Source organism: Anguilla rostrata, chromosome 8 (genome assembly GCF_018555375.3).
Source record: "Anguilla rostrata isolate EN2019 chromosome 8, ASM1855537v3, whole genome shotgun sequence".
In the NCBI taxonomy this organism is placed as follows: Eukaryota; Metazoa; Chordata; class Actinopteri; order Anguilliformes; family Anguillidae; genus Anguilla; species Anguilla rostrata.
The window spans coordinates 33,003,518-33,260,771 of record NC_057940.1 but is presented as its reverse complement, the minus strand read 5'-3'; the positions used below and the strand labels follow the sequence as shown (position 1 = coordinate 33,260,771).

Genomic DNA, 257,254 nt, shown 5'->3' with positions numbered 1-257,254 from the left:
AAGAGTGTCACAACACTAGTGCAGAAGTGATAACTATGTGTATTTCAATTAGTAGACAGCTGAAGTAGGAAGGAAATAGACCAATTATTGTTTCATAAATGAATATATAGGCCTACCAGTGGATCAATCTATGCAGATGTAATGAAGTCAACACAGACCGTTTGTAAAGCAGACAATGATGGGTAAATGATTTAACACCCGAAATGAAGCATAAGTCACTGTGGTAAGCTGTGCCCAAGGCAAATGAGGAAGACAGTAATGCATGTATAGTATGTCTCCATAGTCTAAAACAGGTTCCCTATTCATTTTATGACTAAAACAAGATTTATTCCTGAAATAGAAGCCTAACTTTGTCCTCAGTTTTTAATTAATCTATGTACAATTTAAAACTAAGCTTATCTAGCCAGATCCCAGGGTATTTCTACAATATAATCTTTCAATGCATTTACCATCTACAGAGGTGATTTTCAATTAATCTATGGACTGCGAACGAGACCTTGAAAACAATAGGCTGTTGCTGACTGAATATAATTAAAAGCATCATGGAATATTTGAAAGGCTTGAAAAGAGGATTTATTGACATCAACAGATAAACATTGGATTCGATTAGAAAGGTAATTTGAAAACCAATTTACTGCTGAAAACCCAAAACCAAAGTATCTTAATCTGTCAGTTAAGATGGAATGGTTAACTGTATCAAACGCCTTGAAAAGGTCAATAAAAAGGCCTGCACAGTGTTTTTATTGTCAAGCGCTTCAACTTTTATGTCATTAATTATTGTAGAGGCTGCAGTAATTCTACTATGACCAGACCTGAAGACAGACTGCACATTACTAAGTACTTGGGTATTAATCAGAGATTCTAAATGTTTTGCCAGAATTGGGAGTTTTTAAATGGGTCAGTACCTATTTAGGTCAGAGGGGTCACCACTTTTAAACAAGGGGAGCACATAGGCTGTGGCTGTCTTCCAGTCAATGGGAAGAGAGTGAGTCAAAAGAGACAGATTAAAAATATGAGTGAGGCGATCCGCAATAAGAGGTTCAGCGAGCTTCAGAAGCCTTGGCACTAACAGATCAGGACCGGCTGATTTTTTAGGACTTTTTTAGAAATAGGACTGAAAGCAAAAGTCTCAGTTCAGGCCTAGTAATTCCTGGTGACCCCATATTTTGATCATTAAAAATACGACCAGCAGATATAAAATGTTTTTTAGATAGATTGACATTATTGTCCTTGTAAGTTACTGGCAGAGTATCCGGCATAATTTTCTGAGGAAGAGAAGAGGAGGCATTTGTAGACTTTTTTTAGATTATTGGTAAGAGAAGTAATATAAATATAAAAACATGCTTTACATGTTCTAACCAGAGAAGTGCATTTGTTCCTTCAGAAACAAAAATGGGACCAGTCAGTTTGAGAGTCTGACTATCTAGCTTTGCCCCAAGCAACATTCCTCTGATGAAACATATCTGAGAATTCAGAGGAAAACCAAGGGTTATCTCTCCTTTTAACCTTGTACCTTTTTAGAGGAGCATGTTTTTCTGTCCTTGAAAATGTGATTTAAAAGCATCCCTAGCAGTATGAATGCATGGGATAAAATCAGTTAAATAAGAGTAACATGGGTGTATATCATGTGGAAATGTCTGTTTACAAAATTTTGACCATTTGACTAGATGTTCTGGCAGTGTCTCCCCGAATGTTGAAATGAAAGATAAACGCCTATGCTACATGCCGATTGTATCTACAAGTGTGTTATTATTATTATTATTATTATTATTATTATTAGTAGTAGTAGTAGTAGTAGTAGTAGTAGTAGTAGTAGTAGAAGTAGTAGTAGTAGTAGTAGTAGAAGAAGAAGAAGAAGTAGTTGTAGTAGTAGGCTAGTAGTTATTTTCAGGTTATCATATTTGTGGCTGTTGTTATATTTGTGAGTAAAATTTCAATAATCACTTTACAGTCCAATTCAATCCAGTGCAATCAATACAATTATCTTTGACACAGGGACAGATTAGCCCTGTCCTGCTTTGCTGGTCATTGTTTATCAATGATTATTCGCTCAATACATTTAGGATTTTGTATTATTTTCTTGAATAAACTAAAAGGTTTTCAGATGTGAACAGACACATTTATTGATGTGCAGATACCATGCCCTCTGTCATGATCACTGTCTGACCACTGTCGTCCTTTGCTGACAATGTGTTCCCTCCCCCCAGTGTTCCATTCTGACATGACGGATGTCTCCCTCTTGCAGTCCTGCTAGCTGCAATTATCTGCAATCAGGCTGGTCTAGTTATTTTTGTGCACATCTCAATGCATGCTGGGATGCTTCGTTTATGGATAAGCCGCACCTGGGTGATAGCCTCTGTTTTGCATATAACCTGATACATCCATGCATTTCCTTTTTTCCTTCACTTCCTGTATATTTTTGCATGTTTGTGCATGGGTTCCACAAATGTTTTGTTACACTTCACGTAAACATTCATATATGGGGGTTGTGAAAATTTACAGTGGCTTATGTCAAGTGTTAATGTTCATTTTGGCTCTAAGAGCAAATAATTACTTTAAAGGTCACTCCTGCTCAACACTTCTCCAGACGGATTATTTTACTTTACTGTCATTTAGCAGATGCTCTTGTACAGAGCGACTTACAATGCAAACACAAGAGAAAAGATCAGAGAGCGAAGTGGTGTAATTCCCCAGAGAAAGTGTGGTCCCGAGAGAAGCCGCAAGTGCAGGAAGTGCAAACTCAATTGACAACTAGCCGTATAAAACAAGCATAAACTAGTTATACAAACAAGAACAAAACTAATGAGCACGAAACTACGTTATACAAACAAGAGCAAAGAAACTTATTTTCCAAATTATTTTTGACACACTTTCTCAAGGTTGACCTCTGTTGCTGAACATCTTGAAATCTTGTTCAGTCATGACTCATGAGAAAAACAAATGAACAAACAGAAGTTTAGTTAGTAATTCTAAATTGTTTTTCATTCCTATTTTTTTGGATCTGACACATTTCAACTCCCTTTCTCTAAATAATTAGAGTCACATCCAGCTGCTTCTTCTTTGAAGCTGTTAACAGAAGAGTTGGAAGGCAGCAAAAACTCAAATACATGAAGAGAAATTTGTTCATTTGAACATGCTACGAAAAACTTTTTGTCATTGTCCACCGTTAAAAACAAACTTTAACCCCTTATCAATCAAATGTGTTTTTCGTTGTAGTGCATCACCATAATTACAGAGCTCAACAGCATTTGAAATGGGGCTGTTTTTAAAAAGTAATCACAATACTTAATACTTAAGACTTTCTTTTACAGCCTTTTAGCTGCGCTTAGAGAGCCTCAAAAAGTTACTGTCCCTGATTGACAATTCAGTGTGTAGTATTTAGCCCCCTCCAAGTGAAATACAGTACCTTTTATTGCCACTAGAAAATTTAAATGATCACTCTTGCTATCTTTCTTTTTTTTATTATCTGCACTTTCCGGCCAATTTTTCTAGCTCTAACTTGTCCTACAGTTTTTTGCACTGCATTCAAACTTTTTACACCAAAATGACTGGCTAGTTGTTGCTTGTATTCAGATTTTTTGAAATATTCAAAACTTTGTGAAATATTCAACTTTTTGTGAGCAATTTGTGTGGTCACTCATGGACGTTTAGTGGAACGCTGTAGTAGGACGCATGCGCAGGTGGTCACTCACTCACTCATGGACGTTTAGTAGGACACATGCGCAGGTGGTCACTCACTCACTCATGGACGTTTAGTAGGACGCACTTCCAAGGGCACAAGATTGTTAAGCACAGCTTTATTGCCTAACGTTACTTTTGCTAACCCTAACATGTTAGCGTTTCACCTACTTTAGTTAACCTAGTTAGCACGTACGAATGCTATCCTGCACGCATGAGTCGGAGCTAATGACACACAGCTACAACCACCGATACAGATGTATGGACACACGGACGCTACAACCACCGATACAGATGTATGGACACACGGAGGACAACAAATAACGTTACAGAGGTGAGGACATGCCATAGCTAGCTAGCTATATATTTAGCCAAGTTTTACTTATGACTCTTTTAGGATATGACTCATCCCTGGAACATAATTGCTACTTGCTGATCCCCGGCTGTATATGTAACGCTACGGTGCGCTGTGGGTCTGGACGGTTTCGTGCTTCTTCTGAGCTATGCGCCCTCATTGAAATGCATTGAGGCTTGAGGACAGTGCCAGTTGGAATTTGATGCAAGCCCACACAATCCCTTCAGGAATTGTAACCTTTCTAGTTATTTTTGTTGTTGTTGTTAAAATGTATCTTTCTGTTGTTTTTATTGTGTGTTCTTTTATTGTACAAAAAAAAAAGCCCCATAAATAATCAAGTCTGCTAATGTTTGAAATGGCAGTGATGTCAAAGCTTTAAAGCTGCCACCCCATATTTCAGACCGCCTGTGATTTGAACGGTTAACCCGAAGTCTTCAGGTTAATGGGACCAGTCCCGGTCCATTTGAACAAGAGCTTTGCAAATAGGTCAGTGGTACTGTAGCAGGGATCTAGCTTTGACAGCAATCAAAATCCATCTCCCACACAACAGGAAGCAATGTTTTCACATTGCTACAATGGTGCAAAGCAAATGATCGGTAGCAGCGAATGATCAGTAGGTCTACGGGTTTTCATCTCGCGAAATTGTATAGAATCTCTGATAGCTAAAGAGAAACCAATATTTATTTACTGTTGTAATGGAAATAATGGAATGCATTGTAAAATGTAACATCATTTTGCCTTCAATGTACAATTCTGAGCCAATAAATGCTGTTTACCATTTTGTTACTGAACCCTGGCAACTGATGATGAACTATATATTTTCTTGCACGAGTGTTCATGCGGCCGCTTTTTCATCAACCGCCAAATCAACGAATCTAATTTGCCTGAGAAGCGCTACCCATTTCCTCCCGCATCTCGCAATAGAGGAGATTGAAAACAAAATGTGGATTTGAAAAATACATAACAGGGAAACGTCACGGCCGGCGTGTGCGCTCGGGACTGACCGGCAAGCCGCTCGTTGCCACAGCCGTATTCATTTGAGCGCGCCTGATGGGATTTATTAGCCGGCTCCTGCGTCCGTCCCATGAAAATGGCCTCTTTGCGAGAGCCCTCATAATTGGGCACCGGCTGGCCTGCGCTCCTCTTGGTGCGCTAGAATTTATTCCATGCAGTTTCACTGGCTCTGGATGATTCGGGCGTCAGGGGAACAATTTGTCAGCTAAACAAATAGACCTTTTCCTGCACCACTCCAGGTTAATAGACTCGTGGTGACCTAAGCAGGGCGGAGGAGACAGCCTTCCCCGTAGATGTCTCCCGTTCTGTTATGGTGTGTTTTCTGAGGGCAGTGTCTGGCAATTAATATGACATTCACAATTTTCTAAATGCGTACACTTAACAGAGAAGGAAGTCACAACACAAATACATTTTGCTGTCATCAAGATGCTAGCTCTAAATTTGTTGTCTTTCCAAAGATTTATTTCTTAGTGGTGTACACTCTAATTGAGGCTTCAAGGCCAATTACTTGCTGTCACTGTTTTTTATTGAAAAATAATACTTTTCCTGTATTTTAACAGATGATGACTGTGGTCTTCTTCAGTACCTTTGTCAGCATGGCAGTAGATGATGGGAGTCAAAACTTCGGTCCAAAAACAGATGGTAGACCCTCTGCTTTACATTCGCAATATGTTCCAAAATTCAGTGAATCTTTTTGAAATAAAAAAGAGACAAGAAATAATTAAATGTGTGTAATAAAGCAAGAAAAGCTGGATTGCTTTATTTGTTGTTCTCTGGATTGAGTGTGTAAAAATATATTTAAATAAAAGCTGAGAATATGCAGTTGAAGTGACCATAGACATCACCAGGTGCCGAGTATCTTCTCTGGTGATGCTCTGCCAGGCCTGTGTTGCATCCATCTTCTACTCCTGCTAGCTTCAGGGGCTAGTTGCCTTAAGTTTTCTCTTCAGCATATGAAATGCATGTTCAATTGAATTAAGATAGAATGAATGACTTGGCCAGCAATAATTTTTCGATTTTTGGCTGGAAAAACTCATTTTTTGCTTTTGCAATATGTTTGAGTATCATTGTCTTGCTGTAGGATGAAGCACCATCCAATGCGTTTGTTGCCATTTGCTTGAACTTGACCATATAAATATCTTTTTTGTCCACGTCAGAATTAATTCTGCTGCTGCTATCAGCAGTTACAACAATCAATGAAGACAAGAGAGCCAGGATCTGTGGCAGCCATACTTACCCAAACCATAACACCCCCACACACCCAAAAATATATATAACATACCTTTAAATAAATAAAAGCTGAGAATGTGCTCTGTAACCACATGTGAATTGTTTGCTTACACATCTAAAATAGTGGAGTACCGAGCCAAATGAAGAAAAAAATATGTCTTTGTGCCAAACATTCTGGAGCTCACTGTATATACAAGAAAGAAATTTTGTGGTGAAAATATGAAGCTTAATTCACACAGTTTAGTTACTTGGGCAGTTAGTTTAGGTTGTAATCACAGTTAAAATGTGTTTGTTTTTTTCCAGATTCATAGTGCAGTGCAAGCCTTATTACGATGCAAAAATACAGCAGGAAGCATGAGGTCAAAGAGCAGTAATGTCTTTAAGGTGTGAGTACCAATCTTTTGGGAAAAGCTCTTAAGTTTCTTTCAGACCAGTAACAAGCCAGTTACTGGAGTACAAATAACATTGTTTGCAGAGCCAAAGTAGCATGTCATTGAAACCTGTTGAGGAAATGCTCAGTGCTTAGAGTTTCTAAGGCTTTCGTGGTGTTTTCAGCAGCAAATTTCTGATCAGAAAAGAAACAAATAGCTGTGAGAGGGTTGTGTGATGGGGTAAATGCAAAAATAATTCAAAAAGCAGCTTACTTTCAGATACAATATGCTTTTGTCTTTTTTAAAGCATATTTTTTTTGCTTTTGATTTATAACTGAAGTCGGTCGACATAATGCTGTCGACATCACTTAGTAATACCTCAAGAATCAGTTGTTTCTATGTACCGGCGTTTGTATATAGACCTTTATTCGTTTGCAAGTAAGGGGTGAGACCATTGCTCAGAAAAAAAGAGAGGAATAATGCTTTGAATGTAGGGGAAAAGAAACCATTGCTTCAGACTTGCAAATGGAGCACTATGGCTTTTCTCACATACTGTGTGGAGCACGCAAATCAATGTTTCGCATGTTTCAGTGCTGTGGGGGCACTCTGTGCAGTTGACACTTCTCGGTGCGAAATGCATTAGAGGTACCCTTCACATTCCTCTTTTCAAGCCTCTGTGGAAGGCAAATGGAAATCAGTCAGATGAAAGCAAATGTAGCCAGGTAGTGAAGTGGCAGATAAAAATGCCACTCTACACTCCTACCCTTTTTTGTCACATTTAAATTGATCGGTTCTACCAGATTGTATTTGGACCCCTCTGCTGGTGCTTGCGAGAAGAGCATGGCTCACAAACAGCTGGGTCGGGTTAGCATTTCGCTGTCAAATCCCGGAGTATAGCGCTACTGTATGATGCGAGTCTTTCTTGATTTTCGTCCCAGAATGCATTGTGGAAATAGAAATCAAGTCAGTCCTTGTCACTGAAACATGTGAATTTGGCATGATGTAGGCCCTAATGAAATGCCAACACAGTGCAAAAAAAGGCACAGCTAGCTTCGGTGTTATGCATAAAGTTGAACCCCTCAAACCAAACAGACCTCGCAAATCAGGTTCAATTAAAGCGTGCTTTCCTGCATCAGACACACTGACGTATCCGTGGTGGCTCATGCCTAAAATGTGGCTGTGGCTGTGGCTGTGGCTGTGGCAATTCTTTGGTAAATTGCCCCCTCGTCAAGCCTTTTTCATTTCATTCCATGAATTAGCCTGATTGGAAATAAGGAGGCAGCTTTTATCCCTGATTGAGATAATCAAAGAGCTGCAGTGAGTCGGCATGCAAATGGGAACTGCTGTCATTCGGCAATCAAGTTCTGCTTTCCTTTTTCTGCCGCAGCCAGTGAGATTAGACGGCGTGGGACACAGAGAATTCATCTGCAACGGTAATGGAGAAGAAGAGCCTTCCTTTCCTCCCTGCAGCACGGGGCCCACAAAACACTGGATTTTAAAAGGTTGAAAATAACATTCCGCAAGCTCATTCTTTTTATATCAAGCATCGTAGGCTGTTTAAAATTGCAAGTTTGCATTTGTAGTTGGTTTGATGATTTTGATAAAAGAATCCTTTTTATCGATTGACTTGTGCGATAATGTACTGGTTTTACCAGTTGGTGAAGGGGAAATTAATAGAAGAACTAATGATTAATGACTAGTTTATCGTTATATTTGATTAATTATCTGCCTTTTCCCAATAATTTTGGTCCAGTGTTGATGGTGCTTGGCCCACTGGTGCCTTTCCTTCTTGTTAACAGCAAGGGCTTTTTCACAGATACACATGCTTTTAGACCAGTATAATGTAGTTGGCATTTCACTTGTAGTCGGGGAACTGGTTTCTTTTTAGTTGCATTGAGTTCTTCCTGTAGTTGTGATGCAGTTTTCTGACAGTTTCTCTTCCTAGAGAGCACAGGATATTTGTCTGCCTCTTGATCTTCCTGTTCTTCTCCTGTTAACATTACTGCCCATCAGCTGGACCCTCCTGAGTGTGTACTGAACACTGCACTTGGAAATCTTAAGTTACTTTGCAATTTTTCACTGTGAATAACCTTGCCACAATATTTATTTGACCCTGCTCATCTAAGCCTAACTTATCCTTCTTTGCCATATTTCCTGCAACTTTAGTGCCTATTTTACTTACACTACAGGCTGAAGGTATTAAGCTACCTGGGGGTCTTTAAAAAAACTTAATGTAGATAAGATTTCACTCAATTTAATTACCCCTCCACCTCCCTCCCACCCCCACCTCCCACTTTGCAAAATGATTAAATACAATAATGAATTTAATTGCAATTAAAGTCAAAGGAGGCTATTTAGAGAAAAGTCATGTCTAAGATTACCTTTATGTAAAACTAATCTTTTTGTGTTATTGTAGGTAGAAATAGAAAAAACAGTTCGTACTTTGGTTGTTTGTCATTCAATAAATGTGCATATATAAACTGTATTCTTCTCTTCCTAAAGTTTATACAGATGGCCTAATGATAATTTTTTTATTTCGTATATATATATATATATATATATATATAATATATATATATATACAGAGAGTTGTGAGTCTTAACACTCACATTCCCTGCTTGTTTGCATTTACTCACAAAATGCTACTTTTTATGTTAAACTTTTATAATTAATTTTAATGATTGATGATTTTATGACAATTTATTTCTTCCTGTCTAATGAGAATTTGATAGTTTGATTAGACTCATTTTTATCGTACTAATGGGACTCTGAGTCTCACTCTGGATCAGTTTGCAGCACAGTCAAGGTCAATTTACAATAGCTGAAACTATTTTTGTTATCTGCATATGAGCAATACAGAAATGATTAAATGTCTAATTAAAATGTTTCACTAATTCACAGGGTGATTTCAAGGACATGCCAGCTGTGTTATTGTCAGAATTAGATTTTGGTTGTTTCATGGCCATATTTGAACATTTTCATGAAACTAATTACTCAGTGGCTACACAAGAATGTCTGTCACCCATTTGGCTGAAGAGATTGAAAAATCAAACTTCAGTTTGGTTGAAACAACCAGCTTTTCTGCATGGTTCAGTAATTAGACTCAAAGTGGCGAAAGGAAAGTTTTAAATCTAAGGGAATATCCTGCTCTGTTGCTACTTTGAAAGTTGTTCAGGTCTAGAGCGTAATAAGCATTAAGCATTCAAGTATGTGTCCAATAAGCAATCTGCTCTGTATGTATTCTACAAAAAAAAGAAATAGAATTAATTTAAAATTCTCGCTGCTTGAATGTATTCCCACTTTAGATGCATTCCTGTACTTTTCAGTTCCATATCCTAAACCACACCATCTGCCAATCAGAAGTCAGAAGAAGCTCTTGGATGTAGTGGAGTTAAATTGCATTTTGGAAGTGAAGGAACTGCCGTGGCTGCTGGCCAAGTATCAGTGATTTTCATAGGAGCTTCAAAACTCATGATGAGAAGAGGGAAAGTATGTAGAAAGCTGTTTCTCTCTCCAACTTTCCTTGAAGCCGCTGGCATTACAGAAATTATATTGAAATAGAAATGAAAGATAGCAGTATTCCTTTAACGGGATATGCTTATTTTGACTCTAACATGCCTGCTTCAATGTGAATTAAATGAAATAAATGAAAAAGTAAGTGTAGATTTTCAGTTTACCTCAATTACTTATTTCTCCCACTCTTTGATAGAGAATTAGTCGTAAGTGTTTCTGTGAAGTTTTAAAATTTTGTTGATAACTTGCTTTCTATTGTTTTTGTCAAAAGGAAGATTAGAATTTTCCATCTCCTGAAACTTAACTAATGTAACAGAATTTTAATAGACAGAAATTACAAAAAGCTGTTTTCAATGCAGCAGGTTTATCGGATAATGAATTGAAATATGTATCCATAATCTCTTAATGGTGGTCTACTCTGCATAATTCAGGCCTGTGTTTTGCATTTTGATTTTAATTAAAATATTTATTTATTTATTTATGTATTTACTTACTTACTTACCTATAATTAATGAGGAAGCACACTGTTCAGAATTAAAATGAACTATAGGTCAGAAGTAAAAGCTGAGCAGGTACATTCAGGAATATTATCTGCTACAGCATTATAAATTGGGGAGAGTCACCATAAGTGTAACAGTTTTGGGGTTTTGCGCATTTACTCTGAAAATATTTAGCCTAGTACTATTGTTTCAACAAACTTTGATATGTCAGTAGTCATTGGCCATTTCAATTACGTTTCCAACTTAATCGAGTTGGATACAAATTAAAAATAAAGTACGCCCAGTCTGATGGTACATTCATTCCACCTAGTCAGTATGATTGTAACAGAGGTGCGGAATAATCGTAACAGTAAATGAAAACGCCCTATGATGTGTGTGCTGGTTTTTTTTCTGCACATACTAATGTTAATCAAGGAAACACATTTCCAGTGGTAATGTGAGACCTGCCACATCCTCAGATTATGCAGCTTGTGGCTTTATTCGTGAAAAAAAAAAATACTGCACATAAACATTGATGACCAAGCAACTTCATAACTTACTTGTGTGCTTATTATAAATGCCTGTGACCAGGTGGCTATTTTTTCCTTTTTCCATTATTCACTTGGAGCATCCAGAACAAGAGGCTATGTCAATGCACCAAGTAAATTAGCTGAATACATTTAACATTAATCACTGAACTAACTTATAAAGTCAGGCACTTTGTTGAGTAAAATTTAATTCAACACCATTTAATTCAAGTTGTTCCACACCAAACTCAGCAATGGACACCTTGTTTTGTGCACGGGGGCAGTGTCATGCTGAAACAGGAAAGGGCCTTCCCAAAACTATTGCCACAAGTTGGAAGAGCACAATTCTCTAGAATGTAATTGTACTGTATGCTGTAGCATTAAGATTTCTCTTCACTGGAACTAAGGGGCCTAGTCCAAACCACAAATATCATGAAAAAGGTTTATAAAGGTCTGAGACCTTTATTCCTTCTCCACCAAACACAGTTGGTACTATTCGGGCCAATACAGTTGGCACTATGCATTCCACAAAAACCAGATTCGTCCGTCAGACTGCCGGATAGGGAAGTGTGATTTATCACTCCAGAGAACACATTTCCAATGGCGGTGTGCTTTACACCACTTCAGCTGAGATTGGCATTGCACATGGTGATTTTAGGCTTGTGTACGGCTGCTCAGCCATGGAAATCCATTTCAATGAGCTCTTGACAAACAGTTCTTGTGCTGATGTTATATCCAGAGGTAGTTTGGAACTCAGTAGTGAGTGTTACAACCGAGGACAGACAATGTTTATGCACTGCGTGCGTCAGCACGCGGTGGTCCCGTTCTGTGGCCTGCTGCTTTGCAGCTGAGCTGTTGTTGCTCCTATGTTTCCACTTGGCAATAACAGTACTTACGGTTCACTGGAGCAGCTATAGCAGGGCAGAAATTTGACAAACTGACTTGTTGGATAGGTGGCATCCTATGACAGTGCCACTTTGAAAGTCACTGAGCTTTTCAGTACGACCCGTTTTACTGCTATTGTTTGTCAATGGAGATTGCATGGCTGTATGCTTGATTTTATGTTCCTATTAACAATGAAACAGCTGAAACCGCAAATTAGTAGGGGATGTCCACATACTTTTGGAAATGTAGTATAGCACCTCAGAGGCTGCATAACTGTGACAGCTGTTACACTTATTACAGATGGAGATTTGATTGATCTTTGGTCACGTAGCACCCCATTCGTTCTAGAATACACTCCGAAAACCGTGATAACTTTTCAAGGACCAATAACTTTTTTTAAATGATATATGATTTAATTTAATTGTAAATAAAAATAAAGCCTTCTGCCCAAAATTACTTCTGGAACAGATTTTTACTTGGCTTGTTTTGGGAATATTACCTGCAAAGGCTACCACTTTGCACCTTTTGAGGGTGATAGAGGACTGAACTGCACATGTACTAACCCGAATTGTCTATGATAGCCGCATTGTACATTAAGTTTTTGCCCGTGTTACATTTATCTAGCTTAACATTTATGTTGATGTGTGAAGTGTGTTGCTTATTTTCAGTTTATAGTAACTGCCAGCTATGATATTATCTGTGGAGAGATTTGCTGAAGAGCAACAAACTTGAGAGATATTGCAATGTATTGTGGTCACTAGAGGCCACTGAAGACCCAGCATGACCAGTGTAATTTATCATAGCCTTTTGACAGGCTGGCCTTAGCATACAATGGTTGCTGATCCAACTGGTCCCATTGGTCCAAACGCAGCCTTGAGAGCCTGTCTGGATAATGTTTAGAATATTCCCTCAGACACCAGATTCAGTGCCAGCTGCTTGAATGCAACACATCAGAGGAAGCAGAGTGACAAACTTTTTCCTGTGCCAGAGATGTTCCGCTCAGCAAAAGGGTGCTTGTATCTCTACACCCCAGGCTTATTTTCACCTCCGACAAATCCCCAGACTGCAACCTTTGGAGAGCGTGCGCCAGTCTCGCTGCTGCAGCCTTGGCGGGGGCAACCTGGCTGTGAACACTCTGCAGTCGGTCCTGGCTGTGCGAGACACCCCTCGCCGACATCATCCTCCCATTAAGGCTCTATTTTTACACACGCTTCCTCCGAGGCAGCACATAATGACAGTGGAGCTGTAGAGCTCTACGCCAGAAAAATTACACTCTGTCTAACCTGTACCAGAACCAGTGCGGAAAATATGCTATGAATCACAACTACTTACTGCTAAGCACCTGCAGTACCCGAGCCAACGACCAAGTAATGCATTAAAACAGCAGTCGTGTAATTCAGCAGGGGTACAGTTTCAGGCTTCTCAAATTTAGGGAGCGTTTAGATCAGATGAAATCTAAAATGTCTGATGAGGTGAGGTTTCAGAAAGCAACAGAAGGTTGTTAGTGATTCTGCTATCCTAACTATGGGAGGAAGTCATTTCGTAGTCAGCGATCCAAAGCTGATAATGCTATCAGTCCATCCAAATGATTCCTTATCTGCAACAGAATATTTTTGTGATATAGTGATGTGGTATTCAGCAAAACATTGCCCAGCATCAACACTCTGCCCAGGCAATGCCCGTAGTGCCAGCTATCCCACCATACCTCCCGGGCAGCCACCAGGATGGGCTTGGCTGACGACCAGATTCACCTGCCAGAGAGAAGAGAGGGAGGGGAAGAGAATCAAGGGAGAGGAAGAGAGAGAGAGAGAGAGAGAGAGAGACTTGTCGTGCCAGCATGTTTTCATTTGTTCCAGCTCTTCTCATTTGAAAGCGTGGAGAAATTAATGTGTTAGCTTGACATTTGAAAGCATGATATTGATATCTGGTTAACTTCTAGATGGGAATTAAAAGCCTTTGGCCTTTCACCAAGCAGTGGTGTTCCAGTCTGACAGACTGTGACAAACTGAATTACGGGGCGGTCACAGACACTGACCACGTCTGTCTGCTTCTAACTGTAACAACATGCAACCTTCCCCTGCAGCTCCGTGTGTTTGGTAACCACAGAGACTGCATTTTTTCCATGGTTACAAAACCCGTCAATAAGACACCCCTCCCCTACAGGTGCTGATTTTTTTTGTTTTTCAGTCTGGCTTTGCTACCCAACCACTGTTCCAGACCCCAGGTGCAGAATGCAACTTGATTCTCACTGATGTTGTCATCAAATTGAATTTTGTTTTTGTGGCTGCCAGAAATCTTGGTGACAAGGAGTCTAGATAGGCTTTTAAATCCACCTTTAAAGCAATTCATGTGTAACCTACACGGAGAGTGTTTAGTGCTGAAGTTTAAGTGTGTATTAGCAATTTGAGTTTGAAATAGAAAACAAAACAACGGAAAAACCAATGGATGTACTTGGTAACCAAAAATAGATAAGCCTGCCATTTCTAAATCAGGTTTAGAAAATAAGGTGGACATGCCTCAAATAAAATGGCTGTGGTAATTAAAACAGGAGGGCTACAAACCAAGGACCTTATCACTATGACTTTGAATCAACACAATGTTCATCAGCTCCCTGCATGTAAGAAACATGATCCACTTACAACTGAACAATAGCCCTTAAAGGGCCTAAAAAATCCCATCTAAGAAACTTATGCATGAGCTGTAAGGACTGCCTGATAAATATCAGCTCGGGCATACTTCATGATAGAAGCTGTTAATGCAATTTACCTCAGTTTAATTCACAAGTGGGCACTGACACCCGCTTTGACTATCTTTCTGAGGGAGTCAGCTCTGTGAAGTTTTACTGAAGTGTTCAACAATAGAGTGCCACTGCTTAGTGATGCTGAGTGGATTTTTTCACCAGAAGTAGACTTACCCCGTGGGACCTTAGATCTACAGTACTGTCAGTGCTCTGTTTGGGTGATCCAGCCCACAAAAGTCTGGCTCTGTCTTTATTCTGGGCACCACTTTCTATTTCTTGCTTGATTCCCTTTATAAATATAAAGGAATACAGATAACCTCCAGCCCATTCTTGAAACAAAGTGACTTCTAAGTCTGTATCCAGAATATTGGTGCTCCCAAACACAGTTATACCCTCATAACAGTTTAGCTTTGGGGTCAGTTCTGAGATGAATTTGTCGCTTGCATTTCCTTTAGCATGCACTGCTTATCAGTGAAATAATTATATAATATTTTATCACGTCAACCAAAGAGATGACAACAGGCATGATCTAAAAACACATGCTGTTGTTTTGAAAACAGTTGCATAATAGTGTATTGCTGCATTTTTCAAAAGATGAAGTTTGAAAATATGGATGGAATATGGGTGATGTGGCAACATGCTTTTTATTGTACTTAATTCATTTGTCACTGCACAAAGAGAGAGCATGAAAAGAATCAACCAAGCACAGGCTTTCCTGATCAAGACTGATCTATTCTTAATATATGAAATACAACAATTCATGAATATATAATTCAATATGTACAGTACATATTATTCCCAAAACACAGAGTTTGAAAAAAATAGAAAGAGAAACATAATTATATCCAGACATTTGGACATATTTATAGAAAAAAACATACAATAGTTAAATGTAAGATGAGTGCACATGCTGCTTGTTCACAAACTGTATTTTTATTGATGATTTTATCAAGGTGCTGATGTCAAAACATATTAGATTTGCCTTTTAATATTTAAATAAAATGAAATTAAAATTCCCATACACTGCAAATTTTAATTGTTTAAATTTATACCTTTATCTTAGTGCTTTGTCTTCAGAGCTATGGATTTTCTGTGGGTCATTCACAGCAACAGTATGTTACATTCACTTAGCAGAGGATGGGTTTGTATGGAGGAATATTGCCACCCTGTGGTATGATAATGCTGGGACTCCTTCCACAATATTTCTACAAGCTTGTATGACAAAATGTCTTCAATGTGTTAAAGAATCAGCATGCAGGAATGAATCTGTACTTTACAAATTTTCACATTATATAAAATTATATTATTCATTAGCAGGAGGCACCCAGGGAAATTTGCATAGCTTCCACTTACCTGGCAAATTTTAAAAATAAATTTTGACAGAAATGAATGTGAATATTTGATTATTTATATTTTTATTGATATTTGTAAGGAGAAAAGAGAATGCTAACCACACACAGCAAAAGAATAATAATAATAATAATATTAAAACATGTGTTTGTCTGACCCGTAAAGGTCCTGATTTATTACAACTCACATACTGCCAACACAGATGAGTACAAAAGAAAAAAGTGCTAAAGTGCAGAAAGAACACTGCAAAACAATAACGTTTAAAAAAGGATCAAATGCTTTTTTCTCTTTTGTAGACCTTTCTGTTGGCAGAACATGATCAGTAATAAATCAGTGTTTTTACAGTCCGACCGATGCATTTTTTGTAGCGTACAATGGAGTTAGCATTTCCTTTTTTTTTCTATATTATCAGCTCTACACACCTACAGTGCAACTCACTTCAGTGTGTTGCCTGAGCGGAACAACACTTTTTCTTGCTATTAATATCTGTAATCCAGTTCATATGTGAAAACAGGAAGTATGTCCAACATTTTGACCCATGGACACTTGTAAAGCTTATTGTGTCTTGGACCTGCTCGCTTGTGCTCACGTCTGGATTCTCCTGTTGCTATGAATAAAGAATTAAATCTATCCTGCTGAACACAAGTATCTAGACCTGTTTGACACATCAGCAAAGCAAGCATTGCATGACAATGTCTTGCCACAAAATCCATCAGCTGGAGAGACTTCCAGGCTGATTAGGCGACTGTGGAATTTAGATATTTGACTGATATAGTACAGCGCTTATGTGATTTCATGTTGCATTTTCACCTTGTTCTCTTGTTTGTATGTACAGTATATGCAGGTCTATTAAAGTACATACATTCTCTTGCACAATATATGAGTACATGGGTTATGATCAAAGCCTAAAAGCTAATTTGTGCTCATTTTCTATAATTATACAATAAAGAATGTGCATGTAATTACTTGTTATTTTCGAAACTGTAACATATACAGAGTTCAAAATAGTGGAAGTATGTACTGAGCTACATTATTTAACTTATAGATGAACTAATTATCATCTAGAACATTTTTCTGTCTAAACAACAATGCATGGCAGCCATATTTTCATAACAAAGGCTCAGCTAAAATTAACCTCACAGTAGTACCTAAGATGAATTTTGCCATTACGTATATTTTTAAAAGACCGTGTCGTTTCATTTTCAGATATGATTTCTCTGAGTGAATCCAAATGCTAAAATGCAAGAGAGGTTCCATTTTGAGGATTTCTGCAGAGGAGGCAACACTTTATCATGGGAATAAAAGCAGGCATATGCTGGTTCTAACATGCTGCAGGTAGGTGTTGGAATGACTGTATTCTCACAAGGGAAGCCATCTGGTGGCTAATTCAGAGAGGGATAATTGTTTGTTTGGTGGTACATCGCTATTGATTTTCTCAGAGGCATTTACACACACCCACAGTCCACTTTAAAAAACTCAATTAGCCAGTTAAGAAGGGCATTTAAAGCAAATGTGGAGGTGACATGATGGGAAGCTTGTGGATGAGAGAATGCCATGACATCAACACTGATTTACAAGCATAGGACTCGTATGGTTCAAAAGGTCAGGAGAGGCATCAATGGAATCTGCTTAATGAATCCATTACATTAAAAGGTTAAATGAGCATTTATACCATACCAATTTATGATTTCCTGTTAAAGTGCTAATATATTATAAGGGTTGCCTTAGTTAATTTTGTACTCAGTGTATGCCTGCAGACAAAATGGCTTCAGCATTGAAATTAACAGTCATAAGTGATCTATGTAGTTGGCTATAATTTCAATGTCATAAGAGGGAGCAACTTTTACAGCAGCCTCCAGCAAAGAGAGGTAATCACAGTAAAAATACTGATATGATAATAAATAAAGAAATAAAACCTGTGACAAACTAGAATTAGATTTGCATAGAAAAAATACTATGCAGTTTTATGTACATTTATATATATTTATTTAAAGAGGTATTATTATTATTATTATTATTATTATTATTATTATTATTATTATTATTATTATTATTATTATTATTATTGATGGTGGTGGTATTGATATCATTTAGTATATTATTATAAATAACAGTTATACATTCATAATATTATTCATGACCATTGTATTGTGACAATTGTGAAGTTTTTCAAGAGTTTATTTAGAAAAATATGAACACACTTCCACAAATATAAATTAAATTAAACCTAGGTTTGCACTCTATTACCAAAATAATAGCTGCTTGCATCTTTTAGTATTAGATATAAGTAGCCAGATATCAGCAGTTAATTATCTGTCTCATTCATACCAGCATATACTACTATTGTATTGCTATTGTATTTTCAATTTTTCAAACCTTGATTTCATAAATATTATCAACACCAAAGCAAAAGTCCAAATGCATAAATCTGAGGCCAAAACAGCATACATGGGACATCATCTGCTATGTTTAATCCATAGGCAATCTTTCATGTGCAGGCACATTGAGCGGATAACCTATGCTAATAGCTTATGGAAGCGGGAGTCTCGCTTGGATAATACTGGCTTCCATGCCCTCCAGCATCCATCATTACTATTAGCACACTTACGGCAAATATGTCCCAAAAGCACAGTGCCAGGCAGCAGTTATGCATTTCAGTGTATGTTTTACAAAGCACTGCCTCAGTAAACATGCTGGAGCATGAACTAAACCAACGTGGGTCATTTGTTTCAGGTTATAAAACTACTTGTTAATAATCCCGGCAATTTCAGTTGTACGGCAATTTATTGAAATTGAAATTACATTACATTACATTACAGGCATTTAGCAGACGCTCTTATCAGGCGACTTAACAACTTACAAGCATTTACATTGCATCCATTTATACAGCTGATATATACTGAAGCAATTTCGGTTAAGTACCTTGCTCAAGGGTACAACGGCAGTGTCCTACCCGGGAATCGAACCTGCGACCTTTCGGTTACAAGTCTAGTTCCTTACCCACTGTGCTACACTCCGTCCTCCTGAAATCCTAATCTATGAGAGAGCATTTTATACCTCTTTCTGGAAAACAAAAACCATCAACATATCCGCACAGTATTTCTTTTACCAGCCTTGGCTGTTATCTGCCAATGGATATGTAAATAGGTTGTGGCTATACAATGGTATGAATGTACATTGGTTCAAGTATATTTCACCTGCAAATGAAAGGTTAGACTTTAAACTTAATCCTGGATTGATGAAAACCACATGTAAGAAACCTGAAAAGTAATATTCCACCTGTATATTTATTTTAGTGCAAGGTACAGCATTTATTTATTTACACAGTTAATAAAACGAGATACAGCACAGAGCTTAAACTATATTTTCAGTAGATTTAAAATTGTGGTTTTTTAAAGTTTGGTCCTGTAGGGGGGAGTATTTCATGACAAAACAGTGCCTAAAAATAAGTAAACAATTGTTTGAAATCCAATGGCCTGCAGGAGGAAGAGGCTCTGAAAAACTTAAAATTATTTTAATAAAATAAGATGAAAAAAATGAACATAGTGATACTACTATCATCTTGTTCATTTTCTCCCGCAAAGATAAGAATATGAAATCACATAATTATTTCCTCACCGTGTTTTGTTGTAAAACCCTTGCTTGTGCTGCCACACTTGACCCTACGATGTCTGTGCATGTGCATATGTGTGTGTGTGGGAGAATGTCTGTGCATGTGCATATGTGTGTGTGTGGGAGAATGTCTGTGCATTAGCTTATGGTCCAGATGGTACTCATATGTTAAAGATGTGTTTTTTATTGTCAAATATTAAACAATGAAGTCTTACATATAAACGTGTAGTATTTTTGTAAAGATATTAATGCATTGACAGGGCTGTTGACACTGGCAATACAGCAATCATACAATTAGGTCATTTGGATGACTTTTTTTCAGCAATATGACAAAATTTTATGGATTTTAGAGTAAAACAATAAAGTTAGGACAAAGCCAGATGAGGACTGCTGAGTGGCTCATTCACTTAAGTTGCCAGGCTGTGATGCATGGATGAGCCCTACGGTCTCGGATCTAATCCAGACTGTGACAATGCCTGCTGTGACTGGTAGCTCCATCGGGCAGCATGCAGCTGGTGATTGCATTTCCCAGGGTATGAGAGGGTTCAGTTGGTTAGAGGTCTGAGTTTCATCACTGTCTTGTGGCCCCCGCTGGTCGATCAGGTACCCGTGGACCGCAGATTAAAGCCACATGAAAGGTTTTCCTCCCACTCCGCTCTATCCAAGCATAATTGTAGCCTGCGATGTGGGGGGAAAAGCAGCTGGTGACACTATGTGTTTCGGAGGAGAACCACGGATGTCTGCACTTTCCTGAATCAGCAACAGGGTTCACGCAAGAATGTAGTCATGGTCACAGATAATTGGACATTCCAAATTCAGGTGGGAATTGGATATGTGCAGCCCAAGGCTGGGTGCCAGTTAAATTTTGTTTTTAAACAATAAAACCAGCTGTAGGTCAGGATTGGGGAGCTTGGTGTTTTAATATTTGATAATGTAAAGCACTATGTTATAGAATTATCACGGGAAACAATCTTCAGTTCTGGATGCTTTAAATGTGGTTTTCAGTAATGCCTCACATGGGCTGCAAGTTCAAAAAACTCCATCTGTAAGTGTCTGCCATAATGAGATGTTCAGTTCGAGCCTGCCTGCTACACAGTACAGTAGGTGTAACGAGCACCATAGTATACATTATCAATAAACAATTTTTACATTAAAATAACTGCATTGAGATCACTACTGAATTTTTTTTTTTAATGTGCTTATTCCCTTTTTCTTTTTACAAATACCGGCAAGGATTGCTACCTTTATTCTCATCTCACAATAAATAAGTCAAGAGAATATTGGTTGCATGAGTACAGTTTGTAGTAGCATTGTGTCATTTCTTTTATTCTTTTGGCAAGAGGGTAACATTGCGTGGGTCGCTTCTTTGACAAGAGATGACAAAGGAAGCTTAGAGTTAGGCTTACTGAGGTTAAATACATATTTATATGATATATGTTTAGGAACCACCAACCCAGAAATAAAACAAACAACCAATAACAACAACAGAAAATCAGCAGCAACAACAGTAAAAACAAATTGCTAAGACAAACACGTAAATCTCCTAATTGAATTTATTTTTTTTTATTTTTTTTTTGCACATTTGTGAAATAATTTAAACAGGATTGTGCCAAATCATCTGGCAGCTTTCTTTGGGGAGTACGTCATTAACAGCAAATGCCCATAACGATTGTCCATCTAAATTCATTTTTAGTTATGCTTGCCTTTCTTTTTTGTATAGAGCCTAATACATAAAACCATCTCAATTGTCTTACTGTTGTCAAAGCTTTTTTGTTTTGTTTAGTTTATTGAATACTGGATTCAGAGATAGCAATGTTAAATCTATCTTTTAGGCTTTATGCTGATGAAAATGTGTCATTAATCAAATCTGCAAACAAATCACATCTCTTACTGTTGATTCCATTTGAATTCCAGTGTCTGTTAAACAACATTTTGAATAGTAAGAATGAATTTATGTATTTTCTGTATAAAAAATAATTTTCTCTTTGGTCTTTTCTTTTTTCTCAATCAATGGGGTAGGCTTTCAGTAGGAAAAAATTTGCAATTCATCCCTCTAGCATCATTTAGGTGAACTGTATCTGGCTGCATAAATGAGCATATAGTAGGCTACATATTGTCTACATTTAATTAGGGTTTGGAAAGTCATAGCCCCTTTGTGGACTTTCAATGTTTGTATAAATATTTTGTTGACTGGAGGATAAAATAAAACAAATGAAAATTATTTAAATTTGTATTGAAATGTGATATATGGGAGGGAATTAACACTTTTGTGCAAACTATGACATGAATTTGAATGCTTTTTATGTGAAAGCGAGAACTTGTTACAGAGTTCCAATCTGTTGCCACTATAATTTGTTCAGTGGGAGATTTTATCTGACAATTTTATCTTAAAGTTTAGGAATACCTAAATCACCCATTTAAGACCTTAAAATGGCTGCTGAAACTGTTTTTTTTTTTTTTTAAACAGCTTTTGGTGATGGAATTACTTAAGCTTTTCCCAAATTAGATATATCTTGATGTGTCCGTAATTATTGATAATTTTACAATACAATAATTGGAGCTACCTGAACCCATTTCCACCTAATGAGTAGGCTAGCTGATATATTCCCATGCTTAGCTATTTTTTTACTCCTTCTAATTCTTGCATAAGCTTGTACACTGGTAGCCAATGGGAATTTATAATTTTTCATCCCCTGTCATTCCTGTTGACACATTGTAGCATGTCAGACAAAGTGATTTTGCGGGGAAATGGTAGGTTATTGCAATGATCTTTGATCACCCATTGAGCTATCAGAGAAGTAACCGTTGGAGTTTCTGGAAGGAGTAACGCGAATTTATCGCGTTACCCCCCTGCAAAACAGAAACACGTTTACTCTAAAATGTAGGATATATGGGTGCTTATCGTGTCTGTTTGCATCCCCCATCAGTGGCATACCCTCATTAACAATTTACAGCCGTAAGAGTCCATAGCTTTCCTGTTTCCGGAGGTTCCCGGAGACCCCCGATCCCCCCCTCTTCCCCCCTTCTTCACCGACTTCCCTTTTCGGCTCCACTCGGGAGAGCCGCCGGCCGGCGCTGTTAATTTGTACTATCCAAGATGGAGGTTTACTGCTGCTCTTAGCATCGAGGTGTGATCCTGTCTGTGCGTGTGTCACAGTATACGCGATACAGCCAAGGGGAATAATTTTCTTCGAGTTCTTGACACATAAAAAGAAAAAAACTGTTTACTGGGATTTTCGATTGCAACCTGAATACCAGCCATGAGCTCTGGGGAAGGAGCAGAGGAGACGGCAAAGGACGCGGCCGACATATCGGCGTTCTTCAAATCCGGTAAGGGAGAAAAGGGACGAGCTGAGCGTAGCTACAGTGCCGCTGTCGTCAGTGTTGAAATACCGCAAAGGGGGACATTGTTCCCAGGCAGTCTACAATATGCATACATTGGGTGGGTGGGGGAGGTAAACCCATTAAACAGACAACGGATCTGCAATTATTTAACGTATAATGTTAGCAATATGTAACTTAGTTGAAACAACAGTGGATGAGATCATAAGAAATTATAGGCTAGTGATTTAGTCGGCCGCCAGGGAGGAAAATGCCACAATTCTTGATGGAATATAGCTAATGTTAAGTATCTTGCTAGCCGTTGGAACCATCGTCTAAGCAGGGCGCAGCAATTTTGCTGCTACTACCTAGCTTGCGTAGTCTATCTCGTTACCTAGCTGGATAATTAGGCTACTAGCTTACTGAAATAAGCAAACTACTAAGGGTTTAATAACCTACATTAACGTGCAGATATAACGTCTAGCTAACTAGTAATAAAATAAACATGGGCGTTAAATCACAGTTCTGATTCGCAGTCATTCAAGAAACTAAGTCTGCAAAATATAGAGCTAAATAATCAATTTGGGGGTGTAACTAGCAAACAGAAACGACGGGAAATTCAATGTAACGCAGCTAATGTGTTCGCGACATATCTGATCACCATTTGTAAATGTTTAGCTCACTTGCTATTTTGTTATTGAGTCCATTTTGATAGCGCTTGTTAGCCATATAAACAATACAGTGTTCTGGTTCCACAAGTTAGAAAAATCACTAGATATTTGCACATTAGCAACCGTTTCATTCGCATTTGAGATACTGCATATATCTAACTAGTTAATCCAACGTTCATTATTTGCCTATTAGCTTGCAAATATAGTCCAGCCAATCCGTTATGGTCGCTAGCTAACTTTGCTGTCTGAGCATGGCTGTTTGCGAACTGGCTAGCTAGTAACATTGGGCAGCTAGCTGGTGGTAGCTGGCCTGCTAGTGCTAACCAGCGAAGTGCTTTGTGTAGATAAGATAGCAAGCCAGTTAGCTTTTGGTACGTTTAAATTTGGGAGGCTAATTTTAAGCGGAGCTATACATATATGTGCTATAACTACAATTTGTGGAATGGTAGAAATTGTACCTTGGCTGGCTAAGCATGTTGGCAACGGTGTAGATGGCTAGGTAGCCTAACTACCTGCCCGTTTAAATCTGAGACGACAGATGCATTTTAAAGCATCGCTTGGCCTCTTTGCTTTATCAGTTCACAGGCGTAGCTTCGGTATCGCTGCTATATACATGCGTCTCAGATAGGCCTTAAATGTCAACAGCTACCGTTAGGTTGCAAGTTAACTAGCCAAATTGTTACTTGTGCTTGCTAACGGTTGTTTGTTGTTTAGCGACCAGGCCAGCCATCCTACTACTAGCTAGATACTTGGTAGACATTTTAAAGCTTGAACATGGATATGAAAATACACGTTTGTGTTAGACTAGATGGATATTAGCATAATATGCAATAAATCTGTCTTAATAGAGCAAAATGTTTTGGTATCCAGCAGGCTGTTATGTTTTCATTAATTTGCAAACTGACGCTTGCTTGTATCTAGAAAGCAAAGCACAAGAGTGGGACTGAGGAGTCTTTTGAAATCTGTGCTCTTGAGATTTATAACGTTAGTCTAGTCTACATGCGTTTTATACACGCTGACTCGTTTATCCGCTGTCTCTATTTGCAGTTAGCACCATTTAAGGCTTTGCTGTAGCATAATTGGAATGTAGCTGACTTTTTATTGAAGCATGGATGGGGTAGCTAGTTGCTAGCCAAGTCAGCAGGCTCAGATATCAATCCATAATGTGAATAGATACCATTTAACGCTAGCCTACATACTACTGTTCCATTTTTTACGGAACCACGAGGCATACTTGAGGGGCAAGGATGTGAATTGCAGTATTTGAGGTGGAAATTCCCACCCAGCTACCTCAGTCTCTGCAGTGCTAGGCCTTAAATAATAACGTTAAATACAAATGCAATTTTTCAATTTTTAATACATTTTTGTATAACGGAGGTGAATTTGTAACGTGAATATTTATTCCATTTTAAATACCAGTATCTTCTCTTTTCTTGTTTGTACAATCTAGATTAAAAAGGCCTGGTTTTGAGTGACGTAATCCTGTTATCTGGAGGTGTGAATGTTTCTTCTATTAAGCCAAACCAAGCCTACTAGCGCTGCAGCACAAATCAGGATTTTGTAAACGCCTTTGTACCCGCCCAAGGCTAATATTTACAGAGAGCTACATGAAGTTGACGCAAATTATACTTCAAAATGCATCTATTTGACGTTTTGCAGTACACACAGTTTACCCACAAGCGAACTAAAATTGATGAGTGCGTCTGTAGCTATGGTACAAAGGTACAGTTCGGGGGTTGTGCTCAGAAATTCATAAAATAGTTTTAAGACTTTATGGCGCGATAAATTCTCATACATAGCATTTACATTTATTCATGTGTGTATTATAATCAAACCTTTTTAAAACAGTCTGAAATTCAGTGTTTTCATAAACTATTGTATATATAACCATTTGAATTAAGGTCCCCCTTAACCTTTAATAAATCTTCTTATTGCTAATTTAGCTATATGGAATGTGGCAGCCACTGATTTGCTTACATCTCTAGTGCAACACGTAAGAGAAAAAAAAGGAAAATTACCCAATTGATGACATACTGACCTTCCAGATGTTTGCACATGGACAAATTATGTTGTATCCAAGGTAACGGTGACAATAAATTGCGCTGCACCATTGTCTTATTGATTTCTTAAGGGAAAAAGATGGTTTGTGGTGGCATTGTTGTGGTCACATGGACCACTCTGTGCGCTTCCGTGCTGCGTGTGTTGAAAATAATAAACCACAAGAGGAAGCACTGCTGTTGCATTGCTGGGCTCTGTAGAGATTTTCATCTCCAGTGGCTTTCAATTGGAAATACCAATAACAGACCAGTAGCAATTGACTGCAATGACAATGAGAGATCAGCAAGAGGCATCTCATGCATAGTAATCTCGCTGCTGTCAGGGGAGTTCCCAGAAACAAGTCTTCTCCCACTTGCTTTGTTTAGTATTTTTGGTTGGGCATCAGCATCCCTGATGCAAGAGTTTGGATACAGTCATTGCAACCCTGTTGTGGTCTTGTTTGTTTGCTGTCTTTAGCCAGCTATCATCTTCATTAGGCTGAGGTGCTGTCTGAAGTTTAGACATTTGCTTTTATTTGCTTCCTTGTGGGGAAAATTTTTTTGCGTTTTCCAAATTTGTTTGTTCTTTATTAATTTATTAATTGGTGGTGCTGCAACACAAAAAAGGTTTGGGGGTTTCACTTGAATGTGTGTTGTCAGAAAGCAAGATGGTCAGAGATGACTGAATACTGCATGGTTTTATGTGTGTGTGTGTGTGTGTGTGTTGTGTGTGTTGGGGGTGGGGGGTGGGGGAAGGGGGCAGATGGGGGTTGATCTTTAAATAAAGATACAGTTAACGGTTATCAAACCTTCAGGCTACTGCACAGTTTTAAAATTGCCTCCAGTCCCATTGCTCCAAGCCCTTTGCTGTAACTTGGATGGGTTTTTTCCCTTTCTTTCTGTGTGGCCATGTGGGCTGGCAGTGTAGTATAATGGTTAGGGAACTGGGCTTATAACTGAAAGGTTTTGGGTTCAATTCCTAACTGAGGCACTTCATCTGAACTGCTTCTGTAAAATATCCAGCTGTTTAAATGAATTGTACATAAAGAATGTAAACTGTGTAAGTCCCTCTGAATTGGAGCATCTGCTAAATTTCAGAATGTAGTGTTTGAACTTGCAGGAGCCTACAGGCTATGAATTTCTTCCCTTTGTTCTTTTTTCCTTATGATTTTATCATTGATTTCTTCTTTTTTACCTGTTGGATGCCGCCAATGGCAACATGAGCTATGCAAGAAATATCAGCCTTACTAAATGCACCAGCACTTGCTGAAGGGTGAGCATGCTGTTGCCCAGTCAGTTGTAGTAGTAATGTGAGATCTGCATAAACTGTGCTGTTTATGTACCAAACTCCCTTCTGCAGCATTCCCCACCAGTTTCCTCTCAGGCAGGGTAAACATACCTGCATCTAAAACCGAATACATTTTTTTACATTGTCTTTTTTTTTTTTGCAATGTAAGGCACTTGTTTCATATTGAAAAATGTCCTTATGCTTTCACAGGCATTTCATGTTTCAGTGTCTGTGCATGATGTTCCCTGTCTAATCTATGCATGATGCACTTAATTTCCATTCCCTGAACTGTTTTTTTTTTCTTTCATCTGTATGCAGGTGACTGCCTTGAACCATTTAGTCCATTTACTATTTGTAGGGTTCTACAGGCTATGAGTTTCTCGCCATTATTTTTTCTCTGATTTGTTCCTATCGTTTTAACTTAATCTTAAAGATGAAATAAGCAGCCGTTTCTGCACTTCTGGGAAGTTGGAGAAACGCTGGATGGGAATTGTATTACAATGGCCGTTTTTGCAGAGCACAACAGAATTGTAAAAAATGTTTGATATGGTCTAGCTGATATTTGTTGGAGCGGTATCTCAACCGGTAGCATGTGGGTTTTGAGTGGCAGCACTCTTATTTTAGGCTAAAGAACGCAGGCAGAATTAAAACCACTGCAACTCTGGTGGGATGAGGCCGATCGTGTCCTGGCTCTATGGCCTTGCATTCGCTGTAAGTTAATGTAGCCTAGGCTTGAACCTGTGGGCTAACCAGTCCCTTAACTCACAGAGCCAATCAGGAGCTAGAAAAAACCCTATCTGCATCCTTGCTTCAGCTTCTACGGTTTAGTACATGGGCTCACGATACAAAAAATGCAGTGGTGTCAATTTCTGCCCAACAACAAGTGAATGTGTTTTCTCATAGACTGAGATTTTTTCTCTCTCGGTCTTTGCAGACACATTTGGGAATTCTGGCTAGCGGACACGTCTCCTTTCAGAGGGGAGATTTTTTTCTGGCGTGCAGTCATCGCGGTCCGCGTCCAGAGTTCACGACTCTGTCACCATTCAGGGCGCCTCTCGTGAACGGCTTTTACCGATTGTGATGACTCCGTCTGTGTCAGGGAAAGGTCGTGATGACCTACATTTTCACAGCTTCGGCACATGCAATTTATGTCTTTCAGCGGGCTGCAGGTAGAGCAGGATCCTTATGAAGAAAGCTCTGCTGAGCAACCTCCTTTTACAGGGTCCAGAACAGATGTCTTTGCCAGAAAAGCTTTAGCTGTGTTAGTTTCTTTTTTTAAATTTATGTATTTACCATTTTTTCAGTACGAATGGGGCCCTGCTGTGGTTCGTGACCCATCTATTCCAAACGCATTAGACATATTTGGGGAAACTGGTTAAGAACCCTGCTTTGGGTTATGTACAGCTAACTCCCTTTTTTAAAAGGGATGTTCATTGTTGTGAACATGATTTTTAAGATTTATTTTAAAGATAAAGATAATTTAATTCTTGAGGTTTTGTGGCCAGGTTTTGGCATTCTTCACTTTCTTCTGATTGGTCCAGTGGTTTCATGCAGGTCTAGCACTGACGCATGTTGTGGTTCTTGGCTGCGACTCCCCTAGCTTCCAATGTAGGTGTCATTGTGCATTTGGGGGCTAGGATTTTCAGAGCTTTCGATGTTCCATTCTTAATCACAGTCCTTGCTTGCAGGAATCTCACTATTTCATTGGCCCTTTAAAAATCAGCTATTAAGATTTCATATGCATGCGTGAGAATGATGAACCAGGAATGGCAGGCAGTATTTATAATGTGGAGCCGTGTGTGGGTCCTAAGGAAAGGTGATAAGCAGGCACAAACCATGCATTGACAATTCAATTAACTCGTGGCACAATACTCAACTGGCTATCAAGTGCAAAAAAAACATCATTCAGTAAAGCCATTATGTACAATTCATGACAGGGCATGATTTGTTACTGTGAGCTAAAACTGATCTGGAACATGGTTAAGTGACCTCACGGATGCTTTGGGTTGTCACAGTATCAGAGCCTAGACCATGGAGTTGTTTTAATTGACAGCATTAATGACAAAACATTTATTTTATCAGCAATATAAGCATGTCAGCATTTTGCATTTAGCTTTTTCAATGGTAAATGTCACATGATTCACAATTTTTAAAAAATTCTAATATTTTGTCATTTGAAAGTCCCAAATGGGTGAATGCATAAATGTAGGGTATGTGTAGACTGTAGAATTGGCATGCACAAAATTATGTGGTTATGAAACTAGTTAACTTGAAATATGCCTTTTACAATTAAACCTTGCTAATGAGTATATGCCTGTGACTCATGCATGAACTGAAATACAGGCTTATAGACTGTGTGTGACAATAATTGCTTTTCAATTCTGTGTAAAATATAATAAAATACAATATCATTTTGGGAATGTGGAAATAAGCTGGCTGAGATGCCAAATTAAATGTTTGGTTCTTAGATTTACCATAATGCAAAACAACCATTCAGTCCGATCACTCTATTTGCAGTAGTGGTAGCAGAATTGATGGTAGAAATCTGGGAGCCAAAATGAGAATGAAACGCTTGCAAATGAGGTGTTTAGACCAGCATTACTGTGCCATCATATAATAGGTTGTTTCATCCATAAGTGATACCAGTTATTGTGTTACTTGGCCCAGTTTAACACATGTTGACGCATTTTGATGGGATAATATCTCTGGCCTTTTAATAGGTAAGTATAGGGCCTGGCAGATATGCCGTTTCATCGATTCAACTCGCCAGAACGACTTCAGACATAAACACTCCAAAATGATTCGTCCTGTTTTCCTTTGGATGAGGCTACTACTTATTTCATATTTTATTAAAAGCTTGAGTTTAGAAGTACAACATTTAGTTGAATGCAAGCATGAAGGTTCCAAGTTTTTAAGAGCAATTTTCAATAGCTTAACACCTTTAGGTTAGTGTCAGTTTAAAGGTGGTACCCTTTGGTATACTGGCTCTTGGTGGGCCTTCACTTGCTGCCTTCATCTCATCATATTATATCAGGGGCCCTGATATAAGCCTCTAATATGACTGCAGATTGGTGTTTCTCTGAAGGCACTGTTAGGGAAAATGGCATCATCATCCTCCTCCTCCTCCTGCTCCGTGTAAGCAATGACTGAGAAGTGGGAACTGGTACTGCTTCAGAACACAGTGCGGTATCGGGGAAAGCCAGGCCTGACCAGCCCGGGGCCCCAATTTGTGATATCCAGGCATATTTAAACCAGATGCAAGGAAATGACTTTTACAAATAAGTACCCAAATCTGTTTCTCCTGTAAATGCCCACACATAAATCATCTATCATAAGAGAGAAGATGAAGGAAGATAACTGCAGAAATAGAGAAGGACCCAGAGCCTAGGCTACATTGGAAGACGCTGCCCCGGAGGTAAAGCCAAACCGATGGCAGTGTTTGGTAGGGAGGGACCTCTTTTAAAAGCCTGTACTTCTGTACCACTGTACATAAGGATGAGTCACTCGTGGGGAAGAAAATAGCCTTTTTGGTTTGTGTAGTGGTCCTGCAACAAATGATCATTTTAGCAACAGATCATATGAATTGTGTCATTTACTGGATTAAAGTAATATTCAGTATTAGGCTACTTCAACTTTGTGGAAGATGTATGACCGTTGTTCCAGCATATATTGTTTAGGTGGGGAAAGGTTAACCAAAATAGCCAATTAATTACGGTTTCTTTTCAAACTTTGTTGATTTATTACATAACTGTCCTCTCATAAAGCATTTTGAAATGAGCATTTTCTTTTCCATTTTTATGTAACCAGCCTCATTAAAAAAAAAATACAGTCAACAGCAAACTGGAATGGATTTTATACAGCAAAGCCATTTAAATGGTTCAATATTGGAACCAGTCCGTCTTTTTAATGCATGCAACTCTTGAGCTAATGTGATTTTTTTGGGGGGTTAAAGAAATGCTTGTTTTAAGCATTAAATAACGATATTTAAAATGAATATTCCCCTGCGCTTTGCATCTTCTTAAAGAGGGCATTGTGCCTAGCTGGCGAATAAACCTGATGCTCCCCGATGTAGGAGGACTGTGTCTCTTTCAGTTCATTGGGTTCTGATGTGGAAAACCAGAGCCAAAATGGAGATGAGACACAGCTGTGATGAAACCCATGCAAATTTGTAAAATGGATGGGCACAGCACTGTATTGATTATGTAAGACGGTGTAAATGATTGAGGGTTACAGCAATCACTGTTAATTACAGAAATCTGTGTGCTTTTGAAGGGAGAGAGCATAGATCTGAGGCTGCTCTATCAATCAAGATGTCAGATTACATTGCGTGACTATCAGCATGTGCATGACTTGGGGGGACTCATTGGGAGGGCGGGGGAAGGGGGGGTCAAAGGTCACAAACCATAATTTCTTTCTATTTTTAAATGTTAAACTTGTTGGATGAGACCAGATGATGTGGTGAATGTGGTGGTGGCGATCTCGAGGGAGCGTGTCACGGGACACGCGGTGCCGTGTGAACGAATGAATGGAGCCACTCACTCTCACGGGTCAGCTGACCTCCGCGGTCGGCTGCGTTACTCAGCGGGCTGAACGGCGCGGTTAAAAGGGTGATGGCGGAAGGGCGGGCGTGACCGGCCCGTCCGCGGGCTCACGGGGTCCCGGGGAGAGGGACGTGGTCGGTGGTGGCGGCTGAGATCTGGAACCTGGTGACGTTCAGCTCTGATGTCTTTGCTGTGTGAAAGGCCCGCTGTAAAGCTCGGGGACCGGTTTCAGAAAGCATCGTGACCGTTTCCTGAAGCTCACAGGAGCGCGAGGAGGAGCTGCGGACTGAGAAAGGGGGCGTGTGAGGAGGAGCTGCGGACTGAGAGGGGGGCGCGTGCGTGCAGCCCTTTAGCACGGCTCCGGCTGGATCCGCCGCGGTGCCGCGCAGAAGCTCCTCACGCGTCCGCGCGGCCCCCTGCGGCGCGCTAATCTTAGCCGCCGGCGTGACGGAGTCGCGAGGATCTCGCGATAAAAGCGCGGGGAGCCGCCGAGGAGGCTCGCGGTCCGAATCGGTCCTCCTGCGTCAGCCCCGCGTCTTGACCCCGGCTCCTCTCGCCTCCTCCTCTCGCCTCGGTCCCGTTCCTGCGTCGCAGAACAAACCTCAGCGGCAGACTGTGCGTGTCAGATGACAGCCCCTGTGCAGTGCTGCTCTGTCGCGGTGTTTCCTTCCCATGAATCTGTCAGTCTCTGCTTCTAATGTCATGAGCGCAGTTATTAGTGGAGAGAGCAGATTGGACTAGGGTGCATATTTTACTCACCACTTAAGTTACATCACTGGTAGAATGTACACACGTTTTTTTTGTCATGGGGTCAGAGCATTACCCAATGTTTTTGCTTTACATTGGAACTCTGTACGTGGTGAAGTCTGAGCATGGGGTGTGGGTCAGAGTGGAACCACATTAGTCTAATTGGTATTTCAACTGGGTCATAAGAAATTGTTCCCAGTGGTATTTCTGGGCAGTTCTTTTAAAGAGCATAAACATATTGTATGCTCATCCCAATTTAGAACACTGATGAGCAAAAGCTTGTCATTTGGAAAAGAATGCAGCGCACGCACGGAAGACGGAACTTGAATGGGGAAGAATGTCTTGGGCTGGGATGCCAGCGAACTGCTGTGCACTTTGACCTTATGAACTTTTTATTTATTTATTGTCCAGTACTTGCACGACATTTGTTAGGTGAATACCGTTTTTAAGTGAACATCATGCACCAAATGGGAAATGGCAGAGCATTTGGTGAAATGCTTTACTGAAATCAAGGACTAAGCACAATCGGAACAGGAAGAATACATTTTTATTGACCTTAAAGGGTAACGTTACTGAAAGTCAAATTTACTGTAGCAGGTATCCATATGGAAAACCTCTCCGTCTGTTTTTGTAACTAAGAACACAATGCATGTGAATACCTTTTACGGTTTCATAAGAATTTTTTTTTATCCGTCCTTGCTGTGATTCTCAGAATTAATTATAAGCTAAAATTAGAAATGAAGATTTCTTGATAAAAAGAGCCGTTGGTAAAGAGATGTAAAACCCTCCAAGAGGTTTTTACTAGCCTACCAACTCAAAATGAGGATAGAAATTGTTGCGCTTTACAAACATATAATGAAATTAACTTTCAAAAATTCAAAATGGAGGAACATGTTGTTGGCACACTGTTTTCAAAAAAGGACAGCATGGACAGAATAACTTCTGTCCAGAATACAGCCAGCCAGTGGCTGGCTATTACAGTGATGACTGACAAGCATTTTAGCCAATGAAATAATTTCAATCGGTGTCTATTTTGTTAGGCTTGCATAAATGGACACGTACTGTTTCTACTGTGTAAACAAACCAGAACTTTTTCACGCACACTGAGAACGTTACGCACCGGCAAAAAAAAGTTCTTGACATTTAAACCTAAAAAGGTTGTGGTTTTACAACAAAGATTTATTTGGCAACTTCTGAGTCTAAACGGAAGACTGAGCATTTGAATGCATTGGAAGAAATCGCTGATCTGAGTGAATATTTCTGAGGAGAATAATGAAAGCAGCTTTGACTCCACAGCAGTGGCCATGGTCAGTGAAGGCCTTTGTGTGAAGGATTCCATTTTATGTTGGTGAGCATCTAAATACATTCTCAAAACAAATGTATTATTGTTCAGTACACTTATAAATAAGATGTAGGCCTGATTTTTAGCAATAAATGTTGAATGTGAAATTGTGGGATGTTTGACATGTTGATGGGGGTGTTTGAAGTAAACGTCAATCACTGGACCTCAATCAATGGATCAGTAAACTAGATGGCTAATGCAGTTATTTTCTACAATCTTCCAGACGTGCTACTGCCAGAGGTGACAAGGGGAGAGCAAGGTGAGGGAGGTGGACAGAAAGGGGGTGGGTGACATGCAGGGGGGGCAGGAGGAGCTATTTTCAGTGCACATATAGTATACAATATATAGTGTTTTATACCTCCAATATATAATATCATTTAGTTGCCAATTATCCTTTCGGAGTCTCCAAATAGACTTTTTGGAAAACCACCTAGACATGGCTCAGAAAAAACAATGCTGAATAATAATTTTGTTGTGGTGGTGTCATCAGATCACATATCTTGGATAATAACCTTGTTGGGAACACATGTAATCCGTTTCATTTATTGAAAAAGATTTATGGTTGATAATGATATATAGCTAGAGGCCCACAAACATACAATCAAACCCAACACTTGGCAATGATGTATTTGTTGCTTTGGATCGCTTGGCTAATTGTGCCTTGGGGAGAGAGCGCACCTTTAGGGACCGTGTGTAAGTGCCGCTGTTACGTTTACGGAGAGCAACGAATGGCTCAAGTTTGCAGCGCACATAATCCAGCAGGTGGCATGCCTTTTATGGGGTTGCGTGGGTGTTTCCTTATGCAAATCAACATGAACAGGCATGTGCATTTATGAACAATTGGCATTCATCCTCTGATACACCTGGAATAAGCACAAAATTGAAGGTCTGTGCATGTTTCATAAATCTCAAGTTGGTTTTTTGTGGGAGCTTTTATTAAGCACAAAAGTAAGAAGAATTTAAGAAAGTTTTGTGAATGAGGCTCAGTGTTTCTAATTGACAAAAGACTCTTAAGCATATATACAATGGCAGTTGCTTAATACAAAATCTTTCCATTGTAAACTAAGCTGATTTGTGCTCTACTGTGTGTAATTTATTTTTGTAGTCCATTCCAGTGCTTTTTGCGTGGAATATAGACCTACTCTTAAAGTATATAAAAAAATATTGATATTGGATATGAACAGATATTTCAAAGTAGGTATTTATAAAAAACGTTGATGGCTGAAATTAAATGGTTCAAAAGCTTTGACTATGCTGCATTTTTGTATTTGTGAGGAAAAGGTCTTTAAAAATGTTTGAAAGCACACTGTCAAACTCTCCTGCATTTGAGAGGTGAATTATGCAACCTGGCATCAGGGAATTCCTTCTCTGCGACAGCAATTTCCTGCTTTGCTGCAAACATACTTCCTGAACTGTAAAGTAAACAAAATGCAGTCTTCAGATATGGGTAGTAGTGGCGCAGTTACCTTTTTGATTAAGGAGGGGTTGGAGCAGTAGCAGAATTCCTTGCTCTGCCTCCTCCAGTGGGCTGCGCTGGTTTGTTGAATCCGGTCCCGGAAGCACAGGTGCTCAAACTGGGGCGGGTTAGCGGGGCCTCGCAGTGCAGCGCAGCGCCCGCAAAGTGTGTCAGACCACCCGTTCCGCGCCAGCGAGGCGTCACCCGCCACTCAAATCTTGGCCGCCGCCCCCCTTCGGAAGCGAAAGCCGGCCGCCCGTTGGAAAGGAGGCCGTCCCACTTTCCGGTAACTTCTCCGGCGTGACTCCTAATTGGCGCAGGCTCGCTGAGGATTTGAGTCCTGGCCCGGCGCAAGCTCGTCCCCTTCCTCGTTTCGCGAGGCGCGTTTCTGGAGCTCTGCAGACGTCACCCTGCCCTAGTTAGCCACTGAGCCTTGAGCTATGGGGCTCTGATGGTTTACCCAGCTTCCTGACGCTGCCACTCTGCTCTTGTCGAAACCTGGCACTGATTCATGGGCGTAAAGGGTTCGCGGCCTAGTTTGGGCCCTGCTGGACTCGATCCGCCTGCCACAGCCACAGATCGATGAAGGTTTGTTTTTTTTCCCCACCTCTGTTGCTAAGATCAGGCAAAACTGGCCTGGGTGTTTTCCTCTTGTGGTCTCATCTGTTGAGCACTTGTTTCTTTTTATAAGTGTCTGCCAATAATTTACAAAAGCTAACTGTGTAATTATGGATATAGCCTACTGTTTCACCCTTTGTGTCAAAGCCCCCTACCCTACTTCAAAAAAACAAAATATGAAAGGAAAGATTCAAAACAATATCAGTGCTAGCATACTAATAAGGTGTCTGTTAGTATCAATTCAGGAATGTGGCAATTTGGAAATCCACAGAACAGTAATACAACTGGATACATTCAAAAGCAATTCACACATAAAGAAAATAATGAAATAACTATTGCTCCTGGACACAGTAATGGTTATTTCAGCTTTTGTTTCGGAACCAAACTCAAAACTGGGAGCTCAGATTTTACACACAGCCTGATTATCAAAGGCAGTGCTACCGTTTCAGTATTTTGCTATCAACAGGCCCATCGGCAAGTAATCAAAAATACGCTCAAACGTCATCTTTGCAACAACTCTGAACCTCTGCTGCGATATAGTATTTGCGGACCTCGATCAGCCCGATTGTCAGTTCTGGGAACGGCCGTAATTCACCCGATTCGCCATTGGCCGAACTGCGACATTTCTCTCCTCTGCGGAGTCGACGAAGTCGGCGTTGTCGGTCAGGAAGCGGCAGCAAACGGCTGCCTCGGCACGCGTGTGTTGTGGTAACACATAATAACCACATACGATAACGATTTGGCAAGGGCGGTTATCATCCCATTGTGTCTTAGCGGAACCGCGGGCATCGCGAGTGGCGGTGCCGTGAGGTTAGGCTATTTCTCTGCAGAGGTGACAGTTACGGGGACGTTGCCGCGCAGTTCCTTTTCTGTGAGGGCGTTTTTTTAAAAAGGGCTGCTGCTGTAATGTATAGCCTATGCCCTTGTTACCTTTCACCTATATTCCATTCGGTTTGCGAGAAGGCCCTGTGGCACACTGGTTACACGCTGTTCTAGTTAAAGGAAACTTGTGGTTCCATTCTCAGGTTGTGCGTGCCTGTGGCACTTTTGAACACAGTATTTCACCTTAATTTCTTTATTAGTTCATTCCTTATAAATGAATAATGTTAAAAACGTCAGCAATTAGTATTTAGGCTTCGGTGATTGCGTAGCTATGTGTCGGAATGCTGCATTCTGTACTGTAACGAGCAACAGGATTTTTGGAGGATCTGTGTTTTTAATTTGTAATATTATGTAAATTATCTTGTATATGTATGCTTTTTACAATTATTCATTCAACTATAAGCCGTTACCTGGTTGTTTTTGACTCCTGAAGTTATGACCTGGGGGCAGATGCTTTCATAATGTTTTTGGCAACAACAAAAGTTGCTGAATGATGATTGTGATGTATTAATAAGCATAACATGCACAGCCTCTTCTTGCATCATTATAATCTTTAGGTAGAGGGTTGCAAAGAAGATACAGAGAACACCCAAAAAGAAAACTTAAAATGTCCGTCATTTCTAGACGCATGTGAATTTGAGTTGAGTAATGGTGATAATCTGAGAACTGAAGAGATCCCATTGATTGCGCCCTTCAGCGAGAAGAACACTGCCTTTCATTCAGGAACCTGAGTCAGGTGGCGAATCTGTCGGCAAGATCTAATTCCCTGTCCTGCGTGAACAGGCGCTCTGTCAGTGTTGTTTTTATTATTTGTGCTTGGTGTTCTTGCCTGTCTGGTACTGAAGTCTCTGTGTGTTTTGGCTTTGGAGAGCTCCTGCAGTAACGGGCATCCAGTCGTACAGGGAGCCGTCTCCTAGGACTTTAAAACATCGCACTCTTTCATTCAGCTGACCAGCAATCCAGCCCCTCACAGATTTGGTTAACTTCAGAGAACACTAAAGACCTATAATTCTCATGTCTGATCCGGCTTGCGATCCATTGTGCCGAATTGACACACGCCTCAAAAACTGCATCTACTTGAGTGATTATTTACACCTCGAAAAAAAGGCTTAGCTACTTTTTATTTTATAGAAGCAGTATTTCTGAAATTCTGGGGCCTACATTTTGTAACACATGCATCCTGTTTGAAGAATTTGTATCTGCGTTGTGTACAGTAATATCACCAAATTGCTTTGTTTTGCATTCAGGGGTGGGGGTTGAGAAATTTGTCCCAGATGAAAGCTGGGATCAGAACGGTCTCGCAGGCTTGCACACTCTTTAAATTGGCTGAGCAGGCTGCTCCGTGCCTCCCCCTCAGAGCTGTGACTGCGGCCTGTTCTGCGGGGGTGCGCAGGGCGGGCGAGGCGTTCGGTGCAGGAAGGCGAATATGGCCGCCGCATGCGACCGTTCCCCCGGGCTGGGCGCAACGCCGGGCCGCCGCCGTCTCTTTCACGAGCTGGCGCACGAGGCCTGCTGATTGAGGAACCAGGCCACTGACGGACTGAAGGGGAATTGTTCTTTAAGCCCCTCCCCACCAACGCACTGCTACCTGGAATTCCCCCTAGCCCGCACGACTGCAGAATCTTACCACTTTCTCACCAATGCTCTATTTGTGTGACTTCTAATTCCGTGTCGTAATTCTTTAAACGGAGTCTCTGTGGAAACACTACACAGTGTGCGTTTGACCAACAGGATTAATTCAACTCTGTTGTCAAGTTCAACAGCGGGTCATGAAACGCAGTTAAGGCCTGTGCTTCTGCGTCACACACAAACGACATGAAGAAACCCTTGATAAACTAATTGGACTCTGTCCAAGCCACAGTTTTGAAAGAAGGCCGCCTTCGGCAGCAATTAGTATGCCTCAAAATAATATCGCTGGGGACCCAACTTGGAAAAAAAAGACTTACAGGATCTACTGTGTCAAAAATATAAAAGGGCCACCCCTCCCTATTTTGTCTGGCTCTTTAACAAGGGAAGGCTTAACTAGGACACTGAAAGACTGTGTTGCATGATGAACTTATTTTAAAAGAGAAAAAATATTACAAGCTAATAATTCACCTAGGTTTTTTTTAACCTGCAGGGAAAGGGCTTGTTTTGACATCCTGAGATGCCATGCAGCAAATTCCCAATTGTTGACATTGTTGCATTTACCTTTGAATCCAATTTATTTTTTATTTTTACTTTTATTTTATTACAGCGGCTTCAGTCTTATGGTTTCATAGCGAACCTTTGGCAATGGGCATTAAGGCCAAATTCAGTGATTTGAGGGCAGGTTTAGTCTGTGGGAATCAATGATGTTTGCACTGAAAGGGCAGAAAGCACAAAGCATTATGAAAACACCACAAACAGGACTACGAAAAGAAAGAAGTAAGAAAATGCACCAATTGCAGTGGCTGCGGTGACGGAAGGGAGAATAACTCTATTAACTGACTGATGTGCAACCCAGTGGAAATCACCATCAGTGCGCAATCGTGAGATGGAGAGTGGAGACGTTGGACCAAGCCATAGATGTTTTTGGAAATCATGGATCCCTCTAAAAATAAAAATGAGATCATTGGACAAAGTTCACGAGGAAATGAGGAACTTTCGAAATATCTACGTGTCTAGGATCTAGCAGTCTGTGGTGGTCCAATCGCAAAGTAAACGTGTGGGACACCTGCAACCTATTTATTCTGGACACCTACCCGCGTGCATACATTATCATTCTCGTTTCCCCCATAGATTGCACCCGTCAGAGCCTCAGTCTTGATTCTTGGCGCCTAACTTTCTGGCCAGAGAGGGGCTACGTGGCTGTGTTTCAAAAACTCAGAGTTCAGTATCAAGATTCATTTACTTTTCTCTATGTTGTAATTTGCTTTTTATCATGGTTCCTGAGAGCTCATATTGTGCCAAGTCCTTAAATAGCACAGCTGTATGCAAACAGTACTGTTGGGTGTTTGACGTTGGGGTTTTTTGGGTTCATTGATTCTGTGCATGAGGGGGATGAGTGAATGAAGTGAGCTTAGTGAAAATGTAAGAAATTTGTTCGATTTGTGAGAGAATAAAATTTGTTCTTTAGAAGTTAGTCAACATTCAGGATGGAATTTCCGTCATACAGTTTTTTAATAAAACTTAAAAAAAACATTGTCTAATTCAAATTTTTGTTGTATTAGAAATCTTTGAAGTCATAAAGATGTTTTCAAATACTAGGGAACCTTTTGCCCCTTTTCCACCAAGGCATTTCGAGGGCTGGTTCGGAGCCGGTGCCTAATCGCGAACCAGTTCTTCGCATTTCGACAGCAAAAGAACCGGCTCTCGGCCAGGAAAGCTGGTACCAAAGCGGCACCAACACTTGGCTGGTCTAGAACCAAGAACCGCTTATGTCAGGGGCTGGTGGCGGGATTATCATGACCAACCAAGACCAACTAAAACTTTGTGACCGCCAGGTAGGGTGAGAGCACCTATTATCGACCACCTTCATTCGACAGACAGGAAAACGTAAACTGATTTGCAACTATATATGAAATAGGCGAAATATGGGTAACAACCTGTACCTAGTTATGTAGGAAAAAATGTCCTTGTTATCCTCCAGTGGTTATATTTTTAGTAATTTCGTGATTTTTTTCTGTGCCGGCAAATAAGTCAGAGGTGGTCCAGCGCTAGCTTTTGGTTGCTAAGGGGACGAGTATCGACCACCCCATATAAATGAATGGAACTTGACATAAATTTGCTAGCATACTGTATAAGTGTCCTGTCTTGCATATTTGAGGTTAATATGAAAGAGGGTGGTCTAGGAATGAGAGAGAGAGGGTGTCTAGGAATCCGTACATATTCACTGTAACCCAAGTCGCAGGACCCAAAATAGCCGCTAGGACAGCAGTTTAAATTATGAAGCAACATCTGCGCCATTGGATTTAATGGGTCGCGATGAGAGAATTCCGAGCATGTTGCTTGTCTTAAAGTTGATATAGTAAATAAAGCTGTAATAATATAACTAAATGTATATGTATTAAGTTGGTTTTTTACATTTAGACAGTTTATTATCTGTATTTTACAGGACATACATTTTAATAGGTAACGATATTGCTTGGAAAGCGAAGACGTATACAGTGACGTAATGACGTGGCTCTCTAGCCCGTGGAGAAGCAAACCGGTTCTTAGAAGGTTCGCAAGTTGAACCAACTGCGAACCGGCACTAGCACCAGCCCAGAACCAGAACTAGGTTTTTGCGTTGGTGGAAAAGGGGTATGAGATGATGCTGTGTTTACCTCAAGAGCTAATCTGGTCTTCCATCATCAGTGAGCGCTTTCACATAGTAGCAGTAGCATTCGGCTGGCTGTTAGCATTCAGAATGTGACTGCCGAGGCTAGTGAAAAGTGAAATGAAACCATTTCCACTCTTCGTCTTTCTCCTAAGTGATACATCAGAAAATGATTGGCTGAAAATCCAATGCTGTGTGAAAGTGTCCTTGCCTACTGAGAATATACAGAGCAAAGCCTTAATATTAAGCTCACATTCGTACACTGAACACAAGCTGACCAGGTGAATCTAAAAGCAGCCAGTGTTTCTGATCATCTATCATAAATGGGAGAGTGCCTTCTACCTATGCACATTAATCACTAAGTACCCTACCAGAAAATAGGAGGGCCAGGATTATGAAAAGGACAGTAGAAGTTTAACATGGCCGAATATTCAATGGGATTTTCACAGACATCTTATTGGATACAGTTTTGGCTCATGTTTCCCTGCTGGAAGTGAGTTGTCCCAGCAGACAAATGAAATGCCCTGTGTCCAGATCAGCGGTTTAAGTCTCGAACAGCTATAAAATATGTCGAAACTCACAGCCAGGCTAGCCTCAGCCTTTATACAGCTGAAGGATTGGCCTTCCTCCTTGACTAGGGACAAGAGCCAAACTGATCTTTCCATTTAAAGCTAAACTGATCTTTCTTTCGATCGAAATGATGAATGTGAAATAAGCCGAGGTACTGTAAGGCTAAAACCTGGAGTAAGAGTGCATGAGCTGTTGAAGTGAAATACTAAAATGCACATGCCTGTTAGTCATGAAGAGCAATCAAATTCAGGAATAAGATCAGTTTAAAGGTGAGTTCTCTACCTTCTTTTCTTGTAACCTGATTCATTTTCAGTAATTTAAGAGAGAGGGTTTCTCAGAAACCTGGAGTACTGAACTGTGAAATGAAAACATATTGCAGAGGCTCTTGAAACTGTTTGAGAACACTGCTTTTCTTTTCATCGCACTTTCGAGGGGAATTATCCAAGTGATCAGTAGGTTACTTCTGAGGCTATGGTCCATTTGGTCCTGAGAGCGTGATTCATCTGTCATCAGTATCAATGCAAACTTTTACGGTCAGGGAGTGTGTGAAACTGAATCACCAGTCCAGTCGTGAAGAGCTGTCTTGTTTTAATTTCTCGAATGTTGTTAAAAAGGGGGGGGGGGGTGTCTTTATTCCAGAGAAAGCTGCCTGTCTCTGCCAGACGAGCGTTGAATCACTCTTGCACATGACCAGCGTTGTCTGGTTCGGAGCAGTAGGATGTTTTCAGCCTGTGCCGATGGGCTGTTGGTTGTAGTGGGGGGGGAGGCAGGGGGACTTGGGGGAGGGCGATTTCTTCATTTCCTGCGTTGAGACTTGACTCAGGCTTTGTCATTCAGCACAAAGGGGGAGGTGACATCACGTCATTGGAAGGTCATTTGAACCTACAATTATTCATGTGCCGTTTGTCGTGGTAAAGCATGTTTTTTTCCCGAGCCGCTGAAGGAAGCGGGGAGAGATGTGCGCACGGCGGACGCGCTGTGTTCTGCAGCGGGATTAGCTGACTTCGGATTCCGTCTGGAGATTTCTGTCGGAAGCGTGGCTTTCTTTCGACCTGGATTTGAAATCGGCTTCTGCTGCAGTGTAAGCCTCGTTTTCCTGACGGCTCTTTCTTTTCTCTGTGTGCTTCTAAGGCTAAAGCAGTAGTGCTCTGTAGAAGCGTCCGGTATCATGTTCGGAGTAGGCTCATTTGAACCTGATACCAACAATCTGGGATTGATTACCTGGGACTGGTGTTGAAGAAAATACTCTTTATGCTTTTGATGATTTTCTGTATTAGGAAAATTTGAATGTTCGGGTCTGTTATGCTTCTTTTTTTTTAGTTGTAGTCGTGCTGTTTTAAATCTCAGTGCTTCATGGAGCGGACAGCTGTGACAGAGCATGTAAACAGGAGATGCTGTCTGTAATGTCAATAACACAAGAGAGGAGGCCTGTGAATTTAGTCACTCTATTTAACATTACAAATTACCATACCCACATTGACGTTTTTGTAATTTTATCCCATTTGATAGGGACATTTTTTTTTAAAGGAATGTAAAAAGCTCTGTTTGCTCTGTTTGAACGCCACAACATTTAATTTAAATGGATGTTTATTGGAAAACAAGGAAGAAAAACAAATCAAGAAATTGACTGCATCCCAAAATAGCAACGGTTTCTGTATAGGCTACACATGTTTCTGTTTTGCTTCCTGTTAGCTAGAGCTCCATGTTAGAGTTTGGCTGGGTTTGAGCTGTGTTTGAGAAACAATTTACTATTCTCTCATGATGGAACTATCCTAAAAATGAAGAGGCTTTTTTTGTAATGCTTCATTATGCAGTAATGGTGTACATTTAAATCGGAAGCATATTTTATCACCAATATGTTTTGTCTCTGAATTGCGCAAAAGAAATGTGGTCTTACAGAAATTGAGATTTTTTTCGTCCCCCCCCCGTGGTTGTGTGCCTGCGTTCGCTCTCTCAGGACGTCGTGCCTTTGTCAGCTCCTCGTGTCTCTGTGGAGCGTCTCAGCCGCTGGTTACTCCCGTGCCAATCGCAGCCTGCCTCTCCGGTCCCCGCGGGGGCGGCGGCGGCGGCGGCGGCGGTGTCTTCTGGTCATGTGACGAGCAATCGGGGCGGCGCCGCTCTTTTTTGCGTCCGATTCGTGGGCCTCTTACCACGAAACTCCTCCCAGTCGGTATCCCCCGCCCCCCCCAACCCCACTTCAGGGATTGAGACGGCTTTGTGCCGGCTTCCTAGTGTTGCCCCCACCTCACGCAATGGCCTCGGCCTGGCCCCCTTTGAAGCGCCGTCCCGCAGCAACATTTAGACCACACCTGCAGCGCGTGGGGTCTGCCCTCCACCCCTGAGCCTTAGGATGCACTCACTAAGAACGCACGGCAAGCTTTCTCCTGTGACACCCCTAGGAGTTACGTGAAATGTTATTTTCTTCCTTCCCTAAGGTTGTCTGGTTTTACGCATTCTACTTCCCTCTAAATGGCAGTATGGCTCTCATCAGGAGAGCCTGCTTCAGCTCAGAATGTATTTTTAAAAAAGAGCATCTTGTTTCTGTTTTCCTTAATGTGGCTTGTATTGAATAAGCATGTGATTCTTCATGTTTTAGAGTCCTGTTTACAGATGTCCTGTGGCTCTAGATGTTTATCCTCTCCAGGTCTCTGTTGCTGTACACAGCTGTGAAGTCTTTTGTTTTTTTGGGGAGGGGGAGGGGTCTGAGGGTGTATTGAGGGGCAGTGCTCAAACTTTGGGGCACTGTGTCCACATGTTTTAAAGCCTTTATCCATAGGGGCCCTTCTGAGATCCTGCCAAGCTGTATTTCTTTCTCCCCTTTTCAGCTTTTCATAAAGAATAATATTTCTGTGTAAGCTCTGGCTGTAGGGAAGGTTGCATGTTAATTCCACACTTGTGTGCTCATGCACACACACTCGCACGCACACGCACATTCATGCTCACATGGCAACAAAGCCCTTTAAAAAAGATTGATTAGCCTATATAGTTTAGAATGGTGTACTTATTACAGCCCAGAATACAGATTGTGGAGCTATTGGATGACTATTGATGAGCAGTTGCATTGACTCAAATCCTTTGACAATCCAATTCAAATGAAGGCAGTGCATGCTGATATCATATTATGAGCAGTCTTACGTTTTGAAATGTCCCTCGTGTCTTGGGTGGGTATATCTGATGCAGCCTCTGAAGCACAGCTACATTTGTTACCCTTTATTGAGCAGTAACTTGCATATTCTGTGTTTGTGTTAAGTACTACCCTACACATTTCTGTTGGTTTGTTCATATGCCATTATTGTTCGTTAACATTAAGAAATGAATCCTCCGACCTGCTTGGCTATGGGAAGTTCAGTTCTGTACCCGGCTGCTTGTTTGCTCTTTAGTTTCCAAAAGACTAAAGACCTAGAATTGCTCCATTGAACTATTCCATCTGGGAGAGGGACGCAGTGCTCACTAACGTTCTTGGACGTGGGCTATATGAAATCCGCTAAAGAGGTAGCTAATCGTGTCCATGTCTGATTACCTATTTTTTTCTCTTTATTGTTTTGTAGATTGTTCTCTTCCAAAATGTGAACAGAAAGTTGATGTACCCAGCCAGTTAGGAGGTAAGTCTCTGCTTCGTGACATGCGTTTGTTTTCTTTTATTTTTGGTAAGTGATTTTTCACAAATTGAAAGGTGGGTGAATTCTCTGTCCTACCACTGTTTTCACTTGGTATTCTATGGAGATACAAGGAGGAGGTCTTAGTGGAAAGACAAGTTTGCAAGGTTTTTGTGCTGTGAAACCATTCTCAGGTTGCCGCTCTCTCAACAACATGGCTCCACAATAATAGCATTATGAACAGTTTGCAGCGGTGTCACCAGGATGTGAGAACCTCTTGTGCTTCCTGTGAGAGCTTTCCTCAGCATTGCTCTAGGGTGGTAAGGAGAAGACGCGTAATAGCCGTGTGGTTATTTGGCCAAATCCCCAACTCAAGTCCTGCTGAATTTCACAAAGCAGAGACGTTAATAGACCAATTTTGGAGTGTACTCACGTCATGCTCACATCAGGACAGTTGTGCACAAATTTTGGTGGCAGACAACAGGAAAACAGTTAAGGAGATAATTACCTATGCCACTGAAACGCCAAAAAAACATCTTGTTGTGCTGTTGGTTGCTGAAGGGAAGTAGCAAAAAAACAGGGCCTTCATTTTTATTGAATATGCTTGTCGAGTTCCTCATTTGAAGCTAAGTGCAGACATTTGAGGCTGCAAGCCAAGACTTGCAAGATTGGAATGATGGTATCATTTGTCGTTCTCGTCTGTGCATTTCCCATGTCATATCAGGTAGTATGTTCTGTAGTGCTTGACACCCGCAAAGCCAGAAATGCAGGAATTAGATGATAACTCAGCACCTACCACAAAGTTAGCATTAGCAGGCTAAGTTATAATGGGAAACACCATTGACCGATGTTGGAAACCTTAGCGCATAGGCAGGAGTAGTTCATGACAAGTTTATGACATCATTCACTTTATAAGGCAAGCATAGAATTAATAAACTAACATATGGTACTATGGTATACGTATGAACAGTCTTCTGAGAAATGCCATGCATATCACGTTGCCACTTCCCAGCATGAACAAGCAAAAACTGAGCTAAGTCTAAACTTGGCTGTAGCCAAGTTAACTGTTACCTGCCAAGGTAGCTGTCTCAGTATAATGTCGTGGGCGAGGATCTCTTACAGGACGCCATCAATGCATCCTTATTAGTGCAATACAGTTTGTCTTGTGCCAACAAACTTTGCCAAGTTGTCCCAAAAATAATTTGACATGGTGTCCTGAGGATCCATAATATTGTCTTCTATGAGTTAGCAGCATCAATGTTTTCTAGCACCAAAATACTTCATAAATGAATACATTTTCCCAATGGTGTGATCAAAGACCTGGAGGAGCCTTCTGGCTGGTGTACGCTCTCTGTGATTGAATTAATGTAGCAGCTCCTACCCTATGGCCGTGGTGTGATCCAGTCATGGTCATCATGGTCATCACAATGTGACCGGGCAGTAGTATCTATAGATCATCCACAAAAGCAGAACACATTTGCTAAGATTCCCATAACATGGTATGGATCCCATATAACAAATCATAGGCTTCACAATGCTTTTGGGGAGAATTTGGTGGGGGTCTTTTCTAGACACCAGCAGATCAGTAATGATCCTTTACTCATTTCAGAGGGGCTCCCATTGGAGATATTGATATGCAAATGTGTGTTTTGATAAATGAGTGTCACACACATTATTGTGGTGCAGATGAGGTAGTGAGTGATATTCCTAATGAGAAGTCCAAGGTTAATGTCTACTCCAATGATGTAAAGAGTCTACAACTGCTGAGTCTGCAATTGCCCATCAAAAACCGCCTGTACAGGCTGGAGGCGAGACACAAAGAAACATCAGAAAATGTTACTTATATTATTTACCAGTTAGACGCTTCTGCTACCCCTGCGGGTTTCCAGAAGCTTTTCTCAGTGTTTGATTGGCTATCAGTCATAAAATGGAATGCGTGTTGGGAGTACACTCGCAATTACGCTGATTAGTTTGTCATGACGTTCTTACGGGACCCAAAAAAGAACAGCCCGTTGTCGACTCTGCGTGTAGAATTTGGAAACACCTGCACCGTTTTCGTACCATAGCTGGTCCACAGAGGGGGGAACCTTGCGGTTGCCTCTCCTCAGTTCAAATCCAGTTTAAAGGTTGAGCGAAGGTGAGGCTGTAATCAAATATTGTATTATGATTGTTGCCCGAAGGAAGTCATTTTGGATTAACCTGTACACTGACTATTCAAAAGGCCTTTGTTCAGTTTCGTTATTATCCAGTGCATTCCTGTTTTTTTAGCCTGGTATATTTTTTAACTGTTTCAGACTGGTTATATATTTGCTATAGGCCCATTATGGCCGACCGGTTAATGCAGTCAGACTGCTGACAGAAATGAAAATGTTAAACGGTCTGGCGTTTCTGTGGTGAAATGCTAGCTGTAGCTAGCACTGGCAGTTCCCTCGAGCCGATCGCTCTGAAAGGTTGGCCAAGGATAGAAATTTCGAATTTCATAAAAGAACAAAGGCCTCAGCTCAGCGGCACAATGCACGGTGGTTTTTTCCCCGTCAACCTCGGTCCGCGGGCTTCATCTTGACGTCTTTACTCTAGGCGAGCGCTGTCAAGGCTCGCTGACTGACGTTGCTCGGCGATTTACGCGTCTGGGTTCCAGATCTTCAGTGCAGATTTAAACAGATTTTCTCTGGGGTTTGCTGAGGTCAGTTGAGTCCCCCATAGGGATAGGATGGAATTAAAGTTAAGCAGTCAATCTGAAAAAAGAAGAAAAATGAAACCGTTTGATGCTTTTTTTTTGTTAGTCGCAGCGGTATGACCTGATTGATACACAGCATCATCATATAGAGGCCAGTTAACATTTCAATGCACAATATTAATGTAGATTCTTTTGGCTCAGATTTGTGTATTGGCTGTTTCTTGGTTTACATTCACCATTGATCATTAATTTTGCTTCATGTGAAAAGTAGCACTAGCAATTGAAGTAATTGCGTTTTGAATAATGCATCACAGCAGCCGTATGAACATCTTAATTTCGGTTAAAATGATTTATTTTGGTATGCTATACCATTAAAACATTTGTTCGTCTAAATAACCAAGAACAATGTTCAAATATAGTTTGTCTTGCTTTAATTTAAACCAAACATGACTTTTCTCTGTTACAATAACAATAGTAACATTTTACGTTTTCAGAATGCCAGTTCGCAAATATGGCCGCTTTGGAATGAGAAATTTTCTAATTGAGGCTAGCTTTGCTGGCCTCATTGCTGGTTTCTTGCAGGGGTTTATTTATGTGATCAAGCATGGCTGTGCTGCAAGTTTGTATTTAGCCTCAACATTCTTTTTGTTTTCCTCGTAAAAGTGCATATGAAATGACCTCTGTCTGTGGGCGAGATTTCGTATAGATATTTTTGTTGAAGTCTTTCTTATTTGCATACATGAGATGTCCATCCCATAATCCATTGCACCAAGTGAAATTCTTGCATGGCTGCATTTTATGTAAATGGAGAATGGATGTCATCGTGAAATGTAGTAGGCTGCATGAGTTTACTGTGGTCGATGACTCGATGATAGACGTCTGACAATCCAGAGACAAACGGGTGATAGAATTGATTCGATTGCTGTTGAAATCCAGCTTGGCTGTTAAGGGTAGAGAAAACTAGACTGATACTAATAGCCAATAACAAGCAGAGAGAGGCTGCAGTTGAGACACTGCTCATACTAATATGACGTGGCTTGGTTCAGGGGCGCTGGGTTTTATTCAGAGCCAAGGGAAAGGATAAAAGCGCTCGATGTGTAATAATAATTTTGAGAGGGGTGCCTTTTGAATATATGATTTAACCATTATTCTACCAGGTTTGTAGTGGATATTTTTTAAAATTTGATTGCATTTTGAATTCATTTCAGGCTTTCAGGTAAATTGCCTTTCACGGGGGTATTTATGTTTATTATAATCTGAAGCTGCAGAGACTGGCTTCATGGATAAACATGAAGTGGGGCCAGATCGGCTCTGTAGCGTCAGCTCTAATAAGGGAGGCGATGCTTTTCCAACGCAAGCCTTTATTCCCTCAAATCGCCGTTTCCATTTTGAGTGCGTGTCGCCTGTGATCGTGCTTGCCCCGCCGCTGCCGCGCAGTAACGGGAGGATGCGGGAGGCCCCCGGGGAGGAGCGCGAGGGTGGGCTGGAGCCCCCAGACCCCCTCCTCCTGCTCCTCCTCACCTGTCCTCTTTCTGACTCTCATTAAGGGGGGGGGTTGTTTGACAGGCCGCCGTCGACAAAAGAAAAACCCGCTTTTCCCACCCGAACAAACGCTCCGACGCCGCCCGGGGTTGTTCTGGGGGGGCTCCCCTATCCGTCTGAGGAGGTGTCATTAATATCCCGCCAAAAAAAGACATCAGAAGGAGAGAACGGGAAATTCTGCCCGTCTCTGCCTCCGCTCTCCCACTAGGCTTCAAAAGGCCAGCTCCCGGCAGCTGCTGTTTACATTTTTGGGTCGATGCAGGTAATGTTTTTTTTGTTAACTTTTTTTGGGGCTTGACTTTGCGTTTGCTGCACGCCGCTGCCTGGCTCGTTTTTAAAGGAAATTCTAAATGGCGTTGCTGGTGAGAATGACGATAATGTGATGCGTGTTATTAGACAAGTTATTGGCGAGTGGTGTGAAGGGATTTTTCAGCCCTGGAAATGGGATAGGCTTTTGCTGTAGGCCAGTGGGGGAGGTTTGGGCAAGGGGGTGGGGGGGCTGGAGTCAGGTGACTGCTGCTTTGTGTTACCATGGTGCCCACCTGTCTCATTGATCATTGGCTGATGATTCACCACAGAGCTGATAAGGTTGCACTGTGCTGTGAATGCTGCTGTCACTCTTCGCTCTGCCTCTTAAGTGCTTCCAGGAAACACGCAGAGGCCTTTGCCAAAAGTCCGTTTTGAAATTTCTGTAGGAAACCGTGCCTCTCAGGGTGTACCCGTGAGCCGGACAATGGTGTTGAGGTCACGCTTTTAAATGATTCTGCCGTTCTGAGCACAGAAACCCAGGTGGATCTCGCTTCTGTTTTTGGGCTGGCGTTGTTTTCAGAAACACTTCCGTATTTTCATAATGAACTGTGGCGTTGTTTTCAGCTGTCACAGTGCATGTGGGTGGATGGGTAGGTGGGTGGGTGTGGGGGGTGGGGTGTGTGTGTCATGACCTGACAGACAAGTCTCTTAATGGAGCTTCGTAACACAAAGACAGCGCAGACACAGACACATTTTAACATGACAACAAAAGGAAAACGAAGGAAAGAACACACACAGACTGAGTGAGTGAGGGAAGGACAGGGAGAGAGAGAGAGGTGGATTTGGCCTAGTAACTACAGGAAAAATACACGGGGGGTGGGTGGCCCACAGTTGGGTCTTCTATAAATAGGCCAGTCCCCATGATCCACTCATTCCCGACCCCCTCCAGGAGCGTCCCCTGCTCTAATAAAACAGGAGATAAGGGAGGTGGTCCCAAATGCTATCAGCCAGTCACAGGAGCTTGCTGTCCAAACAAGATAGCCGTCCATCGGCGAGCGCCGCGGCCTTGGCCGTGGAACAAAGGGCTGTGGGTCACAGCAGACCGCTCGCCTGGGTACCCCCCGAGACGCACGACTCTGCAGGCGGCCCGTAGGAACGCGGCGGGGGCGTGGGGGGGGGGGGCAGATGAACTTCGCCCCGCAGACACACGCGGAACGAGGCAAGGCGTCTGCAGCACCCAGACCTCTGCCCCCCCGATTCCCACGGAACCGTCGGCGCCGGACGTTTTCTCTGGCAGGCTTTCTGTCTGAAGGGGTCCTGCCGCTCAGCCCAGCTAGCACCATCCCAGGCTTATTACAGGGCTGCTCAGTGGCAGGGACGGTCCATTGCTGAAGCGTTACATGAATGTTGGGGGAACATTATCCTCGCTTGTTGGAAGCGTTTACGGGTGTGATGCAGCTCCTCCTGTAAGAGAGAGACCCAGAAATCCCGGTTATGGCAGAGTGGGAGTGGCTTCTGCCGCCTGTACCGTCGGTGCTGATTGGCAGCGCTGTCCCGGCTGCGCGGAGGAGCCTTTTATGGCACGCGGCCGTTCGTCCGCGCGGTTTGAAAGTGTTGTCGTTCGAGCGCGGCGCTGCGTCTCTCCAGCCCGGCGATAAACGCGGTTCGTTTCCTCCTCCGATTTTGAACAGCAACTGCCGTCCAGCGCAGCGCGGGGCAGACTAACGGCGACTCTGGAATTTGAAACACGGTAACGGCCAGACTGCCCGAGCGTGTTTTCTTTTAAACGTTAAGGGAAGTGGGTTTTTTTTTTTTTTTCAAACTTGCTTTCTCATTTACTGTAAACCTGATGCACCCAATAAGCTCCCCCCCCACGCACTCCACGGGTTGGTGTGGGCGTCACAACAGCTCCAGCTCTCGCCATTGCTTATAAATGACTTCCAGGTCTGCTGTGAATTAAGACACATGGGCACAATTAAGAGAGAGACCGCTCACTGCGTCACCAGGAGAGGGGGGAGAGGGAGACAGAGAGAGATGGGATGGTTGCTGGGCGATCGGCAGCTGGTTGAGCTTCTGTAAACAAGCATCAAAAAGGTAATTTTATTCTTTTCCAACATTTTCCCTGTTCAAAGATTTAGTCGAAATTTGACTTGTTTTTTCAGTGTATTTAATCTGGCTATGTAAAATAACAGCAATAACTTTTGTGCTATGTAACCTATAACCTGTGAAATTAATTTCTCCTAGGACAGTATAAGGTGCAGTAATGTATTTTTATTGTGGAAATGCAGTTGAGTTTAATTTTGTTTCTCAGGGCTCCTTGCTACAGTTGCAGGTTTATTTGGGGCAGTGATTTAATCACACTGACTAACGAAACGCCAGTACACAGGCTGCACCAGCAGTGGATAAAATGCCCATTTGTATATTGTTATTCATCTATGTGTGTTAAGAAACTAAGGTTTGACTCTAACATCATAAGAAGCTATCAGGAAATAGGACACGCATACACGCTCTCTCTCTCACACACACACACACACACACACACACAGGCACAGACGCAAAGTACATTTTAACTGGCAAGATATTTATCTTTTTCTTTATAGTCTAACCCACAAATATTTTTATGTAGGAAACACAAATGCAAAATACTACGGCAACCTTCAGATTGCATAGACTACGAATGCCATGATCTGCCGCTTAGGCCTGCAGTGTAAACATAGTGCCTCTAAACAGAAAATGAAACTGTACTGGTTCCAGTGGCTCTGCCGTACAACGTCCTATTGGTTTTATAGGCTTGTATGTTGATTTTGAGGCCCATTCACTATTAGCATCCCTGCTGCTACTAGCAGCTACTCTGTGGTCTCTTGCTCTGCCGGCTAATCTAAACAACAAAATGACTAAATTATTAATAACCCAACGAAGGCTGTGACTGTAAAGCAGAGGAGAAAACGACTGCATGTCCAGAGATGGGAGGTAATCTGTCCCGGGGGACGTTTCTTTTAGGAGGTGGGGGATCGTTGTGGTCACGCGCCCTCCCACCGAATGCTTACCCGAGGCCTAAATCTGATCCCTCCACCCCCGCCCCAACGGCATTTGGGTTCTTTCCATTCTCCGTCTCTCTTCTCGCTGGGACTTAGGAGGAATAAATTCTGCAATTTCCCCTTTAATATTTCCTCTTTGATCCTACACTAAACCCGTAATCTCAGAGATCGACCCTAACCCTAACCCACAGACCGATATGCGGCAGTGCGTAAGCTTCTCGTGCTAGGCTAGCAGTTTAGAATGTTTTAGAGTGCACAGTATAATGTTGAACTACCTTTCTGAAGTGGGGTTTTTGGCGCTTGACTGAATTGAACGTGGAACCGAGCCCAGCGTAGATGTGGGGTTGAGTATGGCTGTGCTGTGCACGGGTCCGGCTTAAGTTTGGAACATTGATCATTCATTATGTCTGGATGTGTGGTGCTTTTTATTATCTGCGGTCAAGAACCGCACCCGTATGGCGGTTACGCTCATCTGTAAATCGCATGACGCTTCTTCAAGAACTTAATTTAAGAGCTGTCTGTGGAGGGCGCTAATCATGTATTTTGTAATTAATTTCCTTAAGCAAGGCAACTTACAATGCAAATCTTTCACTTCTCACGTGTTCTATAGCCTAGTAATATTGTAGGGGTATTACTGAAGCGATTTATGGAAAAATCAGGTTGCACGTGGGCACAGGGCTATTATTTGGTAATAAGATTCTTTTATGGCTGCTACAGTTTTAATTGACATCAAACTTGGTCATTTGTGGATGTGAATGAATCAAACGGGCCCTAGTTCCGCATGTCAGAGCCCATCACTGAACGAGGCATAAAAATGACCTTTAAGGTTTGGACCTGAGTGAAATGGCATCTTTCTCTTAATGGCTCAGGCAGGAAAAATAATAAAAGCCATGGAAGCTTTTCCAAGGACAGCATGTCCATAGGCTCCATGTCCTCCATTTTCCATTTCTCATTGATTCTCGTGTGCAGCAGAGCGTATTGATTTCTGTGGCCTGGGAGTATGTTCCTGAATGCCCGGCAAGCGACTCATTGACTGGATTCAGGAACATGTGCTACGATGATTCGCTCTCTCTGACTCACAGGCCTGGTGTAACTGACCTTCTCATTAATGTAAATTTAGCAAATGCGCTCGGTTAGTCAAGTGCCTGGCTGTAATTTTCACTTCTGTAGTGCCGATTTCTGTTAATTTATGCCGTATAAGTCAGAGCTCTGAAGTTCTTCAGAAGTTTTCTAGAAACAGCGTGACTCATAAGTGTGGTGAAAGTGTCTCATTGTGAATACAGAGAATCCCGCTGACAGACTGGTGATGAGATCTGGGAGATTCAAGATTCAGTGCCGATGATAAGACTGCTTGGCATCGCTTTCTAAAAGGAATGTGGTGCATCTTAAGCATTTTGCCTGGTTGGTTTGCTTGGGAGAAATCTGAATGGCTAATCTGCAGATGGGTGACAAATTAAAGGAAAAACCAACATTAAGTTTCTTAGTAAGGTGTTGTGTCACCACGATCGCTAGGACAGCTTCAGTTGCACCTTGATAGATCTACACATCTCTGGAAGTCTACTGGAGTGATGGAACACCATTCTTACAAAAGATATTCCCTCATTTGGTGTTTTGATGATGGTGGTTGAGTGCACTGTCTAACACGTCGGTCCAAAATCTCCCATAGCTGTTCAGTTGGGTAGAGATCTGGTGAGTGCAAAGGCCATAGCATATGATTCACATCATTTCCATACTCAGTGACCATTCAGTGACCCCTCGTGCCCTGTGGATGGGGCATTGTCATCCTGGAAGAGACCACTCCCATAGGATAGAAATGTTTCATCATAGGATGAAGGTGATCACTCAGAATAACTTTTTATCGATTTGCAATGACCCTTCCCTCTCAGGGGACAAGTGGACCCAAACCATTCCCGGAAAATGCCCTCCACAACATAACCGAGCCACCGGATCCCCTCACTGTAGGGGTCATGCATTCAGGCCTGTATTGTTCTCTTTGTGTACGCCACTCATCTGACCATATCATTTTTTCCCCCACATCTTCTGTAGACCAGCGCCTACGGTTTTTGCACCACTAAACTCTCAAATGTGCATCGGTCTTTGTAATGAGGGGTCTATGCACTGCAACCGTACTATAATATCTCTCTCTATGTAGTTGTCGACAAACTGTTCTTGCTGACAGTCTGATCACATCCTGCATTGCCATTCTCAGTCACCTGAGGACGAGTTTCTCTTCTGTTTTTCCTTACATAGTGCACTAATGCACGAGCAGCACGGTCATCAAATGGGCGCTTTCGACCATAAATTCTGACCCTATTTACTGATGTCTTTCCCATAGATCTAAATCCAAATGTCACTTTAGTCACCGTTCCTATTGAAACACTAGCCAGTTCAGCAGTCTTTGTGACTGAAGCTCCTGCGATCCATGCTCCAATAATGAACCATCTTTCAAAGTCACTTAGATCTTTTCCTCTTGCAGTCTTGATCCAAAATTGAGGTCAACCGGGCCTTCTCAGCGTTTTTATGCATGCCACAGAGCGTGATAAGATGTTAATTAATTGTATCATGCTTACACCTGTCTAGAAGTAGGCCTATCTCATTTGTTACATTTCTCCGCTCATTTATTCAGGGTTTTCCTTTAATTTGTCACCCATCTGTATTACTCATGGCACAAGCTTCTGATAAAAGCTCTTATCAGCTCTTTTTGCTCTGTCTCTTGCTTTGCTAAAAGCATCTTTGTGACAGTTCTCTGTAAAAAGCGCTATACAAATAAAATTTGAATAAAAGATCATTGTTGGTTTTCAGTTAGTGATGTCTCCTAGTAACATTCTCTCATTACCATTTCCTTTAATCGGGTGGTTTACGTTTTCAAATCACGCTGTCAGGCGGCTCTGCAATGTTAGCATTCACGTCCACTACCAGCATTACTCATTTTCCATGACTTGTTGTCTCTCCTTATTTTCAGTTCTCTCTCACTTTATAAAAATACAGTTAAACAATCAAAAGTGGGGAATTATGCAATTCTATGTGGTGTAAAGATCTCAAGAGAAATTGCTAGGAACCATTTACAATAAGGAAGCTGGTTTTCCGTTTCTGTATCTTTGCTTGCAATAGTGAGGCTGAGAGAGATTTACATGAAGAGCCTGGTTTGAGTTGTTATTCATTTTCAGTTTCCTGTGGTATTCTTGGTCGTTTTTGCCTGTTAATGAGCTGCAATTTGAACCGAGTGCTGTGATTCAGCTGTTTTTATTTAGTCTGAGTGATTTCACACAGTGTACGCCAGTCAAAGCTGGGCTAGTTAGCGGTTACCCCAGTGTGCTGGGGGAAACTCTGGTACCGGCACATATTGAGGGTACCTTTGATTTGAATCCAGGCGTTTAGACATTTTATTTTGCTGCATTCTTTTCCCGCCGCATCTGTCCTGAGTGTGCGAAGGCTTATCGTGCAGATGCTTTTGAAACGCCGCTGTAGGGTTATTCCTGTCGATGTAGATTGGCCATTTTTATTTCTCCATGGGTCTCCAGCCTCGTCCTCTATGCCCACGGTATATGAAGTCATTGGCATGCTAGTCCACTTTGTGAAAATTAGAGCAATATTTCTGCCGTGCCGGCATACTCGGCCCGACTTCCGGCAGCTCTGGCCTGGCCCCAAAATGGGAGCAGGCATAGCTTTGGGCTACTCAGTTCTGGTCCTCTAGCGCCTCCGTGTCTGCAGGTTTCTGTTCTTTTCGGCCCCCGCCCCTCCCAGCCCTCTCAGAGCCACCTGACTCAAATAGTCATCACAACGATTGAACCAGTTTTAGCGTCTGTCCCCTGCTGTGGGCGGGTACTTCTGAGAGGGCGACAGATGGGCCACCTGTCGGCTCGCGGCCCACCCTGGCAGCGGATCGTGTCCGCCGCGGGTTGAGCCGCGGTTAGCGGCGCGCGGCGCCTCGTCTGATGAGGAAGAGGGCTGTGAAGAGCGAACATGGGCTCTGCAGGAACCCGCACTCAACAACATCTGATCTGAGTCGCCCGAACGAAATCGGGAGGCCTTTTTCCTGAACAATTAAATAAATAAAAAAACATGTAGGCTAATTTCCAAAAAGCCTCCCCACCGCTGCTTGTCTAATTTACCTGGTTAATTAACAGCTCTGAACATGTGGAGCTAGGCCCTGCATTCTGGGGGGGAGGGAACATTACGAAAGTGGAGGCGGTGCTGGTTAGCTCAGAAAGCAATGCAGATGTGAGAAACCTTTCTGAATCTAACCCTTTCTGGTTGAGTGCAAGCAGCCTGCCAGCGAGGCCAGGTAGTTTTTCGGCATGTCAAGCTTGGCCCTCTTCGGCCCTGGTGCCGGCGCAAGCTAGCCACAACCACAAGAAGGGCATTGTGAGTGCCACAGCCGGCATCCGCTGCCCCTGCACAGCCAATGAGGAAGTGTTTCTCTGGCACCCCGGCCAACCACAAGCCCCATCGGTGGGGAGGGGAGGGAAGTCTGTGAAGGTTCCTGTCAGTGCCGCAGAGGCTGTTTTGTTGCCGTAATGGGAACGTTGGCCGTGACCGAGCACATTGTCTGCTAAATAATTACTCGTAACAACCTGGAGCGGGCCGCGACGAGCGAAACCGAAGAGGAACGCAGTTCGTCTCTCAACGATGGCAGCTTTATGGCGACAGGCGCTCCGTCACTGTCAAGAGCAGGACGGCAGTCAACAACGTCTTCATTCATCACAGAATTTACTGTCACCTGCCTCCGGTCGCTCCATTTATTCATGGATCCAATACTCTGCTGCGCAAGGGCCTTGATCAACAAGGCCATGTGCACCAATGCCTGACCCTTCAGAATGTGTGATGTTCCGGGGAATTTGGGTTGTGGCCCTTTAAAAAAAGACAGGCCTTGGATTTATGGGCTCTTGCGTCTTTTCCCCTGGGTATGGTGTTGGATATTGGCTTCTGAGGGCTTTCATGAAGGTATTCTCTACTTAAATTCACTATTAAAAAATTCTCGGTAGTTTCCAGATCTTTCAAAGCCACTGAAGAACACGCATTGTGTTAGCCGGTCTTGTGGACTGACTTAGTGTTGGGATGGGAGGAATGCAACCAGGTGGACTTCAGTAACCCTGTCTGAAAATCTGTTTTTGCTGGGTCAGGGATGGATGGGGCCTCGGTGCACTGAATTCCTCCTAATGAAGGATAAACCCGGTGCTTTTCGGCCCTCCAGGACCAGGGTTCAAAAAGCCCTTTTTTAGGCCTGCATCCCTCTGGGGGCTGTCTGGTGAAAGAGAGGAGGTAATGATGGAAAGCCAGGTGGCGAAATAAGATGGCACTTCTAAAAGTAGATTTTTGATAAGCGCAGTTCATAGATTGTGCAGACTGCTTCTATAAAAGGACATGAGTGTTAATGGAATTTACACTTCTAAGGGCAGTCATTAGCCGTGACGCAAACTTGCAGACTGTTCTTTTCACTTCCTTGTGGCTCTGTTGGAAGACTTTGCGGTGCAGAGAGAGAGAGAGGGAGCATGATTCACTTCTGGGAATTCTGACAGGTCCTTTCTGCTGGTGCCGGGCATCTTGAAATGAGCCTGTAATTTGGTGAGAATAGCAGCTCCGACAGAAGAAAAGGTTTGGGTGAGATGAGCGGTGGATGGGCATTATTGCTGCACAGGTGCAGGGGATTTCCTGTGGAGCGTGTTCCAGCAAAGGGGCCCTCTCAGTGGGACAGGGGCAAGTCGGGGGTCGGGGGGGGGGAGGAGGCCAGCCGGCCTCTGAATCGCCCTCCGCTCGACTGGCTGTCGGATTCCTGCTTGATAGACGAGCGACCCCGGCCTTAATCGTTTTCCTCCACGCCGACCTGCCCGTTTTGTGGGCTTCCTGGCAAGCCTGAGCCTCGTTACCTTAAACGCGTGTTAATGAGGAACGCGCGGCGGAGCGTCGCACGCGTGGCTTTAAGGTGGTTCCAGTTTAAATAGATCCGATAAAAGGGTAGTCGGAACGCAAAGGCGGGACTTCTCAACCCGCCATGCGTTGAGGGCGCTTTTAGAGCGAGATCTCGCAGCCGCCCCGGACGCTGTTTTCGTGCGGACCAGCCATGCGTGTCCTCCACTCGATTGCCTCGCGCCTACGCCTCTGGACGGGCGCGGGGAGGGCTTCCTCGAAAGCATTGATCCGTACGTGATTCATGAGACTTAGTCCTGCCCACCTCCCATTGGGCCAGCCCAAGGCCGGAAGGAGGGCGCGGGCCGCCCAGCGGTGGGATTGGGCGACTGTAAGAGAGAGAGGGAGCAGACAGCGGTGGGATTGGGCGACTGTAAGAGAGGGAGCGGACAGCGGGTTCAGTCACAGAGCCGTCAGAGCAGGAGCTCGGAGACCGACTGTGACGGCTGGAGGCGGGAGGGGGTGGCGGGAGGAGAAGACGTCTCTGCCCTGCTCAGTGGAGCGAGGTACGCTTCTTCTAGTTTCTCCCCCTTTTTTTCTGTTCATTGGGACCGCTACAAAGAAAATGCCAAATTAGTGGCTTTCTGTGGTCCATGCGTGGATGTTTTGGTTTTCCTGCCCATTTTGGACACTATTCGTTGCAATGGGAGGAGGATGCATGTGTTTACATGGCCACCCAAACAATCTTTTAATGTGTTGTGTGTAGTAATTTTGTCAGAGTAAAAATAATTTAATTTTTGATTTCATGTATGGTTATGAGAATAATCAATGTAATGGTAGTAAAGTAATATCAGAATAGATATAAGAATTTATTAGAATAAATATTCCTGACTATGTCAAATGGGGTTACTTGGAACTTGGAAGTTTAACTAGTGTCATGGTTCAGAGAAGTGCTCACTCTTGTTTTTCTCATTAAGTGACCCATGCATGGGCTATGAGCTGAAAATGGGCACACTATGTTATTTGTCCAGTGTTCTTTTTCCCCCAAACTGCAGCTTGTGCGGGATGCTTTCATGTTGTTAGCTCAGTTTGCAAGATTTAGATACTATGTTGATTTAAAAACTTTAGCCTAATACAAACCAATATTACAGGGGCTCCCCGATTGGTCTTAAATAGACATTTTTTGTGTGCTTGGTTATCTGGAGTCTTTTTTACCTTCATTGAGAAAAAATACAGAATAAAATTGAATAGCCATTTGTTAAGAGAGGCCAAAATACAATGGAAACCTTTCATTATTGGATCTTGGTAACAGACTAATGTTTGTTATGGTGCTGGTAAGATGTCTCCATTTTGTCTTGTAGCCCCTAAATAGTTTTTGGAACGGTTTACATTCCGCTTGCATTAGAGGTGCGTCACCCTGCTTTGAGTAGATTTGATGTCAGTGGCACTCGTAACTCCTGGAGATGGAATCCGGCTGGTGTTTGCTCCATTGGTGACCTGTCCTGGATTTTTGGAAAAGGAAGTAATTGCAACAGTTTTGCTTGGATGCTCTCCAGGACCTGGTCTGTGACAAGACGGTTTCCTGAAGGATGCAAAGATGTTGCAAACTAACCGGACCAAATCCGACTTCCCTGGAAGGAATGAACTGTCTCCCAAATGCTGGTTTTCATGGAAGCAAGTTTTGATTTGGGATTAGATTGGGACAAAATTGCCAGAGTGTTTTGTTTGTGTCAGCAGTCCCCAGGTTTAAATGCTGAAGTCTGGTGCGTGATAAAGGGACGCAGGAAATGGTTGTAAGCATGTTGTAAACAGGAGCGCTGCCTAATCCAAAGGGCATTCATAAAACTATCACAAACTCTCAAACCTGTAGTATTGCACCAGAGTAGATGAGACTCGAGTTAATAAAAGGAAAAAGAAAACACATCCTCTTTACTTGCTTATCATTGACAATAACACTTCCTGTTATTAATCATGGGCTTTAATGTTTCACTGTATTTATGCTGAAATATGCATACAGTTATTGAAATTGTTGTTAGATTTAGCCTTTGGGGAAAACCCATTGGCAGGCTTTTCAATAACATATTTTTCGTCTCTCAATGAAGCCAGAGTATTTTAGGGAGTGAACAACATTTGTGAATTGATTGCCAGATTCGGTTGGCCTGAGGAATGTGGTGCTCACCAGCGGTCAGTGAAAAGTAGGCGGAGCCCTGATGACTTTTTGCAAAGTGCTTCTATGGGGTCTGGGGGGCTAGCATAAGGGGAACTGCTGTCCACACCTCCCCTGCCATCTGTCCATGACTGACAACTGCTCATACCTCACCATCAGCTGCCGTCACCCCTCCCTCTCTGTCATACACAGACACACACAGACACACACACACTCACACACACACACACACTCACACACACACACACGCACAGACACACACAGACACACACACACACACACACACACACACACACACTCACACACACACACACACACACACACACACAGTCTCCCTCTTTCTCTCTCACATATGCACAAAAACACACACACGCACAGTCTCCCCTTGCTCACAGCAAGCACCATCTCTTCCTGTCTCTTGCACATGCTCTTTGTCCATACAAGTCATATACTGTGCTGCTCTCTCGCACACACACACACACCCATCCATACATCACAATCCCCCACACACCGCACACACATATTCTTGCTCTTGGTGTCTTTTTTCAATTTTTTTTGTGAACATTCATCGGTCATAAAGGTAACATGTCTAAGCTGCTCAAGATTGAATCAAGGGTTGTCAAAGAGCAGTGTGTGTGCGCGTGTGTGTGTGCGCGCGTGTGTGTGTGTGAGAGAGAGGATGGAATTGTGCTAAGGGAGCTAGTCGCAACAGAAATTCTGCTTGCCTCCCCCACTCTGATCATAATTGTACTCTTTCAGTTCTCCTCTGATTGATTTACTCTGCCTTCCCACTCAACTCTCAACACCCTCCTCCTCCTCACCACACACACACATGCACTAGTACGCGCACGCACACACACACACACACACACACAGTGCACGCATTCACTAGTACACACACACACACACACACACACACACACTAATAGCCACACGCATGCACAGGCACACACAATTAACGAAGGGTGCTGAGTTAGCCAAGCTTGTGTAATTACACTCCAGTTGTAGCCGCGTTTGCCCTGTGGGCCTTGACCCTGTAGTGAAGTGACTGCACTCTCCCCCGCAGCTGTAAACAATGTCAGGGTTCTGCAAGATGAGAACGACGAGAGAGCCACTGACTGCGCGTCTACGCTCCAGGCCAAAAAGTATCATATGATTTCTTAGAAGCAATAGTTTGCCCTGTTTTGAATAGCATTTAAAGCCTAGTCTGTTTTAATTTAACCGTGTTGTGTTTTGGCCACGGTTATGAATAGCAAAAATAAGCGGTGTATTTTTACATCTCAGAAGCCTCCGGACTATTTGGGTCACACTCGCATTAAACCGGAACGCAGAGCGTTAGCAGCGGAACTTTGAAGTTATATTTAATGCAGCCCTTGGTCTGCTGCGCTGGTTTTTCACACAGGACCTGATTTAAGGGTATTCGAAGGGAAGCGTTGTGTGAAGGGGACTTTCTCTGCTTCCTCTGTGTCTGCACAACACACACTGTCTGAACACAGTGTTTACAGAGCACCCGCTCTGCTGTGAATGTAACAAATGCTGGCCTGACCTTTGCCAGGGCCCAGCCAGTGATTTAAACGTTCCTCTCATGACTGTGCTTGCGGTCAGTCCACACAGTACACATGCTGGTTTCGATGCCTCTTTTTGAGGAAGCAGGTGTGCTTTTGTGTGTCCGTACGTTCGCACGTGGCTCAAGAACAGACCGGGCCGAAACGCGAGGCCTCCCGTTTGCCAGGACGGTCCAGCGCATCAGCGCCGCGAAATATCACCATCCTTTTGAGCAGAGGCGCTGTGGCGGAGAGAGGGAAATAAAGAACAAAAGTATCAGCCGCTGAAATCTCCATTGGAGCCTCGCGCCCCGCTGGTGATGTCGTCGAGACAATGAGGCGCAGTCAATGAATACCAGCGACTGTTTATTGACCCGTTATCGCGAAACGTCCAGGGTACCGCTTCCTACCGTCTCCCTTTTTACTCATCACACTCCCTTCAGCACAGCCTCACAGACGACCCATTCTGCCATTCATAATGCCACTGCCCCCTGAAACAGGACCATTGTGCCGTTCAGCTTCAGCGTCTGTGTGGAGCTTTGCTTGGTCTTTTTTTTTGTTGTTGTTCTCTCAAATTGGTTTTGTTGTCGCCTGACAAGTGGAGTAGTAACTTATAGGATGGGATGTCAGAAGCCGATTGAGTGGGAGTGACTGGCTCCTCTGTGGGTCATTGTGTTCGGCCCGGCTGGCTGCGGTCGGCGCGCGCGCTGCGGTCGGCAAACTCCGCCTCCCGCCCCTGTTTCGGGCCAAGTCCTTGTACGATAGGGTGGGGAGTCCGGCGGCCCCGTCCTGGCGCTGACAGAGCCCACAGTGTGATGTCAGAGACGGTCCTGACTTGTTATTGGGTACGTCGAGAGGCCTCGGACAATTCAGTCAAAAGGGCAAGTTAAATCCCCCCCTTCTCGCATGACCAGGGATACAGGGATATAATTAGGTGTTTAAGAGCGGGGCATGAACCGGGTCACCTAGCTGGTGCGGTCTGACCGTTTCCACGGGTGTTCAGGGTGGGGGGGGCAGAGTGAGGGAGCCGGGGGGCGGGTGGTCGGGGGGGCAGAGTGAGGGAGTCGGCAGGCCGATACCAGGCGGGCACAGCTGCTGCCACTGCTTCCTGGCAGCTGTGGGCATCGCCGCCGTCTCCCCTTTTCCCCCCCGATCTCCACCCATCTCTCTAGCACAGAGGGGCGCGTGTGCCAGCCTCGTCCCCCGCCCCCTCAAATATCATCCCCTCATCCTCACTGCCAGACAATAGACAGCCCCCCCACCCCCCCCCCAGGCCCGCTGTCGCTCCTCTATGGTCAGTCTTTCTAAGCTCAGCCCCATAGGTCAGTCCAAGGACTGTGACTCCACACACGGGTCTCTCCCCGCTGCCTGGGACGGTGCGAGTTTCGGTGGGCGCGCTCCGTCGCCGTGGACGCCGCGGCCCTCGCGCTGACTCCTGCGGCTCTCGCCGTTCGTTCGGTTGGGGGAGGCGGTCATGGCGGGGTTGACCGTGCTCTTCCGCTTCCTCTACGTGGGGTTTATGCGTGACCGGCAGGGCCGCCTGACCGAGGAGCGGCACCACCAGAACAGAGGTAACGCTCCGGCCCGCCTGTCCCCGCGATTCCCTAACGCTGTGTTTCAAGTGCCACTTAACATCACGCATTCGCTCATGAATATTCATCTCAGAGAGCTGACTCGCGTTCAGTGTAGATTTGGGGCAGTTTCAGTGGGACAGATTGTCATTTTGTAGAATAACAAGCGTACTATGGCAACAGGAGACCCATTTCGAGCATAGCCCTGTTACTTTTAGACTGATTTCGGCTATTAGTGTGAATTAACTGCAACAATAAACTTGTTGCCCGTGGCGATCTTGAGAACCAGGTTACCTAATGGGAACTGAATATGATAAGTGAGCGCCAGTTGAATTAAATGAAAATGTTCTCTCTGCATTGAAGGTTCAAGGTTAATTTGAAAGCCTGAATGGTACTGGTCGTGATGTACAAATACAAATGTGTTGTTGTATTATGTGACCTGGGTTGCTTAAGCCTTTTCAGTGGTAAACCAATTAACAAACTTTTTGCAACCCATCTGAAATGGGCATTTGTAAGAATTTCGCAGTTAGGCCTCAACATCATTCAAAATGACCCAAAAGTATATTTTGTGGAAAACGTTATAATATTTAAACATTTTGTTATTCAATTGTTTTGTCGTTTCATAGACCCACTTGTTCACTGGTGCAATTTGCATTAAGTGGCATAATGCACCATTTTGGCATGTATTTTTTTTGTTGTTTTGCTTTGCAGAGCCGGAAATCCTTGCTCATTACTCCCTTGAGGTTACTGTATCCTGAATAGTCATCACTGGGTTGCTTTCCTGGAAGGTTATTGTAAACTTTGACTATTCTGAATGAGAGCTTTAAGATGAAATTTGAGACATTTATGCATATCGGAACTTGATGTTTGTTTTTTTTTTTGTTTGTTTTTTTTTTTTTTAGATCAGATGCCCTTGTGTGTTTTTGTAGACACTCACAGATTACTCCCCAATTATTAAGAAATGTTTTTTCCCCCACTGTGGAAGAATTGCTAAAATGTGTTGGGTCAGTTGATACTGCTGTCCTTGGATTTGCCGTGGTGTTACCCTGCTGAAGTGTGGCTGTGCGCAGCGACTGATACCAGTCGTAAATCCGTCCTCGCGCCCCTGGTTGACCCTCACTGTGACCCAGATTTTGGCAGGACCTGCAGTATCTGTAGCACTGATCTGCTGTCTGTCCTTTACGCACGTCTGTGTGTTTGTCCACGGTGCAAAATGGGTTAGGGGGCAAATGGAATTCCAGGTTAATCCCCACGCTTCCTTTTGAGCCGTCCCTCCCATAATCCCCCTCTGCACGCGTGTAATGCGCTCAGGCTTCCTGTCGTACGAGCGCGCGCTGCGGGTTTACGAGCGTTGGCGCTGTCCGTCCCATAGTTCCCCAGGTCTGCGGAACAGGGCACAGCAAAAGCGCCTTGCCCTGTGTGGGTGGGGGTTTCGGTGCCCCGGGTAACCAAGGCGACCGGTATTGGCTCTGGGTCTTTGAGGGGGGGACAAACGGGGGGTCCAGGAATTAGAGAGGGGGGGGGATTAAAAGCAATCGCGGACAAAGCTTAGTCCTGCGTAAATCCAGGCAGGACAACTGTTTGCCCGTCTTAGAGGTCCTAGAACGCCCCTCTCTCTCGGCACGGACACCACGACGGCGGTGGCGGCGGTAAATCTCGGGGACAAAACGCCCGCACGGAATCTCAAAGAGCCCGGCCCGCCTCTGAAAGGCGGCGAGGAGGCGGGGTGGTTGCCTGGCACCCGAGGCCCCCTTTTCGCAGCGGAGGGTTTCGGGAGGGCGACATCGGGGGGGGAAGGGACCGGATTGGCCGGCGTTCACACGCTAGCGTCGCGCTAGTCGGCGAGGTCGGTCCCGCTCGGAGGTCCGCGGATCGCGTTTCCGCGGCGCGGAGCAGGAGACCATGACGCTGGTGGCGGACCTCCACAGCTGGCAGTTTGCGCAGGCGGGGTCGGCCCTCATCCAGCTGCCAGGTACCGTGATTGGTCGGTGTGGCCCTCGGGCTCGTAGAGTCGTGCCGGGCAGAACTGCTTTTACACAGGTCTTCAGGTTTCACACCATGTCAGGAAGCTCTCTGTGGAAGGAGGTAGGTTTCAGGAGCTACAGAGGTTAGCGAAATGCCATCGCTTGTACTTCTGTGTTTCTAGTTCTCTATTCTCGCCCCTCAGCCAGTGTGTGCGGTTTGAAACGGTGTGCTTTAATAGCTCTGTTCGTGTTCAGTCACTGTAGAGTGTGCTCTACATCTCGAGGTGTCACTGGTACCGGCGTCGTGCGACTCTGCAGGTGCAGCGAGTCTTTAGTGCATCTTTCCTTAAGCGCAGAATCTTCACACGAGGTTTATTTCTCGTCGGGCCGATGTTGACACTTTTATGGAGGTAGCCCATCCCTCTTCCACTTCAGCGGCACCGTCCTTTCCCCCGTCCTGTCGTCTGCAGCGAAGATGAAGGGCTGTGCTGATGTGGAGGGCGTACAGCCTGTGTAAACTGGAGAGTTTCACTGTGTTTTATTTCTAGTGTAGCCCAACTCCTGCGTGTCCGTGTCCGTGTGTGTGTGGTTCCATTGTTCGGCCGGCATCCCCGGATCTCCATCGTAGTGAACGCAGATGAGTCCCTTTCTCAGTGTGAGCTTGTGGGCACCGAGCGAAGGGTTAAAGGAAATGAAGGCCGTTTGTGGAGAGTGGGAGTGGAGAGTGGGTGGTTGTGGTGGGTGGGGGGGCTGGGGGCGGCCGTGGGGACTGGGGATGGAGCAGGGAGGGGGGTGTGCTGTCTGCGTCGTGACAGAGGCTGCAGCGTGTGAGATCATCTCTCGCAGCGCCGCAGCGGGTTTTTTAACGCGCTCGGCCGCCCGCGCCATCGCCCGTGGGAGCGGTCGTAAAAGTCCCCTCTGCCCGGCGCAGCGGCCCTCGGCTGGCACGGTCCAGGGGAGGCGGGGCCGGGGGCGGAGCCTGCGCTGAGAGATGTGTGGGCAGCGAGCAGACCGATTTCAGGGCTGGTTGTCAACGGAGAGCCCGAAGTGAGCAGGAGAAATGCTAGTGGAGAGAGAGAAGAATGGATAGAGATGAGGTGGTAGGATTACTGCGGAGGCGGGCGCGGGGGCTGTGTGTGTACTGTGTGTGTGTGTGTGTGTACTGTGTGTGTGTGTGCTTGCGTGTGTGTGTACTGTGTGTGTGTGTGTGCGTGTGCATGCATCCCTGCAGCAAAACTAAGTTTGGCATAACTCCAAGTGGCCATTTAGGCTTCCTTTAAAACCGAAGCGTGCATTTAAAATGAAACGGTTATTACCAGCACGTCTGCGAGCTTTCGCAGGAAGTGGAAGGAGAGCCCATTAACGCCGTGATTAGTGTCTGTAATATTCGGCCGAGTCGCGTTAGGCGGAGGAGAACGAGCAGGTTATAGCACCGCCTGCTGCACTTTAAAAATCTCCGGACCTGGATATAGCAGGTTTTTTGTGGACTTTTTTTCCCCCCCTTGCCACGATGAATGTTCCAAGACAGCATGCGAAAAATGAGCCTCAGTTTGAATCGCGCTTTAGAAACGCAGTTTGTCTGCACAGATCACCAGACTGGTTATAACGGGGGCCATTTGGGCTCACTGCAGTCACTGGAGTGCACACGTTATGTTTGGTTATGTTATTTAGATGTTCCTTTTTTTTCAGTCGTACCTTGATAGAGAGGCAGACAGGGACAGTAGTTCAGAGTCTGAATTTAACTCAGTGCTGGTTCCCAGTGCTGTTTGGTTTGGCTCAGAGAAAGCAGGCGTGATGTCATTCGTGAGCAGCATTTTAAAGGCAGTTTATTCCCTAATCCGTACAGTGCGGCACGGTTGTGGGCGGGATTAGTCGTCCACCGGAGGTTGACCCTCGTAGCGCACGCGAGGAACGCGTCCGGCGGCCCGTGTCGGAGCGCGCCCACAGCGACCCGCCCAGAATAGCGGTTGGCGGCCCTGGCTGGGACCCGTCCTCCTTTTGATGCCTCGTGCAGTCGCACACGCGGGTTCCCGAAACGGAGAAAGTAGCTCAGAGCGGGTCCGCGGGGAGCCGCTACATTTAGACCCAGCCGGGCGGAGGAGGAGGAGGAGGAGGAGGGGGGAAGAGAACTGATGAAACGAAACGGCTGATATTGCAGCGACAGGCCGGTGAAGGCTCCGGAACTTTCCACCTTGAGCGCTGTTGGAAACGGGGCCTTGCAGCCGGAGCTCAGGCCCGTTCTGCAGAGGCGGGGGGAGGGGCTGGTCGTGATGGAGGATGGGGGCTGTAGTCTCTCCGGCTCCCTTGTCCCTGCTTCCTGTTGTGGAAGGGGGCCGGAGAGACTACAACCCCCATCCTCCATCACGAGCCATACGCCCATCCTCATTGGAACATTCTGCAGCATGGCTGCCTGCCGGGGAGCACTCCCCCAACTGCCCGCGGACCCGCGAAGTGCGGGACTGACAGCCAGCGCAGTGGCGAGAATATCAGCGCAGGACTGAGCACACCTGCCACAGGAGAGGAGCGATTTTGCTGAAGGGTGTGATTTTTAAGACCCTTTCATCTCAGCTGAGCTCTTAAGCTTCGCTCACTTCTTATCCCTCATCTTAATGCCTTTTTACGCCCCTCAGGACCGAATGCACTCTGCTTTCTTTACTGAACGAGATCACTCGCCCCCAGCACTGAAATGGGAACCGGAACCACGACCGAGCGGAAGGACCTATTTCTGGTTCCTGCGACCGCTCCCTGCGCTATTGTTTCTGTGGGCCGAGACAGCCACGGGTACGAGACCGCCGTCCATTGCGCGGATCCGGTCTGCCTCGGTACTCGGCGTCCTCGTGAACATGGAAGCGTGGTACGCCACGCCCGCGCGGTCTCTGCACCAGGGCCCCGCGGGCGCCATCACACACGGCTCTCCCGCCATCGCGCGGCGGGATTATCGCGGACGATAGCTGAGCGAATGACGGCGTAAGATTCTCGTTCGGCGTGCGAGGGTCGGCTGCCTCCGCGTGAGGCCCGGCGGGTTCTCATCAGCAGAAGGACCCGGTGACGCCAACACGTCCGCTCCTGAAACCCATCTCTGCCCTTAGCCCTGACCTCTCCAACCGCACAGGGGTACAGGAGTATTAACCAGTGATATATTTGACATGTGAGAGGAAAGTCCCCATAAAATAAGTCTGTTTGACACACATTAGCTCATTATAACCCCCATGTTAACCCTGTCTAAATCATAACTCTTTAAGGAGTTTGTTGACGTCACCCAGCAAATGAGCAAATGGCCATTTATGACGTCTTCTGTTCTCTGTGCTCATCTCGCTGCCTTTCTGACCGTTTGCCCGCACCACAGTGTGGAGGTTTCGTAGAAGGGCATCTCGCCCGTGGACGGGGGGGGGTACGCTCAGCTTTTCTGAGCGGTGCTGATGCCTGGCACCTCCCACTCATCTGCGACGAGGCTTCCTGTCTGCGAGCCGCCATGCTGTCGCGGGGGCGAGCCAGGGCAGGGATCTTTCACCGCGCGCCCCTCCGTCACCTGCTGAGAGACGTCTATCACAGAACCCGCTGCCTGCAGGCCGCCTGCGGTCCCACCTCTGTCATGCTGTCATTTCCAGGGTTTCATTTCCATGTTCCTGAACACGGAGGAGTCACGGGTGGGGTTTTTGGGTTATTTTTTTTGCTAGCTTATAGGGAGTATAGAGGAGGAGGAGTACTGTATCCACTTAAGTTGTTTGAGCCACTCTGTACAGGCTAACTGAGGGGGGTGGGGGATCAACATGGCCGACAGGAAACAGGCTGTTTCCCTTTACCCCTGTGTGTTTTTCATACGAACCCGTGTTCGCATCCTCCTCCGTGTGCGCAGATGTGTATGTTTGGAGATTATCCGTCTGTCTCCCGCCACGCGCCGTCCGCGCGGTCGCATCGGCGCGGCCTGCACATGCCCAGACCGAGGCTCGCCGTTTCCTCTCGGGAAGCAGGGCGACAGTGAAGCAGCTGGCTCTGCTCGAGCCGACGGTAGCACACGCACGCGCTCCGCCCGTTTACGGCCCGCCGCCGCCGCCGCCGTCTTTATGGCGTTTGGAACGTTAGCGGTTTGGTTTTACCGCGGTCCACCGGAGACGTACCCGCAGCCCGTGTGAAGACAGGCGGGACTCGTTCACTCTGCAGTGAAACCCACCTGCGCTCATCGCACCGGGCTTCGCGCTCTCGCCCCCCGTCTGTTCCTGAAAGCGGGGGAGGGGAAATAAACGGGGGAGGGGAAATAAACGGGGGGCGGGGGCGGCGTAGCGTGGGCTGTGTTTCAGGGGAGAAGATGTATGGGAAAGGTGATGTCATCTTCTCGCCCCTGCGCAGTCTGGATCACTCTCAGAAGGGCAGTTGGGAAACCGCTCTCGCGGTGTTGTTTTTGAATCGCTGTCACTGCGCTGGTTCACTATTTTTTTCCTGAACTGAATTGAGCTGGATGTTTCGCCGCTCATAATGCTGTGCTTTTTAAAATTCTTTGTCTGCTAATCAATATTTATTCAGTACAGTGGTATCTGTTTAGCATCTGTAGTAATTGCCTTTGTGAGTGCCGTTTGACATGGGAAATCATAGCCTTGTTTACATGTATACTATAAAACCATATTAGTGGTTAAACTTCTGTTTGCGCAATAATTTAACATTGAAACAGCCGAAGGGAACTTTCCTGATGTTAGGCTGATGCCAGCTTAATTTTCAAGTAAAATTACCTGAGATGATTCTGACATAATTCAGTCACAACCCTCTGCCTTCATTACTTGGTACTAATGTATATATTTTTGTAAGAGATCGTACTGATGTAAATGGTAAATGGACTGCATTTATATAGCGCTTTTATCCAAAGCGCTTTACAATTGATGCCTCTCATTCGCCAGAGCAGTTAGGGGTTAGGGGTTAGGTGTCTTGCTCAAGGACACTTCGACACTCCCAGGGCGGGGTTTGAACCGGCAACCCTCCGACTGCCAGACAATCGGTCTTACCTCCTGAGCTATGTCGCCTGAGCTATGATGTGACTGTGATTGCGATGGCAGGCTGAGCTGACCACGACCAGCACACAGCCCTGACCCACTTTTACTGGGAGGAGGCTGTGCTGTTCGCCACGGTTCACAAAGGGAACTCGGGCTGCCGCGAGCGGTGCATTCTGGGAAACGGGCAGTGCTTAACGGCTCGTGTCTAATGCCGCAGAAGTTGTAAACAGGAGCTGCGCGTTGTCTGTGTTGTGATTCAAACTGTCTCTCTCTCTCTCTCTCTCGAGGTAACTCCTGAATAGGAGCTGCCACAAGTGTGGAGACACGGTTCGTTCCGGAAGTCCGTGAGCCACTTGGATTCTCTGTGGATCTGTAATACCGCAGAGATCACGAGGCTTAGAGTCTCATCTAAAGTGAAATGAGCACAGCCTTGTGTTGAATCATGGAGTTCAAGGTTGAAGGTTTGAATCCTAGATGCAGTGTTGCATTAGAACTGCATCTGCAACTGACCATTGGTGTAAGAATCATATGTGAAGTGTAGTAGTTATACGTGGGCCATGGATAAGAAAATAGATAGTTGAATGAACTTATGTGCATGTGTGCGTATACGTTTGTATGCGTGTGTTTGGTTTCCAGTCGTGACCGAGTGTTGGGCGGTGGAGGAGTGTGTAATGCAGTGTGTGTTCCTTCCCAGCGACCCTAACTGCAGTGTAGGCTGAAGTGCAGCTAGGAGGCTGCAGAGATGCCGCTTTGGTTTGAGTTCCTCAGCTAAAGGGACACCGCCACACTGCCGCCAAACGAGTCTGTGGAGCTGGAGCTCTGAGCCGCCGCTGAAAAGCACAGGCCTCTTCTGCACAGGCCTCTTCTGCGCAGGCCTCTTCTGCGCAGGCCTCTTCTGCGCAGGCCTCTTCTGCGCAGGCCTCTTCTGCGCAGGCCTCTTCTGCGCAGGCCTCTTCTGCGCAGGCCTCTTCTGTGACCCATTTATGAAGGTAATCTTTCACCTTCCCACCAAGTGGCCAAATGCCCCAGAACAGAGAGGCCCAGCAGTGGCGACAGCCTCCATCTCCAACTCCACACTTAAACCGGATTGGTATTAAACACAGATTGTTACCCAAATTAGCGTGGTTCGCCAGGCATAACGCCTAGGCCAGGCAGCGGTGTGTTTTGGTGCTTGTGGCCTCTCCCCTTGGTCCCCTGGTTGGCGCTGCCGTTGACCTGTGGCTACGGCAGAGCAGAAGGACGCTCTCAGCGATATGGCCTGTGGACCGATGGGGCGGCACTGGGAGCTGACGGGGGCGGGGGGCGCGGTGGGCGCGGTGAAGGACAGGCCGCTGGCTCATGTCCGACCCATTCCTCTGGAGGGCAGAGCAGAGGGGCGAGGCAGGCGGGGTTGGGGGGATGTTACCGGGTCAGCAGGGGGCGTGCCGATGCTTCCTCCAATGTCAGGGGTGCGGTAGGGGGGTGGAAAAGGATTTTGCGGCAGCTGTTGCAGCTCCACGGACCCGTCAGCTGTCTCCACCAGCGGCCATTTCTCATTCTGACACCGCTGCATTTTTACCCCCCCCTTATCCTGCTGGTCACCAGAAAGTCCGTCGCTCGCCGTTAGCTTTCAGAAGGCTTTGGCGGACACGCCCTGAATCAGGACTCGGCCTGGTTACGATTAACCGCGGTCAACGGCCGCTTGACCGCTAGGACCCCGAGCGCGTTGGTGGTGACCGCTGGCTGTGTGCATTCGCTCAGGGGGGGGGGAGGACCCGTGTCGCGCGCGGAGACTAGCGCGCAGGCAGCAGGCTTTTAATAGGCTGCGAACGCCTCTTCATCGGAGGTGAAAATTGTAAATTGGGTCACGGCGTCACGCTTTCCCCCGGCCCGGCTCCGGAGCGCCGCGCGCGGAGCGGTGGTGTTTACACGAGGCCCCGCGCACTTGAGCGGAGCGGACCGCGGGGCGACCGTTGAGAGACGTGGCCGCATTCCTCTTCCTCTGGAATTCCTGTGGAATTCCGCTGGCCTGATTTCCGCTCCGCTCTCGGCCCCGCCCCGCACCCCCCCCCCCCGCCCCCACCCCCTCGCCCCTCGCCCCCGCCCCCACCGAATGGCTGTGCTCCACCCACCACAGACGACAGGCACGTAGTCAGCTGGAGCTCTGGCCTTCAGACTGTGCCTGCCGCTCTCTGGCAGTACCGTGCAGAGCCATCCAACGGCCGGGCCCTGTTACCTCACCCTCCCGCACGAGGGGTCCTGCCAGGCCTGCCCTGCTCGTGCCTGAACAAAAAAAAAAAAAAAACTGCCTGAAGCTGAAACGGTAGTAGGCAGTTTACCCCAAATGACTTGATGCAGTGTGATGGGAAGTCAGGCTTGACTAGTGCTGAGTCCGTCAGAAGTATAATGAAATCAATAACAGGGTAGTGAGCCATGCACAGGTTTGATCTCTCTAAGCAGCCAGCGCCTTCAACCTCCCTCTGCCAAACCCCCCCCCAAAATCTCCTCAACCCCTCCCTCTGTGACCCCACCAAGTGTCTGTTACCCTTCCCTTAGCTGCCTCCCCCTCCTCTCCATGTGTCTTTAGTTAGCCCCTTCTGCTCTGACCCCAACAACTGAGCAGCTGAACTTGTGCGAAGCTTGTTTTTGTCCACGGGTCAAACCCCAAACACTTTTCTTCTAACCCTTCCTGTAAACCCACTTGAAAGCGCTTGGAGGACTGGCTGGGCTAGTGGTTTGCAACCACTTCAGATGAATACTAATTGAGTTGAGGGTTCCACCCGAGGCTGTAATCTGGGTATTTTCTCGTCTGAACTGGTTATGACCCTTAAATCCCCTGTTGTGCGAACGGAGGGTTTGTGATTAACTGCCATTGTCCAAAGAGGATCAGGAATAGAACGGGGCTTTCCTCCAGTTACATTTTCCCATTTGCACTCGCACAGTGTGCATGTTCCTAAACTGACATGTCTTAATAGTAATGTCTTAGTTTAAAAAAAAAAAAACATGATATACTTTGTCATGGATGATATATAGTATGTTTATCAAGCAGTTTATTTGCCTTAATTGATATAATGGTTTATTATTATTTTCAACCCAATAAATGAACAGTTCTCCCCGTGATTGCTTCAGATCGTTCATCTGCGACCGAACATAACAGCCCGGGAGACCGGGAAAAGCGGTTTGATATGGAAATCCCTGCTCGCCTCCCTTTGGGGAGAAAAGGGGGAGAGAAAGCACTTTTCCCCCTCTCCCCAGCCTCAGCAGGTGCTGGAGAGATTTAGCAGCTCATTAGCATGTCCATAAATATTCACACAATGCTAAACCGAGGGTTGGTCGCGACAAACTGCCTCCTGGCCGGAATTAATTAGCCAGGAACAGAGGCTGGCTTTGATACAGTCGCAGCCTTGTGCTCAGAGGATCGTAGGCTGCCCGGCTAACACGGAACGTTCCGGCAGCGCTGCGACAGCCGTGTCATGAGGCAGCAGCGTGATAGCTGTACTGGCTCCGTTTTTCGCCTGCTGATTGGATGCAATGGCTTGGCACTGTTATAGTTCCATAAATAATGTAGTACCCCCCCCCCCCCCCCCCCCCCCCCTTCCACTTTTCTGAAGGTTTTGTGCCAGTATCTATCGCCTCTATCCTGGAGTTCAGGGCTTTATAAAGACAGGATAGTGGCCACAATATGTGATGTAGTATTTAATAGCATTTATTGTTTATGCTCTGTAAGGCCTGTTTGAATCCATGTTCCACACAGAAAGGGCAGAGTGTATTAGACACAGGAAATGGGGAAGGGAAAACGCCAGTCGTGTTTATTTTCTTAAATGACTCATTAAAATTGTTTGCACCGTGCTCATATGGCGAATCACGGAGCTTCGGCACGTTCCCGTCCTTCCGAGTGACGTCGCGGATTCCTTCAGCGGCAGAAAGGAACAGGCAGCGAGCCGCGTTTGAGGCCCAAGCATGACTCAAACACTGTACGGGGTTCCTTCTTTTACCTTTGGTCCTTGGCCCCGCTAAAACCACCACGTTGAAAATACGAAATAATCCGTTTATTAAGTAATAACGGCTTTACAGTACAGTAGGTTTATCAAGCACCTTACCTGTGTATTATGAGCAGTGCATCTTAGGTTGATTAATTATCATGAACAAATTATGCTGTGGCTGAATTCTGCTCCTAAAGCCTGCAAAGTCGAAGAGCAATATGGTTCAGTATTTTAATTGTGCCGTTATTTCTTCAGTATGGACAGTGAAATTGTTCATCGTCACGTTGTCTTCCCTTTTGCTATATCCTGTGTGGGCGAAAAAAATCCCTCTGCCCACTGAGGACTACGATGGTAATTTGTGACTTGCGTTAATCGGCAGCTGCTCTAGAAGCCTGCTATCTGGAGCTCTCCCGAAAGCGCTGTTGCGCGAGCGCGTGAGGACCGGCTCCGTGATGCACAGCGCAGTTTACTCTCCGTTTGCTCTCCCTCTCTCCCTTTCCTCACGGCCGTCGGCTCTCTCACTTTCCTCCTCCGAAAACCCCCGCGGACTCGCCGTGATACACGCGCGCGCACACGCGTGCTCAGCATTACATCACCCCGACTCCGCCAGCGAGGTCTTGACTGCTCTTGCTGCAGTCTCCCCCACGCATTAGCCCCATAACACCCCAAGGGTACATCTCCCGTCTCCACCGCCGCGAGACACTGTTTCCCGGAGATATACCGCTGTTTTCATAGCTCTTTCGTTCCTGCTGTGGAAGCTGTGAGCTACATGACCGTCCAGCAGGTTCCCCCAGCGTAGCCTACGCAGCAGCTAGGACCCGGGCTGCAGAGTTCTACTGCAGAGATTGGCTGGCTGCTTTGAGCTCGCCGGAACCGACGGAAAATGTTGATAGATTTCGCACTCTAGTTAGTGGCTTGAGAAATGCATCGGGCTGCGTGCGGATTAATGTCGGAGTAGTTCAACGGTCAGCCGCGGCTCGTTTCGGAGGATGAAATCCGATTTACGAGCCGGTCTCCCTCACGAAAGGCTGTAATTACAATCCGCGTTTGATCTGTAATTCTTTGAAATGGAAATAGCCCGGTGCGTTGCTGCATGCTGCTTATACGCTTTACAAATTGCCAACAGACTTTCTTTAGGTTATGGGTTATTTTACATCTGGTGATTTCATTTGAAAGAGTTTAAAATGCCTGAAACATCGATGCATAATATTTTGACATACTTAGAGCCAATAGTGTTGTTTATATGTTTTATAATCTTGCAAGAATAATCGATGAAGTGCCTTACAGACTAAATGATGGATAATTATTTTTGCATTCATATGATGCCTGACTGGAAATCCACAATAACAAAACTTACATGTACCTATTTAAAGGAAAGGACAAGGCCTACAACCGCCTATTGTGTGCAGTATGCCTGATAAAGGCCCACTATGTGAAGTAATTGGTTGGCGTACAAACGGACAGTGGGGTTGTTCTGAACCTGACAGTTCTCATTAACCAGGGAGGCGTGAGGCGGGGAGTGTCTGCACCGTCCAGACAATGGCCATAAAAAGGACAGAGAGAGAGAAAGAGAGAGAGTGAGAGAGCACGAGGGAGAGAGAAAGCAGGGACCATGAGGGAGAGAGCAGGGACCAGGAGAGAGAGAGCAGGGACCAGGAGAGAGAGAGCAGGGGGCAGGAGAGAGAGAGAGAGAGGGCATGGGGCAGGGAGGAGAAAGGAAAGGAGAAGGGGAGAGAGGTATATCGGCAGGCTTGGCTGCCACCTTTAGCCTCACCAGTTGCTGGTGTGGAATACTGCAGTGAAGACTGTTATCCAGCCAGGACAGTGACCTCATCTCTCCTGCACAGAGCCATGCAGGGAGAGCATTATGAAAATTGCCAATTAATATCCGTTCCAAGCACGTGGGTGGGGGGGCCGTAAATTTTTTACTTTCTTCATAAAAGTATCTGCCTTCGAGTTCCAAGAGTTCCAAGCTAATGCGGAAGCCATTAATCACATCCTTTACTGAGGGGACCATGACTCAAAATGATCCAGTAGGTTTTATTAGGTACAATCAGGGACGGTCTAAAATTGTTTGGTGCAGGTGTTGGAATTTATGTGCGCTGGGCTAGGAGTTGAGAGAGAGAGAGAGAACACGAGGGACGCGGGGCTTCGTACAGCAGCTGCAGTGCGAGAGAGAGAGAGAGAGAGAGAGAGAGACTGTTCACGCGCTCTCTCTACCTGAGACACAGCTGGCTGCGATTCGTGAATACATTTCATTTCCCCCCCTTTCTGTCCCTGGAGGAAATTACACGCTTCGGTTTCCGTCCCGGAACCCGCGTCTTTTGTGTCAGTCTCATTATCCTCGGGAACGTCTGCCGAACGTGGAAGCGCTCGTCGGTCGCTGGAACCCCGCGCGCGAAGCGGTCTCTGCCTGGCGGGTGACGGCGGGGGTGGAAGCCGGAGGCCGCGGTTAGCCGCGGTTCGGTTCGAAAGGCTCGTTCTCTGAGGCCCGTCGGTGCAGAATACTCAATTGACGTGGAAAACCTTACAAGATGTAATGGCACACGTTTTAAATTCAAGTTCTGTCGTAAGTGAGATTCCATGGAGCGTTGAGACGTTGCTCAGGTGGATTCTCAGGGCGGAACTTTTGCCTGCTGTTTCAGAACTCCGATCTATTCACCGCAGTCTATTTGTGTGTCTGTCTGTCTGTGTCTGTCTGCGTTTGCATCTGTGTGTGAAGAAACAGCCAAATAAAAGGTATTCTGTAAAACCAAGATGCCAGTCATTCCTTTGCATTGACGGTTCTCTCTCTCATTCTGCATTTCCTCCTTCGACAGTTGTGATCACAAGTGGCTCTCTTCCTGTTTGGCATGACCATGAAGGGCTCTATTGTGTATTGTTTCTGGTGCTGTACAGTCAGAGGTGACAGGTAGTGGGAAGAATGGAGTGACACACTTTCAAGCTGAAGCTCAGTCATTGTTCTGGAGCGGCCTTGCTGAACTCTGACCACTCATCTGGCTCGCTGATTCCCTGCCACATGTTGCATGACACCGCTGTGCTAATTAATGTTAGATCTCAAGCAGTTTGAACTTCCTTCAGATGTGCCATAAAGCGTGGAACAATGTGAAATATTCCAGTTCCTCATTTAAGAAATTGAATAATTAAAAAGTTTCATCCCTTTAGTGTGTCTAGATTTTTAGGTTTGGGTTGGCAGATTAGTTAGGCGGTCTGTTGATTGGAAGTTGTGTTGAGTTCAGAAGCTGCACTGCAATGGAAACCATTATTGACACCCTCACACACGTATGTGTCCTTACTGACCCTAGGTATTCTACAGCAACAGCCTGGGGGCAGAATGTTACCCTGTGTGTGTGAGGGCGTGTGAAGGGTCCCCTATGGTGGCGGGTGACACGCAGTACGATAGTTACGGCTGTTATGCAGGTCAAGGAGGTGGTTACTGCCGAGGATCTTTGCCACAGTGTTTACTTTTCTGGGCTGTTTGTTTTTGTTTTTGACGCTTAAGTAACCACACACCGCTGACTTGTTGCAAGACAGGATGTTTTCCACAAGGCTTTAGCAGATCCCTTTTACATGCTGGCTAACTCTAAGTCTCTAACTTCCTGATTAGAAACGGAGGCTTTTTTGTTTCACAAGTTCCCAGATATTTTAACCTTCCACAGTCTCCACAGTCTGGAAGGACGTGGGTTGTATATTGGTCAGTTTTTTTTTTGGTTTTTCCATTAATGGTTAGCTTAGCTTTTTTGTCATATTTTAAATTCCAAAGCACTTAGCTGACAGGACGTTTAATTTGATTGACTCGTACTTTCAGTGCAATTTGGGGTTGAAATGAAAAGCGCTGCCTTCTTTCACACCACGGTTGTTTTCCCTCAGTGGCTCGGGGAGGGAGGGTTTGTTTTTTTTTTGTTTTTTTCCAGTGAACTGAGGAAGTGAAACCTGGGTGCCTGTTGCGTAGCGCGCTCATAAATAAGCGTATAAGGTGAATTAGCGCCCGCTCACTCGCGCTAATGGGTGCAGCGTGGTTTTTATTTGGCGGCTGGAGTGCTGGGGGTTGCGGTGGGCTGCGTGACGGGTGGGGTATAAAGATGGAGGAGGAATACTGTGCGCAGTTCCCTGTCGGGCCTGAGGGAGCGCTAGACTCCATCCTGCAGCTGTCGGAGCTCCCCGTCCCAGACGCTCACGCCATCAGAGATCTTCTTCCAGCGCTAGATATATCACTGCCCACTCTCTTCCGTCTTCAGCGGCATAGGATGTAGTCTGATCTCTACGTGCGTACGGACTGATATGTAATGGCGACTACGCCGGGATTCAGATCTGTTTCGTGGAAAGGCATTTGTTGTGAATCAATTTTTTACTTCTGATACCATGTTCCTTTCTGACAAAAAGCTCCTTTCACTTACTGTACTGCAAAAATATGTAAGATGGTCCTACCAGCAACCCCCCCCCCCCATGCCCTGCAAAAATTTATCAGAAATTGGGTGTGGGAGTGAGCAGTTTCATTAATCTGTAATGAAAAAGGCTTTGCTGTTGTGTAGGCTAGTTCCCAACCGTGTTGTCATTTAGGCTCCTGAGTGGCTCATCCGATAGAGGAACTGAACACGTATGCAGACCAGACACTTCGACCCAGATACCGTATCTCAGGTTCTAGCCTGGGCTACGTCTGTAGCCTGCTATTACTGCAAAGACATGTTTGGCTTTAATCGCATTAGGGGCATGGGTAAACTTAAGGTGCCCAGGGATCCTTATGTTTGTGGTGCATTAGCTTCTTCTTGCAATCCGCTAAGCTACCAGCTGCTGCTACCTCTTTTGTGATTTTGTTCATTGTCTTTCACTACTGTGTGGCCTTTGCGGTAAGTGGTAACTGTGTTTTGTGGGTGCAAGAATTGGAGAAGATGGCACAGGAAATAAAATGTAAATACGTTTTACGGCTTAAGAACCCTGTCAGAACGCCCGTTGGACCGTGGGTTCGCTCGAGCGAGACAAAGCCAATCGATCGCGCTTTATCTAGCTAGCGAGATCAACGCGGCGCAGCGCGTCGTGCGGAAGATACGGAGGAGCTGGGAACGCGTCCTCTTTGGCTGTGATCCAAAGCGTGTGATCACTGAAGTAAACACAGCTTGCCTCTCTTCCCCCAGGGTTTCGCAGGAATGAGGAGATGAAGGCCATGGAGGTGTTGCCTATCCTCAAGGAGAAAGTGGCCTTCTTATCAGGTAAGCCAGCCCCTGCACCCGCTGCACCCCCCCCCCCCCCCGCCCGAGCACACACGAGACGGCCAGCTCTACACAGCCTCTCCCGGGGATGTTCAAAGCTCCTGTCATGTGACCCTCCTCACGCAGCTGGCCTGCTAGCATAAGCCAGCGCTCAACATAACACATAGCACCAGCAATTCTTTTTTCTTTTCCCCCCCCCCGTGCTTGTGGAACCTGTCCCCGGTTTCAGCGCTGGTCCGCACTGGAGAGAGGTCGCTCGCGGTCGAGCCCGAGCGCAAACGAGCGCTCGAGTCTTACGAGTGGCACCTCCAGCTTTTAAAATAAATAAATAAATAAATATTAAAAAATATATTCTTCTGGTGGAATCTTCCCCCTGCTCTCAAGAGCAGCAGGAGTAACATGCAGAGAGAGGTCGCTGGCTCGCTTGTGTGCGCCGCTCCCTTCCTTTCACTTTTCTGAGTCGATAGTTTTCTCCGCAAAAGAAAGCAAGGTTGAGCACTCCGGAGTCCATTACTCTCCGAACACGAGACGGTGACATCGTCATGCGCTCGGTCACGACCGCGGGGATCCGAGCGACGCCGTGTTTTTTTCCGCGCTTCGTTTTCGTTCGCCGGGTTTAATTTCGAGCCCCGCCGCCGCGCTCAAGGTCACGCGGGCGTCAGGAGCTGCGAAAGCCGCGGACTCTCCTCGCGCGCCGTCGCCATGGAGACGGGCTACCGTCATATCTGCGGCCCACGGTTTCACCAGCGCGCAATTACCCAGAAAGCACCGGGGACGCTTAACTGCAGCGGCAGAGCCAGCGGAGAGCGCGAGCTGCCCGGGCGGTTTCGAGGAGTCTAATGCATAATAACGAGGCGGACATTTTTCTTTTTTCCCTCCTTTTTCGCCAGTAGATAAGACGGTGATCCCATTAAGCCCAGACTCCATTACTGAGGCTCAGCGCTTTCCCCACATTGAGAGATCCTGGAGGATATAGAGTGTGTACAGCGCTGATAGTGCGCTACCAGCCTGTTCTTCTTTCTCTGTGTTTGAGAAGTCAGCCCCTGAGGCCCCCTCAGGCCTTTGTGTTTTCATACTGGGGGGGGGGGGCGCACACACACAGAGCCTAAGAGCACACTCGGTCCCCCGGGTAGGAAATTTTCCGAGTTCCTCCAGAGATGAAGTTTGCGGAGTCCTCCGCCCCTCTGAGTAAAACCAGCGGGCTCTCGGTTTTTCCCGCTAAGTGGAACCGGCTTGGCCGAGGCATTCCTGAAGGTTCGCGGGCCCGTCCTGCCCCCCACGCGGGCGTCGGCAGGGGCCTCTGTGATCCAGAACATCCCCCCTTTTCTTTTACGGAAGACCTCTGAAGCCCTGACCGATGGAAATGGTTTGTCACAGGAAGCTCCGGATCAGGTTCGTCTTGCACTCTGCTCATGCTAATGTCTTTAAGTTTGAAGGCAAAGGCTGAACTGCTACCGAAACCAAACAGGCCTTAGTCATGCCTTTTCTCTGTACTGTGGTCATAGCAACGCTGCATGCTCAAGCTTCCTGTGTAAAGGTGATAGCAGGAAGAATACAAATGAGGCTACAGACTACTGGGTGATATGTGAAAGAGAGAGGAAGAGCTTGATGGAGTATGTTTTTCATCACTTTTGGGTTCAGGGGTTGGGTTGGGTTGGGTTTCATCACTGTTGGGTACCTTAAAGTGGTGGTAGTTCTTGACAGTTATATAACTTGAGCTGGTAACTGTCGAAGAAGACCAGAAACGGATGATTCTGGAAGCATGCCAGGGCATCCATAAGTGTCCTTTGTTCTGGTTGCTCTTGAACTGACTGTGCAATGCGTAGCCTTCACTCTGGGTGGAAATGTGGAAATGCGTGCCTACCCGCAACACAAACGTTATTTTAAATAAAATGTTCTGTCACAATTCAGATATGTTTCCCAGCTTTTACTGGGTCACGTCTGTGCTTTGCTGTGACGTTTAAAACAGCGTGTCCCTGTGTGTTGTGCGCAAGGTTAATTGTGTGATTTCCGTGTTAATGGCGTGGCTCACCACCGTTTTTGTCCACCAGGGGGCAGAGACAGACGCGGGGGCCCAGTGCTGACATTTCCGTCACGGAGCAACCACGACAGAATACGCCAGGAGGACCTTCGCCGGCTCATCGCCTACCTGGCCGGGATCCCCAGGTAGGCGCCGCGACGCTCCGCACGCGCTCCGTCACGCCCGGGGGCCAACGCGACGGCGCCCCCGCCTGGCTCCGCCCCAGCCGCAGCGTCGTCAGGGCGCCGCACGCCGTGTTTATGAGCATCGCTCCGCCTGAGCGCTCGTTTGCCGTAGCTCTCTGATGTGACGGCTGGGTGCCGTGGAACAGACGGTCAGAGGTGGCGGTTAGATGCTGACAGCCTGTGATAGGTCGCTCCTGAGTGTCCGTTAAACGCAGTCCCTGGCTGCTGCGTGCCCGTGGGGGTGGGACTGATGTGCCTTCCCCCCGCAGCCTCCCCTGCAGCACCCTGTCCTGTCCTGAGCTTTCCTTGTGTCCCTGTGTCCTGAGCGGCTGCTATGTGCTGCTTTGTGCTGCTGACGCTGGCTGTTTGTGCTGCTGGCTGCTGTGCTGTGCTGTGCTGCTCACTGTTGTGCTGCTGAGCGCTGTGCTGTGTTGTGCTGCTCACTGCTGTGCTGCTGCTCTGCTCTGTACAGCGTTGTGTGTTGTGTGTACAGTATGTGGGCTAGCCTCGCCCCAGGGCCAGCAGACCTCCAGGCGATGCAGGGGAGGGATGATGCCCGGCAGGCAGGCAGCAGTGTGGGCCAGCCCCGAAAACCTGCCGCAGCTCCGCTCCTGCCAAGAGCCCTTCCCCTCTCTCTCTCTCTCTCACACACACACACACACACACACACGCGCGCGCAGGCACAGCGTCCTCTGCACTGGAGAGAGAGGAAGAGAGAAAGGGAGGGAGGGAGGGAGAGGGAGGGAGGGAGGGAGGGAGGGAGAGAGGGAGAGCGCCGTACTGCAAAACAAAGTACAGCAGTTGCACGCAGGCAGGCGCGCTGCTAGGGCTCAGCTCCACGCCGTTTCAGGAGAAGCGCCGTTCTCGGCTCCACCCCGGCCTGCGTCCGTTCGTCCGTCCGTCAGTCAGTCAGTCCGTCTGTACGCCTGTTCGCTCGTGTCCCGGCCGGGTCACACGGCAGGGAGGTGGACTGCAGGGAGGTGGACTGCTCTCAGCGTCAGGGACAGAGCGTTAGACAGGCGTAGCCGACAGAGAGCGCTTTTCACTGCAAGGGGCAGCAGGGCATTGTGGGTGTTAGATCTGCGGCGCCTCCTGCTGGGGAGAGCAGGCACTGCCTGGAAGCCTCAAATCTCACGTGGAGCTTCAGCAGCGATGGTTTTTAATGCAGAAGGCACAGACATGGCCGGTTTGGGTAAGCAACAGGGAGCGTTTTACTCAGGAGCGCTCCGTTTGTTTCCTCAGGTTGACAGAGAAAGCAGCCGCGGCGCTCAGCCTGATGCATTGCCTTGTCTGTGGGTTCGGTAGTGAGATTTATGCCCCGGCGCCTCTGTGGAGCGCGTAATTGGCGGGGGGGGGTTTGGGGGTGGCGGGGGGCTGGGGGGAGAGGGACGCTCGCGCCCGCGCCGCCTTTGACCCGCGCGCTCTGTTCTCTCCCCGCTGCAGCGAGGATGTGTGCAAGCACGGCTTCACCGTCATCGTGGACATGCGCGGGTCCAAGTGGGACTCCATCAAGCCCCTGCTGAAGATCCTGCAGGAGTCCTTCCCCTGCTGCATACACGTCGCCCTCATCATCAAGCCCGACAACTTCTGGCAGAAGCAGAGGACCAATTTCGGCAGCTCAAAGTTTGAGTTTGAGGTGAGTCGTCCCCCCCACCCCACCCGTATCTGTGACACTGACAGCATTGGAGTGCAGACGTATCGTGTACATAATGTTTTTGTTTTCCGTACAGACATTAAATTGCACATTACTGACATGAGACCAGGCCAGCTGCATTGAACTTGCTCCTGTCGAAGTACATATTTATTTTAAAATATTAAATTCATGCACCTTAAGATTTGGAAATGGGACTGAATCTGTGATTTTACTGTGCTTTTGCTTGAAAACCAGAAGGGGTTCATTCACTGTAGCATAGTCGAGGTTTGTGAAAATATCTTCATGCTATGTATTATTTCACAATTTTTTCCAATATATTCAATTTCTGTAAGTGTAGCGGCTTCTGGAATAAGCAGTATGACATTACAAATGCATTAATGCAGTGGCTCCTGAAGTCATTCCTGGGGACCCATTATGTAAGCTGGTTTTTGTCACAACCAATTTATTGAGCAGTTAAGGTTGTTGAAAATGTGTCTAAGTTCTGCCATATATTTTCATAATTTTAAATAATGCAGGTCTGGCTGTTGGTTTTAACTCTATTTTCGGCAGAAGGTTTTCTGTCAGTATCTGTCCAGTAGCTGTCCACACTTTCAGAAATTAGGAGCCAGCTGATTGCACCTGCCAGTCTATTGGTGAATCAATTAAAGTTTATCACTTTCTACAGGAATCATGTAGTGCATCACAGAGAATGAAAGCCTTCATTTGCAGATCTCACTGACTGAATGTTCTGGAATGTGAATATGGAACTTTTATTCTTCATAGTGCACAGTAATGTTTATATGACAACCAACATACACAGTGGGTCCCCCGGACCAAGTTTGGAAACCAATGCATTGATAAAATGCAAATAAACTGTATAGAACACAGCAGTAATTATCACTGTCTACATTGGCACTTTGATGGATTTTCTGTCCAATGACACACACAAACACACACACCTCTAGTGAAACAGTGGGACTGCATTGGTGACATTTCTGTGCACATCCGATAAGAGTGGTAGCCTAAAAGACCCCCCAGCCCAGCTAACAGTAGAGGAGTGCGTTTGGTGTTTCCATCCAAAATAAAGGCAGATTTATTGACTCACGATGGAATTACATTATTGTAAATCAGCACAGAAAAATGGTTGTATCATTTTGCGAACCCAAATCATCTTCAATTGTATTTAGAATAATTGGCAGGAGCGATACGCGTGTCATTAAACGCTCGCAGTTCTGAGTTATAATACCCATCGCCCCCTTCCCCCTCAGCCGCCACACACTTCTGCCGCTTTCTTCTCACGGCGTATGTCACCGGGAAGATGAGTCATCGCTCAGATCCGTCGCGCCTTTTTAAACGGCGCGAGCCGTCGCTCCTGGATGAATAGCGTTAGCACTTCTGCACTTCTGCTTTCCCAGGGCGGAGTTTGAGCGTTCGTTACGCGCGCCCTCGTGAAGTCAGAGACGGCGCAGGATCGATGCTAACGGCCGGCGGCGACTCCTCCCCGAACCCCGCGGCTGTGTTTCTCTCTCCCCGTCGCGCGGTGAAACGCTAGCCCCCGGCCCGCCTGCGTCAGCTCCGCTGTAATTTGATTTATGCTAAGTATAGCGTCCCCAGTCAGGCGGCCATTTATAGTAACTCCGGCGTCCCTTCCCGTATCGCGTGAGGTCAAGGACGGTTACCGCTATCATGTGATGTCCTTAACCCCCCCAATGCCCCCCCCGCCTTCTTCTCCATCCTTAACACGCACCCCCCCACCCCCCTCCCTCCCCACTAAACAGACAACCATGGTGTCGCTTGAGGGCCTCTCCAAGGTGGTGGACCCGTCCCAGCTGACGCCGGACTTCGACGGCAGCCTGGACTACAACCACGAGGAGTGGATCGAGATCCGGGTGGCCTTTGAGGACTTCACCAGCAACGCCTCGCACATGCTGGCGCGCCTGGAGGAGATGCAGGAGCTGCTGGGGCGCAAGGACTTCCCGCAGGACCTGGACGGGGCGCGGCGCATGATCGACGAGCACTCGGGCCTCAAGAAGAAGGTGATCAAGGCGCCCATCGAGGAGCTGGACGCCGAGGGCCAGAAGCTCCTGCAGCGCATCCAGAGCAGCGAGGGCTACTCCAACCGCAACGCCGCCTCCACGCCCAACGCCGACACGCAGAGCCTGGTGCCCAAGGTGTCGGCGCTGCTGGACAAGCTGCACTCCACCCGCCAGCACCTGCACCAGATGTGGCACGTGCGCAAGCTGCAGCTGGACCAGTGCTTCCAGCTGCGGCTCTTCGAGCAGGACGCCGAGAAGGTACGGCCCGCTCCCCGAGCCTCGTTCCCCGGGTCTTTAGTTCAGCCGTGCGGTTAGTGTAGGTCTTGGAAGATGAGGCTTGACTGGTTGGCCGTAATGTTTTATGATGTTCTGTCACCAGACAGACAGCATTCCGTTTTGGTGGTACTCACCTTGCTTTTAAAACAAAACGGTTCTCTATGCAAGAACTAAACTAAAAATCCGGTTGGTTTTCTGCCTTTAATCTATGAAAGAAAAGCACAAAAAAAAAAAAAACCTTGGTGGTTTCTCATAGTAAATTATGAATTTCGAAACTATGGCCACAAAGTTGGCATTGTTGAATATCTCTGGGGAAAAAAATCTGTGAGCTGGTGTTGACATTTCTCTGGAACACCATGTCAGTATTTAATACAGAATTGTATTAAATGTTCCGTGTCATGTTATTCTGTCCTGACTTGGTTTTTTCAGGTGTGATTTCAACTCCTATTACCCCCCCCCAACACACACACTAACCCATAGCTTTCTGCTTCTCTCCGCAGATGTTTGACTGGATCATGCACAACAAAGGCCTGTTCCTAGCAGGGTACACCGAGATCGGAACCAACCACCCCCACGCCATGGAGCTCCAGACCCAACACAATCACTTCGCTATGAACTGCATGGTAAGAGCGAGGCCGGGCTGCACGTAGTGCTCCAGTTACTCACTCTCTCACACATTCCACTTCGCATTTCTTACGCCTTCAGGTGCCTCCCAGGCTGATAAGGTAGAGGAAGGAAATGAGATCTTTGGGAACAGGAAGCTGGAATGCTCTTGGTATTTCAGTATTGAGGAACGTGAATGAGGATTTCTTATTGAATTTTGGGCAAGGGTTGCAATGGGTGGGTCTGCCAAATTCTACAGCATATTACTCATTTTTGAGTCTGGGCTCAAAATAGCGGTTAAGGCGAAAGAAAATGTCGAAAAACGGAAGAAACCTTGTATCTCGTATGTGGGAATGGGGGGCGGTAGTGGTTTGAGGAGGTGGTTGAAAGCAAGACGAGGATTGTGTCTTGCTGGACAGTGATTACCCCCCCACCCCCACTCGCGATCCCTTTGGCTTCCATGTTGTATACCCCCCCCCCCTTGCTTTGTGACCCTGTGACCAAGGACAGGGGAACTGGGCCTGGCATCTGTCTCTCAGACGTATTTAGCGGCGCTGTGGGCTGCCCCTCCCCTCCCTCCCCTCTTTGTGGACTCGTCTGGGGGCCGTCCAGTGGCAGCACAGTTGCCCATCCATTCTGCGCCTAAAATGGGGCTTGAATGATTTCCCTCCTTCCCGAGCCTAACGGGTGTAATCACATTCTTAATAAGCAGCAACAGAAGGGAGGTCGGCCAGCGCCCTTAAAGGGCTCATTTGAACGCCTCTCCTCTCTTCTCCATTTTTAATAAGCGCAGGCTCACTTTAATAAGTCAGGTGGGCCGGAGAGTTGGGTGAGAGAGGGCTCTTCCAAAGCAGCTCGTCTCCAACAGGTCAGAACAAATCTCAGAGACCTGAAACCCCACAGAAAGATTTATGCGCCAGTAACGGTAGACATGGATTGTGTTTCCTCACACGTTCTGACTCGAGCGTGTGCTGAACTTTGACCTCCCTGCACAGGCGTCACCCTCCTCTCGCAAGTTCTCCTTCTCCACACTTTTTGCCTCCTGTCGGTAAACAGGGAGCCCGGCGGTGGCCCCTGGACGGACCACACTGGCAGCGGGCGGGTTTGGCGGGAGGACTGCGGGTGGATGGGATTCGGGGGGGAGGGCGGGGTAGGGGCAGGTAAACAGGCTGCGGCTGGTCGAGCCTTTCCTTGAGGGACGTAGCTCAGCTTCCTGTCTGACAGGACGTTGCTCACAGCAGAGCTCCCACGAGGCCTGTCGAGCGTGTCAGGTTTTTACCTTTTTTATTTTTTAAATAATAAGTGGGTGGGAGTGTGTGTGTGTGTGTGCACGATAGTGTGTGTGAGGTCCTGTCCTGTCAGGACTAGCTTGCCAAGCACTGGAGGCAGTCTGACAGAGAAAAGAAAATACTGATGTTTTGTTGCCAAAGAACATGCTCAGCTGCCCAAGGGGGATATTTGGCTGTGTGCCACCTACAGGTGTACTGAAGTACTGTGCAGCAGTGATTCACTGCTCATTTTGGACGTCAGTGGGATTGTTTGGAGGGGATGTCAGCGCACTTCATTTCAAAGCTTACGGTAATACTTAAGTACAGGAAATCTCCTTAATACCTACCATATCGATTCCTAAATGATTGCTTAAGTGCGTAATGGAGTGTGTGACCAAAATCTTAATTTGCCTACTTCCTGTCGGGTTTGTTTTCCTCCGTCATGGTTATGTTATGGTGTTTGTGATTCCCCTGTGCTCAGGAACTCAAAATTCTGAAATCTCCTAATTTTCCAATGTGTGACAAACATAACCAGTCCATATTTCCTCTGTGCAGTGTTGCCCTCAGCCTGTCTGCTAGATCTGGCTGCATGTTAAGTTTCCCATTTTGCCGGAAGGTGAAATATTGATCGTCTCCTGTTTTGCCCCGAGTGGCAATCAGCCACCAGTGTGGTCGTGCTTGTTTACCGAGCTTGGGTTTCAAGTGAGGTTCAGAGACGAATCGAAGAAAAGAAGAACTGGTGAACATTTTCACGTGTAATTTTGCGGAAATACTGATTACATCGAACCACATTATTATAGATACCAGTTATATAGCGGTTGTGTCGGTCCAAGCTACTGTAACTGTGAGAGACGAGGAATTATGTTGGTGAACTCTTCTGGAAGAAATGTAGCCCCATTTTGTCAACCTGTTCATTTGAAAGGGAGTGGGTCAGTGCTGAAGACCCCTGCACACATACATGTAGTATGTTCTCTGGCTGTAAAAACAGCTCTCGTGGTGTGTGCTGGTACTGTGTGGGTGTGCGGGAGCACGTGTACATGCATGTGCGGTGTCTGTTAGGCGTTCAGTGGCAGAGTGCGTGTGTGGGCTTTGTGTGTGCGCATGTGGATTGTGTGCATGCATGAGCGTGTGTGTGTGTGTATGTTTCTGCGTGAAGCCTGCTGGTATTCCCTGGTGTGTGCGCGCGTGCCTGCCTGCCTGCCTGCCTGTGTGAGTGTGTGTGGGCTTTGTGTGTGCACGTATGGGTTGTGTGCACGCATGAGCGTGTGTGTGTGTGTATGTTTCTGCGTGAAGCCTGCTTGTATTCCCTGGTGTGTGCGCGCGTGCCTGCCTGCCTGCCTGCCTGCCTGTGTGAGTGTGTGTGGGCTTTGTGTGTGCACGTATGCGTGTGTGCGTGCGTGTGTGAATGTGTGAGTGAGTACGTGCATGCTTGTGTGCCTTTGTGTGTGTGTGTGTGTGTGTGTGTGCCTGTGTGAAAAAGAAGATGAGGGTCTGCCTTTATTGTGCTGTCAGGCCAGTGCATCGATCTCTCGGACGCAGGCTCAGAAGGTCCCTCCCATTACCCAGAGTGCAGTGCGCCTGCAGAACAGAGGGGAGCTCCAGCACTGTGATCCTAACGAGAGAGGCCTCCCTTGAGAGCAGCGCTTCGTTAGCTGCCCGGCTGAGGCCCGTTTCTGCTGACCCTCATACAGAATGAGAACAGAAAGAGCGTTCTGTGCGTTCGGTTCGAAGGTGAAAAGCTATCGGGCTATAAATGTGATAATTAGGGAGCAGGCTTTGCTGGGAAAGAGAAACCTGTTCATTCCGGTTGTAAAATGTTTACCTGTGAGTTCTCTGGACGGTGCTCAGGGATCGGTGGAGCGTGTGGACGCATCATGACCGACTGCCTCTGCATTTTGCCCTTAACTTTGAATCACCACCATCAGCAGTTGTTGAAGGTTTTTTTTAATTATTATTTATTTATTACACGTTTTATGTAAATCTCCTCGCCCACCGAGCTGATGATGTTATGTAAGAAGGAAAAGAATGTCGAACCCTCGCTGGAGCAGGCTGGGGTTAAAGTGAAGCCCCAGGGGAGGGAGCGGGAGATGAGGAACAGGCCTCTGTGGGGCCCGCATGTCGTCCCTCTAAGCTCCCTCTGTGGGGCCCGCATGTCGTCCCTCTAAGCTCCCTCTTTGGGGCCCGCATGTCGTCCCTCTAAGCTCCCTCTGTGGGGCCCGCATGTCGTCCCTCTAAGCTCCCTCTTTGGGGCCCGCGTGTCGTCCCTCTAAGTTCCCTCTGTGGGGCCTGGGTGTCGTCCCTCTTTAAGTTCCCTCTTTGGGGCCCGCGTGTCGTCCCTCTTTAAGTTCCCTCTGTGGGGCCCGCCTGTCGTCCCTCTTTAAGTTCCCTCTGTGGGGCCCGCCTGTCGTCCCTCTTTAAGTTCCCTCTGTGGGGCCCGCCTGTCGTCCCTCTTTAAGTTCCCTCTGTGGGGCCCGCCTGTCGTCCCTCTTTAAGTTCCCTCTGTGGGGCCCGCCTGTCGTCCCTCTTTAAGTTCCCTCTGTGAGGCCCGCCTGTCGTCCCTCTTTAAGTTCCCTCTGTGGGGCCCGCCTGTCGTCCCTCTTTAAGTTCCCTCTGTGGGGCCCGCCTGTCGTCCCTCTTTAAGTTCCCTCTGTGGGGCCTGGGTGTCGTCCCTCTTTAAGTTCCCTCTGTGGGGCCTGGGTGTCGTCCCTCTTTAAGTTCCCTCTGTGGGGCCTGGGTGTCGTCCCTCTTTAAGTTCCCTCTGTGGGGCCCGCGTGCCGTCCCGCTTTAAGAGGAGCTGTTTTTTTAGGCTCCGGTGCTGTCGGTGGTGGCAGGGCTGGAAGTGACACATGGTGACACGTGACCAAACTTCCACCCCGCATTCCAACTCCCCGCCCGGCCCCCCAGGGCTGGGGAAAACATGGGCGTGTTTGTGTGGGTGTGGGTGCACTTGTGCGTGCATGTGTGGTGTTATTCTGTGTGTGTGTGTGTGTGTGTGTGTGGGTGCCTGCATGGGTGCGTGCATGTGTGGTGTTATTCTGTGTGTGTGAGTGTGTGTGTGTGTGTGTGTGTTTGCCTGTGTGTGTGTGTGTATGTGTGTTTGCCTGTGTGTGTGCGTGCGTGCGTGTGTGTGTGTGTGTGTATGTGAGGGTGTCTGTATGTGTCCTTTTCTCCCATGGGTGTGGCTGTTTCTCTTCAGGGACTGAATAAGTTCAGCCTTTCGTTTGCCTGGCTGTTTGTTTTGAAGCCGTGGATTCAGCACAGCCCCAGGGGGGTCGGGGTGTGTGCGTGTGCGTGTGTGTGTGTGTGTGTGCATAGAGCCCAGCCTAGCAACGGCGCAGTTTTCTGTATCTAAAATGTAAATATATATTTGATTAGCAGATTCCTTTATCTATTCGTGTGTGTACCCCCCGACACCCCTGGTCTCCAGGCAGCGTGCCTAACCGCCCGTACTCAAAGGCCTGTGTCCTGGGAGACCTCGTCCGTTACCAACGCCTGCGGTGAGGGGGATGAAAGTGTTATCAATTGTTACCAGCGCCTCACCAAATCAGAGAAGTGTTGTCGTTTCCCTCAGCACAAAAATGGATAAACCCTCAAACTCACTCAGCCCAGAAAATGCCATCGAGCCCCCGTCTCTTTTACCGTTTCACTTGAGCTTAATTGACACTCGAAGAGAACATCATCATTTCTTCTGATGCTTTGTTGAATGAAAAATATTGCAATTTAAGTGTGATTTAAAAAAGGTGTCCAGGGCTGCACTGTGGGTTTATTTTAGAGTGTTTCTGCTTGGAAGTAAGGACTTATTTGTTGTCTCAAAAAGAAAATAATAAGCACAAGTATTTTAAAATGAGTGTTGGGGGACAAGGCAGCACAGAGAGGCTTACTGACCTATCCTAAGTGCCTTTTACATTTACATTGCATAAGTACCCACACAGCAGATCACATTTACAAAACTGAAATTCTTGGGCATTTCAGCGATTTTTTTTATTTTGAAAACGAATGCATTATATTAAATGGACAAAACTAGATTTATTATATATATTGAATATATCTGAAATGCTTCAGGATGTGAAAATGTAAAATGTAATGTAAATCTAAAATGTAAAGCGCAAGTCTGAAGAGTAATACTGAAGCCTATGGGTGGGTAAATCTGCGGGGTTTCTGGGGTGCGCTCCCGGAGTGTCCCGCTGCTGTTGACGCCCCCCCCCCCCCCTACAGAACGTGTACGTGAACATCAACCGCATCATGTCGGTGGGCAGCCGGCTGCTGGAGGCGGGGCACTACGCGTCGCAGCAGATCAAGCAGATCTCCAGCCAGCTGGAGCAGGAGTGGAAGGCCTTCGCCGCCGCGCTGGACGAGCGCAGCACGCTGCTGGAGATGTCCGCCGCCTTCCACCAGAAGTGTGACCAGGTCCGCCCGCCCGCGCGCGCACACGCACACGCACACACGGTCACACTTACGCACACGCATGCACATACACATACACACACTCACACGCATGCACATACACACACTCACACGCGTGCACATACACACACTCACACACACGCGTGCACATACACACACTCACACGCACGCGCACGTGCTCACAGAAACTCTTCCTCGCTCACACGCGCACACACACATACGCACATACACATACACACACATGCTCACACTAATATTCATTAATATGTGTGCACAGGTGCGTGTATGCATTTTTGTTTGTGTGTATATGCGCATGTATATCAATTTAGGCCATTTTTGTAGGTCTGCCTTTGACTACATTGCATATAGAGGACATCAGGACCTTTTTTGTGGACTGATGCAGATTCATATTTAGGGTTTTTTCATTGTTTCTGTACTGGAGGGCTCCAATTACCCACAGTGTGTTCAGAGTCATTTTTTGAGGGGTTTTGAGTGTGTTTGCTGCATACTGGAATCTGATTGGCATTAGGCAGCGGCCAACCAGGGGGTCTGCCCTAGGGTGGGGGTGCGGTGTGGTGTGGTGGAGTGGGTGCAGGCTTATGATAAAAATGAGATTCAAGCATATTTTTTTTCTGACCCTCTTCTTGACGCGCAGTAATCCCAGCTGCAGGCTTATGAGTTGTTTTTCTTTGGGTTCTTCTGATGTTCTTTGTTCTTACTGTTTTATCTTTATTCCTATTCTCGTCAGTCCCAGAGGAGCTGATGTGTATATAGGCTGCGCAGAGTGCAGCCCGAGTCACATGCTCTCACGCGTACAGCAGCATCACAAGCTCTCCGCAGCGTGAGGGTGATCCGTTCTGCCGCCAGCCAGCCTCAATTATCGGGCGTTTTAAAAACTTCTCTTCAGACGGTTACCGTTATTGAGCCTTCTGGTGAAATGAATGACACTTGTGTTTACCTCTCCCATTGTAATATTCGTTATCAGGCTGCCTGCCAACATGGGGAAGTGCTGTGTAGATTAGGCTGTTATTATTAATACCTTTCATTATTTGTCACAAGCATACAAAATAAGGTGTGTAAACTCGGAGTTTGATAATTATCAGGGCAAGGTCGTTGCTGCTTTCACAATGCTGTTTATGAATCTAGTCCGGACGTATGTTTAAGCACAGTGCCAGTATTGTCAGGCGACTGGGGAAATGTCGTTTGAATCATAATGCTGACGCTCCTTTTTCGAGGACATCGAGGGCACACGCCCCCTTGTTGTTGTAAACGCTGTTGACTGTCGCGCCCCTCCCTCTCCCACAGTACATGAACAATGTGGACTCGTGGTGTAAGGCCTGTGGAGAGGTGGACCTGCCCTCTGAACTGCAGGACCTGGAGGATGCCATCCACCACCACCAGGGCCTGTATGAGCACATTACTGCAGCTTACTCTGAGGTACAGTACATTACTGCAGTTTACTCTGAGGTACAGCACATTACTGCAGCTTACTCTGAGGTACAGTACTTTACTGCAGCTTACTCTGAGGTACAGTACATTACTGCAGCTTACTCTGAGGTACAGTACTTTACTGCAGTTTACTCTGAGGTACAGTACATTACTGCAGTTTACTCTGAGGTACAGTACTTTACTGTAGTTTACTCTGAGGTACAGCACATTACTGCAGTTTACTCTGAGGTACAGTACTTTACTGTAGTTTACTCTGAGGTACAGCACATTACTGCAGCCTACTCTGAGGTACAGTACATTACTGTAGTTTATTGTGTGGTACAGTACTTTACTGTAGTTTACTCTGAGGTACAGTACATTACTGCAGTTTACTCTGATTTACAGTACATTACTGCAGTTTACTCTGAGGTACAGCACATTACAATTCTTATTCAGTTTATTTATCCCTGCATAGTGATCGCTGTTTGATGTAGTAACAGCAGTCAACATCACTTTAGTTAACTTGAGACTGGGTTACTGGGTTCTTGTTAGCAGAGCCATTTTGTTTGCGGTATTGTGAGTAAAATTGGCGGTCGGTAATGTCCGTGCCGTGCGCCCTACAGGTCAGCCAGGACGGCAAGGCCCTGCTGGACAAGCTGCAGCGCCCGCTGACCCCCGGCAGCGCCGACTCCCTCACCGCTTCCGCCAACTACTCCAAGGCCGTGCACCACGTGCTGGACATCATCCACGAGGTGCTGCACCACCAGCGGCAGCTGGAGAACATCTGGCAGCACCGCAAGGTCCGGCTGCACCAGAGACTGCAGCTCTGCGTCTTCCAGCAGGACGTCCAGCAGGTCGGGCTCCGCCCCCCTCCCCCTCCCCCTCCCCGCACCCGAGGGTTTGTTTGGGTTTTTTCATGTAAGAAAGGGGAAGCGCGTGTGTGGAAATACCGCAGACAGGGAAGTGAAAGTCTTGTGCCCTTCTGTCCAACTGCACTTTATATGGCCTAATTTATGTGCTGAATTCAGTCACTGTAGCGTATTTATAGCAGTGCAATTAGCCGGTCTACACACACTCGTTTGTTTTTTTCCTTTTGATCTTATTTGGTTCTTCCTCTGTAAGTCCTTTTATCCGAAAGATGGACTGATCCTGTGAAATTGCTTCAGATATGGTCTTGGCCAGGGCGAGCGTGCTGCTCTTTGCAGTTTGTAATGGAAGGCTGCTCTTCGAATCTTCTCGCCTGTGCGCTCCTGGTTATTTTTACGAGGCAGCGCGGAGCTGTGGCTGCAGTCGCTGTGTCTACGCAGCGCAGGGGTGCAGGAATGAGGGGGGAAGGAGCCGGTCTGGGTTTTGCTGCATAGTGCGTATGTCTCTGGCTTCGCAGCGTGCGCCACCCCTCCGAGTGGAGGCATTTCCACCCAGACACACCGCGGCCGCGCAAACCGAAGCAGCCCGCTTTCAAACCACACGGGGGAAAACGAAGCAGAGATGAGCGAAAAGCCCAGAAAGACGAAGGAAAGCCCTCTGCGGTTCTGACAGGACCCGTACCAGTTCGCTAACACGTGCACGCTGCTGGTGGAATGATTCTGATGTCCTTCGGTACGCGTGCGTTCTGTCTGATGCCAATGACAGCCCCTCCCCCTGAACAGCCTGTCTGTTGCTGAGAAGACTTTAGGATGTAATTGCTGGTAATGCCGCTGCTTAAAAAAAAAAAAAATATATATATATATACGCAGCGGGATTATTTTCCTGTGCATGTGTAGCAGAAATAGCACTGTGCAATTTGTGGTGGCAGCACACACATTTTCTCTTCTCTGAGCAGTTTTCATGCACGGACTTTCGCTTTAACCCTTCGCGCTCAAACGTGGCAGCAGTAATGACTGGGCTACTTACTGCGACTTTCTGCCTTGGGGAGGGGGTGTGTGTGGGGGGGGGGGGGTGCGGGGGTGTTCGCTGCTGCAGGGTTCTCCCTCTGTGCTAGGGAACAGTTGCCATGGCAACCGTTGTTCATAAGCGCGGCCAGGTGCGGGCTTTTCCGTGAGCCGCGCAGAGCCGCGCGCGGGGACCGAGCTGGCCCTGGAATCGAAAAGCGTGGCCGCGGAATGACGGAGCCGAGGGGAACCCGCGCTCCCCAGCGCTGAGCCCGACTGACCAGCTTTTCAAAAATAACGTGCGCTCCTCCTCGCCCCGCAGTCGGGCCTGCGTCGTCGACGTCGGCCGCGTACGACTCTTGCGGGTGTCGAGTCGGAGCTCTCTGTCGCCGTCTGTTTGCCCGCCTCCCCTCGCCTTCGAAGCCCCTATCTCTGCCTTGTCGACGGTGGCCGGAGGGGGCTGGAAGCTCAGGCGATTAGAGCTTGGAGAGTGAACAGGTTTTTAACGAGGAGCGCGTTAGCGGGGGGATGCTGTTTTATCCGCACTGACGCAGCCCTGCACCAGCCGTAGTTGAGCCCCGGAGATGACTTTCCTCTGGAATGGTCTAATTGCGTGCGAGCGCGTGTGTCTGTGTGTGTGCGGTGCGGTCGAGCCGTACCAGCGATGCAGCCGTGGTCAGAACGCTACGCTAATTATACCCGTGCAGAAACGGGACGCGCGATGCAGGCGGGGCCAGGATGCCGCCGCACGGCTTCTCTTCTCTCTAAAGCCGGCATATGGGAGGCCCCTTCTGGAACCTTCTCCGCTTTATCCTCCTCTCGAGTCACGTGGTCTGCTTAAATCTCCGCTCCGGTCACTTCTGAGCAGTGCCTTCTGTTAATTCTGCGGAAATGCTTTGCATGTTGAATTTGCCGTTGGGACTAGCTCGCTATCAGCATTAAGCTCATCTCTTTGCCTGTCTCTTAGTTCCTCAAAGCAAAAGCAAACAAAACCCCAATCAATACAATCCATATACATACATTGTAAATATGTAATAGTTTTTTTATCTGTTATTTCTCAAAGTGGTTTTTGCCCTGCAGGCCTTTTTGCATGATTAGGATTCCTACCCAGGAGAAGTAGTTGTATCTGATATGAATGTTAGATATTTTTGTGTAGTACCCTGCGGGTGAGATGCTCCTGCACACACTTGTATACCAGAGTATGGCGGTCTGGGACGTGCGTGTCTGTAGCTATGGCAGCCCTGTGCTGCGCCTGCCGGGCAGGCATAACCAGCTTAGCCATACCCCTCGTAGCCATGCCAGCCCCTAAGCCACCGGCTTGCCCACTTAACCGTACCGCTTAGCCGTAGCTCCTCCTTAACCACGTTGCTCTGGCTCCGCCGCTTTGCAGGTGCTGGACTGGATCGAGAACCACGGGGAGGCCTTCCTCAGCAAACACACCGGCGTGGGCAAGTCCCTGCACCGGGCGCGAGCCCTCCAGAAACGGCACGAGGACTTTGAGGAAGTGGCCCAGGTGAGTTTCTCCAACACCACCCCCCGCCCTGTCACTTCCTGTTTCCCACCCGTTTACTGTGCTGTGTAACTCTTAAGGGGAATCTCTCTGTCTCTTTGCTTCTGCTATCTGAACATTAGGGATGTATCATGTTCACTGACTCATTTGACCAGGGTGGTACTGGGTTTGATTTCAAAATGACCTCAGACCTGCTTTTGTAAACAAAAATAATTGGCTAAACATTACTTGATTTTCTGTTAATTTATGTACCTGCCTCCATTATAGGGTATAAAGAATGTTCGTCTTGTATCTCAGTTCGGTCCGGTTTATCCCATGTAATATTAATACGAAAGAAAAAGTAGGTTAGAGCTGTGTGTTTTTTTCTTCCTCTTTTTGAAGCTGCGCTCAAATTTGGGCTCTAGCTGAATGTGATAAAATGTTCCTTTAAATCAGCCATGCAGGCAAATCCAAGGCCTGGAATTGATTTTTGAACGGGCGTCTAAGAAACAAACAGGGCTTGTTTTTCACATTTATGCCGTCTCTCGGTGGAAATGGATTTCCTTTGTCTCCGGAAGATGAAAGCGACGGTGCCGTTATGAGACGGAGCGATTCTGAAGGGCCTCGTTAGGGGACGTTTTCGTCCTCGGCCCTCTGCTTGGCTCAGCGGCCCTCTCTCCTGATTTACGCGAGGCTGGCCTCCGCTCCTCGGCCCTGAGAGTTAGCGCTTTAACGAGAGTGAGAGATGTGCTGGACGGCGGCCCTTCTGGGCCCGAGCGGTGCAGCGCTTGTTTAATAGGCATTACCCCGCTGTGAGCGCTTTGGAGGGTACGGGCGGTCAAAGCAAACGCCGGCCTGCCTTCCTGCGAGATGAGCGAGTGACCCCCCCCCCCTCCTCCCCCCCCTCGCCCGCGCAGAACACCTACACCAACGCCGACAAGCTGCTGGAGGCGGCGGAGCAGCTGGCGCAGACGGGCGAGTGCGACCCGGAGGAGATCTACCAGGCCGCCCACCAGCTGGAGGACCGCATCCAGGACTTCGTCCGGCGCGTGGAGCAGCGCAAGGTGCTGCTGGACATGTCCGTGTCCTTCCACACGCACGTCAAGGAGGTAGGCCCCGCCCCCCGTCTCGCCGGGTCCCGCCTCATCCAGCGGCAGCCCCGCCCACTCCTTGAAGAGTCAGTAGGGCTCTTTTTGTAAGAGACGCACACACACACGCTCACACACACGCACACATATGCACAAGGCTTCAAACGTGCCATGTACTGCACTCATCTATGATCATTTTGCCAAAGTTCCTGTTCCATCCTGTTCCGCTAAGATCAATGTGTATTAGACTAGAATTAGCCACCAGAGGGTGTGTCAGCATGGTGAGTCACCATTCAGAGAGATTAACAAGGTGTTCCAGTGAGTGCACGCGGTGTTCCGATGTAGGTGCTATATTTTATGTCTCTGCCGCATTATAATTTACTAGTTGATCAATAACATGCGGCGCAGAAGTCAATGCTAACGCAGTCACCTTGGAAAGATGGACAGCATTCGCCCCCCTCACTCCCTCCTCTGTCCACGAGCCGTCCGTGCTGGGACAGTGAAGTCCACACACTGCAGCTAGACCCTGCTTTAGAGCCTCAGCTAGAGACAGGATGTGGGAGGAGTTGTGACAAAACACTGGGACACTGAGGAAGATCCCGGACGAGTCCCCTGGAGCAGCGGAGTCTTCCTGGGGAGGCTCAGCGCTGGCAGGGTGAGGGGACTGAGAGATGTCCTTTGTTACACTACACATAGACTACAGCGCCCCCTGTCCTCTGCCCGACAGCGGCGGGGGAGGAGTCGCAGGACCCCAGGAGGGAAGTGTCTGTTGCACACGTCCCTGCTCCTTCGGCCTGAGAGGGTAAACGCTTGCTAGAAAGGGCGTGCTCCCTCTCGTCCGCCCTGCTGTGGGCGTTCCGGCTCCCTCTCTGAGGACTAGCCCTCAGACGCTTCTCTAGCGCGAGCACTTCTAGTGTTACCCTCCGCAGCTCGGAGGGGAAGCCGCATCCACAATGGCGTTCTTTCACAGCGGAAACGGCGAGCGGGGATATTTCTGTTTGATATGAAAATAACTTTTTCCCCCCTCACGCCTTTTTTAACGTCGCACGCCCTGCATATTTCCTCTTTGAACGCGGCTCCCGATCGCGCACATTTATTTATTAATTTACTTGTCTCCCGCTCCCCCCCCACGTGACATCCTGTCTGAAACAATAGGCCATTCTGCGTGGTTGGCAGGAGTGCCCTGCTTTGTAGTCTTCGGTGCTCTGGGGAAAAGCAGTAAATTATTCCAGGCTCTCCCGGCCCTCGTTCTCCCGTCTTTGCGGGAACGCGGCGTTCCGTTTCGGCTGAGCCAGCCTTGGGGACGGGGCCCCGAACCTCGGCAGACGCTCCCTTGCGAAACGAGAGGGCGTGCGTCGCGAGCCGGCGCCCCTCTCCTCTGCTTTGCTTTCATCCCGGTTCCCCTCCGCGGCGCGCTAGCAGTCTTTACAGCCGCGGCAGCCTGTGCACGTCTGTTTGTGCTAGCCGCAAGCTGTAATTACGTGGAATCAATTGAAGGACGTTTCCTGGAGGCAAAGTGCACTGTATATTTACCTTTTTTTCACCTCCTCACCTGTCATTAATTGAAACGGGATCACATGGCGTCTGTTTGAGATTATGAATGGCAGTTCAGCGGTCATGTTTTATACCCCGGTGCGTGACAGTATATGATTATTTCTGTACTGCACGTAAAAGGTATTTACGTGGTTGCGCTGTTCTCATCTAATTATCGCAGATGTCGAGAACAGCTTGAGACAACATTAGTCACCGCAGAGCCTGCACTGTTCACAGAAATACGTCACTTCTGTCATCATGTGTCAGGACCTGGTTTATTCTGGTTATATTTCATTAGCCTTACTCAGCAGCAGAATTTCTGTGCTGGTTCGTAGAGCTCATAGATTTTTTTCCTCAAGGATTATGGTTTCTCTCGTTCATGTAGCATTCTGTTGCTGAGGTGCTGCCCTGTACATGTATTGACACATTTTGACACCCTTAAGCCGGGAATACCGAGGCAACAACGGTGGGGTCCGAGCATCGGGGGTCTGAGCATCGGGGGTACGGCGGCCTGGTGTGCGTGCGCTTCGTCGCCTGTGGTCAGCCCTTGCAGAACGCTTCTGGACCCCGTCGGTGTCCTGATTCATTTTTTGAACCAGGGCCGCGTCGTTCGGCCCGTCTAGCCAATCAGCGTGCAGTAGAGTTATGGCAAGGGGCGGAAGTGGAAGACAATAACAATAGGGTTGGTGTCTCTGCTACGGCACTTTCGAAACACGCAAGCAACACTGTAATTAAGCTTATGACAAGCCACTTATTACATTTCACTAGCTACTTCCCCTGTTTGACAAACCTTTGTTTACTTGTGGTCAAGAATCTATTTAGCCACAACCCAACCGAGATGCCGTCTCTGTAGTTTGTATTCTGCTACTGTAGGAGAGGAGTTACCAACTCTATAAACATGCCAAACCGGATAGGAAACAACCAGGAGAAATTCTTTAAATATGCTATCTCTTAACCCTTCATTTCATGACACAAATTCCAGAAGGCACCCTGTGCTTGTTGCTGTAGCAACCGTGCCTTAACCCACATGGAGAGCCTCCTACACTGTCTCCTCTGCTTTTTATTCTCCATCTCAAACCAGGCTACAGTTGCTAATGCCAGTGCAGATTACATTCAAAATCGGACTCTGAGTCGGAACATCATCTTCACTGTTCTCTTGCTGTCAGTTCTCTTGCTGTGTGTACACCAGACAAGTCAACACTTCTGCCTTTTCCGTGGTTTCATTTACGTGCACATGAGGAGGTGACCGTGAGTGCAGTGTGACCACTTCCTCTGGGAGTTGGGATAGATCACTCCTAACCAGTGTTGATGAGTTGGCCTGTTGTTGGCCGTTGTTCGTTGGCTTTGTATATTCCCGGCTTTAGAGTGCACTCTCTTCACTCTTTACATATGCTTTTAGGGGAGGTACATCTCTTACACAAAAACGTATTCAAATGAGAAAAGAAAAAGCTGAATTCAGATACATCCAATTCTCTTGCTTACAAATTGTAGTTCTCTTGCAAATATCTGTCGTCAGAATGCACAAAGGTGAATGCCAGAGAGATGAGACCCTATTGCCACTTGCAGCATATAACGCTACACCTGATTGGCCCACATTGTCTCCACTGGACCACCTCATTGGCTGGTGCTGACCTTTCCCCTCTCTGACACCCCTAGCTGTGGACCTGGCTGGAGGAGCTGCAGAAGGAGCTCCTGGACGACGTGTACGCCGAGTCGGTGGAGGCCGTGCAGGACCTGATCAAACGCTTCGGCCAGCAGCAGCAGACCACCCTGCAGGTCACCGTCAACGTCATCAAGGAGGGCGAGGACCTCATCCAGCAGCTGAGGTAAGGCCCCGCCCTGCTGTCACTGGGGGAGCACTGACGCACTGCCCGCTGTATGTCTAAGTTAAAAATGGAGAAACTGGACCGCAGGACTGCAGGTGCTGTGAACAGGCTTCTCCTGCAGCGGTTTTGTTTTCAGTTTTCATCCTCGCTTGCAATCGCCCAGCAATGGCTTCTCCCCCAGCTGTTCTCACTTTAAGAATTTAAGATTGGTGTTAGCAAGAGACTCCCAGTCTATTTTCACTCGGTGTTTCTGCCCCCATTCTACAGTATGTAGTGAGGTGTCTGAGAGATTTCCATCAGGAGATTTAAAACGTGAGCAAAGGCTTGTGGGATTTGGAGTGTGATTGTGCGGTATTTTGAGAGTTGAGAGTGCCCACGCCCTTTATGATAGCTGGGTGCCTCCATTGGAAGTGACAGATGGGGTTTACGACTTGACTTAAGTTCATTACAAGACTAAAACACTGAGTTTCCCTGCAGCCAGGATGATCTGGTTTTGGCCCAGTTCACACACCCTACCTAAAATGAACTGTGTATTAACTACCATCATTCCTGAAAACTGGCTTTTATGTAAAGGGAAGTATGCTTTTTTGACACAGTATGCATTTAGGCTTACTTACTGCTCTATTAGTTTGCTTGCTTGCATAGACCCCTTAGCTAGCTGGGATAGCTTATACAGTTATGCATTACGCCTTTATGTCATATCCCTTGAATTCAAATTAAGCACCATGATCAAGATGTACAACGATGGTGCGCCAACATAAAACTGGACCTGCACCCTTCCAGTTACCTGCCCAGCTCTTTGAACTTCAAATTCCCTGTGCAGTGAAACTCAGATTGAATTCTAGTGATTGATATCAGGCGGTACCAGGTGCAGTAATAAGCTCTCATATAGCAAATCAGCTAAAGTGCTTCAAACACTTGGGTGCTACAATAGCTGTCTGATTGGTGTTTTGTTCTGCTTGACTGACTGTATCATTATTGGTGGATTATCATCTATTATCCCTGAACTAAAATGAGCTGTGATCATGGAATATGTTGTTTCTTCAGGTATTCTTTAGATAGACAATGGCTCTAGATATTAACACATGAAGACAAAAGGTGAACTATGGGGAAAGTAAAATGACAGCTTTTCAGAACAAAAGTGCTGCTTCTACTCCTAGTAGAACTAATCAAATTAACTTAAATATTCGGAACCAGTTATTGTCTTGTCGTCTCTGCTGTTTTGCGTAGCTCAGTGTAGCCGCGTGCAGTAATACCTGTTTACCCGCGTGTGTAAAACTCCGGAAAATTGTGGAAATTCACGGGGAAACGGAGAAAGCAGCTAACCGCGGTCGGGCTGCAGCTGTGTGAAAATGGCTTTAGCGCGAGCGTTCGCTGCTCTGCAGCTCTTTCTCAGGGGAAGCTCGCGCGTGTGCTTCAGCCTGCCTTCTCTCCCGCCGATTGGCCGTGCGCGCGGGGCAGGAGCCGGTGCGGACCAGCTCGGTGATGCAGTATTATGTAAGGCTCCGGTTACGTAACGCCGCGGCTAATCGCGCGGACGGTTTTGTGGAGGAGCCCCGCAGTCTTCTCTCTCAGCTGAATTTCACGCCGCGCGCGAGTCTGGATGCAGCTCCACGCAGTTTTTCTTCCGCATTTCCGCGACCAGAGATGCGTTTGAAAAATACAGCCTGCATGGTCCCAGAATGATAACAGAAAGCACAGGACCTGCATTAAATGCCACCATGACTCACATGTTGCTGAAATGCAGTCTTGCCAGCATGTAAAGGAGGCGTTCTAATACTGTTTGGTAGTATGTGTCATAGACTGTATGTATAATAATATGCATTATGATGTTTCATACATTTAGCACTCTTATTCAGAGCCACTTAAACAGAATACATTATTTTACATAAAAGCCATTTGTACTGCTGGATTCCTGAAGCAGTTCAGCTGAAGTATCTTGCCAAAGGGTACACAGAAGCAGTGCCCTACCTGGGAATTAACACTACAACCTTGTGGTTTCAAGCCCTATTGTGCAAGGCTATTGTGCTACACTACTGTTGTCCTGGTTACATAATGTTACTTTTGCTGGGCTGTTTTTCCTGACCTTCTGATCCTCCTGGGTAAATAGCATCATAAACTGCAGCATAACCTTGCTAAATTGTAGCATTTCGCAAACATCGTGTATGATCACGTTATTAGAGCGTTACAGGGGCGCTGTGGTAACGTTTGTCTATTTCCCCCTTAGTTTGGGATGCATAGTGAGCATGACGTGTCTCCCCTTCTCTTGCAGGGACTCGGCCATCTCCAGCAACAAGACGCCCCACAACAGCTCGATCTCGCACATCGAGAGCGTGCTGCAGCAGCTGGACGAGGCCCAGGCTCAAATGGAGGAGCTCTTCCAGGAGAGGAAGATCAAGCTGGAGCTCTTCCTCCAGCTGCGCATCTTCGAGAGGGACGCCATCGACGTGAGTGCCCCCGTCACCGCCGACGGTCACGGCCACGCCCTCATCGTGGCCCTTAGATTGCCTGTCTGTCTCTCTCTCTGTCTGTCTGTATGTGAGTTTTAGACAATGTGAGTTTTTGCCCTGTGACCAGAAGCTGTCGTGTGACCGCATTAGTTTTTGTCCCGTCAGCTTATGGAACAGTGGTTTTGTGCCTCTGGGGAATTGTGCGGTATTTCAGTAAATCCGCTGAGGTTTATACTGTACATCTGTTGTAGCGTACGAACCTCCTTCCTGTGAATAAGAGGACGGATGAAAGCGTGCGATCTCTCTCTCTCCTCTGACTGTGGGAAGATTTAACCGGAGGCTGGGGGGTGCCCCCCCCCCGCCCCTGACCCCGCGTGACAGCGCTCGCTTCGCCGGTCCCGTAAACAAAGGAAACGCGACGCGTCTCCGTTTCCACGGCCGCGGCGCCTCTTTGATCCGCTGCGGCGGACGCTAGCGTGTCGGGTTACTCCGATCATAGCGCCGGCGGGCTGGGCGACACAACCTTTTAGGAAGAAGGAAAAAAACAACGGAGAAACCGCAGTAGCGTGTAGCGCGATGTCATTACGGCCGAAAGCAGAGCCGGCGAGTCCCCCGCTCCAGGGCTGCGGGTGCGGCCGTGCCGTCACAGGGCGGCGTGGTGTCGGCCCGCTTAATTACGGATCAGAAGCCAGGTGAATGTCCTCAGTGCGTCGGTGAGCGGGACACGATCAAACGCAGCGCCGTACCGCCGTGCCGCGGAGGCCCCCTGCCGCCTCGACTCCGCTTAACCGCCAATTACCGCCGCGGAGGCCTCCCACGCCGCGCGGGGAACCTCTCCCACGACGTTACTCACCTCGGCGACTACCGCGGGAACAGGTCGGGGTTGGAGAAGAGGACTCCTTTTTGCAGCCTGCGAGAAAGATCATTTCGGGCTCAAAATGTTTAATATCGCGGCTCCGTCGTTAGCGGGGGGGCGCTAATCGCGTTAGCGCTGACTGAGAAGGCGCAGGTTTCTCATTGGCTGTCTCCTCTTTAAGCCAGTTTAAACGCGGGCTCGCTGCGCTGCCCCTGGCCTTATCTGCAGCGTTCTGTCTTGTTGGATTTTAGCATTAGCGATATTTATCTTTTCATTTGGAGAGACTGTGGACACAGCATGAAACGCTTATCTGTGCCGCGATTGGTTCAGAACAGACGCAGGTGTTAAGTGCCTGGCCGAGCTGCGTTAGCTTTTGATTTTGCCTCAGCGTCAAAAACGTGTGGATACTCGCCGTCGGCCACCGCGTTAATAACGGTGTGCAGGACCGTCACCTTCACACTCGCAAAGCTTCTGATTGCACTGAATGTCCCTGAAGGTCAGTCCACAGCTCTGAGTCACAGAGCCGGGGGCAGTGTGTGTGATTGGATTAGACTGCAGCAGAAACCTACCAAATAGTGTGTGAGGCAACGCACTCCTTTAATGTGCAACACACATTGATGTGCCTGTGTCTTATCTGTGTATGTGTGAGTGTCTGAGTGGGTCTGTTTTTTTGTACATGGAAATGTGTGTGTGTGTGTGTGTATATGTTTGAGTCTGTGTGAAAATGGGTGTGATGTCTGTTTGCATGTGTGCTTGGTGTCTGTCTACACAAGTTGCTGGCTGCATTTGTTTACCTGTGTGTGCGTTTGCTTGCATGTATGTGTGTATGCATGTGTGCTTGCCTGAATTTGTTTGTAAGTGCGTGTGTGTCTGTGTGTGCGTGGTCTGTCTGTGTGTCTGTACTTCGGTGCATTGTCCCCAAACCCCCTGCTGACCCGGTCCCGCCCCTGGGCTCCCTGCAGATCATCTCGGACCTGGAGTCGTGGAACGACGAGCTGTCCCAGCAGATGAACGACTTTGACACGGAGGACCTGACGCTGGCCGAGCAGAGGCTGCAGCACCACGCGGACAAGGCCCTCACCATGAACAACCTGACCTTCGACGTCATCCACCAGGGCCAGGAGCTGCTGCAGTACGTCAACGAGGTGCAGGCGTCCGGTGAGTGGGGGCCGCACGCTCCGCCCCCAGGGCCCGTCGGAGACCCGCGCGGGGGTTTCACGCCGATTTTACGCCGGTTTGTTTTGCTTTGAGGAAGAACTCACCTGAAAGGGAGCCGGTTTAGCGCACCAGTTACCGTCAGTCAGATAGTTTGGGGTTGAGTCACTGACTGTGCGATGCTTCCGGCAAAGTCATTTCCGACCCAGATGTACACAAATGAGATGTGAAGTAAGGCCGAGACCTTCTCTGTTTACCATCCATCCACGCTGTCGTGCAGCTGCTGGTGGAAGCCGTTAGCCCCCTCCCCTCTCATTGAGAGAGACACGGACAGATTCAGCTCTCATTGCAGGGAATGCGCATGTGCTTCCACACTCATCTGCCTGTAGAGCATGTGTGTGATGTCCCCCCCTCTCCCCCCCCTCCCCCCAGGCGTGGAGCTCCTGTGCGACCGGGACGTGGACATGGCCACTCGGGTGCAGGACCTGCTGGAGTTCCTCCACGAGAAGCAGCAGGAGCTGGACGTGGCCGCCGAGCAGCACCGCCGCCACCTGGAGCAGTGCGTGCAACTGCGCCACCTGCAGGCCGAAGTCAAGCAGGTAACCCTAACCCCCCCCCCACTGCCCCCGAACATGTGACCTGTTCACTTTCATACCCGCTGGGGTTAAGCAGTTAGAGCCATTTCACTCTTTCACATGTTTCTGTTTTAAGGCAGCGATAAGCGACTAGTTTTACACGCAACCCTTTTAATTTGGAGCCTTTAGTCGAGTTTAACCTAAGCTTCATTGTAGGCTAGCATATTGGCTAGCCCTACGGATCAGTGCTGGGTCATATGTACTGAGTAGCCGTCAGTCAGGTCCTTAATGTGCACTGAGGTGTTTCTCTGTCAGGTTTATTTTTTCTCCGGCTCTTTTACGTGCCGAGGAACGCCGGATGAGTCACTTAAAGGGCCGGCGCGCGGTCTGAAGATGAATCGCTCGCACTGCGGCTCTTTAACGTGGCCCGTCACCACAAATTAAAGCCCGTAAAGACCCCCCTTATTTCTTAATTAGGCTAATGTAACGGTGCTGGGAAGGCGAGCTCGCCCGCCCCCGAACGCGGCCCGTCTCCGGTCAGTTGAGCGTCGGCAGATTTAACGTTTCGCCGTTCCGTCGGTAATGAGAGTAGTTCGGAGTGAAGCGGTGCCAATGTATGCGACACCATCTTGGGTAATTATCGCTCCTCTACATGCCAGTCATGTCCAGAAACGTGCCCACAAAAACGTCATTTGCTGTACTGCAGTACAAGCGTGCTGAAAATGAGGTAGATTTGTGTAGTACGGCTTTTTAACATTTAATTTGGTCACAATAAATATGGTGCTTTTTCCAGGCCGATGTGTGCCTGTCACTTTAAATGATGGGGGAAAATGCATCAGCAACAGTTAAAAAACAGTATCATTCTGACTTAGTGTTTGCACTGCACATTAGTATGCAGGATGGGATTCTTTTTCTTTTCTTGTCTTGTGAACGCGACCTGAAATCTGATGAGAAAAGTAGAATAATCCTACTGGGGGCTGGACCCAAAACTGGGAGCAGAAAGTAGGCCAGAAGCCTCCGCGCTTAATCGGATCACTTTTATTTATTTATTTATTTATTTATATAAAAGCAGTGGTTGCCAGGGTGTCGAGTTTGAGGTTGCCAGGGCCTTGTACTTGATAAGTGCTGTATCACTGCTGTCTCTGAACGCTTAGGAACACTGGGCAGTGTGTGTGTGCGCTCGTGTGTGTGTGCAGTTTTGCTCTCAACCCTCTGTGTGTGTGTGTGTGCGCGCGTGCGCATGTACGTGTGTGTGTGCAGTTTTGCTCTCAACCCACCATGTGGGTGGTGTGCGGTCTGTGGGTGTGTGTCTGCGTTCACATTTTAACACTTAACCCTCTGTGTGGTGTGTGTTCAGGTCCTGGGGTGGATCAGGAACGGCGAGTCGATGCTGAACGCAGGACTCATCACAGCCAGCTCCCTGCAGGAGGCCGAGCAGCTGCAGAGGGAGCACGAGCAGTTCCAGCACGCCATCGAGGTGCGCCTCCTCCTCCTCCTCCTCTACGCTCCCTTTCCTCCTCCTCATCCTTCCCTTTCCCCTCATTCCTATTTCTCCTACCTCTCTCTCATCCTCTTTACACTCCTCCACCTTTCTGCTCTTTCAACCCCTCTTCCTCACCCTCCCCCCTCTTTCACACTGTTGTGATGCTCTATACATTCTGAGATGTCATCCTGTTGCCACGGAAACCTCACCTTCAGATGCACCCGAACAGAAGGCGGCAAAGATCGCCACGGCATCAAGGTGCCGCGTACATTGTGGGGTGATGTCATCCAGTTGCCAAGGAGACGACACCTGACCCTTACAGATTCAACGGCGTACCGAGGGACTGGGGGGTGGGTGGGGGGGTCGCTTATTCTCAGCGAGTTGAGCCAGTCACCGAAAGCGGCCGATTGGCTGGTCCTGCTGGATAGGTGTGGCCTACGAGTCCCAGTGAGTGTGAGGGACAGACTCCGCTCCTTCTCCTGAAGCCCAAACATTGCCCTTGAACAGCGGCCAGCTCTCCCAGAACAGGAAGCGGTGGAGTGATCAATCAGCCTGTGAGCTCAGTTTAATCTGGGCCGAGCCACTTTTCCTGGGCGACCTCAGGGGCTCGCTGTTAACGTCAGTCAGCCCTCTGCTGATTGGGTTCACCGGCCCCGCGTGCTGCTCTGCTGTAGCGCTCTGCGTTCCTGTAGCAATGAGCTCATTCACATCCAACATATTAATTTCACCATGAAATGAATTCCGTTTGACGTCTGCGTTTTTGCGTCCAGAAACACTTGCATAAATCTCTTGCGTAAAATGCAGCGCCTCCATGCATCCAGTTCGTAGTAGCACTTGTGGCGTGGAGGAGAAGCCTAAATGGACTAATTATACAGAGAACCTCTCAGTGTAATTAATGCAGTTTGTGTATGTTCTTCCAAACAAAGCAGGCAGCATACATAAGAGTCACTCATGTTCAGGATGCAGGTTCTGGAGACTCATTTATATGTACAGAGTGCATTAAAGAGTCATGGTCCTCCACCCCCCCCCCCCAGAAAACGCACCAGAGCGCCCTCCAGGTGCAGCAGAAGGCCGAGGCGCTGCTGCAGGCCAACCACTACGACATGGACATGATCCGCGACTGCGCTGAGAACGTGGCCTCACACTGGCAGCAGCTCATGCTCAAGATGGAGGACCGCCTCAAGCTGGTCAACGCCTCCGTGGCCTTCTACAAGACCTCCGAGCAGGTGAGCTGTGTGTGTGTGTGTGTGTGTGTGTGTGTGTGTGTGTGTGTGCGTGTACGTGCATATGGGTGTTTGCGCATGCGCCTGTGCACATGTAAACGTGCATCTGTGTATGTGTCTCTGTGTGTGCCTGCGTTCGCGTAGGTGTATACACGTGTGTCTGTGTGTGTGCGTGCATGTTTGCGTGTGGGTGTATACGCGTACGCATGTGCACATATACATGTGTGTGTGCACACGTGCACGTGTCTGTGTAGGCTGGACGCAGGCCTCCCACACGCCTGCACTCAGATCCCTGCGTTGCCGTGGTGTCACTTTCCCTCGTTTAAAACTGCTGCTGCCATGGCAATGATTCATATCACTCGGCTTAGTTTGTCAAGGACTTAATCCAAGTGTCTAATGAAGTGTGGTCCCACCAGCCCCGCTTTAAGTGACATGTTCGCTGTATATAAGTGGATTTAATGCGCCATTTTCTGAACAATCTTAATTGGGTCCATAGCTAGGGATTGTGGAGCAGATTTTTAATCATCCCTAGGCTATATCAACCATCACTTCTGAAATGTTATGTAACGTGTTGCTTATTGCTCCCACCCAAGGTGTTTAGTGTGTGGGAGAGGGGAGAGACACGTGTTTTAAATTAGTCCCTGTTAGGTGGGCGGATTCCTGGGGAACTTTGAATTCTCCGCGGCATGTGTTTTTAAAACTGTGGTACACTGTAGGTGTACTGTTTTCTGCAGAGCCTGTTGCATTCTTGGTAATGTAGTTTTTAACTGTGTGATGCCATCCCCCAGGTGTGCAGTGTTCTGGAGAGCTTGGAGCAGGAGTACAAGCGCGAGGAGGACTGGTGCGGCGGGGCCGACAAGCTGGGGCCCAACTGCGAGTCGGACCACGTGACGCCCATGATAAGCAAGCACCTGGAACAGAAAGAGGCCTTCCTCAAGGTACCGCCCACCTCACTGAGCTCACGTTGCACACTGGGGGGTGTACCTTAATCCAGGCCAGAGAGTCCTCTTTATCAAGTGGATCTGCTGTGAGACGATATAGTCCTCAGTGTGCCTTTTCTTTCCGTCTGTGCGGGTGTTTCAGTCCCGCAGCGCTTATGATAGTGTAGAAGGCAGAGACGCTAACAGAGCCGCTAACGCTAACCCTGTCCCCGGCAGGCGTGCACGTTAGCCAGGCGCAACGCAGACGTCTTCCTGAAGTACATGCACAGGAACAGCGTCAACATGCCCGGCATGCTGTCCCACGTCAAGGCGCCCGAGCAGCAGGTCAAAAGTGAGTGACGCTCTTCCCTTTCTGCCGTTCCTGATCACTCTGTCGAGTAGAACGCCACTGTGAGCCTTTACATTTACGCTGTGCGCGTGTGTCTCTGAGTGTGTGTGCGCGTGTGCTGTGTGTGTGCGTGGGTGAGTGGATACATGAGATATAATCCTGCTGGTATGGAGTCTCGGTAAAGGATTATACACACCTACATTTATAGATATTTCTGATTCACAGATGCACCATTTCCCAGTGCAGTCTAAGCTCTGAAATGAGAGATTAGGAGAAAGGATGCAGAATTTCAAATGGCTCACCATCTGTCTTTTTCTGCTTGCTTGTGTCTTTCTGCACGTGTGTGTTTGTGCGTGCCTGCGTGCTTGTGTGTTTGTGTGTGTCTGTGCATGCATTTGTGCAGATATCCTAAACGAGCTCCTGCAGAGGGAGAATCGGGTTCTGCATTTCTGGACCATGCGGAAGAGGAGGCTGGACCAGTGTCAGCAGTATGTGGTGTTTGAGCGCAGTGCCAAACAGGTCAGCAGCCCCAGGATCCACCGTCTCTCCTGAGTCCCTCTACCCAGTACCCACACACAGCCAGTACCCCTACCCAGTACCCAAACACCCACACACAGCCAGTCCCCCTACCCAGTACCCACACACAGCCAGTCCCTCTACCCCGTACCCAAACACACCCACATACAGCCAGTCCCTCTACCCAGTACCCACACACAGCCAGTCCCTCTACCCAGTACCCACACACAGCCAGTCCCCCTACCCAGTACCCACACACAGCCAGTCCCCTACCCAGTACCCAAACACACCCACACACAGCCATTCCCCCTACCCAGTACCCAAACACACCCACACACAGCCATTCCCCTACCAGTACCCACACACAGCCATCCTCCTCCCACACAGCCAGTCCCTACCAGTACCCACACAAGCCAGTCCCCTACCGTACCCAAGTACCCATACACACACAGCCAGTCCCCCTACCCAGTACCCACACCAGCCAGTCCCACCCAGTACCCACACACAGCCAGTCCTACCAGTACCACACACAGCCAGTCCCTCTACCCAGTACCCACACACAGCCAGTCCTACCAGTACCCACACAGCCAGTCCCTACTCCCAGTACCCAACACAGCCCACACACACAGCCAGTCCCTCTACCCAGTACCCACACACAAGCCAGTCCCTCTACCCAGTACCCACACACAGCCAGCTCCCTACCCAGTACCCACACACAGCCAGTCCCCTACCCAGTACCCACACACAGCCATCCCTCTACCCAGTACCCACACAGCCAGTCCCTCTACCCAGTACCCACACACAGCCAGTCCCCTACCCAGTACCCACACACAGCCAGTCCCCTACCCAGTACCCACACACAGCCAGTCCCCTACCCAGTACCCACACAAGCCAGTCCCTCTACCCAGTAGACCCACACACAGCCAGTCCCCTACCCAGTACCCACACACAGCCAGTCCCCTACCAGTACCCACACACAGCCAGTCCCCTACCCAGTACCCAACACAGCCAGTCCCCTACCCAGTACCCAAACACAGCCAGTCTCTCTACCCAGTACCCACACACAGCCAGTCCCTCCTACCCAGTACCCACAACAGCCAGTCCTCTACCCAGTACCCACACACAGCCAGTCCCCTACCCAGTACCCACACACACCCACAAACCACCAGGCCACTCTCCTCAAGTAGCGTGCCTCTACCATCCCTTAACCCAGTAGCTAACACAGCATTCCTCCAGCACTAACCGCTCACAAACGACGGCTGCGCCCTACCGTACACACAGCCAGTCTCTCTACCAGTACCCACACACAGCCAGTCCCTCTACCCAGTACCCACACACAGCCAGTCCCCCTACCCAGTACCCACACACAGCCAGTCCCCCTACCCAGTACCCACACACAGCCAGTCTCTCTACCCAGTACCCACACACAGCCAGTCCCTCTACCAAGTACCCACACACAGCCAGTCCCCCTACCCAGTACCCACACACAGCCAGTCCCCCTACCCAGTACCCACACACAGCCAGGTCCTGTTCCTCAAGTAGCGCTGCCTGCTACCATCCTATAATCCCAGTGGACGGTTAAAAGTAGATTTTACCTCCGAGTCACTAACGGTCAGCTCAACAAACGACCGGGCTGCTCGCACCTGTCCCAGAATGCAACGGTCCCACAAGGCCACCGAACAGCCGGCGCCGCTGCAGTCTCCGCACAGGAAACGGGCTGCGTTCAGAACGCAGGCTGGCTTCGGGAGCGGTCGGGTCCGCTGGGGCGGAACTCACGCAGTCGCTCACGGCACGGCGCAGGTGTGCCGGGGGGGGTGGGGGGGGGTGGGGAGCGCGGAGGGGGCGGGGAGAGGGGAAGTCGGGCAGACAGCGCGGAGATGCTGAACATAGCCTGTGTAATTGCCCTCCTGTCATGCCACACGGTTACAGGTTATAATTAATGTTGATTACTGCAGCACTTCCAGACAAACTGAGCCGCAGCTTTCCAGATTGACTGTGGCAAACTCCTCCCTTCTGAGCGTGACATCGCACTGATACGGGGGGAATGCCGTGCCTCGCGCCCCCTTGTGGACGCTCGTGCGCAGTGCATGAAGCACGGAGTTACATTACCTAACCAGCAGAACGGAGCTGGTCGCTGTGTGGCACCTGCTTGCCCGGCTCGTTTTCAGCACCGTCCTCTCTGAGCTGCGCGCACACGCGTTAGCCGAGCGGCTGCAGCTGTGCGTCTCGCAGCGACGCATAATTAGCAGTGTCTAATGAGCCCATATGGACCAGATATCTCCAAACAGCAGGGGGAGCAGCCATGTGTGCTGATATTATACATTTATCTTTATCTGCACTCTTTGAGTTGAGAGACTGACAGCGCAAACAAGACTCAAAACCCCTTCCAGCGTAAGCCACTGATCAGTTAGGAAAATTGAAATGATAGAGCTTGTTAAATAATATCCCAGAAGTGTGTTCATTTGTCTTATGGGCAGATTCAGCAAAGCAGACATGCTACGACACAGACGAGGGTCAGGCGACGGTTCAGCCAGTAGTGATTTGACTGGCTCTGCAGCTGCAGTCCCCGGTCATGTCAGTGTGCAGCGGTTGAAAGGTCTGATAGGGTTCAGTGAACACAGGTCCTTGCTTTTTATGTTCCTCACATGGTGATTTGATTAGTTTTGATGTCTACATTATCTGTTGTGCAGCCAAAGTTGATTTGCATCTAACTGGCATCTCTGTTTGAAGTCACACATTAGAAAGAACATACAACAATGACCGTGTGAATATAAGAACAGGACTTGCCTACGTAATGAAATATCAGAGTTCTGTGCTTTTAGTAAATAACAGCCCCAAATAGTCACAGTCACCCAAAGTCAGTCCCTCAGTCACTGTCCCCTGCAGTCACAGTCACCCACAGTCAGTCCCTCACGGTCTCTTGCAGTCCACCGCAGACACAGTACCTCTCAGTCACAGTCCTCCACGCTCACAGTCGCTGGCGTCACTGAAGCCGTTTCCGCTGATTTCTGGCAGGCCCTGGAGTGGATCCACGACACGGGCGAGTTCTACCTGTCCACACACACCTCCACGGGCTCCAGCATCCACCACACGCAGGAGCTGCTGAAGGAGCACGAGGACTTCCACATCACAGCCAAGGTGAGGAGGCGCGGGAGGAGGCGCGGGAGGAGGCGCGGGGGGAGGCGCGGGGCGGAGCAGAGCGCCTGACCAGCGGAGGGGTTTCATAATGACCGCTATTTTCCCATTCCCAAGCGGAAAAGCTCCTGACCCCATTGGAACGTCACATTCAGTTTTCCCTTTCAGCTTTTATTTAGTTGAATAAACAGTTTTGCCGCATGTCGTTATGTGCCAACTGGCCCTGGAAGGCTGGGTTTATGCACTCGGGTGATTTCAGAGCTGAAATTACAAAGGGAGAGTGGCTGGGTTTTTCCTGTGCCGCGGCGCTGAATGGCCTTCATGGCTGTGTAATGACAGGGAGCCAGTGAGGCTAAATAAAGCCCAGCGCTGCTGCGCCGTGCTAGCCTGGCCGCTAGCCCGCCACACCGCCGCGCTCTCGTCCGGCGGCTGCCATTGTGTGGCGCAGCGCTCTCCGTCCGTCTGTCCGTCCGTCCGTCCGTTTGTCCATCCGTCGCCCCCAAAGCCCCCCGCTCCGCTGTGGCATTCCAGCAGCACCATTCTAACCCCCCCTCCACCCCTCTCTATTCACGCCTCCCGCAGCAAACCAAAGAGCGGGTTAAACTGTTGATCCAGCTGGCCGATGGCTTTTGTGACAAAGGGCACGCCCATGCGGTGGAGATAAAGAAATGGGTCACTGCCGTGGACAAGCGCTACCGAGACTTCTCCCTCCGCATGGACAAGTACCGCACCTCTCTGGAGAAAGCGCTGGGCATTTCCTCCGACTCCAACAAGGCGGTACGCTCCCGCGCGTGTGTCTGTGTGTCTGTCTATGTGTGTGTGTGTGTGTGTGTGTGTGTGTGTCTGTCCGTCTGTCCGTCTGTCTGTCTGTGTGTTTGTTTTTGTGTGTGCCTGTGTATGTGTGTGTAACTGTCTGTATTTTGTGTGCCTGTTTGTGTGTCTGTCTGCCTGTGTGCTTGTGTGTGTGTGTGTGTGTGTGTTTTTGTGCCTGTGTGTGTGTGTGTGTTGTCTGTCTGTCAGTGTGGCTGTGTGTGTGTGTGTGTCAGTCTGTGTGGCTTTGAGTGTCTGTAAGAGGGTGAGTCTGTGACAGTGAGTGAGGGGTACATATTGTGTGCAGGTATTTGTGTGTTTCTGTGTTCATTGGGCTGTGGGTGGACTAGTCTCAGGTGCAGGTTTGCAGATTCCCTCTCACTCCTCAGCCCTCTTCACCCTGCTCTCCTCTCGCTCTCCCTCCTCTCCAGAGCAAAGACCTGCAGCTGGACATCATCCCAGCCAGCGCCCCGGGGTCAGAGGTCAAGCTCCGGGATGCGGCCCACGAGCTCAACGAGGAGAGGCGCAAGTCCGCCCGCAGGAAGGAGTACGTAGATCCGCCCCGTCCCTCACCCCTGCACCCTGTCAGCAAAACTCCCATCGTCCCATTCACCCGAAACCACAGCTGCCCGCTGCAGCACACAATGCGCCGTCCACAGTCATTCCGACCGCGGCACACATTGTTCTCCATTTTACTGCGGTCCAGCTTTGTTTGTTCAAACTCAGACAGCACTGCTGCTGCAGTGGTCACTGCACTCAGCGGAGAATGTTGTTTCAGAACTGAGGGGGGAAAACCTTTTGAATCTGGACCTTTACTGTGGCCAAATTTATGATTTCTGGGAAAAGTAGCTTTTGTGCTGTTCTGCTCCTGACTGCTTTCCCCGATTGGAAGTTCTGCTTTAGGAGTTTCATCAGGCTGTGAGCGCGGACCTCGCAGTATAATAACCTTCTGCGAATGAAGCAATTAGACAAGCGATGAACGAACCAGGGGAGATTATAGCCGCGCAGATATTAGATTTCTTATTGTAAGTGTCTTCCGGAACATTCCGTGCGGCTGCCGCTGAGCTGGGTCATCCGCCGGAGGCCCGAGGATGGTGAAATGGTGAAATGGCGGATGCCGGCGTGCTCGTTTCCCTCCCTTTCGCATCGCCGTCGCGCCTGTTCGTACTGCAGAGGCAGTTTAGCCCTGTAACCCGCTTTGCGCCCCACTCTTTAATGTTCATGAGTAATGCAGCGACTGTGTGAACCATTGGAGCCGTAAAGCACATTGGCGGTTTTTTCCCCTTCGGTCGCGCGTTGGGAACACGGGCACCCGCGCCGCGCCGCGCGTACGAGGCCGTCGTTTCAGTGAGTTATGCTATCTGCCGCTGATGAAGACTCGGGAAAGGCTCTGCGTCACCCGGGCTGCCTCAAAGCCCCGGTGAAAAACGGCGACTGAGCAGAGCCGGGCGGCCATTACGGCTCTTAACAGGCTTTTGAAGAGCAGCCGGCTCATTGGGTCCCGTTGGTGGCGGAGGGGGGAGCCGCGCGCTAGCGCTAATGCGCTGCGACAGGCCCGCGACGCTAACGCGTGAGCGACTTTGTCTTTTCCAGGTTCATAATGGCCGAGCTGATCCAGACGGAGAAGGCCTACGTTCGGGACCTGCGGGAGTGCATGGATGTAAGTGGTTAACTCGCTGTCACACAGGGAGCAGGAAACACACACACACACACCTCCGTACCTCCACACTCTTAAGAAACACTGAAGAAGCCAGCAAGGCCTTTGGGCTTCTGGATTTAATCAATCACATATACGTGGTAGTTCATCTAGTGCTCGCTAAGAGCACATTGCCTAAACTCATGATTAGCAGTAAGTGAAATGATTTATCTGAGTACCTGTTGCCCATGCTTTTTAAAGTCTTGGGACTGTACTGTTCTCAATGAGGATATGCTTTTCACAGCTTCTGTAGACATGAAGCAGAACACAGAGGACATGTAGCATTCAAATTTACAACGAACACTGAGCACTGATAGCACATTATGATACGTACACATTCTAGTTACCAAATTCTGCATTCATTTTGTATTAATTTTGCATTGTACGCTCAGACGTACCTGTGGGAGATGACCAGCGGCGTGGAGGAGATCCCGCCCGGCATCGTCAACAAAGAGCACATCATCTTCGGCAACATGCAGGACCTCTACGAGTTCCACCACAAGTAAGCGAGACTCGGCAGAGTCACACTGCTGTGTTCACATGCTGTTCTCCATGAGACTTCCTTCCTGAGGCACTGAGCCTGTATTCAGACTAATGGATATGCTAAGCTTGCTTTCAGTCTGCCTTGTGTTCATAAGGCACGGAACCCATATTCATATATTAGCTTTGCTTAGACGTTTTTCCAATTAGTCAATTAGCCGAATATATAACAATAACAATAATAGTAGCTTTATTTATATAGCGTATGTTTACATGCATTAAAATGCAGATTAAATGCATCTTCGTATGTTTTACTTTGAAGTCGAGTCGAGTTTGGTCGAGTCCTGCATTCATGTCCTGTGAGTCAGCTCGTGGTTCGCCTGAGTGTGTGTTACTGTAGCTGGGGAAAGTTCCGGGCCGAGCCTGGTTTCAGTCGTACTGGTCTCAGTGTCGCTCACTCGCGCCCTCTCCTGGCCACAGCATCTTCCTGAAGGAGCTGGAGAAATACGAGCAGCTGCCCGAGGACGTGGGCCACTGCTTCGTCACCTGGGTGAGCGAACGACGTCTGTAGCAGAGCGGCTCTCTGACGCACTGCAGCTATGAAGCCATTCACATTGTTAAAACTGCAGCGATTTTGTAGTAATGATGTCAGAATGGGCTTTAATGGTTGTTTTATTTAGAGCGAATATTTTTTTGAAGAGCAGTGTTGATGTGGAACAGCATCAGAGTCTGAAATTGCACCCAAATGTCCACTTGCTTCGTTGTCTATAAATCTTTTCCTGTAGAGAAAGATAAGCAAAGAGCCAATTTGTTCTTTTTCTCGTACACGTTTGAATAAACATGTCTCTCTGGATGCTTTGTGCAGGCGGACAAATTCCAGATGTACGTGAACTACTGCAAGAACAAGCCGGACTCCACCCAGCTCATACTGGAGCACGCCGGAGCTTACTTTGACGTGAGTGCGCGGCGAGCGTGCTCTGTTCTGTGGGCTGTGACCACCAGCCCCACGGGTCAAAGGTCAATGCCCTCAGAATGGCCGCCATTTGTTTCCGTTTGTAAAGAAAGGGTTGTCAGCAGTGCTCTACTAATTCCAAGGAATGCTGTTCAAAGTGGTGAATGTAGGCACAGATCAACTAGGGACCGTTGAATATGTTTTATTGACTTATGAACTATCTTTGTGTGTAGTGCATTCTGAAGTGAAGGACACTTCTGAAGTGAAGTGTGTGATTTTGAAGATATTTTCCATTGGCGTAGCTATGGTGACAGTACCGTGTTGTCAGCCTGCAGTAGATGTTATTTGTACAGAAAACGGAGGTAAAGATGTGGAGTCGGTTCTGCCCATTCCCACTGAAGACTGTGACCTTCAAGAGCCATTGCCTGGCGATGACCCCAGGGGGAGGCGCCTCCCTCTCCTCAGCCTGCCATTGGTTAGAATGCAGGATTGATGTGTTTCAGCCCCTAAACGCTCCACCCCTTTTCTCTCTGCATTACAGGAGATCCAGCAAAGGCACAGACTGGCCAACTCCATCTCCTCCTACCTGATCAAGCCAGTGCAGAGAATAACCAAGTACCAGCTTCTTCTGAAGGTGCGTGTTCTGCTGATACAGTTACTATGCAGCGTCACATCAACACACAACATTACAGTGTCCTGTACACATCTACACATACATATTCAACACTATACAGTGTCATACTAACAATGTAGATGTGCGTATAATGGGCCTTGTAAGATCCACACCTCTAAATCCCTGATAATCGGCCTCATGGACATGGTGCGTTTCTCTGTAGTTGTTGGCCCTCCTAATGAGAGCTCAGCAGGTTTGTGTGGAGGGTTCTTTTGGTTTCTGGTAGCACAGCGGTGCTAATGACAGCAGTGCTAATGATGCTGGTGCTAACGTGCTCCGCTGGCGCTGTGGTCCTCAGGAGCTGCTGACGTGCTGCGAGGAGGGCAAGGGGGAGATCAAGGACGGCCTGGAGGTCATGCTGAGCGTGCCCAAGAGAGCCAACGACGCCATGCACCTCAGCATGCTGGAAGGTGCGCCACACGCTAACGCACGCCCGTATACACACGCACGCACACGATCACGCCCAAGACCGTAACGCTCCCCCTCTCCCCCCCAGGGTTCGACGAGAACATCGAGTCGCAGGGCGAGCTGATCCTCCAGGAGTCCTTCCAGGTGTGGGACCCCAAGACCCTGATCCGCAAGGGCCGCGAGCGCCACCTCTTCCTCTTCGAGATGTCCCTCGTCTTCAGCAAGGAGGTTAAGGACTCCAGCGGCCGGAGCAAGTACATCTACAAGAGCAAGCTCTTCGTGAGTGACCCGCCGCGGAGCTGTTATACAGCAATACTGCAGAGCAGCCTCTCCTGCTGCCGAGCTTCTGTTCTGCTGGGATCACAGTCAGTAACCTCAGTGTGTCTGTGCGTCTGTGTGTGTGTGTGTGTGGGTTTGTGTGCGTATGTGTGTATCTGTGTGTGTGTGTGTGTGTGTGTGTGTGTTTGTTTGTTTGTGTATGTGTGTGTGTGTGTCTGCATCTGTGTGTTTGTTTGTGTATGTGTGTGTGTGTGTGTCTGCATCTGTGTGTGTGTGTCTGTGTGTGTGTTTGTTTGTGTGTGTGTGTGTGTCTGGGTTTGTGTGCGTATGTGTGTGTCTGTGTGTGTGTTTATAGACCTCGGAACTGGGGGTTACGGAGCACGTGGAGGGCGACCCCTGCAAATTCGCGCTGTGGATCGGACGCACCCCCACTTCGGACAACAAGATCGTCCTGAAGGTAACGGTAACCGGGGCGCGTCGCCGACGCGGGCGGGACCGGCGTGCTGTGTGTGCCGTGTGCATGAGCGTGGCGTGCCGTGCCGTGCTTACGTCCTCCAGCTTTACAGGGACGCTAGCTGTAGCTGCACCTAATCTCTGTGGCACTTTAGCCCCTTAGCCTTATCTGCCCACTGTTCAAACTAGTTCTGTTTGTCTGCAGACTCTGTAGGATCAAATGTATTTGCACTGATAAGACTGTTACACAAAATGTTTGTATCTCTGAACACTTAAGTAATGACTGTTGGATAACATGCTTTTGCTAACACAATTGACATTATTTTTCCCCTCGAGGAACTTCCCTGCACATTGAAATTCCCTCCAGGCTCCCATATGCCCCTTACTTTTCTGCCAAGAAAAGTAATGGTAGTTTTTTTATTTTTGCTTTATTTCAAGACATCAGTCTCCAGTTGCATCCTCCATTTAAAAATATGCCCCGCCCCCTCTTTTAAATGAAACTCCTCCCATTGCCTTTTTGTTTTCCACACCCCATTCTCCAAACACCCGGCTTAAAAATAAACGTAACGACTTCGTCATGAACGCATTTGGTTATGTCAATTGTTGGAAAAGCATGTTACCTGATTTAAGCGAAGTTGGTACTAATGGTGAACAAAATGCCTACTACCAAACTAATGGCTGGGAATGTGCGGGTTGCTGTGTGCATTGTAAAAGGGTGTTTTTCTGGCTTTTTTAGTTTTTTTTTTTTACTAACACACACTAAAACTTAATGGCATGCAATGTAGACTGCTGATTAAGGTTACTATTGATTAAGGCCCTCTCAATAGGCAGTGCAGTATGCACAGTCCAGTCAAAGATAGGATTGCTCTGTATCTGTTTGCACCTTGTATTTCCTTAATACAAGTTCCAGTACCATTAGTTATTGCATACTAATGACCGTTGCATATCTTTCATGTACCTGAAAGATAGTGAGGTATAGGGGTTATACTGTATGCAGAACCCAAGACAGACAGAACCACACTCTGTTAGGCAGTCTTGGTCCCTAAAAGCAAACAGGGATGATGGATTATCTAGAGCTGGAAAATATCCAGACTCCAATAGTTGTCTGTACTGAGAAACCACCAGTTATAATGCACAGCACAAATTGGGCGTGATGAGGCAGTCAATGTTGTCCGTCCGTCCGTCCGTCCGAGCCATCTGTCGTCGTGAATGTATACTTTTTTTTGACCCCTATCAAAAATAGTGAAATTCTCTATTCTATATTTTAAACAAAGCCAAGTCAGGGATGCAAACATGGAGCTATGGTGAGTACTGCCACTAACCCGAACGTCATCCAATAAGAGCGGAGCGAACCGGGTCGGAGTGGGCTAACGCTCCCGCCCCCTGTCCCGCCCCCTCCAGGCCTCCAGCATCGAGAACAAGCAGGACTGGATCAAACACATCCGCGAGGTGATCCAGGAGCGCACCATCCACCTGAAGGGGGCGCTCAAGGAGCCCATCCACATCCCCAAAGCCACCACGGCCAAACACAAGGGCAGGAGGTACTGTGGAGCGCCCCGCCCCCCCTGACAAAGCACTCTGCTCTCACACCCTCATAAAACTTAATGCCTCAGTATGCCCCTTAGAGCCTCTTACACAGCTCTGCCCCAGAATAGCTTCTAAAAATGGCTCGCCAATTCACCACTGTGTCCTCTTTTTGAGGTTTCAAGCTTTTTTAAGTAGTGTTTTTTTTTCTCCTCAAGAAGTTTTTCCCAGAATTTAGAAAAAGTCAAACATATTCAGAGGGTCATAGCCCTAATTTTCGGATCATAGCTCTTCTATGGATGTTCAATTCTTACCCCAGTCCTACGCAAATATAAGGTGTTCCAATAAAGCAAGATACTCTAATTAAAACTACAGGAGTACAGAATGCACTGCAGTTTCTCAGTTAGAAAAGCTACTTTGAGTGCAGAATCTTGTAGTAGACATTATGAACTTAGTACACAGATGATCTGGCAGCTGCCTTCAGTCAGAGTGACTGCTGTTTCCGTGGTTACACAGGGACGGAGAGGACCTGGACAGCCAGGGAGACGGCAGCAGTCAGCCCGACACCATCTCCCTCGCCTCTCGCACTTCCCAGAACACCCTGGACAGCGACAAGGTGAGATCTCACCCCCCCTCCCTCCTCCCCCAACCAAGGATATTCATAGCCCTGAACCTGAGCACCGGCTGAGCCCAGTCATCCAGACTCATCAGCTCTAATGCGCACCAGGGCCCGGTACAGAACACAGGCTGAAAAGATCTTTGTGTTTTCAAATAAAAGGCTCTTCAATATGTAGTTCCAGTGCCTGAGTTGAATGTGTATTGGATGAACGCATTCAATTTGTTCAGTGTATTTTCATCCATTACTGAACTTTTCAGTGCTAAAGGAATAGCTGCTCTAAAGCTGTGTGGCGGTAGTCCTCAAAGTAATCAATCCTCTCTCTCCCTCTCTCTCCCTCCCTCCCCAGCTGTCGGGCGGGTGCGAGCTCACCGTGGTCATCCACGACTTCATGGCGAGCAACAGCAACGAGCTGACGGTGCGGCGGGGCCAGACGGTGGAGGTGCTGGAGCGGCTGCACGACAAGCCCGACTGGTGCCTGGTGCGCACCACCGACCGCTCGCCCGCCCAGGAGGGCCTGGTGCTCTGCGCCATGCTCTGCATCGCCCACTCCCGCAGCAGCATGGAGATGGAGGGCATCTTCAACCACAAAGGTACACAACTGTTACAAGCCCCAGTTCCCTAAGCATTATACCACACTGCTGGCCTGGATGAGCACTGGAGCAGGGCAATTGCTACACTGGAGGGTCCCCTTTGAGGCAAGCCTCTACTGGTCAGCCAGGCTGCCTTGACTTGCTGAAAAGGTCAGAGGTCAGGGGGTCACAGCTCCCATTCTGTTCTTCACACGCAGCAGCAGCAGTAACCTAATGCAGCACTTTTTGGGAAAGCACCCTGCAATACATCCCGGTGTCTCACTGTGGTGAGGTCACAATGCAGGAGAAGTATCTCTCTCCTGATTGGCCAACCCACCGACTCCACTGGCGGGTTGTAGCTCTCCTCTGCACCTTTGGTAACCCCTGGCCCTGTGCCGCTGGGAACCAGTGGGCCGGGACACCAGGATTAAAGCAGCCCTGTGGAAACTCAGATCTGACACCGTGGTGCTCCTGGGCAGAACACCTCCGAAATCTAATACTCTTATACTGGTGCCAAACAGCTCTCACACTTCACAGGCACGATGGTGTGGGAGACTAGCCTCTCTGTGTGATGTGTCACAAAGCTCTCTTTGGTCTGTTATAGTATGATAAGAGCTGAGGTGAGTAGTTTCAGTGTGTGTGTGTGTGTGTTAGCCAGGCTCTCTGAAGGGAGAGACGTCGTCCAGTTGTTCTCTCCATTTTAAAGCCGAAGCCCTGGGGAGAGGGTGGCCGCTTGTGGGAAACAGGTACGGGGTGTTTCGCGGGAGGAGACGCGGAGCGTGAGGTGGGAGCTGACCTTGTTCAGTCCGCCAGGCAGCTGTGAGCGCGCTCGCCTGCTGTCATCGCCGCGCCCGAAATATCCGAGCCAAGCTGTTGTGTTTCTGAGGAGTAACGTTGGAGATATCACACGAGGCGCTGTAGCAGCAGGAGGCCAGAGCGTCTGATTAGCCCTGCAAATAGGCTTTCTGTCAAACTGTAGCACACGCGCTGCGTGTGGTAGGTTTAACATTAGAAGCTTGTTTCCTCTCTCAGTTGGTTAGTTGCTCAGGCTCAGTCCTTTAAATGCAAAGGATGTGGAGCCTATTGTTGGGTGATTACGGTAGAATTAGTTACCAAATATGGCTTTAGGGGCAGGGACTTGCAGCCCACTGCCTCATTAAGAAACTCCGCCCCTTCAACCCCCCCCACCCCCGCAAACAGACACACCCACTTTTCTTTCTCTCATCCTTCTTATTTAAAAGAGCCTCCACTCTTTAAAGACCAGCTAGTTTTAGATCGGTGTGCCATAACTGGTGGACTCTGCAATATGGCGAACGCCGCAGAGTCACTGTACTACGTGAGCTCTCCTACCAGGACTGTCGACAGCTGCAGGCTCTGGGTCCTGGATCTGGGTACGTTTGGCGGGGTTGGGCTGTATTTAGTTCTGTGCTATTATCACTGCAGAAGTACTGGTCCTGCGTTAGGCTGTGTGTGGCAGATAGGGGTGAACTGAGCGCTGTATAATTGCTCCCGAATGCTGGTCCTGGATCAGGCTTTGTGTTGTGGAAGATTAGTTTTTCTGTAACTCCTGTATCAGCCTATCTGTGAAAGACAGTTGAGTCTAGAACTGTATCACATGTATTATTGTTAGTCATTTTGGATGCATGTAAACACTGCTTTTCAGGTAGATGTTATCTTTGTATTAATTTAGTCCTTTCTTGTTGAATTATGCTATGGTAGAATTAAGGTAGTGAATGACTGCTTGGTGTCACTTGATTCGGTTCAGTTTGAATATTTCAGGTGTTAGTGTATGTGCCTCTTACGTTTTTGAAGGCGTGGATGTGAACTCCTTGGCATTTTACCGGAGCGTGGGGAGGTCAGGCTCGACGGTGCTGCGCGGAGTCACTGGAGCCTCAGAGCGCAGCGCTGACCCCTCACCCTGCATTTCGCGCGTTTCGAACCTCCAGGTGTTTGGCTCTATCGTTTGAGCTCGGATTGAACCCTGGCACTGTTACGAGCGTGGGAGCGTTCAGCTCGCCGGTGTGGACGCGTCGGTTAGTTCACGGAACGCCTGCAGTGGAGTCGCCTGCTGCCGGGCCTGTATCAGAGCAGCATGTGCACTGCCTGCAGGGGAGGACGCCTGTTTCAGAGCAGCGTTGAACTGCCTGCAGGGGAGGAACAGGCCTGTTATCAGAGCAGCCGTGTGCACTGCCTGCAGGAGGAACAGGCCTGTTATCAGAGCAGCGTGTGCACTGCCTGCAGGGGGAGGAACAGGCCTGTTATCAGAGCAGCATGTGCACTGCCTGCAGGGGGAGGAACAGGCCTGTTATCAGAGCAGCGTGTGCACTGCCTGCAGGGGGAGGAACAGGCCTGTTATCAGAGCAGCGATGCGTGCCGTATCAGTAGCGGCCCTGGCAGGGGGAGGACAGGCCTGTTATCAGAGCAGCGTGTGCACTGCCTGCAGGGGGAGGGACAGGCCTGTTATCAGAGCAGCGTGTGCACTGCCTGCAGGGGGAGGAACAGGCCTGTTATCAGAGCAGCATGTGCACTGCCTGCAGGGAGGAACAGGCCTGTTATCAGAGCAGCGTGTGCACTGACTGCAGGAGGAACAGGCCTGTTATCAGAGCAGCGTGTGCACTGACTGCAGGAGGAACAGGCCTGTTATCAGAGCAGCATGTGCACTGCCTGCAGGGGGAGGAACAGGCCTGTTATCAGAGCAGCGTGTGCACTGCCTGCAGGGGGAGGGACAGGCCTGTTATCAGAGCAGCGTGTGCACTGCCTGCAGGGGGAGGGACAGGCCTGTTATCAGAGCAGCGTGTGCACTGCCTGCAGGGGGAGGAACAGGCCTGTTATCAGAGCAGCATGTGCACTGCCTGCAGGGAGGAACAGGCCTGTTATCAGAGCAGCGTGTGCACTGCCTGCAGGGGGAGGAACAGGCCTGTTGTCAGAGCAGCATGTGCACTGCCTGCAGGGAGGAACAGGCCTGTCTGATGCTGTAGAGACAGATAGCGCTTGGACCAGCAGGGAGAATAGCGCCGGCGTGTAATTGAATGGCCTGGAGCACGATAATGAGGGTAAACATCAAGTAGGCAAATTGCCTTAATGACCACTGTGAAGAGAGGCCCTTTGGGTTTCTGTTACTAAGTGGCAGCTGTTTTTTTCAGTGTGTGTGTGTTTTTGTGTGTGAGTGTGTGTGCGTGAGTGTGTTTTAAGATTCCCTGCCCTTTGATCCTGACATCTGGTCAGGACTGAGCAACTCGCATCATCTCAGCAGAACATTCTAGAAAAATCCTAGAGAGCGCACCAGCAACGTCTTGAACCAGACGAATTGGCAAACTGACAAAAAGCCTCGTTGTATTTCCTCAGACGCATAAAGCAGATAGTTCAGAGACCTGGTTGTGAGTGGCTGGTTGATAGTTATTAGGTTTGATTCATTCACTGTCCTTTGAGAAAATTTGTGACACAGCTCAGGCATGAAAAGCTATAAGGAGAATCGGCCTCAGGAGCAGGTGAACACAAGCCACATTTAACAGAACGCTGTTGGGCAGACAGGGGTCAGGTGTGAGGACAGCGTGTTTGAAGTGCAGGTAACGGGTGTGTTTCTGTACCGCCTGCAGTGTCCATGTGCTGCAGCTCTTAAACCCGCAGAGCACAGGAAAGACCTGCCCGCGGGGTGGAATGAGCTCCCCATCCGTGCCCTCTTTCTCACTGTGTGTTATCAGTCCACTAGAGTGCTTTTAAACATCCACCGGGCAGAAGGACGCGGCTCGCAGGCGGAGGAACAGCGGGCCTGCGCTGCTGTGACTCCCCAGAAACGGAAGCGGACTTAGGCATGGCGTCCTGCCTGCCGCTTCATCCGCGGAAAGCTCTGGAACAGGGCACACCTTTATCACTCTTTACCAGGTGCTATAACCTGCCGGCAGGACACTGAGCCAACCGCAGCCACCTGCCCCCTGCCCCCGCTCCTGCTCCAGCTCTAAGCAGCGAGTCTCACAGCAACGCCCACTCTTCCCAGAGGAGCTCAGAGCAGAGGGAGAGAGAGGGAGTGAGGGGGAGAGGGAGGGAGGGAGAAGCCCGTCTGTAAGCAGATCAATAGAGACGGAATGTTTTATGAAGGCGTTACATAATTCATCGCCCTCCGCGGGTCTGAGGCGAGAGTGCGCTGCGTTTAGATGAGGCCCTGTCTGAGCACAGCGCCTCGGAGCAGGTGCTGGCTTTGAGGATTCTTTATGAAGTCAGTCATGGGCAGGGGCCCGTCTTCACTAAATTAATATTTGATGCATAGAGTTTTAATCATCTTCCTCCCCCACAAACTGGCAGACTACAGTAGGCATGCTTATGCTAAATTCATCAGCTCTAAGTGTTTGGCCCTTGCATACCCGTGGAGGCATGGTGGATGGGCTCCATGTTGGCATTTGAGTTGGCATTCGGTTACGGTTACGGTCGTTTTAACGGTGTCCCGCGCGTCTCTCCCCCCCCCCCCCCTCTCCGCAGACACGCTCTCGGTGTGCAGCAACGACGCCATCCCGCCCACCTCGGGGGGCACGCTGCAGCCGGGCCACGGGATGGGGTCCCAGAGCTCGCCGGGGCCCAAGCGCCCGGGCAACACGCTGCGCAAGTGGCTGACCAGCCCCGTGCGCCGGCTGAGCAGCGGCAAGGCCGACGGCCACGTCAAGAAGCTGGCCAGCAAGCAGAAGAAGAGCCGCGACGTGCGCAAGAGCGCCGACGCCGGCTCCCAGAAGGACTCGGACGACAGCGCCGCCACGCCCCAGGACGAGACCGTGGAGGAGGTGCGCCCGCCCGTCTGTCCGCCGTCTGTCTGTCTGCTGTCTCCTCTGTCTGTGCATCTGTCTTTCTCTCTCGTTCCCTTCTTTTAAGTATGATATCGGTCTTGTGGCTTTTTGAAAAGTCTTTTCAGATGAGCTCATGGCAAGTATTCAGACTGTGCTACTGAGTAGGAGTGTGATGGTGGTGTCATGGATCTCTACAGCAAATGGTGATCCATGATACAAGCATTACACACCTACTCGTTTGTACTGCTTTAGGTTAGTTTGTGTTTTTATGGGCTGTTGGAATTGAGGACACTGAATGATCCACTTTATACTGTAAAATTGGTCTGTGGAAAGTCTTATGGTAAGTTCAGAGAAAACTTGCAAAGTTAAGTTATAAAAGAGTTTTAAAAATGCTGAAGTAATTCAGAGCGTGAGTTGGCAACCTCAACATGCCGCGGGGTGTTAGTCGTCTTTTGATCCAAGTCTGCTGAGCTCTGATTGGTCTTCCAGACCTATGTTTATCTCAGCAGATCTCCACAGTCAATCAGGTGTGGGGAGGCGGGGCTTTACTGCAGGGATAACACAGTAACACTGGTTACGGAGAAAAGGGGAGGGGCTGAGCCCCACATTCCCCCCCCGCCCCCCCCCCCCAGTCCCTCCCGCCCCTTTGCTGTGAGCGGGGCGGGTGAGTGGTGCTGTGCGAACACTGATCAGGCTCCTTAATTGCAGCCTTTCATGTTCCATCACGCACATCCCCACTGCGTACAGGGGCTTTGCACCGGGAGAGACCACCAAAACGCAGCACTGTGGAGCTCTCACAGCTGTGCCTCACCACGTTAAGCAGAGTTAGCTGTGTTAAGGGCAGGGGCAGCATGTCAGTCTGTTGATTTGGACACTGTTGTTTATTTTTCATTTGCTCTCCGGACGGCCTTATCCAAATTATAGCTTCCATTGTAGCATCCATTTATGTAGCTGGACACCAGAGCTGAGCTGTTCAGATGTGGTGCCTTGTTCAAGGGCACAGTCGTTGTGGTCTCGTCTGATTCAAACCCGCAACCTGCTGGTTAACAGGGTACCTCCAGGGGAGCTTCTGATGTTAATCCAATGGGTTACTGAGACTTTCATTTTTATTCGGCATCAGGAGTAAACAAGTGGGCGCAATAAGTTTAAACTAAATTAGCCTAAAATACTTGCCGTACACACCACAATACACTTTCCTTTGACGTTCATACCAGTCTGGTTAAACGTGTTTCCTGCACTACACTAGTTCTGCATGCAGCTGCTTTAGCATGTTAGTATTGGGTCACAGAAAATGAACGTATGTGCTGAGTGGGTGTCAGTCTCAGAAACCCGTGTGATTATGGGGGCGGAGCTGAGCTCTTGCGCTGACTCCGCCCCTTCCCGACCCCACGCTGTGTCCCACAGAGGGTGCGGAACGAGGGCCTGAGCAGCGGGACGCTCTCCAAGTCCTCCTCGTCCGGGATGCAGAGCTGCGGGGAGGAGGAGGGGGAGGAGGGGGCCGACTCCGTGCCCCTGCCGCCCCCCATGGCCATCCAGCAGCACAGCCTGCTGCAGCCCGATGCCCAGGACGACAAGGTGAGGGGGCGTGGCGCGGCGGGCGGGGTAGGGGGAGGGGAGGGGAGGGACCTGCTCCTCTGTCCTGCTCTAGGAGGGATGTAGAGGCGCTCTCTGTCTGTTTCCCACACTGTGGGGTGATCACTAATCATCTCAAATCAGATCCCTGTACGCACACAATCTTTCTGAAATATACACTGTTGAATCATGACCTTCCTGTCAAATCAGTCATTTTAAAATCAGACCAAGCCTAATAAATGATTAATTCCAATTTATTTTAACTAGAAAAGAATTATATGAAGACATGTAATGTAAAGATATTATATATTATTTGCTGATGGAATTTAGAACTCAAATTTGGATTTGAGCTCATAATAACCAGCAGACATAACAGACCTCCTCGAGCTGGACTGTGGGGTCACTGTCATGTGGAGTATTCTGAGAGTGAGTGGGACCTGTAGTATTACAGCCAGCTGGGCTGGTCACGGCCTAGTTTTGCTCATGATTACACCCCGAATGTCTTTAAACGTAGCGTTAAACCATACAGTACACACGCAGCTTAGTCTATACTGCATTTAATAATGTACAGCATCTGCAAACTGATTCATATACAGTACACACGCAGCTTAGTCTATACTGCACTTAATAATGTACAGCATCTGTAAACGGATTCATATACAGTACACACGCAGCTTAGTCTATACTGCACTTAATAATGTACAGCATCTGCAAACGGATTCATATACAGTACACACGCAGCTTAGTCTATACTGCATTTAATAATGTACAGCATCTGCAAACTGATTCATATACAGTACACACGCAGCTTAGTCTATAATGCATTTAATAATGTACAGCATCTGCAAACTGATTCATATACAGTACACACGCAGCTTAGTCTATCCTGCATTTAATAATGTACAGCATCTGCAAACTGATTCATATACAGTACACACGCAGCTTAGTCTATACTGCATTTAATAATGTACAGCATCTGCAAACTGATTCATATACAGTACACACGCAGCTTAGCCTATACTGCTTTTAATAATGTACAGCATCTGTAAACGGATTCATATACAGTACACACGCAGCTTAGCCTATACTGCTTTTAATAATGTACAGCATCTGCAAACTGATTCATATACAGTACACACGCAGCTTAGCCTATACTGCTTTTAATAATGTACAGCATCTGCAAACTGATTCATATACAGTACACACGCAGCTTAGTCTATACTGCATTTAATAATGTACAGCATCTGCAAACGGATTCATATACAGTACACACGCAGCTTAGTCTATACTGCATTTAATAATGTACAGCATCTGTAAACGGATTCATATACAGTACACACGCAGCTTAGTCTATACTGCATTTAATAATGTACAGCATCTGCAAACTGATTCATATACAGTACACACGCAGCTTAGTCTATACTGCACTTAATAATGTACAGCATCTGCAAACGGATTCATATACAGTACACACGCAGCTTAGTCTGTACTGCATTTAATAATGTACAGCATCTGCAAACTGATTCATATACAGTACACACGCAGCTTAGTCTATACTGCACTTAATAATGTACAGCATCTGCAAACTGATTCATATACAGTACACACGCAGCTTAGTCTATACTGCATTTAATAATGTACAGCATCTGCAAACTGATTCATATACAGTACACACGCAGCTTAGTCTATCCTGCATTTAATAATGTACAGCATCTGCAAACTGATTCATATACAGTACACACGCAGCTTAGTCTATACTGCACTTAATAATGTACAGCATCTGCAAACTGATTCATATACAGTACACACGCAGCTTAGTCTATCCTGCATTTAATAATGTACAGCATCTGCAAACTGATTCATATACAGTACACACGCAGCTTAGTCTGTACTGCATTTAATAATGTACAGCATCTGCAAACTGATTCATATACAGTACACACGCAGCTTAGTCTATCCTGCATTTAATAATGTACAGCATCTGCAAACTGATTCATATACAGTACACACGCAGCTTAGTCTATACTGCACTTAATAATGTACAGCATCTGCAAACTGATTCATATACAGTACACACGCAGCTTAGTCTATACTGCATTTAATAATGTACAGCATCTGCAAACTGATTCATATACAGTACACACGCAGCTTAGTCTATACTGCATTTAATAATGCACAGCATCTGTAAACGGATTCATATACAGTACACACGCAGCTTAGTCTATACTGCATTTAATAATGTACAGCATCTGTAAACGGATTCATATACAGTACTTTCGTAAGTGTGGGTTAAACGTATGAAAGCGTAGGAAAACAAACGTAGACGGTTTTAATGACAGGGGGATGAGCGTCGCTCTGGGAAGGAGATGTGTGTAGGAGGCGGAGGTCGCAAACTTTAATTTATTCCTTTGTTCTTCACCTCGCAGAGCGACTTATTCGCCTTACGACTGGTTCTAACGGGTCCTCTGTGTTCTTTTCCTTTCTGGCTTTGTTCTGAAAACCCATCCTTTCTTTTTTTACGATTTAAAATCTCAGTTTTTGTTTTCCTAAATAAATTTAAAACAAACACACACAACCTGCATTGTTCTCATTTCAGCCAGTTCTCATAATTGCTGAACTAATTTAGAAGTATTTTGGGGTGACTGCGATTACATCATGCATTGAATTGCGCCGCCCCGCACCGCCCCGCACCGTGCCACCGTTTCCAAACGTGGGCATGTAGCGCTGCAGCGAAGGGGCTTTGTGTGACACATTTACTTCTGCTGAGGAGAAGCTCTTTTGTGTAGCCTAAATTAGGCCGGTTCGCATTATCGGACCTCTTCCTTGTTAAATGCCGGCTGGCGCCATATCGTAGCTTTGCGGGTTCTCCCGCCGTGTCGAATGTGTTGCCCATCGCTCCGTGCTAATTCTCCGGGCCCCTGCGGCATCCTTGACGTGCTCTCGAATGCAATGAAATGAATGAAGTAAGGTTGCAATCACCCTGCCAGTCAAGTTCCTGTAACACTAATTTCTTTGTTTTCTCTTTCGTTCTGTTCTTTGCTGTACTGTTTGCCATAGCATTACGTTGATTTATGTCCCGTCTTTGTTTTATCTCAGTTCCCATACCTCTCCATATGACTCCTCCCCCTCTCTGGCCTTGCTCCTCCCACTTTTGTTTTCCTTTTTTTCTTTTCTTTTTTTTTCCCCCTCAGTAACAGTTAAATTTTCTCATTCATAAAAAAGAACGCAGTCAACATTTTTTTTTTTTAGTTTCTAACAGCTTCGTTTGAATAAGTTTGGCTAAAATCCCTCCCCTGTAGTAACTCTGACTAAAGAAAGCTCCCTGTTCCGTAGCGTGTCCCTAAGGGTTTGGCAGCTCTCAGCTCTCTGGGACTGCCGTCCGCCCTCTTTTGATTTGTCTCATTGAGAAAAATAAAAAAGAAAAACTTTTCCAGTGCATTTTCTGCAGCCACGTTCCTTCAAACACGTTACTGATCAGACTTGCCCAAAGCCCCCCCCCGCCCCCCCCCCTCGCCTAACGCGGTTCCAGAGGATTCTACGGCACATGCTGCGCGTGTGCGGCGGTCACGCTGCTATCAGCCATGTGCCCGCCAATCACTCTGAGGCCCCTCCCACCCCACCAAGCCCCTCCCCCCACCCCCTGTGCGTTGACTACCATTATCCATGCAAGCCTGTAATTGGCCTCTAATAGCTGGCGCGGCCAGAGACCACACCAATACCTTCTAATTTGGGGGAAATTTGGATTGGCTGGAAGTCACAGCAATGGTGAGATTTTCTGCAAAATTCTGCGTATTTGTCATGGACTGTATTGATAAGTGCTCTGCATTTCCCACGGTTCCTCTAAGACCTGACTACATTCTTTAGAGCCTCTGTTGCAGTAATGTAAAATGGCCTTTTTTAGCAAGCGAATTTGGTATTTAAAGGAAATTTTCGTATCAAATCCTATGCTTATTTCTTTTTGTCTCACTTTTTGTTTAACCTTATTATTTGTACTGCTGTTTGCTTATAAAATGCTTCTTCATGTGTAGTATTTAATCTAATGGCAAGGTTTTATGTGGGCAAAAACTCCTGTGATGCCCAAAACAAAGATAATTAAAACTAAATCTTAGCATACTGATATTAGCCTACGTGCTACCGAGGTTAAACGTACCATATAATCCTGTCTTATCCAGTATTAATACCCCCCACCTCATGCAGATCTGGTGGGCTCTTATAGGTTGCCACAGTATAGTATTTTTGCAGTCCAACACAATGTCAGGTAATTTCCACATTTGTCATTTTCCACCTCTTCCAAGGCCATGTCTCTGCATCATTTTAAACATTTAGTCCCATTAGTGTCACACGAGCTGCTGTTGATTGTTGTTTTCTGTTTTTAAATAGAGTGTAAATATCTTCTTCAGCTCCGCAGCCCTCTCTGGTAGTCATAATGAACCCCGTAGTCATTAATGGATGTGTAGAGATGTTGAAGGTCCGGTGGAATGCCTGTCCGCAGGCGCTCACCGCTCTGTCTCTGTTTGCGCCGTGCAGACGTCCTCCCGACTGTCCGTCCGCCCGTCCAGCTCAGAGACGCCCAGCGCCGCCGAGCTGGTCAGCGCCATCGAGGAGCTCGTCAAGAGCAAGATGGTAAGAGCCCAGGGAATTTAGTCTGCCGGTCCTCCAACCAGCAGGGGGAGACACCGCGGGGGAAACGGCGATGCACACATACTCATGCTCTCTCTGTCTCTCTCTCCCCCCTCCCCTCGCCCCACCCCCAGGCCCTGGAGGACCGCCCCAGCTCGCTCTCAGTGGAGCAGGGTGACAGCAGCAGCCCCTCCTTCAACCCGTCCGATAACTCGCTCCTGTCCTCCTCCTCCCCCATCGACGAGATGGAGGAGCGCAAGACGGGCTTCCTGAAGAGACGACAGTAAGGGCCTGCTCTCCTCCCTCTCTCCCCGTCTCTGTGTTTGCCCCGGCACAGAGAGTACAAACATTCACAGACTACTCATTCATTCAAGCTTCATTTGTGATTCATGTAAAAATACTCCAGTTTCAGTCATGTTCCTGTTTCCCGAGATAGTAAGGATAGTAAACATAGTGAACGGTATTGCTGTGCTCATGGTGTCTTGTGTAAATCTCGTGGGTAACTGGACTGGTTTTTAACATGGCTGCCGTTTCTCTCTTGTCTCCTCAGCTACATACTTCTGGAGCTGGTGGAGTCGGAGAGGGACTATGTGAGGGACCTGGGTTTGGTGGTGGAGGTGAGTACAGTGTGTTCTGACTGTTAGCCCTGCTTTTGCAGCAGATGGGTTGTAAATGCTAAATTATATTTTAAATGTAGATGTGGACTAAACTTGAACATTGAGGCCCATTACTGCGGTATGATGTCAGAGGCTTTAGCTTGCAAGTTGTGTGTTTTCAGTCTTCAGTTGTTTTAAGTGAACTTTATAGCATGAGAACCTACAGCAGAGGACATCAGGGTTAGCATCAGCAGCTGCAGAAATGCAGTAAGCCTTAAGGCTGTTTTAGATTGCAGCTACAGGAGGGCATAAGCTAATGTGGGGCTGTGCTCCTGGGGTCCTTCGGAGCCTGCCATTGGTCAGCCCCGCCCGCCCACCCGCTGAGCTCCGCCCTCTCTGTTCCAGGGCTACATGGCTCGCATGAAGGACGACGGCATGCTGGACGACATGAAGGGCAAGGACAAAATCGTCTTCGGCAACATCCACCAGATCTACGACTGGCACAAAGAGTAAGTGCAGCTGACCGTCCGCGGAAAACACACATTACATGTGAGGACCACACAGCAGGATGAGCAGGAGCACTGATCTAGGGTCAGTTCTGACTTTTCACTCGTAATTGAGGAGGTTATGGCTCGGACAGGAAACCTGACCCCAGGTTAGCCCTCGGCTAATGCTTCATGAATGATAGCCCAGACGTAGCGTGCGCTGTGGCACGTGTACCAGTGTGATGTCACGGACGGTGAATGACGGCGAATGTTCTCTCCATCGCAGTTTCTTCCTGGGAGAGTTGGAGAAGTGCCTTGAGGATCCTGACAGGCTGGCTCCCCTGTTCGTCAAACACGTGAGTTACTTCTCTCGCTCAGCACTAGTAAAACACCTATTATCTGGTTATTAATGGAGCTACTTCTATGGAATCTGTCTGTGATAGTGCCATCCTAGGCTCCTCCAATGGGGTCCACATCTAGTAGCTTTGCCCTAAGCCTCTAAATTGGGGTGTTAAACTGTAATGCAGGGCATGAAATGAACTTTTTCACCCCCTGGCCAGAGTGGCTTGTGGATTTGAAAAATTTTGAACATTTTATCAGGCATATTGCCTTTTACAGTATAACGCAGCCTGGTTAGTTACCTGCCAAAGTGGCTGCTCCAGTGGATAATCTTACCAGATACGCTCTAAATGAGATGCCCTGGTGAGGCTGCACTGTCGCAGTGCGCTGCGCTGGTCTGGTGTGACCCGAGCTCTTCTTTCTCCTGCAGGAGCGGAGGCTGCACATGTACATCGTCTACTGCCAGAACAAGCCCAAATCGGAGCACGTGGTCTCCGAGTACATCGACACTTACTTCGAGGTAAGAGCGCGCCAGGGCACGGCACTGCACTGCCTCTCACTGCCTCTCACTGCGCTGCCTCTCACTGCGCTGCCTCTCACTGCACTGCCTCTCACTGCCTCTCACTGCGCTGCCTCTCACTGCGCTGCCTCTCACTGCGCTGCCTCTCACTGCTGTGCCTGTCCAGCTTTTGCCAGGCTGTCTTACGTACGGAAACGCAGTGTGAAGATGTGTCTCTTAAAAATACCTTAATTATGGGTGGCACCGCTAGCTGACAGTTGGCGCTCTACCAGGTGTGGGATTGAGTATTGTTATTCAGACATCGCACCTTGAGGGCTGTAATGAATTGCCTCAATCTGTATTTGGACACACCGTAATTAGCAGTGAAATCCATAGGGTTTCCTGTAATTTTCCAATAAGTTTGTGCATGAATGCAGATCTCTTGGCTGCAGATCATAATTGCACAGCAAGCCTGGAGTGTCGCTCTGTCTTTTAGGAAATATAGGGTGTTTATTATTTTAATCTTACATTCTGTAAGACATGGAATGTAACTAAACTCTGATTAAAGTGATACAAGTTTCCTGTGTAAGGTTACACCAGTGTCTTTACTGATGGGGTAGTGTTTCAGTCCCTTGTTAAAGGAAGCGATGGCTCAGCGGAGCATGCTGGGTTTGGACCTGCTGTCCTCCCGGGTAAATTAGTGCCCTGGCGCCGTGCCCTCGGCTGGCTGCGGAGCGCGGGCTGGCGTTTGCGGGTCCGTGCCCAATCCGCTCTCCCTCCTCTTTCAGGACCTGAAGCAGCGTCTGGGCCACCGGCTGCAGATCACTGATCTCCTCATCAAACCCGTGCAGAGAATCATGAAGTACCAGCTCCTGCTGAAGGTCAGTAGGGGGCGCCGTCGCTGCCTTTTACAGGTCACCAGTGGAGAGTTCTCTAGACAGCCTGGTTACTGCCTTCTCTCTTGCTATGGTCCAGAGTTCATTTGAAGGATTCCTGTGATGGAACATTTATTTTCAACTATCAACTATTGTCTTGCTTGACAAAAAAAGTAAAAAACACTATGTATTATTCTAAAATCACATTTACTTTCACTCAACAATTTTGTATATTTGACTTGTATTGATTTGTTTAGATGTGGTACTGTCCTAGTTCTCCTAGTCCATCCCATTTGAGGGTAAAAGTGAACCATCACGTTACGTTGCATCCATTTAGCAGACGCTCTCATCTTGAGCGACCTGTGAAATGAAGCATGTGGGCCTCAGTAGGCTTGTCAGGGCACCAGTGCCTTCACACATGGGGGAGTGTTATTACATCCAACACTTCAAGCACTGCTCCTGTGATTTTCACGGATTCTTTTATTTCAGGATTTCCTAAAATACTCCAAAAAGGCAGGGGTGGATTCGCCTGAGCTGGAGGTGAGTGGTCCTCTTTTTGTGCTGTTTAATATTCCTGGGAAGATTATTAGTGTTAGAGGGGAGGCTTTAGATTTGGCTACGTTCTGGTGTCCATAGCTGCATGATTGTGGTTTTATTGAGTCCGTCTTCTGAAGTATCTCTGTAGAATGAAAGGTTTTAATCAGGCATCATTCTCAGAAAAAAGTATTCATTGTCCCTCTCGCGCATTGTCCCCATTTATATTCAGATCATCTCTCTCCCTGTGTGTGTTGCAGAAAGCGGTGGAGGTCATGTGCATTGTACCAAAAAGATGCAACGATATGATGAATGTGGGCCGACTCCAAGGGTTCGACGTAAGGCACCTTCGAATACAACAGCATAATCAGGCAGTGTTGAGCAGTATAATCAGGCAGTATTGAGTTGGTGTAATGAGACTGCAGGGCACCATATTGCCCTTAGAGAAGGTGTGCATGTGTCTGCTTGCTTCCTGTACTTAAGGGAATAGATGTAGTTGGTCAGTACTGAGTTGTGTCAGTAGTGTGATTGCTAGTGTGTAATGCCGGCATTCAGGAGTGCCTGTGTGTGAGTCCCCGGTTTCAGAGTGCTGTCCTCTTCCCTCCTCTCCTCCCCATCCCCTCCTCTCACCCCCTCTCCTCTCCCCTCCTCTCACCCCCTCTCCTCTCCCCTCCTCTCACCCCCTCTCCTCTCCCCTCCTCTCACCTCCTCTCCGCTCCTTCCTTCCTCTCCGCTCCTCTCCGCTCCTCTTCCCTCCTCTCCTCCTCATCCCCTCCTCTCACCCCTCTCCTCTCCCTCCTCTCACCTCCTCTCCTCTCCCCTCCTCTCACCTCCTCTCCGCTCCTCTTCCCTCCTCTCCTCCCCATCCCCTCCTCTCGCCTCCTCTCCTCTCCTCTCACCTCCTCTCGCCTCCTCTCCTCTCGCCTCCTCTTCCTCCCTCCTCTCACCTCCTCTCCCCCCTCTCCTCCCCATCCCCTCCTCTCACCTCCTCTCCGCTCCCCTCCTCTCCCCTCCTCTCCTCTCCCCTCTCCTCTCCAGGGTAAGATTGTAGCCCAGGGTCGGCTGCTCCTGCAGGACACCTTCTTGGTGGGGGACCACGATGGCGGACCCCTGTCCCGGATGAAGGAGCGGCGAGTCTTCCTCTTCGAGCAGATCGTCATCTTCAGCGAGCTCCTCGACAAGAAGAGGGGCTTCTCCATGCCTGGCTTCCTCTACAAAAACAGCATCAAGGTACAGGAAAGTGGGGCCCCATCACCATCTGTTAAATATATTTATATATAAATATATTTAACAGACTGTTAAATATCGATATAGTAGATATTCTCAGCATAACTATCTAAATACTAGGACAGTGATGGCATTTGACCCCTGACCCTTGACCCCCTGTTTCCCCGCCCGTAGGTGAGCTGCCTGGGCCTGGAGGACAGCGTGGACGGCGACCCCTGCAAGTTCGCCCTGACCTCCAGGATCTCCAACGGAAGCACAGAGACCTTCATCCTGCACTCCACACACCCGGGCGTGCGGCAGGTGTGGGTGCTGCAGATCAGCCAGATCCTGGAGAGCCAGCGCAACTTCCTCAACGGTACGGCCCTCCCCTGCCCCGCCCCTGCCCCGCCGCCATCTACAGACCACCTCCCACTTACGGTTTCATTACTTTTCCTGCTTGGCAAGTAGTGCCATTCGATTTCTTGTGATGAAATTCTTGGAGTGTGTTTATGTATTATTACCCACACAGTAGATTTTGTTGTTTTGTCAATATAGAACATTTAAGACATCACTGGATATGTAGTTTGTGACTAATGTGAAATGGTTATCACCAGTATTGCTGAACATTTTCAGTAAATATCCCCCCTCACTCACTCTCTCTCTCGCTCTCTCTCCCCCCCCCCTTTCTCTCTCACTCTCTCTCTCTCTCTCTCTCTCTCTCTCTCTGCAGCGTTGACATCTCCCATTGAGTACCAGCGGAACCACGTCGGGGCGGGCGGGGCGAGTGGTGCTCCTGGCCCCAGCAGCAGCATGCCGGTGGGCGTGGCCCCGGGAGGAAACGCCCCCGCGGGCTCCCGGTCCCGCCCCTCGCGCATCCCCCAGCCCTCCCGCCTCCCCCAGCCCCTCCGCCACCACTCCCCCGCCCTGGGCTCCGGCGCCCCCGACCCCGAGGGCCCGGACAAGATGTCAGGTACGTCGTCCCGCCCCGCCCACAGCCACGCCCCCTCGCAGGCCCCGCCCGCCGCCGACCCGGCCCCGCAGGCAAGGGTGCTGGAGAGCCCGCGCGGGCGCAAGCTGTCCGCCCCGCCCGAGGGCGGCCCGAAGGAGGACCCCCACCCCCACCCCCCGACCCCGGCATCGGCCCCGCCCGTCCCCCGGGCCACCGTGGGCCCGCTCAGCCTGGGCAAGCCCCGCGCCGGGACGGTGTCCCCGCTGGCCTCGCCCCTGGCCGCGCCCGCCTTCGGCAAAGAGCCCTTCCCCCCGGGCAGCCCGGCGCAGAAGGGCGCCCCCTTCTGGAGCTCCGTCCCGGCGTCGCCGGCCAGCCGGCCCGGCTCCTTCACCTTCCCCGCCGAGACGGACGGCTCTCTCAGCCGCCAGAGCCAGCGCCACTCCACCCACAGCAAGGACGCCGACCGCATGAGCACCTGCTCCTCCGCCAGCGAGCAGTCAGTGCAGTCCACCCACAGCAACGGGGTAAGGGCCTACTAACCCTGCCCGCGGACCGCCGCCCGGCCTGCCCGACTTCTGCCATCAGGCTTCTACTAACCGCTACCAGCTCCGCCTCCGAGCTCCGCCTCCGAGCCCGTAACCCAGCGCTACTAACTCTAACGGCCCCGCGGTTACCGGCCTCTGCCCTCTCCTCCGCTCTCTTCCGCCGGCCCGCCTCGGGGCCGCTGCTCACCGCCCTGTCTCCTAACTCCCGGCCTGTCACGCCTTCTGAAGCTGCGACAGCCGAGACTAACACTAACTCTGCGCCTGAGCACCGTCCTCTGCTTCCCGGTCTCCTGCGCTTCACTCTGTGGGCTGGCGTGAGTCTGTGGGGCTTCTCTTCATTAACTCTCTCACTCTGAGGTCCTCTGGGCGAGCTCGTACCTTCCTGCTGGGTGTGATTCCAACCACGGGTTTTTTTGTGTGGACTTGCTCGAAGCCGGGCCTGCTCTGTTCGATGTCGTTGCTCCGCCCACTTTTTCCCCTCTGGCTTCGTCTGCCCCGCCCCCTCTTGCCGTAGAATGCGTGTGACTGGCTGCCTGGGAGCGGTGGTTTCGCCTCCGACCAATGACGGCTCTCCTCCCGTCAAGTCGTGCCAGCGTGGCACAACAGCGACCTGAACCGAGCTTCCCTCCGCGGCTAAACTCCGCCCCCCAAAATGGCGCACCACATCCTTCCGATTCCACCTCTTTCCTTCCTGTCAGGAGGACTGCTTTGGCGCTGGGCTTTCCTAAGGGTCGAGAGGATAAAAATAACACAAACCTCTTAAATATGCAGATGTCGGGCTTGTCCTCTCCAGAGGATCCTTTCTGGAGCAGGCCTCAGCTAGCGCACCGTGCAGAATGCTCAGTGCGCTCTCTTTAAACAGGCTAGCAGGTGTATGTGTATTGGACTGAGTTTTATTTACAGGCAGCCTCTGGCCAGTTTCCCCTGTTGCAGATAGCTTGTTGTTCCTGGGGTGAGGCGTTCCGAGTTTTAATTGGCGCCTCGGAGCCGAGTCAGACAGATGGTCCAGATGGCGACGGGGAACGTTGGCTTGATCTCTGCTGTTGAATCTGCGTGAACTTGGCATCCGGCGAGGAGAGAGCTTGTTTTTCCAGAGGCGCCTCCGATTGCCGATAGCCTGATGTGGATTAGTTTCCACAGATCAGTGAGAGTTAAAATGCACTGTAGCAAACCAGCGGTCTGTGTCCCCAAGTAGAGACTTGGGGTAGCATATTGGGGACCTGGACTAATGTAGGCAGCACGGAGACTCCTGTTGCATTTGACTAACATGGGACTCCTCACCCCTTTGGAGTCAATGTAGTGCACTAATATAATACCCCTGTCTCCTGTAGTCAGTGCAGCAGTCTAACGTAGTATTTCTGTCCCCTCTAAAGTTAGTGTAGTGCATTAACATAGTACTGCTGTCCCCTATAGAGTCAGTAGTGTGCACTTATGTGAGCCTATGGAGTCAGTGTAGTGCACTTTTGTGAGACTCCTATCCCCTGTAGCCAGTGTAGTGCACTTATGTGAGACTCATGTCCCCTGCAGAGTCAGTGCAGAGGATTAAAGTGAGAGGTGTGTGCTCTTGGTCGCCCCCTGCAGAGTGAAAGCAGCAGCAGCAGCAACATCTCCACCATGCTAGTGACGCAGGACTACGTGGCGGTGAAGGAGGATGAGATCAACGTGTACCAGGGCGAGGTGGTGCAGATTCTGGCCAGCAACCAGCAGAACATGTTTCTGGTGTTCCGCGCCGCCAACGAGCAGAGCCCGGCCGCCGAGGGCTGGATCCCCGGCTTCGTGCTGGGCCACACTTCCGCCATCATCCCCGATGCCCCAGAGGGAACCATCAAGTAAGGAGCCGCCGTCCCCGGGGGGAAGGCATTCCCCGAGCGCTAGCCTCTGAGCTGTGCTGAGGTTGTTAGATATCTCTCCAGTGGGTCTAGAATTTTCTAATGCATCTGTGGACATCTTAAGTATCTTCTGTTGATGCTGTAGCTAAATTTATTTAGCTTTTGAAATGGTTTTTGAAAGGGTTTTTTTTTAAGAAAAAACTATAATCTGTCCTCTTTGGAGCAGAAAATCCTCATCTTGGCACACATCACTGCGCATCAGGAAGAAGTCGGAAAAAAGAGACAAGGAGAGTAAGAAGGACAGCAAGCTAGAAAACGGTTACAGGAAGTCCCGTGAAGGCTTAGCCAATAAGGTTTCTGTAAAGGTATGTTGAGCCCTCTCTCAAAAGCGGAGGCACAGGATGCTCGGTCGATCGTAATTATTGGGAATCTAATTCGGTTGTTCTTTTGTTTTTTTTTTTCCAGCTTCTAAATCCCAACTACATTTACGATGGTAAGCTTTCATGTCTTCCTTAAAACATTTGTTCTGGTAGAAATGCATTCCTGTGGGCTGTGACATCAGCACAGTTCCCTGAGTGTGTTGTGAAAGCGGCGCACTGTCTCTCTTACCCCCGCCCTAGTTCCCCCCGAGTTCCTCGTGCCCCTGAGTGACGTCACCTGCGACAACGGCGAGAGCGTCACGCTCCGGTGCAAGGTCTGCGGCCGCCCCAGAGCCGTCGTCACGTGGAAGGGGCCCGACCAAAATACTCTGAGCAACAACGGCCACTTCAGCATCGCCTACAGGTAGGGCTTCCACACCGCTGGCTGGGTAATGACATCTGTGGCTGATCAAACACAGCGTACTCAACTTTCTAACGCACGTTTTGAGTAGCTGACCTACAGGTACCCCTCTGGATAAAACATGACGTCCCTGCTCTCTCACGGGCTTTGATCTAAGTGAGGAGCATCTTAGGATGACAGTTCATGTTTGGTTACGACTGGTCCTGTAGCAACAGGGCTTTATAGAGCTTTGCTTGAAAACAGTGCTGCTTTATCTTAATGGCTGAATCCTGAAAATCCAGGTAAAATATCCTCTCTGAGGTGAATAAATGATGCATTTCTGACTGAATCCTGCTCTCCCCCCACAGCGACACAGGAGAGGCTACCCTCCGAATCGTGGGCGCGTCCGCGGAGGACGACGGCATGTACACCTGCGTCGCCACCAACGACGTGGGCACGGTGTCCTCCTCCGCCTGTCTCAGAGTATTAGGTGAGTCACAGATCGCTGGTCTGTAGCTATGGGCTGGGCTGGGCTGAGGAAGAGACATTGAATTTTGGGTGTCCATTTTACACTGAAGACGTGAGAGGGATAATGGGCTCTATTATGTACTGCTGAAGTTGTATGTACAGTGATGGTTCTTTTATTCTGTTGCTTTGTTGCTGTAGCACCCTCTAGTGGACAGATCACATGAGAATCAGAAAGACGCATCTTCGCAACAGAATTCAATGTGACCACATTGTGTTGTTTACTTTAAGTTTGAATGACAAATTTACACCAGAGCTCCCTCTCTCAGTTGCCTGTGAAGTGTTTTCTTGCAGCTGTAAAAACCCATAGCATAAACTTGTTATGTAAAGTGCTTTGATGCTAATGCATTTCGTCCACTTTAATTTCTGATTCATTTTTTTCTCTGGATGTTTTTTTAATGTAAGAGTACTGCAGTGCTTGTGCTAGTTCTACTATGTTTAAAAGTGATGTAAAGTGTTATGTGGGCCACAGCTGGGCCTTCTGAGAATTTCTGGCTGAATTTTACTGAAACATTTTCTGTTTTATTTTTGCAGGCACCTCCAGTGATGGGCTCAAAGTCACCTGGAAGGACAACTTTGATTCCTTCTACTCAGAGGTGGCAGAGCTGGGCAGGTAACAGAGCAGCACATGAATAACCATCATAACTGCACTTCAGCTCTTTACCTGACATCCATGATGGCCTCTGTAGACTCCTGTATATAGACCTAGGTACCGCGTGAATGCAGATACAGGTGTATTAGAGTGGGTGAGCATGTAGCGACCATTCTACCTGTGTTTTTGGGGGTTCAGTTAGGTTTCTATGGTGACTGGCTCAGATGCTGTACCAGATCGTGCTGTCAGAGGGGTGAATGTTGGGGTTGATGGTGGTGGTGGTATTAATGAATGGCTTCCCCTGCAGGGGCCGTTTCTCTGTGGTGAAGCGGTGCGAGCAGCGGGGGACCAAGCGCACGGTGGCGGCCAAGCTGGTCAATAAGAAGCTGCTGAAGCGCGATCAGGTGACCCAGGAGCTGAGCATCCTACAGCGCCTGCAGCACCCCCACCTGGTGGGCCTGCTGGACACCTTCGAAACGGCCGCCAGCTACGTGCTCATCCTGGAGATGTAGGTGCACGAGGCCTGGCCGCCCCAGCATACACACACACACACACATGTGCACACACGTACACATACGCACACACGCACACACACACACCACACAGGCACACACCCAAGCATGTGCATACATGTGTAAAGGGACTGGACTTTTGCATCCGCAGGGCTGACCAAGGCCGTCTGCTGGACTACATAGTCAGCTGGGGAAACCTCACTGAAGAGAAAGTGGCCATCTACCTGCGGGAGATTCTAGAAGCTTTACAGTACCTGCATAACTGCAGAATAGCCCACTTGGACTTGAAGGTAGGAGGGGATTTGGATCTCCCAGAAGGCTAAAACCCAGAATGATCCAATTTATCAATCCATGTAGCATATTATATTATCCATTTTATATCGGGGTATCCATATTTATCAATTTGAGGTATTTATATTTACCAACGGATTCATTGCATTGTCATATAATTACAGATTTTAGATTGAACTGAAACTTTTATTGACTTACAGTACCTTTGTACTGAAATACGGTCTTGGCGATACACCGCAACAATAATAACCGAATGCAGTAACGATCCTCGCCACCATGTGGTGTACTGTCATTTTTTTCCATCTTTTTTCTTTAATTATACCTAGTGGAATAGTAAACCTCTAAACTTCAGAGGCTGTGTGAAATGCTCCCGGGGTGAAAATGTCACCATTTATCTGTTGGTTGTTGCCAATCAGTAGCCATGTAGTACAGCTTCCATTGATCATGTGACATGTTCTTTGTCAGTCATGGAAGCTGCAGGGCCTTGCTCCCGAATTGTGTATTTTTTGACTGCAGTTGTTGCTCTTTAGTGTTGTGTGTGTGTTGTGTGTCCTCTAGCCCAGGAGTACACTAACCTCTCCTCCTGTGTGTAACCCCCCAGCCTGAGAACCTGTTGGTGGATCAGTCGTCCGCCCAGCCCACGGTGAAGCTGGCGGACTTCGGGGAGGCGGTGCAGCTGAACAGCACGCACCACATCCACCCGCTCCTGGGCAGCCCCGAGTTCGCCGCCCCCGAGCTGGTCCTGGGCGAGCCGGCGGCGCTGGCCTCCGACCTGTGGGGGCTGGGCGTGGTGACGTACGTCATCCTGAGCGGGGCGTCGCCCTTCCTGGACGAGAGCGTGGAGGAGACCTGCCTCAACATCTGCCGGCTGGACTTCAGCTTCCCGGAGGACTACTTCCAGGGCGTCAGCCAGGCCGCGCGGGACTTTGTGCGGCTCCTGCTGCGGGCCGACCCGGCCCGCCGGCCCACCGCCGCCGCCTGCCTGCACGAGCCCTGGCTCCAGCCCAGCGGGGGGCGCCGTAGCGCAGAGTGCCTGGACACATCCCGACTCATCTCCTTCATCGACCGGCGCAAACACCAGAACGATGTTCGGCCCATCGGCGGCATCAAGGCCTTCCTGCACAGTAGGCTCCTGCCCAGGGTCTAAATCTGGGAGGAGATGCACACACAAAAAAAAAGAAAGGAAGAAAAAAAATTAAGATGATCTCATTCTCTTTCACCTGCCAATGGAAAAATCGAGGAGCTGCTCCGGTCCTCGGCCAATCAAATAATAAAAAAAACTTGAGGAGCCCTGCTCTCCTCTGCCAATCCAAACTCGAGGAATCCTGCGGTCCTCGGTCGTTTTTGCTGCTGAATGCTTTTAAATTAGATTCAAACAAAAAATAATAAACCAACCCGATATTATAATAAGTAATTGATTTAGCCGCGTTAATGTTCCCCATCTTTGTACGGAAAGCCTATCTGCACAAGGAAGCAGAACTTTTTTAACGAAAAAAAAAAAAAGTGACGCGAACGAAACGTGCGTGACGGACAGCGCATGCTTTTTTTGCCCGAGCCAGAGAGAGCAAGCAGTTGTTTTGACAGTATTCAATTCAGGTGCTCGGACCGAACAGAGGAAATTTGACAGTTTTAAAGAGAAATCCGTTTCTTAAAGAACAATGTATAGGAATGAAAAAAACCATGAAGAAACAAAGTCTTTGTCCACTTTTCAAGAACATGTTTAAAAATGGAGCAAACACAAAGTACTTAATGAAAAACAAACCAAGGCTCCACCCACTTCTGAACCCTTGGGACACAACATAGGACAGAATAGTCACCAAAACCTTGATTTAAACAGTAAACATCCAATGACTGCTTGGTTGAAACATTTCAAACTCAAAATGGAGCTTTTTCGATTGCCTCGCTTATTTATTCTAATGAATCATGAAACAAGTAACAATACAGATTTTAACTGCTGCAAGTCCAAACACCGTTAAAACAACAAAAAAACGAAAAAAAAAAAACATTTTTGCTTTTACTAGAACAAATTGTGTTGCTCAGATTAAGATGTATAAGCCTTACTTTGTAAATAGACTGTATCTGCCTTCCGTTGCTATCCATTTGAAAAGATGGCTCGTGACAAGAGGCGGGCCTTGAGGCAGGAAAAGCGATACCTGCCATTAAGGAAAGAGGCCAGAAGGCAGCATAGCTTTTCAGTGGCAGCACAGAATGCCAATCACATGGCAAAGGAAGACGATATACTGTAAATGCACTCATTGTATGTTATGTTTTTAATTCATATCATGTGCAATGTTGCGGCTTTAACATTTTATGCAACTATTTATGAAGACATCTGTTGTACCTGTAATAAATATATAGAAAAGCACGTACTTGGTACTGCAAGTTCTGCTGTTATTTGTGTTTCTTTGACACTGTGTCCTTTAGTTCAGTATTATTTCAGTGAAGCCCGGGAGTCTATTTGACGGGTGGTGAAAACCACCTCTATCGCATGGCACTTATGACTTTTGTTTTCACTTTTAAAAATAAATTAGTTACCACAGTACACCAAAGTTGTCCTAGCTTTACAGAAACTCCTGTTCCCCTTTTGATTTGTAATACTTTACGGACCTAAATTATAAATACCACCGCAAGCCTAAAGGAAATGTCGTTTACTTTTGTTTACCGTTTCTGTATTTATTGTGTTTTTGCAAATAAGATTAGTGGCAACATTTTTATATGTGGCTATTTTGAGCTAGACACAGTTCGGTGATTGGTATGGAATCTCCGCTGGTTTTATGTAGGCTGTTTTTTTTTTTTTTTTTTTTTTTTGGGGAGCAGTCTTCCTCTTGCAACGGCGTAGTGGATGTTTTAGAGGAGGAAAATGTCACCGTATTAAATTGTGTTATTTATATGATTTAAAATAGAAAATATACCGCGATCATGTTGGGTGTCCCCTCGGTGGTAAACCCTGCCCTCGATCCCCTACAATTGGCTAAAGACGTTGGCCTGCTAGTACTAATTTTAATTCCGATGTGCGCGGTCGATGTCGACTGCTGCTTTTTGTTTAAATCGCGACCCCTCTTGCGCGTAGTCCTAAATCAGTTATTTACACTTTGAATTTGATCCGGTTGTATAAGTGCACGTTAAGTAGAAGTGTTGTGGAGTTAAGAGAAGTGAGCCCGGGTTTATTTTCTCAGCCAGAGAGGGGAGAGAGCGGTGGGTCCATATGTACAGTCCCATATCATGTCCCTTCTTTATTTATTCATCATTGTAAAAGTGTACAGAAACCGACAAAATGCGGGAACTCTGACTGGATGTGTTTCTGTTCCAACCTCATCGTATTTTATATATATGTGTATTATCATTTTAAATGTTTTTATTTGAATTATTTTTTACTTTTGCATGTATATTTCTTTGTACAGAAACCATAAGTGTTTACACGATATGTGCTGTAAATATTTTTATTTTGCCATCAGTTATTTTGAGATTAAACATATGGAACGTGATAATCGCCTTTTTCTCATTTGTTTCATTGTGTTCCGTTTTCCGTCTTCTCCCTCGTCCCCAATCGGGTTATTCTGAGCGTTTCTGGTCGAGGGCGTGGTTTTCCGCAGTTGCTCGAGAGTCTGAATCTGAGCCGTCGATCGGCTTTTTCCATTGAAATGGTGCCATTTGTCATAACTCATACCCTTTACTATCGGGAGCGTTTCGCTTTTAACTGGTTAAAAATAACCCCCTGTTATCAATCCAGTGTGAATACAAACGAGAATCTTCTCACTTAACTGCTGTGATAAGCTTTTGTTATGCCAATAATGTTCATTGTAATACTGTGCAGTGCTGCTGAATAGTGCATATGTGGGCTTTCTTGCTGTAGGACACATCATTGACACCCAAAGAAAGGCACAAGGGAAAGCTAGGTTATTGGATGAATATTTAAAACGATGCACATGAGTTGTCAACTCTATACACAACATTTAGTCTGCATCTTTTTTTATTGCTGGTAACATTCTCGGTTTTGCTAAATGCATTGTAGGTTGCTTTTTGTATCGATTTTGTTTCGATTTCTCCGCATAAATCCATTATAGTGAATGGCTGCTGTTCTATCAACCACACTCCCTAGCTTCTTAAGCCTCACACGTGCATGCCTGCAGCAATCAGGATTACGCTTTATGTACTGATGCTTGTTCGTGTTCAATATACAGTCTTTGGTTCAATGTCTTGAGTATCTAAATTCCTGAATCCTGCTAGAATGGTTGTACAAATATTCTACCACTAGATGGCAGTGTCTGCGCTTGTCAAACGAATCCGCCTCTAATTAATTACTGGCGTAGACCTATGCTAACTGCACCGTTAATTATCTTTCCTACAGATTCTTCGTTGCTAACAGATTCGAACCTGTTCAACTCGAGCATCTCTGTTGACTTAAGCAGTTCTCACCTACTCCCAGAAATGTAATCAAGGTCCTGATTCTATGTTTGGGAACAACTTTACAAACAAGTTTTAAATGAAGTGGGCTTATGGTGGGGATGGCATGTGTGTTTGTAAAACTAAATAAAAAAACAAAATATAGTAATAGAATAATGGTAATAATAATGGTGTACTGAGTTAATGTCCCTTGCTGCCAGCAGGACACATGAAAAATAGTGAATATGAACATTACATTTTAATAGTTTCAGTGTTAGGTTACTCATTTTAAGTCGGTTGAAAATATTAAATGTGTATTCCCAGAAATAAATAAAACGCTAATGTCATGAACTTTTAGAAACCATGTGACAGCCGAAAACGCATAAAAAAATAAACAAAATCTCCTGGGTGTAATTATACACTGTTAATGCAGCATTTTTACAAAGCTCAATGAATGCTTAACCTACACACCCTAGTCCCCTCTGTATCAAAGCAGACTATCCATTTTATCTGAGATGTTCACAAGCTGCAGCGGTCATTTTTGGTACTTGGGAGGTTTCCGGGCGATTTCTTCTCAAACCGCGTTAGAGTATGTCATCCCCATGGCACGCCTTCACAAATCACTTAGCCAGATCCAGCTTTCCAAGAAACTCTCTTTTCCAGAATTAAAATGTCAAGCCAAAGTGTCAGGGCACGTCGTTCAGCCAGATACGGTCGTCACCAGAGAGCAGTGGGGAGCGCGCCATTTTTCCTCCTCTCTAATTTATCGCATCCTGTCCTTTTCCATTTTTTTCTTTGTCAGGAAAGTTCACACCTATCTAATTTCATCATTCAGTTCTCTTCTGCTTTCATTGTGGATGAGGTGATCTGTGAAATCTATTTCTTATTGCGTTCTAATTCATTTTCTGTGCTTCGCTGTGACTGATTAAAGTTACGTAACGTTCATGGCAACGGCTTCTCTGAACGTTGTGTTCTGAGCAGGAACAGGAACAGATTCTGATTGCGCTCCTAAACAGAACATTCTCCCCCCCCCCAACTGTTATGCGCATGTGTTTATTTTAGTTTCTTAAAAGCTGAAGCACACTTGGACAATGAACAGGGTGCTCTGTGGGGAAAGAGGAGGATGTTGTCAGCAGTCGCTGATTGCCCATCATAACCTTCATGGTGAAGAATGAGCGGGAAAAGCACAGAGTTCACAGAGCAGAGTTAAATTAGCGGGGTCCTGGTCTTCGGTAGGCCCAGACCCCAGCAGAGCAGGCTACTCCCTCTGCTCCTTTAAGGGCAGGGTTCGAGCAATGTGCGTCAGGGAATCGCGCTTGTGAAGACGAGAGGAAGCTGCTTTGGGATGTACCTTATTTAAACCTGCTTTGGAGTCCATTTTCTTGTTTACACCACAAACCCCTGAATGTCCCGAGTAGCCTATCATTGTAAATATGGCCCATACTGAAGGTCAGAAATTTCTGTGTCTTAAAAATCTGCACACACCGCACATCAAAAACAGATTTAACATCTACAGGCTTAACTGAATCGTGCGCAGAACTGTCGGGGGAATTTACACATCAAAAGTGAAATATGGCGATATGGAAGACTCCAGAAATGTATCTGTACATTTAAGGTCAGGACAGCGTGATCGTGTCCAAAGCTTGTGCTTTTGGAACAGGAAGTCTGGAGGTGGGGTGGGGACGCAAAGCTGGACAGACTGGGAAAAAACATAAAGCAGGTTAACATAAAGCAGGCATGCAGGATATTCCATCTGCTGACCATACACTCTCCTGCAGTCTGAAGAAACGTGACTGGTTAAAGGCCGGTGGTGTTGCTGTAGTGTTTTAATGCAAAGCTGCCATCTGATGACACAGAACCCTCATCCCTAGTCAGGACATTGAAGATCTATACTTGAAACGTCTTAAAAGCACATCCTATCAAGGGGCCGCCATAGTGAAGCATGGGAACTGAGACTAAGAAGCATGCCAGCTGAGCAGAGGAGGCTGGGTAATCAGGACAGCTGGTGCATGCAGTCAGTCACCAGAGAGAAGTGGAGAACATTAACTTTATGGATGGGAAGCAGGAAGGGAGTCGCATGACCGGAGAACACTGGTACAGTACATACTCCAAAATTTAGCCAGAATCCATCTGCACGGTCTTCAAGCTCTGGACAGTTAAACAGAAATTCTCAGTACGGTTTGGGCCCATGTGTACAGTGAGCAGTTACTGGTTCGTTTTGGCACACAGTTCTGTCTAAGCCCGCGCGTTCGGGTTCGGCGGTTCGAGGCGTCGGAAGGCGGGGACGTCCGAGCCGGTCGTCCGGCCGGGCCGAAGCCGGGGTGGGCCCCCGAGGCCTCGCCGTGGAGACGGAGAGACGGAACGCGCCTCCCTCCGCGGTGCAGCTCCGCGGACCTGAGAGCCCCGCTACGTTTACGCAAGGCTATGTAAGAGCTTGGCCCGCGGACTCCCTCCAGCTGTGCTCCCTGGCACAGCTCTGCGGCGGGTTCTTGGCGGCGCCGCGCGATCCCGCCGCTGGCTTCCAGGAGTCTGTTTGTCAGGCCGGGCCGCTGATGGGGCTCCCTCACATTTTCCACTGACCGTGCCACCGGCACTCGGGAGAATTCCATTCCCAGTGCAGCGCGAACGCGGAGCACGCAGCGGCGTGGCACGGATCTGAAAAGAGCCGGACTCCGTCGGAAGATTCTGGATTCTACTCCCCGCTGAGAGTCTACCGTTGGTCCTCTCAGCAAGGTAGCCTGTATGTATATGCAGCCCTACCGATGGACTGTGCCTAAAATGCAGGAAAATTTGGAGTGCATTACCCACGGTGAGGGCAGTCACCCGAGCGCTAAATAACATCACCAGATGAATCCTCTGTCACAGCCTGTCAGGTCCAAGTAGAGGCCCCCCAAAATGAGATGAAGTGCCTAAAGAGGTTAATGGCCGCTCTCTTTCACAGGAGCCCTGCGAAAGAGCTTCCTGACAAATGGTGGAAACGTCTGGCCGTCCCCGCCGCTCTCGTCCCGCGCTAGGCGCCGATGTCTGTCGCTCGGCGTCGGAGAGCGAGAACATTTTGTTCCCGGACGGCGTGAGGGCTGAGGAAGAGCTCTGAAGGGCCCTCGGGCCCCTGACCACGCCGCGGCCCAGCTCTGTAAACACTGCACAGATAAGTGAGAGGGACTGGAAACATCGCTCTGTGTGACAGGGAAGCAGTAACTGTCATAACTGGCCGCGGCAGGGGGCAGCAGGCGGCGGTGGGGCTGGGGGTGGGGGGGGGAGACGTCCCGGCCCAGCAGGAGGCCCCCACTACAGGACAAGTTGCGTAACGGAACCAGAGGTTCTGTTGGGATGGCCGCGCTGCACAGTAGGGTCAGCAAAGCCAAAGGAAGCTTCTGGAAGCTTGTGTCAATCAACGTTATGCACCAGTGATCTGTAATTTGGATCGGTGGCATTCCCGAAGGGATGTGGGTGAGAGTGTGGATGTCACAGGGCAAGGCAAGCGCTCTCGAAATGTGTTTTTTTAGGCCAGTTTGGTTCACACTGTTTTTGAAAGGAGCCCGGGGGACACCTTATCTGCAAATCTCAGAAGTGCTCATCACATCCTCCTGGAAGGTTTGGATTTGCAACAAAAGGAGGAAGTTCCCCGTCTGGGACACCCAGAAAAGATTGCTTCCTCTCCTTGGGAAAGCAGCAGAAAATAGGCGAATAGGAAGCCCTAAAAGCTTGATAAATCAGGCATGTTATTGTTGGTTATTGTTGCCGATTTTCACCTCTCACCCGTAAATGTGGCTTCCTCGGACCCCACACTGATTGAAAGCCGTTCGCCACGGTTTACAACTCCTGTAAAAACAAGAGCTTTATCGTGACTGAAAGGTCTCGGTGATTGAGGCGGGAGGAAAAAAAGAAAGCGCACACGCATTCAGAAGGCTCTCTTGGTCGTGCTGCATATTACGTTTCACGACATCAATTTGCTAAGCAGGAACCGGTACCAGGGCCATGTCTAACTCGTTCTATAAGCCATTTATATAGCTGCATTTGGATTTATGGCACTAATTAAAGCTGGCCTGACGGAGGGTGCATCAGCCCTGGATTCAAACCCGCCAACCCCCAGATACTTGGGCTGAAAGCCCAACACTTCGGGAAAAAGGAGAAAAGAAACACGATCAAGCATTAAATTGGATGCATTTGATACATTTACTGTATTGCTACTGGCTTTTGACAAATTCATTTAAGAACATTTTTTTACACAAAGTCCTATGTCTTTAAACATAGACTACAACAGAATATCATTACTTTAATATTTTTATATGCGCACATTTAAAGCAAGGTGAGATAAATGAGGTAAATGAATTAAAAAGACGTATGATGCAGAAGGAGCGAATGACTGGAGCAGCTGTGATGTAAAGCTTGCTCGGTCCTTTGGCGTTCCATGTGCAGTGTTTTCCATTCGGCATCAGTGGCTTTGAACTTCACAGCTCCGAACGGCACAGTGCTGTGAAGTCAGGAAACTGGAAAGCAGGAAGCGACCGATGTGGACGCACGGATAGGGCGGGACGGCGGAAAAAAAAGCACGGGGCAATCAACGATGATTAAAAGAGGAGGACGACAGCGATCGTTTATTATCACTGTGAGTGTTTTTCCTTTAGGCCACACTGTACTGCTTTTACTGTACTTTTCACCCACACGCCTCTGAACAGACAACCAACAGCTGCAGCAATCACAGAACAATTACAAACCAATGCGCCATACGCACACCTTGGACCAAGCAAAGAACACGTTTGGCCTTCTACAGTCATGTATGAAGTTGTACAGTGTGGTCTCTAGAGCAGTCTGATTTAAGAGATTGTATCAAATCGGGTGAAATCTATCCTTTGTTTCCCTCCCAGCTTCCTACAGTTTGGAACCCCCCTCATCATGGCGAAGACAGCAGCAGAATGGTTATCTCCTTCACGAGCATATGGAGTGAAATGGTCCAGAATTAAAAGCGTGTCATTTCTGGCGAGGCCAGCGACGCAGTGTCAGCGGTGGGTGGAGTTAAGGGAATTTCCTCCTTGTGGACAACAGTGAGGGTTCAGGGCTCTCGAAAGCGCCAGCCAAGAAACCGCTGATCTCTCCTGTCCCCCTCGGTCCTAATGCAAAACTCAACGGGGGCATTCAAACCAGGCCCACTAGACTCCCTGTTGTTTGTTCAGATGCTGGCTCTATGTTCATTTTTCATTGAAAGTCACCATTTTTTATTTTTGTATTTTTTGTGCGGACCGTTTAACGGTTATATTTTCTGTTAGCCTATATATTGTGAATGTCACTGGTTGCTTGATGCCTGGTGGTCTGTACTTTTGCAGGGGTGAGAGAACATTGCGTTCTCTAAAGAGCAGCGCTATACATTTCTCCAGACTTTCCCTGCCTCTCGCCCTCTGTGACTGAGTGCAAGTACACAGTGATTTTTAATCTCCGATGGATATTAAATCTCTCTTACTGACAACTCATCATTCAAGAGCCTTTTGTTTGGCAGTCTCTTTGAATGTAGCCTTATGCCAACGAGTAATATTTTGGAGAGATTAATTGAAAGTCATTAAGAGGATGTCCTGGTGCGACCTGCCCCGTCTAAATGGCATCATGCGGGCCCTTTTTCCTGCGGTGGGTTGGAAATGCGTGCAGGTCTACTTTCTACATCTAAAAATGCCTCCGCAACCTCTGAGGTTGCCTTTGGCTACACCCAGCAGTATTTAACCGCAAAAGGGATGTCATCATTTTATCTTCCTAAATTTCCAAACTATTGTCCTGATTTCATAGTGTTGATGCCACGTGTTCATTAAGACGTGTTCATCACATGTGGCATCAAGAACAGCATGTTCTCACTACAGCTCCCACAGTCCTCTGCAGGAGTGGAATAGAGGTGGTCGAGGCCATAGACATATATACGTCTATGGTCGAGGCAGAGAGATGATATTTTCCTTCGTGGGTTCTCATCAGACAGAAACTTCAGCCGTACAAAGTGTTCCCTACTGCCAGAGGTCTGCGTGCATGTGTGCATGCATGCGTGTGATTGCATGGTCATGTGCCTGCGCTTGCATGTGTGCGTGCACAGCACCCACATGTGGGATGCCTTTTTTTTTTCTTTTTTTGAAGCAGCAGTGGAAATATTGACAGCTGATAGAAATTAAAGTGGTTTATTTATAGCTGCTTCTGTGGCCACGCACCAGCGGAATTAAATCGGCTCCACCTAAATCCAGCAAGATCCCCTCCGACTGGAAAATATCATCACCACACATTCGTCCGCCCAAGGTACAAAGACGATTTTCGTGCTTTCATGGATTTACTGATACATGTAGGCATTATAATTGGTTCATTTCATTGTTTTGCACAGTTTGCCCTTTCACCCGAAATTCTGGAAACACCGTACAGGAGGTTATGAAGTGTCTGATGCTGCCTTTTGATTACCGTCGGTTAGAAATTGTGTCAGCATAAATGAATGACCTGGGGCTCGTTCCCAGGCCACAAGGCCAATTAAAAAACACAAATCAAAAGAAGTGTTATGAAATGTTTTTTTTATTTTTTTTATTACGTTCGGGAAATAGATCTATTTTGGTCGAGTGCGTCAAAGGAATAATCATCGACTTCCTTCCACATAAAAATAACATGTTTGTTTAGAGCCCTGTATTTATGGGTAACTTGCTAACAGGGATATCCTGTTAAAGCACAGCATCGGTCTCCTGAAAAACAGCCGTTGACAGTTGGAACGGCAGTTTGTTTTTAATCTTTATGTAATACAGTCTCCATCCGTTTTCCGCAGTCTGATTTGCAATAGTAACCGGTAAAACGTAGCCAGCAAATACATATGTGAGGATTTGAAAAAATGATATTAATTTCCAGTGCAGGCCGCGAAGGCCCTTCCTGGGAGGAGGAGGAGGAGGAGGAGGAGGAGGTGGTGGGGGGGTTGGGGTTGTTGCGGTTGTTAATAATATCTGTAACGTGAAAACACAGACTGGGGCTGTCTCGTTAATTATAACTGAATGAGGACACGAAATTCATTTTGTTATGAAGCAACCGCTCATTTTATTGAAAAAATGCCATTGTGCTCAACCGAGCCAAAGTGAGGTAATGAGTCAGCCATTCTGTTTTCAGCTCCATTAGCATCGTCTGCCTTTTACCCGAGAGCTGCATGTCCGAAGTAACTGGGTGCAGAGCAGTACTACCACATAAGAGTGGCACGCTATTCCAACAAAGCCTTCATATCTACGCAATTAAAGACATGGCATGGCTTCAATTAACAACTGTTCTTTACTTTAATCTTAATTAAAATGTATGTTTCGTCTTCAAAAACACTGGTCAGTCCAGTCATCATTAAAATGTTCCTGCCAAACTGCGTTTGAGAATGAAACATGTTTGACATTTTCGTCAAAGTTAAAGACAAATGTTGATGTAACCCAAGCTCATGTATTCATCAGGGTCAGGCTAAATACTGAAGCTATTTGCACAAGTTATCATACCCCTTCTTATGGACATACTTTTCTGAAACAGGCATTCTGGGACACATTATGTAGTGCACGAGTTGCTTCATTATCAGTCCATTTGCTCTTACGTGCACACCACAAATGCGTTTTAACATAACAAAAGTCACGTTACACGAACCTGATGTTTCGGAAAAATGCTCAAGCACAAAGTTAGGAATATACCTGACGAAATGTTACAGTACCCACATGTAGCCTTGGTGATATTGCAGGGGAATAAAATGTACACTTACTGAATCCCCAAAGCATTTGACGTAAGTCACATAGTTGAGGGCTGCAGATGTGGCTGCGGGTTCAAATCCAGGGTAAGGACACACTGCATTCCTGATCCAAGGCACCTTTAATTGGCTCCAGACAAAAAGCTGCTGTTACAGTGCCTAAAGAGTGATTAGCATATTACCCACTCCTGCTGCTTAGCTCCCGGTCCCTCAGGGCCCCCATTTAGCACTACTTCCAACTCCTTTGAACCACTGACACTCTCAGAACTGGAGAGGGAAGCTAAATTTGGTTTAATCAAGACCATCATTAGCTGAATCAAGTGGTCAATTGCTGGGGTCGGAGCAGATGCCTGCGGACTGACTGACTTCCTCTCTGTAGTTTCCTCCCTAAGACAGCCTTAAACTGCTTCTGTGCTTTTACGTAAGAATTGTATAACAGTGACAGGAAAGACTCACTTTAACCATGCTAAAGAGATGTTTCTTTGAAAAACAAAAAGTCTTCATTGTAAAACATGCAGCTACTGCAAACATCTCAATGTGACTGTGAATGAGTCTGAAGATTTAATGGGAAATTACATTTCTCCGTTATTTCATTGCAGGCTAATTTGTGACAGCTCTGGAGAAACAGCTGTGGAGTTTCAAGGCGAATTGGTTGGACTTCAGGCAGAGCTCGCTGGTTTGTATTGTTTTCAAATGGGACATCCTCAGTATTGGCTGTAGAATATTATTTTAAGTACTGTGGGAATGTGGCAGTGTTGGACTTTCCTGGGCTGCCTCTCTATTTTAGTAAAGATTCGCAGACTGGTTGAATTGGAGGTGTTCTGCATGAGACTGAAGTTTTGGCCTGCTACAGCTTGTTCGAGAGTCTTGGCCCTCTTCAGTAGTTATTATTATTATTATTATTATTATTATTATAGTGTGTGAACATGTATCTATGAAGCTTGAGCATGAGAGGCTTGAGACTTGCAGACTCCTAGATTCCAGCGTTTGAGAAAACCGATGTCGCCATCCAAATTTCTTGTGCATCTCCGAACAACCACACAGAGCCTAAACTCAACTCGCGCCCCAACGCCGTATCTTCACCAGTGGTCTGTGCACCGATGACGCAGGCAACATGGCTTAAAACATTGGGTGGGACTAACCTCTGCTGAATTATGATCATTTGTAAAAAATCTGATTCAAGAAAATGGTATGAGGGCCACAGCCGTGCGGTTTGACACACTCCTTTGATTCATTTCCACAGCGACGGCAGATTCCAGTGTGGCCGGGCTCGGCATAGTTCAGTCAGTGGTAATAGGGTAGCAGGAAGTCACTGACCTCCATGTGATTGGTCAAAGAACTGAGCCAGACCTGAAAACCAATCCTAAGAGGACACATGCACGCACGCACACACCCACACAAACTAACGACAAAATCATATTATTTGTAATTGCTTATGAGCTTGCTGTCATGTATTCAAGTTTCTTCCAAAATTCTATAGTTTTTCCAAATAGAAATATCTGACATGAAAAACACTTTCCACTTCCAATGTGAGACTGCCCCCCCATCCGCAAAGGCCATGCTTTCTTCTTACGGTCTGTTTACCATGTCTAAAACGAACGTAATTTCCACCACTGTTCCCACATGGATGTTGAGTGGATGTCTGTAGATGGCACTGTTTTGTTTAACCCTTCCGTTGTCCCCAGGGTCAAAAATGACCCTGTCCTGAGTTTAATAGCAGTGAAAACCCCTCGGCAATGACTTTTCCTGGAGTTACTCTACCATTACAAAATATTGTTCTTTTTTATATTTTTATAGAAGCGGTAGACATCAGGGTCAAAGATTGGAGCCCCTGGAGCTATGAAATCAGCACTCATAATCAAAGTTAAGCACCACACAGCTATTACATCCAAAAAATCTATTATGATGTGTTTTGTAGTAAAAATGAGTAGTGCAGACTGCAGAAATGTAGTCCCTCTGGGCTGTCAAGTTGGAAAACTGTTATTCACTGATTTACTGATGAGTGACATGTTTGATTTTTACAGTTTTAAAAATGAAATGAAACGGCTTTATCACTGGGGGTCCTGTATGAGTGGCTCATTTTCGATTGTGGACACAGGGTGCGTGCAAAATACGAAGAAAACACAAGAGTTTTATGTTTTACTAAGATTACTTTTTCAAATCATCAGCAGACCTTGGCTATATTGAGACACATATGACTGTTTCCCTTGTAATTAAACCTCTCTCTACTACAAATGCATATTTGCTACATTTAATTGCGGGCAGTGACCAGGGAACATTTTAATTTTAAGGGTCTGTTTTGTGCTCAGTTTATAAAGGAAGAAGACTGTATTCCTGGGCCTTGCTAGAGCCAATCGTACATCACCCTGCAGAGCTGCTAGCCACAGTCAGCATTGACATGGTCCAGATTCAATACCAGACCATGTGACCCATCCATGCACAAGAGCAATGCCTTAACTGGGTGAGACATTCAGTAGCTCCAATCAATTTTTTAAATCTCAGGATAGCAATTTCTCAACAAGCGGTCTTCTACAATATCAACTTCAGAGCAAAATATTCAAAGTTGGCTACCTTGTATTGCTGAAGTGACTCTTTAAGAGCGTAAGGTGTGTCTCATGTCTAATAACAAGCCTGTGTAATGACTTTGGTAGAGACATCCAATGCCCAGCAGGGATTCGTGTTTCATTGCTCCTCCAGTATAAGTTGTGTTTTCACAATGAACTCCACATGCAACATCTGAAACAGTTCACAGTGCACATGCCTTTTGAGAGCTTGAGTGCTCTCATACCCTGCTTGGAAGCTGGAAGCTTACCCTGGCTGCAAAGGAGCACTGACATTCAACACTCAATCCAATGGAACCCAGCTGGGTATTAATCCCATGCATCCATCCCCTCCCGTCTGCAGTGCAAACTCGGAACTTGTGACATGACCGCTAAGCATCCGTCTCGTTATTGGGGCCACCTTGTATAGCGCTTGAGATTCTGTCCTTCAGTAGAATGAGTAAACGTAGCATCCGCTACCCAAACTGCCACGTTGATGCTTTTGTGCTTTGCAGTCAACCGTGAACAGGCAGGGCCGCTGTTGGTCAGATATTATCGGTGAATGTGTGTCAGTGTAATTCTGCTTCAAAACTGCGCGCATGAACGCTTGTGAGCGGCACGTATGTGAGTGAGCGGGCGAGCGAGTGAGTGAGGCGCGTGCGCGTGTGTGGTCCGACTACAAAGGCCCAGTGGACATCGCTGGAGCAGGTTGCTGTATTTAGTGATTAAATAGCCTGGACTTTGTCAGGGGGGGCCTGATTAAAATCTATCCGAAAGAGCCAGGATTCCTTCAGGATTAAGAACAAAGCGGCCCTTTTAATTAATGATAGCGGCGCGGCTAGCGTCCCTTCTGATCGGAGGGCTGCAGGAATGCGGGGCTGAGGCAGAGTGAAAGTGGCACAGCGGGGGGCTGCTGTAAGGCTGCGGCCTGGTGGAAAAATCCCCCACACAGCACTGCTCAGGCTTGTGAAGTCTCAATAAAAGATGCAACAAGCCATTACAAATATTTTCAAGCACCATTGCTATGGTATATAAAACGGGCGAAAAACAACACGTTGCCCGTTGAGCACGGCATTTACAAGGACTGTCTTCTCTAAAAGGGCTGAAAAGGCACTTGGGCTGGGAGAAAAAGACCCTTGTGAAATTATTACTGGAACAAAATTCCTGGTATGTTTATAGAAATGTTATCCATTCATTTAGCTGTTTAGCTGTTTTGTTCATTTGCTAATTCCCTAATTCTAGAATAAGTAGACCAGCTGAATATATGTGGATAAAGATGAGGCAAACAACCATATTGTTGGCCTTTGTATGGTACCTCTTACTGGCATTTGGTGTTGTGGGAGGGTTGCTGATCAAATCACTTAATCTTTTTTTGTGAGCAGCTTTTCAAAGTTTGAAATTGGCACTTGTAATTTTAAGGCCTTCCGACTGCTGAAGTATCTTCCGTCAGTTTTGGAGTGCAGACTTCCTGAGAATCTTCATGTTTCTCTGAAGTGTACTATCTGAGTTGTACCAGAGAACTGCAGTGCATCTTATGCAGCTGGTGCATGCAGCATGGCTGAACTTAATCTGCGCGGCCCACCCCCACCCCCCTCACTGTAAAGTGCTTTGAAATTGTGCACTGCATGACGGCTTCCACTTCATGGTTTGTTGTTAAATCGGTAAAGTGCTCAGATAACGAGGCAATAAATTCTCTTCAGTTTTCATTTATAAACAGGGAATTGATTTGGAAGCCTCTTTATTGCTTTATTTTGTTGTCCATTGAATTTTTGAGTTTTTATGCAGCAGGATTAATCAGAAGACTGTAAAAGAGCAACGACTCACGAAAGGCTACGACCTTGGCCTTTGACCTTTGGACCCGGGGAATATCAGAGTTCATTTGTCGATGGAGGTTCATTGGACTGAGCTGAACTCCCTGCTTCCCCCAGCCCGGATAATGGGAACACAGCTGTTGGGTGAATTATTCATGTGTTCACTTAGTTGCATATTTATTATTTATGGCTGCTTGCGTATTTTCATGGTGTTTTCAAGTTCGACAGACGGGGTAATATTGCAGGCTTGCAATCTCCACAAATATCTGGTCGAACACTTGTAAAATGATACACTGATGCTAAATCAATAGGTGCTGTGTTCTGTGCATCTGAGAAGACACATATGGCGGCGGCCTCTGCAGATTTAAGTTTTTCTCGATGTGAACAGAGAACCTTATTTTGCGCATCTTCATCGGAAAAAAAGCACAGTTGGTGACAGGGCCTCCCAATCTTTCAGGCATGCTGAAAGGACTATAAAACGGGTGGATAGCCCCCGGCCTTGGTGGAGTGATTTGTGACCGGGCCTTTACTACGTCCATTGTGCGCTCTAAACCTGCTCAATGACAAACCCTTTTAAACGATGAGCCCCCGTGAGTCATCAAATTCAATCCAATCTGATCTTCTGTCCCCTGTAAAAAAAAAAGAAAAAAAAGAAAAAGCCACCCTCCCTGCCAACAAAAACATTACTGTCAGCGGGAGGGAGTGCGGCTTCGCTGAGCAGGCTGCTCGCAGGCTAGCTGTCCTCTGTGCACAGAAAGAGCGGGACGCATTCGTTAAGAAGCATTTCTTGTCACAGCTTATAAGGCTTCGCAGTCCTCAAAGTGCCAAAAAATAAATCGGATCAAATGGGGGAATAATTGGGTTTTTTGAATGTCTATGTCTGAGCAATGCATAAAACCACAATAGCCAATGGTGAACCAATTCTCACGTCTTAAGCTCAAATTTCATTGCTGAAATGTGGCACCCTGCAATGGTTTTGTGGTGTTTCTGGGTTTTTTTTTTCTTTCTTCCTTTTTCCTTTTTTTTGGTCACATCTGCTCTAGATTATGCAACTCCTGTACTCAATTTAAAAAGCCTGAAGTGCCGGGGACGTGCTATACATTTTTCAAATGCTATCGTGCTATCGAGGAAAACCGTCAAACCGCACGTGCAATCCTGATGTTGTTACATTTTTGCCTTGAAACAGAATCACATGTAGAGCAAAGGTGACTAGGGCCTCTATAGATACACGCATACAAATAATTCACACTGCACTCAACTGTAATATAATCTTCTAATACTACACAACTTAGGCCTTGGCATCTACAGTCATAATTACAATGGTCTGTGTGGGTTGTATTATAGTTTTAGCGTGCCAAGCCAGTGTACAAATATGCTGATCTTAAAGAGCAGTGGATTGTGGGTTACGGGGTTAACTGTGTGGTGCTCTCTGGAGCTAATAGAGCAGTGTCCCTGAGCTAAAGGCTGCGCAGACAGAGAGCGCAGCTCTGCTGACCCACGCGAGCGAGTCCGTCCCCCCGCCGAACATGATGCCGATTAATAAATAAACACCAATGACTGCGAAAACAAGGAGGAGACGGAGAGGGAATGAATCATCTCCCATTGGCCGGTGATGCAAGAGAAGGCAGAGAAATAAAGTGTGAGCGGGGTCACCGTCGCTGTAAAGTAACCCGGGCTCTGACTGTGGGAGTGCCTACGCCGTGGCGTCAAATGCGGCCCTTCGGAGACACTGGGGGAACATGGCCTCCCCCCTCAGCTTATTAAAAAACCGCGCTGTTTGCTGTTCTTCTCCCAGGGCTGCTGGGATTCTCCCCTGGGCGTTTCAGCGTGGTGCTTCACCTGAAGTGCTCCTGTGGAAAATCTGCCCCCTGTACCCCCATCCCCAAACCCCCCCCGAAGCCTCACGTGCCGGTTATCTCAACATCAGTACATCGCAGTAAGTACGGTGGTTTTGCTGGTTGAATCCAACATACAACAAATGTCCTGGTAAATATAGTGCTTTTTTCAGTTTTGTGTAATTGCATGTTAGCTCAGATATTCAACTGCTGCTTATCTGCAGGACAGGCAGAAGTTTACTTTATATCAAGTGGCTAATTTCATATGTACAAACACAGCAGCTACATGCAATTCTGCAGTCATATTGATACGCTATTAATATATGCTTGATAAATCCTATTATCATGCAGGGTAAGTAAAACCTGATGTAAAGTAGTAGACTGCTAAATACAGATACAGACATAAAAAATCTTTGACAGCTTTTCATCTGAAATCAAAGGTAATGAGGAATAGTTTGCCATTGTATTCTCTGTTGAGAGATTTTCACAGATTTTGTAACTGTACTATTCTGTGCTGTACCGGGCTATCTCAGTGCATCACGCTGCAGCCACATCGCCCTGTCTTCCATGGCAACGTGATGGTGTTGTGTGTCTCCGCGCTGTTGCGGTGTTATTTAGTTCCAGTAGAGCAGCGTGCCCTCCCCGTTTCCTGCTTGTGCAGCACTTTGTTTTTTCCCCCCGTCGCTGAGGAGGAAAGATGAGGCGTGACTGGTGTGAGGGAACGTTCTCCTCCCTGCAGAGGAGATATCTCAACCGCGATATATCTGCACAGCCAGCGGTTAAAAAAAAAAGTTATCGCCTGCAGCCGTGCAGGTTGTGATGTCACACCATATCCGATCCACTGGGGAGAGAGATAGAGAAAAGAATTCATTCATGGCTCCAATCCGACGCTCGTTCCAGAGGGTTCAACATCTGTTAAGAGAATGATTAAGATTAACGGAGGTGCAAAAGGTGCGGATGGGGTCAGAGGCCGTTGCTGTTGGACACACTGAGACAAATTGTTTTCATTGTGTTCCCTCTTGAACTTTCTTAGTACGTACAGTGTAAGTCATACTGGGCTCAGCATCTCAGCGATGTGTAATTGTGAGGACAGACAGATGAGAGGGAAGAATTTCCCTTAATGTATCCTTAATGTTTGCAAGTAAGCTTTCTATTATGAACTTTCACCTGATGTGAGTCTGAAGCAGCTGCTCACTGCAAAGGTACCAATCAGGTGAAAGGATACAACTTTCAGGTAATAATAATGATAATAATAATAATAATATAATAATATGTGTAATGATTGACATTTAGGGTATTTCAGAGGCAGTGGCGTAGGTTTCGTTTGAACATTGGGGGGGACACATTCAGTGGGGGGTCTGGGGGTCCTCCCCCATGAAATTTTGAGCGTCAAACACTTCATTTCCTGCATTCTGGTGAACTTTTATGTACCAGTTTGTGCCTTTTCTCCATCAATTTAATTTTCATGTTTTTATTGGGGGGGGGACAAATGCACGTGTTCTAAATATTGAGGGGGACGTATCCCCTGCGTCAACCCCCCCAAATCTACGCCTGTGTTCAGAGGTATGAACCAGCTCCATTCCGAAGGGGATCTGCTGTACAGGAACAACCCCCCATGCTGACAGAGAGGACCCCCGCCCGCTCCATTCCCCCGCGCTCTGCACTGTAAGCGCATGCGAGAGGCGGTCTGGGCCCCGCCCGCATGCCTGGCATTTCGTACAGTCAGTCCCCAGAAGAGCAGGTGAAGCAGCAGAGCCCGCTTCCCGCCGCCTCGCCGGGCTGGTGTGTGGCTCAGGTATGCGTGGCTGTGTACACAGAGCCCCCCCCCCCCGGAATGCCCATTGTGAAACCGAGGCTCCCGTGGCACCAGGGCTCTCATACCCCACCGCCTGTCAGGCGGCGCTGCCGCGCTTGCTTTTGACCGCGCCCAAAAGCCGTATCCCCCCCCCCCACCCGCTCCGCGCTCTGCAGAACGGAATGAGAGGGCGATTGTTAAGAGCGGGCCGCTCCGGGGGCCTGGGATGAAGGGCCTTTATCCGCATCGCTGCGGCTCGGAGGCGTTACACTGAGGACGCAGGCAAAGAATTCAAGTTGCAGATGAAAGCAGCCGATGGACTTTTCTTTTTTTGCGATGGTGGACTCAGTGCTGTCTGAATAGGCAGCGCACCACCCTCAGCAGAAATACAATTTGTTTACTTGTGCTCGGGCCACATATACAACTATGATTTTTTCAGTGACAGATCATTTATAATACATGTGGTTTCTTTTTTTTCTTTTTTTTGTGGCCACAAAAGTCCATTTTGTGCATGAAATGCTCGCCAAGTGGCACCAAAGTCCATTTCACGGCTACAAAATGCTCGCCAAGTGTGACAAAAATGCATTTCGTAGCACAGAATGCTAGCCAAGTGTCAGAAAAGCACATCCTGAGGCCACAAAATGCCTTTCTTACCACAAAATGCTCACTAAGTGGAACAAAAGTTCATTTTGTGGCCACTAAATGTTTGTAGTGTATAATTAATATGTAAATCATATAATAATTCTATTATAATCATTCAAAATGCATTTTGCATTTCGTACACAATATTAAATGTTTCGCATTTGTGGACAAAATTCAAAATAGATTTGACATTTTGTGCACAAAATGCAAAAAACATTTAACATTTGGTAATGCACATGTCACGTTTCATACACGAAATTCGAAGCACAGTTTAGTATTCACGCACGCAATACGGCAAGTTGTTTCCTCATTTTGTGACACAAAACAACATTATGTTACATTTGCAACCGTGCTGTAACTCTTTGGTTTACTCTGGCCTTACAGAGATCCACACGTTCACATCTGAGCTTATTAACCAAACCGCAGTGAGCCAATGGAACGGATCCTTCTCTCCATAGATTTATCTGTCTGGAATCTCCAAACTGATGAGGCTTTGTTGGGAATTCTGAAGGGACGATGATTAAGAAGGGGAGGGTGAGGAGCAGAGATGTGGATACCAGGCCAGTATCCCCGGCCAGCTTTGTATCATCTGCCAGCTTCCCACCGCACAGAGAACTTGGTGTTACTACATCTCGATAAAAAATATAGCCGCTAGCAGCAATTCCAGATTTCCAAGTACATGTCGCAAAAATAGACTGAGACAACACTCTGGAACAGGCAGGATAGGCACACAGAGAAATAAGCAATGGTTTTGTGAAGACTGGACAGGCTGTTGATATGTTATGGCTAATTATGTGTTAGGCCATGACCTTTCGACATGTTTATGAATCAAAGACATCAGAAATCAGTGTGGCAATTGAATTTCCATTCGTGGTATCAGAAAGAATCGTCCTGGTTGCTCTGACAGCTTCATGATAACCAACTGCCTTGTGTTTTGGAAAGCTTTGGAATTTGTGCCAACACTTTGTGTTTTGAAGGCTGGATCCTTATCCACTAGACCACTCCCCAGTTTAGTGTGTTGGAAGGTGAATGGGGTTGTGAGGGGTAGAGTGCCACAACAGTCCAAGTTATGTTGACAGCCTCAGAAAAGAATATTATGACTTTATTAGGGCCTTCCGTCAGTCTATTTGATAATGGCACAAGTCTTTAGTTTGATGAAGATTGATCGTAGTGATCTGATTAATTGCAGCTGAACATTTTGGTCTAATGCCTGTCCAGCTTCCAATATATCATGATACTTTTTTTTAGTATATTTGCTAATGAAGATATGACGTGTGTAAAAATCATATTGGTTTTTATCTGTAACTTATGGTTTAGGAGGTCAATGCTGTGGAATCACTGGCAGTTTTTGCTCTAAACGAACTTGGTGTTACTTACCAGTGTGCAAAAGATTTTCGCTCTTGAGTTAACATGTCTTGAAAGTTGCAGCTCACAGACAAACAGATACTTTGCAAAGGGCAAGCTCACTTGCTCCTTAGAGAAAACACACACACCCTTCCCAGGGACAACAATCCTGTTTCTTGGACCTTTCAGTCTAAATTACCTTTGATTTTTAAAAATGTAATCAGAAAAAACATAAATCTGGTTTTATTGAGTTGCATATGCCCTTAAATGGGCTAAGTGCGTTTGATTGAATCAAGGGGATGGAATTCTGGAAGGGACAAAAGGCACTTCCTTTTTTTATAGTGTTCTGCATCACTTCAATTGAACCTGCTTGACTTCCATTTTCGTGGTAACCTGAACATGAATTTAGCTTGTTCTAGTTAACAGCTGCAATTTCTGCTTTTTATTCTTAAAAACCATAAAAGCGCCATCCTCAGTGAATCTGAAAATGAGCTATTGTGAGATTTGGTGCTGTGGGCCTTTTTGGTGAAGCAAAGAGCTGCTGTACCATTAATCTTGTGAGCATTTCATGCAGTGTAGATACTTATTTTCATTACTCTTTGTCTACTTTGTACCCCGGAACCTATTAAATATTTTATCTCTATCTGCTCTGCCTTCTCTTACAGTAACTGCTGTTTTTTTCCCTTCAGTCCTGCTATAGCTGCAAAAATTCAATCACATCCATATACCTTCCACCAGAGCTACCTGCCAGAATATCATGCCATTCTGCACACACAACAGAAAAATTCAGAAAAAAATTTGTATGTCTCATAATAGGAAATTCCTTTTGGTAAAACGTGTTTAGCAAACTAGGTTCAATGTACCGTAGGTCTCATACCTGCCCTGATGGAACTTATTGGTCAAAGACATAACTAAGGGGGTGGTTTTGAGGTACGTAACAAGATGTTAATTGCAAAGAACCAACCTTTTGCATAAGCAAAAGTATGTGGAGGATGAGTACTGGCTTTGCCTCTGTTAGTGTTCTGTCTGGTCATCCTCATGAAGGAGCCAAAGAGCTCTCTGACATGTGCTCTATGCTCTATGGTTTCACCACCTTTATATGTCAGGTATTGAAAAAGGCGAGCGCATAATGCACTATCCATGTAAAACACAACTCCTTTCACTTCAGCGTTGTTTATTCAGAATGAGGGATTAAGTCATATAGGTCTAATTCCAGAATATTCACTGAGGAAATCAAAGATCCTGTTTATTCATGTATTTTTTAAAAACTAATTGAATGGATAGCCACTATATATATATATATATATTTTAATTAAATGTATTTTTTGGCCATGAACTAAGAACTGACTGAAAACACTTCGTAATCAAGGGAAGATGTTAACCACTCCCTCAGCAGGCACGAGAGGTTATGTGAAATGACATTAAAGGATGGCCAACGACTGCCTTAAAAACATAACCTTTCAAAACATGAAAAGAATACTCGCATTCTGCCGGGGTCGGGACCTGGGATATGCATCAATTATGAAATTCTGTTAAGCAAAAAACGTCCAGTCCGCAGTGCCCCGCGTGTGCCCCCTTTCCGAATCGCCCACGCCACCCGCCTCTTATCTCTCTAATAACAGAAGCCCTGTTTGTCTTTGAGCTTTGATCTGTTTGGATGCCCTCTCAGGGCCCGTGGAAGGGCTCGGGCAGTATTTTTCCAGTGCGTTCGTCTCTCCGAGTCTACAGTCCACTGACATGGGGCGGATTCATCATCTCTGTCCGTACCGTGCGATGTGATTTACAGTACGTCACGGAGACGAGGCGCTGTGTCTTATACAGACTAGACGGATGTTTTCGCCAGACCGACCTCTGCTCTGCCCTGAAAATGGCCCCCGTCGCCCAAAGGCTCGAGCACCCTCGCTTTAAACGGATAGCCCCGCGAACTGTAATCACTCAGCAGCTCGGCACTCACACATTTCATTCGATGGGTTTCTTTTAAAAACATGTCCATTTGGCCTCTCAACAGTGAGGCCCCGGCTCTTTAATGGGTTGCAGAAAGCGCCATTGATTCACACGTGGGGTAATCGGTCAAAGGAGCGCTCCCTGTCACAAGCACAGGGATAAAAACACAGTCCACAAACTCTGCTCCGTTTTCTGCGGTTTGCATATTTTGAACAGGGCGATAAAAATCTGGAGAAGGACGCCTGGTCCTGAGTTCAGCCTTTACCCAACTCTCAACCAGGCCTGCCCCCCCACCCCCCCTCCCCCGCATCTTTGTTTAGTGTTGTGGGTGAGATCAGCATTCAGATAAGACCAGCATGCTGACAAGATCTACAGTCTGGCAGGAATCTCGCTGTTAAGGAGAGTAACATCTCATCCTGCCCCCCTCCCAAACCCTATCGTCCATCTTCTATCTTCTACAATCTGAGTCAATTAAAATACGATAAATTCACTCCGAGTACAGCTTTCTCTGCTCAAACAGCCTTCTGAAACAGGAGAAAATGTTTTGAAATATGACACTCATTAAACTGCAATTGCGAGAACAAAGCAATTGTCAACTTGCATTTTTGAGGCATATAAAAATTCAAATTACTCTTCAAGTGCCACTAACTGCCACCATTTTTTCAGAATCTGAGCTATTCCACAAACCTCAGCATTGTGTGTGGGAAGGACAGTAGTGCATCCTGTTGTGATAATAATACTCTATGGTCCTGCCTTAAACAGCGTATAATTGGTTCGTAACATAGAATCCTAACATTCCTTTTGTTTTGTTTTTCCCAGAAGTGTTTTTTAAGGGTGATCTGAATCACAGTGGTTTGATGCTGGCTCTCTGGTGACGCATAAGCCATTTTGGGGTGAACCCTGAGTTGCGGCACTCCCTCCCATGACTCAGCCTGCGTTCTCTCTTACTTCTGTGGCTGTGCAAAGCATTTTCCTCCCCGCCTCTTTGGTACTGTTTTATTTTGAAAGTTTTAATGATGTGTCCCAGTATGATGTGAAAAGTCAATTGGTGTGTGTGTGTGTGCATGTGTGTGCATGTGTGTGTATGTGTGTTTTCAGAATGCTTGCAAGTCGACCGAGAAATTCTGTCAAGGTTTGACATGTTGCTTATCGTCTGCAAGCACTTCAGATGTCAGTTAACTGCTGGGTGAAAATAGCGCCCGTTGATAAGATAATCCAAGCAGCCAATTTCTGGAGTATGACAACTCAAAATGCACTTGTGTGTTTGCCAGCTCAGATAATAGCATGTGTTGGGCCCTCTGAGCTGTATAAATGATATGGTAAAACCGAACTGGGCCTTTGCCAGTTTTTGATAAAAGAGTCTTCCATGATTGCTTCAAAGAAAATTCCCTGCTGAACAACAGTTAAGGCAAATGCTTGGCCTTTAATTTTTTTTATGCATAAGCTATTATCACAACATTGATTTCCTTTTCACTGTCAAGAACAATTGCATATCTTGTGAAGAGTGGTTTGTCTGAACAGGTTATGCGTTGTTTACTGTGCAGTCAGTGATTGTGGGGGCTCGGTGTGAATCAGATTGTGCCCCTGTAGCCTGCACCTTCACCCTGCGAGACTCGAGCAGTGCATCTGAACACCGCATTCTGCCCATTGGATAACCCGCCTTCCGTAAACACGCTCCGCTGTTTCGTTTTGGGTTTTCTTCCTTGCCTTAGAAAGCTGTTTCTGAATGTTCTGCGAAGAAACCCATTTTGGTATTACTGCAATTGTGCTGTGGCTTACCACAGGGGACCGGAGAGCTGAGCCCTGACCGTGGAAGCAGAGGATGCTGGGAAACCTGACATGGGCAGCGGCATTTTCCAGTTCTGGTTGGCTCCTGAGGTAGGAACTGAACTGATGAGAGAGTTTCTGAATCAGAAGAGTGAGGGGGCCAACTAATCTTCTCTTTTTCAATGAAGGTGGATGGTCTACCACCTGGTCTACCACCTGGTCTCCTGAAAACTTATTAGAAACAGCTTCTACGATGATGCACGGCAGAATAGTGTAGAAGATATTAAAAATGATTTTTTTAAATCCCCACAGAGGAAAATTGTTTTCCACTTGGTGGTAAATATGCAAAAGCATGTGTGCACTTCATCACAGCCACATTAAACACAACAACATGGCCACATAACAAATGTATAAATTCAGATTCTTCAGTCTCAAAATAGACCGTGAATGAATCTGCAAAAAAAAGTGTTTTATAGTTTGTCAGGGATTTTCATTTCACCTCTTGCTGATGCAAATACCCACAGAGGCCTGCAATTTGTCATGTTATGGAGGGAAATGTCAAACACCTCATTTGTTCTGTTAAGTTTCCTTACAATGAATAAAAACATAATGATGAACTCAAAACGAATCACTTTTTTGATGTTGATGGATTCAAATATTTGTTTAATTTTTGCTTTCAGAGTTGATCTCAATTAATTTCAGAAACTACTTTTGTAAAAAGTGATCTCCTTGTGTGTTTTTTACTGGCTGAACCCCACAGTACAGAGAATGTACTGGAACCCTGCCAGGCCAAACTGATTAGGGTCATATTGCTTTCCAATGAGAAAAGGGACTGATATACATCATCATAGACGCTGTGAAACTGGAAGTTCATTAAGTTCCCTAGCTTTCATAGAAAAGAACAGCATGATATATATTTGTAGAGATGTTGTAAGAACATGCAACTGCCTTTGCTCGCTATGACCAATGTTACATTAGGGCTTCTGTGGAAAGCTATCTTTCACAAATCTGTATCCCATAAGGATGAACATTTGATTAGATTAACATACATTTTACAAGGAAATACAGCAATCTTATGCAGACACAGTTGTGCGCTCATTGAGTAAACGTGGAAAAAATGGAGCAACAACAATGCATGAAGGTGTCAGACATCAAATTTACAATAGTGGAAATCAATGAGTCATTTTTTTTTTTTAACTCTCTAAAAAAAACTTTGTTGTGCTTGTCAAGGGACAGCTCTGGCCATTATCCCCAGGCTCCAACTCCACCCTGCAGCCGGATCCTCCACACAAAGCACCGGGGGGGGGGGGCTGCTGGATGAGGTGTGGGTTCCCCCCCCCCCGACCTGGGAGAGCGACTTGCCCGTAACCGTGACTCAGAGCGTCTCCAGGAACCGCAAGCTCCTCCCTGCCAAAAGCCCCGAGAGCAGTGGGTTCGTCGGTCCGTCCGTCGGTCCGTCGGGCGCGCGTATCCGCTGCGGGGCTGAGGTCACGGCGGGGTTTACGGCTGGGCTGCTGCGGGGCTGCATCGGGGCGACGCTGAGCGCCGTTAAGGCCAGTGAAGCGAGACCGCCGTTAAAAGCATATTTAAAACGTGGGTCTGCCATTGCGTTTAAAAGTGAAACGAGATCCGAGTGCCCTAACAGCACCACAACAAGCCGCACACACGCAAAGCAGTCCCTGCGGATTCCTTACGTTTCATTCTGAAGAAGGATAAAGGGAGGGAGGAAATCGGTAATGAACGCACGTGACTGACATGTAACGCAAACTGATTTATTCTCACTACATGCATCACATTTTATCCTCCTTCTCTAGGCTTCTCTTGTTTTTTACATAACACCAATAGCGAAAGGCTTCTCTGTTTACTGTGTTTCCATTCACTGGCCACTTGGTACTATTATAATTCAATAGTAAATGATTGGGCCTGGCTCTGCCCTCAGGACAAACAACATCCTAACTTAAAGATTGAAAGAGAAGATTTTCTTCACTCGCTAGATTGTATTATCTATTATACTGTAGCTACAGATGTACAAAATCTGCTTTTGCGAAACAAATTAAATGCAAATAGGGCAAAGATTAATGTATAACAGAAAATACTTTTTATGAACATGCACATAAAATCGCATTCACGACAGTGAGGGCAATTTAAATGTGTGCAGTATTCTACACATGGTATAGCCCCTGCATTTATGGGAGAATATTTTACAATAGGTTAACATATATTGCTTTTTGATAAGGTTGAAATGGCGGGAAGGTGGCAATTCTCTGGGACGAATATAGCCTTTGTAAAATGTTAATAGCATTCTAGCAATGTTCCATAATGCTACGTTTATTGCTAGCAGTAGCCTGAGAGGAGAAGAGACGGTCGGTGTAATGGCTGCTTGAACCAGGAGACACAAAGCTGCAGCAGTTGCAATGAGACCTGCATTTCAGCCACTACAAAGGCACCATGGGTGCTTCGTTCCCTACGGTTTGTAATAATACGTTTGTAATGGCAGCCATGCGAACACCTGTCATAACATTTCCAAAATGCTGCTGTGAAGTTGTGTCAGACAGCCCTGTGACTGTACAGTGAGAGTCTTGGATGTTATCTGGGAACTGCCTTTCTCCAGCCGCTGTCAACCGCCTGACATTTAAATACCTTTCTGCCTGCAGGCAGTCATCAGTTTTACAACCCGTTTGCGTCCCATTGATCTATGGGTCTTTCAAAAAAATGTATAGTTAAATGCAGAAGTATTGGGGCAGTGAAACAATTTCAGGTTTGTTTTCTTTTCTTTTTTTTGGAAAAATTGGATGTGAACTAAAACAATGAGGGTATTTTCATCCATATGTATATTTTTAAGTATAAGGCCATATAAAGCCATCTGTCTAGGGATTATAGTGCTTTTCATACATAGTCACAAAAGCGAAAGTACTTGGACAAATTAACATAACTTGAAATAAAGTCGTTATATTTAGCACTTGGTTGCAAATCCTTTGCATTGAATGACTGCCTGAAGTCTGCAACCCAATGACATCACCAGACACTGGACATCTTCCCTGGTAATGCTCTGCCAGGCCTGTATTGCAACAATCTTCTGCTAGGCCTGTACTGCCCCCATCATCATTTCCTGTTTGTTTCTGGGGCGGTTTGTCTTCAGTTCCGTCTTCAGCAAGTGAAATGCATGTTCAGCTGGATTTAGGATGGATGATTGACTTGGCCAGTCAAGAACATTCCATTTTTGGCCCTGAAAAACTCCTTGTTTGGTGTAGCAGTATGTTTGGGGTCATTGGCATGCTGGAAGGTGAAGCACTACCAAATGAATTTTGAGGCATTTGATTGGATCGGACCAAAAACACTTCAGAATTCATCCTGCTGTTGCCGTCAGCAGTCACATCATCAACGAAGACAAATGAGCTTGTTCCAATACTTTGGATCATGAGCAATTCTTTTCTTTCACCACATCTCCTGTGTTAGTTTGGGAGAATGCAGGCACACATGCACTTTTCTTCAAAACATGTCAGTCACTGCTTTTCTCTCTTGAGCTCACCAGTTAAACATGTCGTGTACCAGCCATGTACAGCTTGTGCAGGCAGAATGAGGATGCCCACTTGACCAGAGGGACGTGATTATCCATCTGATTGAAATCCAATCCTGGGCTCTGCTAAGGCCAATGATCCTTGTATGCCAGCTGGTCAGCGCTGGCAGCACTCAGACCCTTCAGATCTATGGTTTTACTGCCTATACTAAAAATTCATGGAAATATCTTTTATCGAAACTAATTATTTCTCATTAAATACAATACATCCACACTTAAATGCATTAAATGTTGAGATACATAATTAAGAATTGTGTTCCAAACAGTTGAGCATTATGCAAGGTGTTGCTGTAACACAAGAGCCAAAGAGTCAGATCATTTTTCTGTAAATGTCAATGTCTAACAGATAATGATCTTGAGGTACTGCCACTCAAAGACACAATGAAGCCTGTATACTCATACAATACTGTATGTGTGTGTGTGCTTGTGTGCATGCGTGTCTGGAGTTTGGTTAGGGTAGAGTAGGGCAGACTATTTGTAGTCCCCAAAATGCCTCATTTTTGATGAATAGGATTCCCACTCACATAGTCTGAATGAGAACCCTCAGTCCTAAGAATGCAGAGGAGGATGTTTTCCCAAGATGAGATGCCGCGGTCACCTGGACCGTGTTGCTGTTGGACCAAAGCCTCAGCTTTCAGCGAGAGATAATGGAGGCTGGGTGGCCTTGCCAACCCGGGCAAGTCAAGCCCTGCGTTCACTGAGCCCCGCCCACACCACATTTCAACTTTTACTGCTACAGTAAATTAAATATCACACAAGCCATAAGAAATATCTCACTGTTTCTGCACAGTATTAAGTGCTTGTTTTATTGCACTAAGAGCCTTGACCTCTTCTTTTTAGGTCCTCTGAATCCAGATGTATTTGTGCTGAAGCGCTCAGCAACCTGAAGCTCTAATTAGCATTGGGTTTGAATAGTTTCTACGAGCTCTGGCCTTTTAATGCTCCGCAACTTAAATAAAAAATATACAGCAATAAAATGTCGACCATCCTGTCAGACATTTCACTCATCGCACAGTGTTACAGTATAAACCAGCTGTCTATTTTCTACACTGTTAGAGATCAACTGATTGTAATGGTCCAAGAAGCCCGTTTGAAATCGACCAAAACGGTAAGAAGTGAGGCGAGGACACTGAGCAGTGAGTACTCACTTGGTTGTCCTTCCCACAGAGGTGCCGCTGTATCTGTGGAAGCTTCGATGCCCACTGGAGACGGGAGCTGGTTTTGCACTGACCGAGGGAAGCAGCTTCCAGTAACCGTGACTCAAGCGTTTCTCTGGGAAGGCCCTCCTCCCCACTTAAGACCCGGGGGCAACGGGTTCATTCGTCCAGCGCGCATCTTCACTGTGGGAAGAGGTCATTACTAGGTTAACGCTCGCTCTGCGGCAGAGTCGGCCTCAGCTCAGGTTACATATTGTGAATGTTTGAAGCGAAAGTGTCTGTTAAAGTCTTTGAAATGGACACCTTCCCCTACATTTTCTACTGGCGCAGAGGAGGAACAGATATTTGCTCAAACTTTCAGACAATCAAATTTGCAACTATAATTGTATCAGCAGACCCTCACATATCAACTTAAACATCAGTTAAGACAAAATGCTGTGGCTTCAAGCATGTAAGATGATCCAGAGATATTGACATATAAAATAACCAGATATATCAAAAGTGAGATGGTTAAGAAAATGCAGTGATGTTAGTTAATTGAAAAGGGTACATCTGGTCTTTATGTTGACAGTTGCCTTATAGCTATGGAAAATGGAGAGCATTTCATATGCATCCTCAGACTATGACCAACAAGTGCAAACCTGAGTGTAATCTGTCAAACACAAAATATTGAAACAAAACGCAAGAAAAAATCAAAGCGGAATTTTTTTTCAGAAGGGGCTCTGAGAGAAATTAAATGGAATATATTCCTGGATAAAACTGGATAAAATTCTTGAGGAGACTAAGGGTTAGTTATCTGGTAAATATTTTTTAAAGTTGATAAAGCCGTTGAATGATGAGAATATTGTTCTGTCTGTGTATCATTTTTTTTTACATGGTGTAGCTCGGTAGCTGGACTTATTCTGCCATGGTTGGTAGGGTAGTTTACCGGGCCATTGCATGTGTTTGGTTCATTTCAGTGTATCCACTTACAATCCTTGTTGTGCAACAGCTTTCATTTCAAATGGCAGCTGTTTGCAATGGGTCGTTCTCCTCAGAGAAAGGGGAGGGAGCTCTAAGTGAATGTGGTTAAGTTTTTAGTGGTCCCCTCCCCACTACCTCCTGGCTGCCTGTCCCTGTGGCACCAGACATGTGAAAACACTTAGCACAGGACAGAGAGGCGAGGAAACATGGAGGCTCTGAGCAGCAATCCAGGCTCAGCGTCCTGCGAGACCCTCTGAAAATGGCACAGGTGGAGCCGCACCTTCTGTGAGTGTATTCCTGTCTTAACTGGGCCCTGGCTGAATCTACATCTGGTTTACTCTATCTCACTTAGGTTGCCACATTTTTTACAATAGCCTTCTCATCTGTTGCAACAGCAACAGCATTGTCACAGTTAACAAAATCAAACATGATTACTTTCCAGGAAAAAATGATTTCTGAGTGAAAAGTGTATTTTTTAATGCATTTTTTATGCTTCACAGTTTGTTCCCAAGCATATTGTTGCCCTCATCTGATTTTGGAAAATGTTGGAAGAGGAAATGGCTTCCAGGTTTAAGAATAAAAATGTGAAACCAGGCAGAAGCCCTTATTTCAACGATCATGTCAAAAAAGAATAATGTGCTTCTGTTTCTCGGGAATCTATTCTGATTCCTCCACTCTGCCAGATGCGAAGGTGGTGCATTTTATGTCTCCATCCAAGAAAAACGCTTGACCGACATGTATAGTTTTTCAGCTGGCCACTGTGGTGAACACCAAAACAATGTTGATTTAAAGGGGTTTAGTTCCTTGCCCAACTCACCATGAGGAATGAGAGGAATTCACAGCTCTCAGTAAATAAAGATCATGTTCTCTGGATTAATCACCTGCTAAACCCTCGCTTCTGAAAATGACTTCCAGGGACCTTCAGAGAAAACAGCACGACGCACTGCAAACGCATAAATATCAAGAGGACGCTGGGAAGGAAAATGGAATGAAACTCTCCAAGATACCAAAGTTCCAAGCAAAGGAATGGTTCATTTACAGAAGAGGTATGTACAAAAATTCCTGGTGTTTTTTTATAGTACAGTTGCACTTCTGATGGTTAATTTACTTTCGGGTCCAGAGCCATAACCTGAAAAATTTTACTCTGTTTCTTAGCTGTGATACTTCCTGGCTGAAATTTTGTTTGAGGGAATTTCCTTAGATTTCCAACCAGTAAGAGCAGGAAAGAATTTGGAGGGGAAAATAAAGTGTGATTTATCAAAACAATTTTATATCCCAGTTTCATTATCTTACTATTTGAAAGAGCCAGCCATAAATGATTGTCCCATCATAGCTATGTCCTCCATCATTTGAGGAGGGTGCACTACGGCACATGCTGCATCCACTGAAGCAAGTGCAGCTGGCCTCTGCTCCTCTTCAGTCTGCATTCCCCACAGCCGGGCTGGGCAGCTACTTCAGAGGGTCACACCGGAGGCCCCTGACCAAGCTGCCGCATCCCTGTCGCATTGCTGAGGTGTGACGCTGAGGGACTGACGTGCAACCAGACACCCCCCATCCCAATTATGCACTACCCACAGAGACTTCCAGAGGCATTTGGCCCTGGTGCAGTCAGAATGGGGGCCACAGCTGCACTGAGAGCTGATGTTCAAGCCTGATGTGCCATCTGTGAGCCTTTCAAGTGGGATTTCCTTTATTCTTTTCTTTTTTTTCCTTTTTTGGTTTCGCTCAGCTGTCAAGTGATCAAACAACATAAATAAATAAAACATCCAAAAATAACCTTCTCTATATTAGTATATTTCATGTTGAGGATTTATTATTCGCTGAGACATTGAACCAGTCAAATGAAAACAAACAGTTAAAACCACAAGGCACCCATATCTATCTAATCGTGGCATGAATATCATATATAGTTACTGAAGCCTTTACTACTTAAAGGAGTAAAGGGGAAAATGGTGGGGGGTGTCTTGGAACTGTCGCTTATTTTCTTTCCACTTTTGCACAAAGCTGCTTTGAGAGGCTCATTTGGCTTGCGGTTGCAGCTCCCACCCTGACCTCGTAATATCGTGAGATCTCCTGCCAAGCTATACCAAAGCCTTTGAAAATAATGCCCACCTCCTCAATGCAGTAGAGCAGGTAGCCTCCGCTGCCCTGTCCGGTGGGTAGCCCATGCTTATGTATCAAACCACATGAAGTGAAGTAAATGTGAAGACCATGTTCCGCTCCAGCTGGCACGAGGCGTGCTTACTGCTGCTTGCAGTCATGAGGCCTGGAGACCACTTACCACGGAGCGTTATGCAATATTACTGAACAAAAAAAGAAACGACCACCTCCGCCAGTGAGGGATTATCTGTTGCTAAGAGATGCAAATCACAGATCAAAGTAAAAATGAGATTCTGAAAGGGGTTAGCACAAAAAGTTAACAGCATAAAACATTTTTTTTTTTACAAGGTCAGCACTGTGCAAATATAAACCTAGCCGCATGGCTTACCGCAAGGAAGTACAGTATATCAACATTTCCCATATAAACAGGCCACACACACACTGACTGCAGCGTCTGGAACATCCCTGCGGTAAACCATTTCAGTCAAGGATTCAGCATTCTCTGCTGTTTACTCTTTGCTGTTTGTGATCCTCCATGAATCTATGTGTTGCCAAATTAGCGGCATTGGGCCGTTTTATGGCGAGATATCAAAGATGTTACAGTCCATCGGGATGACAAAAGTTTTCCAAAACATCTGCGGTCTGTTTTCCAGAAATAGCCTATGATACTTGCAGTGTAAGACATGACTCCTTTGGCATCATCTCTGTTCACCTGCGCATATTTCTCTCCCTCGTGCGTCTGTTTAGATCAATCACAAAATCAAAGTTTAATCAACAATGATGCTGTGCAATAGTCGCTTGTGTGTTTTCAGGACACAAAGCATAGAAACGTACAGTAGTATCACTTTGACTTTTTAAAAACCTTTGCATCATTTGTAAGCTGTGTGCGAAATTGTTACCGTGATTTCATTTTGGATCATGGCTCTACCGATATGTTTCTTTTTCCTCTAGGTTTTAGACAGAGGGCTTCACGCTCTTCACAGTAGCCTATCTACCGCTCCGGTTCTTTCCATGACCCGGTCAGTTCTGGGTACAACTGCTGTGGAATGAATTTCTTCTTTTACTCAGAGCGCCCCGCTTCCCCGGGCGACGGCGACTGCTGTGGCTGATCCGCAGACCTTCCGCCGGTTGGAATTCCTGCTTTCTTGTGGGCATTCCGATCCACGTTACAACATTGCCGTAGGTGTCTGGCTGGAACCCAGCAGAAACCCTTTATTCAGGGAAAACAAGACGCCGGATCAAAGCTGCTTTTAAAATCTGGAGGCAGACATTTACTTTCAGAAGCTTCCAGATTGTTTTAAGAAAAAAAGAACACCAGAAACAACCGATACTTCAAACAAACAAACAAACAAACAAACCGATAAACATACAAAGAACCTTGCCAATTTCATGGAGGTTGGAATCTATTTTATTATTCAGTTACTACTTGCGTAGGCCTATGTTTTGAAGTCCCTTGGGGGAGGTTGGGATAAAAAAACCTGCATGCTCACCAGACCTGATATATATCATTTAAAAATACATTAGAAACTTCTATTAAAATTTTCTGATTTTCAAATAACGTACCATTCAAGTCATTGAAAGTAGGCATACTTCATTTTGAATACTATTTGAATGCAAATTATAAAAATTCTTAAATATTTATAAGGTAGCTGTTACACATTGGACTACTGTGCATTGAGTTTTCAGTCATACAGCTGCGTAATTATTGTCCTGTTCCCAAGATGAACTTATCTTTATTAAACTCATTTGGAACCCTCCTGAACAAGTCATTTCATGACTCATTAACTGTTTTGGAACCACTGAATATACAGTATTTCAGTTTTTTTAAAGTATATATTTGGGGTTTTAACTTTTTAATATTTAAATACGTGCGTGTAATTAAGTGATTTTGGGTGAGGTTGTGTGCTAAACAAAGGTCAGGCAGGAGGACCAAAGGCAGTGTTTGCAATATTACATTGAATGGAGGTACCTTTAGCACACCTGGAATTTCTGCTTGCCGCTGAATTGTTGGGCTTTGAAACATTCCCAGTGATGGGTGAAATTATTGGAGAGGGGTTGGGGGAGGGGGAGTGAGAACTGTTTGGCTTTGAGCTTTGAGTGTGGCTTTTAATAAAGCAGAGGAGGAAACCTGATATGGGAGACACACACAGTGCTGTTTGTTACATAATCCTGGGGTGACAAAGTGAGACCAACAGTTAAGGTCACAGCGCGTGGAGGAGGTGGAGGAGGGGGGGGAGGGGCTGGAAACCAGGCAACGTGGGACCAGGGATGTTACACCACAGCCTGCTGTCTCAGGCTACCTGTGCTGGTTTCATTTTATTTCTGTATTTTGCACTGTTCACACAATAGTCTGCTGTTTCCTCCGATTGTGCTGTTACGGCAGATTAAGATTTCACTCCAGGAGTTCTCAGAAATATGTGCATGATGGAAGAATTCAACACTCAAAGCATTCTGCTGTTTCTTGCTTCGTGTCATGCTTATTTTGGCTGTTAGACAAGCAGTGTTCAGTGTTGCGTCACCTGGGCTGAAACCCAGTCAGGAAGGATGGGCCTTAATGTGACATGCAGTGCTTTCTGAGCACTGAACGCAGGCTTTTGCAGTTTTGGTGAGTAGGTGGATGTGACATCAGACAGGAGCACCCAGCTCTGCCTTTCCAGTGCTCAAGCCCTCCCAGGATTTCCCTTGCCTGTTTATTGTGTCATGAGAACACCTGCTGGACACGTCCACTGCAAAGGCCTGGTCAGCTGAGAGATCAGGGGCTGAGGCTGAATGATTAGGCACCTTCTGGAGCCCCTCACCCTCTCTAATATCTGAGTTTTAAACCTGAAGCCTTCTGGTCTCCTTTGGCCCATGAGCTGTGTTTGTCTGCTCTGGAGGACCATTCTAGTGACTGGGCATGTGCAGTGCTCCAACTGACTTTCAAAAATTCACCCTGGTTCAGCATGATACTGATGATTTTTACCCAGGGTTAAATGTTTCCTCTAGTGCCATAATAATTCTGGCTTTTTCAACATTTTTTATTAAACAGCAAATTTGGGCCTGCCTTTAAATGTTGTTTGATAACTCCAGACCAAATCTGAGGAAGAGTAAACCACTTTTCCCTTGGAAAGTTACAATGTTTCTGGTCTACCTTTCATCAGAAACATTAGACACATAATCAACCTTAAAGCTGACTCCTGATTGGTTCAACTCAAACACAGTCTAGACTCTAGAGAGACCAAAGGCTAGGCCCTTATGCCATAGCCCCTTGCAGTGATGTTTGCAGTGACTGAACTGGGCAATGGTATTTCTCATGACACACCTACCAATATCATAAGAGATTTCCCAGTTAGGACATTACTGCAAGTCCACAGTCAGCCAGAAGGGGGTGCAACATAGCCAAATAACTTACTATGTGAAAGGGTCAACTGGACACATCACACCAGTCCATCACTCTCCACATCTACTTGAATTTGTGGAGCAGAAGAGTTAGAGAGACCTTCAACTGTCCAACTGATGAAGGAGAGAGCAACCGGAGTAACGCCACAGGAGATCCAGGCGTCCAGGATGACACAGACAGTACGTCCACTGTGAGAATGCGTGCTTCCTCACTCTTTAACCTGAAACAACACAGTTTGTATATAATTGTGTGATACAATCTTTCATGCAGCTGTACTGTACTTTGTACTTGAGCAACTGAAGCAAATAATCAAGCTCAAGGTTCTAACAGCACCAAGGATCCTTGGGTCCTCAGCCATCAGTTCTCTAACCATTACCCCATATCTTGTCCATGTGTGCATGATCATATGGTACACTGTGGACTGTCTGCCTCACCTGACAGGTTTATGAAGCAATGCAACAGCAACACAGGCAGTAAGATAGCCTTCTGACAGAAACAATCAATGAATTATTGCCTTCAAATCATGTTACTTTTCCAGATAGATATATACAGGCTTATATGGCTATTTGTTCAAGCAATATGCATATTTACTAAAGCCACTGCAACATCTTGCTCAACAGAACTGAGATTCAATCCTACACCCCTCTGTTTACAAGTAGAGAACGTTGTTGTCTACACCACACTTCAGTACTACCGCATCTGCTAAAGGAGATTTTATGAGCACTGCCAACAGAAGCTGTGCGGTCACAAAAGTCGTGGAGAACCCAACATCTTGGTCAGGCAGTTTAAAATGTCTGTGAATTCTTACAGCAAACTGGGAAGTAATGGCATTTTGCATGAGGATTAACAGATAGCAGATAGTAGGGAAATGGATTTGATGTTTAAACATTTCCAGTGGGTTCAGAGAGTAATGGGAAAAGGAACTGTAGGATATTTTAAGGATAGCTGGCAATAGAAGAGGTTTCATAGATTAGCAGTGGTGTGGTGCTCAAGCTACTGTATTTTGCATATGCTTGAGTAGGCTATCAGGCACACTAACTTTAACTGCACAATGTGCTGCAACTCGGAGCCTTTGTCACTGTGTAAGAAAAGTTTCAGGTGAAAACATATACACTTTAAATGATCATAATTGTGACGACCATCTCACAAAGTAAAGTAAATAAGTTCACTAACACTCGGTGTTCTCATTTGATTCTATTTTTTGTACTTATCTGGTGTAAGAAATTGCAGTGTGTTAAATTGTTTCAGATATATTTTTAAAGTTCTGGACCTCCGGCAAAGAGGTCGTGCTTGCATTCTGAGGTCTGACCACAGCATGCAATCATGCTAATGAGAAAGAACCAAAACACGTGGCAAAATTAGTAAAACATGCCACTTTTCATCTTGTATCTTTATCATAGGACCTGGGTCTGTAAAACCAATAATACCGCTGGGAGGGTTGTTGCGTCTTACGCAAATAGGGTAGTTTTTCGTTTACGGAGGACACTGTGAAAAATATTAGTCGAAAATATTTACAAAACTTGCATAACGATTTAATGTTGGAAACACAGAGGAATGCTTTCCCACCCTAGAATGAAAATAATGCAAGAGAGAAGGGGTGGGGTTTCAACAGAAGTCGCGGCGAGTGCACGTTGACTGCAACTCTCCACGCGGTGCACACACACACAACTAACGGGTTAATAAGTTAGACTTCCTGGAAGGGAGGTGTTTAGTGCGTGAAGGGGAGGGGGTGCCTGCACAGAAGGTGGAGTTCTGTCTCATGTGTGTTGAAGGAGTCAGCTGAGCGAGGATCCTGTGGACGGTGCACGTTTGACCACTGAAGACTGCAATAGGAGTTCGGCAACGTTACATTTGCAGAATATTGCATATTCTTCAAGCTCGCCCATACTGAAGCGCGTGTTGCTACGTCTTTTATTTTCCAGCTGACGGAGAGCTCCAGCTCCAAGGTGAGTCCTTCCACCAGATTAGCGCGTGTGCTATTTTTGATATTGCGAATAACTTAAGCTTCCTCCCATTTACAAAGTTCAGCGTGCAGTTAACTACTATCCGAAGATGAGGCAAAGTTGCGGCTTGAGGGATGTTTGGGGGGTGGGGGTACAACGGTGGTGAGGGTGCTAAGGGGCTCAGGGGTAGATCTAGATGGTAAAAAAAAAAACGCCCTGCTAACCTCAAAGCCGTAAGATACCTGTGTTGGCCAAGTTTGTATTTAAATAACGAGATTCCTAGCACAGTAAGTGTTTCTCCTTTATGATGAACGTCACAGAAAACCGCACGACGTGCAAATTGTTCGACAGCTTCATAAAATGTGATACAGTTAGCTGAAGTAATGTTTGTTTTGTGGGGGTGGGGTTGTATCTTCCACACTGAGATTAAGTTACATGTTTACTGGCATCACTGAAGTGAGATTAAGGGAGTTTACTTGATTTGTCATCTTGATGTTTTAGTAAAAACATGTACTCATCAAAATATACATAGTGTTAGCTTGCTGAGTTTTTGTCTGTCTTGAGGCCACATTTGGAGCCGTGACATGTTTAACTCGCATAACCCCATAGGCTGTTATTCCGCGTTAAATCAAAAAGGGATAAACTATATTGTGCTATTCATCCTAGCATTATGCAAGTCAAACGAATAGAAGAACCGTGCAAAAATCATCTTGGGTTCTAACATATGTACACTGGTAAATTATATCTGAACTGTCAGATAAAATATTGTTTTCATGAGCGCAGCGCACATTTAGGCTACATAATGCCATGGGTTATAGTTCCTTCAAGATGTGATAGTTGCTCATCGTGTAAAGTTCTAAAATAAAAATTTCACACCGTGTAATGAATGTTGCTAAGTACAGTATTCCGTAAAACAAAGTTGTCACCATCAAGTTTAACATATCTCCCGAGTGCTAAGTTGTTCGCATATCCTTTTTAAAATGGGTATGGGTACATTTAATGGTAGCACGTGTAACATCGCCTAGTGAATGTAGTTTATTTAGATCTTGACGCTATTGCAACGACTTTATCGGTCTTGGTATTCCATTTACATTTCCGAAATTTGCTATACCCCTAAACTTGACGTGGTCGTCCACTAATCTTTTTAAGGTATGCTACAGTAACGAACATCGACTGCATGTCGTTAAAGCTTGACAAGAATGTTATCAGATGAACAGTTAAAAGAATGTAATCGTGTAAATACGACGTCCGAGAATGATTTGTTCTGCACGAGAACACCCTCGCTTAAGTTCAGGCGCGATATCCCATGTTCTCCATGCCAGGCACTTGTGCATGGGCTTACTGTCATGAGCATTACCGCCACATCCTCCTTGTTCCAGTGCGCTACTGCAGAGCTTAAGAAATATCACAATACTAGTGCAGCTATACCAAGGTAATACTCCACACTACCCCACCCTCATTTTAAACGTGAGGGGCTCAGTGCATTCTGTTACAATGTTGTTACTTTTGAATTTAGGTGTTTAGACACATCTCCGCAATATTTTCTTATTGGCTTCCAGTTTGTGACTTTGAAAAGGTATCACTCTGTTTCCAGAAGGAAGACTTTTTGCAACAGGCTTTATTATGTTTTAGAGAGATTTCTGTAAGGATCTGTTCACCGCAGAAGGAGCAGGGGTCATGCCTGGTAAAATGACATGGTTTTCGGTGTCATATTTCAGCATCATGCTTGCTTTATTAGATACATCCCATCTGCACAGTAAGATTTTTGGCCTTGACAAGCCTCACCACTGCAATGAATTCAGCCCCAAAACTTCCCGGCTTTGCGGTGCAGTTTTGTGCCAAACACACATCTGTACTGCCAAAAGAGCTCTAACCAATAGCGATGATTGTGGTACCATATAATGGCATATGTAGCTGGCTGCTCATTTTGTACAGTGGATATAGAAATATAATCTGTAGTCATGCTCAGTTATGCCTTGCCAAGTCACTGGTTTATGGTTCTGCGTAAGGGACAAACTGAAGTTTACTTTGGAGGTTTGCTGAATCAGCCAGTTTCTCAAGGTACTAGACCTATACCGTGCAGCAGTCGCTTTGTTGTAGTGCAGGGTAACATTGATCCAGTTTTTAACAAGGGATTTGCAAAGACTGACAGCCAAGTGTTGAGTTAAGATGAAGGGGAGCGTGTTTCGACAAATACAGCTGCTGGCACTGCTAACCTTGTGGACTGAGGTAGCTGGTTTCAACTTACGAATGGCAATCAAAAGCAAATAAACACAGAAAGCTCTGCTTTCAGAACCACAGAGTTCACGCCGAGTGCTAGGATGGATTCCTGAAGTAAAATGTTGCATTGAGTGAGAACATATTCTTCAGCGTACAGACTAATTTTATTAGGACATCAAAAAGATGTTGCAGATGATAAAAATCTTATTTATAGAATTTGTCGTTTTGACAGGGCCTAAATCGGTGGAGTATAGTAGATGCAAATAAAAAGAGGCTGTTTTGCACACGGTTGGTGTTTTTACAGATCCTTATTAGCTCTGATGTCACACTAAATCAAATATTTACCACTACTGTGTAGCCTAAGTGAGCAGGTTCCTCCTGGATCAGAATTAATCAGGGTCTGTGGAATACCTCCATCAAGCTGTCCTCGGGCACGAGGCTATAATTCTTCACCTAATAATGTGCTGCAAGTTTTCAACTGGAAATCGCAATTAGACAAGTGAAAGGAGGCCGGGCTGTCTGAAAGAATGCAGTATTGTGTGTACACTGCAATGTTACATAAAACCCCTCCGTGTAAGAAAACATCGCTGCTGATTGGGGAAGCTTGTACTGGTGCCATAAAACTCATTATCTCCCTGCATAGCCGCTAAATGTAAGGCTTTAATTGATGCTCCTATAAAAGGAAAGTATTATGCCGTATTGTTCCGGAACAGTCTAGAGAGTTTCTGGGGCACACTTTTCCAGACTCCGCTGTTGGTCCGCTATTTCTAGTTTGTGGTCTATATATAAATTAATCTAATGATGCAGGCCTTTTGACTGGAGCCGCCGGGTCGGTTCGTTGGCACTGCTCCCTGTCGTCTTCGCCGCAGGTTTTGTGCGTTTGTGAGGCGGCGGTGCGCCCGTTTCCTTGGGACCCCCATGGCCCGCGCCCGCGCGATGAATGCACGCTTGTTCAGGAGCCACCGATGCGTGCGTCCGCGCGCCTCACCTCCCGATACGTCGCTGATTTCCCTTCAAAGACCCAACCTGTCAAGCGTTTGCAGATATTTCGAGATTAATGGCCTTGGTGATGCACTGCCAGCAAGGGAAAGCTTGTTTCAGACGTTGTTTTGCAATATTCGCCCCTGCTGCCTCCGTTGGAGTATGGCTGGTTGTAAGAACCTTTTGGCATGCTTCGGGGGTGGCTCAGGAGGCCTGTTTTGTGGGGGTGCTTTGAAACGAGGTGGCGCAGCTCGTTGTGTGGGAACGTGCTTCAGATTTTGATAGTGTTTTTGCAGGGCTTAGATTTAGTAATGGGGCTTCTTAAGGAGAGAGTAATTCCGTTGTGTCGTTGTGTGGAGGGGTGAGGGCATGCGTGGTGGGAGAATCAGCGGAACAGCATTGTGTTGAAGGGTGTGCATAGAAATTCCAGGCGCTCCACGGCTTTTGATTGCTTAGAATAATAATAAATGCATGCTGTGCCTCTGTTCCCTGCTATAGTTTGACTCTTTAGGTTCGGAAATTAACAGCAAGTAGACTTACAGTTGCGCTTCAAATTTTATAATGCACTTGGAGGTGAAATAAAGCATTATTTTAAATTATAGTCTTTTCTTGGGATGCCTAATTGCTCAAAATACCATACAGTCTGTCTGTCTTGACATGCTATGACATTATAGTGAACTCTAAAGTAAGCGATAAATGAACCAAGCACTCGCCAAGCCCTTACTTGCTGGCTTTTAAATGTTTGTTGCAACAAATCGCGCAGATCAGATTAATTTGTCTTTTTTTTCTTACCGGGACGTCCAAGACGGTTACATCATCGTCCTTCGAGGCGCCATGATGTAAACAAGGCGCAGAATGCGGCGTGTGTTACAGATTTCACAAACTCGCGAGCAGTTGCAGCTTTGGATAGGCCCCCGAGCGGCCCTCTGACGAGCCAAACAGCTGCTAATTGCCTCAGATTTGTCTCGTGTGTTTATGTGTTTATGTTGTGATGGGACCCTAGTTTGCTTGTATGAGGAACTGGCCGCGGAAAAAATTTGAATTATGCCTCCAGCTCTTGAGCGATGTTGTGGTTGGCGGCAGGACAGCAATGCTGAATATTTCTCATGAAAGACTGCCCACCTTCCCTGGTTTTACAACAAAATAACTTTCTATTTTAGCACTGCTCTCCATCAAAGTTTGCCAAGTTGTAAAAATAACTTGAGGAGGTAGTTTGCAGTCAGTGGCGATGGGGATAGCCTGCAGTGGTTTTTTCTTTTTTTTTCCTGTGGAAATTGTCCAACTAGCACTATTCTGCGTGAGCACGGTTTCTTCTCTAACCTTTATGCCGTAAAATCCATTCAGCCCTGTTGTGTTGTCACGTTGAAGAATGCTTGTCTTCAGAATGAATCGAAGCCTGGTGCTCCAACAAGACCGTCCATCTGTTATAACGGGATCCTGTGGGCAGAGGAAGTTAGCCGGAGCGATCGGATATCTGCAGCAGATGGAGAGTGTTTTGGAAGACATCCCCGTACATCGCTTTGTCAAGCTGCAATGCCCGCCAGGCCAGGAGAGATGTCTCGCTTTCCAACTGCCACGAAAGCTAGTCTTCGGCTCTTGTCACCGCTTCCCCTCTCTTTAACAGGCTGTGGCTGAGCCCCAAGAGCTGGTCAGTTTTTGAGCCCAGGTGACTCGGAGGGTCCAAGCTTATCTTCATGATTGGGGTGTGAAGTAGTTTGAGGTACTGGTTCTCAGTGTGGACAGAATACAGGTGTTGCTACCCCTGCACTTTCCTGATTGGATGTAAAGAATGCTTGTCAAGAAGAGAGACGACAAGTTCCCCTAGTTTACACTATCAGGGCGGTAATTCAGTGCCCATCAGCACTAGGGCTGATACTGTAATCACGAGCCAGCTGATAGGTTTTCTTTAAAATTTAAAAGTATCTCCACAGTACAGTTTACTGGTATCAATACATGGCATGCAGGGTTGCTTTCAAAACGTGGGGAAAGTCTTCACAACAAGTGTGTGCAAATCTATTTTTGAAGGTCATCTATTAGTTTATGCTTGTCAAAAAATACGCTGTTTTATATTTTATTTTAAATATCTTCTTCCTTTTTCCAGGAATCTCTTTATTTCTTGGTCCACTTATATGAACCTGAAATAATCACTTAGGCCAAGTTATATGGTTGGATTTTTAAAGAAGAGCCCTAGATGCCCTTTGACCTTGTTAATGTACCCTTGATCAAACAATAGGAGTCCTGTGGTCAGACGTGGGAGACGTGCACCATCTCTTGTGAATCTAAGCCCTGGGTATTATTGAGATCATCTTATTGATGGCCAAACAATGGGCCAAACTTCATGATTTTAGCAGTGTGGCCCGGTAAACACACTATGCCTTTGTTATGTCTTTGGAGATGAGATTCTAGCCACCCCCCACCCCTCCAACTCCTCCTCTAGCAGTGATCTTGAGATAACTGTTTTACCAGTTGAGCTCACTGACAGATGATCCTCATCCTTTCTGTTGGGGCTTGTTCCTCACGCATTTTCAATAGAACCCTTCCAGGAACGGTCCTTTGTCCCCCTCAAGTCGCCGGACCTAACGGTGTCTCTCCCCTCCATAGCTGCTCAGCAGTGTTGCAAATGTGATTTTCAGATTCTTCACGTGTTTCATTTTGTCCACACTTCAGCGAGCTCTGACCAATACTGTGGGCTTGCAAAATATCAAGGCCAGAGAAATACAGCCCTCTCCTGTGACGAAGTATGGCATGGTTTGCATTGAAGGGATTTTTTTTAACCATGTCATACATTTTGGACGTGATAAATCCTTACATCTGGCCTCCGGTGGGTCAAGTATGACAGCGTGCGAGTCCCCGTAGAAGTGTTTCTGAGTCCACTTTAGGTGACGGTGTACTGGAGCTGTCTGTACCATGGTAAGATCCTTTTGTGGCCTGGATTAACCCTCTAAACCTTAGGCAGTAATGCAGCCTGAGGCCGACTCAAAGGTCACCGCCTCGTTTTCTTCAGTTTTATTTTCACCCTCCCTGTTTGGTGCGGCAGGAGCCGAGAGCAAAGCCCCTTTGGAGAGGGAGAGAGGCCTGACTTCGGCAAAGTGGTTTTAAATTGCGGAGCGCGATATAATGCAGCCTGTAATCTGCACCCAGACTTTAGCGCCGTCCATTAGCCGAGTGTTTATGCTCCTGTTCCGTTGCGCTGTTCCCATGTCTTTTCGCTGAACTTTCACAGAATGAGGTGGGGGGGGTGCTACGCTCGCTAATGTGGCGCCCGCCTGGCCCTGGGTGCAGGGCTCTCTCAGCCATCGCACCCGCTTTCTGAAAGAAGGCCAGGGGTTCAGAACAACCCCAAGGAGTCTTCGGAAGCCGGTCACGCCGAGCGTGAGAGCGGAGTCGCGCACTCATTCGACACGCTCCCCCCCGCCCTCCGGGTTCGCTCCCTAATCGATGGCGCTGGCTCAGCGTAATCTTGTTTTTCCACGCAATGGTTCGGTTTAGGATTATGGGTCGGGTTGACTCATCCTGGATCAGCGCTCGTGGGCACGATCCACCCAGAGCTCTGCCCCTCCCCCCACCCCCACCCCCACCCCCACCCCCAGTCTGGTCGACCTCTCGGGGCTCCACAGCTGGACGAAGAGCACATTCATGTTTTTGGCCGATGCTAGCGAATATTTTCCACGCAGGGCAGCATTCCAGGGCCGACTTTGCATTTTGTCCCGCAGGCCTCCAGGGCATCGAACTACAGCCGATCCGGGAGGCTGCACACGGCCCTTTCTGTGGTGCGACGACTACAGTGGAGTCATTTTGCTGGTAAAAATGGTTTGACACAAGAAAACATAGAAGATGGCGGATACTGAATACCTTGTAAAGCTAAGCTTCTTGGTGAAGCGCCAAGTAGATTTAGTGCTTAAAATGCGACTTACAGAAAGTGCAAAAATGGCTTTGGTTCATGGCTCAGAACCAAAAGACCGCTTGACCAAACCAAAGCTCACTCTGTCCCTTTATGGCACAACCAAGCTTGTGTATGTAAAATTATATTATTTGGCTTCACACTCCGTGTCAAGGGGAAATTTTGCTCCTCCAGATATTCAGTAACGAGAATAGATTACCTATCACATGCTCCAGGTCAGCACTAGTCGTTCTCGTGCCACGGAGGCAGACTATTGCTGACATGTCATTATGCCCGTGTTATTATGACAGACATTATGACCAGACAGAACTCACCACCTGACCCTGTGGGCGCTAGCTCCAGCTGACTTTGGAGTGAACCGAAGGCCCTTTGCTGATCGGACTTGTGCGCTGTCCTCAGAGGAAAACGAGGCTAGGCGGAAATTTCTAGGCCCTGCTCTGGAGGAGCGCGTCGTTGGAGGAAGCACGTCTGAAATGTTTGCTGCTGGTCTTAAAACACGGGGACGCTTCCAGAAGGATCAGGGACCGTGAAGGCAGCCAGTTTGTGGGGAGGAGCGTGGTTATACGCCGCTAAATTGTGGTTGAGTTTTGGTCGAACGGGACGGTAAGGATTGATCGCATTCTCCATGCCCTGTTCTAACCCACCTTAACGAGCTGAACAGACTCGTCAGTGAACAGATGATGTACCCTTCCCCACTGTTATGAAAGCTATCCAAGACACTTTGTTCATAATTCACCTATTATTAACCAAAGTAGCTATGTATAAAGATTACAGAACCAGTGATAGTCTTTGCTTAATGAATAGCCTATGTTTCACTGGATCAACAGAAAACACGAGTATAAACCACGTATACACATGGATGTCTCCAAGAATGCATACGCATTGGGGTCATTTTAATGAAAACTTGGACCTACTAAAAGGCTGACTCTAGACTGATGGTGATCAATCAGTTGGCAGCGCTGTACAGAAAGCTGCTTTCCACCCTTGAGCAGGGGGCCACGTCTTCAAATCGATCCTATAAAAATATGGCCATGAAAATAGGACACCTGGAGGATAAGATAATAGTTGGAATAAAAATCAGCCCGCATGAGGGTGTCTGCTGTACAAAAGCAACTTGTAAAGTAATGGTTCCTTGACATTAGCTTGTATATCCAGGCAGCAGCTATAGCCATGGCAACCAGTATTCACCAAATGTCTTATTCAGAATGGCAGAATGTGACATTGCCTGAATATTGTAAATAACATTAGGAAGGATATAGAACTAAACAAATGCACATTTTCATGTTGAAACTTTTGGGGCTTCATTAAATGAGTAGATTAGTTTTATGTTTATTGTGGTAAAAAAAAAAAAAAAAAACAATTTTCAAAATGAAAAAATCACTACCGGCACAAGCCTTGCCTGACATAATATTCTAGTGTGGGTGTGCTCCGGTCAGAAAAGTCACTTTGACACATGTCCTTAAAACGTGGCTAATTTTGTACGTACCATGTCTAAACACGTCCCGCTCCATCCGATGCTGGCCTGCTTGCCTGACCCGTGTAGTAACCCGACAGAAAGCATGCTGCAGCCCATTCCAGTGTGACAAGGGTGTGAAAGGTGAATTCATCTGACCTGACTGGACTTGTTCAGCCGGAGACTCTGCAAATTGACCTCAAACGTTTTGAAAGCAAAAGTGCCCCCCCCCCCCCCCCGGCAGGCATTTCTAAATTGGGCTGCAAAGGCACGCTCGCTCCCCCCCCCCTTATTTCGGACCTTTACAACACTTGAACTCTTGAAGATTTTTTCCTCCACCCTGACAGACTGTTTTGGAATTGTGAGTGAACCTGCGGAGCTGGTTAGGTCACACAGTCGCACGGTGGTCAGCTTAAACTAACAGCACCGGCACCCAGAGAGTTCTTGACCGTGCTCAAACTGTCGCTGACGGAGTCTATTTAGAGTCTATTTTTCCTGACCTATCTTTAGTAGGGATTTAAGCTGCTCCTGTGGAACTGCACGTAGGAAAACATACCGTACTTCTTGAACGCTAATTTTCATCACTCTAGGACAAGCACACCCCCCCCCCCCCCCGGCCCGAGAAGGGAATGTTCGAGTTACCACCACACCCCCCCCCCCCCAAAAAACTTATTGGCCGCGATACATGACTTGTGCCGAACTGCGCCGTTCAAGGTTGCTGTTTTGATAGTTGACCAGGAGAACTATAAATAACCTGCAGCTATTTTCAAGGGCAGCCCAATTAGGAAGGGAGGGAGATTTATGGCTCTCAGGAGGCTGTGTGTTGGTGTAGTGTGAAGTCCAGGGGTTAGTGTGTGAGCCAGGGAGACGGCCAGCAGGGATTGGGCTCCACGGCTGTGTGGAATAACGCTCTGGGCAGGTTCAGCCATGTTTCACAATCAAACCCCCCAACCTTCCTGTTTTAATTGGTTTGTAGATTAGCTCTAATTCCTGGAAAATACCAGGAAATGTGAGATGCTTTGTGATCAAATGCATAACGGAAAATATTCAACGCATTAATCAGCAGTGAAGAATTTTTCAAAGATGTCTGTGATTATGAAATATGTGATTACATGCACTCAAAGTTGATTTGAACTATTGTATGAAAGAGTGCCTTCCTATTTTTTTATTTAAAATTTTCTGATTGTAGTCAGTTTTTACTGTGAATCTATATTAATACAGTGCCTGAATTTAAAAGCTTTCGTGAGGATTGAGTTAAGTGACTCCTGAATGTACACAGGTCTACACATCTTGAGAGGAAGTCTTTGTTTTTTGGACTATAGACAAATTCCTTCGGGGAAAAGTTTATTTCTAGGGTGTGGGGTGATTGCATCAAAGAGGAGACCCTTGCTAAGAATAGCTAAGCCACTTAGTTAGCCTTCAATAGTTACTCAGTGATTCTGTGATCTACTTGTTAGCTAATAGTGTGACTTTCAGGGGGAATTCCTGTGATACTTACTCTGTTTTTGTTAAGCTTATGGTCCATAGCATTTAGTGTTTGATTTCACACTCTGTTTAAGCAGTCAGCGTGGATCTCTCTTGCTGTGGCAAAAAAAAAATGCCTGACCTCAGTTCAGTTTCAGGTAAAAACAACAGTACAGTGTTTGCTGTAGAGAGCCTTTGCCCATGGAAGAGAGGCTGCACGTACATCTGTTTTTTCCCTCTGTGAGCAGGCCTGTGTCCGTCTGCTCTGGGGACCTCTCTCTGTTCTGAACAGGAGCTCACACCGCTTCTGTCACCAGCACCCGGTCAGCTCGTACGGCACAGGACGGCACAGCCCCGTCTCCCCAGAGCTGAACCGGCGGACAGCGCGGCATGAAGGGGGATGCCAACACGCGAGGCCTCCGTGCCTTCCAGACGCTTCTTTGTGACGAGGCTTGTCACCCGATCAGATTTCCCGCAGCACCCCCATTATGCTATTAACTTTAAGCCCTTCGCTGACACCAAATCCCGCGGCAGGCTATACCGGGGGCATTACGCAGTCGCGCGGGGCGGGGCTCTGCGCTCGGCCTCCAGCCACTCACGCGCTGTTAGCGGCTAAATCGCTCCGCGCTCCGCTCGCGCCGCGGCCCGCCCGGCTGGCATCACCGCCTTTTTATACCCGTGCTCTCCGCGGCTCCGACAGGTGTGCCAGGCCGGCCTGGGGAGGGGGGCGGAGGGAGGGCGAGGGTTTTTGAGTTTCCCCGCAGTGTTAAGTGAGCACGTTGTTTTTTAGAAAATGATGGGATTCTGAAAGGCCTCTCTCCCCTGTGCGTGTAAAGATTTTGGCGTGCTTCGATTCTGCGCCCTGACTGCAGAGATTTATGAGGCCGTGGCTGGGGAAACAGCTTGCCATCTGTGGCATTGTGCACGATCATTGATTTTTTTATGGAAAATTTAGAAATGGTGAAATGGGTCCTGCTTTCTTGTGCTTTATTGGTTTTTCTGCCATAAGTTAAAGTGTGAAAACTGCATTATTTTGTTAACGTTGCAGGTTTTGCTTATTATAAAAATAAGAATGGTTATTATAGCTATACATCTGCATTGACTAGAATATATTTCCTTTAATGATCTGCCATTGTAATGGAAAAGAAGTGATTTACATCTTTACTGGATATTGTTTGGAAATATCCGCAGATGTGCCGTGGCAAAGATACTGCATTAAACCAAGAAGGTTAACTCTGAAAGATGTGCTATGCCCAGCAGGTCCTGGATGGATGTAGCCCAGTGTGGTCCCAGCTAATTCTTCCATTAAATGCAGTAGGAAAATCAACATGGATGAACCCCACTGCTAAAGTACCCCTTCACAATATGAAGCACAGTGGATAGATGGTTATGCTTTTGGCTGCTTTGATGCTTCAGGACCTGGACCTTCATTCCATTAATCACAAAAAAACTATGTTTTAAGTGCAATGTTTGCATTTTCCAAAAAACGACAGGAAAATAAATTGATCAGCTCAGTCCATCAAGGGGTATCAGCACAGATTTTAGACAGCTCTGTATATGTCTACTGTACTTCAAACAACATGTACCGAACACTGAACAGTAGCCTACGGTACTAGCAACAGAAGCAGTGGTATTCCTGGACGTAACTTTGCTCTTCTCATGATAAGCTAACAAAATCAAGTAGTCTAGGCTAAGACATGAAAAATGTATTTACAACATGGTCAAATGTATGTGGACACCTGACATCCAACATCTCATCCACAATTATTGGCACTAATATGGAGTTGATCCACCCTGTGCTGCTTTAACATTCTCCACTCTTCTAGGAAAGCTTTATACTAGATGTTGGAGCATTGCTGCAGGGATTTGTTTCCTTTCGGCCAGAAGAGCATTAGTGAGGTCGGGCACTGATTGGGCGATTAGGCCTGGCTTGCAGTTGGCTTTCCAGTTGATCCCTTGCTTTACTGGATCCGGCACAAATTGCCTGTTTGCCACTTCAGACGGAGTCCGTGCGTGACTGACTGGCTGCTGCCGTTGCCATTAGCTAAGGTGCACACTCGCGACGATGGAGTGCAGCTGAGAACAGGTCAACCCGGAGTGCCCTGGCTAAGGTTTCGGTGATTTACACCCTGCCTAGCTGGTCTCTTCAGGCCGCCCTCGCTTGGGTCGGACTGGTTATCACAAATTGAGTGCTTGTGACTTAGGACAGTCAGTGTCACTGGCTGTTTCTTCAGTCCGTGAGCCTATCTACAGCTGCTGACGGCCTGTGATGTTGTCCCTGGACAGAACAGTCTCCCGTTGTTCTCATCTAATGTTCATTTAGAACTAGGCTTGTAACCGAAAGGTCGTAGGTTCGATTCCTGGGTAGGCCAGTGCCGTTGTACCCTTGAGCAAAGTACTTAACCTGCATTGCTTCAGTAAAATGCAATGTAAAAAGTCGCTCTGGATAAGAGCGTCTGCTACATGCCTATAATGTAATGTAATGTAAAAAGCATGAATGTCTCTGAATGGTCGATAGAAAAAATCACTGTTTTACATGGGAGACCACGTAATACCGGTAGAGTATTTTGCATTAGAATGTGTTGCACTGTTAAAAGTCTATAAAGACACATTTAAAGGGCCTGATATGTGCAGGAATTGAAACAATACTGTAAGAGGTCCTGAATTTCTCCCAGGCAACGAGACTAGATTTTACCAGCTGTTGAAGTTAGGCAGACCTTTTTCCTGCAGGACTTTTAAGTGTCTGATGTTGAGTAGTTAATGTAAAAGTTATTACCTTTTGTGTTATTTGCTATATCATATCACCTTTTGTTTGTACAAGGACTTATATAATGTTCAAATATGATTTTGGTTCAAAATATGGCCAAAAACAAGAAATTTGCCGGGGGGGCAAATGCCTTTTCAAAGCACTGTATCTATTTTTTGGGTGCCCAGTACAGTTGATTGATTATTGAATTTGAACCGCAACCTGTTATTTATCATGGATTCTAAATATGAGGGCAACAAAAGCTGCTTCTGTGCATTCGGGAATGTTTGTTTTGTTCTCCCCGTGCAGGCTCGGAGCGGATACAGGAAAGAACGTCAATCCAGTGTGCCTTGTACCGTAAAGAATGATGGCCCCCAAGAATCGGCAATCCTGGCTTGTCCAGGGCCATTGGGTTGATGCGTAGAGGCCTTAACGGTCTCTGTGGGCACAGCCTAGGTTTTTAGCACAATGGGTCAAGAGGTCAAGTGTTCCACTGTTTCACACTCTTTGTTCTGCGTGGCCTCACAGTGATAAGTATTCTAATGAAAGCTGGCTGTTTGGCTGGACTATTCAGTCTCACCTTTCAGAAACCCAGCGGTGTTCCACATGGTTCCACATCGTCTCTGCCAGCCAATTTTGTGCCCGCCCACAGACATATATCCAAGAAATGTTTGCAGGATCTGTTTTGTTTTTAGGCTATGTCAGGGGAACCCAAAAAAGTTTCAGCTAAGGGGCCATATACAAGCTTTGACTTACCTTCCTGTTTTACTTAACCATGCTTCTGTTTTCAAATGTGGTTGTTGTTCGTTGTAATCTGTGAAGCATAACATTAGTTTCAAGAAGTGTTATTCATTTGAGTAAATTAAAATGTTGTGTATATGTATATGTCTATAATATTTGGGACAAAGACATATTTCTTCTTGATTTGGCCCTACTCACAATTTTAGATTTGCAATCAAACAATGCACATGTGGTTAAAGTACAAATTTTCAGCTTTAGAAATAACAGCACTTTTATACATAGCCCCCCATTTCAGGACACAATAAGGTTTGGGTCACATGGCTTCACAGGTGTTTCTGATTAGCCAGGTATGTTAATTTGCTTATTTAGTGCAGGTATAAGTGAGCTTAAGTGTCTAATCTTGATTCTCAGCTGTTGATTGCATTTGGAGTCTGTTATTGGCGTTTGTCAACATAAGGACCAGTGTTGTGCCAGTGAAAGCCAAGGAAGCCATTATGAGGCTAAGAAATATGAAATGGGCCAAACCTAAGCCTACCAAATTTAACTGTTTGGAGTTTGGAGACCAAAAGGAACTGGCTAAGATCCAAATCACCCCACTCATCTGTTTTGGCATGTATGGCTGCTACATTAACTGTCTCACTTGTCTTCATTGATCATGTAACTTCTGATAGCAGCAGCAGCATGAGTAGGACAGATGTTTGGGGGCTTTTCTTCATTATGGTGAGAATTCCTTGTTCATGAACTGTAGAGGTCTTCCTTGGGCTGCCAGGCCGTTTTCGATTACTGAGCTGACCTGTGTTGTTTTTCATCTTAATTATGTTCCAGCAGTTGATTTTGGTAAACCTAAGGTTTGGCCTGTGTCTCTGACTGTTTTCTTTTCTTATTTCTTAGCCTCATCTTGGCTTCCTTGACTTTCTGTCCTTGTCTGACAAACACCAGTAACAGACTCCAAAGGCAATCAAAAGCCTATAATGAAGACTAGAACTGAAAGCTCTCTTATACTTGAAGTAAAAAAGCAATTAAACACACCTGACTATTCAGAAACACCTGTGAAGCCATTTGTCCCAATGATTATGGCAGTCTGAAATGGGGAGTATAAAAAGTGCCATTATTTCTTCATGGGGAAATCAAAATGTATCAAAATACCACAAAGAATCTGCACTTTAACCACATATGAAAAGTTTGATTACACAACTAAAATTATGGCGTACTGAGCCAAATCGATAAAAAATATGGCTTTGTCCCAAACATTATGGAGCTGTGTATGTGTGTGTATATATTATATTATATATATATATGTGTGTGTGTGTGTGTGTGTGTGCATGTATAAATCTCCACTCATGTATGTAACCACCAAAAACTGTCAGTTAGTCCAGATGAGGGAGGTCACATTTAATGGCCTATCGTTTACCATAGGAGCATTTGAGAACAAAGTGTTTCTAATGAAATATGGGAAGTTTGAGGATAAAAAGTTCGAGGAAAGCAAGGCCAGGCGCTCCTAAAGTGGGTTCCTGTGAGAGGAGATCTACATCATAGTTCGCTGGATCTGTGGAGCCCAGCAAATGAGTTCTCACTGTATTCAGAGCAGTACATAACAGAAAAACATGTTCGAACACCCACGTCGAAATCACGGTCTGTGCCCCCCCTCCACACACACACACACACACAGGGCTCATTACTATTGAGTCCTTTCAGTTTGCTTACCGATCCAAAAGGAAGGCATATTGTTTTGGCAAAATTCATGACTGAGCCATTATTAGCACTCACAGTTTGAAGGTTAAGCACTCTCCTCATACAGTCCTTGTTTTATGTCTAAATTGGGAAGGGAGATTAAAAACGCTAAGCTTCACAAATCATTGTTAAATAATTCAGGGCTTAGAGATGGCTTTTAGCACTTTGTCTGAGCTGTTTTCAGTTCTGCCTTGCAGTGAGGGTGCTGAAAAACAAGCAATGCAGGGGGCAATTTCTTAATGTCCATTTCCACTTTGGCCATATAGGTGGGGTTGCCAGATGTCCAGTCTTGCGCTGGAATGTCCGGTTTTCAGATTATTTGTACAGGTCTGGTTTGTGGTCCCAACCCGGGCAGTATAAATGTCCGGTCTAAATATTTGATTGTAATGAATTCCATCTTCTGTATGCGCACTGGTACACTTTCTTTCCTCCTTGAGCCCCTCTCCCGCAGTCTGTGATCGGTTCCGACAGCCACCCCCCCCCAGTTTGCAATCAAGCTTTAAGCTGCCCAATGTCGCCTACATGTTCACATGCCTTTTGACATGGCACAGAACACATTTTCAATTTGTTAAAATTATTTACCGAAGACTGTACGATTCAGATTCTCACTTTCTGCTGGAACCGGAGAGAAATCTGGAATGCTCTCTCTAAAATCTTAAATCTTTGTGGTTTAAATTGCAGTAAAATTCAGACTTGCCTCTGATTGAATGGAACGCTATGTCCTTGACTTTAACAAACCCAAAGATGTCCAGCCAACTTTTGGTTATTTTTGCTACAGTGCACTAGTAGGATAGCTGACAAAGATGTCCTGCCAGCTAAATTTGTTGGCTGAAGATCTAGCTGCCGGTAGCTGCATGGTGCCTAAACATGGTGTTAGATTTTTTGACTTCAGTCAACTAGCAGACACTCCAGCACTTTTGGTGAACATGTGTCAGATGTAAGTGCTGAAACCGTAACTTATGGCCATGTTCTCGAACTCGATCTCATCTCGAGATAAGACGATACTCTAAGAAAACCTCGAGTTAGCTGGCTCCTATTTTAAGCAACCAAGAAATGATTTACTGTGGCAGATTTGACAACTTGTCTTACAGTAGCAGTACAGACCTTGGCAATCCTTGAAGCATACCAGTTGGGAAGTCTGGGCAGTTTTGTGCCTCCTGGGGATGTTGTTTGGGCATAAATTTATGTCTTGTGTATTAACTTTTGTACACGCATGGCTAGGGGTGTAGCTAGGAATTTGGGGCCCCCTTTTAATACAACAAATTGAATCATTTTTTGAACTGTGGGCCCCCCCCCCCAAGCTGTGGGCACCTAGAATCTTTCACCCCACTAGCAACGGCCCTGTGCATAGCTAAGCATGTGTACGTCACAGCTATATTTTTCACCCCTGTATTTATCAGGTGCAAGTTCTGAACATTGTCTAGGGTTCTTTGGGCAAGCTAGCATTATTAAATTGTGTATACAATTTAATGTTAACCATACAACTGCTTTGGCTATAAAACACACACAGGAGGTTGCACAGGTGGGATATTGGAGACATTTTGATATTCCACACAAACCTACATACACACAGATATACACACCCAGCTTCAAATGAATAAACAAAAACAGAGCAGCCACTTTAAACCTACAGTTTGGATTGACAAAGGTAAATCAACAAATATTTAACTAAATATATTACACTAACACAAAAAAAGGAAAAAAATTATCCTAAATCAAGGGTCGTCGGTGGCACCCAGGCACCCACCCAGTCTGCCAACAGGATGCAATACTGTGTGAATATCCATCACTAGTACCCAGATGCTTTATGGTCAAGACTGGATCCTCTGGATTTTCCTCTGATCAGGTCCAGCACTCGCGAAATTCCCCTTTGTCTCTGGATACAGTGATTTATAGGAGTGTGAAGAGCACCACCGTGTTCAGTGGGGGCTATAAGCCCTCTGACATGCTTCTCTGGTCCTCAGAGGTGTAGGCTGTCTGTGAAACTCCTGTTTGCTAACTTGTGCAACTGTCTGCATCTAGATTTATGATGGGGAAAGTGAGGCTTCACTGTGCTATCATTGACTCTTGGATTTGGACCAATCAAATGGCTTTATCATGGCTGTTGTTATTACTAGCTATCTGCCCGACATCAGCCTCAATTCCGGGTTTGAAATAAGAGCGAGGTGTTTAGCGAGCATTTTTCATGTTAATGTGTCGATTCGTTCTCTTCACAGGTTCTTGTTACACCAATCAAAAGTGAATGTGATACCCGAGAGAGAGAGAGTTTATAAAGGGATAAAATGGCTTTAGCCGGATGTCCGGATTATTTTCTTCACCACCCAAATTACCAGGTAATTAAAGAGCTTTTAAGTCTTTTTATTTATTATCCCCTTTATTTTTGTGTACATGTAGGCCTATTTGTATTGTCTGTAGATAGCTGCAAACTTTAATGAAGTTTTTCAGTGGGTGGCTGGGTGCACGCAATTAGGTAGCTATACTTTGGGAGCATTTGAAAATAAAGTGCAGAATACACATTTGACATAGGCAAGTGTATGTAGCCCACAAGTTGAATAGTATTCACGTAAATCAACACCAAGCTACTAGCTATCTCCCTGAGTAGTAATTAGTAAAAGTATTTTAGTAAAAGCTGCACATTTCCCATAGCTACGGAACTCTCTCTCTGTTAGCCTAATTTTTTCAATTCTTTTTTTGTTGTGTTTGTTTTGTAGTGATAGTGAAAATAATGTGCAAGCCTTCTCTTAGTGTTCAGAATGCTAACATTAACATTAGTATTTACATTGAGTGGACTATTTTTTCCCTCACGGTGTGTATTTGTATGAGTGTGCGTGTGTGCATATTTGCTTGTGTTTGCATGCGTGCCAACATTATGCTTCTCCCCAAACACAGAAAATCCAAAGGAAATGCTTTCTGGAACTTGTTTTTTTCTGTAACAAACTGATATTGCAACTCACATTGAACTACATGCTATGCTTTAAGTCAGTGCAGGAACACTTAGGTGGCGAAAGCAGTGATGTTTATAGTAAGGTACTGGCATACTTAACAGATTTCTCCGGCAAACCAATACAAGCACCAAACTTGTCGTTGTGTGCCGTTCTTGTCAGTTTGTTTACCTTGGATGTAGCTGTTTATGCCTATTCTAAATGTTCACTCACTGTCCAGTAAACTCTGCCAAATGTAATGCGTCTTACTCCTCAGCTCCACAGCATTGTGGTGACGTGCACTTGATAACCAGCGAAAGGTCACTGAGTTCAGCCTTTTGAGTCTGTATTTGTTAATAAGCGTGCAGGGTTTGCGAAAGCTGAAAAGAGCTGTGAAATTAGAGAGCGTTGGCTTGTTGATGGGGAGATTATCGGTAGAAAGGAAGCTTTTCTACGTATTCACAGTGCGAAACCTGTTTCTGCAGTAAATGCATCACCGCACAAACTGTCCTCCAGGCCTCGCCAAACTCATTTTTTTAGCCAACTGCCAGGGATCAAAGAAATGTAAAGGATCACAGTCGAAGCGTGCTTGCGGTGGGTGCACATGCATGCATGTCAGAGGATGTGAGCGAAGTCTGACATGTTATTAATCAGAGGGGCTTGGGACGTTTTGGGCTCTGAATTCTGAAGATTTCAGGAAGATGCTCCACTCCACCTGTTTTACAGTTTGTTTCCTATTTCTTCTGCACTCATATTCATCATCTGATAGATCTCACACGTGTTCCAAATGTGGATTATGCATATTTGTGCGCTTATCATTTCTTGGGTAGTTAATCAAATTCAGAACTTGAGCAGATGAATGATGCATTAATATTCATAAGCATTTTCATTAATTGAAACTAGGATCAGCTCTGCACAGAAAATTGGTTCGTTAGAGCATCCATTAAGCTAGTATCCTAACATAAAGTGCTAGCCAGCTGTAGTAAGTTTTCATAGCAAAGAGAACTGTCCTGATGGCAAGAATATCTGGCATTCTCAATACAAAGTGGAGCATGAGAAAACGGCTTTTGCCCTCAAGGTAAATTCACATTTCATAAAGATTACAACAGAGGAACACTGGGGGATGTGGAATTTCTCATGTAACCAAAAAATCCTTTTTGTCACACACAGTTGTGTAAATGCGAACGGTTCCTGTGTGAGTTTGCATGTCCTACGTGTGTGAGTGTTGTCATGTAAAGTGAAGGGCCATGCTAATTTTACCCTCAGGCCCCCGTGTCATTGAGTTCAGACATTCAAGAGCTTGGGCATTCACTGCATACCAAAAAATCTCAAGAATGAGCATTAATATGCATATTGTGCTTTTCATTCTGTGTATGTGGTTGCGGTGCGTGTGTGTGTGCGCATGCGTGCATGTGTGTGTCTGTGTGTGTATGGAATAAAAGAAAACTAGGGAAATTGTGTGATTCAAGTGGAATACATTAGGTCACTATGCAAGTTGTTTAAAAAAAAAATAAAAAAAAAATAGAGCAACACTCTTTTCAAACTTGCCTAGATGGGAAAGTATTTTCTGTTTGAATAAACCTCATCCACTTTGCAGTGTAATATTTTGTAAACTTACAGAATGTTCCTTAACTCTAATCATATCCAAGTGATAAGTTTTCTATGTTTTTATGTTTATAAATATTTTGATAACTATTTAAATGTTGTTTCTGTGGAGAAGTGTTACGTGATTTTGTGTTCAAATGTGAATTTAAAATTGCTGCATGCTGTCTGGGGTCACTGTATTGCTGTGGTTATGAAATCACTGAAACTACTGATTTATTGATTTGACAATTATACCATCATATGCCAAATAAACGTTTGTGAAATTATTGAAAACGAACACAAATGCAAATTGCATATTCAATATGTACGCATGCAATATGTGCTTCTCGTGTGTGCTTTTAAATCAATGTGTGTGGGTGTGTGTGCGCGTGCTCGTGTGCATGTGTAAAAAATAACATTAAACAAACATGTCTTCTCTTCTGTTAACAAGCTGTTTTTGACATACATGGTTTAAGAGGATTAAGTATTCTTTGAAATTGACATATACACTTAACTCTACTGCCCATACATCTTCCAAACCTAGCATCCTGGCACAATGATTGTGCTCAATTGCTTAATTTTTCACTGGTCACCATTTCGGTGGGTGCTTTGTAAAGTTGCTGCTTCACAATTTTTAGATATATTCTCCAGATAGTCGATGTGGAGAGAAAGTGTAAAACAAAATGAATTACATTGACGAAAATGAAAAAAGGTGCAGTGTAAAAGAAAGGAAAAAAGTTTGCACAAAAGAGACCAATAACTGTCAGCTTTGAAAAGTGACTATAGGAAAGTTATTCATCTACATTATTGAGTGGAACTAGGTTCCTAAGAGACACCTCTTTTGTGTTTGAATGCACATGACTTATCATAGCCGGCAGATTTTGGCATGAAGGCACGAATGAAAAGTCCAAGGAACTATGCCTCGCCAGTCACTTCCTGGGATGAACATGCCTTCGAGTTGAGCACATCAGATTTCATGCAGTTGAACTCCACACACAAGCCTTTTAATATGTGCCCCTCCTGAAAGTATTAACCAGCTCATATTGATACAGTTTTTGTTTTTGTTGTTTGTTCACACAGTTTTGTATGACCGTCCTGTGGATTTAGGGCTCTCCCAACAGCGTTGTGGCCCAGGCGAAAAAGGAAGTTGCCCCTATTCCTGTTATATAAAATAGGCCTGTCGTCTGACCAAATAATATTTAGAATTAGAATATTTTAGAATTAAGTGGAAAATAAACACGAGATTGTGAAGTTGTGCGTATTGTCTCATTTTAGCTTTCTTGCTTTTGCTATTTTATATTCTCTGGCTCATTTTCCTTATGCAACTTTTGTGTGCATAAATAAGGAGCAAAAGTGACCTCTTTACACTGTTATATAACTCTGGGAGAATGTTATGGGACTTTGGGCAGATTTCCAAACCATTCTTGGAGCTGGGGAACTGGAGCTTTGCTCTGCACTCCAGGGGAAGCTCACCAACCACTGTCTTGAATGGATGGTTGAAATTGACCTCTGTAGAAGTAAAGGTTCCCTCTTGCCTTATTTTATCCCTTTTTCTTTATGTATTTTGAATCATCTGTTTCTCATATTTTACTCCTTGTTCCGCAAGTTTCCTTTCTTGAATTTATGCTGAACTTTAATGTGTTGCTCAGCGTTCTTTACTGTATTCGCCTTTCAGTCTGATGGCCAATTGGTGCACACACAAGTGCAGGGTAAGGCATCCCCTGCTGGGTAAATCGGTGGTTGGGGCTTTGTGTTCCTCCAGCTGTAACCTTTCTCCCCTAAAGGGTGAGGGAGAAGGCTGGGGGTGGGGGTGGCATTGGCAGTCTGAGGGTTTACAGCATTTCGTCTCTAGTCGTGAAATACTTCAGCGTACGGTGACTCATTCAGTGCGACTTTGTAAATTAAAAAGCGCTGAATTTGCGTAGCCTCGTGACTTTTTCTTCACGGGAAGTAGCTTGTGCTTTTATGGGTCAGGTCGAGGACGGCTTGTTGGTTTGGGACAGTCCACTCCTCTCAGGCCTCATGATCATTTGGTCACCCGGGCTATAGACTGGATAGTCCCCCAGCCCCACCAGTGGTCCCTTGTCATCACCAGCACCAGGTGTGTTGTTCTCTCCAAAAGCTCCATGAGCCAGTGACTTAAAGCAACCTTTGCACAAATCTAAGGAGAGGAATGCATCTCACTGAAAAAACAAGTTAATGTAAAAAAACTGGTATCCTGTAGGAACCTGGCAGATTGCTAGGGGGCGCTGGTGCCTATGCATTAGTGTACTGAGGAATCCTGGATGATGTAACCTGCCCTTCTCTGGTAGGATGAAGAGGCAATAATGTCCTGCTGCACTCCTGGATATAGTCAGATATAGCCTGATCAACTTGTTAGGCCACCAGAATATATGGTTTACTGGTTCGCATCCCCTTTCGAATATGAAAATATTTGCTTTTCAATAAATGTCACTGGGGATTTTATATTGTTTCTGATCTTTTTGTTTTATGGTCTGTTTGAATTCATTTGCATAGCCCCCTGCCAGCAAAGTCATCTATTAAGATCTGATTGGTTTTTCCATCTGATCTGTCCTGTTTGAAGTTTAACAGAAAGTTTTACAAAGGCTTTGTGTGCCTGTGCTCACTGATGCCCCACGACACAAATTTCAACTACCATGCAGGTTTGGAGAGCTCATTTATATTATCTTTAAAGCATTTAGGGTTGCTGTCTTGTTTGAAAGAAATACATTTTCAATTTGAGCATGGCTAATATTGAATATTTATGGGGAAATTGTTTTCCCCTGCTCATTGTAGTAATTTGCTGAAACGATAGTAAAAATTGCTTGACGGTGGCGTGGCTAGTTGCTAAAACACAACCAATCGAATATTTACATTTGTCCATCATACTGCTTTTTTTCTACATAAACGCCCGCCTCAATATCCAGTATCTCTTTATATATGCATTTATTCAGATTTAGTCCTTAAAGTAGGCTATAGTAGCTGTCCTTTCACAGGCCGTGTGGGGGGCTTCATAATGAAAGGTACAAAAAAAAAATTCTTCCACAAGTGGCCAGTATCTTAAGTAGGTATTAACTACCTACCTTATTGCCAGCAGATAAAATGTTTAATTATAATTTGTGGCTGTTCTCGCATGTCTGTTAGCAAGTAAATCATACTTGGGAACACATCAATTCTGGTCGAAATTATACGAGTGGTCAAACTAGATTTCCTATAATAGCTGAATGTTTCGCATTCGCGTTTACAGAAAGTGCCTCTCTAGCCACTGGCGGAGGCGCCAAAAAAGAGTGGCTATTTGAAACATGTCCTCTCGTTTTGATATTGCCACTGACAACAACCAGGTATATTGCGTTCTTTCCGTAAATTTCTTTTCAAATAATTTGTGCAGCGCAGTTTTATCAGCCTAAAAGCACGAGCGCGGTCTGCTGGTCTTTCGATTCCTTGAATGCTTTCAGGCTTTCCTTGAATGCGCGGCGATAACATTTTTGGCAGAGGGGGTAGGCCTGCTGCAGTCATGCTCTGCACGCCGCTGCGCTCCCGAAATGTGGCTTTGCCATTAGGACTGTGGCTGCCTTCGCACTGCAATATCCATCAGGTCCCCCCTCCCGTCCCTGAAACCTATCAGCGTTCTCAGAGTTGTAAATTTCCGTCTCGAGTTTTATAGATGTTTTCAGGGTGAGCCGAGCCCGGGGATCTCTTGCGGCGCTCAGTTCCTGGAAGATCGGGCTCTGTGTTCTTGGATTTCCTGGAAGCTGGAAATTGAAAATGTGGTTTTATATAGTTTTTTTCTTCTCCAGTCTTCGGTTAGAACCGCTTTAAATTAGAAAGCGTTTAAAGATCCGGGGGATTGACAAATTGGTCGTTGCATTTAAACAGACAGCTTTGGTTTTTAGAATTTTTTATAGGCTGTGTGTTTGAAAAGGTTGCGGAATAATCCTTTCTCGCCGAAACGAATCGCCCGTTTAGTCTCGAAACAAACGTGTTAAAAGAGATTTCAGCATTTCCCTCTTTCGTTTTCCTTTTGTCTGTTTTTTTAAAAAAAAGTATTTATTGTTATTCATTTTTTATTTGCACACTTAAGGCAGGATTTCTGCCCAATTAGCAAGTCATGAAAACTCTTCGTGGAAAGAGTTGTGAAAAGCGTGTCTGAACTAACACAGCGGACTGTTCCAATATTTGTTTTATGTTTGTGTTGGCCAATGACTGAAGTTGAACAGATGGTGGGGTTGGGAGCATTTTTAGGCAGATCAGGCACGCTCGCAGTGACATGCACATCTGTAGATCCCTAGTGTCCTCTCCAAGGTGAAAGGTTAGATTCTCACTAATCACTGAAGAAAATATATCTCATGCAGTCTGACTTAGTCTGGGCTATTGCCATGGTGATATTGTAGTAATAATAATAAGTACAACAGCAACAACAATAATAATAGTAGTTTTATTTTTATTATTCATTACTTTTGTTATTTAAATGGCCTTCTCTCCCAGCCTCACAGATTTAGTTTTCATATAATTTTATCTCTGATTCATCTCTGATTCATTATGTTACCCGGCTTATTCATAGAAACTTACTGTAAATTCATTACAGTTGCCCCACAGACACTGCTGGATGTTTGCTGCTATAATTCATATTTATCTCAATTATGGATTGAAACTACAAGTTTTTGGTCCCTCAGTCAGTTTCATAACCTCTACACTGCTGATCTCGTGGATTAGGGATTTTCACCTAGAATCACTAGGTGAGACAAAGCGGTCTTCAGCATGAATCGAGTCCTTTGAGGCCTTGTTTCTGTTAGACAGAATCCACCTACCCCCTGTTCCCACTTGTCTGAAGAGCACTTAAGCATGCCTCAAACCACACTGGTCTGGGAGACATTGGCTGTCTACAGTAAAACTGTCTGGCTGAGCTGCACAGGGATGTGAGACACCTCTGTGTTGTCACAGCTGGCTACCCATGAGCCCTTTTTACTTTAGAAATTTGTACTCTTACAGTTGCAGCAGATAACATTGCTATTGGTCACATTCTTCTTTTATTATCAGTCAGTCTTTTTATCTCAAAATGAGCTACTTCTCATTCATTTATATTTAACATGAAGGTCAGTGTTCTTGTCAACCGTTCATTTCTTATTGAAACCGATGAATTAGCATATAAATAACTATAGTAGCTACATAACAAATGAAAGTGCTCAGCTCCTTTAACTGGAATAGACTATGGCATTGTTTTTTTATTAACTGGAGCGCAGCACTATAAACATCCACAGTTGCCTGGAAGTCAGGTGGCATTCCTTTGAATTGGTTGCATTCGGTTGATGTAATCTGATTGGTTAAACTCATCTGAGATTTTTGGCTCGAGTATGCCATGCTACCCTGGAAGATTTTGGGGCCTTTGTGCCTTCCACCTTTAGCTAGCGATGCACATGCACACACCACTCAACACTCCACCCATAATTGTGTCAGTTATTCATAATAAATGACTTAAATCCAATCTCGGCCAGTTAAATGTTTCTATCACAAAACTCACTTATCCATGAATTGCTAATGGCGTCTTACATTTCTCCTGTTTTTTAAATTAATTTTCAGTCTTTTTTTTAACACGGGGTCCCGGTCAAAGCTCATAAATTTAAGACGATGATAATGCTTTATAGAAGCGTGGGGGCGTGTTTCTAAGAGGAGTAACTGCACAGACGCAAGAGTTCAGTCTGCGTGCGTCTGTGTGTGCGAGAGACAGAACGAGAGAGGGGGAGAGAAAACAAATGTACCGAGGGAGGGAGAGAGTACAGTTTGTCTATCTGCCTGCTGCGCTTGCCCTCGCAGTTGAAGTGAACTTAAGAAGCGGTCAGGGCAGGGTCATGCAGCGTAGTTTGGGCTGAAATCAGAAGGGATCAGTCACACTCGGGTAATTGGGTTATTTAGCTCTGTCTGGTGATGGCCATGTCTAGACGCATTTGACTTGGATTAGCTTTTGGGTCTGAAAAGCAGGGTGGGTACTTATTTTCATTTCCCATCTAATCAGATGTGATCGTGGTAAAAATGAAGCAGCAATTTGAATATTTTACATCCTATGGGGATGTTTATATGTTCCCAGTAAATATGTGGGAAAAATCCTTACGAACACTGCCTTACAGTCATGAAAATGCATGGCATGCCCCTCAAGTCTTTTTGAGTTTAGGGATGCACACATCTTGTATGGGTTTTTGGAAAATAAAGTCATTTGTGATATTTGAGGTAGTGTGCTCTGTCAGGAGTGGCTGGCTTTCCTCATGCATGAGAGCCACGGGTGCATGATGTGTCCATATTTCGCTGTGGGAATTTAAATAAATAATATATTACATTTCTTAAAGCAGACTTTAAGGACATAAGTTCAAGAGAGCACAGCCTGCTCTGGGTTGCACGCACTAGCTGTGCTGCGTCCAGTGCTTGTTTGCATTTCCAAATCTGCTGTGTCCTCTTTTGTTGTTTTCTTAATATTGTAAGCAGCACACGCACGCACGCACAGACACACACAGACACAAGCACACACATGCAAACAAACACGCATAGAGTCTTGCTGCAGCACACAGACACATGCGTCTCTCCTCCTGCGAGTAGGCAAACATAGCCTTTGACCTTTTGGAGTCGCCTGGGGTAACAAGCAGTGTCTTTTGAGGACCATGTGTGTGCACATTTGCGCGTGCGTGCGTGTGTGCTTGTGCACGTGTGTGTGGGCGTGTGTGTGTGTGTGTGTCTGTGAGCATGCTTGTGCGCGTGTGTATGTGTGCACGCGTGTGTGTGTGTGTGTGGGTAGGCGTATGTGTGTGTGGGTGTGCGTGCGCACCTGTGTGTGCGTGTGTATGTATGTGTGGGCATGCATGTGTGTTTGTGCATGTGTGTGTGTGTGTCTGTGAGCATGCCTGTGTGCGTATGTGTGCACGCGTGTATGTGTGTGTGCAGGCGTGCTTGCATGTGTGTGAGTGTAAATGAGAGGCTCAGACTTCATCAGTCTCTTGTCAATGAATGATCCAGTTTTCTCCCAGTGGTGGAACGCTGTTCCTTTGTCCTCCTCCTCCCAGTCAGACCCAGCCTTTTGGCTGACAGACATTATTGTGTTCAGTTTTGTTTCTAATTTCACTCTCAGTTCTGGATATTTGCTACCCTTATAATTGAGGTTTACTGTAAAGACCTTGATGGAGAATTATTTAAATACAAACAGGGTACTTTGATCATAATTACACAATTAGACTGAAATTGGGATGCTTAACTCATTTTGATGGCTTTTCTGTACTTCTGTCTTGGCAGGACAATGTTGACCGGGCTGCCACTCACAGACCACCTGATCTGATTGGACCAAATTTCCAACAGTCGTCCAGTCGGAATTCACCTAACCATCATGGCAAGTGTGCTCACACCATCTACATGGAGTGTTTAAGCAATGTGCGCTGCTGTCAATTCTGTAATGTTTTTCCAATACAATACAAAAGGAGTATGTATTTGTGGAATAAAGCATATTTTATTAGGATATAATATGGATATATTTTAATTAATTCCAGTTTTATTCCTTTTCACTTTAAGTTAAACATCTGTCCTTTTTTGTTATATAGTTGTAGCATGGTTTATAGTGCACAATTTTACTGCTTTTCATTGGAAGTTTTTAAAAGGTAATAATCCTTATCCGTTCTCCCTGGCAAATCAAGTATATTTTGAGTGCAAGGCCTATCTCATTTCTCTGGTATAAATGTGTTTTGAACCCGTGAGGTAACTATGGTAACCTCATTTTTTAGTGAATGAAGTCCAACATTGTTTAAGATTAAGTGAAATGTCTCCAAGTCTGAGAGCACTTACTTCGGTGTTTAAAACTGGTACTGTCAGCAGTGGGTAGAGGCGTCTGTGTGGGAGGGAGGGAGGGAGGGAGAGAGGGAGGCAAGCAAGCAGAGGAAAGGGGAGGTAGAGGTGTGTGTGTGTGTGTGTCTGTGTGCACGTGTGCCTTTGTGCCTGTGCATGTGTGTGTGTGTGTGTGAATGCATGCGCGCGCATGCGTGTGTGCGCACGTGTGCCTCTCTGCCTGTGTGTGTGTGTGTGTGTGTGCGTTTGCATGCATGTGTGTCTATGTGGATATTTGTGTGTATGGGGGGTTAGATTTGTTTACGAATAACGGACTTGCTCATTAAGCTCTAGCTGGGATATATGTTCAGCATGTTTCCATTGTAAACATTTGACCAATTCATAGGCTGATTTGTAAAGACTGTGGGGGTGCCATTGTAATTGCGCTTTCAGTGTAATTGTACAATACAGAAAATTTGCCCGTAATAATCGGAGCATGAGATTTAAGCACAATATTGACCCAGCATGGGAGGTGTGGCCTGAAATATGCTGGAATGTCTGGCAGTGGTCAAGAATGCTTGGTGCTGTCATGGAAATAAGCGAAGCAGAAATCACATTAGAATTTTATTTTCCGGGTCGTATGTAGTGTAAAAACGGATCACACAGGAGGAAGCCAGCGTCTGTAGGAAAGCAGAGATCATTGGCACAGTACATCAGAGATTTTGTTTCTTGGACTCGATATACAGGAAGATTAATTTCATCCAGACATAGTAGAACATGTAATTTGAAAGTTTCATGTAACAGCTACCAGTCCTGCCTCCCACCCCCACCCCCACCCCCAAAAAAAAACCCTTTGCCCTGCGGCTTCCCTGAACCCCCTGTCTGACTCCCGATACGTTTCCATTTATGGAACCTCCTATGTTTTCTTTTTCCTGTTGAAGCTCCATGAAGCAGAAGCCTTGTTGGCGTAGTACTTGTTGGCTCATAGGATGTTCTTTTAGTTGTTTCAATTAATCAGAGAAGTTTTTTTATGTAATCAGACGTGAACATGAGAGGGTCGATACGTGCCAGAGGTCAACTGTACGGCTTCGCCTCAGAACATAAAGCTGGCTAATGAGGGGCCGCTTTTTTGAAACGCACTGCTTGAACCTGACACTGGGTGAAAGTTCTGGCATATAAATCTGTGTTATAAACTGTTTTTGCATTAGAGGAGGATAGAGTTACTGACTGGAGTGTGCCCCTTTGTAAGATGTTCACTCTTTGCCATCAAGACACTGCTCCATTTTCCTTATTAGTGTAAAGAAATCTAATCTCTCGTAAAAAAAAAAAAAAAATACTTATGTGAGTTGCATTATGGGAGTTTGGTGGCAGCTTTTGGCCTAACATCATTTTCCTCTAGACATTTATCCTTGGCAAATAACATGATAGAAAAGCCATTTAAAAAATCTTTGGCCAAAAGCTTTTCAGCACTGTAGCACAGCTAGAAGCTACACTAACGATCTACAGTACACTGTAGTTGTGTTTGTGGTTCTCATTAATGCAAAATGTTTGACTCCTTGGGGTGTTTTCCTGTCAAGTATATTAGCAGTTCTGTACTTTCTGTTCATTCAGTTAATTGCACAACTGCCTGGTGGAACAAAGCCTTTGCCATTCTCCCTGCTCTTCTCTCCTCTTGCTTTCTGTCATAATCGGATCTTCAGTGAAGTTGACCGAGCTCGTTTTCATAACGCACTGATGAGTGCACTGTAGTTTGTCATCGGTGTCATCTGGGGCGCTCTAGAGATGCTGACAGCTGGATTTTAGGTGTTTTCGTTGGTCGATAGTATAGTGTCACACTGATAATGGCTCCAAGAAGTAGTCCTTTTTCTCTGGGGTGAAGCTGCTCGCTGTAGATAAACGTGTCTCCCGTCTCTGGCTGGTGAGGAGAGAGTGGTTTAAGGCAACAGTGGCTTGGCATGCTCCCTTTTCTCTCCTAAAGTAAATGATTTCCTGAAATCACACCTGGGAAAAACAAAGTCCTGTTCACTGCAACTTCTGGATTCTGCACTATAAATCTCCCGAGCACGTTTTAGTTCAGTTTGAGCTTGTGCTTTTTAGCTTAAATCTGCTGTCATTGATTTATCTGTGTGTTATATGGATTCATCCCAGTTGGCTATATGCCTTGTGACCATAATGATACGTTTCATGATGGTGAGCTGGTCTAGATTGTCTGTATCTTTTTTTTAATATGATACATTACATTAAACTGTTTCAGGGCAAATACTCAGATTTAGGTTACACGCATGTACAGGGCTGCAGAATTACCACTCAGTTTAATAGGGTTTGAAGCCCTGCTGGGGACATACCTCCTCTAAAGAATCTCTCCTCAATCTTGTGTCCTGTCCTCCCTCTCCCTCCCTCCCTGAATTTTCGTGAGCCCCTCTTCAGCCCCTCCTTCCCCTGCTCACTCTCTCTCTCTCTCTCTCTCTCCCTCCCCCTCTCTCTTTCTCTCTCTCCCCTCTACCCCTTCTTCATCCATCCATCTTCCCTGCTCCACCCCTCATCTGTACCCTCTCTCACCTTTACTCTTTCTCTTGCTTTCTACCTCTTCTCTCTTCTCTGAAGACATTAAGATTTTGGTCTGATATGATTCCAGTTTTATGAAGGGCGGTCATCTGCATGGTCTCCTAAACTCCTGAAATAGTGTGTGGAGATTAGGCATGGTCATCATGCTTGTGGAGGAGGGTCCCTCTGAAGCAGAGAACTCATAAAAGTTATGGAACTCCAGAGAGGGCTGCGCTATCTACTGCTTGGCATGACCGTGAGTATGTGGCACCAAGCCCAGCTATTGGTCCAATACTACTATCAGGTTGGCATTATGGACAAGTGTTCATTTGTCCCGAATGAACTCGTGCAAGTGCACGGTAGCTTGTTTTGATGCCATCATAAATTCAGTTACGCTTGAAGAAAAGTGTGCAGGGTGTTGTCTCTGTAGTGACTGTATATAACTATAACTTGCACTGAGAATATTTGCACCTGATATAGTTATGACCTTTCCATTTCTGTACTTAATCCTAATGCAAATATACCGGAGCTTGTCACACGCATGATGTTACTGGCTGAGTTACTTTAAGACTTTGCTTGCTGTTTAAATGATTAACCTGGTCTTCCAGAGGATTTTGTCTAGTCTTTTCAGACAGACCACAAGCTCTTCCCCATCATCAAGTTGAAGTTGGCCAGGCAAGCTTGTGGTGGACCGGTGACTCAATAGTGATTTATGACCAGGTGTACAGTGCAACCAAATCCCTTGGATCTGAACTTGTGTAGGCCGTTAACCTCTGCACACCTTGTAGCTTAATGGCAAATCACAAAACAGGCCTGCTGGAATAGACATTACTGCGAAATCGCTGTTGCTAATGATAATGGTAATTCTGTGGTATCACTGGAGGGTCAGCACATCCCTTGGGGGTAGCAGGAATAGCATTTAGTTAGCAATAGGAAATGTATATCAAATCAATGGCCCGCACAAGGCAGATTTATAAATCTTTGGTATGTCTGACTAAACATTTTTCCCGAGCGTGTTTTTTTCTCTCTCCGCTCCCTAAGTGCCTTACTGTACTGTACGTTTTGCAAACATCTGTGGATTTCTGTTCTTTTTGGACAGAGGACATAAGCGCCGTCTTATCACGGTACTTGTAATGCATGCAGGGTACATCTGGTTGTAATGAATGTGTCTGTTTTCACACTGAAATGTGCCATATGGAAGCTGTAGAGTGCTTGCTTTCTGCATTGTCTCCTTAATAATAACAGGAAATGTTTGAAATAACTTTGTGTTCAGATTATCTTGCATTAAGACCCATCCTGGAAAGAAAAAAGAAATCCTTCAGCCCATCGTATAATTTTTTTGATTTGGATAGTGATCTCTAAGAGGTTTTGCACAAAATGGCCTGCACCTAATAATTATAGATCAGTGTTTATTTTATATAATTATCACATAATTTAAATTAATGAGCCCTTATATGGTGAGTCTGAGCTAAAAGTTTCCACCTTGTAACCTAAGCATATTGTTGCACGGTTGTGTGCACTGAACTATAATTATACCGCAAATGCCTTTACAGCAGTGCGGTTTAGTGTTTGAGAAATCGCTCTGTTCATATGGCTACAGGTTCAAATCCCTAATACAGTACTGCTGTTGTTCTGCCTCTGAGCACCTTTGAAGGGCTTAACCTTGCTTTAGTACCTATCCCCGCGGTTTAAATGAATGGCATATAAAAATGCTAGCTATGCGACTTCCCCTGGATAAGACCGTCTGCTGAAGAAATAATGTAATTATGGCATTACGGTTATTTTTGGTGTGCGATTCTGGGTTGGGTACCCTTGGCGTAATCCCGCTCTCTGCCGTCTCCTCCTGCCATCTCCGTCTCCGCTTCGGCATGTGAGGAATGCCGTGTGTGACCACACGTTACCGCAGACCGAGGAGCAAAATATCAAGGTGCAAATAGCTGGAATTTCTTAGCCTAATACCCTTGATCTCTCTCTCTCTTTTTTTTTTTTTTTAAAGAGCGTTTGACAATAATCCCGCGGGGTTTAGGATCGCGTCCCCTCCGTCTCCTTGGTGCTTTGCGAGTTCTTTTGTAGATTTTTTTCAGACGCCCGAAGTGACAGGAAAGAAATTACCCGTCCCGCTCGGCCAATTTCCTCGTCGCCAGCAGCTGACTGAAATCCACACACGGCTTATGTCATGCCTTAGCGAACGCTTCCCTCCCGGGCCGCATTCCGGAGACCAGGATCCATCAATACTTCGCATTTAATGCTGGCGTTATGAATGCTAATGGTAGGTAGGTATGCTCAAAATAGCTGTCCACAATATCACAATTCATAAGTAAAAAAAACAAATAAATAAAATCTTAATTATCTTATGAAATTGGTGCGTAAACCAGGCAGCTACGTTTGATGTGGCTGATTTGACGTGTTTAAAAGTGGTTTACGGTCTGTTGGGTAACTATGGGGAATCATGGCTTCATATTTTCCATTTGTGTGTTAATAGTGAACAGCTCAGGCTGCCTCCTGGGGATTTTTCAAATTAAGAGCACAATTCATTTCTAATGTGTTCAACTTGTGTAATTATTATTTAGCTGATTTTTTTTACTTTTTGTGTCAACACCAGTGGCAAAATTAAAGAGGCTTTATCTTCTTAGTCAAGACATTGTACTTATTTGATTAAATTTCACACCTTTCTGCAGATGATAGTTTCAACCCCTGCCAGGGTTCCCCTCTCGTGAACCATTTGTGTCATCGCACTATTGTAAATTCTTCAGCGCACAATATCAGATTACTGTTTTATGAAGGAACACACGCCAGACTGGCCTGCAGCTGCCTGGCTGGGAAACAAAGGCAGGCAAAGTACAGGCTTTATCATCTGCTGCTCTTTCTACGAACCGCATCTCCACTGAGTGAGTGAGTGAGTGAGTGAGTGAGTGAGTGAGTGAGTGAGTGAGTGAGTGAGTGAGTGAGTGAGTGAGTGAGTGAGTGAGTGAGTGAGTGAGTGAGTGAGTGAGTGAGTGAGTGAGTGAGTGAGTGAGTGAGTGAGTGAGTGAGTGAGTGAGTGAGTGAGTGAGTGGTGTTTTAACATGTGAATGTGTGTGTGACTGAATTTGTGTGAGAGTGGATGTGATTGTGAGTGGGTGTGTGACTGAGAGTTAGTGTGAGCGCAGATGTGATTAGGTGTGGGTGTGTGAATGAGAGTTAGTGTGAGGGCCAATGTGATTGGTTGTGGGTGTGACTGAGAGTTGGTGTGAGAGCGGATGTGATTGGGTGTCGATGTGTGACAGTGAGTTAGTTTGAGAGCGGATGTGATTGGGTGTGGGTGTGTTAAGGAGAGTTAGTGTGAGAGTGGATGTGATTGGATGTGGGTGTGTGACTGAGAGTTTATCAGCATAAATGAGACTTCATATTTCTTAATAATATGAAAACTTAAATTATGTTAATCTGCAAACAACATTAGCTATCAATCTGATGATTGGAAATTAATAATTGTTACTCAGCACTATGTTATTACAGAAAATAGGCTAATCAAATGAGAAAATTGAGAAAGCTTAACTATTTATTTAGGTAGCTCGCTAATATCGGTTTGGTTAAGTTCAGCTACCTGGCTGACTTTACTTGCCACCTACTGATACATCCAGGATGTGAATTGATTGTTAATCATCCTTAACTTAATGAGCTCAATTAATATCAATAAGATGATCTAATGGTTATTTTATTTGATCTAAAGGTGTGGATATTCCAGTGGTGTGTGTGCCCTGCGAACGATTGCCGACCTGTCTAGGGTGTGTTCCTGCCTCTCACCCAATGCACGCTGGGATAGGCTCCAGCACCCCCTGTGACCCTGACCAGGAATTACATAATGGATGGATTGTGTGGTACAATGGACTATGAATTTGGTAAAAGGTCCATTATCCAATACTACTGTCTCAGAGAGCGTTACACTGGCTTGCCTGAGAATAAAATGTCTCATCGATAGTGACCTGTCTGCCGCCCTCATGATAGAGTGCATACTCAAGTTTCATTTGCGTTTGAAAGTGTGGAGAATGCAACAGGAAGCCCTTGGCAAAGCAGTTCATAGTTCTGTGTGCCAGTTATAGCGCCTGAGCAAAGCTGGCATAGCCTACTGTGATGTGTGAGGGTCGGGTGTATCTGGAGCAGTGGCAGCCCTGATTCCTGGAGCTGCGATGGGCAGCTGTGGTTCGGGCTAACGGTGCGTGAGTCTGAGTGTGTCCATGTGTTTTTGTGATCCATCCAGCAGGTCATGTGGAATATGAATATGGAGTTGTGCTGTGAGTGTTGTGGGAAAAGTCGGTGACAGTCGATGGTTTCAAATGTCCATGCAGGCACCAGAAGGCAAAGAAAGCTCTCCGGCACCGCATTGAGAGCACAGGTGCTGGAGGTGGAAAACCAGCACTGCACAAGGCCTCTCGAGATGGCTTTGAGATTTGTGTGCGAGTAACCTAACCTCACAACCGTCGCAGAAACGCAGGAACATGAGATATTTTCAGCCACCCCCTCCATTAATGTCACCCTTAACCGAATTCCATTTTTGCAGTGGTCCGCAGAGGTGGAGATTATGAACGATTCTGCCCTGCTGTTGGGCCCTTATGGGCTGTCATGTATTAGTGAGTTATGTCAGGATCACTTTAGGGGGCTGTTTCTTGAGCCATTATTCCAAGCTGAAATAATGCTTTAAGAAACATAATTATTCAAAGGTCAAATAATGGGTCAGCCGGCTAACTTTTGTTGATACTGTGGACTAACTCTGCCTTTCCCATTTTGGGAAACAAAGCTTATTTCCATGGCAATGTACCCAGTGTTTTAAGCCAACTCTGCAGTGTGCTAACTCCAAGTTTTCCTGGCTGTGGGTTTAAATTGAGGTTGACGCAGCCAGTTAAATCAGATAATCTCCATTCCGACAAACTGACACGACTTTGGTAGAATCATCAGGGCTGGAAGATTTAGAAACGTATAAAATCAGAATTAAAGTGGAATGCGCGAGTAGATCTAAAAAATAAAATAAATGTACATACATTATTTTAATTGCGTTATTATGAGATATAGTCATTTAGCAGATGATTTACCAACTTACAAAAGTGCATTTCACATAACAAGTAAACTTCACAAAAGCTAGAGATATGTAAACTTACAAACAGTGCCAACAGCAAGGTATATGCATTAAGACATGAGATAAAGAGATAAAGGTGAGAAAATGTTTGATTTTAAAAAAAGAAACATTGATGTGTACTCTGATAAGGCTGTGAATACATCTTTGTGGTTGTTTGGGAGAGGTTATTACACTACCTGGGGAAGAGACCCAGTTAATATGTGTGTGCCTGCTTTCAACCCCCTTTGAAGAAAAAATCCAATAAACATGCAGTGTGAAGTAGTTGATAAATCATTGTATTGTATTTCAGATTTCTATTTCTTTGACATCTTAGTCATTTTCTTGTTTGTATTTTTTGCTTTCATTTATATTATTACATTCAAGTTCAAGCTAAAATCAGAGAAAAGTACTTGATGTCAAAGGTGTTCTTTCAAATAAATGATCTGAAAGACACTGAGGTCTATAGGGTTCCACAGTGGTTGAAACTATAATTTTCATTTTCTTTGGTGTATGGTGGCATCTAGTGGTAAAATGTTAGACTGCAGTATATTCATTTTTGGCTGGACCGCAACAGTGGATGTCTGCGACTGAGTGATGAAGTTGCACCATTGGTCGGCCGAGTTATGAAATTACACCATTGGTCGGCTGGATGAAGTGTGTTAGGTCCAGCCATATACTAGGTTTTGACCTGGTCTTGTTTAAAGGGATGTGTATGTGGAGTACTAGATACTGTGCCAACTGAAAACATGGTATTTTTCCATTTTGAAGCTTGATAGGCATATTTCACAAATATAATGGATAGATAATTATGTGGCTTTTAAATTTTCTGTGTTCATTAACTCTTTAGACGCATACTTTTCAGTTTAATAGAGTCTCAGCCCTCTGTCCATGTTGTAAGTGAACTTTTAAAAGGAGTATCGGTCACTCAGGGCTGATTCCATGACACCTCCTCTTTATATGCAAAAGTGTGATCGCTGATCTCCACTGCTCTTCTGCCGAAAAACGACATCACCACAGGAGTGCCTTCATACCATTTTATGAAAACAGATGCTCTTCATGCACCGGTATTATTCCTAACAGAGGATGGCAATTAATTGGCCTTCTTAGTTCTAATATAGTTCTAATTTGTAATTTGCCCAAAACTTGTTTTCTCTTGTTTGTGTTTTTTTACTTTTGCTACACAAGTTAAACCTTACGGCATCTCAGTCACAGCTGTCCTGGTTTGTTTCACAGCCCAGAATCCCTTTGAGGAATGCAGGGGGTTATGTGCGGGCTTTGGGATTCTCACACAGAGCAGCTCTCAGGATATGAAATGCCAGGATACAGGTCTTGCAAAATAACTAAAAATGAAAAAACTGTAAAACTGAACTGCTGATTGTAGCTTAGCAACTGAACAAAGACCAATAAACAAAGTCCCAAACTTTGATTCTTTGAAGTGCCAGTGGTTTTTTAATTTTTTTTTTTTTCTTCTTCAGAAAAACTACATTAAAGCAAGTGGCTCTGGGGTAAAAATAGTGTTTGTCCTGAAGAAGGTAGCACTTGAAAATAATTAGAAAGTTAATCACAAAAGAACTCAGGCCAGCTGTACAATAGTACCAGAGTTACCATCAGTTTGAAGCACAGAGACAATTAAAGCCTAATATGATGACTTCAGATTCTGCCACTAATTAGCATGGCACCTTTTCACTGATACCCTGCTCTTATGAACATTAATGATGTGACATGGAAAAAACAGCTCCTACCTCCAATATTCTGGGGTGCTTTCTGCCATTTGTGTGTATGCTGTAATTTGTGTGTGTGTGTGTGTGTGTGTATGTGTGTCTTTGTGTGTTTGGGGGAGGGGGGTGATATGGGTAATCTGTACTGGGTGATGTGTACAGGGTGCATATGTAGGATGATCTACAGGTTAATATATATTGGCTGACGTATCCCAGATGATGTATGTAGGGAGATGTGGGTGATGTATGTAGGGTGGTGTAGTCAGGGTGATGTATGTAGGGAGGTGTAGTCAGGGTGATGTATGTAGGGTGGTGTATTCAGGGTGATGTATGTGGGGAGATGTGGGTGATGTATGTAGGGTGGTGTAGTCAGGGTGATGTATGTAGGGTGGTGTAGTCATGGTGATGTATGTAGGGAGGTGTAGTCAGGGTGATGTATGTAGGGAGGTGTATTCAGGGTGATGTATTTAGGGAGTGTAGTCAGGGTGATGTGTGTAGGGTGGTGTAGTCATGGTGAGGTATGTAGGGTGGTGTATTCAGGGTGATGTATGTAGGGTGGTGTAGTCAGGGTGAGGTATGTAGGGTGGTGTATTCAGGGTGATGTATGTAGGGTGGTGTAGTCAGGGTGATGTATGTGGAGATGGTGGGTATGGGGTATGTAGGGTGGTGTAGTCAGGGTGATGTATGTAGGGTGGTGTATCAGGGTGATGTATGTAGGGGGTGTAGTCAGGGTGATGTATGTAGGGTGGTGTAGTCAGGTGATGTATGTAGGGTGGTGTAGTCATGGTGAGGTATGTAGGGTGGTGTATTCAGGGTGATGTATGTAGGGTGGTGTAGTCAGGGTGATGTATGTAGGGTGGTGTAGTCATGGTGATGTATGTAGGGAGGTGTAGTCAGGGTGATGTATGTAGGGAGGTGTATTCAGGGTGATGTATGTAGGGTGGTGTATTCAGGGTGATGTATGTAGGGTGATGTATGTAGGGTGGTGTAGTCAGGGTGATGTATGTAGGGTGGTGTAGTCAGGGTGATGTATGTAGGGTGGTGTATTCAGGGTGATGTATGTAGGGTGGTGTAGTCAGGGTGATGTATGTAGGGTGGTGTATTCAGGGTGATGTATGTAGGGTGGTGTATTCAGGGTGATGTATGTAGGGTGGTGTAGTCAGGGTGATGTATGTAGGGAGGTATAGTCAGGGTGATGTATGTAGGGAGGTGTAGTCAGGGTGATGTATGTAGGGTGGTGTAGTCAGGGTGATATATGTAGGGTGGTGTAGTCATGGTGATGTATGTAGGGAGATGATGTAGTGGTGTGGCCCCAGGCTTTGGGTCTCTCTCCGCAGCGGGAGGATTGCGTTTCACTGTCTCCAGTCAGACAGGAGCCTGGTGATAAGAGTCTTCTCCACATCGCTCCTGCAGTCCTGGCACACAAGCTGATTCATGACTTTAATAACAGAGGGGTATATATTGCCGATATTTTATGGCTGCTTATTCATTCTATATTTAGCCGTTTTATTTATGGAACAAAAATAGGCAGGCTGCATTTTGAACACGCATTAACGCACTCTTGTTTTTCGGAAGTCAATTTATTCATTAGGTCACCTTTCCATTTTAATATGAAGGTCATTTAAACCTTTTTCTTATGACCAAAGGGCTGTGGTGTTTAGAATCCTTTATTTTCTTTATGTTCTTGTCTTTTGTGGCAGATCACAGTCTGAGAATAATATCCTCATACCTTGGCACCCCACTTTCTTCAAAATAAATACTCTAGAACCTGCTGCAGCGTCCACAGACAGGTTTAGATTACCATGCATCTACGTGCAAAGTATGGTGAGACCAAGGAGGGGGAAAAAAATGATTTAACAAACTGTAGCCATATTTTGGAATATTACTGCGGCTTGCTTTTCACTGTTTAAGTGGTGCTACATCCCCAAAGGCCTGTAGGCGCGTTCCAGGGGTACAGTATGTTAGTGAGCACAGGCTTTGTATTTATTTCTGTTTTTTGTTTCTGCCCGGCAGAGGACGACGTGGACCTGGAGGCCCTGGTGAACGACATGAACTCCTCCTTCGAGAGCCTGTACTCCTCATGCGGCGTGGCAGCGGAGTCCGCCCCCCTGCTCCAGAACGGACAGCTTCACCGGGCGCACGGCTCCGCCCACCGGCCGGGCCCCGCCCCGCTGCAGCCCACGTCCCCCAAACAGAAGGTCCGCCGGTCCCAGCCCATGCACATTCTCGCCGTCAGGTACGGACCCCGTCCTCACTGCTGTAGCCGGGTGATGCTCTTACCGCTCTCGTCTCTGTTAGAGATTGCTTGCAATGTTACTGATTATTCTTACCACTGTCATGAGAAATCAATCTAAGAACAGGTCGAACAGCAACAGATTTTGAATTAGGAAACTTTCACATTGTTCCCCAGTTGTTGCCCCCCCCCGCCTCGGGGGATAACGAGACGCATCGCCCCGTTTTCCCGCCGGTTCCGTCTGGGTTCACGCCAAGGTTACTCCTCAGCGCCGACCGGCCGATAACACCGGGACTCAGCGCCTTATTAAACTTTCAGAGTTCGGAAGAAAGCTGAGCGCCTCTTCGGAGTCGATGGCAGTCCGCGGGCGAGCATTACTTTATAACGGACAGCAAACTTCACCCTCTTAAAAAATTTTTTTTTGATCGAACAAGTCATCGGAAAACACTCCCGGAGTTTAAGCGAGCTCCTTTCGCATCTCTGTGCTTCACACCACTTTGATGGATATTGCTGCTAATCAAAAGACCTCCCTTCCGTAGCGCACTGCTGCAGAGCTGAAGGTGTTCTAACGAGCGGGTATGCATTTTTTAACAGCAGTTCGGTGATGTCATCTGATAAAGTGGTCGCGAACCCACGCGTTGCGCCTGACTTTAAAATATTCTTGTTTATCTGCTATTCTTTTTCAGTTCTTTAAGAACTGTCACCGTGCGGTCGGTTTTCAGCGGGTTCTTTTTCTACCTTGTCGCATGCTGCGTTCAATACATAATAAACCCCTTCAGCGATTCCTTTCATCATTTTACCGGGCGAAAGAATGCTTTCCTTCGCTGCTGCAGTTTTGGCATGTGAAACTAAAACTGAAATTGAAATTAATGTGAAAGTTTTTTTTTGTGGGAAAATTCTTGTTTGTGTTTGAAAACAAACCCCAGGGACAAAGTTGGTTGGACACACCGGCTTCACGCAAGGGCCTGGAGTAACTCAACATTTGTTCTTAACTACACCCTGCATTCAGTCACACTTGTCTTTAACTTTGGCCTGGATTCGGGATTCAGCCCTCCTGTTGTTTTCAGGGTCAAAATGACCCTGAAATCTTGAGTTTAACAGCAGTGAAAAGTGAAACCCTTAAAATTGTATTTTTTTTTCAACATGAAATTTGATGGCTTTTCCTTGTGTGATTCTACCATTAGAAGAAATGAAACATTGCCCTTTTTTATATTTTTATGAAAGCGATACACCATCAGGGTGCAAAGATCTTATGCCTCTTTTTTTAAACCATGCAGTTTTGAAATCAGAAGACATAATCAAAGTTAAGTGCTGCACAATTATAACACCAAAATAATCAATTATGACTTGTGTTTTGCAGTAAAGGGGACTGTTGTACACCAAAGAAAAGCAGTCTCTGGACTGTGAAGTCAGGAAGCAGTTATTCACAGATGTATTTATGAGTAACAGGTTGTTCCTACCGGTAAAATAGGTATTTAGGGTTTAAAATTCAATTAAGAGGCTTTATCACTGGGGGTCTGGTGACGGTGGGTTATTTTTGACCCTTTGGACATGGGGTGCATGCAAAATACAAAGATAACACATGGGTTAACTTTGATTTCAAGTAGTTTGCCAGGGTAAGTCTGGTGATGATGCGGAAACAAACGCTTATATTTACTTGTGAGTTCATGTGAAGAACAAATGACGGTTGAATCCAAGCCAGAGTAAATGGAGCTCATAAATCTATGAAAACTTTCTCAGTTTCCCTGGATTAAACAGTTCCCAGAAGCACACAACCTCGTGAGGTCCTCAGTAACTCTCTCCTTGAAGCTGTGAAGTCTGTTTGTGTCCCCTAACCGCCCTGCGTCCCCCACAGGAGACTTCAGGAAGAGGAGCTGCGGACGTCTTCGCTCCCCGCCATCCCCAACCCGTTCCCCGAGCTCTGCAGCCCGGCCGGCTCGCCCGTCCTCAGCCCGGGATCCTTACCTCAGTGTCAGCCCTCCGGCACATACGTAAGAGCCGCCCCCGCCCCGCCCCCGCCCCCGCCCCGCCGTGCGCTGAGGGAGGCCGCGGAACAGCCGCTTAAACAAACGCTGCTACCGCTACAGCTTTCTGAAAGGCCTGTCCGCCCTGTTCCCTGATGCTTAGGGTTGTGTGCGGACGCTACGTCCCTCTGTTGTGGCTCTTAATCGGGTTCAGAAGTCTCCCCGGGGTCACAGGGTGCTTGTGTATTGCCCTCTCTGTGGGTTTTATTCACTTTCTTGGCCGCGCCACATTACTGTGGCCTTTTAATTGCGTAATTTCACACGCAATTGTGATGTAAGCGTCATCTAGCTACACAGGCACAATTAGGTTTTGATTTTTCAGATTAGTGCAGATTAGCGAGGCGTGCCTGGGTGATGCTCTCATAGTGTAATCTTAGCGCTCGCTCCTTCGGTTAGAGCCAGAGGGCATTTTCCTGCGTGCGATTCACGCGAAACTGAGGGGGAGAGACCTGGCCCACACGCTCAGCCGTTTGTGCTCGTAGGCCGCACAGGCGGCTCCACCTGTAAAGTGTGGCACCCATCCAAGTCCAGGCACGCCTGGTGCCTCTCCTCTCCACTGAGGATTTCTCTCTCTCTTTCTCTCTCTCCCCTCCCCCTCTCCCTCTCTTTCCTTCACTCTCTCCCTCTCCTTCCCTCTTTCTCCATTTCTGTTCCTCCCCTCTCTCCCTCTCCTTCCTCTTCTCTCCTTTCCTCTTTCTCTCTCTCCCTCTCCCTCTATTCTCTCTTCCTCTCTCTCTTCTCTTTCTCTCTCTCCTTCTCTCTCTCTCTCGCTCTCCCTCTCTATCTCTCTCTCTGTCTCTTTACTTCTCTCTCTCTCCCCCTCTCTCTCTTTCTCTCTCTCTCTCTCTCCCTGGGTGGTATGGTGGTGAAATCACTGCGTAATTAGAAGCTTGATGGATCAGCCTCTCCTTGTGTTTAGAAGCCTGACATAATGAGTGCGATTAGCGTGAGGTAATCCTGCAGACACTGCGGAGGGGTCATCCCCAGCAGCTCGCAGCCAGCTGGAAGGGCCCACATCAGCTTTTGTGATTTGTATGTTTGCATAACTGGTTTTCGGAGAACCAAATTATTAGCTTTTTTTTTTTTTTTTTAATTCCCATGAGGAGAGTGGGAGTTGATCCGCTCCAGCAGCGATGTGTAGCAGCATTGTATGGAAAGCCAAAAGGGCCAGAATTTGCCCAAGCATTCTTCAGCTTCTCAATTCAGAATGAATTTACCACCAGGTGTAAATGAATGCTACGTACTGTAGGAGCGTGTTCTCCATTTGTTCATGCCAGGCGGTGACAGAACGGCATCTATGAACTGTAGCTGACAAATATAGTATTTAGAATCGAGAGACCGGGAAAGCCTGGCGAATCATGACCCTTTTGGCTTTCCATAGCAGTGGCCACAGTTGAAAGCGGCTGAAGTTTAGGCTCCATTGAGCGTGTGTGTTTTGCATGGTCAGCGCCCGTTTTTTTCCACATTCATTAATTAGTCGGCTCAAGGTAAATTGTGAAGTCCGTTGTGGTTGTGTTATTGAAACACAACAGGGTTTATGGCTTTCTGTTTGCTCATCATTCTTTTTAAATGGGAATTTTTTTTTTTACATTAATCAACAGAGGAAATCAGGTCAGCCAAAAGCAGGACTCAAAAACAATGATGAGAATGCGCATTTGGTCCATAACAGGAAATGGATACAGCCATTCATTCTGCAATTTTGAAGAAAAACAGGACAGAATAGTTGGCCTGTGAGAAATGAGTCATGAAAAAGAGGTGGGGGGGAAACAAAGTATGTGGTTATTGTGGCCACCTTATCTTAGCTTCACCACAGATCTACAGTATCTTCAAAGAAACAAAAGCGCCATATAGCCCATTAAAGCAAATGTCCGCCAGTCATGTTGGCAGTGCCATTTTTACAGGAAATGCTCTCACTATCAGCGATATACAGGCAGGGTTTGCCTCGAGTTTCACCCAACTGCTGCGGTACACAGCCTTCACTCTCTGAAGCCTCATTCTTGCACTATTTGCATAGTGACCGTGTACAATGCCAGCGTAGTGCGTGGGTCATGCAGGTTGTTTGTTAAGAGGGAGATTAGATGACCCACGCACAGACAGACATGCAAAGCGCGTGAGGCGACGGGCAGGAAAAGACGAGGTGAGTCCAGACAGCGTACAGGACTCTGTGGCGCCGCGATGCCGTCGCACGAAGGGCTTGTTTAGAGTCGCGCGGCGGAGACCTGTCCGCTTTCACACGGCCGTTTCCTTGAGAAGAGGATCTGGAGCGGACGGCCCCTCCCTGCCTCCGCGCGCTTGTTTCCGCTCCCGCGTCCCCCCTGCGTCCCCCCCCCCCGCCGTCTCGCCGGGGTCCGGCTTTCCTTCCAGCGCCACCTAAAAAAGGAGGCGAGCGCTTCCCTTTCACACGCGCTCCGCTGCGGTCCAGCGGCCCCCCGTCCCCGCCCTTCCTTCCTTGGGAAGATCCCATCCGTTCTTTTTTCCATCCCACAGCAGCCTCCTCAGCGCCTCCGAGCCGTTTCCACGCGACTTCCCGAAGCCCCTTTCCCGCCCCCAAGGTTAGACGCCCACGTCCTGGAAGGAACTCTTATTTTCCACCGCTTTAGTCTGCCGCACACGCGTCTGAGCCTGGCGCTCTTGATGAGCTTTCGTTTCTCCGTCATGCCGAAAAGAGTGGTTTCTTACGGCAGGTGATTTGGCCCCTTGTGGTTTGGCTCATCTGAATGCGCTTTAAATGGACTTTGATGTGGCACATTAGCGTGTCTGAACTGGCACTGTGTGACTCATGTGTCGGCACCGTGACCCGTGTGGTTTCGTCCTGAAAGTACCATGACGGCGCATGCTGACACACTGTCACATGTATCTTAATTTGACTAGTGACTCACTCCCTTTTTAACCTGTGGCCTATCAGCAGATTATTTGAGTGCGCTATAGTTAGCCTCCCTGGAAATTGACACAGAGTCACGCAAGGTCGAAGCAGAACTGCGTAATCAGTCTCTTGGGTTGCTAAGTCAAGTGGTGACACTGGTGAATACTATGGGAAAACTAGTATTTTCTTAATTGGGTCCACTTGGAGTTGTTTCACTCCTTACTGTGAGGGGCTGTTGGTTATTCTAAAATGAGATCTTAAGTAATCGGATGTGAAACTTGTTTCGATATTTAACAGAATGTTTGGAAGGACCTGGATTTGATTTGTCACGGCAGAACCCCTCTTGGTTTCATTTGTGTACATCAGGCTGTGTAATCGTGTTTGGGCCCATAGAACCTCAGTCCACTGGCACATGGTCATGTTAGTTAATTGGTGCCATTGTAAGTACAGTGGCCTGTGTGTCTGCTCTGCTGTGTTCCTAAAGGGTTAAGATTTCCACTGGCTCATGTTTGCTTACGTCTCATACCTGGTTTTTGGTTCTTAAGAAAGTGACATCAGAACAGCCTTTCTCTGTCACCAGATCGAGCCCCGGGCGCTGGTTGGTGACAGGTTAATTATCCTGCTGAATATCTGGATGCACGACTGATACTGAAAACCAAGCCCTCATTAAGTGTACTTCTGAAAGTTCTGAAAGTCATTATAGTATTCCCTCCATAACTATGAAAGGAAGGTCATGACATTGTTATTGTATGATAGCCAGTGTGTTCGATGAAGCTAAACTGACAGCCCTCGGCAACTCTCCTGCCAAGTTCGCAAAGCCAAAAATTTAGAACTGTTTTTTTTTCCCCCTGAAAAACACAACGGTGCTGGCAGGGAAAGAGCCGGTGGCCATCGGAAGGCTCTCTGCTGAAGCGCTGTTCTGGGCTGAGTGGGAGGGTGACCGCTGCAATGTGGCTCTCAGTCTCCGGGGTGCAGAGCCTTGATGAAGCCCAGATTTACAGGATCCGCAGCGTGTTTGCTAACAAATCGCTCATCGGTTTAGCGTCGCAGCTGCATATCAACTTATTAAATGTAATCGCTGCCCCCCCCCCCCCCCCTGCCAAGTTCACTGAAAGAAGAAGTGTGGCTCGCGTTAAGGCGCGAGCTCTTTCCTAACGCCAAATGGCTCGCAATGACAGTGAGCTGGCACTGTTTATTATGCTTTTATTTTGCGGGGTCCGCTCTTGTCTGTGGAAGAGAAGCCGATTCATAATTCGCATTGCGAGCGGGGAAGGACTGAACTGCACCGCAGCAGTGAAGCACGTTTACCTGTGTCACGCGAGCCTTAGCCATTCCCTTCAGAAACCGTTCGCAGCTTTCGCTAAACATCTACATAGAGTGGCTGTTAGTTTGCATCGCAGCTAAAACAGAGCACTTTTATTGTATGCGATTGCTGCTTTGTGTGAACTTATGGGGGGATGAAACTGTTTTTGAACACGGAGGGGGCTTAGCCGGACAGACAGACGCCACAACGGAGTTAACGCTTCTTTCCGAGGACGCTGTGCGCACGCACGCCACGCGCCCTGTTCAGTCAGACTTTGCCTGAATTTGGTTTTTGGTTTTGGGCGGTGCAGAGACCTGTCTGAGCGGCGGGGGCGGGTCCCAGCGCGGTTTCGCGAGCGTGCGGTGGAGCTGGCACCGCTCTCACGCACACCGCGCGGGCCTCAGCCTCGCTCTTACATCATGTAGCAGTTCTGCAGGGCTTTTGGGCTTTTTATTTTCTACCTTAAACCCTCTTGGGGGCAGCTTACTGCCACTTTCTGTTCTGATGTATTTTTTTTTTGGTTTGACATTTTTAAATTATGTATGTGTCTGTGTTTTTTAATTATGATCGTTTTTTGTAAGACACTGTCATAACCCAACAAATTGCTTGCTGTGGCGGGAGCTCCATTCTTTATTAAAACGGGCTTGGGTGTTATGAAAAAAAGGGAAAATGTTTTGTATGGAAATTTCCTTTTGCCTACAGCGCAATGTGAACTGTGGATGACTGAACCCCTGGTACCTTGGTTATTATTAAATCTCCCTCACAATTTGACAAAACTTGTACCGCATATATATTTTAGTTGTCACATCAATCATCCATCTTGGAGTGCTTCTCCAGGAGTTTTTTTTTTTTGCTGCAGTTGAAAGGCTTTCTTTCTTTCTCCATGGGTGTGGATGAAAAGATAATCTTGGTGTGGTGTGATTGCCATTCGTAGCCTTTGATACATCGTCATTGTCCTCGTTCTTTTATTAACTGGGTGCTGCAGCGGTTTTTTCACTGGGCGAGTCTCGCTGTTTGGAGATCTTGCCTGGCAGAAGTTTTCCTAAAATATGTCTCCCAATTGCTTTTGAAATGAATGTGTGGTTACAGCGGCACTCAGCAGGAGAAACGCCGGCGCCTCCGCTGGCATACTGTTCGTTCACACGCATGTGTGTGTGTTACGTGCGCGCTGTGCGTCCACACGTGTGTGTGTATGTGTGCGCTGTGTGCGTGTATGTGTGCGCTGTGCGTCCACACGTGTGTGTGTACGTGTGCGCTGTGCGTCCACACACGCTCGGGCGTGCCGGATGTGTTGCGCCAGGAGTCCGCAACACCTTGTGTTGTCCGCTGTGCGCCAACGTGTGGTGGGTATGTGGGCTGCGCGGTCCGCCCCTCTGCCGAGTACGGGGCTGGATCCACACTCTTGGGCATGTGTCTGGCACGTTCTCCTCCCCGGAGTGCGGGTAGGTGCGCTTTTGTGCCACAGGCGTGTAGTGTCGCCCCTGCGTCCCATCTGTTTCCAGTGGGGCCTGCAGACGTCCCCCTGTTCTGTGGCTGTTCCTGTGGCTGTGCAGGTTGTGGAACGCGCTGGCGTGGCACAAGCGTGTACTGTGCCCTGTGTGACTGTCTGCCCACCTGGTGGGAAGGTGCCTTGCTCCCCTGTGGTGTCAAGCATTGCTCCTGGCCACACGCGCAGTGTGTTGACGGTGGCTGTGCATATCACTATCTCCGCAGCTGCAATTGTTTTCCTATAGCGCAGATGACACACGCTATTCATCATCCTCACGTCATCTTCATACCTGCTGCTGCGCAGGGACGCATGGCGGCTGGCGGGTCAGGGGGAGGGCATCGCCGCAGCCCGCCTCCTCTGCACGAGAACCCGGGGCTGAGATTTACAGCCCCCCCCCCCCCCCCCTCTCTGGGCACTCGGTTTCTCAGGCACCCGTTTCCCTCCTCACCGGAGAGGGGAGCAGGCAGAGGGCGCTTTTCAGTGGCGCACAGGCGTTAGGTTCCCGCCCCCTCGCCCCCTACCCCCCTCCCCTCGGTTTCCATGGGAGGACCCCCTGCAGACCTCTCCCCTGTCTCTGCTGGCTGTTCCCCATGGTGGCTGTGCAGGGGTTGATGGGAACGCATGGCGTGGCACAGTGTGTACCTGTGACCTTGTGACCCCCTTCGTCTGCCCACTCTGAAGGGGAAGGTGCTACTGCTCCCCCTGGTGGCTGTCAAAAGCATTTCTCCCTGGCCACCCTGCAGCAGTGTGTCTGGGAGGGTGCTGGACATATTTCATTTTTTATCTCCCTGCAAGCTGTAATTGTTTTCCTAATTAACGGAGGTGGTATTGTGACCACACAGCTATTTCATCATTAAAACTCAACGGTCATCTTCAATAATTTGGCCAAGTATCAAGAGCTAAGATGTAGAAGAAATTAAACATGTTTTCAGTCCAGTGCTGCCTACCCCTGACGAGACCCCGGGCCTTTCAGAAGAACATCACTGTGTGCGCAGCCCGGTACGTAGCCTCTGCAGTGTTGCCTTGGTTTTCTAATTTCACCCAGGCTCCTATGAGGAGCACCCACTGCCTGTTAGACTGCGGTTCTGTTAGCCAGGGGATGTCTGTTGATTGACAGATTGGGACTGGCCATTCAGAGCTCATTGCACACACATGAGGCATTCGAACCCTTCTCTGTTTGCTTCGGGTTGTCGTCATTTGGCCCGGCGCTGCTTCTGTTTGCAGAGAGTTAACCGAGCGCAGGCTTCTGCAGGCTCTCTGAGGGAAGCCTGTGCGGGTACACAGTCTGAGAAAGTGGTAAAACTCTGCACAGATGTGCTGTGTGTTTGGCGTTTTGCAGGCGCTCGTGCTGTAGGTAGTACTGGTGGGGTTCCGTGGAGTGTGAGGACCTACAGTCGCAGAGCTGGCCTCGCTTTGGGGTCTGGCTCAGAGCGTCCGAAGAGTGACGTGAGCGGGCGGCCATGACAGCCCCGTCCAAACAACCCCCTCTGAAAATCACGCGCTTCTGCATACCCAGCCGTCATCGGTCCCTCCCCACCCCCACACCTCCCCACCCCCCCAGCCGGCCGGCCAGCCCGTGCATTATTGATTTGCTTGTCATCTCCTGTGTGTTCAGGGTAAATATTTAAGCCCTTCACAAGAGGCAGGATCCCGGTGAGCCGTGTTCCGCCGAGCCGTGTTCTCAGAAGTGAGCGTGAGCCGAGGCACGTTCCCAGAATCCGCGTGGCGAGAGGGGCCCGGGGAACGGCTCCGGCCTCGCCGCGCTCTACACCGCGTCACCTGACCCCCGAGACGCCGCCGCCGAGTACAGCCTGTGCTCGCCGCTTTGAGGAGTCGCTGACGGGAACGGATCACCTGACCCCGCCCCGCCGCTTCTACCTCACATCGAAGCCGCAATCGCTTCACAAAAACCCCGTCTTGCTCAAAGTCTGTTTTCGGTTAGAGCTGCGCGCTCAGTTACGCTGATTTGATTCCTTTCGTGCTGATTGAGTTCCGACGAGGTCTTGACGTGGATTAAACAAACGCTGACTCCGTGTTGATGTAAACACGCCTCCAAAAGCAATGTTTCCTCACGCCAAATCCGTGGCAGGTTTTCGTGTGGAGACGTTAAAATAAATAAAGAGTATTCGGTTTACAGCTCAATCAGAAGTAATCAGGGGACAGCTCAGGTGAACCCAGAAACATAATAAACAGTGGGCCCGTCTGGATCAGGTTTAAATAGCGCTGCGGTGAACTACGTCTGTGTAAATGGGTAAACTGTAAGGCCTGTAATTTATCTTGGAAAATGATGTCCGTACAGCCAGTGGGTGATGTAACGTAATGCGATAGCCTTCAGCTGTAAGTGGCATCTTACTCTACGCTGTTAGGGTACGGCTTCCATTTGCTCTGTGGAAGGCTGCATTCAGCACGGAATTTTCAAGTCCTCAGATATCATTTTGACTTGCTGCATATTTTTATGCTTAAGATTGTTCACAAAACCACACACAGCCTCCCTGTTTGTTAGTTGGTGGGAAGTCATTGTGCAGTGTGAGCGTGCACAGGTCATAAACCCTGTCTTTCCAGGTACGTGGTGTATCACACACACACACACACACACACACGCGCGCGCGCGGTGCACGCGAGCCTCCACAGCGGCCCCCGGGGATCCCGTCCGACGCCTCGGCGGCGGGAGTACCGCTGTCGGATCCCCTGGAAGGGGGCGGTGCCCTCAAACCGCGCCGGCTGCGTGCCGACGGGTGCGCGCTGGCGGCCGGCCAGCGGCGGATTAGCACGTCCCCTTGAGTTATGGAGACATGTCAGCCCGTCCAAGCTGGCCGGCGTGGAGGGGCGGGGTCGCTCATTAAAACGAATAAGCGCACATTAATGGTGTAATTAATCCTGACGTATTCGGAGCGTAATGTTTTTTCGGGAGAGAGGCGGCTCTCGGGGACGGGAGGCTTCCCCCCCTCCGGCGCCGGCCTCGGCGAGGGACAGAGGGGCGAAGCAGCCCGAAAGCAGTGCGGGCGGGCGAGGGTGTGCGTGCTAACCCCCCGACCTGCGATTGGCCCACATGTAATTGGGCGAGGAGCTTTGTGAGGACGCAGAGGGCAGAACTAAGTGTGAGAGGCGGTACAGTCAGACCCAGATCTCCGTGTTCCCCCCACCGGGTGCTGAAACCAAGATGGAGGCACGGGCTGACCCGGGGCGACCTGAGCCGCGGAACGCTTGTCCTCGTGGGAACGCGGCCCGGGCGGAGTTCCTCCTGGGGGGGCCAGCGCGGGCGGAGTTCCTCCTGGGGGGGCCAGCGTGGGTGTCCCCAGAGAGCCCCAGCCTGTTGTCACGGTGGCCGTCAACCGGGAACAACTGTACATCAGGTTAACTAGGCAGTCTGACACCTCTGGACGGTGCGTTATCTTTAGTTGGAGCCAGTTAACGCACTCACCTCCACTTTTTTCCTGCCCAGGCAAGAGTCTCTTTTCCCCCTCATTTTCATTTTGATGAAGTAAAAGCAGTTTACGAAAGAATTTGTAATGGATGCTTCTGTTAAACAATTTGGGACCGTTCGATTGAAATGGGGAAGCAAACCGTCCCTCAAATTTCCAGTGAAACTGGCAGCAGTGAGAAACTTTGTTGCTGACGTTGTTTGAGTATCACCTTTATTTACCGTTATCACCACCTGTGCTCATTAAGATGTATGATGCATGATATGATAATTACTTACCATAATTATGTCATGGATCTGGGAGGAACAACTATATATGATTTCCAGGTAAGCATTCCTGAACTAATACTTACCTGCTGTAACTAGGTAACTAAAAATCACACATTGGCCATTAATGGCCATTAATCTCGTTTAATCACCTTTAAAAAATAATTTGTAGAGTTTCTTTGGGTCTGGGTCAGTCAAGTAAAATATTTTGCTTTTATGAATTAAAAGAATTTTCCTTAAAGATGCCATGAGCCAGTATACACATGTGTTGAACATTTGGACCCTAAACAACCGTTTCCAAATGCTGGTTAATGAGAATGACCGAGGTTCAGTGACTTTTTCTCACCTTTTCGTCCAGAGGGGACATTTTTCTGCAGACTGTCAGTCTCGCTGCGGGGAATTCGGTTCGGAGTCTGGCCTCATGTAGGTCATCGAAAAGAACACGGATACTCTGACTGCCAGTTTCTGAACAATGTGCCATGCGAGAAAGTAGGACAGCTCCGAGCTCCTCATCCAGAGCGATTTCCCCATCGTTTATAATGGTGTTAGCGATTCGGCACTATGTGTTCAATCACGGCAGAGAGAGAGAGAGAGAGGGAGAGGGTGAAAGCGAGGGAGTGAATGAGGAGGCTGAGAAAGAGTGAGCCCGGAGTAAGTGGGAGAGGCTGAGAGAGGGGGAAGAGAAGGAGAGCAGCAGCCATAAGGGATAATCTTGGCTACTCCCCAGGTTCCCTCAATTGCAGGAACGGCGTAGCGGAATGTACAGCGTTCCCTGCGCTGAGGGTTTCTGACAGCCCGTTTATTTAAGCCCCTTCCCAGGTACTCCGTGTTCACTTATGTTTTTATGTGCCATTTTCTTTTACGCAACCCTTTTATCGCCAGCCCACTTTATTGAGCCACTAACATGAGAAACACTTGTGGACTTGACTGCTTTTCGTCTGAAAAATTGCTACGGATGTATGGTTCAGGTTCATTGCTTTAAGGGGGTGAGAACAGTTTAATACCCCCCCCCCCCTAAATTGACTCATTTCATAATTCCCTCTGGGAACCATCCATTGTGAGTTACTGTGTGAAACTTGGTACTAAACAAAACTGCATGTGATTTGATTTATTGTTACTGTACAGGGAAGTATGGTGGCCGTACCTGGGGCCTTGCTCTCCAGTGCAATGTCAGGCTGGAGACGGCAGGTCTGTCATCCTGGATGCCCGCAGTCAAAGGCACTTTCATAAAATTCTCGCCTGCAGCACATCAAAGAAAAATGTTTTCTCAGCCTCTTGTTTTTTGTTACAAATTGGGCACATTCTTTCACAAAACAATGCAGCTTGGCAGACGAGCCCCACACCATTGCCCTACGCCACTGCCCTGCCCCATAACCCCACACCATAGCCCTGCCCTATTACCCCACACAGAAGCCCCACACCATAGCCCTGTACCATAGCCCCACACCATAGCTCCACACTATTGCCCCCCACAATAGCCCGACACATAGCCCTGCCCCATAGCCCTGTACCGTAGCCCTACACTATAGCTCCACACTATTTCGCCACACCATAGCTCCACACTATTGCCCCACGCACTAGCCCCACACCATAGCCCTGTACCATAGCCCTGTACCGTAGCCCCACACTATAGCTCCACACTATTGCCCCACACATAGCCCTGCCCCATAGCCCCACACCACAACCCCACACAGACTCTCAAACCCTTCAAGGCTTGGCCAGCAAGAAGAAGGTCTGACTCCAAGAAAGCAGATTTGAGCTTCTGTTTCCAACTGCTGTGTTGCCTGATCCTTGAGTCTCTGTTCACTTAGCAAATAGACATTTGAGTGAACTTTCAGAGGGAGCATTTATACCATCACTTTGCATTATACTGCAAGCCTGTTTTTAGAAGGAGGGCACTCTGCTGATAAAAGTGATGTCATTAAATCGCAGCCCGCCGTTTGGGTACAGTAGCAGAGCAGTGCATAGTGCGCTGAGCTGATTGTTAAGTTCAGATGTACAGGAATGATGTCATCCTTTTTGAGTGCCAAGACACCGTCCTAGCACAGACAGCAATCCACAAATCTGCAGTGTCTGAACACTGCTGATCACTGAACTTGCTGCTGTATTTCACAAATTAATATATATAAACTTTCTTATTAGAATTTTAAATGCACTCATAAACATGTCATATTATATCATATTATGTCAGGGTGTTTCTGCAATACGTTTTAACTTTTAAAATGTATTGCAGAAACCAGAACACCCAAAAGAAACCAGACACATCTTCGATGGTTCTCTGCTAGAAGGCAACTATGTGAGAAGAACCACAAGGAAGGCTTTACAAATGATGGGGCATCATCCTCTGCCTTCTAGAATGTTCTTATCTCTATCATTAGCATTAATTCACTTCATCCCAGCTATTATGCAAACCTCTCATTAGGGTAATTAACCGAATGTTAAAGGGGCGGGGCTTGAAATCACTGAAGGGTTAAACGTAACAATGCTGCACTGTAAGGTGGAGTGTTTAGAGATCACGGCTAAGGTGTTGTAACTCTGGAAATTCCGTATGAAATGGATTGCACTGGATTACATGGAGACTGGGGTGAGGGGTGGAGGTTCCATGATGGAATTCAGGGACCAGGGCCTGAGGAAGCAACCTTCTGGTGAACCATTCCGTGGTGCGCCTATAGTCTTGCTGAGTAGGGTGGCGGTGTGTCATAGACCAAATGCGATCATCATCATGCTGTTTTATGCATATGTATAATAATAGTGCATTTCTCTTTTCATTCTTTGTTATATCATGGCAACATTGAATGGCCGTGTAAGTGCATGACCTAAATTCAAACCCAGTGCTTCCACCCACGGCCTCTGTTTTTCCCTTATTTTGAGGGAAGTTGTTTCTAAGAAGACTGGAGACAGAACGGGTAGACAGTGCGAGTGTGTGGGGTCTTAATCTGCTGTATACAAAACACACACTGTTAGAACATTCTCTGAGTGGCACGAGCTCTCTCTGGTTCTTCCTACCCCCATACATTGATAGCTGGTCGTCGGTGTTATTTAGCCTGCTACATTTTAACTGCGGTCTTCACCACCAGCACTAAAAGCCATTCTATAGCATGGGGAAATAGGACATGGACACAAGCTTATCACATGCTAACAGCTAGCCAGGAAACAGAAATGCAGCTGCTACAAAGTGCCACGTTAGCACGATTTGTGCCTGCTATAGAGCTGATATAAAACACGGCAGGCTGTCTCAACATGCTGTCATGGTCAGATCCACATATAAACTATATTGAGCAGCATTGTCTAAACGCCACGCAGGCTGAACCTTGCACTGACAGATGTTAAATAACCTGCATCGCTTTTTTTGGGGGGGGTTTTTTTCTCGAGTGCTTGCTGTGCAGATGGCGTAGAAAAGCACAACATGGAAAATGCCAGGGGGCAGTTATTAATTGCTCATAATGGGGGTGAAAGAGGGAAAATGTTCATAAGTAAAGTCATTCATCCATTCCGCGGTGACATGGAGGAAGTAAGGCACCCGCAGGAAAGGTCAGAGTACATTGGCTGGTTTACTTGTCAGTGGAAGGTCAAGTCAGAACAGCTCTTATTATTAATGGACCTCTCTTATTTAAGGCTCGTTTGTGGCAGTGGGCCCGAAGCTTGGGCCCCTAGCGGAAGTGGTGGGCCGAGACAGAATGGTCCGGTGACATTGACACGATGCATGCCCACTTTGTCTGAGCTCCTGTCCGGTGCCAGTCACTAAACCTTTGGAGTACGGCCTCAGACGCAACGTCGCTCTGCCGACAGAGCTTTCCCAATAGCCAGACGATGTGCCGTGATCGTGAGCATAAACAGTCATTCAGAAACCGGCCTTATTGCGTGCTGAAATGAAGTTTCTGTTTCCTAAATAAAAGTAAATGGGCTGTAGGAAGGAATACGGGCTTACATGGGGGTTATATAAACAAGTAATGTTTAAAATACCCTTAGGAATTTTAATTTCACTTTTAATGAACTTTTGATTTTTTTTGTGGATGATTGTGAGTGCGTAGACAAGGGTGTGCTCTGTCTTTCATCACCCTGAAACAGGGAGGACACACCCTAGTGCATCATGGGCTTTCATTCCTCTGAGTCTCTGTGCTCCCAGTGCATCATGGGGGTTTCTTGGCTCCAGGCAGCCGGAGAGAGCCCAGCTCCAATCCCGCCTGTGAACCGTGCAACCTAAAAAAACAAACAAAAAAAAAAAACAGCGAATGACTGGATGGCACATTTTCCACTGCAAAGATACTGAATCCCTGCTTTTATTCCCCAAAGCTTGATGAAATGAACTGGCTCAGAACGTCCTCTCTGCGTACTGTGTCCTGTCAGCTGATTTTAATTAAGTGTACTGAGTTCTCTGTGCAGGAGAATCCCCAGGGGACAAAGTTGAGATGACCAAATGTTTCTAAAAACTGTCTTTGACCACAGGATTCCGCTAACACTGCCCGGTGAACGCCTATCATTTCCCTCTGATGAAGGGAAGCGATGGTTCTTCGTGTTTGTACGTGTAGTCATTTTTTATTTATTCATTCTTTTGCATTTCTTGCCTTCCCAAACTTGCCTTAATTTAATTACGTGAGTCAGGCTGTCGGCGAGCGTGCGTGCGTTTTGTGCATTTGCATTTTCCAGTTGGATTAGTTCATTAGAAAATCGTGTTTCCAGTAAACTCATCACCCTCCCGTCGCCCCAGCCTAACAGCATTAAGGCCCACGAGAGTCTCGGAGGCTGTCCGGGATCCAGAGGTCCTCTCTTCACCTCCCGTTTGTCACGGAACCTTCCGGAGCGTTGCTCAATCAAGGCCTTGTTGTCACTGGGTCCGGCTTTTCCAGCGTAATGGGGTGGGCTGGTGAAACCCAATAAATGGATTGTGTTGTGCAGGGATCCAAAAAGGTCTTTGTACATACAGTACACATCATGCACCCCCAATATACTGCAGACTCAAAGCTGGTCTTGATTGCATGATCGCCTGCATTGGCCTAGAAGGATTCCTCTTGAGATTGATTGACCATACGTTCTCTGAAAAGCATAACATCTTGAATCTAAACAGAACATGTTATCCATTTTCCCAGCTTAGTAATAGGAGCCAACGCTGGAATAGGGCTCTGAATGTGTCTGTACAGTCTGTTCTAGGTTAGATGCACTTACTGGCAGATGAGTTTTGAAAAATAAAAAGGAAAATGGTACAGTATGCATTTTGTATAACAATATAGTACAGACTTGGGTGCCCTTTGATAGCAAATCATGTTCTATGCAGCAATTATTCTGCTGTATTTTTAATTATAGGTTCATAAAAAGGTCATTTCTGTTCCAGTAAGAAATAAAAAGTTGAGGAAGAATACAAAGGACGTGAAAGCAGGCTTCTGTGAGCGGTACCTTCCTGTCACTTTCTGTTGGTAGAGAACGTATGAGAGATGACTGCCTGCAGCATTAGAAAGGAGCAGGGGTATGGAGAGGCTATTAATGAATCCACTTATCCCTGGTCTTGAATATTCCATGCAGAAAGTTTTGTTAATTACTTTTTTATTTTAAGCAAATAGATTTGTGTGAGTTGTGTGAGAGGAAGGGGACGGTGAACATATGCAAAATTCTGCAAGTGAACTCTTCTGAGGTGTAATTTATAATCTCCAATGCCACTCTGGTTATTACCCGTTTATATTTACAGTACTATAAGCATCTCTATGTATTTCTGCGAGTGTCATTAATCCTGGTCAGTTATCTTGTCCTTTCATTGCTCCCCCAGTGGAAATGAGACTCCCCTGTTTTGATGGCTCTTGCTCTGATCCTTTGAGGGGATTTTCACTTTTAAAAATGAGATCTCCTGCGGCTTCCTTTTTTGTTTTCCATCGGGTTAGAGGTTCCTGTGCCGCGGAAAAGTGTTGTGTCCAGGTGACACCGGGACGGGTCGATCGCCGCTCATGGGTTTGCCGGTGCGCGTGAAACGCAGTGTCTGTTACTTCATTTGCTTTGAGCCAACTTTATGGTCATAACCGGTTATAACCGGTTCTGGCGTTGCACAGTCAACGAGGAGGTGTTGCAGCGCGAACAGAACCCAACGCGTAAAACCTGCGAACTGTCTACATTTCAGGCACGACCCCCCGCAAGTGAAATAATAAACAGCCTGCCAGGCGCTGGGAGGAAGCCTGCGCGTTCGCTAGCCACATGTGTCCCTCTGAGCGCGGCTGAGTGCCGCTGCGACGGCTCGTTCGCTCGGCAGTGTGCAGCTGCGCGTCATGTGACTCGTTTTTGCGCAGACGGGTTTTTACGCGGCGCCGCGGCAGATGACGGGAATCCTCGGGTCGCTCCGAGCGTGGGCGCACCTCCGTCCCCCGATTACACCGAGCCCCGCCACCACCACTGCCGCCGCCGCCGCCGCGGGGACACGGCCCTGACCTCAGGAGCTTCTTTTCACCGGCCGCCCCCCAACCCCCACCCCCACCCCAGCCGTCCCGCCGGCAGGCCCCCGCTCAACAAGGAGGCCTTGTGCCGACCACGTCAGGCTTTTACAATCGCCCCCCGCCCCCCCGGCCCCGAGGCCGAGACGAAGATGAGGGGCGGTATTTGAGTTCACACGCACAGCGCGCACCCAGACATGCTCAAGCAGTCTTCCTCCTCCACCCCAAAGCCTCGGCACAATGAGGACTCTGTCTGTTCCCGGAGGAGGGGGTGGGGGCTGGGGGGGGGAGCTCCGGGAATGACATGCGGCCTATTGATTTAAACCCCACTCGTGAACGGCTCTGCACACGTGGGCTCCCCATTATTAATCTGTAAAGAGGCTTGACTTTCAATACCGGTTGAGTTGAGTCTTTGACTAGAGAAAAGCCCGAGAGCCCTGCACTTACACCAGAGGGGCATTGTTTCCATAACAAAAAAGCATTATCACACCGTAATCACTTGTACAGTAGCTCAATCCCCATTACTGTCATTAGCTGTTAAACTCTCAACCAATCAGGAAGGGTTTCTTTGGTGAAAACCTTTGGAAGGGTTTCATCACTTTTCTTTGGTGACATGCTGTCCAACAAGGATGTAAATGAGAACCATTCTGCAGCTGGCATTTAGAAAGTCTTTACTCTAATAATGTATTGTAATGCATCTGTATCTGCCTGCCTATAGATACTATAGAATCATAATTTATGAATATCAGTTAATCCGCAAGGAGGTCCACTTCATTTCCCTCTATTCAGCTCTGGGTTTGTAGCTGCATAAAACTGGTCTTCACGACACACACACACGTACATGTCAACTTAGCAATAGCCAATCAGGATCGATCAGTCTATTGTTGAAATGACCTGTGAAGCTTGAGCCTCAAGGCTGATTGTCTGTTAGGCTGATTTGTCTTGGGGAGGGAAAACTCTGCTACTGGTCCAGCTAGCTCTCCTGAGCGACTCTGACTAAACTCCAGTTGGGGATTACATCATAAAGCTGCTCATTAGCATAAAGCTTCTGAATCACCCGAGGGGTGCCTGTGAGAGAATGTGATCTGTGTGTGGGCGTTTGCGTACGTGCATGTGTATGTGTGCCTCTATGTGCGTGCATGTCAGCCTCTGTGTGAGGTGGAAGGAGACCCTCTCTCTTTCTCCCCCCCTCCTCCTCCCCTCCCTCTCTCTCTCTCTCACACACACACACACACTCGCACTCACACACACATTCTCTCTCTCTCCCCTCTCTCTCTCTCTTTCTCCCCTCTCTCACTCTCTCTCTCTCTCTCTCTCTCTCTCTTTCTCCCCTCTCTCACTCTCTCTCTCTCTCACACACACACATACACATACACATACACATACAGACACACACACACATACACTGGCACACACATTCTCTCTCTCTCCACGCTCTCTGCCTGCTTCAGTCATGGGCTGAATTCCCTTGGGGTCAAGCATTTGTCTTCATTAACTGTACGCAGCCCGGCCAGGATTATTGTAATCTGTGGTGAGGTGCTAATTAGGCTTAACCCACACTGGAGGTCTTTTAGGATGACTCACAAGGAAGTTTGCGAGGGAGAGTGGGAGATGTGGGCAGGGGTGAGGACAACAAATGACTTTGTGGTCGGAGAGAGGGCAGTAATCCACCGATGCCGCCTAAATTACCCCTCTTCCGTTGTCAGAGGGTTTACTTGTGCACTCAGTAATGATGGTGAATGCCAGCTCGTTGGCCCATTGGCGGTTGTGGTTAAACACCGACAGGAGCGTGGAGACGGTGCCCGTTCTGCCCGTCTCCTGGAGCCTGGGCTCTCATTTCTCTCCACTCCTCTGGCGTTTGTTAGCATCGCTAGCATTTCTCATGCAGTGTTTATTATGGGGCAGCTGCGTGTGCTGTTAAACACATGAGTTTGATTTTTGAGCCGGCGTTGCATTACTTGCATTCTTGAGGGGCTGCGTCTTTGTCACAACTCTATAAAATCGCTGAGCCATGTTACCCAGCAGCCCCTTCTCGAAACCCGTGGGGGTATGTTCTGCACTTAAGTAGACTTTTGACTCCCGAGTGGGGGGGGTTTTTTCTTTTTTTTTTTTGTGCAAAAATGTGCGAAGGCAGCTGTTGCAATATGAGGATATGGAACAGAACCCCATTTAGACGAGATTGAAACTTGGAACATCTTTGTTACTTCCTTTGCGGCTCGTGTATTTTCCAGCCAGATTTACAGGATACTGACTAAGTTAAGAGAAATTTAAGGAAGTGGGCGTTCAGTTCGCCTGGCTGCAGTTTTGTCTACATGGGGTGTGTCCTGAAGTCCGAACTGTGAAATCATTTCAAAATAAAAAAATGAAATACATTTTTAAAAAACTGAAATGCATTTAAGAATTAAAAAATTAAAGAGTGCTTGTGGGTATTAAGTTTCATGCTGGGCACTGCTGAGTTGTTTGGTTCTGTTGAGTTCTGGAGGGGGGGTGGTTCTAAATGCTAACACTCCCAGGTTTCTGGGTTGTGTTCCTTTTAGGGAAAGAATGCAGGCTTAATGTGGGGTGAGGAGAAGTACACAGCAAAAAATCCAGTGTTAAATCAACTCTTAAAGAGTACATATGGTCCTGCTCTGGTCCAGAGTAGGACCATCTGTACTCTGTTAGAATTGAATTAACACTGGAAACTTTACTGTGTAGAAGTTCAAGAGATCAGGTTTGTTTCATGAAGTCCGTAATGAGTCTTGCCCTGTCGTGAGAGGGAGATTTTTGGCAGTGAAGTTCAAAGCTTAACTTTGAGAGGAGAAAAAAGTAGACACACACACACACACACATATAAAAAAAATGAACAAGCTCTCACTTGAAACTTGTCAGAGGCATCTATGAGGGGAGAGGGAAAGAAACGTCTTCGGACTCTGGAGTTGACACGAAACTGAAACTACGCTGCAAGCCAGGAAAAGTTGGATATGTGTGCGTGTGACTGTGTCTGTACGTGTGTGTGTCTGCGTGTGTGTGTGTGTGTTAGCGCGCGTGTCTCAGTGTGTGTGTGTGTGTGTGTGTGTGGGAAATGATTACATCAGCCTGAGCTGGCTCTATGATTGGTTAGGGTAGTGTGGTTTGATTCAGTACCTAAAAGCCTTGTATGCCTGTAACCCTTTGTGAGGAGATCAGTGAGAAGTTGTCCGTCTGGCTGGGAACAGTGCCATCTGCTCTCCCTGTCCCGCGGCAGCGCAAATCCGGAGGTATAATACGTGACAGGTAGCCGCTCTCCACCGCAATCCAGTGACACTGTGGAGCTGTGCCGGGCAGCGTCGCTAACCAGCAGCAGGGAACCACGCTCCCTCTCTCTTTCTCCCCCTCTCTCCCTCTCTCTCGCTCTCCCCGGCTCTCTCTCTGTCGGTCTCAACACTGGAGGCAGGCTCAGTTTCAAAATGCCATCGTGTTCTCCTGACTGCTGCCTATTGCGGGCTGTGGAGGTAAGGGGCTCTTTTCCCTATAAAATAGTTCTTCTTTGCTGCTTTTCTTTGACAGTCTACATATTTGTTTTTGGTATTTTTTTTACCTTTTTATTTCTACTTTTTTGGTGTGGAAAACTTGCTGTAGCTGAAGAGAGAGCACTTTCTCGAGGGGAGACAGAAAGGATTTGACGTGCCGTAGAAACCGTAGATGCGTCCTAAACTAATTCTCCTTGGAGGACCAGAGGAAATCAGAGTTGTTGCCGGCGGGGTGGGGGAGATGGGGAGTTATTCCACAGTTAGTTTTTTGGATTTTTTAATGAATGTATTCCTCATTTTGTCTGTACCTTGGTTTTGCATATCACTGCTTAGTTGGTGGAAGCTGGTTTCCTTAAACTGACTTTGTTGAATCACGCTTGCACCAGGCTGAGTGCATGACCACGGAGAGTTCCAGGTCTAAAATGTGGGTTTTATTCGCCAGAGTGCAGTGGGACTTTGAGAAGCCTATTATGGGCAGAACACAAAGGGGAGGCATGAGAGGAAGCATATCATTGTTAGTGGAATGTAATTATTTTAATTGTCTGCTCTTCACGCGCTGAATATTTTGCGAGCATCTTATTTTTAAACCGCGCATCCGATTCCCGAAGCGCGTGCACAGATGCGTCTGTTTTTTCGAGGGCAGGAGCATCAGTCGGTTTTTCCACACTGTGTTCATGTTAGTTTTGTTTTCCCTTCGCTCTGTTTCAGATCGTCAAAATCTTTAGCGAAGATGGCACAGGAAAAGTAGTGGAAATCCCCGCGGACATGAGTGCCCGAGACCTCTGCCAGCTGCTGGTGTACAAAAGCCATTGTGTGGATGACAACAGCTGGGCACTGGTTGAGCATCACCCTCTGCTGGGGCTAGGTAAGTGGCAGCCATGCGTGCCCCTTCCACAGGAAAGTTTTCTTTTTTTAACGTCGGGAGAATGGGGGGCTTTTCTTTGGCACCCGCTTTTAGGAGCCAGCAATTTTCCACCCCCTTCCCACGAAGAAAAGAAATCCTGCCATGCTTTTTATTGGTTTTAATTTGTTTATCCCCTTTTTATGATGTCGCAAACGGTACAGATATTTTTATGAGTGGGGAGGCGGAGAGTGTGCGCCGAGCTCTGGCATGGTGGTGATGTTAGACGCTCCCTTTAAAAGCCTTTTGGAGGAATGCTAGTGGGAAAGGAGGCTGAAAGGCAAAACGAGCGAGAGAGAGAGAGAGGGAAGGAGAAAGTGAGTGTGGTAGAGTGAGAAAGGGAAGGAAAGAGAGAATGTGTGAGAGTGTGAGAGAGAAAGGGAGAGAGCGAACTAGCGGCAGTCAAAGCCCAGAGTTCCAGTAACTTTCTGTCCACCCTCATGACACCAGACCCGGTGAGCTCAGCTCCTTCCCCTCCGACAGGAAGTCACCTTGTCTCTGGTCACACCCCCTCCCCCCCAGCTCACATGGGTCTGAAGTGCTTCTTGCCTCCCGCTTCCTCTCCCCATTATTGTGGACCTGTGCCAGTGGCAACGCACGGAATAGCAAAGCCCTCATCCCCCGTTGGCCCCCTCTGCCCCCCTCCCTCGTGATAAATGAAAGGGTGGTAGTAGCCCCACCAGCCCGGCAAGCGTAGCCAGGACATCCTGTTGGCCGCAGAGAAGCCTTCTCTAATCACCAACCCCTTACCTTCTGTAACACACTGAGAGTGAAGGTAAAGCTTGTGTTTATTAATATACTTGCTTCCCTTCTGGAGGGGATATAAAAGCCAGTGGAGGAAAGGCTTGCATCTTCGCATGGTGCCATTCGCTTGGAACGTAGCATTTAGTTTCATCTGTTTCGGCTGGAAACTCTGCTGATTGGAGCAGAAGTACGCCTCTGGGCACTGTCCGTGTTCCTCTCACTGGTAAGAGAGCTATTAGTAGCACTGTGCCCAGCGTGACACAGTATACAGACATTCTTTGAGGTTTCTGCTGGATTTTTTGTTTCTTTGTATGTGACAGACTGATATGCGGATCTGGATGTTTTATTTTCCCTCTGTAGCTATAGCAACCGTTGCACAATTCAGTGCACATGTGATGTTCCCTTGCCTCAGGCCATCTGAATAATGTGTCACTGGTAACGGGAATTATACCGACGCAGATCGTGAAACGCATTTACCAGATTTGATTATTGCTGCCTATTTCATTGAGGACACTGTCACAGAACGGCCAGAGTTGAGTGTTGGAGGTACTGCAGTCAGTTTAGAGTTCTTGTAGGTTGCACGTATAGATTAATCTCTGTAATGACAATCTGCAGCACTCCCGAACCTGTCCGGCTAATTCCTAAGCCGCTTGCATCATTTCGTGTGACAGTGTAGCGTTGTATGCTCAAACGTCGCTGCAATATTGTCAGAACAATTATCTGTCATCCGGGGTGACACCTACGCTTAAAAATTATAATGAGATGGAAATCTACTGTCAGAGATGGAAAACTACTGTGTCTGCAATCCATCTTTATATGGATGACATATGGATGCAATTACATGATATAATTTTATCTCACCCTCAAGCATAATTAGAAACAATTTCGTAATACGTGACATTTCATTCAACAATCATCCTTTCCCTGGCCATGCGGTGCATTTTCTGTATGTTTAAGTGTCTTTAGGACTTTATGGTGGTGTTGCATGTTTGGTGCATTTTTCATATTGTTTGTTAGCTGGAGATACCTTTTCAAGACAGATGTGTGCAGTATAGTAACATCACCACCATGCTTGAGCAAAATATGTGATAAGATTGCATTATATAGGCTCTTTAAATATTTTAATATGATTTGCTGTACCTTTCTGAGATACATACGATATGATAACGCTAACTCAGGGTTACTTTATATAAGCCCTTTAAACATTATTATATGTTCCAGTCTGATTTGTAATACCATCAGCTCTGTTACTTAATCTAATCAAGCTAAACACATGACATCATCGCTCCGCGATGCGGGGCCTTCGCCTCCTCGGGCTGAAAGTTCCTAATGCGGCTGCTGGACCTGACTCGAGAGGAAGAGGAGAACGCGCTCCTCTTTATCTGATAGGCGAGCTCGCCCTTACCACATCCTCCCCCCCCGTCCCCCCCCCTCCACAGGCCCTTTTAAATCATCAGGTTTCCTGCGTTACGTAAATTATACCTGAGGACACGATGCCCCGACCTGGCCCCGTCCTCGTGCCTCAGAGGCGTGTTTAGAACAAGCGCTGGACGGCTGCCTGTGAGGAAGTGAGGGGGCGCTGGGCTGGTTGCTGGGGGAGCTTTTAAGTGGACGGACCTGGGTTCCTCTCCGGTCCATAATTTTGAAACGGGCAATCTAGCGGTTGAGCCCGCTGCAGAGCTGGAGTGCGTCCCTGTGGTGGCTCAGGTTGTAGGTGCGGAGGTGGAGAGTGGGGGCAACTGTGGCTTTGAGGTTAGGGAAACAGATTTGTTATAGAAGGTTGCAGGTTTGAATCCTGGAACACTGCTGTTTGCGCCATAGAGAAAGGCACTTAACCTCAATTGCTTCCTTGAATATCCAGCTGCGTAAATGGGTTACGTGTAAAACACAGGCTATCTTAGTGGTCCTGCATAAGGGCTTTTGCTAAGTGGTAGAGAGTAGGCTGGACAGAAGTTTTCCTATATGTACTAGTAAGGCCCTGAGGGTTAAGGCAGGAAATCCTGTGCAAGACACTCCTGTCATACACTAAGACCTGTGTAAATGCTAAGGTGTGCTACATATCCCAGTGTAAGATTGTCTGCTAGGTGAATGTGTGTAGTAATGGCTGTAAGCAAAGGACATGATCTGACGTGGTCTCTCCTTCCACAGAACGCTGTCTGGAAGATCACGAGCTGGTGGTTCACGTTCAGGCGTCGATGACCAGCGAGAGCAAATTTCTCTTCAGGAAGAACTATGCCAAATACGAATTCTTTAGGAACCCCCTGGTGAGTTCTGCATTCATGCGCATCTCTTAACAGTGCCCACGTTTCGTTTGTTGCGGAAATCTGGGATAATTAAAATCACATGTACGCTAGCACACACGAGCAGTCGTTAAGCTTTTCCAGCAGGGGCGTTTCAGAAGCCACAATGGTTATCGTGCACTAATTGTCGCTGTTCTAGAAGACAGGAATATTTTTGTAGGCTGGGAGAGTGTTTGCACATGCTCTGCTGCAAGGCGACACAGATTTAAATTTAAATTGAAGTTGCAGCTTCCCTCTTTAGAAGTAATGTTTAACAATATGAAGGGATTTATGATGCTGAAGGCCAGTCCTCCATGAAAGTTGCTTATACAAGGAACAGAGCTCCTGAACATTGTCCTTTGCCGCATGTAATATTTGATCCTCATTTCAGCAAAGACAAAACTAAACTAGCTCCCTCTATAGGTCACTAATTTACAACTCTACCTTAATGCCCCTTTTTTAAGAAACCACATTAATCCATGATGTTCATGGGTGAAAACAATACAATTCAATGAATGCATCTGCATTGTGAAACTCACTTATTCCCCACTACTACTCATGTACTTGTAGTCTAACTGCATCTAGCAGTGCAAGAAGATCAATTGTTGAGTAGATTCCTACCTGACAGCAATATTGACTTAACCCTATGATACACTCTAAAGCTAAGTTCCTTCCTAAACACAAGTTCCTGTGTGTCCTATACATCCATTCATGATCTTGTGTCTTGGATAGTCATGTTGACCACTTTAAGTCAGCTGCTATGTAGCTTGTTGTCAATGCCTTGCTTCAAAGAATGAAATATGAACACATTGGGAGATTAATTGGAGCTGTGCAACAATTAAACACAGCAGTATAACCTTGGCTTAGAAATTTGACAGTATTACATAAGCCATTGCCATTGAACACTAGAATATCCTTTGAGGAAAACAGATCTTTGCAGTGCAGTTTGTTGACTTATTTATTCAGCTCAATGAATTGGCATTTCGCATTTCCTATTAACATTGCCATGAGCTGAGGTGTTCCTTTTGACTGTCTGAAAATGTGCAAAGGAAAGAAGGGGTGTTCTGTACACTGCAAGAACTAATCACATTTCCTTTGGGGACAGTAACAAAGCCTCACGCTTTTGTGTTCAACTGGAAGGGGATTAGCTGGGGATCGGCTGATCTCCAAGTTTGATCCGCTCCAATTTTTCATTCTAATGATTCGGTGCTCGGCATGGGATGATCTCATGCTAGTACAGTATTAGCTTGCACGCATCTAATTTGTAGGTCCCCATTTGACTGAGAGCGATGGCTGCTATTTGAGCTGTTCCACAGATCCATCACTGCCGATGGCAGATAAACAGTCCTAGCCCTGCGTATACACAGTGCTTTGTGAGAGAGTCAAATAATGCTTAAATATTTTTATACAGTTGATCTTTGACTCTACCTAAAAAGCTCACAGCAGTATTGCCCATGAGGATGTAAAGAACGTTGAATTTAAATTGAACGTTGAACGTTTAAATTTGTTTTATTCCTTTTGGTTTTTAATTTTTCTTTTTGAACAAATCAACTCCTTGTTTTCACTCCTTGAAAGCAATCAGCATGAGGTTTTCAGTGTTTTTTTATTAGCATTTCTGATTCGCTGACAAGCATTACGCAATACAGTTAGCAGCCCGTTGCCAGCAATCTACCGGCGGTCTGAACTGCCAGTTTCCGTATTGATTTAGGAGTGCTGTCAATGCTGTCCAAATGACCTCAGCGTGTAGTCTTAATGACCACTGTGCTGTGATTGGAAATACCCTTTCATTGTCAATCACAGTAAGTGTTATAAAGAGGTATTAGAGAAGGCGGAGGGGCTTGCATCAGCGATGAGATCATGCCGTTTTTTAATTTGGCTCCATGTCCACTCACGAGTGCCAGGACTCCATCCCAAAGAGATAAGTTATCACGTGGTGGGGTGTGAAGAAATGTAGCTAACGTGCAGCGCTTATGGAGATCACAGTTTGTCGGTGGAAGCTTCTGTTGTGATCTTCACCCTATTGGATGCCAACATTATTTTAAGTTTCATTTCCTCTGCGTCATCCTTTAAGATCAAGTCAGATCCAGTTAAAGGCAACCAGGGTTGCTCTCAGAAAAGGTGGAAGCTCATGTATAGGGGAAACACTTCTCGCTTTAAAGTCCTCTTTCTCTCTTGTCTGTCTGCAGAACTTCTTCCCTGAACAGATGGTAGCATGGTGTCAAGAGACCAATGGCACAATTCCACAGTCACAGCTGCTACAGGTAAGATGCACTACAGTCAGGGTCGTGTCACAACCCTTAGCAATAAGACATTTATGAGAGTTCCCAAATTGAATAAAGAAAAAAATAGATGTGAGGGCATTTGTTTATATCAGACTAATGTATGGTGGTGAAGTGCGTCCACTGGTTTAAAAAGGCATGGAAGAAGGCACTTATTTTTCTTCCATTACTGACGTTCTCCACACTTACTCGTGATCTCAGGCGTTTCGGCCGTTTCTCAATAGAGCCTCAGTTGAGGAATCGTGGATCACATCCAGAAAAGATTTAACTCTCCAGACGATTCCGCTTTCTTTTCCTCCCAGAATTTCTTGAATTCCAGCAGCTGTCCCGAAATCCAAGGGTATTTATACATGAAAGAGACGGCCAGAAAGTCATGGAAGAAGCTGTATATGTTTTTAAGACGGTCAGGATTGTACTATTCAACAAAAGGAATGTCAAAGGTGAGTAAAGCTATAAACAGTGAATCCTGCAATATAATGGAACATCTTATAAAACCTGTGTCTGCTACGCTCTGTAGAATGTCTGCCATGTTGCTCCTTCTGTCCTTTCCTGTGCTTTTCTTTGAATTGCCTTTGCAGTGTCAGAGCATGGCTGTTTCTCTCTTCCTCCTGTTAGGCAGCTCTTTTAAAATACATCTACATTTTCCCTGCTCTCTCATTTTTCATCTGTTCATTTATGGCCTCCAGTCAGCTTGGCTCCTCTGGCGTTCCCGTGTTTAATAATCCATTTCATTCACTCCTGGCCCATCATTCATTTCTGCTTGGTGTTCTGATTGCGGCTTGAACTGTTTTAAATGGCACACGCAGTAATTTTGATTACATTTTTCACATATGCTGTTCATGAAGTTCAAATATAATCATATATAATTTGCGATACTATTCTAGTATTACAGTGAGTGTAGCATGTATTTAAATTCCTGGACCAGGTTTTTTTGCAAAATGACATTAATATTAATTTTAAAATAAAATAAATACTGTGGTATGTCACATACTTGTTCAGAGATAATGTTCAGCATTCTCTCAGCATTGCCTGAGATCTGTGTCTGGAGCGCGCTTTTATTTTGGCTCTGTTTTAGCAGTGCAACAGGCCTGCTTCTGTTGAAGCTGTTCCTCCTGATTTCCGCTTGTTAGTCACCGTGAACCATGTCCACGTCCATGTCTCGTCTTCTTTAAATAAGGAAATGACATCAGCCATCACCTGTTCTCCTGCAGGAGCCAAGGCACTTACAGCTTCTAGCAGACCTAGAGGACAGCAATATATTCACAGTAATCACTGGCAAGAAGCTTCACCATGCCCCAACGGACTATGAATTCTGCATAAAGGTAGGGAACATTCTGTTACTCAAATGAAAGCTCACGTGGGAGGGAAGGGGGGGGGATGGTGTTGCTCATTAGAAACTTTCAGGAAACTCTAAGGAGTATTATGGGTGCGTATGGGTGCGTATTTCCCTCCTTGGTGCTCTGTGCTAGATAAATCAGCCCAGCGTGCTTACTGTGAAGGCCCGAGCCACTTCGCGATCCCGGGTGCACTGTTTCCCGGGTTCACTTTAGTTCAGCCCATAAAGCAGGAGAGTCGTTTTGACAGATGGGGCCAGCCGAAGACCCCGCGTGTAGATGAAACGCAGGCCGTCTGAGTCCATGGGGTGATCCTCCTGGGCCTGAGAGGGATCAGCCCCTTTAAAGGTCACAGACTCTGCCCCCGGAGGCCGGCCTCGCGGGGCTTTGTGCGACTGGAGATCGCTTCTGTTTAGAACTCTGACGCAGTCTTCAGGCTGGAGGATTGGAGAAGGCTACGCCAGGGCCGCTGTGCTCATGTACCCTTGAGCAAAGTAACTCACCTCAGTCAACCTTGAGTACATCCAGTCTCAGCTTGCTTGAAGCAGATAGAAGGCTTCTAGAAGAAAATATGTACCTATGTTACAAAGGTACAATCATTTCTGGGTTCAGATTTGCTTTAGGACATCATATTGGTGTAAGTTGATAGCCTGTTGAAATGGTCTGATTGGTTGATTGACTGACATGACTTGCTGCTGCGTTACCCGTGACAGCCCAACAAGGTGAGGAACGAGTCGAAGGAGCTGAGGATGCTGTGTGCGGAGGACGAGCAGAGCCGGACCTGCTGGATGACCGCGTTCAGGCTCCTGAAGGTACGCGGCAGACCGGAGACTCACACGGTCACGTGACTTTTAGCCAACGACCAATCGATATGCAGCAGACCTTCCAACAAAGAAGGCATGTGGCTCCCAGTTCTTCGATGAAGGTCTTTCTTTCGGACACAGTGAACACAAAGCACCAAATGCTATGTTATAAAGGAATCCAAAAATGGGCCTTTTAATCTCCTTAGTGCTAGGTTGTATTTGGCATCGGTTGTAAGTCTTTATTAGTTTGTATTTATTTTTACAACTTATTGCGGATTATTTTGGATTTACTGACCACCCGGGCGGGTTGCATTTACACTGGGTTTATTCTTGTGGTCCCATTACTGTTGCATCGCTGCAGGCAGTGCATACCCTCCTTTGCATGAGTGTGAATGATGTCAGATTAATGCCTGGAATATAATCCATTTAAAAAGTGCTTACCTTTTATATTAGCTGTTGTGTTCTCTGTACCCCGAATGGCAATAAAAAATATAATAACAGAAACGGCCTTGGACAAATTAAATTAACCTGGGCTTAGTCGCTCCTTTTTAAACTCTTTTCACTGCTAATCGTTTGCTTTGCTTTATTGCAGTATGGAATTTTGTTGTATCAGAACTACAAGATCCCCCAGCAGAGGAAAACATCGCTCTCACATTTCTCCGCCCCAGTGGTAAGCGCTCCCTCTTTATTCCTAGCTCTTTTTTTCTATTTAATTCTTCTCTTCCCGATGTAGTCAGTGGGTAGCACTCCAGGTGTCACGGCATCATGATGGCGAAATGGCAGCAGTGCGAAAATAACTGCCTGCAGGTCTCACGCATTGGAAGTAGAAGTTTATCCCAAGCTGTAAAATGGGGGGGGGGATAGTTTGGGGAGGCAAGCCTCTAAAAGAGTGTGGAGGCCAGTTGTGACCGAGCCAGTTACGCAGTGCATTCCAAGTACCCACACTGAATCCTCTTCAGGAAGGGAACAGCATGTAGTGTATAGAGCGTTTGATAATTAGAGCTTATTTAGAGGGAAGGAGCGAACGTCTTCATTATGTAGCATTAGCACAGTCACATGGACTGCTGCTCGGGCGCCTCAGCCCTCATCCTTTCTTGTGTTTTATATGCCGTGAAACGGCCAAGCTCTTCACAGCACCAGGCCATTCAGTGTGCCTATATTTTGCACTGCTCACGGTGCACGGTAGCTACTTATCAGTGTTATAAAGCACCATTTTCTTTTTAACCTAAACAGCAAAGGACTTTACCATGCAGAAGTCAGTTGATTGTGAGTGAAGGATGGAGGATGTAATGGTCGGAACGATGCCGATGCTTTTTGGTGGTAACCCTTTTTCTCTTTTTGCTTTCCAGCGAAGTGTGTCAGAAAACTCTCTGGTGGCGATGGATTTCTCAGGGAGAATAGGGCGTGTGATCGAGAACCCCATAGAAGCAAAGAGCGCGGCTATGGAGGAGGGCCACATGTGGAGGGTGAGTGTGCCCCCCCCCCCTCAAAATCACATGGAAACATTAATAAAACAAATAAGCAGGCCAATTTGCAGCTTGTATTAAGAGGGCGTTTGCATTTGCAAGTGTTCTTTTAATCTTAGGTAAACTGAAAGCCAGGGGTATGATGGGTAGTGAAGGTTCAAAACCAAGAACCTAGTCTGTGTCTACACGTCCACTGAAATTATTATATGGCTATAAATAATTGAACTTTCAGGACACTTACATTACATAATTACAGATTTGCAACGCTCTATCCAGAGCTGATTACACAATTTTCTTTTTTTTTTCTTTTTTTTTTTAATTTGAATGTACTTTAGCGGATATAAATGAGCAATGCAGGTTAACCTTGCTCAAGGTAAACGGCATGTCCTTACGGGAACCGACTGTCAACGTTCTACCACTGTGCTACACTCCTTTAGCCACGGTGACCCTTGAATTTTAACTGTAGGATATGAGTCTGGTGAACTGAGTTGGTTCCGTGTTCTTGTTCCTCTCAGAAAAGGAGTCAGCGAATGAACGTCCTCGGTAGCCCCAGCCCGCTCCACCCATCGTCACTCAGCACAGGTATTTATGCCCAAACGCAGAGCGCACTCCCCCCTGCTTAGCTCCCAGTGTTACTATTACACTGTTAGAGTAACTGTTTGAGTGTTCAGGTAACACTGTTCAGTGTTCAGTGTGTGTGTTCTTCTGCGACTAAACCATTCTTGTTTGTTCCTCAGTGATTCACAGGACACAGCTGTGGTTTCACGGACGGATCGTGCGGGAGGAGTCCCACAAGATGATCATGCAACAGGGTCAAGTAGACGGGTAAGACTATAAAACTACATTACACACAGTGAACTGCCCTGTTTGTGGGTTCGTTAAAAGTTGATTCACAGGTTTAACACTGATGGACTCACTGATAGTCTACACTCTCCTGAATTCGCACGTGAATGTGGCTGCAGATAGTTGGACATTGCACATTATAGGGTGGGAATTAGACATGTTCAGCCCCAACATTGGGTGCCTAATTAAACAAAAAAAAATACATTGAAAAAGATAATAGGGTAACTATTTTGGATGTGGTGTCCATTGCTGTACTGTGTAGATTAACTGACCATTTCCTTTGCATGGCAGATTATTCCTCTTGAGGGAGAGCCAGAGCAATCCAAAGGCGTTTGTCCTCACACTGTGCCATCACCAGAAAATCAAGCATTTCCAGATCTTGCCCGTGAGTGTTTCTGTGCCCCCTGCTTTGACCTTATGACCTTTTGACTTTGGTAATTTAAGTAAACAATATGGTGTTCGGGTAAAATGGCGGAGGTTTCTTGTTCTCAGGGTATTTTTGGAGATACCAGTGTACTTGTGAGTTGCACTGTACCATGAATTATGAATGATGGCTGTTACTCGAGCCCAAATGTACTGTAACTGGGGGAAATTTACATTTTATTGCTTTTTTGCTTGGAGCATAAGGTCATTTGTGTGATCAGCTTACTTTCCTTGGTTTTTATTTAACTGACACATTGCCCTTCAGGCTGATGTTTGTGTTGTCTCAGCCTCTCTTTCTCCATTTGCTTTGGGCATGTCCAGTGCGAAGAGGATGGTCAGATGTTCTTCAGCCTTGACGACGGCGCCACCAAATTCACTGACCTGATACACTTGGTGGAGTTTTACCAGCTCAACAGAGGAGTCCTGCCTTGCAAACTGAAACACCCCTGCACAATCGTGGCCTTGTGACCTTTGACATGACACTTGACTTGACTTTGCCTATAAAACAAACGCGCGCATAAACTGGATTTGTTTTGTTTAAGAGAAAAAAAACCTTTCATCTATTTATCGTTTTCCACTCGTTATAAGCTGACGGAGAGACCCTCAAATTAGAGAGCCTTGGAATTCTGCCATGTTTCAGGAATGCGAAGGACACGTTCAAAAAGTTTAAAATAAAATAAAAGAATCACACAGCAGACTCAGAATTCCATCAAAGTTTCGATTCTGAGCTGCTGATACCCGCCCAAGCGGCGCTTGTTCAAAACTGTTTTCTCGATATTTTTCTTGCACAATCATCCATCCATTTCTTTAGGCTGGCCTACTTCAAAAAAGAAAATAACACACGGTAGAACGGTGATAGGAAAGTGGTGGCAAGAGCTCAGTGTGGAATATTTCTGTTTTACAGCTTTCAGTGCAAGCTTGAGCATTTAGTTGGCCACATGCATTTGGTTCTTCTTGTTTTGTCTGTTCCTCTTAGTTTTAGAGTTCTAGGTTTTATGTTTTGTGCTCCCTGTATGTTGTCAGTCTCTACTGACTGAAAAGAGTGTTGCACAGTATTCTCTGCTTCTTCATCCTCGCTTGAAAATGCTTCCATGAGAAATCCCTCCATGTTAATTGGATTACGGGGAATCTATCCGTGAGAAAAGTCACGGCTGAGGGCTCTCTTCAAGGGAAGGCTCCCGCAGTCACCCATCACCACGTGCCTGTCTGCGGACACATTCCCTGGAACCATCGGGAATCTCCCAAACAGATTCACCCTAAAATGCCAGTCAGTACATTCAGAAGGATGTATTTTGTACCTTACATTTGTTTTTCTGCCATTTTATTTTTTTAGGTGCTGAGGTATTCCTTGTTTGCTTCGTAGATCTGGGTAATGCCGGTTTATGATTCTGTCACCTTTTATTTAGACCGTTCAGTTTTTACAGTGGTTTCTAGACTGATCTCTCTGGTCTGGTATGCTTGTCGATAGCCAGGCCATGTCTGATTACTCCATATTACTGCTCCAAATCAAAGAGAAATAAGAGAGCTAATTTATCTGTTCCTTTGATGATGCACTGTCATCATTTACCATTATTCCATGTCTAAGAAATTTCTCATTGGATAAACGTATGTAATTCATACGAATTTGAACCACTAAACCCCCAGATCATGTACATACATACATGATTATTATAAGTGACCATGAAATGGCACTCCTTTTGGTCTGTATGTAGTGTACTTTACAGTGAAACTGGAAACCTGCTTGACTTCCTTGAATGACTCTTATGTGGAGTCTGTTGATCTTACTCTTACTCCATTTCATTCTGTCATGACTTCCTTGTGCATGTTCAAAATGGATGTACTGAAGAGCAGAAGAGCACTTGAGCATGGGCACAGATGCGGAGCAGAAGGGGGTCCTTTTCTGCCTGGTTTTGTTTCTATGGTGAATGAAGTCCTCCCAGCTCACGACAGCATTGCTAGAAAAGATTCCCGTATGTAGTGTTTGCGGTGTGTTTGAAGCAAGTGAGGGAAAGGCTTGCAGAACTGAGAAGCTAGTGAACAGGACTGCTCACAATTAGGATTATGTTTATCTGACTGTCTTCAGGGTTGCCACAGCCTCCATATTTATTTGAAATAAAGCAGTTACTTGAAATGAAGGTGTCGCTGTAAGATGCTTCTCACCTTTCCTTAAAGGAGTACCATGGTGGTTGAACGTGACACTTCCCAGTTGTCTTCAGGCAACAACAAAACAAATGTGCATAATTTTTTTATTCTTCAGTCATTTCAATGTACTTTAAAACGTATTTTTCTAAGCCTAAATTTCCCACTATAAAAATTCACCCGAACCGTCTGGGCGTGGTAATGAGAACTGTCAGTTAGCTATGATTGACAGACCGTTCCCCGTTACCATAGCTACCCCCATGATACGCGCTCTCTTTGGGAGACTGAATTTTCACAAGCTAGCTAGCTTAGTAGTATATCAAGTATCGATAGATAGCTAAGGTAAGGACGTTGACTTGTATCCAGTTACAATTTTTGCTATCTAGCTAGCCAAGTTAAGATAAAAGCACAACTATAACGTCCTCATAAAAGCGAACTAGCAAGCTAACGTTATCGATAACATTGCCTTATGAAAGCAAACCTCCTAGCTAGCTAACGTTAGCTAGCTAGCTAAATGAATATAACCAGAAATAATCTAAAGGAACTCTAATTTAAGTGAACCTAACGTTAGTCAAATATTTGCATTGTCTGAACAGCAGGACGGTGTGTCCTGTCAGATTTCTTTACG

General features: G+C 46.5%; 2 protein-coding genes and 2 long non-coding RNA genes across 9 annotated transcripts; all 4 read left to right on the top strand.

Moving 5' to 3' along the window:
• Positions 1 to 22,585: 22,585 nt before the first annotated feature.
• On the top strand, positions 22,586 to 147,624 carry trioa (trio Rho guanine nucleotide exchange factor a). Of its 3 annotated transcripts, XM_064347777.1 has the most exons (59): positions 22,592 to 23,084; positions 45,054 to 45,107; positions 79,777 to 79,851; positions 81,903 to 82,017; positions 83,500 to 83,692; positions 85,468 to 85,983; positions 86,502 to 86,624; positions 92,088 to 92,279; positions 93,582 to 93,713; positions 94,328 to 94,558; positions 96,966 to 97,088; positions 97,982 to 98,173; positions 101,342 to 101,511; positions 103,784 to 103,958; positions 105,780 to 105,975; positions 106,405 to 106,571; positions 107,905 to 108,024; positions 109,065 to 109,256; positions 110,042 to 110,191; positions 110,411 to 110,525; positions 110,926 to 111,041; positions 114,054 to 114,176; positions 114,756 to 114,950; positions 115,415 to 115,530; positions 116,577 to 116,643; positions 117,072 to 117,181; positions 117,640 to 117,709; positions 118,025 to 118,114; positions 118,653 to 118,745; positions 119,083 to 119,194; positions 119,281 to 119,471; positions 119,827 to 119,928; positions 121,199 to 121,228; positions 121,326 to 121,465; positions 121,965 to 122,064; positions 122,414 to 122,657; positions 127,110 to 127,405; positions 128,813 to 128,983; positions 133,508 to 133,603; positions 133,735 to 133,883; positions 134,151 to 134,217; positions 134,602 to 134,705; positions 134,968 to 135,037; positions 135,451 to 135,540; positions 136,308 to 136,400; positions 136,884 to 136,934; positions 137,189 to 137,266; positions 137,967 to 138,158; positions 138,330 to 138,510; positions 138,865 to 139,607; positions 141,210 to 141,457; positions 141,684 to 141,822; positions 141,923 to 141,950; positions 142,078 to 142,240; positions 142,585 to 142,706; positions 143,276 to 143,354; positions 143,641 to 143,841; positions 143,997 to 144,135; positions 144,738 to 147,624. In XM_064347777.1, exons 1-59 carry the CDS (start codon positions 23,015 to 23,017, stop codon positions 145,281 to 145,283), a joined length of 9,246 nt encoding a protein of 3,081 aa, XP_064203847.1. In that variant the 5' UTR covers positions 22,592 to 23,014; the 3' UTR covers positions 145,284 to 147,624. The 3 variants fall into 3 exon arrangements, with proteins under 3 accessions (XP_064203850.1, XP_064203847.1, XP_064203849.1); XM_064347779.1 differs by lacking the exon at positions 121,199 to 121,228 and having other exon boundaries at positions 22,593 to 23,084; XM_064347780.1 differs by lacking the exons at positions 141,684 to 141,822; positions 141,923 to 141,950; positions 142,078 to 142,240; ... (3 more) ...; positions 143,997 to 144,135; positions 144,738 to 147,624 and having other exon boundaries at positions 22,586 to 23,084; positions 138,865 to 139,104; positions 141,210 to 141,347.
• Positions 147,625 to 154,348: 6,724 nt separating this feature from the next.
• On the top strand, positions 154,349 to 170,549 carry LOC135261460 (uncharacterized). Its single transcript, XR_010331944.1, has 5 exons — positions 154,349 to 154,786; positions 156,830 to 156,906; positions 162,377 to 162,517; positions 169,926 to 170,019; positions 170,097 to 170,549. It is a non-coding gene; the product is annotated as an uncharacterized LOC135261460 (long non-coding RNA).
• Positions 170,550 to 176,537: 5,988 nt separating this feature from the next.
• Positions 176,538 to 177,386, top strand: LOC135260366 (uncharacterized). Its single transcript, XR_010331550.1, has 2 exons — positions 176,538 to 176,651; positions 176,939 to 177,386. It is a non-coding gene; the product is annotated as an uncharacterized LOC135260366 (long non-coding RNA).
• Positions 177,387 to 182,805: 5,419 nt separating this feature from the next.
• Positions 182,806 to 256,622, top strand: LOC135261459 (growth factor receptor-bound protein 10-like). Of its 4 annotated transcripts, XM_064347773.1 has the most exons (17): positions 182,806 to 183,030; positions 200,481 to 200,597; positions 210,042 to 210,135; positions 221,928 to 222,150; positions 224,003 to 224,138; positions 244,124 to 244,280; positions 247,209 to 247,324; positions 249,526 to 249,600; positions 249,921 to 250,058; positions 250,830 to 250,940; positions 251,666 to 251,764; positions 252,348 to 252,425; positions 253,105 to 253,221; positions 253,737 to 253,803; positions 253,959 to 254,046; positions 254,356 to 254,449; positions 254,809 to 256,622. In XM_064347773.1, the coding sequence occupies exons 2-17, from the start codon at positions 200,547 to 200,549 to the stop codon at positions 254,953 to 254,955; spliced, it is 1,791 nt and encodes a 596-aa protein (XP_064203843.1). In that variant the 5' UTR covers positions 182,806 to 183,030; positions 200,481 to 200,546; the 3' UTR covers positions 254,956 to 256,622. The 4 variants fall into 4 exon arrangements, with proteins under 4 accessions (XP_064203843.1, XP_064203846.1, XP_064203845.1 ...); XM_064347776.1 differs by lacking the exon at positions 200,481 to 200,597 and having other exon boundaries at positions 182,807 to 183,030; XM_064347775.1 differs by lacking the exons at positions 182,806 to 183,030; positions 200,481 to 200,597 and adding an exon at positions 205,413 to 205,432.
• Positions 256,623 to 257,254: the final 632 nt, after the last annotated feature.

Bases quoted from the DNA above. Each gene is read 5' to 3' on its own strand.
- trioa (XM_064347777.1), top strand. From the start codon at position 23,015: ATGAGCTCTGGGGAAGGAGCAGAGGAGACGGCAAAGGACGCGGCCGAC. The intron at 101,512-103,783 runs GTAAGGCCCCGC...CTTCTCTTGCAG, and splicing joins GACCTCATCCAGCAGCTGAG to GGACTCGGCCATCTCCAGCA. The intron at 141,458-141,683 runs GTAAGGAGCCGC...TCTTTGGAGCAG, and splicing joins GCCCCAGAGGGAACCATCAA to AAAATCCTCATCTTGGCACA.
- LOC135261459 (XM_064347773.1), top strand. From the start codon at position 200,547: ATGGCTTTAGCCGGATGTCCGGATTATTTTCTTCACCACCCAAATTAC. The intron at 253,804-253,958 runs GTATTTATGCCC...TTTGTTCCTCAG, and splicing joins CCCATCGTCACTCAGCACAG to TGATTCACAGGACACAGCTG. The intron at 254,450-254,808 runs GTGAGTGTTTCT...GGGCATGTCCAG, and splicing joins AGCATTTCCAGATCTTGCCC to TGCGAAGAGGATGGTCAGAT.